This window comes from Leguminivora glycinivorella, chromosome 2 (assembly GCF_023078275.1).
Source record: "Leguminivora glycinivorella isolate SPB_JAAS2020 chromosome 2, LegGlyc_1.1, whole genome shotgun sequence".
In the NCBI taxonomy this organism is placed as follows: domain Eukaryota; kingdom Metazoa; phylum Arthropoda; class Insecta; order Lepidoptera; family Tortricidae; genus Leguminivora; species Leguminivora glycinivorella.
In genome coordinates, this window is record NC_062972.1 from 498,129 (window position 1) to 786,486 (window position 288,358).

Genomic DNA, 288,358 nt, shown 5'->3' on the forward strand with positions numbered 1-288,358 from the left:
TCCTTGAAGAACTGTCCCGCAGTAAACTTCATTAGATGTAGCTCGAGCGACATTAGGGGCCGAGCCGAGCGAGTGCCTCTATCAAATCGAGCATAAATATGCATTTTACAAATCCGGTGATTAAAGTTAACGCGGGCGAGCCCGACCGAAATTATTATTAATTTACTATCTAACTACTTAAAGAAAATAATAAGAGAAGCGATATGCGAAGCGTGTTAATTGTAGCCCGCGCGGGCACCCGGTCATCCGGTCACCCGGTTATCCGGTCACCTGCCACACACTGTCACTTCTAATACTATAAACTAAAATGTGCAATTGAATTTGACTGTGAGAGAAATTGAATTGCGTTTACAAACTTTTTCGATAATATAATGACGTAAATGCGCATACAAATAATTCTACAGTACTAACTCAGATGGTTGATGAGGTGGCATGCGTTCTGCGGTTTAATTTGGGAGAAAATCTATTTTAAGTATTATTTTTTGACTAATTATAACAAAACTCTGTCATGTTAAATTTTTTAACCACAGTCAATGAATAAAACTCAACAACCGTCTGAGAAGCACACCTATAGAAGCTCTGTGCTTCTTTATTTAGCATTGTTAGTCTTTATATAATTATATCGTTTCTCTTGCAAACGCAAGATATTAGTAACTCACATAATTATAAGGGCAGTTTTATCATAAGGCTATGGTATAAGTTCATTTTAAACCACCATGTGTATTCTCACTTTTTAATGCAGGAAATAAGATTTTATAACATTGTATTTTAAAAGTGGATATTTCATACATAACTTATTACTATTATTGCTAATGATAGTAGAAAGTGGGAATACACGTGGTGATATTAAATATATTTGAATTTATAGCGAATTAACTAATCACTAAGTACATTGAGGCTCTCAAATGTGAACCGTACACAACTGAGATAGTCTACTTTGGCCCGTAAACTGCATACACGTATCATACCGTTCTCAAGTTTCATGTGTGGTTAAATATTCGAGAACAGTCGAGTACTGTCTATACCGTTTGCGTAGTTAGTGAGTACACTGAACTCCGACGGTTCCAGAGTGTTTTATAGTAGGAGCTAGCTTATTTTGGAATTCATTTTTAAGGATGTAATTTTTAGTAAAGAATTATTGATTGTAATAGGTAATTCATATGTGAACTCTGAGAAAAAATAGTTTTCTTTAATTTGACACTCGAAACACTACAATTATTTAACATAAACAGTTTGCTTCGACTTTAGTGTCATCTACATAAAGCGGCAATTACACTGAGTCGGTAGCCGCATGAAAACTATCTCGGTTGCCTGGCAACCTCATGCTTTCCAGTGCAGGTAATTGCGCCCTAAGCTGTAAAATAGAAAGCATTCGAACTTGTTTAACACTCTCTATATCTATTACGATCAATAATTGTTTAGTGTAATGTAATGAAAGAAACAGGCACAGTTAGTGAGAAACCGTCTGAGCTAAGCGGGGGTACGGTGGGCGGGTGACAGGTGTGGGCCGCGGGGTCCCGCTGCGGTCGCATGGAGGAAGGAGCGCCGAGGTGCATCTGGAAATCACAATATTAGATTAGTATAATATAATCATCATTTTATCACCATATCCACATGGGATCGACTATATTTTGTTCGTTTCTATAGACGATTGCTCATCGCTTACTCGCTTTTGGTGGGATCAGTGCCTGGTGGTTTAAGTAAATAGCAAAATATTGAATTTGAAGTACGGGGTGATGTGTGAGATTTTAGGGGTGTAGTATACTTGCACGTACCGTTAGCGGCGGTAGGGCTGGCGCGGGGGCGCGGGGAAGGCGCGGTGGCCGGAGGAGGGGCGGCGGCGCGGCAGGTCGCCGGAGCGCTCGCGGTGGTGGGGGGGAGGGGGGTGTAGTATAGTGCACGTACCGTTAGCGGCGGTAGGGCTGGCGCGGGGGCGCGGGGAAGGCGCGGTGGCCGGAGGAGGGGCGGCGGCGCGGCAGGTCGCCGGAGCGCTCGCGGTGGTGGGGGGAGGGGGGTGTAGTATAGTGCACGTACCGTTAGCGGCGGTAGGGCTGGCGCGGGGGCGCGGGGAAGGCGCGGTGGCCGGAGGAGGGCGGCGGCGCGGCAGGTCGCCGGAGCGCTCGCGGTGGTGGGGGGGGGGGGGTGTAGTATAGTGCACGTACCGTTAGCGGCGGTAGGGCTGGCGCGGGGGCGCGGGGAAGGCGCGGTGGCCGGAGGAGGGGCGGCGGCGCGGCAGGTCGCCGGAGCGCTCGCGGTGGTGGGGGGGAGGGGGGTGTAGTATAGTGCACGTACCGTTAGCGGCGGTAGGGCTGGCGCGGGGGCGCGGGGAAGGCGCGGTGGCCGGAGGAGGGGCGGCGGCGCGGCAGGTCGCCGGAGCGCTCGCGGTGGTGGGGGGAGGGGGGTGTAGTATAGTGCACGTACCGTTAGCGGCGGTAGGGCTGGCGCGGGGGCGCGGGGAAGGCGCGGTGGCCGGAGGGGCGGCGGCGCGGCAGGTCGCCGGAGCGCTCGCGGTGGTGGGGGGAGGGGGGTGTAGTATAGTGCACGTACCGTTAGCGGCGGTAGGGCTGGCGCGGGGGCGCGGGGAAGGCGCGGTGGCCGGAGGAGGGGCGGCGGCGCGGCAGGTCGCCGGAGCGCTCGCGGTGGTGGGGGGAGGGGGGTGTAGTATAGTGCACGTACCGTTAGCGGCGGTAGGGCTGGCGCGGGGGCGCGGGGAAGGCGCGGTGGCCGGAGGAGGGGCGGCGGCGCGGCAGGTCGCCGGAGCGCTCGCGGTGGTGGGGGAGGGGGGTGTAGTATAGTGCACGTACCGTTAGCGGCGGTAGGGCTGGCGCGGGGGCGCGGGGAAGGCGCGGTGGCCGGAGGAGGGGCGGCGGCGCGGCAGGTCGCCGGAGCGCTCGCGGTGGTGGGGGGAGGGGGGGGGTGTAGTATAGTGCACGTACCGTTAGCGGCGGTAGGGCTGGCGCGGGGGCGCGGGGAAGGCGCGGTGGCCGGAGGAGGGGCGGCGGCGCGGCAGGTCGCCGGAGCGCTCGCGGTGGTGGGGGGAGGGGGGTGTAGTATAGTGCACGTACCGTTAGCGGCGGTAGGGCTGGCGCGGGGGCGCGGGGAAGGCGCGGTGGCCGGAGGAGGGGCGGCGGCGCGGCAGGTCGCCGGAGCGCTCGCGGTGGTGGGGGGGGGGGGGGTGTAGTATAGTGCACGTACCGTTAGCGGCGGTAGGGCTGGCGCGGGGGCGCGGGGAAGGCGCGGTGGCCGGAGGAGGGGCGGCGGCGCGGCAGGTCGCCGGAGCGCTCGCGGTGGTGGGGGGAGGGGGGTGTAGTATAGTGCACGTACCGTTAGCGGCGGTAGGGCTGGCGCGGGGGCGCGGGGAAGGCGCGGTGGCCGGAGGAGGGGCGGCGGCGCGGCAGGTCGCCGGAGCGCTCGCGGTGGTGGGGGGGGGGGGGTGTAGTATAGTGCACGTACCGTTAGCGGCGGTAGGGCTGGCGCGGGGGCGCGGGGAAGGCGCGGTGGCCGGAGGAGGGGCGGCGGCGCGGCAGGTCGCCGGAGCGCTCGCGGTGGTGGGGGAGGGGGGTGTAGTATAGTGCACGTACCGTTAGCGGCGGTAGGGCTGGCGCGCGGGGCGCGGGGAAGGCGCGGTGGCCGGAGGAGGGGCGGCGGCGCGGCAGGTCGCCGGAGCGCTCGCGGTGGTCGGGGGGGTGGGGGGGGGGTGTAGTATAGTGCACGTACCGTTAGCGGCGGTAGGGCTGGCGCGGGGGCGCGGGGAAGGCGCGGTGGCCGGAGGAGGGGCGGCGGCGCGGCAGGTCGCCGGAGCGCTCGCGGTGGTGGGGGGAGGGGGGTGTAGTATAGTGCACGTACCGTTAGCGGCGGTAGGGCTGGCGCGGGGGCGCGGGGAAGGCGCGGTGGCCGGAGGAGGGGCGGCGGCGCGGCAGGTCGCCGGAGCGCTCGCGGTGGTGGGGGGGAGGGGGGTGTAGTATAGTGCACGTACCGTTAGCGGCGGTAGGGCTGGCGCGGGGGCGCGGGGAAGGCGCGGTGGCCGGAGGAGGGGCGGCGGCGCGGCAGGTCGCCGGAGCGCTCGCGGTGGTGGGGGGGGGGGGGGTGTAGTATAGTGCACGTACCGTTAGCGGCGGTAGGGCTGGCGCGGGGGCGCGGGGAAGGCGCGGTGGCCGGAGGAGGGGCGGCGGCGCGGCAGGTCGCCGGAGCGCTCGCGGTGGTGGGGGAGGGGGGTGTAGTATAGTGCACGTACCGTTAGCGGCGGTAGGGCTGGCGCGGGGGCGCGGGGAAGGCGCGGTGGCCGGAGGAGGGGCGGCGGCGCGGCAGGTCGCCGGAGCGCTCGCGGTGGTGGGGGGAGGGGGGGTGTAGTATAGTGCACGTACCGTTAGCGGCGGTAGGGCTGGCGCGGGGCGCGGGGAAGGCGCGGTGGCCGGAGGAGGGGCGGCGGCGCGGCAGGTCGCCGGAGCGCTCGCGGTGGTGGGGGGGGGGTGGGGGGTGTAGTATAGTGCACGTACCGTTAGCGGCGCAGGTCGCCGGAAGGCGCGGTGGCCGGAGGAGGGGCGGCGGTGCGGCAGGTCGCCGGAGCGCTCGCGGTGGTGGGGGGAGGGGGGTGTAGTATAGTGCACGTACCGTTAGCGGCGGTAGGGCTGGCGCGGGGGCGCGGGGAAGGCGCGGTGGCCGGAGGAGGGGCGGCGCGGCAGGTCGCCGGAGCGCTCGCGGTGGTGGGGGAGGGGGGTGTAGTATAGTGCACGTACCGTTAGCGGCGGTAGGGCTGGCGCGGGGGCGCGGGGAAGGCGCGGTGGCCGGAGGAGGGGCGGCGGCGCGGCAGGTCGCCGGAGCGCTCGCGGTGGTGGGGGGAGGGGGGTGTAGTATAGTGCACGTACCGTTAGCGGCGGTAGGGCTGGCGCGGGGGCGCGGGGAAGGCGCGGTGGCCGGAGGAGGGCGGCGGCGCGGCAGGTCGCCGGAGCGCTCGCGGTGGTGGGGGGAGGGGGGTGTAGTATAGTGCACGTACCGTTAGCGGCGGTAGGGCTGGCGCGGGGGCGCGGGGAAGGCGCGGTGGCCGGAGGAGGGGCGGCGGCGCGGCAGGTCGCCGGAGCGCTCGCGGTGGTGGGGGGAGGGGGGGGGGTGTAGTATAGTGCACGTACCGTTAGCGGCGGTAGGGCTGGCGCGGGGGCGCGGGGAAGGCGCGGTGGCCGGAGGAGGGGCGGCGGCGCGGCAGGTCGCCGGAGCGCTCGCGGTGGTGGGGGGGGGGGGGTGTAGTATAGTGCACGTACCGTTAGCGGCGGTAGGGCTGGCGCGGGGGCGCGGGGAAGGCGCGGTGGCCGGAGGAGGGGCGGCGGCGCGGCAGGTCGCCGGAGCGCTCGCGGTGGTGGGGGGAGGGGGGTGTAGTATAGTGCACGTACCGTTAGCGGCGGTAGGGCTGGCGCGGGGGCGCGGGGAAGGCGCGGTGGCCGGAGGAGGGGCGGCGGCGCGGCAGGTCGCCGGAGCGCTCGCGGTGGTGGGGGGGGGGGGGGGGTGTAGTATAGTGCACGTACCGTTAGCGGCGGTAGGGCTGGCGCGGGGGCGCGGGGAAGGCGCGGTGGCCGGAGGAGGGGCGGCGGCGCGGCAGGTCGCCGGAGCGCTCGCGGTGGTGGGGGGGGGGGGGGGTGTAGTATAGTGCACGTACCGTTAGCGGCGGTAGGGCTGGCGCGGGGGCGCGGGGAAGGCGCGGTGGCCGGAGGAGGGGCGGCGGCGCGGCAGGTCGCCGGAGCGCTCGCGGTGGTGGGGGGAGGGGGGTGTAGTATAGTGCACGTACCGTTAGCGGCGGTAGGGCTGGCGCGGGGGCGCGGGGAAGGCGCGGTGGCCGGAGGAGGGGCGGCGGCGCGGCAGGTCGCCGGAGCGCTCGCGGTGGTGGGGGAGGGGGGGTGTAGTATAGTGCACGTACCGTTAGCGGCGGTAGGGCTGGCGCGGGGGCGCGGGGAAGGCGCGGTGGCCGGAGGAGGGGCGGCGGCGCGGCAGGTCGCCGGAGCGCTCGCGGTGGTGGGGGGGGGGGGGGGTGTAGTATAGTGCACGTACCGTTAGCGGCGGTAGGGCTGGCGCGGGGGCGCGGGGAAGGCGCGGTGGCCGGAGGAGGGGCGGCGGCGCGGCAGGTCGCCGGAGCGCTCGCGGTGGTGGGGGGCGGGGGGGGGGGGGGGTGTAGTATAGTGCACGTACCGTTAGCGGCGGTAGGGCTGGCGCGGGGGCGCGGGGAAGGCGCGGTGGCCGGAGGAGGGGCGGCGGCGCGGCAGGTCGCCGGAGCGCTCGCGGTGGTGGGGGGAGGGGGGTGTAGTATAGTGCACGTACCGTTAGCGGCGGTAGGGCTGGCGCGGGGGCGCGGGGAAGGCGCGGTGGCCGGAGGAGGGCGGCGGCGCGGCAGGTCGCCGGAGCGCTCGCGGTGGTGGGGGAGGGGGGTGTAGTATAGTGCACGTACCGTTAGCGGCGGTAGGGCTGGCGCGGGGGCGCGGGGAAGGCGCGGTGGCCGGAGGAGGGGCGGCGGCGCGGCAGGTCGCCGGAGCGCTCGCGGTGGTGGGGGGGGGGGGGGGGGTGTAGTATAGTGCACGTACCGTTAGCGGCGGTAGGGCTGGCGCGGGGGCGCGGGGAAGGCGCGGTGGCCGGAGGAGGGGCGGCGGCGCGGCAGGTCGCCGGAGCGCTCGCGGTGGTGGGGGGGGGGGGGGTGTAGTATAGTGCACGTACCGTTAGCGGCGGTAGGGCTGGCGCGGGGGCGCGGGGAAGGCGCGGTGGCCGGAGGAGGGGCGGCGGCGCGGCAGGTCGCCGGAGCGCTCGCGGTGGTGGGGGGAGGGGGGTGTAGTATAGTGCACGTACCGTTAGCGGCGGTAGGGCTGGCGCGGGGGCGCGGGGAAGGCGCGGTGGCCGGAGGAGGGGCGGCGGCGCGGCAGGTCGCCGGAGCGCTCGCGGTGGTGGGGGGAGGGGGGTGTAGTATAGTGCACGTACCGTTAGCGGCGGTAGGGCTGGCGCGGGGGCGCGGGGAAGGCGCGGTGGCCGGAGGAGGGGCGGCGGCGCGGCAGGTCGCCGGAGCGCTCGCGGTGGTGGGGGGAGGGGGGTGTAGTATAGTGCACGTACCGTTAGCGGCGGTAGGGCTGGCGCGGGGGCGCGGGGAAGGCGCGGTGGCCGGAGGAGGGGCGGCGGCGCGGCAGGTCGCCGGAGCGCTCGCGGTGGTGGGGGGAGGTCGCCGGGGGGGGTGTAGTATAGTGCACGTACCGTTAGCGGCGGTAGGGCTGGCGCGGGGGCGCGGGGAAGGCGCGGTGGCCGGAGGAGGGGCGGCGGCGCGGCAGGTCGCCGGAGCGCTCGCGGTGGTGGGGGGAGGGGGGTGTAGTATAGTGCACGTACCGTTAGCGGCGGTAGGGCTGGCGCGGGGCGCGGGGAAGGCGCGGTGGCCGGAGGAGGGGCGGCGGCGCGGCAGGTCGCCGGAGCGCTCGCGGTGGTGGGGGGGGGGGGGTGTAGTATAGTGCACGTACCGTTAGCGGCGGTAGGGCTGGCGCGGGGGCGCGGGGAAGGCGCGGTGGCCGGAGGAGGGGCGGCGGCGCGGCAGGTCGCCGGAGCGCTCGCGGTGGTGGGGGAGGGGGGTGTAGTATAGTGCACGTACCGTTAGCGGCGGTAGGGCTGGCGCGGGGGCGCGGGGAAGGCGCGGTGGCCGGAGGAGGGGCGGCGGCGCGGCAGGTCGCCGGAGCGCTCGCGGTGGTGGGGGGAGGGGGGTGTAGTATAGTGCACGTACCGTTAGCGGCGGTAGGGCTGGCGCGGGGGCGCGGGGAAGGCGCGGTGGCCGGAGGAGGGGCGGCGGCGCGGCAGGTCGCCGGAGCGCTCGCGGTGGTGGGGGGGGGGGGGTGTAGTATAGTGCACGTACCGTTAGCGGCGGTAGGGCTGGCGCGGGGGCGCGGGGAAGGCGCGGTGGCCGGAGGAGGGGCGGCGGCGCGGCAGGTCGCCGGAGCGCTCGCGGTGGGGGGGGGGGGGGTGTAGTATAGTGCACGTACCGTTAGCGGCGGCGGGCTGGGCTGGCGCGGGGGCGCGGGGAAGGCGCGGTGGCCGGAGGAGGGGCGGCGGCGCGGCAGGTCGCCGGAGCGCTCGCGGTGGTGGGGGGAGGGGGGGGGTGTAGTATAGTGCACGTACCGTTAGCGGCGGTAGGGCTGGCGCGGGGGCGCGGGGAAGGCGCGGTGGCCGGAGGAGGGGCGGCGGCGCGGCAGGTCGCCGGAGCGCTCGCGGTGGTGGGGGGAGGGGGGGGTGTAGTATAGTGCACGTACCGTTAGCGGCGGTAGGGCTGGCGCGGGGGCGCGGGGAAGGCGCGGTGGCCGGAGGAGGGGCGGCGGCGCGGCAGGTCGCCGGAGCGCTCGCGGTGGTGGGGGAGGGGGGGGTGTAGTATAGTGCACGTACCGTTAGCGGCGGTAGGGCTGGCGCGGGGGCGCGGGGAAGGCGCGGTGGCCGGAGGAGGGGCGGCGGCGCGGCAGGTCGCCGGAGCGCTCGCGGTGGTGGGGGGAGGGGGGGGTGTAGTATAGTGCACGTACCGTTAGCGGCGGTAGGGCTGGCGCGGGGGCGCGGGGAAGGCGCGGTGGCCGGAGGAGGGGCGGCGGCGCGGCAGGTCGCCGGAGCGCTCGCGGTGGTGGGGGGAGGGGGGTGTAGTATAGTGCACGTACCGTTAGCGGCGGTAGGGCTGGCGCGGGGGCGCGGGGAAGGCGCGGTGGCCGGAGGAGGGGCGGCGGCGCGGCAGGTCGCCGGAGCGCTCGCGGTGGTGGGGGAGGGGGGTGTAGTATAGTGCACGTACCGTTAGCGGCGGTAGGGCTGGCGCGGGGGCGCGGGGAAGGCGCGGTGGCCGGAGGAGGGGCGGCGGCGCGGCAGGTCGCCGGAGCGCTCGCGGTCGCGGTCGCGCGGGGGCGCCGCGCCGCGCGCCTTCTTCTCCTCCACGTTCAGCTTCACGCCGTCCGGGCTGTCCGCCGGGAAGTACAGCGGCTGCAATAACAAATGATGATTTGAAAAAAAAAATGCCTCATGCGGGGATCTCCCGAGTGGACCCCTTCGATAGCCATTGGAGGTACGTTGCCGAGGAAGAGTTACCGGAACTCTGAGTAGCGAGCTATCTTTACCCTGTGAGAATGATTTAGTATAGATTGCGGTTCCTACCTGCGCGCTGAGACAATCCTAGACGTGTTTAGGGCTCTCATAAGTCAAGAAGCCATAGTGCGGATGCGGGGCTCAGCCACAGGCCCAAATCGCGAGAACAAGGCCTGTAGTTCCTCCTCAGTGCCCGTCGGAGGCACGTAGCTAAGGAAAAGTTGCCGAGACTAGTACTGGCGAAATACCTAAACGTTGTAGGAGTGATTGTGATAATGTGATTCCTACCTGCGCGCTGAGACACTCCTGGGCGTGTTTAGGGCTCTCATACGTCAAGAAGCCGTAATGCGAATGCGGGGCTCTTCCAAGCACACGAAGCTCAGCCACAAGCCCGAATCGCGAGAACAAGGCCCGTAGTTCCACCTCAGTGGCCGTCGGGGTCGCGTTGCCGTGGAATAGTTGCTGAGAGTCAGGCTAGCGGAGTATCTAAACCTTATATGAGTGACTTAGTGTACAGTGTGATTCGTACCTGCGCGCTGAGACAGTCCTGCGCGTGTTTAGCACTCTCATACGTCAAGAAGCCGTAATGTGGGTGTGGGGCTCTCCCAAGCACGCGGAGCTCAGCCACCGGGCCGAACCGCGAGAACAGCGCCCGTAGTTCCTCCTCAGTGGCGGTGGGAGGCACGTTGCCGAGGAAGAGCTGCTGCGAGTCGGAGTAGCGGCGCGAGTCGCGGTCGCCGCCACGGTCGCCGCGGTCGCGGTCGTTGTCGCGCCCGCCGCGATCGTTGCGGTTGCCTTCTGGAATTATTTAGTGTCAATTAAAATGGTTAAATAATGAAACATTGTGTTATTGTAAAATTTACTACAGTCGGGACGAGGTAGATCAAATTTCTTTGAATTTATAAACACCTTCCTGCACAAGTTTGAGTATAATTTTCGTCGTATTATTCCGGCTTTTTGGCACGGTTCATGGGGCGGGAGACAGGAATCTTGCAATGAATCCTAGGAATCGGAGTAGGCATTTTTCTCACGATGTTTTCCTTGCGGGTCCGCGAACGTTTTCAATTGCGGCGGTACCGTAAGTATAAACCGGTCGTCTGTCGTCGACCGTCCAGCGTGTGTAGCCGCTACCACACTCTGCAGAGGGATGTGACTCGATGAGAGTATACATTACCGTTGTCCCCGGGAGTCACTCGGCGGGCGCAGACACCGGCGCGAAAGATTTCAGCAGGCCGGCGTCCGTGTCGGTTTCGGGGGAGCACAGAACCTTTGGTCGTCCAGCGTATGTAGCCGCTACTACGAGTACACTGTGGTGGTGTCCCTCGTACATTACCGTTGGGCTGCGAGTCCCTCGGCGGGCGAGGTGCGCGCGGGCGCTGGTCCTGCGGCGCGGGCGCGGACGCGGGGGCCGGGACGGCGGCGGGCGCGGGCGCGGGCGCGGGGGCGGGCGCGGACGACTTCAGCAGGTTGGCGTACGTCTTCGGCTCCGGCGGGACCACTGCGAGAAGCATATGTAAGCGTTAAGCATATTTTTAATAATAAAATCTTTACCAGAAAACTGAGTCACATCGGTTTACATTCGAGATAAATAAAATTCCTTTCGGCTCCGTAAGCAACTAAAGATAACGGTTCGTAATCAGGCAATAGAAGTCAAAGAAAGAATTGCATCTCCTTACCGGGTTGCGGCTGCTGCACGACGGGCGGCGGCGTGGGCTCGCGCGGCTGCTCGGGCTCCGGCGCGGGCTCGGGTGCGGGCGCGGGCGCGGGCGCGGGAGCGGGCGCCGCCGCCACCGGCGCCGCCGGCTCGGGCTCGGGCTCCGCCACCGCGGCCGGGGCCGCCGCTGAAATCATAATACATGCTGTTATGTACTTCACTAACCCTGTTTTGTCCCTAAAGAGCAAATCTACATTTACCCACACGGTGCTCTCTTGACAACCTCCACACCGGGAGATGGAAAAAGCAAAATATACACTTTGCCGTGAAATTTTGACGCTCAGTCGTCGGTTTTCAGCAGCTAATAGCCCCGCAGTTTCGCGAAATCACTAGGACTGATGGACGTTATGAGTTCGTACGGAGAGCATCGCACACAATCCCGGGAGTTTACTGACGGCACGGTCAGGCTGGTGTATACTGACCGTGCAGGCGCTGGTCGGGCTGGTGGCCGTTGAGCGTGGGCGGCGAGGGCTCCTGCGGCGGCGCGGGGAAGGCGGGCTGGTGTATACTGACCGTGCAGGCGCTGGTCGGGCTGGTGGCCGTTGAGCGTGGGCGGCGAGGGCTCCTGCGGCGGCGCGGGGAAGGCGGGCTGGTGTATACTGACCGTGCAGGCGCTGGTCGGGCTGGTGGCCGTTGAGCGTGGGCGGCGAGGGCTCCTGCGGCGGCGCGGGGAAGGCGGGCTGGTGTATACTGACCGTGCAGGCGCTGGTCGGGCTGGTGGCCGTTGAGCGTGGGCGGCGAGGGCTCCTGCGGCGGCGCGGGGAAGGCGGGCTGGTGTATACTGACCGTGCAGGCGCTGGTCGGGCTGGTGGCCGTTGAGCGTGGGCGGCGAGGGCTCCTGCGGCGGCGCGGGGAAGGCGGGCTGGTGTATACTGACCGTGCAGGCGCTGGTCGGGCTGGTGGCCGTTGAGCGTGGGCGGCGAGGGCTCCTGCGGCGGCGCGGGGAAGGCGGGCTGGTGTATACTGACCGTGCAGGCGCTGGTCGGGCTGGTGGCCGTTGAGCGTGGGCGGCGAGGGCTCCTGCGGCGGCGCGGGGAAGGCGGGCGGGAAGGGCGGCGGCGGGAAGTAGCCGGCCGGCTCGGACGGCGAGCCCGGCTCAGAGTCCTCCGCCACGAGGTCCTGCACACAAATTACACAACACAAGTTAGTTACTAATCAAGCAAATGGGCAACTATAACAACTATAATCGCTTTTTCATAAGCTAGTGTACAGCGGACGAGTTCAAGATCTTGGGCGACTGGGCAGCGAGTACGAAGGTGTGCGTGCAGCGCCCTCTGTCCACAGCCCGCGGCACTAGTCACCTGGTAGCGGAAGATGTCGTTGTGCACGTAGTACTTCTTGGGCGACTGGGCGGCGAGCACGAAGGTCTGCGTGAAGCGCCGCATGGGGGCGCCGCCGTTGGACAGCTCGCCCGTCACCTGCACCACCACGCCGTTGCCGAGCGTCGCCTGCGAGTCCACCTGATAACAAATTATACAAATGTTGGCAATAGGGAATATGCATGATTTTATTTTGTATACGATTCTACTCCGTTTAATCCGTCCATCCGTTTCCATAGTTTTATTTCACGATTCTACTAGTTAAGGTATAAATTCAAAAAACATTCGACCATTATCTGGCATTTAGTCACTTTTAAAGTGAAGTCAGACTGATAATGTACGCATAGATGGTAAACTTGCACTTGAAATTATCATCAGCATCTCTATTTAAGTGCCGATTTTTTTTTTATTAAAGAACAAACAGTCATACAATATACATATGTAAACTTAGCTATATTGCCAAATTTTTTATTAATTATAGACCTATAGTTCTCCAATTTACAAAAATCGAGTTACAATAAGAGTATTAAAGTATATTACCTACTATATGATAGGCATTGTAGTTAAATACATTAAAAAGTGTAAGAGACATTAATTCAAAATGGAAATACAGTCTGGATACTTATAATATAGGTACTAATTATGTTTTATTTTAATAGAGAATATACGGTACTTTTAAAGAGTCCTAGTGAACTGCCAAACAAATCTGCGTCCATACAAGTTTCGTTATACTGCTTACGAATTACTGGACGTTTCGGACCACCGACGTGCCTCATTATCGAGATTGTACTGTTCTCTATTCTCCAACTGGCTATCTGGCTAAGCAGGGGTCTGGTACTACGAGTAATACCAGGCTAATCTTGGGAGTCTTCTGGCCGACCGTGCGTGCTCGGTTGTCATGGTTACCTGGCTGATCTTGGCATGGCAGTCGCGGAAGTTGAGCTGCTGGATGCGGTTGTGGATCTGCTTCTGGCCGACCACGGGCAGGGTCTCCCGGTGCGGCGCGTCCAGCCCGCCGTGCACGAACGACGAGTAGTTGTTATAGAACCTGCGGGGAAAATATATTGTATTAGAACAGTCAAACAAGACGTATTATACAAAGAAGTTTTGGTGTGAATTTTAAGAGGCTAAGGAAAGGAGCCGCCCTTGCAATTTAGGAATTTTAGTTAAAACTAACTATATTTATCGAAAAAAAATTGTCCCAACAGAACAACTCAGTTAAAAGATATTGCGAAAAAATCTTTAAAATCGAGGTTCCGCTCTCGACTGTTTCCTCCTTCAAAACTTTATCAATCGTAACGAAATTTGAGAATCTGAATAACAATGTAATAATCTGTGTCGGAGCGTTTAGTTTTTTTGGCTAACTGTTACCAATTTTGAATACCACACCTTCTTTTGCGCCATAATCAATGAAGCCGTTTTTGGAAATTTTTGATAGGCTCTAGCGTCTTTAAAAATAAGAATATCAAAAAAATCAAAACGGTTCGACACAGATAAAAATTATAATAATCTGTGTTGAAAAAATCATTGCTCTATCGTCAAAAACCAGGAAGTAGTCGAGAGCGTTTATAATATGTTATTTTGAATATTTAAATATAATTTTGTTAGAAACTACATATGTTTCTAACAAAGTTATATTTAAATATTCAAAATACGTGACTTGCTCTTTTTCTTGTGTGTTGTATTATTTTCTGGTACAATAAAGTATTTTACTACTACTACTATATGAAAATGAAAACAATGTATTTTATTAATTTTATACATCATGTTTCATAGAGACATTTACTGCTTAAAACCTGCACAATCGATATTTGAATAGAAAAAGTGTAAGTAAGTTTATGTTTTCAAAACAACCGGGTTCGATACCCCAGCTGGGTACTGAATACAGTTTTTTTTTAAATTTATGAATGCAGTTTTTCTTTTTCTTAAAATCGATAACATGGTTCCTAAGAATAGATCTTCGTATATCTCATAGTTTCAGACTTCCCCATACTGAGCGATTTGAATGAGCCACCCTGTATAGCGAGTCTGAATCCGCTCTAAGTATTGGCAGACGGGACGGGCCTTTGTCGAAAAAACTGGTCTAAAACGCGGAACTTGTTGACGACATTTTTTCCGTTTCGTTTTCACTGGGTAGGTATATTTTTTGCTGTAAGTTATGATGATATCCGGGTCAATGCTCCTTTTAGTTCACTTCTCTATTCAGAGTACAAAGATCAGTATACCTAGGTTAGTTAGACACTTAAGTGAATTACTTCCTTAAATGTGCAAAATTTGATTTCTATACTTGTTTATTTTGTTACCATGTTTAGAGAATGCCATTTAGCCACTTGACAGTCCAGCCCGCGCGACCATATTCCGGTCAACCGTCCGGGTTTTTAAGCGACGCGCGCAGCGCGCTGCGCATTCACAACTTTTTACAAAAACGTCTGTATCTTCTAAACTACACAAGGTATAGTTAAAAAAAAAATACTTCGGTATAAATGAACGTACAGTACTTGAAATAAAATTATAGTGATAGTAAAATATGTATGATTATATACTATAAATCAAGGTTAAACTTATCTAATCGAAAAAAAATGAAGAAATTTTTTATTTGACTATTACTTAAATTACAGGAAATTTTGAGCGATGACCCCCTTTTTTTATTACGTATTAGAGAAATATACTATTTTACCTTTATAATGATACCACAACCAACACATACAGTTCTCATGAAGATATCCAAAAAAAATTAAACAAATTCAAAATCAAACACAAACACGCGGAGTTTGACAAGGCACTGCCGAATTTATTTTTTCATTCACTAAGTAACGAGCGTACACTGCCATCTATACTTTTTGTAGCAAACTATGTAGTTAGGCTACGTTATTGTATCAAGAGAATAAGTAAATAATGCCGCAATATTTCGCTAGATGTCACTTTAATCAACTGTGTCTCCATCCCCTCTTTTGGATAGTAAGGTATCGTAGGACTGTCTACCGGAATTTTTTTTGGATACTATGCTATCGTAGGACTGTCAAGTGGTTATGAAATCAGTCTTTAATTCTTTATGATTAAAATGTCTGTGAGATACACGGCTAGACGACGAGAAAAACGCAAATAAAATGAAATCAGAAATAACCTACCTTACGCACTTACTTACTTTAGCTTTTTTGCTTTTCTACGCCATAAATGCTACTTTTGACCCAACTTTGAATACTAGGTTATTGTTGATATAGATAGGCAGCATTTAGGTAAATTTTTTAGCGCCACCTATTAAATAATATCATAACTACGCTGATGATGACTACAAATTTATTTTTTTCATTCTGTGTATTGACGTGATATCATGATATTAAAATAAAGAAGCATGTCATTTGTTCTTATGAAAAATAAAAACACGCAAAAATATTTGGGGAAAATATGATTTTGGCCACTTCCATGCAGGCTGCGCAACAGCGCCGTCTAGTTCTAAGCCTAAAAAGCCCATACATAACCCGAAAAACCCTTAAGCCCATAACCCTTTCGGGAGTGCTCCGAGGAATTGTTCGGATTAATCCCTACCGCTTCTTTCCGCCATCGCCCTACGCGACAACATTTCCATCGTCATCATCTAGATGGCTGGCAGTCCTCAACTGTGCGTTTCTCTAGAAACTTCCTGCCCCGCACAGCTAAACTGTGGAATGAATTGTCGCCTGCGGTATTTCCGGACCAATACGACCTTCAAATCTTCAAGAAAAGAGCGTACACCCATATTAAAGGCCGGCAACGCACCTCCAACACCTCTGGTGTTTCGGGTGTCCATGGGCGGCGGTGATCGCTTACCATCAGGCGACCTGTCTGCTCGTTTGCCTCCTATCCCATAAATAAAATAAAAAAATACATTTCAGGGGTACGCTTTTTTGTACGCTGGAGTTTGTCTGTCCCGTGTTATATCGGCCTCGGTCTAAACTAACATTTCAGACGCAACAGGAGTGGTTATTTCAATTCCTTTCTCCATACGAACGCTCGACGCTCTCCACTGATACCTCCCCTGCATAATTTTATTATTATTTAGATTTCCAAAGAGCGTAGCCGTGTTTGCATAGAAAATCGGCCCTTTCGCCAAATGTTCACTGTAATTTTTTTTTAAAGAGCTCTCGTGACAAATATTATTTACTGTAAGTTTGAGGTTTCTATCTTTTTTATTTTCTGAGATATGATTTTTTTATTAATTTACATAATATCCATTTTTTTCAACATTGGCTAATGCGATTCACTTGAACTTTTGGGACAATAATATACATGTAATGACTCACATGTTCTAACAATAATATTTAATAGTGCCGAAAAAATCTTGGCTTAAAGTAGGAAACAAATCTTCAGTATTTTTTTCTCGCTTTTAGAAAAGCGACACCTATAGTTCTTTGTCAAGTAATTGCTTATATAAAGGCCCGCAATATATATTTTTTTCAAAATAATCCAGGAGGTACTTCATACTAGAAAATGGAATAATAAAGGATACTACCCATACCGCAAACGAGCTACACAGTAAATAGGTGAATTTTAGTCGCAAACCTCTTTATTATTAACAATATTGGTACTGGAAGATTGCATTCATAAAGGTATTACGACTAAAATTCACCTATTTACTGTGTAGCTCGTTTGCGGTATGGGTAGTATCCTTTATTATTCCATTTTCTAGTATGAAGTACCTACTGGATTATTTTGAAAAAAAATATATGTTGCAGGCCTTTATATAAGCAATTACTTGATAAAGAACTGTAGGTGTCGCTTTTCTAAAAAGCGAGAAAAAAAAATACTGAAGTTTTGTTTCCTACTTTAAGCCAAGATTTTTTTCGGCACTATTAAATATTATTGCTAGAACATGTGAGTCATTACATGTATATTATTGTCCCAAAAGTTCAAGTGAATCGCATTAGCCAATGTTGAAAAAAATGGATATTATGTAAATTAATAAAAAAATCATATCTCAGAAAATAAAAAAGATAGAAACCTCAAACTTACAGTAAATAATATTTGTCATGAGAGCTCTTTAAAAAAAAATACAGTGAACATTTGGCGAAAGGGCCGATTTTCTATGCAAACACGGCTACGCTCTTTCGTCACGATTGTTTCAGTTTAGGATAAGGAAATCGCGTATTTTCAATAATCTAGTCAGTACGACGTGTAGGTGTAGCAACACCGAATCAGATATTTCCGATGAACAAAGTTTTAGAGTTTTGGTTTATTTCAGTTTTTTGCAGCATAAGGTGATGTTTGAATTGAAGATTTTAAATGAACCAATCATGATCATGAACTCTATTTATCAAACTATGCATTTCGGGTTATCTTAAGGCATTATCCATACTAATATTATAAATGGGAAAGTGTGTGTGTCTGTTTGTTTGTCCGTCTTTCACGGCAAAACGGAGCGACGAATTGACGTGATTTTTTAAGTGGAGATAATTGAAGGGATGGAGAGTGACATAAAGTAGTATCCACAATCCTACGGACTAAATTGACAAATGACTGACAGGTAAAGTGGTACCAGGAACAGCAAAATAAAAATAGTGAAGGGTATATGTCGATAACAATATATCGACAAGTTGTAAAGTACATATAACAGACAAGTTTAAAATCAAGAATAAGTATATATTAATTTCAAATAAGTTAATGACCAATCGGGCAAAACATAGGGTCACGGTAGATGGGCAGGATATACAGTATGTTGATGAGTACATTTACTTGGGCCAGATAGCTTCCTTCGAAAACAGGCAAATCATAGAAGTCAATAGACGTATTGATAACGCCTGGAAGAGCTTCTGGTCCATGAAGGCGCTAATGAAGGGTAACCTTCCTCTGTGTCTCAAGCGCAAACTCATCGACATGTGTATCCTGCCTATTCTAACCTATGGCGCTCAAACGTGGTCACTAACAGAAGCTCTAAAGTCCAAACTCAAGGTTTGCCAGCGAGCGATGGAGCGCAGTATACTGGGTGTTCGCAGAACTGATCGAATCAGAAACACGGAACTGCGCTCCAGAACTCGAGTTGCAGATGTAGGTGTCAAGACCGCTACGCTTAAGTGGAACTGGGCTGGACATGTCTGCCGCATGCACCCTGAACGGTGGGCCAAAATGGTTACCGAGTGGGACCCACGGAACACCGTGGAGGGTGCAGGCCGGGGTTCAGGCAGACCGAAAAAGAGATGGCGGGACGACTTGAACGCATTTTATCCAAGCTGGCAAAATTACGCACATGACAGGGTTGAGTGGAAGAAGCGAGGGGAGGCCTTTGCCCAGCAGTGGGACACTACAGTAGGCTAAAAAAAAAAAAAAAAAAAAAAAAGGTACACATTTTGGTTTGTTCTATTTTCGAGGTAGTGGATGGTTACCTCGGTATATGATACCATGCGTTTTTGTTTTTACCCACTAGTTTTAAAACATAAAAAGGTTCCCGAGCCTGTAGGTAAAAAATAAAATACCCTGTCCGACGATAATTTTTATTAGTAGTCTTTATTATAAAATATTATTCATTCCCAGGCGGTGTATTCTGCTTTCAATTTTATCACAAATCTGTGTGGATAAAGTATCCGTCAAGCATGCGCGGATCCAGGGGGGGGGGTCATGGGGGTCATGACCCCCCTGGAGCCTAGGTTGGCCATACAAATAGACCACGTGACCCCCCTCTGGGGCCTGGGCCTTTACCACGTGACCCCCCCCTGGACACGAAGCTGGATCCGCGCTTGCCGTCAAGCTATGGCAAGTATCATAAAAAATATCTACATAATTTTCATATCATATTATATTATTGCTGCTTTGAAATAAAAAAAAATATCTCTAATTAGGGGTCTACAGACCTTTTGATCTGTCGAAATCACTGAAAAAGTTGGTATATTGATTAGCCGATCAAATTGCCTCACCTTAAACCTACGATGTCATAATAATTTTAATATCGATAAGAACGACACTGGCCAAACTGTGGAAACATTTGTTCACACTTACTTGTCAATTTGGTCCGTAGGTTTATGGATTTTACTTTAGGCTACTTTTAGTCTTTTTCTAACGCGAGCGAAGCAGCGGGCAAAAGCTAGTAATTAATAAATTAACTCTCTCATAAGGAAATGAGGTATTGAACAGCCAAATTAACTTCAGCAATGGCTAATTAAATGACCACCCTGATGGCACTTAGGTATAACAGGAAAATTAGTAAACTTATAATTATTAGGTAATGAAGTCATCATTATTATTCTATTACAATTTTTATCATACCATCATTCAAATATAAACAAATTACTTAATTATAATCACCACATGGAATTAAATGAGATGACTTAGGGATAACTTGTTTCTCAGTAGTCAGTACTTACTACTTACATGAGAACAATAGAGAGAATTTCACAAAGCTCTGGGATTGTAGTATAGCTATAGACCCAAAGTATTTCTAAAGAAAGAATATAAAATAAGTATTTAAGACAATGTATTAGCCGTTATGCCTAATCATAAAAGGTCTTCCAGGTACTTTTAAAGAAAGAAGCAGGTAATTTTAAAACAGAACAGCTCGTGGTGATTTTGCGTCTGCATAATTTTCGATGTTATTATCCAACAATGACTTAAGGTTGAAATCTCTAAAACAATCTTGATACTTGATAAATATGTTAATTTGCATGACTAAGAAACACACTACTTTTTCACTTTACAAAACATATGTTTTTTTTTGAAAAATCCCCGTTCTTTCTGTTACGAGCAGTTACCACCATCTTGAAAATTTGGTTTCATCCTTAATAATTGGTATTTTACTTGGTAATGATATTTAAAAAAAATAGTATTAGTAGTACTCGTTAGGGCTATGGCCCTTTAGTATGATATATTGCGTAGACAGTATGAGAGAAGATGAGCTCAAGGACGTCGAAATCAAATTTTTCTTAGCTCACACATACAAGCACGGTACACGAGCTTAGACTGTATGGGTAGGACAGCGCTTCTTTCATATATTTGATCGCCATTGTCCGAGGTGTGGTTTCCGAACAGGTGTCCCTACACTACATCTACATCCAGCATGTGCTCACCTGTGGAGGTGTGTGGGCGCCTTGTTGAGCAGCGTGTAGTACTGGCGGACGAACTCGCGGCCGACGCTCTGCGGGGAGGGGGACGGGGACGCCTCCATTACCATCGCTCTTGTTCACGAGACCCGACACTGCCCTCTGCTGTAAGCCTGGAACCAACCACATTTATGACTCAAGGGTGAACAGGCACCTTCTAGGCGAGCTCGCTCTATCATAGGCCACATCTTTGACTTGGCTAGTATGTAATCCTCATGAGTAAGCCCATGTATTGATAAGATGTGATATTTTACACATCAGTAACAGATGTGGAGTATATAAAACAACTTCACGGATAAGGACTTGTTGTATAACACTTTAAGTTCTCGCGCTTTGTACACATATTTGAAGTCACACCACAGAACTTAATTTAGATAGAAGAAACAAATTCATATATTTGTATAGGGCCGAGCGTGTCAAATTTTGTACTGAAGTTGATTCTTGCCTGTAATTTTAAATATGTCTCAGGCTCTTGATTGTTCATAATTTTTGTGTTGTTGCAATTGAATATCACGTAACGAGGCATTTTTTATGTTTTGGTTGACTTCAACTTACAAAAATTGACGCCCGAAAGCTGCAAGCTGCGAGTAAAGACGGACAACTCAGTGGATTTCACTGAGTTCATTTGACACGCTAAGTAGATACGTTTGCTTGATCTATGGTATATATGACATCTGTGAGTCACACACAGGTCGAACAACTTGTTGGTTACGGGGTCATCCATTTGTTACATCTCAGCAACATCAGGGATCATGCCAAATATTGAAGTAAAATCGCCGTCAAAAGAAATTGTCAACAGTGTAAACAAACCGTTGTATAAAATATCAATATTCTAGCACAATTTTTTTATTTTAAAGGTTGAGGATCATAATGTGATATGAATTGTTTAAATAACACATGGATTTAGCCAGTATCTGATGAGTAAGAATGAAAATTAACAACATTTTGACTACAAGGTTTGTTTACATTGTTCACAAGTTCTATTGACGGCGACTTTACCTAAGACCTAACTTTTGGCGCGGAAATTGTAAGGAAGCAAATGGCAATTAATTTATTAGTAAAACTCGTTTACATGACATAACAGTAAAACCAATGCGTCAAGAAACTTAGACTGACATAACAAAAAACATAGTGAAAAAAAAATCCCTTATGTCCCGTAAAGCTGAAACAAATACCCTGCATTGTTCTGGGCAGTAAACTACCTAATTTAGTTCAATAATTTCATCCATTTCACACGAATTCACTCAATACAAAGACAAACAATTATTATTTAATTTGGGTTTGTAAATAAAATGATTATGAGTAATGCTAGAAGTCTGTAACAAAATAACAAGAATACCGATTCTTTAAAGCTTTATTTAGCCTCTATAAAGCTTCTCAAAAGCTTTTGACTTTTGAGGTAACATAATAACCACAAAATTAAAATTTTGAAAAAACCCCCGAGCGCAACATTGTGGACTGATTTTCATGAAACATGGCTAAGAACTAAGAACACTCCCAACTAACTCAGCTTTCAAACAAAAAAAACTAAATCTAAATCAGTACATTCGTTCAGGGACTATGATGCCACAGACACATTGCTGACTGGTATATCGCTTTTTAATAAATTAATAAAAATATATTTTCATATTTCATTAATAAATTTTTCAGCACAGATGGTGCTCACTGATGATGATCACTCATTTGGAACTTCCTTTTTTACGCACTTGTATCGTAATGTACTAATATGTGTGAGACAACTTAATAATCAGACGGCACAGGTCAAAATAATTATTTATTAGTTGTTTTACATTAATGTTATCAATAGGGCAATAGCCATGATTTTGTTTATTTTCATTATAATATTATGTTAACCCTTTCAATTTTACAGTGCCTTGGCCAAAATATAATTATAGGCCACAATGCTATAAAATTTTACATATTATATAATAAATAAATAAATATTTTAGGACATTCTTACACAGATTGACTGAGGCCCACGGTAAGCTCAAGAAGGCTTGTGTTGTGGGTACTCAGACAACGATATATATAATATATAAATACTTATATACATAGAAACATCCATGACTCGGGAACAAATATCTGTGCTCATCACACAAATAAATGCCCTTACCGGGATTCGAACCCAGGACCGCGGCATAGCAGGCAGGGTCACTACCGACTGCGCCAGACCGGTCGTCAAATAATACAATTTTCTTTCAATAAATGTATAAATAACTTGATAATTAGTTTCTTAGAGAAATCAATTGTATTTGACCTACAGAACCTTCCCTTAAAGTTAATAGAAAACAATGGTGGTATAAAAAGTCGCTAGCAATATTTCAAAACCCCTTATGTTCTAAAGTGATGATTGTTCAATAAATTATTCAAATTAAACAAAACCATTTTCTTTATCTAATTCCTGAACAATAATGGACAGCACACTTCAAAGGCTCAGGTTTTGATATCTCATGTATTTGAGTCAAAATATCTGTTTTTAGTTCTTTTCTTACATAGTGTTAAATTTTATGCATTTTAATCAAATTATTTATTTATTATTTATTTATTTAAACTTTATTGCACAAATTATCAATAAAAAGTACAAATAGCGGACTTAACACCTTAAGGCATTTCTACCAGTCAACCATTGGGCAAAACAGAGATAGTTAGTTATTATATTTAATTCAATACAAAGTCTTGAAACCTTTACTTACAATTGGTAAACTTTATGAGAACAATGAACAAAACCAGTGCTTTGGCTTGTGGAAACAACCAGCAAATCTGCAATTGCAGTAATTAAATCACAAACACAATATAATAAACCTGAATCTGACATCTGTTACATTATCAGTACAATTACATTACATTAGTAAACAAATCGTCAGAATCCTTGACTTACTATACAGCACAATGACATATGTTGTGCAGACAAAAAGGTTGCAAGTGTCAGGGACACAAATAAACAAGAAAATCGGAGCAGAGGACGAGCGCAGCGGGCAGGGCCGCAGGCGCTCGCAGCGCTCCCGGCCTGCTGCCAATCCCAACTGACTGCTCCATGTATTGTCAAGCACGCATGGCGACCACTACCACTGATTAACGTTTGCAACAGCCTCGATTTCCTCCAAAGTTATTACTAGCCAGGAATAAAGGTAAGAATACAACCTTAGAAGGGTTTTTCTTTGGCAGGAGCTGATGAATGGCTCAAATACCATGAAAGATTAACCTTCATGGATCTGCCGACAGTCAAAATATCACTTTCATATGCGCCCAGCGTGGACTTAAAATACATGAAAACTTACCTCAGCAAATTTTAGGCATTAAAATGGTGTCCACTGTGGCGGAATATCACGAAATTCGAGTAATTTTCACGATAAATAAGGACTGAAAACAGAAAAAGAGCCTACCTCACCGTTCGGTGTCAATTTAACCGATGTTGCTAGAGCAAAATTTTTCTTTTTTTTTTTTTGTTACCATAATACCAGGATGATTTCGAAACAGGTTGGATGAAGATTTTTTTTCATAATTATTTTGAGTTTATAAGCATATTAAACTAGCTATTGCCAGCGGCTTCGTTTGCGTTAAATTCGAAAATTGCGGAATGCTCCATACAAACTTCCACCCCCATTTTAAGGAAGTGGGGGATTAGAAAGAGGCAAAAAGTAGCCTATGTCAGTCTCCGTCCCTTCAACTATCTCCACTTAAAAAATCACGTCTATTGCATCGCTCCGTTTTGCCGTGAAAGACGGACAAACAAACAGACACACACACTTTCCCATTTATAATATTAGTATGGATGGATGTACTTACTCTGTTATTTTTTATTGCTTCTTCTATTTAATAAAAATAATAATTTTGATACCAAATAAAACTACATGATAAAAATATTATAAAATGTTCTACACACCATTGCGGTAAATTTAAATTTTTTTGTACAGTTATGAATTATTATAAATAGTTGGTATATAAAAGAAAAAATATACAAAATCAGGATGGCTGGATAATAATTTAAGCTGCTAATTATGTAGGGATAAACTGTGGGATAAACGAAACAAAAACGCGTGTGTAACGGCTTTGGTAACAGCTGCAACCAAGTTTGCGATGTTCTTACGTCCCGAGTTGGTCCGGAGCAAAGAATATAATAATGGTCCGGAGTTACACACCTCTAACTATACCTTTTTTCAATTGCATTGAGGGCCCCGTCCAACAGGATATATAATAAATTAGAACTATGTTAATCATTTAAATAGAATAATATAAGTACTGTAAAGCGATGTCGATTCACCACTCTTGTCGATTTAAAACTCTCTCATGTTCAGTTCATATTTTAATTTTTTTTATCTAAGTACCTACATAGCTGGGCATTAACTCGTCAATCCGTTAATCGTTAATTAACGAAGTTAACATTTCGATTAACGGGTTAATTTAAAAAAATGTTAACGGACTCGTTAACTTCCGTTAAATTTCTCCGAGTCCGTTAATCGTTAATCCAGTAGGGCAGGCGCCATCTGCGCCGCGAAAAATACGCTACTATAATAGCCCGAAGTACGGAAAATCCTAAGATTTACCGGTAAATCCTAGGTTGTACCGATGTCGATCGCCAAAAGCCTAAAATATTACCTAAAGAATTACCTATTGTTCACGTGGGTTCGCTTTTATCAACGTTGATCCGATATGAATCCTAAGTTTTACCATGGAGACTGTTCTGGTGACAAGGTCGCAAATTAGAGCCCTATTTACGACCACATTCTCTCCTCTAGCCGGCAGTAGCTCAAGCGATCACTGCCATCCACATGCAGCCAAGAGTTCCATAGGCTTGCTGTACTTCGGGATTTTACAGTAATACATTATAGTAGATTACTGATACAACTAAATAACTACAGTAAAATTCATTTTTTTTCACGTGTTAACGGATTATCGATTAACTTTAACTTACGTTAAATTTGTCGAAATGTATCGCTTTAACGATTAACGATGTTAACTTTTTTAGTAACGGATTAGCGATTATCGAAGTTAACAATTTGATTAACGGTGCCCAGCTATATGTATCTATCCACCACTGTGGAAACGTCAGAAAAAAGGTAAAATAATTTTAGTTAATCGCGTTCGACCCGTAACTCCCGTAAGTGAGTTAACGTTGAATATGGCCATTGTCAGTTTTTGTTAGTTAGGTCGCAAACCAGCCCATTCAACTTTGAGAATAAGAACTGCTGCGAACCAACTGTTCTAGTGAAGGTGGACTAGGTGGAGGCACTTCCCCAGTTATAACTTACACGCCTTGATTGATTGTTTTTCATGTTTGTAGTGTAAAGTTATATTCTGTCAAACAAGTCTGTCAGTAAATAAGAACAAAGAAAACTATATGCATCCTTTTCTTTAGGGTGCTAGAGAAAAGGATACCTATAGTTTTCTTTGTTCTTATTTACTGACAAACTTGTTTGACAGAGTATAGCTTAACTAATATATAATGGTGTATAAAAAAAAAAAAAAATTAATAATTATAATTTGCTACAAGTTAGGCTCCGCGCACACGGGCGACAAAGTTGCTCGGCGACTTTCGTATTTGTATGAAAAGTTGCGTCGCCTCGTGTGCGCACCTTCATACTAGCCCATAGACCGAGCGACGGAGACAAAACAGTTTTGTCTCCCGTCTGTGGGGGGCCTTAGTCATTTTATGAATAATCTGCGAATCATTTTAAAAATGAGAATAAGATGTGCTTGAACACCTTTTTACATTTCAATTTCGTTATACAATAATCAGTTTCTGAACTGAACTTCCGCAAAAACGCGGTTAACATTTTGTTATGTTGGTAAGGTTATTGATTTCATAGCTCATACTTCTATCTCTTTCGTCCATGCATAAGTTCATATTCCATCTCTGTCTTCGGTGTCCAAAATGCCATTGACCTGCCAACAACAGTTATTTATTCTCGCCTCTGATTGGCTGTTCAAGTGGTAGGGATGAATCATTGCAAAAAAAAGCGCGTCTCTTTGGTCATTACCAACATAACAAACCGTTTCGCGCCGACTCATCACGCATTTCCCTTCCTTCTTCTGCATTTGGCATTCAGTGTTGAAGGTCGTGTACGGACCTTAGTTTTTAGTTTATCATTAATTTAGCAGTTAGCTAAAACTTAAGTCATGGCAAATAACGACAATTTTGCACAAGACGTGACCGATAATCAATTAAATGGAAATGCAGAGAACGGTGGAGGTGATAATGGACAACAGGATAATGGTAGCGAAGCCCCGGGACGCGATGACGACAGGTATATTGATTTTTACTTCTCACCGGCTTAATTTGTAATTTTACTGTGTTCTGTTTGTACATTTACTATAAAGTTTTAGTAGCAGCGGTTTAAAGTAAAGTATAAATTAGCTTTATAATATTCCTTTCAGTATACGATCTTTGCCCGCCGCAATGGCGGCGATCCCGGCTTCATTCGAATCCATTGTAATCCTCTTTACGTTTTCAAAATTTTGCGTTTTTATCCTTACAGTTTGATCTTCGCAATGTAAAATTATTCCTAGATGTCATAGTTTTCATTGGAAGTAAGTTTCAGACTACTTTTGTCAAATGTCCATTATCTCGGAAGGCGCGTGAGTAAAATGGCGTCGCATTTGCGCGTCGCTTGCACCCGGCACCGGTTTCTTGTTATCGATTTTGTCCGTCGGCTATGAAAATGGTAATTGTATTTGCGGTTGGTCGTGTAATTGTGTCAAGCTGTTACTAATAGTCGCGGAACGGTCGGGTACTTGCAAGATTTTAAATCGGTGCTAGCTCGGGCGTCGCCGGCTGGCAGGCCCGGGTCGGCGGCGCTCGCGGTCAGTTTGGGGCGCGACTAACGCTCTGTCTCTCTGCAGGTGTGAGCCTGCGTCGCCGCCGCAGCTGTCGCCGAGGAAACGATGGTATTTACATTGCTGCTGGGCTCACACTAAAGTAAAACACGACCAAACTGACTAGATTGATCTGGCCACTTAACTTTGGGCCTCGTTCTCTCTTGCCAATTTCAAATCTTGCGATATCACTGTAACATCTTGTTTCATTTTTTTGTTGTCATAATGTTAAATTTCCAGATTCCTAATTTTAACTTACAGGTTCACAATTTGTTTTGCTGCAGTGCTTGGAGTTTGTTTTTTGAACAAAAATAGTAGCTGTAAAGTACTGTAAACAAGTACTGCAATAGTTTTAATTCTAAACTGTAATGTTTAATAATAAGTCAGTTTCTGAATCGAGACAACAACTCTTGATGTTAGTTTCGTGTTTTAATGCTCATTTAATCTTCACAGAAAACTGTTTGTTGGAGGACTGAGCTGGGAAACAACAGACAGTAAGCATCTTTCATTTTCTCATTCATATGATGTATGTGTTGTTCTAAATTTATTATGATGATCTCATTCAGTTCTGCACTTACAAAAATTTATTATAAAAACCTGACAATTTAGTGGTTTGTTTTATATTTTACAAATTCCCATTTCACTTTTACTAAACTATACACATATAATGGTTTAAATCTTATGTTTTTACAAATTCGGCATTTCAAAAGTGTGTGGATTTTACTATAAGAAACTATTTGTAAAAATTTAATACGTCACTAGGTGATCTAAATTTTATGTTTTTTCTGATATGTTATTGAAGAAAACTTTTACCCACATTCCTGAGTTATATAAATACTTCAGCATCCCACCTGTTAAAAGCATTGATGAAGTTTTTATATTTTGAATTTATCTTTCCAGAGGAATTACGTGATCACTTCAGTGCATATGGTGAGATCGATAGCATCAATGTCAAGACAGACCCCAATACCGGCCGATCACGAGGCTTTGCCTTCATCGTTTTCAAGGCGCCTGACTCCATCGACAAGGTTATGGCTGCTGGAGACCACACAATCAACAACAAGAAAGTAGACCCAAAGAAGGCCAAAGCAAGACACGGAAAGATTTTCGTTGGTGGTCTCAGCAGTGAAATCTCAGATGATGAAATCAAGAACTTCTTCAGCAACTTTGGAACCGTAAGTTTGATACTTAGGTGTATATTTAATTATTATGATAATATCATCATGATGAAAACTCCGGAATTGGTGAGATTTCTATTATTTCTAGACAATTACTGAAGATAAAACCGGGCCACTGAGTACAACAATCAAAAATTTAATTAGGAATCAATGTACATGTAAATATGTGAAATTGCATTTTTTTTTTTCAGATCATTGAAGTCGAGATGCCCTTCGACAAGACGAAGAACCAAAGAAAAGGATTCTGCTTCATCACATTCGAGTCCGAGCAAGTCGTCAATGAACTTCTCAAGACTCCCAAACAGACCATCGCCGGAAAGGAGGTAAGAATATTTAAACAATTATAGTTTATTTAATAATATGTATATCGGAACACTTCATTCCGAGTACTCTATTCCCGCTCGTCTCAATGGCCATTTTGTACTCCTATTCGCATGATGATTTTATTCAGTTCTGCTTCTGAAATTTAATTGAAGCAACCTTTTACCCACATTCCTGAGTCACTACTACCCCGAGTGTTTATTTTCAGGCGCCAATGACTGTTGCCTTATTGTTATTTTGACTGTCAGGTGGACGTGAAGAGGGCGACGCCCAAGCCCGACGGCCCCGGGGGCATGACGGGGCGCGGGGGCCGCGGGGGGCGCGGCTCGCGCGGGGGGCGCGGCGGGCGCGGCGGCTACGGCGGCCAGGGCGCCTGGGGCAACCAGGGCTACGGCGGCTACGGCTACGGCCAGGGCGGCTACGGCGGCGGCTACGACGGCTACGGCTACGGCGGCTACGGCTACGACGGCTACGGCGGATACGGCGGTTACGATTACTCCGGATACCCCAATTACGGTAAACGCGGCAAGCAGAACTAGATTATTAGCGACCCACCGCTAGCCTGCTCACCGACACATTACCTCGACTGATGTTACCTGATCCTTAGGATGTAAATGTAGAGTAAGGCTGCCTCCGGGCGCGCTAGGATAACGTTGCACGCGGGGCGACTCCGTCCTTGAGATGCCTATTTACCTTGTAATGTATATCTTACATTTGATTCGAAGAGATCGACATCACGTGAACTTTAGCTATATATGTTAGTGTGTAGAAAATATTTATTTTTCTATTATAACTATTTACTTTTAATATTCTATCGAGATAATGTGTAGTTGAATGTTGTCAGGGTGACAGTATATATATCTGAATATAACCATGGGTTGATCTAATCTTTTTGAGTATTTAGGAATTCATCATTTCATATAATTTGTTTGCGATTCATTTTAATTTTGCATATCTGTTTAGTTTGAGGATAATATTAGCATCACTGTTGGCACACTGTCTCGGCGCCATGTATACTGTCCGCGTGCTTGAGGTGTATGTGAGGTGTAGGCTTGTAGCGAACCCGAGGACCATTGTCATCGTCTCGTTCGAGGGTTACTATATGTACATATGTTACCCGCCTTATGTTTTATAAGTTTTATTTGTAATACCACTTTTGACATATGTAGCAATGTCGCTCGAGTTTTTATTTTCTTTTGGTATTTAGTTTTTACCTAACACTCTCGCCACTTGCTACATCTGGGAATTGGGGTAATATATGGAGAGACATTGTGAAAGTGATAAAGATATGATGAAGCTTTTAATAAAGCACTGTTACGAAAATTCTCAATGCGTTTCCATATATCACCCCCGCCCCTCCCGCACCCCTCGCGGCGCCACCAACACCACTCATCGGCTAACTTCATTACTAACCGCACACTGGACTACTAGGAGCACTAACTTCACACCGCAGGGATAGGACTGAGCTATTATAGACGTAGGTTTTTAGACAAGTGGAGTGGAAGGAATCGGTGCGAATAGAGCGAGTGTGAGTATGGTAGGTCTTGCGGCACTAGGTGGCTGACTAGAGACTAGACTAGGCATAGGCACTAGCACTAATCGCATTGTGTTGGGCAGACTACGGCGGGTACGGAGGGTACGAGGGAGGCTACGGCGCGCGCACGGCTCCGCGCGGGAAAGGTATCCACCGATCCCATATTTCATGCACCAACCGTTTTGTTGCCTACTAGTTCAACTATGCCACCGCCATGTACGCTACTAATTCGTTTACTGATCTCCCACTCTTCACTAGTCTTGAAGGCATCCAGTAGATACGTGTTTGTGTTGTAGTCTTGTCTGTCCGCCTTCCACATAACGTAACGTAGCATAGTCTCATATAGTTTAAAACACCGTTTTCTAACCCATATGACTTATTTTGACACATTCATAATGACTAGTTCGCTTTTTGCATGGCCTCAGTCACTAGTATCACTACACCAGGCTAGTGATGGCACACGGAGCTTTTCCTTGTATCTTCGGTTTTAGCGTTTCTTAGTCACAGTGCACGTTAGATTTACATTATAGTAAAAGTAGACAGAAAAAGAGCTCGAACAGATGCGTTGCGATGTCTAGTGTTCAACTAGTGCGCCAACAGTGGTGCGTGCGAGTGCGACATGTGCACGAGCTTTTGATCAGGGCCATGTAGCGTGGCAGGGAGCTATATCTCGGGTGGTGTTACAGCCGGCTACCAGGGCGGCAAGCAGCGCGGCGGCGGCGGCGGCCGCACCAACCAGAGGCACCAGCCCTACTGAACCCGACACTCGCGTACCTGCCAATAGTCATCTCAGTCCAATAGTAAGGTGAGAATCTCTCAGTATCTATACTTTATTAACTTAGTAGTAGGTTTTTCTCACCTGTTCACTTTAATATTTTTTTTTATGATGAGCTTGCACATGTCTGAGAGCTCTGACGCGAGCCTCGGAGCTAGCGATAGCAGAACCCCCCGGGGTGTCGGTGCTCGTAGAACGACAGAAGTGCGGTGTGCACGGTCTGACCTCTCGAGGTCTGCCTCGGTGGGACCTGTGTTAGCGGACGATGAGTGACTTGGTTGTTGGTTGTTGCAGGTTAAGTGCCCGGTCATGAGTGCCCCCCGTGCCCCGCTGCCGCGCCGGGGGCACTTCATTCCATTCCACATTATTATTATAAGAAATTAATCTTTTTTAAGAAGATTTTTTAAGGATAAATGTCTCTTGTAACAGTGCCGTGCTTGAACGGCGTTACATACTTATTATAATATAGAATGGATTATAGATTCACTGAGTATTATTGCAGATTGATTAGATTCAATTTTCTATTTAAATTGTTTCCTTTTTTTATTGGAGTCCAGTAACGTACAGTATAGGGCCGCGGGCTGCCGCCGTTCGCTGTGTGCGTGTTGTGTGAATGCGCGAGGTCGCGATAGCGCCTCCACTGAAGTTGTTTGATTGGGATCTCATTGCAGAAATGTTGTACTTTTGTATGTTTAATTTTGGTAATCTTACAAGGAATCAGAATCATGTATTTTATACAAACCTAGATGTTTCTTCCATTGAGTAGGAATGAAATTTAATTCTTAGATTAAGTCTCGGACATGAACAAATTTCTGGAGATATACGATGTGTATGTCGAAATAAAACGAATGTGTAAATAAACAATTGACTTTTAGTCCTGTCTTTGTGTGTCTAAAGAGTTGGAGGAACCAGGCTCTGTGGGAAATTGTGCTCTTTGAGAGTATCATTAAAAAAAAAACTTCAGGATTTTGCGAACACGCAAAAATATTGACGGTTTTCATCGTCTTACTATTCATATAAATTGTGCTCCACACCTAATAAATTATACACTGGATACTACATTAATAGGCGTTACCAGTTTGAGATAACTGCTGCCTGCTTGTTTTACAAATTTTACAAATAAGTAATAATTTAATAATTGTCAGTTTGCTTATGAGTAGGTTTTACTTTAAGGCACTGGTCCCACGGCGAGCTAGCAAACTATGAGCTATCGGCTATTTGTGCGACAAAAGATAGTCGCTCCCGTATAAATAAAAGTGACATATGTATTATAGCTGAGCTATTGACTATTTTATAGTTCATCGCTCAGCTATAATACATCTCTTTCTTTTGTTTACACGGCAACGACTTTTGTCGCATAAATAGTGTGCTACTCTGCGGCGGCGCCACCATAATGAAATTCAACTAATTATATGTTAAAATGATGTTCGTAAGACGTACAGTATGTACGTATAATTTTATGACTGTACCTATAGCGGGAAACGAAATAATGGGCTTTTATTGTGGCGCCGCTGCAGAGGATGCTCTGCAGCGGCGCCACTCAGTTCTCATAGATAGATATGACATCATCTACTTTTTTCTCATGGAAATTGATGTACCAATGCTGTTTATTATGTACGTATTGAAAAAATCACTATAACTTAGTAAATTTATGTACTTTCAGTAATTCCGCATTCCGCCTGAACGGTATGAGCTAGTATGTAAGGAGGTGTACCTACGGGTAAGCGAGAGGAAGATATGTTCCTTCCCGCTCGCTCCCGCGCTCGGCGCGTTTCGTTCTAGGTTTCAATAATTATTATTAAATTTATGCCCCTGTTGTACACTTTGCTTTTTACTTCGATTGCGAGGAATTAATTATATTTTTCTCGGCAATTTACACCACGAAATTGTCGTAAAGCGAAAGAACATAATAGGTACATAAGATAACCAATTCCCGCCAACTTTTTTTTCAACATGTGATCAGAGTTTCAGACGCTTGGTTTTTTGCCAAGTCAAAAATTTTTTAAACGATAAGTAATCGAATCCTATTTTATTTAATTTACTTAATTTAATGACAGAAAATACGGAATTCTAATAAATTATAGCAAAAATAAAATAACCTATCAAAGTTTTGTCACCTACACAATTTTATTGCTCAATAAAATTGTGCAATATGTTTTAACTGTTTGTCTCTTGAGACCGATTACCTTAGTCTTAGGCCGGCACGGCAACAGACAGTCTTAAAATTCATAATCTTAAAAAACAAGAGTGTGTGTGGACTAGGGCTTCCAAATACCGGACCTTATCCAATACCGGTATTCATTCCGGTATTGGCGATTTCAATTCCGGGATCCCGGTATTGAAATCGGGAAAATATAAAAACCAAGTAATTTGCTTAAAATAACAAATTTTATTCAAAATCTCGTTACTTTTCATGCGTGTTATATACTACAGCGGAATCTTGCCAATCCGACTTAGTGAGGTGTCAAATCGATTACATTTCCAACTTCATAAGTTTCGATTTCAACCCAAACGGTTCGCAAACTTATGTGGCCAAGTCCGTTCAACTTCTATTGTTTTTAAGTATACATAGTTCAAAGGGCTACGCTCTGTGCTCTTTATTTTTGTTATGAGTCCTCAGTCCCAAGTACGCAGTATAAAAGCAAACGGGAAAGAGCGCCAGATCTCTACTCAGGTGATTCTGTAAGTTAGATATCGCCGCCATATCGGATATTTCACAAGAAGACGCGGCTATAGCAAACCATGTTTTCTGCCAAATCGATCTCTTTAAGCTCGTGCAGAATAGAACCTTTTACATTTCAATAATAACAAGCCTTTGCATATATAACCAGATGGTTCAAACGGCATCCTTGCGACACTTACGTTTGTGGCTGTACAGCCCAATTCGATAGAGGATCCCTCGTCCGCACACACGGCAGGTGTATGCTCCCCAGATGAGCGGGGTTTAGAGGCTTGCTCGTGACGCCTCATGCGTTTATCATTCAAGGAGGAGAACCAGGCATTGTCGTGCTTGGATTGAACGTCATGGACAACACGGCGCCACGTGGTTCGGTCTTCGGCCAGTCGTTGCCACGGGTCGCATGGAATATCAAATGTGACCATGTCACGCTTCACGCAATCTTTAAAGCGCAGCGTTGGCCGTCCGACCGGTCTTTTTGCATCTACAACATCTCCCAGCGTGGCAAACGAGTCCGCTCCATTCGATACACATGCCCGAGCCACCTCAATCGCCTCTTCTTTAGTATGGCTGTGATACTAGGAAGCTGCTGTGGCTCATTCATGCTGTGTTACATTTTATAGTCAGTGTTAATGGTGTAGTTGTGCTGTAGGTTTAACTATAATATCACTTTATTAAATAACAAGCATTAAGAAGCATTTCTCGATTATAGTTTCATCATTGACTTTTGAAATTAGAACATGAGATGATTTTTTTTTAGAAACACATTGTAATCAATATCTGTGGTACAATTTAGTGGTATTTTTGTATTTCGTGGCGCTAGAGGCGCTAATGCACTAATAAAATAAATCCGCCAAATCATTGAACAATTAGCCAAAAAAGCTGAATTGTCCGACATAGATTATCAAAAATCACATTAAGAAATAATCTATGGAATCACACATTACTTTGCGGAAATCCATGATAATCAAAATCAAAAAGATTATCCGCGGAATAGGAACACTTAATTTACGGATTAGAAAAGTATTTTTCTTGATTTTGATAGTTAAGGAGTGATTTCCCAATTTCGGTACTAAGTATAGGGAATGTTATGTACGGCAAAGTTTTGAGCTAGATAGAGTTCAACACACTAACGCACACGCATAGTAAAAATAGAGTAGCTACGGTATACGTTAGTTCGTATGCATTAACCAATTGAAGGCATGTTTACAAAAAGAACATAACTACACTAGACATGAATTTACAGGAAACGAAAAAAACTAAATGTCTTCTTATATATTAGCTATTGGACATAAACGTTGTATACGTTATTTAAGTAAGTGGCCATTAGTTCCGAAACACACGATTACACATCTCAAAGACAATTATTTTTGGAAAAAATATGAAAAATAAGTTCGTCAGTTATGCTGTTTTTGTAAAATTTTGTTAGTTATGTTCTTTTTGTTAGAAAGTAAAACAAGTTTCTATAGAAATTATATTTTGTATTCTATCATTTATCTTACTAAACTAGTGGATCTACTTTAATCTTCACACCCGCTGCTGTTGTCATCGTTATCTACCTCCAGAGACGACGATTCTTGACACGTATTATACAAAATTGATTGGTAGAATTGATGGCTCGATGGTTTGACCAAAAACTGCATCAATTTTCTCAAGTCGCCTACTTTGTGAGGATTAAGGGGAAGTGAAGACTCATAAGCACGTTTTAAATTGATGTTCTTGGGCATTTTCTTCCTATTTCTTATATCAATAGTAACCCAAGGTCCCGTAAATGAATAGCGGACCAACACATATTTCGTGTATTTTTCTATTTTTATCATTCTCACCTGTTTTAATTTCATAGCAGGCTTACTATTGCGTAAAAAGTAACCTGATACTGCATGTTTTATATTATGGAATGATTCATGGGTGATTTTTTTTATCATAAATCGTGATGGGCGTTCGCGAGCATTTGCCATTATAGTATTCCAGTCATCGGGCACTTCTGGAGAACATGTCTTCTTTTTGTTTCCAATGAGGCTAAAATCCTGATCGTTTGGTAAAAAGGTGTGTCCTCTGATGGGAAAATAGTTATTTGTTATACAAGGGGGCAAAGTTGTATTTTAACGCCGAGTGTGGAATTGAAAAACGAGCAAGAGAAAGGATTCTATAGTTGAACCACGAGCGAAGCGAGTGGTTCGAGAATAGAATCCTGAACTTGCGAGTTTTTTAACACACGAGAAGTAAAATACATTTGCACCCGAGTGTAACACAAAACTTTTCCCCTCACTAAAGCGAGGAAACTACAACGCAAAAAAATGCGTTTATCACTGCTTCCAGTAGTTCTACAGGTGGTAAATCATCTTAGTTACTAGATTCACCTACTTTTGTCAATTTTAAAGCAGTTAATTAGACTTTATTCAAGGCCAAATTACTTTATCCACTAGTGGATAAAATGCGTTTTTACCCGCTGGTATTAAAGGACAAAACACGTGTTTCCGAGCTAGTGAGGGGAAAATGTATTTAATTGAACGAAAAAGTCCCAGTACATGAACTAAAAAATAAACCATGACATAGTTTTTATTTTGTCCTGGGCACCCATCACTCAATAAAACTAAGTTTTCAGAGTATATATAGTTTTCATTCAAGTATAAAAGTAATAATGATGTAACATCATTCTGACCTTTTTTCCCCTCTGTTTCAATGTAACTATTTAAAGTTACACGATTTTTACCAATATCATGTATGCCATTTTTTTTAAATCGTACACTTATTTGCCAGTTACATAACCTAAAACGTTACGTAAACTAAAAAGAGTTTGTATATATTTTATTGAAAATTAAGTTTTTTACGTGAACGATATACAGTTATGTTCTTTTTGTAAAAAACAATGTAGATATGTAGTTTTTGCAAAATGGGTATATTTTTGGGGACTGAGTGTGGACAATTGGGGTCATTTTTGGACACTATCTTTTGCTCTACGTATAGATCCTGCTTAGACGAATGCTATGATACCAAAAACTCAAATCCGCAAAAAATGTTAGTTATGTTGTTTTTGTAAACATGCCTTCAATTTTTTGAAAAGTTATATCTATGATATAGATGCATCAAGGCGATTTGTTTACAGAGGATTTGTGTCCTGTTACAACTACGTTTGATGTGTTGCTCCTCTGTCACACTTACGTGCGAATTCACAAGTGCGACAAATGTGTCAAAAAATGTTCGCGGCCGACCCTCCTCAATGAATGCTTTTGACACGTATCTTTAATTCTTTATCTAGCTAATCATCGAAAAAACAATCATTTTCATACAAATATTGCAAAAACACCAAACAGAGAATGTGTCAAATCGAAAAACGAGAGCAAGAAGAAGATTTACGCGTGTAGTAACCATCGTGATGCAGAAATTTAACGTTTTTGATGAGTGATTTACGTTCATTTGGTAGTTACTAAAAATACCGGGATCCCGGTATTACTAAATTAAATACAGGTATTGAAATGTGCCCAAAAAAAGGCGGGATCCCGGGATCCAGGTATTGGAAGCCCTAGTGTGGACGGTCGCGAAATTGTATGGAACTCCGTGCACTCGATCTGATTTTTGTACTGATTATGGCTTCCCACAGACAGTCTTAAAAATTCATAATCTTAAAATAAATTGTATGCAAATTGACACTGACAGATCTGTCAGTGTCTTGTCAGTGTCAGTTTGAACTGTCAGATTGCATACAAGTTTTTTTAAGATTATGAATTTTTAAGACTGTCTGTGGGAAGCCTATGACTTTATCAAATTATGAATTTTAAGACTGTCTGTTGCCGTGCCGGCCTAAGACTAAGGTAATCGGTCTCAAGAGACAAACAGTTAAAACATATTGCACAATTTTATTGAGCAATAAAATTGTGTAGGTGACAAAACTTTGATAGGTTATTTTATTTTTGCTATTATTTATTAGAATTCCGTATTTTCTGTCATTAAATTAAGTAAATTAAATAAAATAGGATTCGATTACTTATCGTTTAAAAATTTTTTGACTTGGCAAAAAACCAAGCGTCTGAAACTCTGATCACATGTTGAAAAAAAAGTTGGCGGGAATTGGTTATCTTATATACCTATTATGTTCTTTCGCTTTACGACAATTTCGTGGTGTAAATTGCCGAGAAAAATATAATTAATTCCTCGCAATCGAAGTAAAAAGCAAAGTGTACAACAGGGGCATAAATTTAATAATAATTATTGAAACCTAGAACGAAACGCGCCGAGCGCGGGAGCGAGCGGGAAGGAACATATCTTCCTCTCGCTTACCTGTAGGTACACCTCCTTACATACTAGCTCATACCGTTCAGGCGGAATGCGGAATTACTGAAAGTACATAAATTTACTAAGTTATAGTGATTTTTTCAATACGTACATAATAAACAGCATTGGTACATCAATTTCCATGAGAAAAAAGTAGATGATGTCATAGCTATCTATGAGAACTGAGTGGCGCCGCTGCAGAGCATCCTCTGCAGCGGCGCCACAATAAAAGCCCATTATTTCGTTTCCCGCTATAGGTACAGTCATAAAATTATACGTACATACTGTACGTCTTACGAACATCATTTTAACATATAATTAGTTGAATTTCATTATGGTGGCGCCGCCGCAGAGTAGCACACCATAAATAGCCGATAGCTCATCGCTTTACTAGCTAGTGGTGGGACCAGTGCCTAAATAATGAGCTCTAATTGTCTTAGTGATCAGGATCACATATAAACACTTCAGATAAGAATGTTTCAATAAATAGTGCCTTTGCCATTAGCTAAAACCTTTTCCTTGTAATTTATAAGAGGTACTTACATATTTTATCTGATGTAAGATCTCAGATTTTCGTATAAATTGATACCGGCACATTCCTTAGTTACCATTTTAAAATATCAGTGAACCTACCACGATGTTCTGCAAACTTCTGGGCTTGGCTCTGCTGGTAGCAGCTGCTAGCTACGCTGCTGACGAATCCGAGAAGTAAGTATTTTCGAATATACATATAACTAGAAAGTAAGTGATCATAAAAATACATCTGTGGCTATGGACCGTTAACGTTGGATCGTTATCTTGTGGCTAGGGCTACAGCTTAGCAAAAAAAAAAGAGATGGACTTTATTTTTATAGCAACACTTATGACATCCCCATACAAAAATGTGTCAATAAGTTGCCACATGAAAAATGGTTTACATAGACGGTGGCGCCCCTAAAGGCTGTAAGAGGGCACACTGGCGACTTTGCTGAAACTTTTTTGTCGCATGGACGTATTTATATGAAATAAATTAATAGTTTAAAAAACACTATAAAACACGCTTTTATAAAATGCACGTAAAAGCCAAAAATAAATTATGGATCGTTCAAGTCTCTATTTGTGAGCTGAAGTTTAAAAACTATGTGCTTTTAATTATAATATTTGATTGTAAAAGCGTGGGGCGCTGGAACAGGAAAGACTTTCTTGTAAACAAATACTAATCCGAACTTCCCCCCGAGCTTCGCCCCCCGAGCCCCCCTTTGTTTGCTCTGAAAGGTCAAAAGAAAACGCTAACCCAACTTATTTTAAATACTACGTTAATCTTTCTTTTATGCGGGAAGCTTCGCCCCCCCAGCCCCCCTTTTCGTTACTCTTGAGGGTAACATGAAAACCCTAACCCAACTTATTTTAAATACAACGTTTATCTTTCTTTTATGCGGGGGGCTTTGCCCCCGAGCCCCCGTTTGTTTGCTCTTAAAGGTCACAAGAAAACGTTAACCCAACTTATTTTAAATACTACGTTAATCTTTCTTTTATGCGGGAAGCTTCGCCCCCCCAGCCCCCCTTTTCGTTACTCTTGAGGGTAAGAAGAAAACCCTAACCCAACTTATTTTAAATACAACGTTTATCTTTCTTTTATGCGGGGGGCTTCGCCCCCCGAGCCCCCCTTTGTTTACTCTTAAAGGTCACAAGAAAACGTTAACCCAAGTTATTCTAAATACTACGTTGATCTTTCTTTTATGCGGGGGGCTTCGCCCCCCGAGCCCCCCTTTGTTTGCTCTTAAAGGTCACAAGAAAACGCTAACCCAACTTATCTTAAATACTACGTTGATCTTTCTTTCATGCGGGAGGCTTCGCCCCCCGAGCCCCCCTTTTCTTTACTCTTAAGGATCACAAGAAAACCTTAACCCAACTTATTTTAAATACAACGTTGATCTTTCTTTTATGCGGGGGCTTCGCCCCCGAGCTCCCCTTTGTTTGCTCTGAAAGGTCACAAGAAAACGCTAACCCAACTTATTTTAAATACTACGTTGATCTTTCTTTCATGCTTCCCCCTCGAGCCCCCCTTTTTCTGTTCTTATCTTCCGGCACCATCATCAGGCCTTGAAACCTAATCGTAGTCATAGTTCATTACAAGACTTTTCTAAGAAGCCCAAAAACAGCTATGATACGATGTTCCATCATGTAGTTCCAGTTCATATCTTCCGGCTCCATCATCAGACCTTGAAACCTAATCGTAGTCAAAGTTCATTACAAGACTTTTCTAAGAAGCCCAAAAACAGCTATGATACGATGTTCCATCATGTAGTTCCAGTTCATATCTTCCGGCTCCATCATCAGACCTTGAAACCTAATCGTAGTCAAAGTTCATTACAAGACTTTTCTAAGAAGCCCAAAAACAGCTATGATACGATGTTCCATCATGTAGTTCCAGCTCATATCTTCCGGCTCCATCATCAGACCTTGAAACCTAATTGTAGTCAAAGTTCATTACAAGACTTTCCTAAGAAGCCCAAAAACAGCTATGATACGATGTTCCATCATGTAGTTCCAGTTCATATCTTTCGGCTCCATCATCAGACCTTGAAACCTAATTGTAGTCAAAGTTCATTACAAGACTTTCCTAAGAAGCCCAAAAACAGCTATGATACGATATTCCATCATGTAGTTCCAGTTCATATCTTCCGACTCCATCATCAGATCAGCTCAACAGTACCATATTATTGTATTGTCATCGGAACTACATATAGCTGCCAATTTTCATTACGCTACGACTCCTGGAAGATGGTTAAATTAGCTTCCTTAGATTCCATTACATACATAGTTACATACACGACGACCTAATAAAAGCGTGTTAAAAAGATGCGTCGCTTCGTGGGCGCACTTTCATAAATTTATACTAGCCCACGGTCGCGCGCGACAAAAAAGACAGCGAAAAGTCGCCGGTGTGCGCACCCTCTAAAATGCGAACCTATATTTATAATTATAGAAGTCCGTTTTCACATTATCCGATCCGATATCGGATGTCTGAAGGATTTCAATGGAAAAAATCCAAGGAGGCGCCTGTAATGTATGGGATATATCTGTACATCCGATATCGGATCGGATAATGTGAAAACGCACTAAGGGTCGCTAGCACCAAACCATCCGTTACAGAATTATTTAAGCTAGGAACATACTACGCGGACGTCCGCGGTCGATCAGTGTGCACGGTCTTCGGGACGTGGCTTCGGCTGACCAAAACATCCAGCGAGCCAGATTTCGATCGGACATCCGTGCCCTCAAGGCCACGTCCACGACCGACGGCCGATAGTTTGCACGGTTAAGTGTATATTCATTGTCTAGATCCGCGTCCGCGGTCGCGCGACGGCGGACGTCCGCGTAATATGTTCCTAGCTTTAGCGTTCGCTAAAAATATGTATAGGAATTTCGTGGGGATTTCCATGTCTGTTAACTATGGCGGTTAGACAACAAGTAGACGGAGTTACGTTGCACATATCACACTAGATGGCGCTATGGAGTAAATCTCAGAATCTGAACTTATCTTAGTATCTGCTCCACTCCCTAACTTTACTGCTGCTACAATAAAACTATCAGGCGCTAAAGGAGAACCTTCCTTCCTAGCGATATCCCCGTGATATGCAAGATCTTGTCGGTGACCCCTGTAAGCTGCCCATTCCCGTCCAGCGACGGGCTGCACCCGCACCCAGACGCGTGCGGGCTGTTCTACTACTGCCCGCCGGGGCACGCGGCGCCCATCTGCCGCACGTGTCCGGCCGGCCTGCACTTTAACACCACCACGCACGTCTGCGACCACCCGCACCGCTCTGGGTGCCGTCAATAAAACTACATGATACTGGCAATTACTGGATACACGGACAATAAATGAAATGAAATGAAATGAAATGAAATGAAATGCATTTATTTGCTTAACATTATGTACAGATAAGGTGGTAATATCATTTGTGTTATGTATGTCCAGATAATGTCAGTACCTTATACTAGTAGGCATGCAAATCTTATTATTTAAATCTATTTACAATATTATATTACATAATTATATACACCATTTATTAAATTATTGTTTCAAAATTCAGATTTATAATAAGATTAATTACGGATAAATGTCAAAGTGTTAACTAAAGCATATCTAATAAGCAAAACCTTTTATACATTGCAAGAGTTTTTTGATGACAGAATGTTTAATTAATACCTATTATAACAAAATTAAGTAGCTAAAAGTATTATTAATAACTTGTAAAACCTAATTTGTAATTTATTTATATACCTACTATTAAGTAGTTGTAAGATTGCTGCGCCCTTGCAGGGTCATATTACTCCCACATGTTATATGTTTGTAATATGTTTGCAATAAATGCTTTGTTTGTTTGTTTGTTTGTTTGTCTTCATTTAAATATTCCTTAACGCTATAAAAATTATGATTACTTAAAAATGCTATGACCGCTCGTCTAAATTTAACAAATGGCATGTCTCTTAAATATTGTGGCAGTTTATTATATATAATATATGTCATCCCGTCTACATTACTGCGGTAAAGTGCCAAATTGTTTCTCGTACCAAGAAGCTTGTTTAATCGATTAGCTCTGGCGTTTGGATTGACTTGTGCTACGAAAGTAAAGTATTGGTAGTGTTTCTTTACAAAAATGCATATTTCTGCTATATATATACATGCCAAGGGCAGAATTTTAAGTTTTATAAACATGGGTCTACATGATTCTCTTGTACCGATTCCACATAATGCTCTGATACACTTTTTTTGGGCTTTAAATGCTCTATTAATGTCAACAGAGTTACCCCAGATTATGACACCATATCGTAACACAGATGATACGTAGCTATGATAGGCATTTAAAGCTGTGTCTAAGGATGCGATTTCTTTGAGCCGTTTGAGTGCAAACACGAATCGGTTTATTTTAGAGCATACAGTGTCAATATGTTTCTTCCATTTACAGTAGTCATCAAGAGTTAATCCCAGAAAGACAGTCGAATTTACCATTTCTACTTTGGTATCGTTGTACATTACATTTAATGATAATGCTTGGCTCTTACTAGTTCGAAATTGTACAGCTTTGGTTTTATCAATATTAATTTTAAGATCGTGTATATTCAGCCAATTTACTATGGTTCTAACAGTTTCATTTATTTCATTTTCAAAAGTATTAAGGTTCGTACATCTAAACAGTAAAGTCGTATCATCGGCAAACAATATACATTTGTGAGTTGTTTGATCGGGAAGGTCATTAATGTATAGAAGAAACAATATTGGTCCTAAAATGCTTCCTTGAGGAACTCCTCGTCTATTAATTTTATATTCTGACTTGACACAGACTTTTTCATCATTCATTATTTTAGATATTTCTGTGCACTGTCTTCTTTCACTTAGGTAGCTAGTAAACCAGTCCTGAGCTTTCCCTCTAATGCCATAATTGTAAAGTTTATTGAGAAGCGTTTTATGATTTACAAAATCGAATGCCTTAGACATATCCAAAAATAATGCTATGACAGGCTCTTTACGGTCAAGACACTCGGTTACAAATTTAATTAAATCAAAGCTAGCAAGAGACGTCGATTTGAAACACTAGCTTGTGGGCGCATAACTTTAATAGTTTGGTGCTAATAGAGTCATATCCAACCGAATTCGTATTATTTAATGAGAATATAGTGTTTAAAGCTTCATTAATACTGTAAGATTCAAAATATGGTTTTTATTTCTTTTAAAAATAATAACTTCAGTTTATGAAAGACATACTAGATGGCGTTAGCACTTTGCACTCTTATTTACAATAATGTATTTTTATTTTAATATTTTTATAGTATTTTTCAAACAACATGACTATGGTGGCAGATGTTTGTTCCATTTTGTGAGATTTTGCATTTCAGTAGGTATATTAGAAAATGAAAGCAAATGAATGATCTTTTCATCATAATCCTCCTAGCGTTATCCCGGCATTTGCCACGGCTCATGGGAGCCTGGGGTCCGCTTTGACAACTAATCCTAAGATTCGTAGGCACTAGTTTTACGAAAGCGACTGCCATCTGAACTTCTAAACCGAAGGGTAACTAGGCCTTATTGGAATTAGTTCGGTTTCCACACGATATTTTCCTTCACCGAAAAGCGACTGGCAAAATATTAAATTACATTTCGCACATAAGTTCCGAAAAACCAAAGAGGATCGAGTATTACGGAGTTATATATGTCTTTGGAAAAACTCATTGGTACGAGCCGGGGTTTGAATCCGCGACCTTTAGATCGAAAGTCGCACGCTCTTACCGCTAGGCCACCAGTGCTCTCAAAGAAACTTTTCATGTTAGTTGATTTTACAAATTTAATGTTAGTTAGATGGCGCTATGCTTTATAAGTATACATCTCTTCAATGTTACTGATTAAGAGGTGACGTTATCAAGTAAAAAGAACCGCCTAGTCGCTTACCATAATGAAAGTAAATTGCTCGTATTAGTATGGCAACATTGGCAACTTCTTAAGAGTTTCCTTCTGCGACAATGGGGTTACTTTTGTCTCATAACGCCACAGTTATAAAGTCAGCTGTTAAACTCTGGGCATTTTGAAATGTGCTATGCAGGATTGCAGGTGCTTATGAAATTCCTGTGAAAAGAGGGATATAGTCTACACAAATAAATAGTAATGCAATCGGTAAGTACAATACACGTTTACTAAATTTCAAACAAAGCACGGTACGTAACAATAGACGTTTTATTTTAGACGACATAGAAAACTGTTCTGCCCATTCTCTCCACCTATAGGTGAGTCACCAGTTTAATTTCAGCGACCAATACGCTTGAATTGTAACAATATCGTTGTATTCAGATATTTATGAGTTCCGTGGCCGCTTCGATATGACTGATGCGATATGACTGATGGTGACTGGACTTTTGGTGGTCGTTCGAAGATGCATGGTTCAGCAAGGTGGTCCGCTCGCCGTTGCGAACAAGATGTCTAGGGCGCTGCACAACGCTCGATAGTTCACCTGAAAATAGACCAACTTTATTTCTAGCAGACTGATACATGACTGGGTAAAATTGTGCTAACTTGCTTTAATATGCCGAGCAAGCAAAAAGTCTAAAACTCAATTCAAATTCACGAAAATTCCAGTAGTGGAATTGAGAGATTTGTAACAGCCTCGCTTCAAATCGTGCAAAATGCGAGAGGATTCCCGTTTCAGCTCTCTTTAAGTACAGATGTAGTGCAAAAGGGGTTTCCTTCGAATTTTTCCGGAAACTTTCGGATTTGTCATGCTAGTTCAATTAATGTCAGTACATTTTGTAGTGAGATTGACTGAAATAGTATGACACGTTCGTACGTTTCCGTAACAATACGAAGGCAAATCTTTTCGCACTACAGCTGTAAATAATGTGAAACGTTAAAACGGCGTTGTGGGCTCATCTCGTACCTCGTCGCCGCAGCCGCGCTGGTAGCCAAACGCCTTGTAGATTAGATCCAGTTCCCGTGCGGACACTAGTGAGAGTAGACCTCGTGCACAGAGCGCCCGATCTGCAGACACGCGCGGAATCGTGCCGCAACGCTCCTTGTCCATATCCTATTGAAAAAGTTCATTAGCGTGAAAGGTGGTTCGAAAAATATGGTTTTCTGTTATTGACTATAGATGTGATGTCTTCTGTTAATCCTTTTACCGACCTACCGATGCCGGGGGTTACATGCCAAAATCACACTTCATTCTACTCTTGTAAAATTACAGAAGACTTTAGAGCCAACCACACATAGATTAGTTAGATGAGATATGGGTTCGAGGAGTGGGGCTCGTTCAAGGCAGACTTATTTGACCTTCTCTTATACTATTTTAAGGTTACCAACTGTCAAAGAAGCCTTTCCGCGAAGACGGGTAATGAAGACGTAATGACGTACCTTAAACACCTCGAGAATATTGGACAGCTGGTCAGGGAACTTAGCCAGCTTGGTGAGGGCGAGGGACACTGTGTGTCTCTCTTCAAAGTTGAGATGGTTGAGCGGGGAGTCAATGGTCGGGACGTGGGGAATGGGCTCGAGGAGTGGCGCCCGCTCTAGGCTGCCCTGAGTGAGGCACTCGCCCACGGTGTCCGCGAAGCGCCGGTACTCTACGTAGCGACGACGGGCGGGCGCGCAGAACCTAAGTAATAAAAACACCATCTTTAAGAAACTATGCTTAGGTTTGCTCCTATAGCTGCATATGTCGTGGCCTAGTTTAAGAATTGCGGCAATAATTTCATTAAATAGACTTTTTAGAGGTATAACGCACCATTGAAACCGTCCTACATAGTTTTATCGAAGAAAAATACCTACATGGCGCAGCCGGTAGGATGCTATGCTATTATACAATATCGAGTGTTCAGTTCCATTAGTCACGCCCCTCAACTGAGATACTTTAGCAACACCATCTCGATCGACAGTTACCTTTTCCAGAAGTGAATTCATGTTATATCAAAGCAGAACGCTTTTGGACCTTTGCTATGACTCTACATAAAATTTAATACATCATGTCAAGACTTGATGGGTATGACCATAACCATGTGAGATTTATAAAAACTGACTGCTGCACTTAAAAGACTAAGAAATGCCATGGTTGATGTCTGCTAGCATAGGGTTTTGCATTCAATGTTACATGGGACTACAGAAAAGTACATGTTAGTACTCACACTTCCATAAGAGTATCCATCTCCAATGGAGTCAGGGCGAGACCCGCGGACGCCAGCCCGCGGTAGAAGTCGGCGCGCGGGATCACCAGCTCGTTATGCTTGTCATACTGCCGCAAGAAGTCTAAAGGCCGAATGCCTTCGCGCATCATCTGCGTATGAGAAGTATCCGATACGTTCTCTGTTTTTATGGGTTGGTTAAATAAATCACAAAATCGGAACACAATTCCCATTATTTAAGAAGATTTACCTAATTAGTAAGTTTTGTTGGTATGTAAGTCTTTGCTGGGCGCTAGTTCAGTCTTTTATATAAGGCATACTTTTAGAAAAAAGTTGCCGGAATTGCTTTTACTTTGTTCTGTGGCTTTTACATACCTTCCCCTTAATCTTGGCGAGTATCTGCACAATGTCCGTTTCCAGCGGGTTGACCTTCCTGCTCTTGGCTCCACGCGGCGCGATCGACGGCCCCGAGATGACCGCGCTCTCCACCGGCCGCTCCTCCAGGTCGTCCAGGAGCTTCACGTAGCTGAAGCCGCAGTCGTCCAGGTAGCGGAGTTCTAAAGCTCGGACCTGCTCGGGCGTGGGCAGCACGCCGAGCCGGGCGAGCACGCGGCGGAGCTGGCCGCGGGATACGTGACCGTTGTTGTGCCTGAGAACAGAAGATATAGGTTCCAATAAAATAAAGCAAAATAGATTAAGCTTGTTTGTAACAAAGGGAACGCTAAAAATCACTAACTCATCATGCTCTCCGAACGACGGCCTCAAGTCTATGCTCCTCTCCTTCACGGCGGCTCGCACTCGCAGCAACGCCGCTTGCGCCGCGTCCAGCTCGTCTTCTCCCAGCCCGCCTCGCTCGCTCGCTGACCCAATAGCTGGCAGAGCCGCTACAGCTTCCGCTACCGCGCCTGCGTGGACGTCCGGGTGCTTCTCGAGCTCCTTTATGGCGAATACTGTGCATGGAATTGACAATATTTTTTTTAATTAACAAAGACACTATGCAGATATAACAATTTACTTCAAAAACTTATTTATGGATTCGACACCTGAGGAGTGGCTACTTTGGATGGGTTGGGGCACACGTCACCCTGCTTCACTTTCTCGAGGTCAAATAGTACCTACCTACCTTGATCGCAGTCATCCTCAAACGTCCGCCAGCAGATGCGATTGTTGTCGTTGGGGTCCACGTAGTGACGAAGCACGCAGATGGCCTCCTGTGGCGACAGGATTGTGCCCAGCCCCATCGCGTCCATCGCGCGACGGAACTCTGCCGGCGCGATTTTACCACTGTTCAGCGGATCGAAGTCCTGCAAAAGTATCTATTTTTATGGGCCACTAACGCTACTTTACTTTGTTAAAATCTCATAGCTATCAAAAAAATGTTCTGTATCTCTTTTTCATCAAGATGTCTACTATCATACCACTGCTACATTTCTTTTCTAATAGGTATACGAAGTAAAACTGACTCTAATTAAAGAACTCAGAGACTCGTATCTTCCTCTGCAGCACGAACTCCTGGACCTGCAGCATCAGCTCGATGAGTTCCCTGGACGGCTTCGGCTGCTTCAGTACGGGATGGAAGCATTCTGAAGCCCCCGTTGGAGCGGTGGAGCGCCGGGCGTCGATTTCGGGCCGGGACAGCTTGGGGAACGTAGTGCCGATGACTACTTTGATAGGTACTACAGTATCCAAACATAACTGACTCTAAAGAACTCCGAGACTCGTATCTTCCTCTGCAGTACGAACTCCTGGACCCGCAGCATCAGCTCGATGAGTTCCCTGGACGGCTTCGGCTGCTTCAGGACGGGATGGAAGCATTCTGAAGCCCCCAGTGGAGCGGTGGAGCGCCGGGCGTCGATTTCGGGCCGGGACAGCTTGGGGAACGTAGTGCCGATGACTACTTTGATAGGTACTACAGTATCCAAACATAACTGACTCTAAAGAACTCCGAGACTCGTATCTTCCTCTGCAGTACGAACTCCTGGACCCGCAGCATCAGCTCGATGAGTTCCCTGGACGGCTTCGGCTGCTTCAGGACGGGATGGAAGCATTCTGAAGCCCCCAGTGGAGCGGTGGAGCGCCGGGCGTCGATTTCGGGCCGGGACAACTTGGGGAACGTAGTGCCGATGACTACTTTGATAGGTACTACAGTATCCAAACATAACTGACTCTAAAGAACTCCGAGACTCGTATCTTCCTCTGCAGTACGAACTCCTGGACCCGCAGCATCAGCTCGATGAGTTCTCTCGACGGCCTCGGCTGCTTCAGTACGGGATGGAAGCACTCGGAGGCACCAAGCGGAGCGGTGGAGCGCCCGGCGTCGATCTCGGGCCGGGAGAGCTTGGGGAGAGTTGTGTCGATGAGGGCTGCGGGGTTGTTGTACTCCTGTTGAAGTTAAACTTTGATTATTGTAAGCAAATATTAGGAATGTGAAGATCCGATGCCGCACAAAAGTGTTAAAGTACGTGACAAGCTGAATTGTGCACAATATGTTGTTGTGCAATGTGCATCACATCACAACCGCCCGAAAATATAGACTCGTGAATCAAAATTTAGTGTTCGTGGCGTCTTCAGTTTAACGTCCTGTTCTCAGGTTCGTAGTAGGTACAAAGCTTACCACGCCAAGTCCCCTGATGCCCTCCTTCTTCACCGCCTCCACGGCCTTGAGGAACTCGACGTAGTCCAGGGTATACGAGTCCTTGATGAACCGGCGCACCAGCAGGTTGAAGTCCTCCGTGGACACCAGCACGCCGATGTAGTTCAGGATGCGAGCGAAATGGGCGAACGTGATGCGTCCGTCGTTTTTTGCCACCTGAAATATTACAAATAGAAAGTATAAACTAGTCTCTATTTTTGGAGGAAATTTGATCCACCATCCTCTGACCAAAAATATGAAACCTCCTCCTCCTCCTCCGTCCTCTGACCAAAAATATACAGATGTGTATTTAAGAGAAGCTTTTACTTCGTATTTTTACGGAAACGTACGAACGTGTCATGCTATTTCAGTCAGTGTTAGCGTATTGACTTGACACTGTCTGAACTAGCGTGGCAAATACGAACATTTCCGGAAAAATACGAAGGAAAATCTTTTCGCACTACGTATACTGTAGTCCAGCAAAGCCAAAATTCGGTAGTCTCATAGTCAGCTCATAGTCTTGAAAGTTTGGGTTTCAAGGGAACGGGAACCACCCCGGGCTGCGATGGTGGCTAGCAAGCAGCAAAGACGCCTCATCTGTCACTGGTTGAGGCAATGGCATTCTGGCTCTGCCAGCGGAGGGCAGGCCAACGACAGACAGTCTGCTATATTGAAGTCAATTTGTGTACATTACCAGCTCATAGTCCTGGAAATAAGGTTTCAAAGGCAGTTCTCTCGCTGCGATTGTGGCCAGTAGGCAGCAGAGGCGCCTCATCTGCCACTGGTCGAGACGGTGGCATTCTGGCTCCGGCGGTGGGGGACAGGCCTCCAACAGACAGTCGGCTGAAATCTTGTCGCGCCCGCCCGCATCTGTAACATATCAAATCTTATTAAACGTTACTCCATAAAAAGCTAGAGAGTAAGCATGACATGATAACGTTATCAGGAAAAGTTTGTGAACCACCCCGAAAAAGAAAATCGTTCCCTCAAGTATGTAATTAAAGATCGAAAATGTTTACTTCTACCAGTAGGCTTTTTGATTTTAATTTAAAATTAACAAAGCCAAAGAAAACTCTTTAAGACTGGCGCTGATTCCTCGTTATGTGAAGTGGCAAGAAGCTTATGCCCTCGACGCGAGTGCCCTCGCCGCGGGGCAAATGTCACGAGCGACATGTGACGTCATTCAGGGCTTCGAGGGCATTCTATCACAGCACACACTAGACCTGCTATAATAAAGTTCATGGTATGTATGTATGTAACTGTGGGATACCCCCATTTGCCAGAATTTCACTTTGTAACTGTATAATAACGGGTAAGTACTAAGTTCTGGCAACTTGTTCACACAAGTTCCTCCGTTCTTGAAAACAGATTGCTGGTAATATAGCCAACCTCACCCTCGCTAAGTTTAACCTAGCTGCTTATGTATTATGTAAATATGTACCTACCTATCCCCATGAAAACGTATCGTGATCGAACCAAGTATATAGTTCATAAAATGTTCCCCATCGTTTGGATGCGGTACACTTAAACAACCTTAAAATGCAATAATGTATTGAGATGACAGCTGTTATTATAATAACAGAAGACAGTATTATTTCATTATAAATTGAAATAGATATCATACACGAAAGAAAAAACGACAAGGTCCACTGGTAGCCGTTAAGACCACCCGCCCGCCCAAGATTTCTAGAGGTGAAGACGTTAGCCGCGTAAGCTGAAGACCCGGGTTCGATTCCCGGCTCGGCCACCATTGGGCCTTGTCGTTTTTTCTTTCGTGTATGATATCTATTTCAATTTATAATTTATATACTTATAGTAGTGTGACTACTAAAAAAAAAAACAAATCAAAAAATATTCAACAAAATAATTTGATTTGTTTCCTAGTCGAGTAGTATTTCATGTTAGAAGTCACTAGCTGGCAATATGCGAACATGTGAACTGTAGGGGGTAGCACCTGCTTAAAAGCGTTGTTTTCGCTTCCGAATTAGGTCACGAAATGGCAAAGCTGCCAACACTCTCGATCTCTATATATAATTGAGATAGAGTTAACTCTATTTAGAAATAATTACTCAGACGGATGTCAGGAAACCAAACAGACGTGACAAGTTGACAGCAAATAAATTGCAAAACGTCGAAGCCACCGCGCCGCCTACGGTACCTACAGAGCCTACGAGTAAAGAGAACAGTCAACTGAAAGAGACTGGCTGTTTTACTTTAAAGATTTTCATTGAGTTCCGGATATCGAGTTATTTGAGATCATGTCCAACAGGGACTTTAATAGCTTTACAATTTCCTTCTTTTAATAATTAAGATTGTCCAAGAACTTGATTTATTTAAACATTAATATGTAGGTATTAAAAACAATTCAATTTATTTTCTGAAAATGTTATAATTACCTACTTACTGCAAGTGTGTTATGTGTATGAACACATGTTCAGTTGTTCACGTTTCTCAAGCATTCTCAAGCATGAGAGACTCAAAGTACTACGAAAGGTTTTCTGCTATATACGCATATGTACACCTCTAGCTATACTCAATACTCATACAATAGGTACACCGCTACGCTTCCAGTTTCCAGTACGCTTCGAAGATCAAAAGACGTAGGTATGTTGAATGTTGAATATTTATTAAGAAAAATACAAAATGCAGACAATTTAGACATGAGTTGTCACCAAAATGGTACTATTTCTCGAACTTATGTATTAAAATACGTATAGGAATGTTGAAGGCTCAGCAAGATAGATAGGAGGTACTATTAATATTAAATTTATTATTTAATACACGTGCCAGAGCAGCTCTCTACGCCGTCTGTAAGGGAAACCGTTATTTTATTAGCAATTAAAACAGCTATCTAGCAGACACGCCGGAATGGGAAGCGGTTATCGTCGCCCATGGACCTATGCCGAAAAACAAACGACAACAGAGGAGTCTATAAGTAGCAATACCTGATAGTCCTGGTATGTATGTATACTAGGTATAGGTACCTAATTATATCAATGAACTGTGCTTAAAACGTCCTCATAACTCGCTTCTTGCTCCGCAACCCGAAAATTAGGCCAAAGATTCTTCCACATTCAACACGCTTTACTAATAAAATGAACAGGCAAGTAAATACATACTTGGAGTTCAGTGAAGGTATGATTTACTTAGGCATTATTGGCAAATTAATTTTTATTAAGCAGAAACGTCTGCTAACGATTCTAAACATTTTTATATTAAAGGAAAAAATGGAAAAATTTACGCTTCCGGCGGGACTTGAACCCGCACCATCACCCCAGCAGACGTCACCCCAAGACGTGTGTACAAAAAGGAAAGGCATGGAAAGATTTGCGAGGTCCGGCGTGGCTTCCGTAGCTCAATTGGTAAGAGCATTGCACGGATTGCAAAAATGGTGCGGGTTCAAGTCCCGCCGGAAGCGTAAATTTTTACATTTTTTCCTTTAATATAAAAATTATTGGCAAAGTTCAGATATTAGGTGAGTGTAGACGGAACGTAATGTTCAGCTCGCGTGCTCATTGCCCTCATTGTTTTCCGGATATTTACTGTAACGACAAACTATTTACAGAAATATGTTTTGGATAACTAAACTGGGTTATTTTTTACTACATAATTGTAGAATTGTCGAAAATGAGCTTCTTTAGTTAGATATAAAATGGCACTGAAACTAAGTAGTTCATGTGCTCTGCCTACCCCTTTATGGGATACAGGCGTGATTATATGTATGTATGTATGTTAAATAGTTGCAGAACCAAACATTATTGGTGAAAAAAAGGCGCCACGGCTTCGGCAGCTTAGCCAATGGGTACGAGTACTACGGTTTTTACCTAAAATATGTGTGCCGTCCGCTCGTTGCGCCCGCGTCAGCTGTGGACGCCCAGCCCACGGTGTTTCTAATGCTGTGACTCACTTTGGCCATGAATACGACTAGTTGTCAAAGCTAGTGGCAGAAGACGCATCCGTCCAGCGCGTCGAAGTAGTGGACAACTTGGAAATCAGATTCCCTTTGGGAGCGTAGGTTCGTATCCTACCGACTGCGCCATGTAAATATGTATTGAGACAGAGGAGTAAATAACACACGTAAGCTGGTTCTAAGTGCTTTTTCACATTATCCGATCCGATATCGGATGTCAGACCGATATCCCATTCATTACAATCTTGGATTTTTTCTATTGAAATCCTTCCGACATCCGATATCGGATCGGATAATTTGAAAACGGACTAAGACTGAATTATAAAAATATATATGACAAAATCTTGGCATCTTAGAAACCGACTAAAGCACCAACGCGAACTAGGGACTGTGAAGGAATTGTCTAACCTTGATATAGCCACAGTAACTAATCATCAAGGATAATAGGTGGTAGTACGACGGTCTAAGTATCTTGCACGCGGAAGTAGTCAGCAAATTGTGAGATATCCGAATGTTACAAACCATTACAGCACTAACTCAAATTTGGGAATGTGAAGAAATTACCTAGCCCTGCCATTACCACAGTGACTCACCTTCTCCATGGATAAGCTGGCACAGCTGGTGGTACAAGACTCGTCCGTCTTGGGCACGAAAGTAGTCGGCAAGTTGCGAGATCTCGGCATCAGACAGGCCGACCACGGAGCGAAGCGGTCCAGCTAGCACCGACACGAACTTCGACTCTGAAAACATATATTATGAAGTTTTATGTAAGTATCTACTTTATGTAGCAACTTTGGAGGGCGATAGGGACGATCTAAGGATATGGAAATGTCTTGAGCTCCTGCTAAAAGCCCAATCTTGAAAAACTTTGCTTGCGCACTTAATTAACCAAGGGAGTAAGGGACTATTTCTGAAAATGGATTTTGTCTCGGATTGACACTGAAGGAGGCAAAAGAATTATAATTTGCTTGTTGTGTGACATTTTGTGAGAAGAGACTAGTACTTAACGTTTGAGAGTTCTTGCAATGTATCCAGATCACTTTGCAACCTAAATGATCGCGCACCGTGCGGTTTCAGAGGAATTTCCTCCCGCGGACGCTCCGGCTGTGGAATGAGCTCCCTGCCGTGGTACATATTTCCGATGAACTACAGTATGGGGTACTTCAAAAAAGGAGTGGACTTCTTCAAAGTATCTAATGAGTCGGCAACGCGCATGTGACACCCCTTGAATTGCAGGCGTCCATAGGTTACGGTGTCCGCTTTCCATCAGACGGACCGTGTACCTGTTTGCCACCGACGTGGTATATAAAAAAATCTAATAGAGTAGAAGTAGGAAGCAGTAGGTATAGATTTTACCAGAGATGAGCGAGTTGCCCTCAGGGTCGAGCGGGCGGTACCAGTCCCACAGGTTGAGGCCGACGCGGAAGGCGGCGGCGCGGATCTTGTTGCATGTCTTCCAGACATCGGCGAGCCGCAATATCTGGAACAGACATTACATTACTTTTTACTGTCAATTTCATTCCCCGGTCTAAAACGTAAAAAGTCTAGGTAATCCAGGTATAAGCAGGTTAGGTTCGTAGGTGTCATCAAATGGCCGAAGTCCAAACTGTAGAGAATATATTGTATCGTTATTTTTTTGATCTACATCCATATGATCCATATCATATAAGTATTTATAAAAACTGATAACAGAGTAAAGAGATTATAAAAACAAAACAAATTATTCACATCTTCGCATTCATTAATTGAAGTTGGGAATGGCTGATGCTCCGTTATCAAAACCCAACAGTTTCGCTGTAGGTTTAAATTTGTGACGTGTGCCTCGTAATGCACATGCTGGTGGCTCGAATTACAGCAGTGCATATCCTTGTTCTAAGCCAACCGAGTATCGTACTTAACTGTAGAGAATATGAGCACTAGCAATACACTGATATTGCACCTTTTTATTGTGAAGTTATAAATCGGTATGTCAGACATTGACTTAAATGAGGAGGCACACTGACATTTTATCCCACATTGAGTAATTATTAACATAATTACTAAAAGTTATCCCACCAGGCGGCGCCTGTGCAGGTGTCTAGCCATGTCACTGTCAAGATATTTGATTTGATTTGATTTGATTTGATTCATATGTGAGAGAGAGAAAACAAATATCATCTTCTCTCTCTCACGTATGAAATTCTTCATCTGTGCAATGGAAGGACGGGACGGCGCCATCTGTCATAACTTTTGAGTGTGCCTCCTCATTAAATGCAATAATTGATACCTTTAGCCAGAGACTTCGGTAGAAAGAGGTTATATTCATTTATTACATTTTAACTCGAAATTATGAAAAAAAAAATCATATTTTATTGTACAAGAAAAGAAAATAAACACCGTGGGCCTGAATAACCCGAAAGATTTTAACCACATGCATTTTTGATGTAAAAACAAAAAATATTCTATGACTTTTTTTTTGTGTTTTTTTACTCTTTTTGAATGTATTTTCACATAAAAAAGTAAATGTTAATTTTTTTGAAATGTTTTACTTGTCACATAATCTACTTAAAACTACTAGGAATCACATTACACAGTGTAACAACATTAAATTTTAAAATGCAAACATGGAAAAAGCTTGCCCACTACGAGGATCGAACCCGGTACCTCCATATTCCTAGTCCATGTCCCAGACCGCTAGACTACGGAGAGAGATTACTGACCGGACCAAATTATTGAACCGTATCGGAGTGCATTTACCTACACCGAAAGATACGCCTTATATACATGACTATAAGGTCCATTTCAAAGATACTTTTAACATAATAGTTTGTAGCTTGACGTCATAAAATTGTCATTCGCACCAAAGTTTCGCTGCCTGCAAATGAGAAAAGAGTCGTTGTATCTCTGACGTTGACATCTCTGACGTAGAAACCGGTTAATTTCGTTCAACAGAAACAGATCTGCTGAAGAACAGTTCTCTCATATTAACCGGTTAAAAACCGGTAACCGAAAACAAGAACACTATTTTTTCGGTTTGACGTCTAGAGCCAAAACCGGTTTGGTTGAAAATACCGGTATCCGATCCCTGTGAGCACTGTCGATATCGCTTTAAAGTTAAGACAAAACGGAAAAAATATTGTGAATATTTAGCGTTCATGCATCAGTTGCTACTAACCAATTTCATTCGAGTAAAATTACTGGATTCCAATTTAACAATCTGTTAATGTTAAGGAAGGTTGTTTTGATACGACCATGACGATAGTCTTGGTAACTATGCTGCGCGTGTGACGCTCGCACACGGCTTAAATTCAGCAAGGATCGAAGTATATCAAAACCACAACAATATTTGAAGTTAGAATCTGTTCAATTTTTTTTTTAATTGCATGCTGATGTTGCTCAGTTTGTGTCTACATAACTCGATAATTCGAAAAGGTCTTTTTTGACAAAACTGGTTAAATTAGTAAAATGAGGTGATATACAAACCAAAATACACAGCTTAATAACCTCATCAATATACCTCAGATTTCGCTATACAAAGTCTCACTCAAATTTCTTTATGAGCTAACTTTGAGCCCCGACCTTTAAGGAGGTCATATCGGGGTTACGAGGGCACATATCGGACGAGTCGACCATCACTTTAACGTTGAACGACCACTTCATCAGTCTCTGATGCATAGTAAAGTTTGTCTCAAGTCTCATTTTACAAAAGTACTTCATGTAAACTTGCCTTGAAGAATATTTACAGGGTAATATATTTTAACAGGTCTTATTCGAGGGGTCACTACTCGTATTTAGTAAGTTAAGTTAGCTAACCAATCTAACCATGCACTTACAGGTAACATAAATTCGTATTAACTTTGGTATCCTAAGGTACATCAGTCGCCATCAGATAACATAGAGGAGAGGCTGAAGTGCTCATAAACATATTAACGTACTATCAACAGTCGCCCATCAGATGGCCGCGGGAGTATAGAGGAGATAGATGCCACGTCTTCTTCTAACTGTATTAATGACATAAGGACGGGTAGTCTATCTCGCGGCGACATACTACCATCAACTGCAAAAGCGCATGGAGAAATTATGACTGCATTCGTTGATATATTCGCCATGCAAACAATCTATCGAATTGACAAAGTATGCGTGTGTCATAGAAATATTACTTAATGAATCTAAGGCGTGTGTGACGCTTCTGTCTCTATCGGCAGCTCGATATGTGTGACGGCGACTGTACAACACCTTTAAATATCGTACGTCTCAAGATCTATAAAGGTTTTTTTTCTTAGGATTTATAGACAAAATACATTGAAAGCTTCTGGTATCATAAGAGGAAGCGAAAGCCAGTAAAATAAAGCTTTTTCATACACGTTCAAAGACTGTATGAGTACCTAAGTAGGTATCAAAGACGGTTCTATACCGAGCACTCTGCCATGTTATCAAACATATTTTATTTATTCATGAAACCCTTTTATTCAATAACTAAGGCAGCAGGATGTGGAGTACCTGCGTTTAATGAAAACAAGGAAAATGTTGATACATTTTCCTTGTTTGATATGGTGTTGATATGGTGATCCATATCAGAAAGAGAGCACTTATAACATAAGAATAGGATTTAAAGTTGTGAGAATAATGCTTTGTTTAGAAAAAAAGCTACATTTAAGTATATGGAAATAAAACAGTTACCGTGTCATGCATCCTGATTCCCTCGGCTTCAGTTTCCTCGAAATAATGAAAATAATCTAATTATTGTTGGTGACACTCAATTTATAGGCATGGGGGGGAAATTTGGTATTATGCTGCGAATTTTCGGTAAATAAACATTATTCAAACATGAGAATTTGTGAGACGTTCATTGCCTTTGACAACGTCAAGGTGATTTTATTGAAAAAGGAACCTGATTGTTGTGACGAACAAGTTTTCATGTAATTGTATTAAATCTATGATTACACTTTTAGAACCATGAAATTACGACCATGTCACATTTGATGTCAAAGAAATGTGACAATAACTTCAATAATTATTTTACGGAAACTTGGTAAACAGTATTTTGTATTTTTTAATGTTTATAAATATGTAGAAGCTTTATGTTTTCGTTAAAAGAAGCCTTCGAATTCTCATTGTTTACTTTATACTATACATATAAATATGGAAGAATGATTTGACACAAAAATACTCCTAATATCTCTGCATGCTTTTACTTATCGGCTTACGAAACCTGAAAGAGGGACCTAGGCAAGTAGACAAGTACCGGCCAAGGACAGCAAAGGTTTCCCTCACGGTCATAGTAATAATTACACGTACACGTTAATGATTGCCATCAATATGAGTATAAATATAGTACATACTACGAACGGGGACACTAACCATCAACCCATAAATATGAAAAGCCCAGTCCACTATTATTCTAACGGCTACCTACAACGTATAATAACGTAATCTATTATTTCATTCATGGAAAATATGGGTTTGACTATTATTGAACTGATATTATGTACTAAAAAAATTAAGTTAAATTTTATTAATTATATAAATGACTATTGTTAGCCCATAAGGTGTACAAATGTTCAATTATCTGTCCATAAAGGAATAACGTGTTCCCCAGAGCAGGCATCAGACTCCAAGGCGGCCATTACGACCGCTAATCAATCAATTTGTCAATGAGAGACTTTGCCAGCACCACTGGATCCAGTCCGACCAATGCTGACTCTTCGCATGACATTCAATCCCATGTCCAACGCTCCACACTCACCGCGCATCCAACGATGGGCTGTTAGGAAGCGGGAAGGTTGGTAATATTTGAAAAGAGGTAATGTACGGGATGGGAAGTGTAGAAAGCGTGTTTTATGTGTAGTGGTGCGGTTAGAAGGAGGCGCTCGGCATGCGCGGCGGTGCGCCGGGAGCCAATGACGTCAAGCGGATCGATCCGCGCGGCGCTCTGCGCAGTCCGCCATTAGGCCCGCTGTCACCTGTGCACGTGCACCATGAGCCTTACGTAAGCCTGCTCATGCCCAACCTGCCCAGGGCTCATGTGCGGGCTAAGCTTTAGGACTAGAAACAGCCCTTCGCAGAAAACCTCCCTCCGATGGGGCGACAGCTGCGCGCCGTGCACGCCGGTAGCTTAGTGAACATTCGTTAAACGCGCACGGTGATAGTGTTATTTAGACGATTATATTTTGGATTCGTGTTTATATCCTAATATGGAAGTGGAGTGTTAGTGAGGGAGGCTGCGACGATCTCACGGGACTTTACTGACCAGTAAGTTGCATTATTAAAGTACTCATCGAGACTCGAACGCGATTACATAGCTTGTTAAGGTCCAGGTAGAGATACCTATTTATGAAATTACTATAGTAGAGTTCGCTAATGTTTCCGAATTACCAGTAAAATATACAGGCAAAATAAAAGTCGCTCTAAGAGGAGTGTTTATTTTGTCATCAAGGCTTTAGAAAGCATTACAAAGAACTGAAATAATTTAAACCTTGGAAAATATCAAGTAAGAAATAATTACGTATAAAACTCTTATTGTACAGTGTTTATAAGACAGAATTTTTTTCTCATCACCCAAAAACACCAACATTTATCAAAAAGAAACCTAACCCTGGTCACATTTGTCACCAGACGGTTAACCAACATCCAAGATGATCAACATAGCGGGCGTGATCTCCATCATCTTGTTCTACGTGTTAATTCTGGCCGTGGGCATCTGGGCAGGCCGCAAGAAACCACCAGGCAATGACTCGGAAGAAGAGGTTATGCTGGCTGGCCGGTCCATCGGGCTGTTCGTCGGCATATTTACTATGACTGGTGAGTTATATTTATTTCTGGTCTTGGACATCTGGGCAGGCCAGGAGAAACCGCCAGGCAATGACTCGAAGGAAGAGGTTATGCTGGCTGGCCGGTCCATCGGGCTGTTCGTCGGCATATTTACTATGACTGGTAAGTTCTACTTATGTTTCTTTCTGGCCGCGGGCATCTGGGCAGGCCAGGAGAAACCGCCAGGCAATGACTCGAAGGAAGAGGTTATGCTGGCTGGCCGGTCCATCGGGCTGTTCGTCGGCATATTTACTATGACTGGTAAGTTCTACTTATGTTTCTTTCTGGCCGCGGGCATCTGGGCAGGCCGCGAGAAACCGCCAGGCAATGTCGTGGAAGAAGAGGTTATGTTCGCTGGTCGGTCCATCAGACTGTTTGTTTGGATCTGACTTATGGCTTCTGAGATTATATTTATCCAGGCGGCATCTAGTGAGCTGTTAGTGCGTTTTCACATTATCCGATCCGATATCGGATATCCCATATATTTATGCCGTTATCTTTGATTTTTTTGTTTGAAATCCTTATTCCTACATCCGATATCGGATCGGATAATGTGAAAACGCACTTAGAATATATTCCTGACAGCCTGGGCATTTCATCGGCCTCTAATGTCTCCTACCCTGCTATATGGAATGGGCTTTAGGGTCGTAAGTTTCAGACCGCATCAATGCTTTCATGCATACAAACAGTACAAAGTAAGCCACAATGTTAAAATAAAGTTTCAGTAGGGTCCGTTCATTAAGTTAGCGAGTCGTAAACACAAGCTTGATGGATACATTAGCGTCATTACACGTTTACGAGTAATAAATTGTGTTGAACAAGTGTAGCGAGAGGCTGTGACTTTTTATACGCGTACCTTTTGAAGCAGGAGGTTGAAAATAAGTCATTCAACTGACTTTTATCTACCTATATGCAGTAATTAAACAATAATCGTATGTATAACAATCCATGCATGGATATAAGTAGTATATTTATTTATTTATTCATATTTTAAGACCTTGGGAAACAAAAAGGCAAATACAGCACATAATAGTAAAATCACAATAATTACACATAAATAAGCCACACAGTTTCTACCAATGGATGAATACTTACATGTACTTATGTTGCTCAAACATATGAACATTTTATGAACTACATTGAGGTAGGTAAAGCTAAATCGAATGAAGCATGAAGGCTAAGTATCAATTGTTGCGCTAGATAAGTCCATCGCTATTTTGCTTTTTGCTAGATAAGTTCATCTAATATGAGCGTGTTAGTTTATTATTTTAAACTATTTTTTTGTCATAATTTTAGGGATTCTCAAATAATACAAGTAAGCAGGAGTAGGTAGGTATAATCGATGTCAATATAGTCTTTTTACGAACATTTACAAGTATATCTTAAAGAGGAGTGTTGGTACGAATAAATACATAATTGAATCCGTCAACTGAAACGGGACGTGTGTAATTTTCTATCGGCGCCAAGCAGTCTCCGAGCATATTTCAGTTTTCTTTATAAAGCCAATACAGAAGGGGTAGATTAATTTGTAAAGTAACCCTTCAGTCAAATCGAAGAAGGGTCATGTTCGAGCGGCTAGTCAATTACTCGTGTGTTACTTATAGTGCCGGAAGAAAGTCGGTCAGCTGATAACGATTTAGTTCCACCATGGTTCCACCCTTGTGTTACGAAACGGCAATAGGAATCATTACATATGGCGGGAGATTCCGGTATTAGAGTAGCTAATGTAAAAATTTATTAGTAGATACCTAATTTTTTTGATGATGGTTGTATGATAATGTGTTTAAAATGTTTTTCCCACACTAGCTCGGAAACACGTGTTTTATCCTTTAATACCAGCGGGTAAAAACGCATTTTATCCACTAGTGGGTAAAGTAATTTGACCTTGAATAAAGTCAAATTAACTGCTTTAAAATTGATAAAAGTAGGTGAATCTAGTAATTAAGATGATTTACCACCTGTGGAACTACTGGGAGCAGTGACAAACGCATTTTTTGCGTTGTAGTTTCCTCGTTATAGTGAGGGGAAATTTGTGTTACACACGAGTGCAAATGTATTTTACTTCTCGTGTATTGAAAAACTCGCTAAGTTCAGGATTCTATTCTCGAACCACTCGCTTCGCTCGTGGTTCAACTATAGAATCCTTTCACTTGCTCGTTTTTCAATTCCACACTCGGCGTTAAAATACAACTTTGGCCCCTTGTATAACAAATAACTATTAATTATGGCATATTAAATGTACGACCCTTGCATTAAGTTTTGTGGTAAAATACACACGGATGGTGGTCAACGAATTAATTAATTTAAATTGGCAAAAGCCGTCACGCAACCTGTACTAAAAGTGCTGAAACACAAGTTCAACCCTTCACGTTCCCTTGGATTTGTAAAACAAACTAATTACTATAGTAAATATGAGTAGAGAGTCACACCATATAAAGTCGGTTAGGCATTTTGATAACCCGACCTGTACAAGTAAATGTCATAATTTAGTTTCATACAAACTTGTCGTTTAACATAACATTTAGACAGGCGGGACTGTCAAAATTTCTGCCAACTTGGCAGTGAAAATAGATAAATTATTTTACAGTGTTCAAACTGTCGTTTTTCCCCGTTAAATATTATCATAACGATCGTGTCTCCTTACACAAAAGCGTAGGCGCTGTGATAACGAATGTCGATTTGTTATCTTACAATGAGGTCAAGGACCGAAGGTCGGATGGAAATGAGGGGAGAAATTTGAGTACCTATTCCGTTGTTGTGTTCATCACTACGCGGCTATAGTTTTAAGCATGAACCTACAAGGAGGAATAACTCCGAAGAAAAACCTGTGATTCCATCATCCACCTCCATGTGTCTATAACCTCATCTAATCTCCCGTCAGTCGGTGGCGAAAACATCTCCAGAAAAATAAGAAAATATGCCTACATGCATTGAGGTATAATGTACAAAAAGTTTGGCCACGAACATAAGTCCAGGACTTATGTTGCCTCAGTCAGTCTCTGCGCGTGGTGGGAGGAGGTTGTCTCTGACTGCACACAAATAAAATGAAAAAATGCCTTTCTGTGCTATTTGTAACTAAACCTCCGCTCACCTTTCTTTTTTACTTACTTACTTGGCTAACCAACAGTATAGCTAACCCCCCTTTAAATATACCCCGTAAATTTGGCCTTGTGATCGTCTAGCGTGAATAAGTAGAACCCTTCGATGTGAACCGCGATAACCTAGATCCTTTAATGAGTATCAGCTGTATTTTTGACTAATTTTAAAATTTTTATTTATTTATATTTTAAAGAAGAATAAAGGTTATTGTAGCATAATAATATAGTGTTATAGAAGAGTATTTTATCAGATTTAGGCCTAGAAAGTTATGAGTGAGAAAATTAATGACGTGATGAAGGAATTTTAGAATAAAAGTTAGTGAGTGAAACATACATGAAATAAATATTAAAAAATATTTTAGAAAACATCGGCTACGCTCTATTTTCGATTCCGGTTTGGGGTGAGAACTTGCGATACCGTCTGGAATCCTTAGGCCCAATCAAACCACATTATCGGGCATCCTAAGCAAGTAAGCCTGAAGGGCTATCTATCTACAAACTAACCCCTTTTTTATTTTGTTTCTTTTCCCTAGCTAAACCCCCCTTTTCCCCAATACTGCTAATAGACCATAACTTCTCGATCTTTCTAATGTTTTATCGAAACACCGAGCAGTTGCTAACTTTTATAAGAAATAAGTAAGTCAAACTTTTCTAAGCTTTAGACTTTCCATCAGTGGACGGCGCTCGCATGCCACTGGGCCCTATAACAAACAAATCCTTTTATTCCAAAAGACAGTTTGTTTCCCTAGCCAATTTGATAGAATTTACCTTGAAAAACTAGTTAGCAACACTAAGTGTCCCGCAGCCACACCGAAAAATCAGAAATTGCTACCACAATTATTAATTTCACTCAAATAAATTAAGTAATAAGAGTTTTTATAAATTACCAGTTTTACCACATATTTTAAGATAGTAAACACCACATTTAAAGTCCATTTAAACCATATAAATAGTAGTAGTTAAATTATTTCTCCACAATACACGTTGACCAATTATATTCCAAGACCAATCATAAAAGAACTCTACTTTCATAGAAATAGTGTGTGACTCTACCCTATTCCTATCGTTTTCCCTACTCTAACATATCTGAAACACAGACCGTCACTTACCATAGATCTTGTGTTCAAAATATGCACAAGTGTATCCCTACCATAAGCTGTACAGTTCAGCCAGCGAAGCTGAGATAGGCAACCTATAGGCTTGTGTTCTTATCCCCCCCTCTGCTCTTGCCCGCGGGCTAGGGTAGCAGAGAGTAGATCGCCCTATCCGTGTATATATCCAGTATTCTAGGACACACCAGTACCAGCCACATGAGAGACCCAGCTGCGATCAACTTTACTTAGATGTGGATCGATCACAACCGAAATCCCCAGCGACCAACGCCAGCATGGACTAGAGCACCGAGTAAATAAATATATATATATATAGGACCCCAGCCTCAAATACTGCCGACTTCAGTGAGCAAGGATTACTCCTAATGTCTTTCGTCAATCGTGAAAGTCCTCACTTCCATCTAACAGTTGGACTCTTTGAGACCGGTGAGAAAATACGCTTTTGTAAGTAAAAAAGCGCCCAAGCCCTCCACTTGGAACAAAAAGACCCCTAAACGCCTCTTATTTGACACCGTAAGGGAAGAAGCGCCTAGCCGGACAACAGTCTGTCACAAACAATGATCTGGCTTATAACTTTCACAAAATAACCCCATAGAAAATTACTAAATTCAATTTTACTGACCAACTAAACAAACGAATGAAGTTTCCTTTACGTGCTATAATCTAAGCTTAGTTTTGCAAGAATTACTCCCTACAAAACCAAACACAGACTTATCTCCAAGCACCAGCCATACATCGACCCAGTCTTTGTATTGCTTGACGGCACTCATGAAACAAAGCACAGAAAACTTCACTATACACAACAATTTAAATGTAACACTACACTATAAATAGAACACTAAAATAACCCCACAACTGACGGTAAAGCAATTCCACCACAGGTCTAAGTCCAACTGTACGACGATATTGTCCCCGCACAATCAAACAGAGACACAATTTCAAAGTTTACAATCACTTAGAATAATTTCCAAGTAAAAACAAACAGAGAAATAATAGCAGAACAACTTCACTCACCAGTATAACACACGAAAGCCAGAGACACTGTTAGTCTTGTAGATATTTTAAGAATCCCGCGCGTCGGCTCGCTCCGACCCTTTTATAGATTCTATCTCCGACTTCCGACTTCCGACAATTGACTTCCGACTTCTGACATTCGACTTCCGACTTCTGACATCCGACTTCCGACTTCTGACATCCGACTTCCGACTTCTGACATCCGACTTCCGACTTCTGACATCCGACTTCCGACTTCTGACATCCGACTTCCGACAAGATGGCTACTCAATCGTGTGCTTTGTTTACTAAGTCTTATACCCTATGCATTAGAGTTCACGATTAACACGCGGATGTTTGCTTATCAACACGTGCCGAGTGCACGTGTTTTAGAAGAGACAGAGCTATTGATATTGATACCTATGCAGTCCAATAGTGGAGCGATTCGCAAATATTTTTACGTAAATATTATTTTGTGGAACATTCTTATTTATTTTGTAAGTAATTTCGCAATGAAATATTTTTATCTGTTACTAAATGTTACATTGAATGATATACTCAGGAAGCATAATAACCAATATTAGTCATTATTATTTCTTTGACTTGTAAATGAAATCCAGACATAATATCGGAACGTTACGCAGCTGACAACTGTCAGTGTCAGTATTCCGTCCATGTGAATGTAGTTTGTTGATAAATACGTTTTTCCAACCTGTTTTGCATCAAATAATAGTGAATTTTATGAGTGAAGACGTGACTATACATGTGATTAAACATCACAGATATTATTTGTTAAAATATCCAATGAAATCCCAAAGAAAATATGCACCAAATAGTTGGTCAAGGAAAAGTTGATTCGCCGTAAGTTTTATATGTAATAACGAGTCCATTTCCTCGTCATAGACGCTTGTTCTGTTACAACTCGCCCCCGATTGGATTTCTTTTATAAAATACAAAGTGGTTTGTAAAAAAATCCAATCTCACTTAGCAAAAGAAGCAATAAAATTGAATAAAAGAATAAAAGAAAAATATCTCTAGATCAGTCGGAAATATCCCCCCATTTCTAATCGTGTAGTGTGTATTCCAATACTATGCAACTGCTAGCGACTCAGTTTTGAAATCAGCTCATTAGAATCTCGACAATGAACCATGATAACTCCTTTCTCAGAGTCCACGCATCGCCAGGGATACCAGGTTGTGAATCTGATAGGTCCTATTAACCCGTTCTTGCTAGCTCGTTCCCCGGTCGCGGCGAATATTCATTCCATCCACACTGTTGGACCGGAATAATTATCGTAATAATTTCAACGAGTTCACAATAACTTCCCACGCAATTACGAAGAAACCTTTAGAGCTCTCATTATAAGTCCAGAGCCTTCAATCTCCATTGTCGGAACTCAAACCAATTTCTCTACCTAATCACTCCAGCCACATGTTTTGGCGCATGTCTCATACTTGAATAAAATATACAGACTTAAAGTTTATTTGAGTGTTTTTTTTTTTTATAAAACAAACCTTAAATGACATAAGCATGTACCTCAACTTGGTACCACATCCTTGATCAAATGAAGAAATGATTTGATGATACTAAACTTCACATCTTTGAACACATAACAAGGAACCAAATATTGAAAAGAGCCTCGTTCTCACTAGACGATATCGGCCCTTAAATATGTCGATTGTCAAATACATCCCATTCAAGATGAGGTGTGTGGATTCAGTGTGGGTCTTATTACCTTGTGTAGTTAGTAGTCACAAAAAACTACCCTTGAAATGGGTCGAATCCATTGGATTTTAACCTAACCAATAAGAATTTTATGACTAATGTGTTCCCAAAATTCCCCCCTTGTTTGTTCCCCGCAAATTCCGACCAAACTAGTTTTGACCACTTTCCAGCGCTGTCTGTCTGTATCAATCCACTCATTCCATAAAATAAAACATTCGAGACACACTTTCATATCTTACATCCGTCATATCCAGCCATTCAATCTATCAAACATACATCTATAAGCATTCATCACCTCTAACTTATACACAATACACATACACTCGTTCATTCCTCCTCAATTACGCTTTCATTCGATTGTTTACAGAAAGCCAACGCTTTTAAAAGTAATCAAAATAAATAATAAAAATGAAAATAAAATTCTATAATAACTTCAAAAATTTACGTATCCCATTTTACTCCACTCTACCCTGACTCGAAGGCAAAGAAAATTTCAATTTATTTATGATAGGTTTCATTTTATACGTCTATATTTCATTTTTACAAAGTATTTATTAACCGCAAACAATTTGACAATGTGTGAAAATTGTTTGCTGCACATACTAAAAATAAAATGTTCGTACGGACAAAATGTTACATTTTATGTAAACATCTTTTATTTCACAGTCAATCACTGTAAGGATTCTACCCTGTTTTCAATTTCCCTGTCTTTTGTTCATTATTACATTCCTCAATGCAAAATTGATAGCATAAAATGCAAAAAATTTATAAAAGTAAGTACAGTCACTTAAACAAAATAGTGGCCCTCCCTACTCCGATCTTTGTAGAACAAAATACTGACCAAGTTATGCTTAGGAACGAGGATCTGCTGTGTCTGTGATCTGAGTGATTACCGATATCGTACAGTATACCACCCTATATAATGTAATAAATGATAACGCATAAATAATAAATATCACTGCTAACTGTAATAACTAAAATGAAAAATAGCTTTTCCACCGATCTCGATTTTCCTAACGTCTACCCCAGGCAGACTAGCTACTATGATGTCCAGTTATTGTTATATTAAAATAATCTAACCATACAATGTATATCCAATACATTCTTCTTACAAAATAAAGATTTTTTAAAAAAAATTGTTGTCCATATAATGAACCGACTTCTTTATCTAGATAATAAAAAAAAATCCGTATTATAAATTTACATCCACCATACACCATTTTATAATCCTAGGAACGAAACTACTAAATGACAGAGAAACTATACGATGTGCTAGCCAATAAAGCCCTTTATCACACAGATCACTATAGAAATAAAATTAATTTCAGACAAAATTTTGACTTCTACCACCCCTATAATAATAACACTGCATCTCAATAAAATTTACAAGAATTCATAACGTATTTCAAATAATGATGATGATGATGATAAGAAAGAAAATATAATAATGTTCCACATAAGTATGCCGCAATTAAAGAAAACTCTTTACTAAAAGGTCATTGACTTGTAACCAATGTACTCATAAAATTTACATTACACATCATGTAATGTTCATAATAAACGCATAATACAATTTTGCAAAAAAAAGTAATTGCAGTTTTGAAGTGGTTTTCATCTTTCCAATTTTTTCCCGCAAAATATGATGTATCATCAATTTTGATTTGGTTTTGATATTTTTTTGTAAAATATAATGTAACATCAAATTTGATGTGATTTTGATAAAATATATTCCCTTTTTTTTTCAAACTATCTGCAAAATTTTATTTTGGTTTTAATTGCCTTATGATAAAATACAAAATGATGTCATAAGTAGGTTCAAAATACTTTTATTTGATTGGATAATAATATAACAAAATAATGAATTTTTCTTGAAACGAGCTTAAAACTTGTATTGTCCTATTCTATGTCTTCAATATTGTATAACATGCCCCGAAAGTCTTTTGTAACCTCGGGCAATTTATTCCTTCTTCATTACATTTGCAGCTGCAGCAAACTTTGCAAATTGTTAACAAACACGACAATGAGCTGAGGAACTTGGTTAAGGTGTCTCTCTTCCTTTTTTTTTCTTTTCATACTTGGCTAGTTCTATGATGAGTTCTTGAGTAGCTAATGATGATGATTAGATCCTGCTGGCCTCCTGGTAATATTTCAAAATTTTCCAAACTATTCTCTTCTCAGTCGGTGTCATAACCCAGGACACCATGAAACCTCTTCCGAAGACACGTTGCACACTTGATCACAATCAGCATAACCGCAAAAGATCCAGTTACTTATTTTTGAACACAGCAAGTAACTTGAAACCAATGAATATTTCTTCATCTCTAAAGTTGGCTAGTCCTTATTTGTCCAATCATTGGTCAAAAAATAAAATATTGCATAAATCGAATATCATAAACACTTGTTATTTCACTAGCGTTACTAAGCATGCACTTAAACACACACTGAAGTTTTCACCGCATGTTTCCACCGTCCTCGCTGATCCACTATGTTCAATGACAGAACACTGCTGTGGTAAGAATCTATCTTAGGTTAAAACTAAAGTTAAGTTAAAGACTTCCAATAAACAGAGGGAAAGATAAAATAAAAATCACAAGCGTTAAAATATTTTCCAAAAAAAAAATATGCCAACTAAGGTTGCAGGACCATCTAGATACTTTAACCATATGAGACGTACGTCTCATTTACGTTCACCTATATTACTAAATACCATTCTACAAAAGTAATTTTATTAACCTATAATTATTTGATTTCCTCAAGTATGATGTCTGATCGCTAAGTGACTTTAATATTTCTAACTCAAAAATTACTGCAGACTATAAAACTCCGTCTTGTTTGCTTGATAAAACAAAAATACTCGTAGGGTAAATTAACTGGGGTTTTGAACACTTACATATATGTATTTTTCTTGATCCTCATTTTCTGTTCCATTCTTCTGCGTAGTGTGGCATAATATGGGACCAATAACAACATAATCATATTGAAAATCTTCAGTAACACGTTGGTCCTATGAGCAGGTATGAGACCAGGCTCAAAAACTCTTACTCCTCCGTTAGTTGACATCAAAAGCCGGGTACTTCAACTCGAACGTCCCACATTTCTCTTCGTGTGATAATAAGACGTCACTAAAAATCACACGTGCTTCTACACAATCAACTATACTAATTATTGGAAGCTACACAACACTGTAATTTCTGTGAAATCGTTTTCTTAAATAAAATTTAATAACTTCGCGCTCAGATTTTTTTTCGTAAGGAACTGTCACTATCAATATTGTCATCCTTAACCGTTTTTTTTTTCTTTTACAATTGTCCTCATGGGCGTATTTTCATTGTAAACACACTATAGTGTTTTGTGTAGTCACAAACATTAAATCAACAAAACAATTATTTGATATCATAAATTTAGCCTATCATAATGTTCAAATATTTGACTAGTTATTAGAAATATATAATTGTTTTTTTTTTCATAATTTAATGAAATCGAACGAAAACTATCGTGTAAATTTGTCAATGCGTAGGAAATCGCGTGTGCGCATCGGTTTACAAAAGTGTGACCACATTAAAAATATATTGTGAGATTCTTTAAGGATCTAACAGACGGTCGGACCGCACTTGTAAGGGGACATGTGTTAGGCCCTATTTACAAAATACCGTTCAAAATCTACACAACTTGAATAGTTTGATGTGATTTAAGCAATAGAAAATTAAATTAACAAAATCTTTTGTATTTAAATACATCTATTGTATTAATTTTACTATAATGAAGTAGAGAAAAATGAAGTAAAGTTTTGTAAATGACAACACCGGACAATAAATTACTGAATTACTGAATATCTTTTGTCGAAAATTGTATGACCGATCAAGCGTACCAACTTAAAAACAATGATAGTTTGTGTAATGTCACCGATAGAACACCTTTTGGCGGAGATATATGTTATCTGTGGTTAAATTATTTTCTCTAATCTATGTCATGTTTATCGCCAAACCGCTCTATTCGCGAAAGAATGGCAGATCCGTTTTGTTTTCTTTAGCTCATTATTAATTACGTGATCTACAATTAGAATTATTTAAATATTCGCTTCATTTTAATCTGCTTAAACAATACGACAGGCAATTCTGCGCCGACGCCGGTCATGAACCGTCCATATTCGCCATTTTGTCATTTAGCAAACTAAGAAAATGCAAACAAAACATTATTTGCCCTAAACACGCGTTACTTCTAAATAATTTTGTCGACAAAGTGAGCCTGTTTTATCAAATTGAACTCTGAACTGCAATTGCAATGTAATTTTCCGTTAGCGAAAGTGAGGTTACGAAATTGACATGACATTATTGTTGGAAAAAAAAACGTGAATGCAATGGACATGTGTTTTGTTGTGTTTCTCATCAAGATAATAGAAGAATCTAGTGCTCATACTCATGAATTAATGAGCAAACAGCCCATGCAAAGGATGTCTTAACGGGCCATGTCTCCACTGATAAAACGAATGAATTGCCTACTTCAAAAGCAGCTTAGCAAAAAGGTAAGTCCTTGTTTTTACTCTTCAATGTGTCATGTCATCAAACGAGTCATTGTTTTTGAAATCCAGCAGAACATACTTGCGAACTACAATGATTAGACCGAATATATATGGTGAAATGTTGCTTATTTCGTTGTTTTGTCGTCAGATAAGTTATTGATAGTAAATTTCCCACGTTAATTTCTGACTTTCACATTCCCTAAGAGGATCTAAATGTACGTGAAATAGGCCTAACTGTCAAAATAGATTTGTTACTTTCAATGAGGTTTATATGGTTGTTTGATTTTTCAGTCAACATCTAATTGGAATTTACAATGCCCGATATTTCTACACATCTGCCATAAATTTTATGGAAAACAATATTTATAGAAACTGAACATACCTTGGTTAAACGGTAAGCATTAAAATTATATCTTTGACTAATTCACTTGACCTAGGTCTCCTAACTGTTCTTGGAAATTGTAACGTTGTTTCCGTACCAACATATAAACTTCTCAATTATTTTTCTGAAGCGCTGGCTTATGGGCTATGGAAAATAATATTTGTAGGACCTCAAATGAATGTCATGGCATTTAAAAATAGGCATTGAATCTTGTCCAAACTTTAATTTTGTATTTTTCAAAGATAAAACTTGACGTCTGATACTTAAATAAAATTATGTAGACTAAAAATCCAGACTTAGCATAGATTTTATTTCTGCTACATTGAGTTTAAACAATGTATGTATTAATTTTCAGTATATGAAATGGGTAACCATCCTCGAAGAACATCAACCAGCTGTCGGCAATGTGCAGGTGGACTGAGGAATTTTCCGGTGTGTCTTTTTATGGACTGTACTCCGTCTTAGCACAATTCCCAAGTAAGTACAAAAAATCATAGCCACTAAACAGCTACTTTTTAACTTAATTAACTCTACTTAGTGAGTAAAACGAGTCGGCAGAAAATCTTACATGACTTAGAAAAATGGGTATGGTAGGTCCTTTTTTTTTTCTAACTGTGAGTGCAGTAGATAAATATAAACAATCTTAATGATACATACTTATAAATAAAATTCCTTAAACATACATACACCCTATTTTAACTAATCTTTCAATATGTACAATTTCAGGTTTTACCCGAGAGGCCATGCTTCAGGTTGGACCGTCTTCCATATATCTACTGACTTCATATAAATGAAAGGTACTTATGTTTTATTATAATAACATGTTCTAATTATTAAATTTAAAAGTGAACAGCTCATGGCATTAATAATATTATATTTAGAAAATTTAGTTGCGAGGGATAGCGATGACTATAGCGATGAAGTGAAAATTAAACTTATACTTACTTTATTGGCTAAGTAAACTCATTATTAACTTATTTATGTACTAACTCATGTAGATATGAACTGCAAAGCAGAGGTTCTCAAACTTTTTAATATTTTTTTTTTCCTTTTGTAAATTTTGTAGTATGCGTTGTTTTTTCTGACACAATATTTCTCACGGGCGTGTCTTAGTTCCAGAATTAAGCGACGCGCCCCCGTGAGTAGATAAGTGAAATAATATTGTTCCTATTTGGCAGAACCCCACTCTAAAACTAAATCCTTTTCTTACGCTATCTACATGAACATTTCTAATGTCTGACGTTTCCTTTCAGTGTACTAAAGGCTCACTGATCTACACTACCAGCTCATGCTCAACGTTACTGAACAACAAAGTAATCCGACAATCAGACTGGACCCGGTCATGTTAGGTAAGTTTACATACTTAATGCGTACCACATACTACATACTTTTTCTGAACCTCAGTAAAATATGGTTTTATAATGATAATAGCGCTTATTACCTATGCCTATTTAACAGGAATATTACAAATTTCAATCAATTTTCATGAAATTCATTAAGCAATTGTGACAATGATCAAGCAGTGGTGGAGTTAAGGTATGGCAAGGTACGACCTCCCAGATGCTGGTAATTTCGTAGGAAATCTGGTGACGATTGTGTAGCTATTTAACTTAACTAATAAAATATGTATGTTGGCATATGCCTGATCCGTGAAATATTGCGACAGTGTAAGGTTCCGTATAAAAGCTGTGTACACAATCTAAGTGAGATAACATGTCATGTGTACCAGTTGAAAATATTGTTCATACATACATACTTGTTTGTACTATAGCAAAAATATATACTTGTAGAAAGTTGAAATTCGCACTGTGCATTTAATTTATTGAAATAATTGGCAGATATAGGCTACAGTGACCTCTCACCATCAAGAGGGACGTATGCTTGTTTACTACGGATGTAATATGAAAATATATGATGATTTATAAGCTAATGAACTAAATTAGTCCTAACATGATTTTTACGTATAACCTAACAGACAGACATCTGTTCTCATAGTGAAAATATTCAGTATAAAGACTTTGTCAATTTATTGTATGATGTATGAAATCCTGTGAGACAATACGTATATTATAGAGTTACAACTGAAATGCAAACAAACCATCCATCGAAGGATGTACTTGTCATAGTACCACATGCGTGTAGCTATTCAGCATTCATAGAAAAATGGCGGGGCGCCCCATATAATATTGTACTTCAGCGCGACAATGAATAATCGCGCCCCCATAGCCATTAGACTAGAGCCTATCTTCTTGTATTACTAGGTCTTAAATCTAGGGCTTAGGTATCCTAGATTATTTTAGGAAAATAACCTTACATCTAGACTATGATAGCGACCTACTTAATGTTCTAACTAGTAGTTACACTGCCTATGGATGAAGTACTGTATAACAGGCGCCTACTAAGAATATACATATTAGTGTTCATGGACTATATATATAAGACAGCATCGAAGCTATCAGATCTCCGGTGTGAAGTGCAAACGTGATGTGAGCTTTCAAAATAGCTCGGAAGATGGCAGAGCCTGCTATGAAAATGTACTAGGCCTATAGAAAACTATTTGTTTTAACATGAAATTCTATTGCTATTGTACATAGTGTACACACTTATGTTTCCAATTCCGATTACTAGGTGGGAAACTCTTCTAAACTACTACAGCTCCGCGCCTTCTTTTATTTTAGGTACATGAATATTTTTTCTATAAGTACCTAGTATTTTACGTACTAGCCCCGCCTATACAACAGCCATAAAACATACATTAAGACACAGAATAAATAATAGTACTACGCACAGGCGCAAGGGAACGTCAAGATGCGCCAATGCCAACAATTGCTACGTAGCAATGCAACCAAATGGCCTAATCGGGACGATGTTTAGTTCAACCACTACGATTATGAGTTAATTTTCTGGAAATAGATTTTGTCTAGGTTTACTACGCTATTTTAATTTTTATTTTTTTATTTTTCAGGTACCAAAGGAAAACGAAAATATCATTGGTTCTATACTGATGCATGACTTCGCTCGGAACGCGGCAAGAATTAACAATGGAAGAAAATACTACAGACTTGTTTATTAACGATAAAGTTATTTTAGTTTTTATGAAATAGCGATTGAATAAAAATATTAGGTATATGAGTTTTATTTAGAGATGAAATAAGTCAAGAAATACAGCACACCCACTCGTTTTCACAACAACAAATGTAGCCTGGTAAGGCTATTATTTATTTGTAAACCTTGGTATCCAAGATGTGTTCTACAGAGCACATCTTAGATCCCTTGGGCACGGAACCAAATGTAACTAAACCTCCGCTCACCTTTACTTATTTACTTACTTACTTGGCTAACCAACAGTATAGCTAACCCCCCTTTAAATATACCCCGTAAATTTGGCCTTGTGATCGTCTAGCGTGAATAAGTAGAACCCTTCGACGTGAACCGCGATAACCTAGATCCTTTAATGAGTATCAGCTGTATTTTTGACTAATATTTAAAATTTTTATTTATTTATATTTTAAAGAAGAATAAAGGTTATTGTAGCATAATAATATAGTGTTATAGAAGAGTATTTTATTAGATTTAGGCCTAGAAAGTTATGAGTGAGAAAATTAATGACGTGATGAAGGAATTTTAGAATAAAAGTTAGTGAGTGAAACATACATGAAATAAATATTAAAAAATATTTTAGAAAACATCGGCTACGCTCTATTTTCGATTCCGGTTTGGGGTGAGAACTTGCGATACCGTCTGGAATCCTTAGGCCCAATCAAACCACATTATCGGGCATCCTAAGCAAGTAAGCCTGAAGGGCTATCTATCTACAAACTAACCCCTTTTTTATTTTGTTTCTTTTCCCTAGCTAAACCCCCCTTTTCCCCAATACTGCTAATAGACCATAACTTCTCGATCTTTCTAATGTTTTATCGAAACACCGAGCAGTTGCTAACTTTTATAAGAAATAAGTAAGTCAAACTTTTCTAAGCTTTAGACTTTCCATCAGTGGACGGCGCTCGCATGCCACTGGGCCCTATAACAAACAAATCCTTTTATTCCAAAAGACAGTTTGTTTCCCTAGCCAATTTGATAGAATTTACCTTGAAAAACTAGTTAGCAACACTAAGTGTCCCGCAGCCACACCGAAAAATCAGAAATTGCTACCACAATTATTAATTTCACTCAAATAAATTAAGTAATAAGAGTTTTTATAAATTACCAGTTTTACCACATATTTTAAGATAGTAAACACCACATTTAAAGTCCATTTAAACCATATAAATAGTAGTAGTTAAATTATTTCTCCACAATACACGTTGACCAATTATATTCCAAGACCAATCATAAAAGAACTCTACTTTTATAGAAATAGTGTGAGACTCTACCCTATTCCTATCGTTTTCCCTACTCTAACATATCTGAAACACAGACCCTCACTTACCATAGATCTTGTGTTCAGAATATGCACAAGTGTATCCCTACCATAAGCTGTACAGTTCAGCCAGCGAAGCTGAGATAGGCAACCTATAGGCTTGTGTTCTTATCCCCCCCTCTGCTCTTGCCCGCGGGCTAGGGTAGCAGAGAGTAGATCGCCCTATCCGTGTATATATCCAGTATTCTAGGACACACCAGTACCAGCCACATGAGAGACCCAGCTGCGATCAACTTTACTTAGATGTGGATCGATCACAACCGAAATCCCCAGCGACCAACGCCAGCATGGACTAGAGCACCGAGTAAATAAATATATATATATATAGGACCCCAGCCTCAAATACTGCCGACTTCAGTGAGCAAGGATTACTCCTAATGTCTTTCGTCAATCGTGAAAGTCCTCACTTCCATCTAACAGTTGGACTCTTTGAGACCGGTGAGAAAGTACGCCTTTTGTAAGTAAATAAAGACGCCCAAGCCCTCCACTTGGAACAAAAAGACCCCTAAACGCCTCTTATTTGACACCGTAAGGGAAGAAGCGCCTAGCCGGACAACAGTCTGTCACAAACAATGATCTGGCTTATAACTTTCACAAAATAACCCCATAGAAAATTACTAAATTCAATTTTACTGACCAACTAAACAAACGAATGAAGTTTCCTTTACGTGCTATAATCTAAGCTTAGTTTTGCAAGAATTACTCCCTACAAAACCAAACACAGACTTATCTCCAAGCACCAGCCATACATCGACCCAGTCTTTGTATTGCTTGACGGCACTCATGAAACAAAGCACAGAAAACTTCACTATACACAACAATTTAAATGTAACACTACACTATAAATAGAACACTAAATTAACCCCACAACTGACGGTAAAGCAATTCCACCACAGGTCTAAGTCCAACTGTACGACGATATTGTCCCCGCACAATCAAACAGAGACACAATTTCAAAGTTTACAATCACTTAGAATAATTTCCAAGTAAAAACAAACAGAGAAATAATAGCAGAACAACTTCACTCACCAGTATAACACACGAAAGCCAGAGACACTGTTAGTCTTGTAGATATTTTAAGAATCCCGCGCGTCGGCTCGCTCCGACCCTTTTATAGATTCTATCTCCGACTTCCGACTTCTGACTTCCGACTTCTGACATTCGACTTCCGACTTCTGACATCCGACTTCCGACTTCTGACATCCGACTTCCGACTTCTGACATCCGACTTCCGACTTCTGACATCCGACTTCCGACTTCTGACATCCGACTTCCGACAAGATGGCTACTCAATCGTGTGCTTTGTTTACTAAGTCTTATACCCTATGCATTAGAGTTCACGATTAACACGCGGATGTTTGCTTATCAACACGTGCCGAGTGCACGTGTTTTAGAGAGAGACAGAGCTATTGATATTGATACCTATGCAGTCCAATAGTAGAGCGATTCGCAAATATTTTTACGTAAATATTATTTTGTGGAACATTCTTATTTATTTTGTAAGTAATTTCGCAATGAAATATTTTTATCTGTTACTAAATGTTACATTGAATGATATACTCAGGAAGCATAATAACCAATATTAGTCATTATTATTTCTTTGACTTGTAAATGAAATCCAGACATAATATCGGAACGTTACGCAGCTGACAACTGTCAGTGTCAGTATTCCGTCCATGTGAATGTAGTTTGTTGATAAATACGTTTTTCCAACCTGTTTTGCATCAAATAATAGTGAATTTTATGAGTGAAGACGTGACTATACATGTGATTAAACATCACAGATATTATTTGTTAAAATATCCAATGAAATCCCAAAGAAAATATGCACCAAATAGTTGGTCAAGGAAAAGTTGATTCGCCGTAAGTTTTATATGTAATAACGAGTCCATTTCCTCGTCATAGACGCTTGTTCTGTTACAAGGTGAATGGCGCGATTATTATTCTGAGCGACAGAAACTTATAACACTAATTTTATTCAAAGGAAATTAAAATTTATGAAAAAAACAATTACTTATTTTTATTTCACTGAGTAGAAATTAAATATAACACAATGTATAATAGTGCTAAAAGTAAACTACTTAGTATTTCACACACAAAGTATAAAACAAAGGTCTACACTAAAAGTGTCGCGTCTAGGTGGTCAAGTCTTACTCTATGACACGGTTCGCTTCACGCGCATGCGCCTCGCGCTGCCGCCGCTGCCGGTCGGCGCACAGAATATGTTCGAGTTGTCATTTCTAGTACGTAGTAGTTCAATGCCTACATGCGTTGTCAAATTGTGTAAAAATGACAACAATCGAAAGAAAAAAAAAATACGGAGCAACTTTTCATGCGTAAATTAATACTTTATCACGTTATTATGCGTAAAATCACAATATTAATTAATGTTCATAATCGTAAACCAACAAATTGCAAAATAAGAGTGTGATCAGTATTTTTTTTAAATAGTGTTTGCAGACGGCGCACTGAGTCATTATTATTTGTTAAAAACAAGATATTTCTACGTTTCACGTAAAATAATTAATTTTAGATTTAAAAGAATTGATGTTCTTTTGACCTGAGTTATAATTATTTTGATTTTAAATCGTGTTTGCACATCGCAAACCGTCTGCCATTGCTGGCTTGAAAGGTCGCCACCAAGCCATAAAATAAAATTAAAAAAAAAAGTCCGCCATTGTTGGGTCACAGCCGGTCTTCAGTGAAACTCCCTCTGTTCTATTTACTACTCTGTGGTTTTAAGACACACTCAAAGTTTCGCTACACTTCAGAATGCCTATTGCCTAGTCAAAGAGAACATCGTTTACGCGAACGAAACGCAAGTGGCTTATTATTTAAGAATAATTTAGATTTACAAGCATAATTTTATTTTAGGTAGAAAAGTTAGTTCCATTTCAGTCTAGGATAGGATTATAGTCAAAATCTTGGTAAGCAAAGACAATGGCTGTTGTCAAGGGAGCGACGGGGTGTTTTTATCCCATTTTGCCTACTCGTATTATATTTCTTATTTTATGAGTTTGTTGAACAAATCACTTATCATAGAGGTCACCTTTAGAGGTCACTAGATCTTTGTTCAAATGTTTGAACATTTTCGGGAGCGTTTACACTGACTAATTTTTGCCCCGAATTTCCTCAGTAGGTAGGTTGGAATCTTATTACATATCTTATTATTAAATTCCAGTTCCATTAAAACAAATTAAAGTAATTTAGATTCTGGGTGAACAATATTTCAATTATTTTAATAGAAAATGTGTTAATTTTCCTCAACAATTTTATTAGGTAGGAAGTGCGAAAAGAGTTGCCTTCGTATTGTACGGAAACGTACGAATGTGTCATGCTATTTCAGTCAGTCTCAGTACAAGATTAAATGAAATGATTTATTTATGCATGTGGAGAATGGGTTACATATTAGGTTATATTTGCTACTCAAGTAGTCTCACCAAACTCTACCTTTACAGGCGTACATACATACATTTTAAGACGATACACACAATTCACACTATAATTATAATACCAATTTATATAACAAGTCAAAACTAACACTAACCTTAATAAATAGAATCTAATTTCATTACAATGTCGTCATAAAATTATTTAATCCTAGAAAATATCATTCAAAAATAATTTATACAGTATTTCGTCGCTGCGCGTGCAAAATTCGCTATGTGATTTTTAACGATTTTTCGTTTTCAATGCCATTTTAAACCTTATTTCTAAATACATATGCTCCAAAAACAGCGTCGAGCTCATTTCAGTATTACAGGTTTTATCAAAAGTAGGTATGTGATGCCCATACATTGAATGTTCCTCCTATAATCGCTAACTGCAATAAATCACATAACTACATTATCTTCTTATAACAGCAGTTTTGGAATTGCGCCTGCTATGTGAATTATGACACATAGCTATATTTTCGGAAATATTGTATAAAAAGATGTGTTAGATGTTTGTGCCCGATTTGTACAATCTCATACACAGCGATAATTTTGTACTATTTGTAGAAATCGTGAATGTTTCCAGATCGTGTGTTTTGCGTCACATAGCAGGCTTTTCTTATAAAAATCTAGCCTACTCTCTTAAAACTTGTTTAAATGGTGTAAGGTAGGTGGGTTTGTAGTCAAGTATAACCTCTATAAATGAGACAAAGAGTGTAGTTTCCCTTTTTATTGAGACTATGTCTGAAAGTACTCACTCTGACCGAATAGTTATTTTTTAATATTTGTTTAAAATAAATCATTTCAAATTGATTTTTAAGATTAACTGTCAGAAATTTATTAGTGTTTAGTATACTGACAAATTTCGTGTAGGGTTCAGTGCGTGTAAACGTATATTACAAACTATCGAAATACGATAAAGTTATGCTAAGTAACTCAAAAAAATAACAAGTGATTTAACATTGCATTGGTAAGACATCGTTTTGTATGAAATTTTGTGTGATAAGATCTATCTATCCTTTCTGGAAACATTTTAAAATAAATAAATGAAAATAAAATGTTTAATAAATGAAAAAAGCTGACTTGAGAAATCACACAAAGTTTTGAGTGACAAAGATTGTTTATCGTTTTCGGATCAAAAAAGAAAAATGGAACCTGTTCGGGATGCTTCCCGCACAGTCTTGAGATGATATAGTTGATAATGATAATTGATAACACTGCAGTTTCCACTGATATAACGATTTATTGATAATATGATAAAAATGATACAATTATTGAATACACTCCGCGGCGGTCGGGCATGTACTGTCTCATATAGGTAAAATAAATGCTGACTGACGGAAAGTGCTGATGAGCGAAATGTTAATCCTTGTACGGACTGTACATGCTCCCGGGCGCGAGATGAAAAAAGATAAGACATAAAAAATATAAGATATGATAAAATTAAAAAAGTAAACACAACATAAAATCATTCACTCGCGGCGAATCGTCCTCCTACGATGGGTGACGTAGCCTTGTCGAGTCCCCGTGCTCTCGAAAAATTTATCCTGGGGTTGGTTTTGGGTTGCACATTAGGTGTACGTTGCGGGTTGGCCTCCTCTCGGTTGTCATCTCTGGCAACATACTGGATTCTAATATTCGCGGATGCGTCGCTGGGGGGCACCGGAGGTATCTGCGCCGAACAGCGAAGACGCAAGCGTTTCCATGTATATATGATGAACACTACTATAGCGGCGGCTAATAGTAGGTATACAAGGACGTACTGATGGACGTCGTGAGTTGATATTTGGTCGGCTAATATTCCAGATTCACTAGCCTTCATTTCTTCCACTTGTCTATCGATATCCATAAATTGCTTCTTGTAATCGCCGCTTGTAGGTGTAGAAACGTTTTCTTCTTGTATAGGTACTGATAAGTTTATGATGTTGTTGATAGGAGGCATTACGATGTTCACTAAATTAGGCTGGATGTTGAGGTTATTCGTATGATATTTATGAGCGAATATTGTGAGCGATTCGCTTTTAATGACACAGCCTTCTCCCAGAGAAATAATGCCTGCTCCGCTTATCTGCTCTGCGGTAACTTGAGATTCACATATGATTCTTATGGTTCGATGACCGCAGGAAAAGTATAAATAGTTGTTTTGTTTAGTCAACCTTTCCCATTTATCCATGCAGGGTTGCTTGATACTACTACATTTTGTCTCACTTCTGTCCTTGATACATAAGTTGTCGTCTTCATTCATGTGATATATAGGCCTTTGTGAAGGGCATAAATGATTTGATATATGATATTGTTTGCAATCATCTGCTTCCTTCTCAGAAAGCGGTATGAAAGAGTCCTTCTGTATGTTCATGGCAACATACTCAGAAATAGGTAAGATACTGATCATTGTTTCGCCTTGTTGCTGAGGTACAGGTATCAGGTGATATATTTCGTAGTCGTCTCGGCTGGCTAACGGGATCCTGATTTCAAATATGAGGTACTTGGTTGTCATTCTTGCCTTGACTTGGAGCAGTTGATATATATGTTGTAAATCTGTTTGTATATTTTCAATTGGAATAGTTAAGTCCTTTGATAACTGTCCGGAAATGATGCTTAGCTCCTTTCTTAACTGCGCTGGAGTCAGTAAGTGATAATTAAACTGTCCATGATGAACGTCAGTGATAGTATCCAGTAATGTTTCTTGAATGCTTTTTAGGTTTTGCAAAATTGAGTTAGTGATAATCGATGATAACATAAATTCACTTGTATTTTCCACTGCGACAACTTCTTTAGCAATAACATTGGTCGCCTTTTCAAGATTGATAAAGTTGCGGTTGAGTATTTTATGCTGCTTGTCCATGGCTTCTTCTACCCTTTTTAATAAATTATATTCAGCCTCAACCACTGAAGTCTGATTTTTCCACAGCAACGCCAAGTGTTTCTGATTTTCTCTAATAAGATTGATATCCTTTTCATATTGTTTTGCGAAACGTTCGTCTAATATTCCAAACAAAGTATTCGCGACATATCCGACTCCATTGGCTAAATAGGCCGCGCCGGCGCCGGGCCGGCCGTGTGAGTTGCTGAGCGAGCATTATACTGTTGTAGTACTCCAGTTCTGCGAATCCGTGCCTTAGTTGTATTAAAATTACGTCGCATTTTGATTGCTTGTCTGCTTTGATACACATGTTTTCTAATGAGTGAAGATATTCCTTTAGTACCTTTTTTCCTTGCCAATAAGGTTCCATGTCGTAATAGGCAATAAGCTTCCATTCGTCGCGAATAAGGTGCATAGTTGATACCTTGTCGAAATAAATTCCTTGATGTTTGTTGATATTCGTAAGGCTGTGATCACACTGGGCGGGTAATATAAATGCGAATAGTAGCATGAGCGCAAGTGTCAGTAAATTTCCCGTTCTTTTGGGACGCCGTTTTATAACCTTGGGCTCTCCCTTTTTCGGGTCTGCTTCTGGCTTCAACTCTTCCGTGTTTTCTTGATTAACAGGTAATTTTGATAACTTGGTAATGGGTCTCTTGAGCAATCCATTCTTCGTTTTGATTGATACCACGCGTACATATCCGTCGTGCCCTGGATGAACGCTTACAACTTTGCCAAGAGCCCACTTTCCGGCGGGCAAGTTGGCATCATGAATGATAACTATGTCTCCGACCTTTAAGTTTTCTTTAGGTTTTTGCCATTTGCTCCTTTTTGATAGTTCGCATAAATATTCTGATTTCCACCTCTTCCATACGTCTGAGAATATTTTTTGCACAAGCTGCCATCTCGTTCGCTCGTCTCGTTCGGTTTCATATATTGTCAAATTTGGACCGCTTGATAAAAAGTGAGACGGCGTTAAAAAATCCAAGTCGTCTGGGTCTTCAGAGATAGCGCACAATGGTCTGCTGTTAAGGCATGCTTCCACTTGAGTCAGCAAAGTTGATAATTCTTCGTAGGTCAGTTTTTGCTCACCCATGACTCTACGAAGATGATGCTTGAGGCTCTTCACTGATGCTTCCCATAATCCTCCTGCGCTAGGCCATGAAGGGGCATTAAAATGCCATTCAATTTCCATTTCTGATAAAGTTGTAAAGAACTCTACATCCAAAGTGTTCTTTAAGTCAATGATCTCTTCATTCAGTCGCTTGTTTGCTCCAACAAAGTTCGTCCCCTGGTCACTGTAAATGTGACGTGGAGTTCCTCGCCGTGCTGCCATTCGACGAAGAGCTGATAAAAATGCTGAGCTGCTGAGGTCTGATACAAGTTCGAGGTGTATAGCCTTCGTCGCCATACACACAAATACTGCTACATAACCCTTTGTTGTCTTTATGCCCCGGCCTTTATTTGATTTGACGTCAATAAAGCCGGTATAATCAACGCCTGTGTGATAGAACGGGCGCGTCGGGTTACACCGCGCCGCCGGTAAGTCTCCCATGATTTGTTCTTGCCTCATAGCTCTATGACGTATACAAGTGACGCACTTATTGATATAATTTTTTACTGCTCGATTCCCTCCTATGATCCAAAATTGATATCGCAGTTGCCTTAAGGTCACTCGAGCTCCACCGTGAAGGGTCAACTTGTGCGCATTTTCCATGAGAAGGTTGGTGATGTGACCTCTGTGAGGGATGATAAGGGGATACTTCATGTTTGGGTCAATATTAGCCTTTCCTATTCTTCCTCGTACTCTGAGTAGGCCATTGTCGTCCAAAAAGGGGTGCAGTGATAAAATGTTACTGCTTGATTTTACTTGCCCATGTCGAGACAAGTTGTTGATATCTTCTCCAAATGATTCTTGTTGCACCTGTTTGATAATCATATTTCTTGCTTTTCGTAGTTCCGCCACCGTGAGGTATGGCACTGTAGGTTTGCATTTTGATACGGCGCGTAGTACCCACGCTAATACTCGCGTCATACGATTGATATTGCTGTGCTTGATAATTAAGTCACTTACGACGTTGTTGCCTTGTAGTGTCGTGACACTCGTCACGTTTGTTTGTTTTGATACTTTGATATCTTCATCTGTTGTGTATTTTATTTCTTGTTCTTTTTCTTCAAATGTTGATAACCAGGAGGGTCCCTGCCACCACAAGGGGTGTTCCTTTAACTGTGTAGCGCTGATCCCGCGGCTTGCGCAGTCTGCCGGATTTTCGGCTGATTTGACGTAACGCCAGCAATCTGAAGGTGCAATTTCTTTGATAGCTCGTACTCTGTTTGATACAAACGGCTTCCAACGGTTGATATCACCTTGTAACCCCCTAAAACGGCGGTCGAATCCGTCCAACAAAAAAGCTTGATATTGTTTTTTGATAAACTTTCCATAACATTCTTTAATAATTTGGAAAGTAGCAATGCTGAGCTCAGTTCCAACCTTGGCAGGGACACGGCTTTTTTGGCTGGAACCAGCTTTGATTTGGCGGCCACTATGGTTATCTCTGGGGGCGTTGAACTTGCTCCAGTACACTCTCTTCGAATAACACTATAGATGACGCACGCGTACGCACGTTCTGAGGCATCACAAAAGCAGTGCAATTCGATCGTGTCTTTCTCTTCGTTTTTTAACCATCTAGGGATTTTGATATGATTGATCTGATAAAGGTCTTGCTTGATACTTTTCCACTCGTTTTCAATCGTTTCTGATACTTGATCGTCCCATTTCAAATTGTCTTCTTTCCATACCGATTGAAATAATAGCTTTAGTTTGGTTGTTATGGGGCACAACCAACCTAGAGGGTCGAATATCTTCGAAATGTCTGATAAAAGTGAACGTTTCGTCACTGTAACGGCAGGTGACGACTGTATTTTAAGTTGAAATGTAAACTCGTCATTTTGAGGGTTCCATCTAAGCCCCAAAGTTTTCTGCGACTCTTGATGCTTGAAATCGAATGATTGTTGTTTTGCGGTGTCTATGCCTTCTAGCAATCTGGGATTGTTTGATGACCACTTTCTCAAGTTGAAACCCCCTGCCTTTAGAAGGTTGATAAGATCCATTTGCAGTTTCTTTGCTGATATGATATCGTGTGTGCCACTTAGGAGGTCGTCCATGTAAAAATCTTGATCCAATATTTGTGCGGCTTCAGGGTATTTCTGACCTTCGTCGATGGCCAGCTGTTTCAAAGTCATCATAGCCAGGAACGGAGCGGCCTTTGTTCCATAAGTGACAGTCGTTAAGGCGTATTCCCGTAGTGCTTGTTTTGGATGATCTCTCCAAATTATTTTCTGATAAAGTTGATCTTTTTCGTGGCACAATATTTGGCGAAACATCTTTTCTATGTCCGCGAGGAAAACAATTTTATATTGTCTCCATCTTAAAATCAGTTTAAATAAATCTGATTGTAGATTGGGCCCACTGTACATTTCATCGTTCAAGCTGTAACCCGATGACGTAGGTGCTGACGCGTTGTAAACAACTCGCAGAGCTGTAGTTGATGATTCAGCGCGTTGCACGGCATGATGTGGTAGGTAGTTGTTAGGCTTTGTGTCCCTCTCGCACTCGCGCATATGTCCCAATTCGTAATATTCATTGATAAATGATTTGTAATCTTCTGATAACTTTTCGTTTTTCATGAGTTTTCTCTCAAGTTGATAAAATTGTGCCACAGCCTTGTTTCTTGATTCTCCTAATTTTTCTTCTATGTCGGGTTTCAGGGGTAATCGTACCACATAGCGTCCGTCGCTTTGGCGCGTGGTTTCCGACTTATATTGATTGATACAGTACTGATCTTCTGATGATAAAGTGTCCGATGATTCGGCAATGTCTTCTATTGCCCAGAATCTGCTGATATCTTCAATGTTGTTTATTACCATGTTGCAATGATATGACTTCATGTCTCCGCAGAGAAGCCACCCAAGATGAGAGTCCAGTGCTATGGGAGTAACGTCATCTACTCTAATGATAGACCCTAAAATGATCCTTGCAAAAACGCCTGCGCCCAATAAAATGTCAATCGGATTGCTGATATTGAACTTGGGATCTGCCAGCTGTAAACCTTCAATATGCGGCCATAAAGGCAAAAATGATTCGTTTGGTAGGTCTATAGTAAGACGGTTCATTATGTAGGCTTTTGTGATAAATGTATAATCCGTATGAACTGACTGAGCTTGGATAATAGTGTATCCTTTGCAGTTGCTTTCCTTTTTTCCGATTCCAAAGACAGTACCACTGTAATTTTGACGTGGTAAGCCTAGCAACTGGGCAGCATTTTCTGATATGAGATTTAATTGGCTTCCTGGGTCGATTAATGACAGTTGTAAAAGCTTGATCTCTTAGAGACAGTTGTAAAAGGTTGCGAGTTTCATGATAAATGTTTGATACTCGATCGTGATGATTTTCCGTAAAGTAAATATAGTCTTGATTTTCAAACTCGCAAAGCGCAATATGATTTGTTTGAAACTCTCTCCAATATTTCTCTAGAGTTTCTGAACGGTTTTGAATATTTAGAGGAGTCTTACGTTCAGCGCCGTCCTTTTTAAAATTGACAAGAAGTTTCTCAATTGCCATGGCAAGTTGACCTTGTTTATTTAGTAAACTCTCCATTGTGGTCGTTTTGCCAATTAGTTGATATGATAGTAACCGATGATAATGATGATAGTCGCAAAATTGTGTTCAAGTGTCCTTCGTGAATATCTGCGCCTTCTCAATCAGACGGTGAGACCCGCTTGTGGGAAGCCGCCTAACCGATTCGCTATCACACAAAGTCCACTACAACACAAACTTGCTAAAAACTTGATCTTGATAATCTTGATATATTGATTGATCCTGATATTTAACTTTGATACTGACACGATTGGGTTTGATATTCACACGGCTATGGTGTCACAGCTCCTGGTCACGTTGCGTCGACACGTGGCACGATCCAGGGTTAACTTGTGCACTGATTCAAATCTTCGAAGGACCATAAAGATGTTCGGGATGCTTCCCGCACAGTCTTGAGATGATATAGTTGATAATGATAATTGATAACACTGCAGTTTCCACTGATATAACGATTTATTGATAATATGATAAAAATGATACAATTATTGAATACACTCCGCGGCGGTCGGGCATGTACTGTCTCATATAGGTAAAATAAATGCTGACTGACGGAAAGTGCTGATGAGCGAAATGTTAATCCTTGTACGGACTGTACAGAACCCTTATACAATTATGTACTTTCTTGTCAATCCGTTTATCAATTTGTCAATATTCTTTATTTCGGAAAAACCCTATACTCAAGTGTACTGTACCGTTCCTTGAAGCTGTAAAAAAACCTTATTTCTAAGTAAATACAACATAAGTTAATTGAGTTGAAAAAAAATCTACACTCTCAAGGAAGTCAAAATTAATAGAGTACTTCCGGTTGACCTAAACTATGAAATTTGGAAAATAAATCGTATTACAAAACACTCACACGTGAAATCGTATACATGATTATTAATATAGTTGTGAGAAAAAAAATTATAAAATATACACGTAACCTTCGTTCGAGCCAGACTAGCATTATCCAGTTTTTTCAAGTTAAAAAATGTATAATGAAATCTTATTCAATACATAAATGTTTACATAATACCACATTGAGCAACTTTGTAACTGAAATAACCTCCATTCATAAAAATTAATGGAAAAAATATATTATTATAGTTGTAATATATTAATTTAATCGAGTTTTTTATTATAGTATTGTGTATTAAGCTTATAGTATTAAATCGTGTTTTTTCTGAAATAATTAATTCGAAAATGAATTGCTAAATTACAAATAAACAACAACATAGTTAATTCAAATCATATGATTAAATAACCATGTGACGATAAAGTGCACAAATTGTATTTTGTTCCTTAAGAATAAAATCTAGTTAAGTGATTGTAAGACACATACCGGTTTTTTATGACTCAAATTATAATCGCTATGTAACATATTTATGAAAAAATATTTTTTTAACCTTATAATAACTGAAATAAAATTTCAAGTTATTTCTTAATGTATGCAAAAGTGAAAATACTTATGCCATAAAAATATTGATTTATTTATGTTCAATAATTGCCGAAATAAACAGTTTTTTGTGTCTCCTATTTTTGTAACACGATTGCTTGACTTATTTCTTAAATTTACTAAAATTATTACATTCTTTAAATATGTCCAGTAATTTATTGTAAATGATAATGCACATACAGTATGCATTTACTGACATTGATTGCTAGATGTTGTACTGTATTACTAGATGTACTGACATTGATTGCTAGATGTTGTACTGTATTACTAGATGTACTGACATTGATTGAATTTGCATGACAATTACGAACGTTGCCGAAGGAAACCCTTTTCGCACTACATACATCTGTAGATGAATGTGCGGGTAGAAGCTAGTTTCTTCTTCCCCGGTTCCTCATGGCTGAGGGTCGCGACCACAGGAGGTCGTTATTTTGTGAACCAAAGCTCTCCACTCCGCACGGTCTTCTGCAGTCCTAATAAGGTAATGGCGCCTATTAACGTGGTACTTAAGCAGATTTCAAAAGATACCAAAAAATTAAGGGTATCAAAGCTCATTAACGACCACAAATATTTTTTTTATGGAAGAGTATTTATTGAACTATTAGTTTTGAAGAGTTTTAGGATCATTTTAGTTTATTATATGTCATAAAATGATTATTGAAGCCAACATACCTAAATTTTCTATTACCGTGGTAATGAACAGGTTGCAGTTCTATTAACGCGAATTGAGATTTCATTACCGAGGGTATGAATGACAGTGTTTTTCTGCCATCGGTAAATAGAAACCCATCTCAAAATTCGGAGCTTAATACCGACGGTTGAATATACAAATTATGACAAATACATATACCTATACTATCCTCCTTTATGAATACCCACAGAAGACTCAGTTTCACCTAAGAAATCTGTACTTACGGTACACTAAATGTCATATTTTGATACAAGACTAATATGTCGCTCGGTAATAGATACTTCTATAGGAACCCATTACCGACCCAAACAAATATTGCATGGATCGGTAATAGATTCTTATATATTCTATTACCGAGGGTTATCTGATCGTACCATCGGTAATAGGCATAAATTGGAGTATTATAAAATCTAATTCCGACCCATAAAAACAAAGTCATACAGATGTATTTTCATTACAAATCAAAATAAAATATTGCAACCTTATATTTAAACCAAGCTTACATAACTGGTAAGTAAGCATCAGACTTTATGTCAATGTTTAAAAAATTGACAAATTAACGGTTTTCATAGAAACTACGAAATCAGTCATGAAGTTTTTGCTAAAAATTAAGGTTTTGTTGAATAATTTTCATACCGCGTAAATAGTTCTTTGATAGCGTGAATAGATCAAGATTGAAACAACTGTAAGACATTATATAACTGATCACATATACTTAAAATAAAGCAAAAAGAACTAATATCACTACTTTAACTATTACCGTGGTATACCACAGTAATAGAATCTACTCACGAAATGGCGCCTTTCACCGCTGTCTTTTAATTTCCACTTTAAACACATTTCCAGGCTAAACAATACGTAAAAAGTACTCAGAAGTCATGTAGAAAACTATAAACAATAATTTGAAATGCATAACTTTCACCTGTTTGCCATAATTATTACGTAAACTACTAAATGAGATTGGAGTTCACTTAGGTTTAGCGTCACACGTCAGTATGACACAACCTCTTCTCGCGGCCCCGTGGCAAAAACTGTCAAATAGCGAGCGTCTTCTTTCATTCACACTCTCTATCGCCTATATGTGCGTTAGTCAACTAAACAGGCTTCCTTTGTGTGAGTAACTTTTTTTAAGAAATTGGTCGGTTTGCCTATAAAATGCGTATTTGCAAATGCGGCGGTAATGGACGTCGATTTCGATACCCGCGTTGATAGCCGCCGTTACCTTAATAGGTGCCTGTGTAAATCCCTGGCAGGCCTTCTCAACACTGTTCACCCAGCAGTTTATCTTATACCTTTAAACGGGCAATTCTTTTATATTTATTTATTTATAATAAACCTACCGGCGATCTTGGAAACCGCTGTAACTTGTTACTAAATTTGTTATGTGAGGGTTTTCGGGGGTGAAAAATCCATCTAGCTTAGTTTTAGGTCCCAAAAAATGCGAATATTAGAGTTTTCGAACTCCGAGCGAAGTTTGGTCGCCCAGGTACTAAGTATATTATATGTATATAGTTTATCGGTAGGTAGGTATTATATTATTAAAAGCATGATTTTGATCAGTGTAGGCTACAATTGATGTCGGTATCCTCACGCAAAATCGTTCCCTTGGTGAATATCGTATATTGACAATCCCTGGGGCTCCATTTTCGCGGTCGTCGCTAAAATAGGATATTCCCCGTTTTCCCTCAACTAAATGGTTTATGGCTGCCAGGCGACCCGTGAATCTTGATTCTCACCACATTTTCTGATAATCGTGACATGCCACATACGTAGTGTGTAATAAATATTATCAACCTCTATTTTTGGGGCAGAGTAAAAATATGTTGCCCGGTGGAAAATTTACTCATACATAGTTGCGGGACATTCCGTTCGGTTAGTCAGCCCCGCGTTGTTGTGTGAAAGAAAATTTCCATTAAAATAGAATATTTTTTAAACTTAAAAAGTACATTACGATACAAATGCGAAAAACAGGAAGTTGTAAATTTCCTTTTTAGTACAGATGGCACTGCGAAGTTTCGACCTGACAAGAAATGAACCACTTCTCGCACTAGTGTGTAAAAAACCACCACCTGTATTGAAAAAGGAATATGCAAGATTAAAAACTGTCCACATTTTATGTCACGCAAAATTTCAAATTTTATAATAATATTTGCATTAAAGAAACTACAACCATTGATATCACGGAAATCACTTAAAAATGTGTATTTTTCGCACTTTCACTCGTTGATGTCATACGGTACACTGATTTGGGGAAATTCCACAGAGGCCAAGAGAGTACTGATTCTCCAAAAACGTGCGATCCGTTTACTGGCTGGAATTAAACAAACATGTCACTGTAAAGAACTTTTTCAAAAGTATGGTATAATGACGCATTTTTCGTTATACATTTTTCAAGTTTTGATGTTCGTACGGAGAAACTTGTCTATGTTCAAACGCGTCGAAGTCATAGGCAAGCAGATCAGATCGACGGGAAGACTGCGAACAGTGCCGCGTCGCATGGCACTTTCATGCAAGAACCCACGAGTAATAGGCCCTACTTATTACGAACACCTACCCGCCGAATTAAGAAGTGAGGTATCTGATGAAGCATTTGAACGGCAATTGAGGAACTTTTTATTGAATAATCCATTATATTCAGTAGATGAATATATGGAATTAAAATTGTAATAACCTGCTTTAAATTGTTTTGACATAGTTTTAATTTTACTATGACGATCACTATGAGATACCTGCCTATTAGATTTTAATTTGACCTGTATTTTATTGTTTACATATTTACTTAATGACGGTAGTTTTGAAATACCATTTGAAATTCAAATTGTTCTTTCATGTTTTCTATTGTATAACCCCTCCCTACTTATATGTGATCGCTTTAACATGGGTTGTTTTTGTATCCTTTTTTAACATGGGTTGTTACATTTAGTCGCGTGTCTCGGGGCGCGCAACGGACGTCCGCGCCCCTTTTTTGCTGTTACGTGTATGTGGATGACCCCTAAGTGACCGGCCGGCCTATACAAAATGTACTGAGGAGACGCTTTTTGAATTACACTCAGGTGGCGTGGCGCCGACGTCCGTTGCGCGCCCCGAGACACGCGAGGCTCTGATGTGGCCGGTGCCTAACAGGACAGTAAACATAAACACCAATTATATTAATAACAATCTCATTTCCTCACTAGGGTGGCAATGGTGGCAGTGTATTAATGAACCACTTTCATTAACGCCGTGAACAATTATTAATATTACCCCCGCTGACCTTGCGACTGTCACGGCATGCTTCATCAGGCTGTCAGACCAAATACACGTCAGTCGTGGACACGTTTGGTCAATTAATCATTTGATGTTGTTTACTTTCATACTCATAAGTTGTGGAGCGTCTTTTCAGAAGTTTATTTTTGGTGTGGATTTCAAAGAGAAACAACTCCTTTTGATAAGACAATCATCAGTTGTAAGTATTTTGGAGAGGTTTCTGCTTTTAAATATACGACAGTCTTTTGTTTTCACCTGAAAACTGTCCGTGTGGCGGCAATGTCTTGTATTCTATCGTAAACTATTAGATTAACCAACAACAAGTACTTCCTAGCGTAGCGTATATTTCTGTGGGCCTAGTGAAAAAGGGTATAACTCAATTGACTCGGTGAAAAAGGGCACAAGTCCCACCTCGGACTTGTGACCTTTTTCACCGAGTCAATTTGAGTTTTTCACTAGGCCCACAGATTTATAAACGCGTTTACACTCCATATTGATTACATAAGAGAAAAGGAGAGGACGATTTTCGCTTTGGCTAGGTATCCTTCTGGTCATTTTAAGAGAATCGGTTTAGGTAACGTCTTCGAGAAATTACGAAATATATGTACAAAGAATATAAATGTTTTCTAAAAAACAAAATAGGGTGCCTATGTGAAGCAGAATATAAGGGCTACTCAAGCACTCACGTCAGCTAATATATTAGAAGATATCGTAGGCCATGTCATGTTTTACGTGACCGGATTACCTAACTAGATTATACAGGCACAGCCAACTTCTGTAGGCGTCTTCGTATCTCATAAATATCGACGAAAGTCTATATGTGTAGAGCATGCTGTCTCCACGGTTCTATAATTTTAGATTTATTGTAAGCTCCTAAAAGCATATTTAAATGATTCATATGAAGCTCGCTGACTACGTCAGGTACTTTCTTTGGTTAGTCGCACGTCGTCGTTCGTAGCTTCGTTTTGCCGTGAAAGACGGACAAATAAACAGGCACACACACTTTCCCATTTATAATATAAGTATGGATGTACATAAATACTTATATACCTACTCGTACATAGAAAACATCCATAACTCCGGAACAAATATCTGTGCTCATCACACAAATAAATGCCCTTACCGGGATTCGAACCCGGGACCGCGGCGTAGCAGGTAGGCCAGATCGATCGTCAACTTATATTTTAGTTGTTCCTTGGTTTTGATTCGGTTAGATCATCGAACTTTTATTCTGCTTTGCTACGAAGTACTACGGCGTAGTCTGTTTCAGAATCCTGTTATATGGCTTACCTATTACCGTCAAAAACACTACGAAAAACATAGTAGATATAATTTTATAGCACTTTAATATTCTTGAAACAGATTTGTTCATTCGATAAACAAAGTATGAGTAACTTAACGACACAGTTTAAAACTGTAAATGCAAAAGAGTAGGTAACTTTAGGGCAGGGTCCGCCCTCGAACTTTGAAACAGGGATAAAGCTGGCCCACGACACGCATACTGATGTGCTCTGACACCGTTCCTATAAGTTTCGGTGTCAAGAGACTCGTTGTGATATGGTGTACCATCAAGAACTCGATTTGTATGCCACTTCGTGTCTTATCAAGTTATCACCATGGCAATGTATGGATTATAACTCTCATGAGACACACTCATAACAGATGTATAATTAATATAACATAAAGATAATTCTACAGCTTTTTCTACTCATGTTTATTAGTCATAAGGCTACTTAGGCTCGTCGAAATAACGTCACTTGAGTCGCAATATAATAGTCACAGTAACAAGGTAAGGTAAATAATAGTAAATTAATAGCGACTCAACCATGTATACCGCTACCGCAATTTTCCTAGAAAGTCTAAAGTTCTACTTTTGTGATTTTTTTCATATTTTTTAACCTTATGGTTCAAAAGTTAGAGGGGGGGGACGCACTTTTTTTCCTTTAGGAGCGATTATTTACGAAAATATTAATATTATCAAAAAACGATCTTAGTAAACCCTTATTCATTTTTAATACTATCCAACGATATATCACACGTTGGGGTTGGAGTGAAAAAATATCAGCCCCCACTTTACGTAGGGGGGGTACCCTAATAAAACATTTTTTTCCATTTTTTATTTTTGCACTTTGTCGGCGTGATTGATATACATATTGGTACCAAATTTCAGCTTTCTAGTTAACAGTTACTGAGATTATCCACGGACGGACGGACGGACGGACGGACGGACGGACGGACGGACGGACGGACGGAGACAACATGGCGAAACTATAAGGGTTCCTAGTTGACTACGGAACCCTAAAAAAGGCAAATCTTTTCGCACTTCATCTGTAGTAAACTCTTTATTGTTAACAAAAAAAACACAGTAATTACAGTAAAGAATAGTACAAAGGCGAACTTATCCCTTTGTAGTATGAGTAATACAGTCATATTCTGACTGAATAATTATACACTTACTCGTAGGTACGAGGGTTAGATCGAGCGTTATCATTCGGTCCATTGGGGCTTTCCATTCGTCACAGAATTATTGCGAATGGACGTCGGTGGCTCGAATAGGAAATATCAGACATCGTTAAGTTACTTCAGTACATTTTATAAGAATATGGTGAATTATTATAAATTATAATAAGCATAATACTTACTAACTTACATTTATATTTTTCATTGGCTTGTCGCTGTTCACGCTAGTCTTTTGCTACAACTTGCTCTGTACCAACATCTAATTCTCCGAATTTGTCAAATTGATAATTGATAGTACCTATTTGGGTATTAAATAATACGTAACTAGCTTTTTCGCGCGGCTTCGTCCGCGTAAGTAACTAATCTTGTTTTCCCATACAAATTTTGGACACCCATTTCACCCCCTTAGGAGATGATAGGTAGTTCAAAAATCCTTTCTTAGTGCTACTCTACACCTTATAAGGAGCCTACGTGCCAAATTTGGGATCTCTAGGATCAGCGGTTTCGGCTGTGCGTTGATATGTCAGTCAGTTTCTTCTTTTATATATTTAGATAACCAGCGTAAATAATCTGCTATACGCACATCAAGAGATATCTGGAAATTATATTAAGAAGTTCTTGATGAATTATTGCCTACTTGTCATAAGCCTATCCTGCTTCTCCTTGACAATGCTGATGAGGCTAACTTAAGCTTATGTTTCAGCGACATGGGTGGGCGGCGGCTACATCAACGGCACCGCGGAGGCGATCTACACGTCGGGGCTCGTGTGGTGCCAGGCGCCCTTCGGATATGCCCTCTCGCTGGTCTTCGGTAAGCACCTTCGCTTCCTATGATTCCTATCATTGAACAACCTTTACCCGCCCAGAGGCATATAAAAAGGTCACATATTCAAATGTCTTTTAAACATTGTTATTCAAATAATTATCCTAGCAAAGGTGGGCCCGGTAGAAAAACCTCTGACCCGTTAGTTAATATGGTTGTATCTAAAAATCTTGACTGACTTAATTACATACATACATACAATCACGCCTGTTTCCCAGGGGGGTAGGCAGAGATCACGGATTTCCATTTACTACGATCCTGACAAACCACTTTCGCTTCACACACTTTCATAACGTTTCTCATACACGCTCGTCGGTTTCGAGTACTTCTGACCAGGCCCCGTAGCCGAATGGCATTTCTCCGACGCCAAACGAAAGCGATACGCCGCTGGCTCTGTCGCGCCAATACGCAAGCGCGATAGAGATAGATATCTACTAGCGCTTCGTTTCGTGAGCGTTTCGTGAGCGATTGTGCCATTCGGCTAGCCACCCTGGCCTTTGACTTGACTGACTTAATTACTTACTACCAAAACCAATATCTATACATATAGTTATAGTTTTGATTGAGACTTAGATTAAAGCATGCAGTCTCCATTTACATTTGTTTAAAAATAGCAAAAATCCAGCAAGTCCAATGTAATTTGAATAAATGCATTTGAAACCAGCTCGTCTAGCAATGCTCGAGCATTTGCGCGAGCCAGCCGGGTGGGTGTTGGCAGCGCGCCACCGGCTCTCTTGAGAATCCATAAACGATATTGTGTCAAATTCGCTTTTTTTGCTAGGTGTTGCATATAGCGACTATCAAGCCTGCCCGCTAAGGTAAAGCAGAAAAGTTGATCGTTATTAAGAGCAAACATACTAAATATTATGTATATTTTGATTTCCCTTCTTGGCCAAATTAGGATCTAACGTTTTATTTGAACTGCGTGTTTATTACATTTTCTTTACAGGCGGCATATTTTTCGCAAACCCCATGAGGAAACAGGGCTACGTGACCATGCTGGACCCCCTGCAGGACTCGTTCGGCAGCCGCATGGGCGGCCTGCTGTTCCTGCCAGCACTGTGTGGGGAGGTGTTCTGGGCTGCCGGCATCCTGGCTGCGCTGGGTGAGTGTTACACTATGTCGCTACATCCACGCAGCTCTGCAGGACTCCTGCAGCCGTATGAGCGGCCTGTTGTTCCTGCCAGCACTGTGTGGGGAGGTGTTCTGGGCTGCCGGCATCCTGGCTGCGCTGGGTGAGTGTTACACTAGGCTGCTCCGTCCACGCAGCTCTGCAGGACTCCTGCAGCCGCATGGGCGGCCTGCTGTTCCTGCCAGCACTGTGTGGGGAGGTGTTCTGGGCTGCCGGCATCCTGGCTGCGCTGGGTGTGTGTTACACTAGGCTGCTCCGTCCACGCAGCTCTGCAGGACTCCTGCAGCCGCATGGGCGGCCTGCTGTTCCTGCCAGCACTGTGTGGGGAGGTGTTCTGGGCTGCCGGCATCCTGGCTGCACTGAGTGAGTCAAACTGATATTTCAATCTTTTTACTACATTTTATATACAATCCCCTAGCGTCCCAGTGCTGGATAAACATTTTATTAAACACAATAATAAGTACATAATGGCAGAAGTACCTCGTGTCATTTAGTATAATACTATTTTATTTAATAATAGGGTAAAAATTCTAAAAAACTACTAAACCTATCAAGTTCAAAACAATTTTCCTAGAAAGTATTTATAAAGTTCTACTTTTGTGATTTTTTTCATATTTTTTAAACATATGGTTCAAAAGTTAGGGGGGGGACGCACTTTTTTTCCTTTAAGAGCGATTATTTCCGAAAATATTAATATTATCAAAAAACGATCTTAGTAAACCCTTATTCATTTTTAAATACCTATCCAACAATATATCACACGTTGGGGTTGGATTGAAAAAAAATATCAGCCCCACTTTACATGTAGGGGGGGTACCCTAATAAAACATTTTTTTCCATTTTTTATTTTTGCACTTTGTTGGCGTGATTGATTTACATATTGGTACCAAATTTCAGCTTTCTAGTGCTAACGGTTACTGAGATTATCCGCGGACGGACGGACGGACGGACGGACGGACGGACAGACAGACATGGCGAAACTATAAGGGTTCCTAGTTGACTACGGAACCCTAAAAACCTGGAGTGGCACTGAAACCTGAGTAGTTTCATGTGCTCTGCCTACCCCTTCATGGGACACAGGCGTGATTGTATGTAGGTTGTATGTATGTAATAGGGAAAAAATTTTTACATTTTAATAATTATTAATTCGCAATATGTTTTTAAAAAACTGTAGGTACCACGTTGTGGTCAGAGGTCAGAGGAAAATTGAAAAACGTATTACCCTCACTACGTTTTTCAATTTTCCTTTATAAACATTGTTTTATGACGATGGGCTTTACTCGCGATTGTAATTGTTTCATTGCGAGTAAACCCCTATCTTAATTAGTCACAAAAGCTGGGAACGCGGCATGTTGGCAGGGTGCCTAATTTTCTGTTTGTCTAAACGACACCGCTGCTCCGGGGTTAAGAGGGCTTTCGTGTTAAAAATAGTGAAATCGCAACCGAGCGCTCGATCATACCGTGTGTGGTATCAAATTAAAGGGCTTTGCGAGTAGTTTATAAATATATATCACATTATAGGACTTTTTCTACTTGGTCTAACAAAATATGAGAAAATGTCCAAAAGTGGTAATAATTGTACCGGTGAAGGCTCGTTTTCAAAAAATTGGCAAAAATCAATAATAGCAATTTATAATCACTAAGGTATAACAGCAATTTAAGTAAACGTTGCAGATTAATATAGTACAAAACTTACTTCGATGTGATGTAGATTTTCAAAGAAATTGTCACTTAATTTTAAGTAATTTCTGAAAAAAAAAATGAATTCGCCTTAGGCTAGTTTACTCTTTTTCAAAAACTTAAAATAAAAATCTAGTCTGAAATGATTGTGGTACAGGATATACGAATTATAAATTTACCCGTTTTAATATTCAAAATTGTCCAAATTTTACAAATAAGATCGACTGATTCAGCTCTATACGTGCGTTTTTCTAAACGTGCATTAGAGAAAAATTCATAATTAATTTAGTGAGTTTTCAAAAATCCAGTCTTATAAAAATCAAGATAATAAGATGCTCTAACTGGAGCTTGAATTAAATAAATCTATTGGATAACGGAAAGTGTAGTATTTCACCGACTAAAACTATCAATTTTACATTCTTTTGGCGTTTTTTTTTAAAGCAGCCTTAAGAGGACCGGTTGCACTGAACCGCCTGTTAATGTTCTCGTAGCTTGCTGGACCGCCGCATGTTCGCCTAAAAAACTATCTCCACTTAAAAAATCACGTCAATTCGTCGCTCCGTTTTGCCGTGAAAGACGGACAAACTAACAGGCACAGACACTTTCTCGTTTATAATATTATAGTATGGATGGTGACCCTTTGATGTTAACGTACTTTTTGTTCTCAATATGATTTTCAGAAAATTAACACTTCTTAATCCAATCAATACTTTAAATTGATCACAATAGGTAGGTAAATTCATTTCTAATATATCCAGACCGGTTTCTGTTTCTGTCACAAATCAAATTAGGCCAAAGCTTTACAATACAGCCAACTCTCCATTCCTATTTCAAATAACAGGTACGAAACGAAACAGTTACAAAAGTACTTATATGATTTATTTTAACAAATGTACCACCGCTCACATTTTTAATTGACAATAAATCAGCTATGGCCTACCAATACTCATCGAAGAGTGCTGATTTTAGTTCCCCACACCATCCAATAGGTATCTGCGTTCATCCCATCTAGATCCATTAGCCTAATGGGCAGGTGGACAGGTGGAAGCAATCAGTTTTTGCCATCAGTACTGGCGAGACAGAAATACTCACAGTCAGTTTTAAAAGCAGCGTATCAGGCAACAAGACAGGAATAGCTTAAATAACTTACTTTATATACCTATTTTAGAAGAATAATATCTGGGCGACCGAGCTTCGCTCGGTTCTATTTTAATATGTCACGTCTTTAGATAAAAAAAAACTTTTATAAATACAAAAAAAAAAAAAAAAAGACAAAAACAAAAACTTAATTGCTGGCCGGGATTCAAAACCCTGACACCTACGATCTATCTGCGTACATTAGACCGACCTCGTACGACTGAGCTAAGCGGAATCGATGCGCGCGCGGCGAAATTAACTACCATATTTTACGTTTACAAACGCGAAAGAAAAACTCATGAAAATTCGCGTTTTCCGGGATAGTAGGTATGATAAAACTTCCAGGATATAGGTATTATGTTTAAATATTTTACAAACCTTTGTATAGAGAGATAGACGGACGTTAAAACTTCGTTACTAAAGTAACAATATGTTGAATATGTATTTGATAAATCGCAAACAAACTACTTAGTGTACCTATGCTACGTCAAAATATCGCAAATAAAGGCAAACAAAATTAATTAATGATAGATCCAATTAAATTATAATTTAATATTTATTCAGAATTTGTGAGAGTTGGAAATGTTATGTGGAGGACGGAGGGAGGACGCGAGTCATCGAAGCCCGCAAAATTGAGAGCGTAACGTTCGGTCTGTTTGGTCCAATATAATTTGTAAAAGGATAAAATGACCTAGTGTTGGATACCTATAAACTAATATTATTTTCATTTACATTTGTTCTTTAAAACATCTATCAGAATAAGGTTTTGGTTACTACATCTTTTTGCACAGGAAGTATTGCGCCACCGTAAAGGAAGTTTTCTTAGTTGACTAACCGTTGCTTCCTCCTCATTGAGCTGGTATAACAACCGAGCTAATTGCTCAAAGCCATTAGGATGATATCGTCCCGCGATTAGATTCTTGCCTTAATCCTTTTATTGGTCGTTTATAGCCGCTTCGTTATAAAGAATATCAGGATAATGAGCGATCTTTTTACAGACAGATTAATTACCATAAAGGAAAAGATAAAAATACGAAATGCATACGAAATCTTTGTGGTTCTTTGTTATAATTAAGGGTTCGTATTAAATAAATAAATAAATATTATAGGACATTTTTACACAGATTGACTGAGCCCTACGGTAAGCTCGAGAAGGCTTGTGTTGTGGATACTCAGACAACGATAATTATAATTATATAATATAAAAATAGTAAATAATTACATGGAAAACATCAATGACTCAGGAACAAATATGCTTATAACACAAATAAATGCCCTTACCGGGATTCGAACCCGGGACCGCGGCGTAGCAGGCAGGGTCACTACGCGCTAGGCCAGACCGAATTAACTGATTTGGTAATTTCACTGTTTCGTCAGAGCTTCTACCCGTTTTGTTGGTGTATAATGATGACGATTGATATAACTAAATATCCTGTTTATTTCTTCATGAGTATTTCTTAATTTACTACCAATGCAACGAAAAACTTATTGATTAAGCTCTTAGGTTTACCTACTACTAACACCGCTTTATTGATACCAAAACTACCAAATGGTACATACCTCTACTACCCTTTATCAAAATCTTCATCTTCTTCCTACCCTTATTCCACGTTATGTGGGGACGGTACATGTCTTCCACTTCCATTCTTCTCTATTTTCCGTCTTCTCAACACTCACTTCTTACTTTCTATATCCTCCTTCACACGATACATCCGTCGTTGCTTGGGTTTACCCCTCCTGCTCCATCCCTCAACAGTTATCCAGTTATCCTAAACGTGCCAACCGATTCGCCGTAAGCGAACGAAACTCATATTCTCAGGTACACTATATTTGCTTTTCATCAATAACAGAGTTGACTACACAATGCATTTATTTAGTTTTGGGGCTGGTGGGCAAGTCTGGGCGAGGGAGGGGTATTAAAGATTCAGGGCGCTTCTGGCGGCGGGTAGTTGCTTCAGTTGCTTGTACTCGAGCTAACAGGGTTTTACGACTGGAACCTAACAGGTGTAGGTACTGTAGGTACGAGTTTACATTTTAGAGCTACGAGCTATATGAGAAAACTGCACTTAGGTTATTTTTATTAGAAATGATGACAGCTGAGATGCGAGTCTGCGAAACTGTACGAACTGTGAATGAAAATGAACCTCCTACGGTATTCATTACTTATGGCCTAGCTACTGATGTGCCAACGGAAAGTTTCCAAAATTCTGAAATTTTCACATAGGAAAATTTCGGAATCTTTCCATACTTTGTATGGATGGAAACTTTCCAGTTCATAAATTTAAATTCCCTTTATTTTTCGTGAAAGTTTCGTGAATTTTTCAAGAAATTTAAGATTTTTTTGGTAAGTTTCCGCAACTTGCTCATCACTAGACCTAGCCGAGACGAAAATAGCTTGCACTTAATTCGACACTCTGTTCTGCCGTGAAATACGGACAAACAAACAGACACATTTTCCCATTTGTAATATAAAATAATAATTAGGATATTTGTCAATGTATGATTACCATCAGGGACCGGCCCGCTATCCCTTATACGGGGTTTTGTATGGGTATTTCGTTAGGCTTAACTTACCCTACCCTTTTGACGCGATACCCTTTCATTTTGCTTTTAAAGCCCTAACGAAAGCGCTTACCTAAAATAGCCCAATACCCTTTCAAAACCCTTATCATCGGCTCAGCCTAACGCCATAAGGGTAAGCCTTATACTGGGTTTTATTTGCTTTCCCTTATAGCATATCGTGCGAGTTTAAATCCTGTACCTCGCTCATAAAGCACACATTACTCCGAACGAAATAACATACGATCGTTACCTACGGTGGCACTGTGTGTGATATTTGCGCGTTTCTGTTTGATGGAAACGGCTGTAGATAAAATAAGGTTCAATTTTCAATACCAAATACTTATAGTTATGATAGGCTCCTTCTTTGCTCAGGTGTAACACAGGCAAACGCTGCTTTTTAGGGTTCCGTAGTCAACTAGGAACCCTTATAGTTTCGCTATGTCTGTCTGTCCGTCCGTCCGTCCGTCCGCGGATAATCTCAGTAACCGTTAGAACTAGAAAGCTGAAATTTGGTCCCAATATGTATATCAATCACGCCAACAGAGTGAAAAATAAAAAATGGAAAAAAAAAATTTGGGTACCCCCCCCCCCTACATGTAAAGTGGGGGCTGATAATATTTTTCATTCCAACCCCAACGTGTGATATATTGTTGGATAGGTATTTAAGAATGAATAAAGGGTTTACTAAGATTGCTTTTTGATAATATTAATATTTTCGGAAATAATCGCTCCTAAAGGAAAAAAAAGTGCGTCCCCCCCCCCCCCCCCCCCCTCTAACTTTTGAACCACAAGTTTAAAAAATATGAAAAAAATCACAAAAGTAGAACTTTGTAAAGACTTTCTAGGAAAATTGTTTTGAACTTGATAGGTTCAGTAGTTTTTGAGAAACATATGGAAAACTTCGGAACCCTACACTGAGCGTGGCCCGACACGCTCTTGGCCGGTTTTTTTTATCGGACTTGTCTTGATGAGTACCCGATGTCTAGCTGATGCTGAACCCTGGCTGCACCTAGGGGAACTCGGGTTTAGTGTAACACAGGCAAACGCTGTTTTCGTCATCGGACTTGTCTTGATGAGTACTCGAGTGAGCAGTACCCGAAGTCCAGCTGATGCTGAACCTTGGCTGCACCTAGGGGAACTCGGGTTTAGTGAAACACAGGCAAACGCTGTTTTCGTCATCGGACTTGTCTTGATGAGTACTCGAGTGAGCAGTACCCGAAGTCCAGCTGATGCTGAACCCTGGCTGCACCTAGGGGAACTCGGGTTTAGTGTAACACAGGCAAACGCTGTTTTCGTCATCGGACTTGTCTTGATGAGTACTCGAGTGAGCAGTACCCGAAGTCCAGCTGATGCTGAACCTTGGCTGCACCTAGGGGAACTCGGGTTTAGTGAAACACAGGCAAACGCTGTTTTCGTCATCGGACTTGTCTTGATGAGTACTCGAGTGAGCAGTACCCGAAGTCCAGCTGATGCTGAACCCTGGCTGCATCTAGGGGAACTCGGGTTTAGTGTAACACAGGCAAACGCTGTTTTCGTCATCGGACTTGTCTTGATGAGTACTCGAGTGAGCAGTACCCGAAGTCCAGCTGATGCTGAACCCTGGCTGCATCTAGGGGAACTCGGGTTTAGTGTAACACAGGCAAACGCTGTTTTTGTCATCGGACTTGTCTTGATGAGTACTCGAGTGAGCAGTACCCAAATTCCAGCTGATGCTGAACCCTGGCTGCATCTATGGGAACTCGGGTTTAGTGTAACACAGGCAAACGCTGTTTTCGTCATCGGACTTGTCTTGATGAGTACTCGAGTGAGCAGTACCCGAAGTCCAGCTGATGCTGAACCTTGGCTGCACCTAAGGGAACTCGGGTTTAGTGAAACACAGGCAAACGCTGTTTTCGTCATCGGACTTGTCTTGATGGGTACTCGAGTGAGCAGTACCCGAAGTCCAGCTGATGCTGAACCCTGGCTGCATCTAGGGGAACTCGGGTTTAGTGTAACACAGGCAAACGCTGTTTTCGTCATCGGACTTGTCTTGATGAGTACTCGAGTGAGCAGTACCCGAAGTCCAGCTGATGCTGAACCCTGGCTGCATCTAGGGGAACTCGGGTTTAGTGTAATACAGGCAAACGCTGTTTTCGTCATCGGACTTGTCTTGATGAGTACTCGAGTGAGCAGTACCCAAAGTCCAGCTGATGCTGAACCCTGGCTGCACCTATGGGAACTCGGGTTTAGTGTAACGCAGGCAAACGCTGTTTTCGTCATCGGACTTGTCTTGATGAGTACTCGAGTGAGCAGTACCCGAAGTCCAGTTGATGCTGAACCCTGGCTGCACCTAGGGGAAATCGGGTTTAGTGTAACACAGGCAAACGCTGTTTTCGTCATCGGACTTGTCTTGATCAGTACTCGAGTGAGCAATACCCAAAGTCCAGCTGATGCAGAACCCTGGCTGCACCTAGGGGAACTCGGGTTTAGTGTAACACAGGCAAACGCTGTTTTCGTCATCGGACTTGTCTTGATGACTACTCAAGTGAGCAATACCCAAAGTCCAGCTGATGCTGAACCCTGGCTGCACCTAGGGGAACTCGGGTTTAGTGTAACACAGGCAAACGCTGTTTTCGTCATCGGACTTGTCTTGATGAGTACTTGAGTGAGCAGTACCCGAAGTGTAGCTGATGCTGAACTCTGTTTGCACCTAGGGTAACTCGGGTTTAGTGTAACACAGGCAAACGCTGTTTTCGTCATTGGACTAGTCTTAATGATTATTTGGGTGAGCTGTACCCGAGATAGAGCTGATGCTGAAACCTGGCTGTACCTAGGGGAACTCGGGTTTGGTGTAATATAGGCAAACTCTGTTTGCGTCATCGGACTTGTCTTGACGAGGACTTGGGTGCGCAATAGCCAAGACAGCGTTGTAGCTGAGCCCTGGCGGTATCTAGGGCAACTCTGGTTTCGGTGCATTATAATATAGAAATATTTCATGCAATGTCAAGTTAGGCATAAAACATAATATTAACTGAACAAAAATCCTACCAGAAGTGAATATTAACATCAAGTAGTTAGAACAAATTTATTAATTTGCGATACATAAAACACTTTATTTATGTCTAAAAAATACGTATGTATATCCATTTGAATATCAAAATTAAGTACAATCGATTTCACTAATAGTAACACAGGGAATAAAGAGAATACTGGAGTTCCAAGCGTCCATAGACTGCGGTAACTATTTACTATCAGACGGGCTGTATGCTTGATTGCCACCAGAAAAGTATTTCTGTTTCAAACGATCTTCATAGAATTCACAACAATCAACAGAAATAGTTTGACAGATTCTATGGTACTACTCAACTCAACCAAGTACCAGTCATAAAGACGAGTCTAAGATATTTCACACGAAACATACTATGAACAGAAAACAGCGTTTATTTATATTGCACCGGTACCACCAGGTCTCAGCTACAGCACTGGCTTGGGTACTGCGCACCCAAGTCCTCATAAAGGCAGGGCCTATAACGGAAACCGGGTTTGTCTATGTTGCACCAAACCTAAGTTCCCCTAGGTACAGCCAGAGTTCAATATCAGCTTTACCAGTACTCATCAAGACAAGTCCGCTGACAAAAACAGCGTTTACCTATGTTGCACGAAACCCGAGTTCCCCTAGGAATAGCCAGGGTTCAGCATCAGCTCTACCTTGGTTACTGCTGACTCAAGTACTCATCAAGACAAATCCGATGACGAAAACAGCGTTTGCCTATGTTGCACGAAACCCGAGTTCCCCTAGGAATAGCCAGGGTTCAGCATCAGCTCTACCCTGGTTACTGCTCACTCAAGTACTCATCAAAACAAGTCCGATGACGAAAACAGCGCTTGCCTATGTTACTCCAAACCCGCGTTCCCCTAGGAATAGCCAGGGTTCAGCATCAGCTCTACCTTGGTTACTGCTCACTCAAGTACTCATCAAGACCAGTCCGATGACGAAAACAGCGTTTGCCTATGTTGCACGAAACCCGAGTTCCCTTAGGAATAGCCAGGGTTCAGCATCAGCTCTACCTTGGTTACTGCTCACTCAAGTACTCATCAAGACAAGTTCGATGACGAAAACAGCGCTTGCCTATGTTACTCCAAACCCGCGTTCCCCTAGGAATAGCCAGGGTTCAGCATCAGCTCTACCTTGGTTACTGCTCACACAAGTACTCACCAAGACAAGTCCGGTGAAGAAAACAGCGCTTGCCTATGTTACTCCAAACCCGCGTTCCCCTGGGAAAAGCCAGGGTTCAGCATCAGCTCTACCTTGGTTACTGCTCACTCAAGTACTCACCAAGACAAGTCCGGTGAAGAAAACAGCGCTTGCCTATGTTACTCCAAACCCGCGTTCCCCTGGGAAAAGCCAGGGTTCAGCATCAGCTCTACCTTGGTTACTGCTCACTCAAGTACTCATCAATACAAGTCCGATGAAGAAAACAGCGTTTGCCTATGTTGCACGAAACCCGAGTTCCCTTAGGAGTAGCCAGGGTTCAGCATCAGCTCTACCTTGGTTACTGCTCACTCAAGTACTCATCAAGACAAGTTCGATGACGAAAACAGCGCTTGCCTATGTTACTCCAAACCCGCGTTCCCCTAGGAATAGCCAGGGTTCAGCATCAGCTCTACCTTGGTTACTGCTCACACAAGTACTCAGCAAGACAAGTCCGGTGAAGAAAACAGCGCTTGCCTATGTTACTCCAAACCCGCGTTCCCCTGGGAAAAGCCAGGGTTCAGCATCAGCTCTACCTTGGTTACTGCTCACTCAAGTACTCACCAAGACAAGTCCGGTGAAGAAAACAGCGCTTGCCTATGTTACTCCAAACCCGCGTTCCCCTGGGAAAAGCCAGGGTTCAGCATCAGCTCTACCTTGGTTACTGCTCACTCAAGTACTCATCAATACAAGTCCGATGAATAAAACAGCGTTTGCCTATGTTGCACGAAACCCGAGTTCCCTTAGGAGTAGCCAGGGTTCAGCATCAGCTCTACCTTGGTTACTGCTCACACAAGTACTCATCAAGTCAAGTCCGATGACGAAATCAGCGCTTGCCTATGTTACTCCAAACCCGCGTTCCCCTAGGAATAGCCAGGGTTCAGCATCAGCTCTACCTTGGTTACTGCTCACTCAAGTACTCATCAAAACAAGTCCGATGACGAAAACAGCGCTTGCCTATGTTAAACCAAACCCGCGTTCCCCTGGGAAAAGCCAGGGTTCAGCATCAGCTCTATCTTAGGAACTGCTCACCCAATTAACTCATCAAGGCGAGTTGGATGACGAAAACGGCTTGTTTTTATGTTGGCAATTAACGTTTTCAATGTGTAATGTTAATGGTTAATTGTATTGATTTTCGCCCAACACTGTATATTTACATGCATACATACATATTTACATAATTATATTCATACATACATACCTACATACATTCATACATACCTACATACATTCATACGTACGAACGTACATACTGATCTATGGGCGACGATGATCATTTACCATCAGGCGATCCATCACTTTCTTGTCTCCCAGTTCATTAAAAATAATTTCTAGCCGTGTTCTACTTTTATCCAACGAAAACATGTTTCGTTGCAAAATTAAAAATGGGGCGCATAGTGCGGAGTGGCAACAGCGCATTTTCCTTCCTGTTCTTACAATAGCTTAGATTCATAATCCTGTCTCTTTTACGCAAGGCTCGACTACGCTTTAACAAAAGGGAAAGCCTTATAAATAGCGCTTAAAATAAGGGTAACCCTTATTAAAGGCTTGCAAGCCGTATCGGATAGCGCTAAGCCAATGCACAGGGCTAGCTTTATTGTTTTGCTTAGTTTTTTGTAAGGGCTAGTCAAATGAATGGGCTTGCAGTTCGAAAGGGAGAGTCTCTCGATTGGGTCGTCCTTACGTTAGGGATTCCCAATGAAAGGCTTGTAGCGCGGAAGGGGTTGTCCGGTCCCTGATTACCATTCTATTTTTCTTTCCGTTTCCGTGAATAAGCACCACGATGAATAATACTGAAAAGTTGTAAACACATCTTTGCCATTCTACGGTGAAAAATGTCTCTTCTAAAACTTCTCCAAGTGTCGTCGAAAACTTCGCGAAGACATTTTCTCGTATCACCATTTTGCGGATCTTTATACCAATCATTGTCGCTCTTAGCACATCTTTCAGACGCCAAATTGCGGAAAAACCCGCAAAATTTCACGAGATACGGAAAGATAGATATGTGATGTTCCAGTCTCAAAGGGTCCTAAAGCGCTGGTCCTACCAAAAGTGACCGAAACGAATACCTAATACCTACCTACCGAAACGAATAAAATATAGTCGCTCCCGTGTAAATAAAAGCGGGACCGAGCAATTATAGTTCATCGCTTGCGCTATCATCGCGTCTCTTTTATTTACAGGGGAGCGACCATCTTTTGTTCGTTACTTACTTTTGGTGGGACCAGTGCCTAATGCTTGACCACTTTCTTTTAGAGTTCTAGAAAACGAGATGCAAGAACGTCCTTATTTGCAATTGAAGCATGAGCATTGAGCACCCTTTTGTGATGGATAAACACATCTGCAGAAGGCTATTTGAATTCCGTGATGAGTTGATAACACAATGAATGATGTGATGGATTTGCTTCCGTTTTCGTTGTCGAACGGGATATCGAATGATGTAAATTTGAACTATTATTTCATGTCTCGGCTAAACATTTATCCCTTGAAAAAGCCCTTGCTTTTCATTACATTGTATTTTGAATCTACATTTTAACAAAGAATAAATATAGAGGTAATTAAATAGCGTTTATTTTGCAAGTTTGAGTTGTGGGAGGCTAGAGAGATAAAAAGTAATTAATATGCACACAAAAACTTATGGCAGCCTCACTGTTTCTATTTTTCCTTCGCATAAAAGGTACAGACTAAATGCATTTTTCTCGTAGCGCGAGATTTAAAAGAGGGGAGGGGGGGGGTCGATTTATTCAAACGGCTGAGAAGGATGGGACGGACCGTTGTCGCGACCTAATGTGACACGGAACGGACAGCGTAGGATTAGGTGCTACCTTAAAGTAAGTTGGACAGGGCATATTTCATCTGGTTAGTAGGCAACTGGTTAAATTACTTGACGATTTTTTTGACGTTACGAAGGAGGGCATGTAGATAGTGTAGTACCTATTAATGAAAACAAGCAACTGGCAATACTTTGCAATGATTTTAAGAGCCGGGCACCCTTTTATTGTGGCTTCGTTTTTGTCAGGCTGAAAATCACAGGTAAAAGCAATCGGAATAACCCCCCGTGAAATTATCCCACTGTCTGCCCCATTAAGGGAGAGATAAATACAGTCTCGCACCGTCGACCTTGATACACGCAAAGCTGTATTTAGAAATATTTGCCGTGGGAAAAGTGCAAACGGAACATTCTTCACCACTTCGTCTCATTTGAATTTAATTTGATAACGATTTTCAGCATAAATTTAATAGAAAGATTTAATTTTGTTGATACTATTACATTTTTCTTAATTAAAAGTCGTCAATTTTTCAGAATAGTTAATGTCTCACGTCGGCGGATTTATTATTCAATTTAATTTCCTACATTTCATAATAGCTACCTCCAATTTTGAACTTGTTAAATTTCCAATCAGATAGAACACATAAAAATTTAACGCGCAATTTTGGATACCTTACATTTTTGTCCGTCATCGTTAGAGTTACCTCGAAAGGCAATTATTACAGCGATGGGGTTGGAAATTGGCTGATATATTATGCACCCTGATGTAGCTGGGAAGAGTTTCGGAAACACGCTTGAGGGCGGATATCGATCGGGGCCAAGTTTAGACCGAGCAGACGAATCGTGAGGTAACGAATATGAACTAATGATTTTTTTTTATGGGATAGGAGGTAAACGAGCAGACAGGTCGCCTGATGGTAAGCGATCACCGCCGCCCATGGACACCCGAAACACCAGAGGTGTTGGAGGTGCGTTGCCGGCCTTTAAGATGGGTGTACGCTCTTTTCTTGAAGATTTGAAGGTCGTATCGGTCCGGAAATACCGCAGGCGACAATTCATTCCACAGTTCAGTGAATGAGGACTGAATGAGAATCATTCAGGTCAATTGCGTTCTACGACAATCACCTGCCTTTGAACGATCAATCTCCCTCACCTATACCTATTTAAATTGCCGAGACTTCCCTGTACCTAGTTAAAATTCGACGTGAATCAAGAATGTAAATGCAGCGATTCGATTTTTACCAGATATTTAAATAGTAGGCAAGTACCTTAGCGCGCTTCGTTTCTTGCTATTCTTTTTTGTGTACAAGATATTTGGCTATCAGTAGGGTTAGCACATTATTGCCGCGAGAGTATGTCGCCTCGAGATAGACTACCCGTCCTTATGTCATTAGTACAATTAGACAAAGACGTGTCATCTATCTCGCGGCGACATACTCTCGCGGCAATCATGTGCTAGGTCTACTGAATCTAAAGTATGATTGACATGAGCCTAGCCAACATGATACAAAATGTCGATAAAAACTTAGATTTATTTTTCTTTATTTTCTGAATAATAAAATGAATCGGGTATCCCAATTAAATTATTGACAGTAGTCGCGTGAGTTTTCATAACAAACAGTCATCCCGATGCACTTTATTTTTGTATTTCAAAGAACGATTTTTTACATTGGCTAGGCCCTTTTGTTATTCAAATCCATTGGCATTGTAAGCCAGTATGGGGGTTGTTTCGTCCGGCTTTTTACGTGGCGCGTGCCCGCGGCGGCTCGCACAAAGGCCTTTGACACGACGCTTCACTGCCAGAAACAATATCAAACTTGTTTCAATGTTTTTACTGACTTCGGAAAGTAGGTTCTTTAATAATATGGGATGTACTTTTTAAACAGCTTGGAATTTATTTTACGTATGAAACTGTTTTGATTTGTTTGAGAAAAATGCCTAATTAGAATTACCTACTTATGTGATCGTTCTCAAAACAATATTTCTTATCGACCGGTGTTTTTCAATCAAGAAAGATTAGATTTCGTTAATAATTGTATCTTGAAATATGTGTAAAAATTAAATCGTTTCAGGTTAAAATTGTTATTTAATTTATTTTTCTTTTAGTTTATTTTAATATTGTGCGTCACAAATTGACATCCTTTTGTATTTAGTTTTTTATGATGATATGTGATCTTTCTTAATGTATTCGACGTAATTATGTTGTGCCTAGAGAACATCTTGTCATAACCAAAGCAAAAGTAGTATGTTTGTTTGAATCGGCCTCTCCACTGTATACTGAGCTTCTTGCCAAGGTTCATCGAGATTATTTATCCTGCTAGCTTATGAAAATGTACTAAACATCCTGAGTATATTGTAGCTATTATTTATAATGTAAACATACACCTGAAATACCTAACCTTCATATACAGCACCTAATCACTTTACGTAAAACTATTCTAGTTATTACGTTGAGCTTAAAGCTCCAGGCCCCGTAACCGAATGGCATTACTGCGACGCGAAACGAAAACGAAACACCGCGAAAGGTAGTCTGGCTCTGTCGCGCCAATATGCAAGAGCGATGGAGATAGATATCTACGAGCGTTTCGTTTCGTGAGCGATTGTGCCATTCGGCTACGTAGCCTGTGTGTAATGAGCTTTCCAATTAATAATATGAATATACTAGCTTTTGCCAGCGGCTTCGCTCGCCTTAAATTCGAAAAATGCGGAATGCTCAATACAAATATCCAGAAAGAGACAAATGTACTCTCTCTCTCTCTGTAAATCGAGGGTTTACTGGTGAAACCCGATAAATCGAGATAATTTGTCCTTGACATAACAACAGTGTGGAAATTGCACATAGTTCGAATTTCAAAAACCAGTTTGCCCAATTTATCGGGTTCCACCAGTAAACCCTCGAAATGTACCCGTGTACGTGTATCCCTCCCTTCAATTATCTCTACTTAAAAAATTACGTCAATTCGTCGCTCCGTTTTGCCGTAAAAGACGGAAACAAACAGACACAGATACAATTCCATTTATAATAATAGTATGGATAGAGGAGTTTATTCACATTCTATTTACTTTGTTGATTATTGAAAAAATGGTTCTTATGTGTGTGTACAGGGCATTTACGAGCCCCAATGCAAATGATATCGTCTAGTCACACTTCAACGTGCGATATTTATTTCCGAAACTGGTGTTTAAACCCAGATTGACTTTGATGATAAATGGAATACACGACACACTAAGCCATTAAAACTAGTTTAATCTTGCGCCGTACAAAATGCCCTAATGTTATATGTTTTAATATAATCATATCATAAAAATAACATATCTAAAGCAAAAAAATACGCCTAGTTCATATTTGAGGCATAATAGGTCGTCTATTTTAAATAAAAATAGTTTAGTAAGATTTATATTATACAATAATATTTTAAATTGAATTAATAATATTATAAGTCGTCTGATATGATATACGGCTACATAAAAAGGTAAATTCTGTAAAAAATATAATTATTCTACAACATTTTTATACCAAAATAGCAAGAGGTAAGTCGGTGCCTGAATAAGTGAGGAAAATTATAATTTCTAGTAACAATAGCGGCAAATCTACGTTCCAAAATATCCAAAGATTTTTTTTGCCAAGATCTACGGCGCATACAATCATCCAGCATCAACTAAAACACGGAACCGTCTCCTGTTTAAATAAATCTGGCCGTCGAAGAATAACTGCCAAAGAGAAAACAGGATTTTGAGGAGCATCATCAGGAAAAATCGTCATGCAAGAGCAGGAGAACTTATATAACTATGGCATGACGCGATCAAAATAAACATTTCAGTCGATACCTGAAAGACAGTAATGAAAATAATGGGCTTCGGTTTTCACACTGCTAAACAGAAACCTTACTACCGCTAAGTAACCTTAAACTAACCTTAAACCGCTACAGAAACTTACTCAAAAGCAGAAAACTAACAGGTTGAAATTTGCACAAAAGTACAGAAACTGGACTGCCGATCAGTGGCGAAAAATAATATGGAGCGACAAATCCAAATTTGAGGTCATAGTTGGCGATGAACGAAGTAAAGTCATTCAAGAAAAAGGAGATGCATTTCACAAAGACTGTCTTGAACGCAAGGTGTAGTTTCCAGCATTTTTAAATGATTTGGGGCTGTATGTCGGCACAGGGTGTGGGATGTCTGCAATTTATAGATAGAACCGTCAATGCAGAGAAATACAAAAGCATCTTGGAATAGAGTTCACTACCGTCTATAAGAAAGTTTAAGTATATAAATGGATTTACTTTTCAACAAGATGGTGCCTTATGTCATACTGGCAAGACAACGATGGAGTGGCTGAAACAAAAACAAATTCCTACCATATCATGGCCATCCAGCAGTCCAGACTTGTCTCCCATAAACACTTTGTAGTGGTAAATGAAGAAAAAGTTGCGAAAAGATCCTTCTAAATCCAAAGCTGATTTTAAGGAGAAACTTGTGGGTGTCTGGAATGGAATAACCCCTGAGGAGTATAGACAGTTGGTAGATACAATGCCGCTCAGAATTAAGGCCGTTTTAGATGCAAAAGGTGACGCCACCAAGTGGTAGTTGTTCTTTTCTGCATAGGCTACGCTGAAGACGAACATTTTTGCGAGTGTTACATTTGGTGAAATTATGTTTTTTTGTTTACTAGTGAGGAAACATACATACAATCACGCCTGTATCCCATAAAGGGGTAGGCAGAACACATGAAACTACTAAAGCTTCAGTGCCACTCTTGGCAAATAAGGGGTTGAAAGAAAACGAAACTGTGACATTGCAGTGACAGGTTGCCAGCCTCTCGCCTACGCCACAATTTAACCCATATCCCATAGTCGCCTTCTACGACACCCACGGGAAGAAAGGGGGTGGTGAAATTCTTAACCCGTCACCACACAGGTAGTGAGGAAAATTGTTAATTTATGTTTTGAATAAATAAAATATGCATTATAAGCTCTCTTGTTTTTATGTTACATGTTCTACTAATCATCTAATTCATCCTGAATTTTGAGGTCGAAGTTAGGACATAATATTTTTTTCATACTAGACGATATCATTTGCATTGGGGCTCGTACAGGAAAATTTGATTAATTGAATTGTAGTACGAGTATTTACGTTGTTGCCCACTAGATCTAAACCAAAACGAGGTTTTGTAAATCGTTTGAATTAATTTGGTGGCGACGTGGAACAATCGGCTGATGACAAATCAAAGGAACAATGTCACCCCCCGCTGTTCCTACTAAAAGATGATTGCGACCTTTTATTATTTCCAATGAACACTGATTATGTTTGTTCTTTACATATCTCGGGACCATGGGGTCCCGGACCTTTGTAAGGCATACGTGGGGCCGAAGCCAACAGCGCAGAGGCCCTTTAGAACAGTTTAATCTAAATGTAATGTGACACAAACCAGCGATTATCCCTGTCCGCACTATAGTAATGCACCCAAGGACAAGCCCCGGTTAGTGTAGAACTATTGTAAGATAAAGGTACAAAAAGAAACCGGGCTATTATGTTGAGTTGCTAGTGGATTCGTAACCGGTGCTATTGGAAAAACTATGGCACCTGCCTTACTCATATGTTACAAAACATGACAAAATAGGCAGGTGGTGACTCGCCAACTCACTATATGGGTCCCCGAAAACGGCCGCTCGCACGGAGCGACAAGGGCACAACATAGCGTGAGCGGCTCAGGGTGTGGAGAGGTGTGCGCCGCTTTCTACCCAGTCTGTACGAAACAGCCACTGTGCCAACTCGCGTCTTATGCATATTTCACTTCCACCCTGCAAGCATATAGCTCTGGCACCCCACTCTGGACGGCCGGTTAAGGCAAGCCAGAGGTGAGAGTCCTGCGACCCCTGCTCAGTGTTCACTCCGGCCGGCCAATGAAGGCAAGCCGGAGGGAGGGATCTGATCGACTCTCGGGGGCATGGGACCCAAGGGACGCCACTTCCCATTCAGCTCGCCACAAGCTGCCCTGGGGGCAAATGTGTACTAGGTTTTACAAATATGTACATTTTTACATACATAATAAAGCCTACTATATTCCCAAAAAGCGTGAAATCTTACCTCACAGATAACTACGAAACTCAAGGGAGGAATGGGGGCGGTGAAATTGTTAACCACTGCACCACACATGATTTTTAATCAAGCGTAAACCAATTTAAAACCTATGACCTAAAGCATAAAGGTCAAACGGTATTAACTGCTCTAAGGTTAACTGGAAGAAATCCCTTAATGGGATAAGTTCGCCTTTGTACAAATGATGTGTGTGTTCTTTTTTTCTTTACTGTGTGTGTTCTTATCTTTGTACAATAAAGTGTATTACTACTACTACTACTACTACTACCTACTTGAAAAAAATTGACCTCAGGCGCCGTGATCCATCTGGCGAATGGCTCAGGTACAGCAGCAGGGGACGCTGGTTCTATTTCAGCCGTGGGCAATTGGAGGCCTTGGTCACTTTTTCTTGGTATTGCATTTATTTCAGTTTTCTGTGAATTATTCCTAATGTCGGCATTGAAATAGGTTCAATTAAAATTCTAAAATATGATAGCGTTTTATATCTGTATTTTATCTTTTGTTGTGGAAGCATATTCTTTCCGCCCCTGTTGCCATGACACTAGATGGCGAAATATTGCCTACCTGCTCGGATTTCAAGTACCTGGGTTCCCTCATTCAGGGAGATGGCGAGATCGACAGAGCAGTTCAGCACAGGATTAATGCAGGATGGATGAAATGGCGACAGGTTACAGGCACAACCTGTGATCCCCGAATGCCTCTCAGGCTGAAGGGGAGAATTTATAAATCAGTTATCCGACCTGTCGTCCTGTATGGAAGTGAGTGCTGGGCCACCAAGACGAATGATGAGAGAAGACTGCATGTGAATGAAATGAGAATGTTGCGATGGATGTGTGGTGTGACAAGACTGGATAGGATTCGGAATGAGTATATAAGAGGAAGCCTGAAAGTAGCGCCAGTGACAGAGAAATTGAGAGGAAGTAGATTAGCATGGTATGGGCATGTAATGCGGAGGGATGAAAGCAATGTTATAAAACGAGTGGTAAATATGAAAGTGGATGGATACAATGGTAGTGGAAGGCCTAAGAAAAGATGGATGGAATGTGTGAACAACGATATGAGAGTGAAAGGTATTAGTATGGAAATGACGGCTGATAGAGAGAAATGGAGGAAGATGATCTGCTGCGCCGACCCCAAATAATGGGAAAAGGGCAAGGGAATGATGTTGTGGAAGCATATTCATAACATTCATTTGATAATAGATCTTATTTTTTTGGCCAAGAAAACTCAGGGTATTCATAACTACGAGTAAGTCATAAATATTTAGTTAGTGAAAATAAATATTCTGAAAACGTTTCGTATGAGTAATGTAATACAAGTAATGAAATGACGTAGGTCCTTGTTACTTGTGCAAGATTAATTTACTACAATAATACCTACGTAACGAGAAAAAGTCCCGAGAGTAAGACATAACTTGGTGTTTCAGAAATTAGTTTATTTAGGACTGTTTATCTCGAAAGGTAATTTCTACAGGGCTAGGTTAACTAAATACATACGTTAAGTCTTTTTTATGTCATCTCATGTAGGGCCGAGGGAATAGCTAGTAATAGTACATTACGACACAAGGCGGAAAAAAGGAAGCCCGAAACGAGTGGCGATAAATTAAAACACGACCAGAGGCAGTGTTTTAAATCGACACGAGTTACGTGTATCGTACGACATTTTTCAGTACACGTGGCCCTCCGAAGTTAGAATTTTCGGAGTGCCATCGTACCGAAAAAAGTCGTAATATCCTTTCTTAAGTAACTGTTTGGATCAATCGAATTGTTTTTTTTTTATAACTTTCAACTTTTATACTCGCGATGCCTTTTTGCCACATGTGAAGTTTCCTTGTGGTAAGTTTTGCTAACACACCATTTTCCCCCACAGGCGCCACCCTGGCCGTGATCATCGACATGGACCACCGCACCTCCGTGATCTTCAGCGCATGCGTGGCGGTGTTCTACACGCTGTTCGGCGGGCTCTACTCCGTCGCGTACACCGACGTCATCCAGCTCTTCTGCATCTTCCTCGGCCTCTGGATGTGCATCCCATTCGCCTGGGCCAACGACTATGTTAAACCACTGGGGGGCATGGAGGTGGATTGGATTGGACATATCGACAAGAAATACTACTGGTTTTATCTGGACTATGGGCTGTTGCTGATCTTTGGAGGGATTCCGTGGCAGGTGAGCTGTTTATTTCTGCTCCTTTCTCTATCCAGCTGTCCTGAATTTTCCTCTGCCTCTGGATGTGAATGCCCTTCGCCTGGGCCAACGACTATGTTAAACCATTGGGGGGAATGTGGAAGTGGACTGGATTGTACATGTCGACAAGAAATACTACTTACTGGTTTTATTTGGGCTATGGGCTGTTGCTGATTTTCAAAGGGATTCCGTGGCGTCCTGTACGTTATTTTCTTCATTCAGCTGTTCTCCATCTTCGTCAGCCTGTAGATGTGCATTCTCTTTGCTTGGGATAACGACTACGTCAAACCACTGGGAGAAATAGAAGTGGATTGTGATGGGCACGTGGACAACAAAATACTACTGGTTTTCATTATTTTCATCATAAACTATATCACAATTTTGATCTTATTGTGGCCATCAAACTTTCCAAATTTTTATAATGAAGAGCGAAAAAAGCAAATAATAGCCTAACCGACATGTATATTTTGTGACAGGTATATTTCCAACGCGTACTGAGCAGTAAGACAGCAGGGCGAGCGCAGATCCTATCCTACGTGGCAGCCATCGGTTGCATCTTCATGGCCATCCCGCCCGTGCTCATCGGAGCCATCGCCAAAGCCACAGGTTAGTTTTGTTCAGCGAGAAGTAATATTAACCACATCTTGGAAACCTATAAGTTTTATCTCCATGGTCATATTCCATGCTCATAGGAAACATTTCCAAAGAAAAAGATTAGTCTTGTTGAGCAGGAGATACCTAAACCACTCACCAACTTCGCTCGGTATGGATAACCGTTGATCTCATCGATTATTAGGAAGGAAATCGTTTCCAACGGTGCAACTAGGGTTTGCAATCCGGATATTCGAATATCCGAATTATTCGAATATCCGCCAATATTTTTATCCGAAAATATTCGAATAATCCAAGTGAAATTATCCGGATAAACGGATAATTTCTATAAACATTATTTTTTATTTATAAGTAATATATTTAATAGATAGACGTCACTGAAACCAATTTCGATCAATTCTTAATACGGACAATGTTATTGCTAACAAGTTAACACCTATTTATCTTCAAAATCAAACTAATATTTACAAAACAAAGAAAGCATTCGTGGACAAGAAGTAAGCAGAATGCCTCACCCCACGCACTCAGTTCTTATCAAATATTCGATTAATTGGATAATTTAAAAAAACAGAAAAACGTTCAAGTATTATTTTTTAATATGAAAACGTTACCCCAACCTACTTTCATTACTGCTAATAGCTAACGTGAAGTTATCTGTAAATCCGTACTTAATAAGGGAGATTTATACCTAGATTTCCTGGTCCCTTGTTTTTTTGAAATTGAAATTTAGCGCCTCACTCCGAATTTAGCTGTTATCAGTTCCATGGCAATTTAGTACGCCAGAATTCCCTCCACTTCACTAAGAAATATAAGGCATTTTCCTTTTAAGTCCTTAGTTACATTCATACACAAAAATCGGTCTAATTACTACTTATACTTTGAAATCTTAGTCGATCTACTGATCAGCTTGGAAACTAAAACCCATCAAATTGCTGCCGAGCAATTTGAGGCGTTTTGGATTTGAATATTTAAATAAGTTCGCCTTTGTACCTCCTCCTTCATTTTTTTAAATTTTATGTCTTGTATATTTTATGTTGGTGGTACAATAAATAATTTACTTACTTACTTATTTATCACCTCTCCCCTTCCATTGGTACTTTGGTACCAGCCACTGTGCAACTAAGGTCTAAAATGATCCACACCTGGATAGGAAGTGTCTTCGACTAATTGGTCTTCTCTTTTTTTGGTTATTCTGTTTTGAACGAGTACCTATGCTCAGTTGCTCATTCCTGTTCTAAGACCCTAACCAGGACGCTTTTGTTTAGAGCCTACGAAAAGAGTTTCAACTTTTTATATTAAGTATCCGATCCGGTCCAAGATGGCATCTGGTACGGGCGTAGGCATTTATGCAAATGACTAGTGACTACAGTGGTAGTATCAGCATGGGCAATTATGCCACTGTCTTTTAAGCCGAGACATACGCAATAATTACCTGTGTACATAAGAATATAGTTAGACAAACCCAAGGAAAGAATATCTATATACTCAGCGACAGTCAGGCGGCACTCAAAGCCTTCACATCGCCCAGAGGTGACTCTTGACTGGTATTAAACGGCATCTAAGCTCTTAACAAGCTTGGAAGGCAAAACAAGGTGCAACTGGTATGGATACCGGGGCACGAAGGCTTCATTGGCAATGAAAATGCTGATGAACTTGCCAAAGCCAGGTCTGAAGACAACGTCACAAGGAACCATTAAAACGGCTATGAAGGACCATACAAAGGCTAATCACCAAAAAGAGTAGGATGCCCTGGTAGGTCTGAAGCATTCAAAGCTCTTTATGCGAAGGGTAGAATCTGGATGGAGCAAAAAGCTAGGCAAAAGACAACTCCAAATTATAACGGGGGTGTTCACAGGCCATTACGGGATCAAAGGAATGTTGGCCAAGATGGGACACGCTGACTACACAGATTGTCGCATGTGCGGCGAAGAGGAAGAGACCTTCAGTCATCTAATGTGTGAATGTCACGCCCTCGCCAGACAAAGAATGAAGAACTTTGGAGCAGGCTACCTAGTACCAAAGGACATCAGAGAGCTACCCATGAGCCTCATCATCCGATACGTGGAGATGGTCGAGAAGCTCCTGAATAGCTGAAGGATCTTAAGATCTAAGGGGGTAATTGCACAAAAGATCCCGATGGGTCGAAGTGTATCCGGAAGGGCCCCGCAGATTTAAGATGAGTATCCGATCCGATCGAGCAAAGGACCGACTCCTATACATTCTCGAAATCATTCAAGGCGCCATCTTTGATTTTTGCCTTTGACATCCTTCCTATATCCGATATCGGAACGGATAATATGACAACGCTGTATCGCCTATAACCATCATCATATCCAATGATGTCTCACGTTCCACTCTACACAAGCCATCCTCTCTACCATCCATTTCCAAGGTAAAGGTGTTGTCAGAAAAACTTCTCGTTATACCTAACACCTAACTAATCACTAGGTACTACTAACTGTCTTATATCGACAGCTCACTATCTGATTGCAAGATTCTAGTCATAGAACTAAAGATAGAGAGCTAGGTGTGTTTTAATTTCTACAGTTTGCTGATTTACGCAAAAAATAAATAAAAATGTAGGTAAATTTCGCATTATGGCGCTCATCTATCTCAGCCGTTATCAATTCCACGCTTATACGCACCTGTAACATTAATTTTGTTCCATTTAATAAATTATCCGAAATTATCCGAATTATTCGAATATTCGAATAATAAAAATTGTATTATCCGAATTATTCGAATATTAAAAATCCGTCGGATAATGCAAACTCTAGGTGCAACTTTAAAGTCATCTCGTCCTTCTTTTACGGAGGCATATCCAAAGTTACATCGTAGATTCTTTTGATGGAACATACTACTTGTTGGGTAGGAACAGGACCAAATCAACCTGAACTCATTTACCAAACCCGTTACATTTATTGTGCTTCCAGTATTTACTGGAAGTTATTTCAAAGTTCACACAAAATCACTGAATATTTTATTATTTAATAAAATATTCAGTGATTTTGTGTGAACTTTGAAATGTGTTTAGTTGTTAAGTACATGTATTCCTTTTTTCGAACATGTCTGGGCGTGACAGGCCTTCGTTAATGTAGGCAAAGGCTTTAAAAACTTCGTAAAAATTCAGTACATTTCATGGAACACAGCCGTGTAATGTTTTTGTCTAGCCGCTGGCGGTGTTATCTTCCTAATGAAGCCTGTTACTGGCCCGCTAATTATTATGAGTCCATTGTATAACTTATGTGAGCTTTAACATTTAATAGTATGTTTAATAGTTATTTGTTATACAAGGGGGCAAAGTTGTTTTTTAACACACGAGAAGTAAAATACATTTGCACCCGAGTATAACACAAAACTTTTCCCCTCACTATAGCGAGGAAATTACAACGCAAAAAATGCGTTTATCACTGCTTCCAGTATTTCCACAGGTGGTAAATCATCTTTATTACTAGATTCACCTACTTTTATCAATTTATTCAAGGTCAAATTACTTTACCCACTAGTGGATAAAATGCGTTTTTACCCGCTGGTATTAAAGGACAAAACACGTATTTCCGAGCTAGTGAGGGGAAAAATAATATACCCTTGTTCGTACTTAAAATTTTCTTTGTATTTGTAACACATTTTGGATGTTGTGGAGTCTTTAACCTCTATTCACAAGACAAGAACTTTCAAGTTACTCTTTTTTTATGCTTCTGTTATGGTGAGATCATGCATTTTTGATATCAATAATAGAAAATGTCATGCATTGAATTATTAATACATCTCTTATAGGGTAGAATCTTAAAACAAATGGAGTTTAAAAGCGAAACTAATCAGGGGGGTTACTATGACGTACTACAGACGTTCAGTTTAGGTTGAGAGAAAGGGACACAGCTACAGCAGTTACATAGCTCCGTCCCTCTCTCTCAACCTAAACTGAACGGCTTTAGCACGTCATGGTAACCCCCCTGAACTAATTTGTCTTGGCTGTAATAGTATCATGCCAAAACTATTAAATTTCCCTTAGAATCTAATTGGAATTATTGTTTTGCTGATCTAACCTTTCTTCCAGCATGGAACGAGACCGGCTTCAAGGGGGACCTGACTGAGAACGGCGAGCTGACGTCAGACCAGACGTCCATGATCCTGCCCCTGGTACTTCAGTATCTGACCCCGGACATCGTGTCCTTCTTCGGCCTGGGGGCTGTGTCTGCCGCCGTCATGTCCTCGGCTGACTCCAGTGTGCTGAGCGCTTCTAGCATGTTTGCCAGGTTAGTTCAAGATTTAAGATTCGTTTTCGTTCTTTTTACAGTTAGTAATTCCAATAACCAATTTACTTATCACTAATTTTGTGATGTGTCAACAGGAACGTGTACAAGCTGATTTTCCGCCAGAACGCATCCGAGATGGAGATCATCTGGGTGATGCGCGTCAGCATCCTAGTGGTGGGCTTCCTTTCCACGCTGATGGCGCTGACCATCCCCTCCATCTACGGTTTGTGGTGAGTGTTCATCAGAGTATACTTATAGCATCGTGGCGGGTCCTTTCTGGAATAATACTGAGATGAGAGATGAGTGACCATCACTCGGAGCTGATCTTCTGCCAAAACGCATCAGAAATGGTGATTATTTGGGTAATGCGTGTCAGCATCCTAGTGGTGGGCTTCCTTTCCACGCTGTTGAGTTTTCATCAGGTTACAATTACAGCATCGTAGCTGGGTCCTCTTCTCATTGAAACCGAGTTTAGTGCCACCTGTCCAGCTGACCTTCCATCCAAATCTGTTCCTCTTCAAGCTATTCGCCCAGAGCAGTGTTGCTTCACTACAAGCCGAGTTGAAATATCGAGACGATAAATAAGTACTATTAAGTAAATTAATGTAATGTAGTAATATTAATGTAAATTAATGTAATTTTGTAGGAGGTAGGGTATAGCGAATGATGTAGGAGGTAGGGCATAGCGAATGATATTCCGCTTTGTGTGGTAGGGCACAGCACAGCGGATATCGTCTCGCTCGAATCTAGAGCAGAGCCCAACTGGGGTAGTACGCCTTACAGAAGACCGCAGCCAAATAGCACTAGACCCTACTCATAGTGTTGTGTTCCTGCCGGTGAGTAAGGCTGCCAGAGCTCAACGAGGGTGCGGTGCTGATGACGGGAGGACTTACGGAACTAACTTGTTCCGTATTATATTGTCCTTTAGAGTCGTCGGCAGCCCGAACCCTCCTTGGAACTTGTACACTCCTTTTTGCTGTGTACTTAACACAGCAAAAGGGAATGTACAAGTTTCTAATGGGGTGGCGACGCGCATGTGACACTGTTTGCGTTGCATGCGTTCATAGGTTGCGGTGGCCGCTTTCCATCAGGTGGACCGTATGCCTGTTTGCCACCGACGTAGTATAAAAAAAAAAGTAAATGTGAAAGTCTTTCTCTTATGGCTGAAATATTCTTTGCTAAAAAATGATTTGATTAAAATTAAAATTTATTTTTAAACGTAAATTAAAGTCCATTTATGACGGAAGAGGAGGTAGGAAATGACAAATGAAACACTACATTAATGAATCGACATTTATAAAGACTCTCGACTCCCAATAAACCGTATCGTGGCGTAAATTTATAATTAGCACGAACACGAACTAATTAATGTAATGGTAATTAATGATTGAAACGTGAATGAGTTTTATTTATATTCAATTTGTCTACCTTACTTGTACGGCGTACGCTTATATTTATTCCAATATTAAGATAGGTTAACTAGTTTTGTACAACAGGCAGTAACGTCCGGACAGGATTCTTCTGTACTTTTCCATCAAAATGAAACTTTGAATTTATTATGCAAAAGCTTCGTTGAGTGTTTCAAGAAAGACTCCGCCGAAGCACTCCAGACTCCCGAGCCAATAACCACAATCGGATTTGCAGCCTTTCTCTCAGTTCAAAGTGACGTCAAGTGGTGGATTCTGATTTTAATATTTTGAACATCGTGGCGTGCTGGTTTTGACATGCCTGTGAAGATTCTCTAGCTACAAGCCGATAATTGACAGCAAGCTGCGCAGGATCGGGATAAGTGGTGAGCTCTCGTTTTGGGGGCCAAGATCCTCTTTGGATTGCCGAGCCATTATGAAGATCATCTTGGTGGCTAGGGCCTTTAACGTAAAAAAGTTACGTCATTTCACATGCACTAATCAACGGTAGCGCTCTTCCATGTTGTAGTATCAAAATAAGATCAAGTTGCTATATTTGAATTGGGCTCCACGAAGATGTCTGGATTATTCGGAGAGCTTCGATCTGTGCCGGCGTGCGGAGAATGTAAGAAACAGCCGTCTGTGCAGCGCAAACTAAATACAATCGATACAGGAACGGAATAAAATACAAAGCTTACATGAAATATTTGATTTTTTTTTCAAATATCTAAAGAAGGGAAGTCGATAGTTTGAACTCCTTATTATTTTTTAAAATTATTTACCTATATTTAAATGAATAAAATGTATCTAAATACAAACCTACTTAGTTACAATATTGGGGGACACCTTACACAGATCAACCTAATGAAAATGAAATGAAAATGAAATATTTATTTTTCAAGTAGGCATATTACAATGCGCATATGAACGTCAAATAAAGCTACGCCGGCTCTAACCCTACGCCTCAGCCTCGAGAAGATTTCAGTCCCCCCTCAGTTGGGAGGGGGGTATCCACTATGGGACCGGCAAGAAACTCGGCGGGCAACTTCTTTTCAAAAAAAAAAAAGCCTAGCCCCAAACTAAGCAGATCATGTACCTACTATGGGTGCTAGGCAAATAGTTAATACATGCTTAAATATATATGTACATAGAAAACAAGAAATATGTAGATGCTGTGAGAAACTATACAAATATAATGAGACAAATTACATTATTGATAGTGATTGTAATTAATTATACATTTATATTGATGTCAGAACCATAAAATGAATGAATTGAACAATATTCTCTTTTCAATTGAATGTAGGTAGGTACTCACAGCTCATCCAGCCTTGCTCACGGACATTAGGAATAATTTAGTGCGATATTAGGCGAACCGATCGTGCATCCTGGCGTGGATTACCTCGGATGTCGCAAACGAATGGGCCCGCTGTGGCACGTGCTTCAAGAGAGGGTTTAGAACTGTTCAAATGTGGTCTTGATTCGATGTTATTCCTTTACTTTATCCTTATTTCATTTAAAGACAAGTCATGCATAAAATCGGTGAGTACGAGCGGGGTGGTAACTCTTAAATTACCATAATGTTATAATCCACCTCAGATTTGACAGATTTTTTAGTAAACCAGCCAACAGGCAACAGTCAAAAATTAAAGTGTATAATATTTTTTTCTCCACACTACCTCGCAAACACGTGTCCTTTAATACCAGCGGGTAAAATCGCATTTTATTCACTAGTGGGTAAAGTAATTTGACCTTGAATATAGTCAAATTAACTGCTTTAAAATTGATAAAAGTAGGTGAATCTAGTAATAAAGATGGAAGCAGTGATAAACGCATTTTTTTGCTTTGTAGTTTCCTCGCTACAGTGAGGGAAAAAGTTTTGTGTTACACACGAGTGCAAATGTATTTTACTTCTCGTGTATTGAAAAACTCGCTAAGTTCAGGATTATATTCTCGAACCACTCGCTTCGCTCGTGGTTCAACTATAGAATCCTTTCACTTGCTCGTTTTTCAATTCCACACTCGGCGTTAAAATACAACTTTGCCCCCTTGTATAACAAATAACTATTTTACTAAGTGTATTTAGCATTAACAATCATATTAAAAGAGGCGCACTGGCGCACACAGTCTAAGCTCGTGTAGGTGAACGCGTACTATGCTTATATAAGTGAAATATGACAGGTCGACTGTTCGCGTTTTTGACAGTAATTTTTGGCGGTAATTGTGAGGTAACCGAGAGGGGGTGGGCGGCACTTTCATCGGGGAGTGGGAGTGCCTTACTGTACGATAGTACTCTTTATTATACTGTGCTTTCGAAGGCTTTCTGATAACACAAAGGTACAAAACACTACATAAATAAATGTCCAAGACAATCCAGATCAATATTCGATTCTTGGAGTAGTAATGCAACGTACTGTATGATAATTGACCTGATTGGGTCGGTGACAGGAGCACACTCAAGGACGACTCAGATTCACAGTTCATTATTAATGTTACACCGAAATTTAAATTTAAACATAAAGCTCGGTAAAGGGCAGGATGAAATACCTCAGACAGATTAGCTTTATTTATGCAGATAAAGACGCGGAATATTTAGACGATCATTCAGACGTTTTCCGAAAGCAAATGTAGCAAAGCGGCTTTAGTGCGGTGTTTGAAGTTTTGCTACTCGTATTCGTTCCTTTTTAGGGTTCCGTAGTCAACTAGGAACCCTTATAGTTTCGCCATGTCTGTCTGTCCGTCCGTCCGTCCGTCCGTCCGCGGATAATCTCAGTAACCGTTAGCACTAGAAAGCTGAAATTTGGTACCAATATGTATATCAATCACGCCAACAAAGTGCAAAAATAAAAAATGGAAAAAAATGTTTTATTAGGGTACCCCCCCTACATGTAAAGTGGGGGCTGATATTTTTTTTCATTCCAACCCCAACGTGTGATATATTGTTGGATAGGTATTAAAAAATGAATAAGGGTTTACTAAGACCGTTTTTTGATAATATTAATATTTTCGTAAATAATCGCTCCTAAAGGAAAACAAAGTGCGTCCCCCCCCTCTAACTTTTGAACCATATGTTTAAAAAATATGAAAAAAATCACAAAAGTAGAACTTTATAAAGACTTTCTAGGAAAATTATTTTGAACTTGATAGGTTTAGTAGTTTTTGAGAAAAATACGGAAAACTACTGAACCCTACACTGAGCGTGGCCCGACACGCTCTTGGCCGGTTTTTATCTTATTCATTTTATTAGTGGGGAAAATTGATAATGTTACAAAATCGTAGCTAAAGCAAACATCCTACCTACACCTACAGATATAGTGCGAAATGTTTTTCCTTCGTGTTTCCACGGAAACTGACGAACGTGTCACGCTAGTTCGGTCAACGTTGTACTTTTTGTACTGAGACGGATTGAAATAACATGATGATCGTTCGTGAGTTTCCGTGAAAATAGGAAATAGTATAGTACATTACGATACTAGTGCGAAAAAAAGGAATTTTCCTTTACGCGTGTGTATCGTACAGGGTGCGTAGTCGAATAGCACAAACGCTCACGAAACGAATCGTTAGTAGAGATCTATCTCTATCGCTCTTGCGCATTGGCGTGACAGTGCCAGACTACCTTTCGCGGAGTTTCGTTTTCGTTTCGCGTCGGAGAAATGCTACGGCTACGGGGCCAGATGGCCCTCCGAAGTTTCGACCTGACATATAATGAACCACTTCTCGCACTAGTGCATAAAAAAAACACCATCTCCATCTGTAGGTACTGAAAAATCATTTCGCACGACATCTGTACCTAAGTATGTATTCTAGGACGCGCGGGCGCGGTTCCCCCACGGGTGAACTAGTCGAATTTGTCCCAATTGATTTCATGGAAAGCTATCTCTGCAGCAGAATATCGACGCAGACAAGCAGAATATCGACGGATATAATCTGACTTGAACCAGACATTATCTCCCAAATTAGAGCCGATAACTAACATTGAAGCACATAACATTTATAAATTGTGTGGATGTACCTCTAGATGCTACAGAATTTCTTTTGAGATGAAGATTAAATGGACCGTGATTACCTTTTTGATTTTTGTCGAGCTCCCGATGTTTCGACGCAACTGCGTTGTAGCCGCCGTGCAGGATCAGGAGCCGACGACTTATAAAAACTTCAATATAAGTAGATTGTAATATATTTTAAATAGGTGCTGGTTTACAAGGGTGACTTGACTAAAACGGTTAAGTATGGAAGTGGTGTTTAAAGTAGCGAAGATGATGAAAGAGAGTGATTTGCAAGATTTGAGCTGTTATAAACGTTGGTTAAGTTTTAGGTGCCTCATTGGCCGCGATACATCGTATGTGGTGCGCTCCTATTGGCTCTAGATAAATCTTACGGAACTAGCCGAGCGATAAGTAGGTAAGCTCTATACAAATAAAAGGTTGCGTTCGCAACAGCGTCGTAATATCGGGAGCTCGACAAAGATCAAAAAGGTAATCACGGTCTATATCCCGGTCAATATACGTCTAATGATAACCACAAAATTAAAATTTTGAAAAAACCCCCGACCGCGGCATAGTGGACCGATTTTCATAAAACATGGCTAAGAACACTCCCGACTAACTCAGCTTTCAAACAAAAAAAAAACTAAATCGAAATCGGTTCATCCGTTCGGGAGCTACGATGCCACAGACAGACACACACACAGACAGACAGACAGACAAACAGACAGACAGACACACACACACACACACAGACAGACACGTCAAACTTATAACACCCCGTCGTTTTTGCGTCGGGGGTTAAAAATAACCGTGAAAACTCTTATTGAAGATTAAATGATTTTCCATGAATTCATCAGTCTAATATAATAGATTTTTGCGACTTTAAAATGATTTCTCTTTAGTTCATAAATTATATAAGTTTTTCCGGGATAACTCTCAGCCCCTCACAGATAACACATCTCACCGCATTGGCATTGACGAGGGTCAATATGTAAATTTCCCTGGGACTATTCTTGGCCGCTCTGCAATCGATTCGGACAGAAGGGTTATTTTTGATGCCAAATCTATACTTTACTAGCTTTTGCCCGCGGCTTCGCTCGCGTTAGAAAGAGACAGAAAGTAGCCTATGTCACTCTTCATCCTTTCAACTATCTCCACTTAAAAAATCACGTCAATTCTCCGCTCCGTTTTGCCGTGAAAGACGGACAAACAAACAGATACACACACTTTCCCATTTATGATATTAGTATGGATAATTTTGCAAAGGTTTTGTACCTTTATAAATTACGTTTGCGTGACGCGGCGAAATATGTTGTTCATTAGCCGTGCTATTTGTTCAGATTTTAATTTACATGGGTTAAATAATACTCTTTACATTTCGTTGTACAGTGGAAATCCTGTTTATTTGAATCTCAAAGTATTTTTGATTTAATAAACTTGTATCCTGGTAAAACATGAGTTTTAAGTGAAAATCCCTCTAAAGAGCTTTATAAAGAAAATCCTTAATAAAATCCCTACGCTCTAGTCATTTTAAAATGTAATGGAACGTTAAGCTCGAAAGCGCGAAGAATTTCGCAAATCGCAAACAAGATTTTCAGCCAAGCAACGCGACGTGGCAGCGGAATGAAAATCTACAGTCGTGATTACGTTATTACACATGCCATTTTGCACCATATTTCATTGAAATAAAAGGAAAAATGTAACATGTTTATCGTTGAATGCACAGTACCTAAATCTGCAATTTTACTGTTTAATCTCTGAGCAAATAATAGACAATCCCCGTGCATGCAAAACCGGATGTAGTCAGTGGGGCTCGTTAATTGGAATTCGATCACCCTCCACCCTCTTCCCGCATTTTACCCCTTTTCATCTCGTATTCCGGAAACAGCTATAAAAAGATCTCTAATTGGATGTTTAGCTTTGTGCATCTCGGTTTTCCTATTATGATTCAAGAATGAACTTTTTTAGCTTCGGCATAGAAAGAGGGGTGTAAGGTTAAGGTTTGTATCCAAGGGATTCTCGATAGATGACTAAAATAAATAAATAATAAATAAATAAATATTATAGGACGTTCTTACACAGATTGACCGAGTCCCACGGTAAGCTCAAGAAGGCTTGTGTTGTGGGTATTTAGACAACGATACATATAATATACAAAAGAGCACTAAGTTAATATTTAAATTGAAAAATTCGTGGTTTCACGGACCTTATAATGACCTTAATGAGACTTTATATCTAGTATTTCAGAAATTATAAGTGGATCAAAGTTCTCATAACAGTTAAAACTGGTGTTTTTGAAAAACCCTAAAATAGCCCAATATCTCACTTAATCTTCAGGTAGAAATGATTCACATATTTAGAAAATCAGATCGTCCAATTATTAAAATATTAAACAAAGGAAAGAAAATTTGTATGAAACAATCTACAAGTTCCAATTTCAAATAAATTAATAGTTTAAAAAACACTATAAAACACGCTTTTCTAAATGCACGTAAAAGCCAAAAATAAATTATGGATCGTTCAAGTTGTCTCTATTTGTGAGCTGAAGTTTAAAAACTATGTGCTTTTAATTATAATATTTGATTGTAAAAGCGTGGGGCGCTGGAACAGGAAAGACTTTTTGTATAACTTGCTGATAAATCAAATTATGCTATGTTACGGGAAGGAGGTTACACAGATTGAAGCGCTAACTGGAGTTGCAGCATGACTAGTAGGTTCTACATTAAACAGTCAAATCAATTAAAAGTCAGTGTTCAAAGTAGGTACCAGTTTGTCGAACTCAGACAAAATATGCGCTAGTAGCGAGGAGAGTCGACAGTCACCGACACTTAGAACGCCGCTTTTTTCCGGTAATCAAAGTACAAAAGGGGAAAGTGTCTACAGTGACAGGATGCAGAGTTCTTGCTCGTGGACGAGATATCTTTGGTTCTCTTTGGTAACCCTTAGGCGGCATATGTAAACGTTATGTTCTTATGCAACTTCATTCGCCAGGAAGTTCGGATTAGTATTTGTTTACAAGAAAGTCTTTCCTGTTCCAGCGCCCCACGCTTTTACAATCAAATATTATAATTAAAAGCACATAGTTTTTAAACTTCAGCTCACAAATAGAGACAACTTGAACGATCCATAATTTATTTTTGGCTTTTACGTGCATTTAGAAAAGCGTGTTTTATAGTGTTTTTTAAACTATTAATTTATTTTATACTTTTTAGTCATTAATAATGAAATACTTTTAACATTTATACATAAATTTATTTCAAGTAGGCGGATTTTACATGCCATTTGTGGCTTAACGTGTACTTATTGCTAGTTGCTACTTAATAATAACTAGCGGCTACCTTCTTATTACGGTATTATCATAAAAATGTTTATACCTAGTAAGTTATCCGTAAAAGATAGACAATATAGACATGTGCCATCGCGGACTTTTTGAAGACATTAGAGAGACATACTTTCGCCATACATTGTTTTGAAGCTCTCAGCTAGTGGGATTTTGTTTGACTCGATTAGAAAATATTGTCACATTTCAACTAATTCAAACAAAATTTAAGTATTTCTTTTCTGGCGAGCCCCCCTTTATTTGCTCTTAAGGGTCACAGGAAAACCATTACCCAACTTATTTTAAATACAACGTTGATCTTTCTTTTATGCGGGGGGCTTCGCCCCCCGAGCCCCCCTTTTCTTTACTCTTAAGGATCACAAGAAAACCTTAACCCAACTTATTTTAAATACAACGTTGATCTTTCTTTTATGCGGGGGGCTTCGCCCCCCGAGCCCCCCTTTGTTTGCTCTGAAAGGTCACAAGAAAACGCTAACCCAACTCATTTTAAATACTACGTTAATCTTTCTTTTATGCGGGGGGCTTCGCCCCCCGAGCCCCCCTTTTCGTTACTCTTAAGGGTAACAAGAAAACCCTAACCCAACTTATTTTAAATACAACTTTTATCTTTATTTTAAGCGGGGGCTTCGCCCCCGAGCCCCCTTTGTTTGCTCTTAAAGGTCACAAGAAAACGCTAACCCAACTTATCTTAAATACTACGTTGATCTTTCTTTCATGCGGGGGCTTCGCCCCCGAGCCCCCTTTTCGTTACTCTTAAGGGTAACAAGAAAACCCTAACCCAACTTATTTTAAATACAACGTTTATCTTTATTTTAAGAGGGGGCTTCGCCCCCGAGCCCCCCTTTGTTTGCTCTTAAAGGTCACAAGAAAACGCTAACCCAACTTATCTTAAATACTACGTTGATCTTTCTTTCATACGGGGGCTTCGCCCCCGAGCCCCCTTTGTTTGCTCTTAAAGGTCACAAGAAAACGCTAACCCAACTTATCTTAAATACTACGTTGATCTTTCTTTCATGCGGGGGCTTCGCCCCCGAGCCCCCCTTTGTTTGCTCTTAAAGGTCACAAGAAAACGCTAACCCAACTTATCTTAAATACTACGTTGATCTTTCTTTCATACGGGGGCTTCGCCCCCGAGCCCCCTTTGTTTGCTCTTAAAGGTCACAAGAAAACGCTAACCCAACTTATCTTAAATACTACGTTGATCTTTCTTTCATGCGGGGGCTTCGCCCCCCGAGCCCCCCTATGTTTGCTCTTAAAGGTCACAAGAAAACGCTAACCCAACTTATTCTAAATACTACGTTGATCTTTCTTTCATGCGGGGGCTCCGCCCCGGGCCCCCTTTTCTTTACTCTTAAGGATCACAAGAAAACCTTAACCCAACTTATTTTAAATACAACGTTGATCTTTCTTTTATGCGGGGGCTTCGCCCCCGAGCCCCCTTTGTTTGCTCTGAAAGGTCACAAGAAAACGCTAACCCAACTTATTTTAAATACTACGTTAATCTTTTTTTATTATGGGGGCTTCGCCCCCGAGCCCCCTTTGTTTGCTCTTAAAGGTCACAAGAAAACGCTAACCCAACTTATTTTAAATACAACGTTGATCTTTCTTTTATGCGGGGGCTTCGCCCCCGAGCCCCCCTTTGTTTGCTCTTAAAGGTCACAAGAAAACGCTAACCCAACTTATCTTAAATACTACGTTGATCTTTCTTTCATACGGGGGCTTCGCCCCCGAGCCCCCTTTGTTTGCTCTTAAAGGTCACAAGAAAACGCTAACCCAACTTATCTTAAATACTACGTTGATCTTTCTTTCATGCGGGGGGCTTCGCCCCCCGAGCCCCCCTATGTTTGCTCTTAAAGGTCACAAGAAAACGCTAACCCAACTTATTCTAAATACTACGTTGATCTTTCTTTCATGCGGGGGCTCCGCCCCGGGCCCCCTTTTCTTTACTCTTAAGGATCACAAGAAAACCTTAACCCAACTTATTTTAAATACAACGTTGATCTTTCTTTTATGCGGGGGCTTCGCCCCCGAGCCCCCCTTTGTTTGCTCTGAAAGGTCACAAGAAAACGCTAACCCAACTTATTTTAAATACTACGTTAATCTTTCTTTTATGCGGGGGCTTCGCCCCCCGAGCCCCCCTTTGTTTGCTCTTAAAGGTCACAAGAAAACGCTAACCCAACTTATTTTAAATACAACGTTTATCTTTCTTTTATGCGGGGGGCTTCGCCCCCCGAGCCCCCCTTTGTTTGCTCTTAAAGGTCACAAGAAAACGCTAACCCAACTTATCTTAAATACTACGTTGATCTTTCTTTCATGCGGGGGCTTCGCCCCCGAGCCCCCCTTTTCGTTACTCTTAAGGGTAACAAGAAAACCTAACCCAACTTATTTTAAATACAACGTTTATCTTTATTTTAAGCGGGGGGCTTCGCCCCCGAGCCCCCCTTTGTTTGCTCTTAAAGGTCACAAGAAAACGCTAACCCAACTTATCTTAAATACTACGTTGATCTTTCTTTCATACGGGGGGCTTCGCCCCCGAGCCCCCTTTGTTTGCTCTTAAAGGTCACAAGAAAACGCTAACCCAACTTATTTTAAATACAACTTTTATCTTTATTTTAAGCAGGGGGCTTCGCCCCCCGAGCCCCCCTTTGTTTGCTCTTAAAGGTCACAAGAAAACGCTAACCCAACTTATCTTAAATACTACGTTGATCTTTCTTTCATGCGGGGGCTTCGCCCCCGAGCCCCCCTTTTCGTTACTCTTAAGGGTAACAAGAAAACCCTAACCCAACTTATTTTAAATACAACGTTTATCTTTATTTTAAGAGGGGGCTTCGCCCCCGAGCCCCCCTTTGTTTGCTCTTAAAGGTCACAAGAAAACGCTAACCCAACTTATCTTAAATACTACGTTGATCTTTCTTTCATGCGGGGGCTTCGCCCCCGAGCCCCCCTTTGTTTGCTCTTAAAGGTCACAAGAAAACGCTAACCCAACTTATTTTAAATACTACGTTGATCTTTCTTTCATGCGGGGGCTTCGCCCCCGAGCCCCCTTTGTTTGCTCTTAAAGGTCACAAGAAAACGCTAACCCAACTTATCTTAAATACTACGTTGATCTTTCTTTCATATGGGGGGGGGGCTTCGCCCCCGAGCCCCCCTTTGTTTGCTCTTAAAGGTCACAAGAAAACGCTAACCCAACTTATCTTAAATACTACGTTGATTTTCTTTCTTTTATGCGGGGGCTTCGCCCCCGAGCCCCCCTTTGTTTGCTCTTAAAGGTCACAAGAAAACGCTAACCCAACTTATTCTAAATACTACGTTGATCTTTCTTTCATGCGGGGGCTTCGCCCCCGAGCCCCCCCCTTTTCTTTACTCTTAAGGATCACAAGAAAACCTTAACCCAACTTATTTTAAATACAACGTTGATCTTTCTTTTATGCTTAAAGGGGGCTTCGCCCCGGGGGCCCCTTTGTTTGCTCTGAAAGGTCACAAGAAAACGCTAACCCAACTTATTTTAAATACTACGTTAATCTTTCTTTTATGCGGGGGCTTCGCCCCCGAGCCCCCTTTGTTTACTCTTAAGGGTAACAAGAAAACCTAACCCAACTTATTTTAAATACAACGTTTATTTTCTTTTATGTGCGGGGGCTTCGCCCCCGAGCCCCCTTTGTTTGATCTTAAAGGTCACAAGAAAACGCTAACCCAACTTATCTTAAATACTACGTTGATCTTTCTTTCATGCGGGGGCTTCGCCCCCGAGCCCCCTTTGTTTACTCTTAAAGGTCACAAGAAAACGCTAACCCAACTTATTCTAAATACTACGTTGATCTTCCTTTCATGCGCCCCCGAGCCCCCTTTTCTTTACTCTTAAGGATCACAAGAAAACCTTAACCCAACTTATTTTAAATACTACGTTGATCTTTCTTTCATGCTTCCCCCCTCGAGCCCCCCCCCCCCTTTTTTTCTGTTCTTATCTTCCGGCACCATCATCAGGCCTTGAAACCTAATCGTAGTCATAGTTCATTACAAGACTTTTCTAAGAAGCCCAAAAACAGCTATGATACGATGTTCCATCATGTAGTTCCAGTTCATATCTTCCGGCTCCATCATCAGACCTTGAAACCTAATCGTAGTCAAAGTTCATTACAAGACTTTTCTAAGAAGCCCAAAAACAGCTATGATACGATGTTCCATCATGTAGTTCCAGTTCATATCTTCCGGCTCGATCATCAGACCTTGAAACCTAATCGTAGTCAAAGTTCATTACAAGACTTTTCTAAGAAGCCCAAAAACAGCTATGATACGATGTTCCATCATGTAGTTCCAGCTCATATCTTCCGGCTCCATCATCAGACCTTGAAACCTAATTGTAGTCAAAGTTCATTACAAGACTTTCCTAAGAAGCCCAAAAACAGCTATGATACGATGTTCCATCATGTAGTTCCAGTTCATATCTTCCGGCTCCATCATCAGACCTTGAAACCTAATCGTAGTCAAAGTTCATTACAAGACTTTTCTAAGAAACCCAAAAACAGCTATGATACGATGTTCCATCATGTAGTTCCAGCTCATATCTTCCGGCTCCATCATCAGACCTTGAAACCTAATTGTAGTCAAAGTTCATTACAAGACTTTCCTAAGAAGCCCAAAAACAGCTATGATACGATGTTCCATCATGTAGTTCCAGTTCATATCTTCCGGCTCCATCATCAGACCTTGAAACCTAATCGTAGTCAAAGTTCATTACAAGACTTTTCTAAGAAACCCAAAAACAGCTATGATACGATGTTCCATCATGTAGTTCCAGTTCATATCTTCCGACTCCATCATCAGATCAGCTCAACAGTACCATATTATTGTATTGTCATCGGAACTACATATAGCTGCCAATTTTCATTACGCTACGACTCCTGGAAGATGGTTAAATTAGCTTCCTTAGATTCCATTACATACATAGTTACATACACGACGACCTAATAAAAGCGTGTTAAAAAGACAGTAGTATACATTTTTTAGTAATTCGTGTGCATAATAGTCTAATATTTTTAAATCGAGGTAACTCTAGTATTCCGTCGTTGCCTCAAACTAAGTCCGTTACCGTAATGGGCAGTGTCAATTAGCACCTTTTACGGCACTAGACCAAAAAAGCGACGCTTTCGGTTTAACTTAGTTGCGACAGTCAGAGCGAAAACTATTGCAGAAGAGCTTTTATTAGCGTCGGCACTTATGATGTCTATTAAATTAATTAAGGTGACTCCAAATGACATCAAATAAATACATATAGGTTAACCAAACCAAATTGAACCAAACCAAATGAATGATTTGTATTCGCTGGTAAGTGTGACTATGACTTTTGGAAATATTTACATGAAAATATTGCAATATACCTACTGTATTTATACGGTCTGGCATACGAATCTGATTAGAACAATGCTAATAACATTAGAATCTGTGTTTATCTCAGATCAGTAACTATCGCATCTTCTATCAAATCTTAAAATAATTGTTTAAATCGGACCGTATACCGGGTGCCCGGTAATTAATGGACAACCTGTTAACCACCAAGAGGGCACCTTATATTGGTCCAGAAAATCGAATTTAAGGTTTAGTAAAAGTCGTCTAGTTTCGAGATTTTCACACTCTTTAAAATTTAAGGTAGTATTAAAATTTTAAAAAGTGTGAAAATCTCGAAAACCAGGCGACTTTTACTAAACCTTAAAGTCGATTTTCTGGACCAATTTAAGGTGCCCTCTTGGTGGTTAAAAGGTTGTCCATTAATTACCGGGCATCCTGTATATCAAAAGGATAATTCTAAATTCATATTACTTACTCGTACTAGGATTCTGTCTGTATATTTTTACTCGTTCTTAAAATTATTTATAAAACAGCTAATGTGAGTTTCAAAGTGATTATTTTTCGATTAAAATAATAATATTGACAAAGTTAAAAGGTCCAGTTTCCAAGTTTCAGCTGACTCTTAAGATTATTTGATGAATAAAATAAAGGTTCACGCATAAGCCAGTAATTCTTAACGATTATAGTAACTCACACCAGACCTTGATTGCGACACAGTAATTGTTAGGACGCATTAGTCCAAACATTAACCCTGATACGATCCCATTTTCAAACCGCACATTAAATTGTGCAACCGATGACCATCTACATCTTATAATATTATGTTAATGTAAACAAAAATAAAAGTTATATATTATATAACATAACACGTAAATAAAAATATAAATAAATAAATAAATATTATTATATGTTGTATAATGTATATAATATATACATTTATATACATACATGTGAACAAATATAGTATGCCCAGATTCGAACCCGGGACCGCGGCGAAAATTGAGACTGTAACAAGGATAAACAATAGCACTATCTCTGCTACCCTTACTGATAATTCCATAAGAACATCTCATTCAAATTCCCATCATTTCCATCTATTAGATAGTTTATTCATGCTCTGGACCGTCTGTAGGTTTCGTATTGACACAGGACTCCCGAAGGTTAATTATAGTGTTTACGGCGCGCATGAGCGGATCCATTTATCGTTGTGACATCGCATCGTATTTTAGGACATTATATCGATTTCCCAACGGCGAAGGGTCGCCTTTAATTCTATGAATGTCCCGGAGGCGAGTGAAGATTCATTGATACCTTTTTAATAACGCTGAGTGCAAACGCGATGCATTTATATTTTGAATACCTAAATATTTCTTCTACATAACCCATTCAGGTATATTATGGACAGCTGAATTTTTATTTTATTTTGTTCAGAAATAAATAGAAGAGTCGTAGAATGCCCTATATATTCATTGACTTTTCTTTCCATACATACTCTAATCGCCTGTAAGTATAGATTATTATGTAAAAGGAACGTTTTGCTAAGAAATACTTTCCGAAAAAGATAAAATCATTAACACACGTGAATAATTTGGTTATATTCTATTTTCGTTTGTGAAACTTTGGACTATATTAAACAAAAACTCTAATATGAGCATAATCGCTCAATCAGCCGACGTATGAGCCACAAAAGTTCCGTTTTCCTCACTCTGTTTTCATTCCGGCAATCTATTGTCATTAGCGTACCTTTTTGTTGCAAATTAACGTTCGTTAGAGAAAATTATAAGACATTGTAAGCCAAGCTTACGTGGATTAGCTACTTTATGAAACTTGAAAATGAGAAGCTGAAATATTTTGATCTCATTTTTCTGGATCTTTCGGCCCAGATCTGATGTAGGACCGTTTAATGAGTGGTGTAAAATTAGATGTGTGACATGAATACCGTGGCTTTACGAGTATCATAAATTTGATCGTGATATTATCATAACTCTTGTATATTTTAAAACGACATTACATCTTACATGAAGTTAATAAATCCTGGTCACGGCACCAAAACTGACCACCAATACCTTGCAATCAATCACTTACACCGCCCTCTCTTCCGCAGGTCGATGTGCTCGGACCTTGTGTACGTGATCCTCTTCCCGCAACTGCTGATGGTCGTCCACTTCAAGAAGTACTGCAACACCTACGGCTCGCTCTCCGCGTACATAGTGGCCCTACTCGTTCGGCTGACTGGGGGCGAGAAGATGCTGGGGTTGGACCCGCTGATTCACTACCCTGGGTGGGATCCGGAAACGGAGCAACAACTGTTCCCCTTCAGGACCATGGCTATGGTGCTGTCGCTGTTCACGTTGGCGTTCATATCCTGGCTCTCTGTGTAAGTATTTATCATAAATTACCATAGCATAAGTAATCGCCCTATTAAAGCTGACGGGTGGCAAGAAGATAGTGGGCTTGGACCCGCTGATTCACTACCCTGGATGGGTTCCGGAGAGAGAGCAACATTTGATCCCCTTCCATCAAAATATGGCTATGGTGCTGTCGCTGTTCACATTTGGGTTCATATCCTGGCTGTCCCTAGCGCATACAGTGATCATATATTAAAACTGATAGGAAGCTAGAACTCGTTGGGACTGACCTCCTTGATATTACTCTCCTGCAACACCTGTGCCCTTTAGGACCATGTCTGTGGTGCATTAGTTGTTCCCATTGACGTTCATACTCGTATCTTGGCTGTGTGTAAGTATGTTTTGTGGCTGATAAAGGACGAGATAACATGCTTATTCTGACAAAATGTTTTCATACAATTATACAACGAGTACATTGCATGTGGATTTTCCGTTTCAGGGTGTGACGGTTTTTTGTTTCAATTAATTACTTCCGGGCTTGTTTATTTAGCGTGTTTTAGAAAGGGAATAGTAATAATGTACCAAATTTACATTAAGCACGGCCGGGTCCGATTAGCGTCCCTCACTTTGAAGTTGTACGTAAATCCATTAAAAGAGGACACACAATCAGGGCTCGGATACCGGTTAAATTTTCAAACCGTTATCATGTACTTGCGGACAAACCTTTAAATTTCGTTTTCGCTCGAAAAACCGCTATTTTTAAACCGGTTTTTAGAAGAACTCTTTCATAAAGGTATCGTTCGATTAACCGGTTTAGAACCAAATAAACCGGTTTATTCCGCAGCATGATAGGTAATACTGTTCTAACCAAACAAAAAACTCGCTGCGTGAACTTAGGTATTTAGGTGCGTCTCGCCGCTCGTCAAATAAACCGGTTTATTTCGGTTAAAATAAAGTTCTCATAACGTTCGCGTTCTTTAAAAAGTTCGGAGTAAAATTGAAATAAACCGGTTTTAACCGGTAAAAAATAAACCGGTTCCGAGCCTTGCACACAATTCAGATGGAACTTAATTATTCAGGTTGTAAATATGGCTCAATTTTTTTTTCACATTTCAATGGAATTTACATTAATGAATTTATTATTCATAACCCAAATGAATGAAATTATTGACTAACATACCATAAAAGAAAAAAATAAATATACCGTTCGCAATAAGTTTGGGGCTGAACTACTCTGAAAACATTAATTTTATTCTTTTTACTCACGTTTATTTTCCCCGACAGTTTGACTAATTATTTACTAAAGCATTTAAAATTCAGACTAAGGGTTTTTGACACAAATTACCCGGCGAAAGGGAACGTGAAAAGCGAAGGACTAACAGTTTCCGACTCCGAGGGCACCCATTCAACGAATGATTAAATTATTTCGACCTTTTCCTTCAAATAATTATTTTGAATTTAGGAAACCGCTTGGGATATTTATCGTTCCTTATTCGTATTTATATTCTTGTACTTAATGGACGTAATTGTAAACGCTTAATGAGACATTCATTATGAGTATATTTTACATACTCGTATACCCAATGGAATAAAACCCTTTTTGAGTTTTACTTATACATTTTAGTTTTTTTTTTCAAAAGAGGAAAGAAACGTCTACCCGATACCCATAATTACCCATACATTAGGCGCTTCTGCAGTTTTCTCTTACTTTTTCAGTCAGACTGCACTGTCAATAAATATAGAAGACAGGTCACACGCAAAATTAGACAATACAATACGATAGACAACTAGTAAATGACTTGTTTTTTAACTTCAAGAATTACGTGTTGTCGTTCGAACGCCATCAAGTCAATCATCGCAAACGACACGATAATATTACGTGCGTAATCGAAATAGCGACGTATTCGAAGCCTTCTACAGAAGCAGTAACATATCATTATATATATGGTGGGACCTCTATAATTTGAATCTTTTCGAAAGTTTAATTGACAGAAGGCGAAATTGTATTTATGCTATATTTACTGTATTTACAGTTTCGCCTTGATGAATTTAAATTCATTAAAAGACAACGTACTTAATACTTAATGATCGAATGATTTCCCCCCGGGAACCACCAGCTAGGGCAGCTATGCTTACTTTAAAACAGAAATCAAAATAATTAGGTAAGTATCAACAATATTTAGGTTAACTTAAGAATTAACTTATTGGGTAATTAATTATGTTTTACTTTTATTTTCTGTACTATTTTTTGTGTTTCTTTTGAAATTCCCTTTATCGAGGTTCCATTGTGTGTTATTTTTATCAATAAAAACTCCGTTCATCTTTAAATTGTTACCTTTCATAGTGTTAGGAAACTTTCTACTTAGGTTAAACCGCGTCCATTTTATAAAAGATACTTTCGTTTTCCTGTATACCAAATTACTGCTAAATTGGTAATGCTCCTTTCAAAATTTATATAACGTCTCACGACGGTTGATCGCCCGATAATTTTGATTAAACATTAGAGCGATACACGATTCCCTTCTAATATTATGGGCGATAAATTGCGGGATTAGTCCTGAATGGTGGTTTATCTTCAAGGTCTCGTGATTTGTTTGTGAGCTTTTATCTTCTTGCGTCAATTTAAATCTATTTTAAACGCCATGGGTTTTGAAATTTTCGCTATAAGTAGCGCGTATAGCATTTTAGACAAGTTTAGTATAGGTACATTTCATATAAAGTGGGTGATACTACTACTAAGACTACTAGTTTACATTAGTTTTAGTTTACGTTTACATTAGTTTTAGTTTACGTTTAGAAAAGCTTCAAAATAGGTGAACAAAAATAGAAAAATGTGAAATTAATTAATTATAATTTCCGGAGAAAAAGCTACCATCTTAAATGCACCATCATTTAGATTTTTATAACACACAAAGCACTTCAAGACATACAAAAAACACAAGTATATTGCTTATAAATTTCTAATTTTATACCAACAGAGGACAATGTCTGACAAAAGTTTTAACATTCGAGGAAATACATTTTTCCAAGGGATGCCTACTTTTTTTTTTTGATTGAAGGCCCGTAATAATGAAATATTAATGTACCTTTTTATATTTCATGCCAATTGTCAGGCTCTTTATGGGTAAAAAGTATCCTTTATTGATAGTGAAATATTTAATAAAGGGGAATAATAGAAAACCAACGTAAGGTTTTTTCATTTATTTTATGTATGTAGAAAATAAGCCGAGGCCTGTAAATATTAATATATATATATATATATATATATATATATATATATATATATATATATATATATATATATATATATATATATATATTTAATATTAAAATTTAATTTTTTTACTCATCTAGGTTAGGTTTTGTACAATTGTAGTCCATTAGAACGTTTGTATATCACTCGTATCCAGAGCTTACATCCGCCATCAACACTATCAGCTAATCCAAGTACCTCGTACTCAAAGTTAAAAGGGCAACTGAAGCCTTAAACTGCGGTGGTGAAGAATGAAAAGCAACGATAAACGGTTAATTGTTGCTCTAATTGCAAATGATAGGCATAATTATATCACTCACAGTAACAGTCTTCTCACACAATAAAATGTAATCGAACCTTTCAACGATGACAGACGGTTTGGTGCAACCGTCGTGACGACACTGTCGTGACGTGCGTCGCGTGACGCCGTGACGTAAGCGGCGCGTCACGACGGCAGCCGGACCATTATCCATCCGAGATGACAACTTAATAGCTCAATATCAGACGGGGAGATTACACTTTGATGTTTGGATTGCGAAATTATCATTGTTAAATGAGTAATATTTGTGTATAAGTGAAAGATGAGGATCGGTCCCCATGTTTGACATAATGTGCAGTACGTATTTATGTCAAAAAAGGGAACGCATTTGACAAATTTCTTATTTACACGTAGGGCCAGTTTTGGCATAGTTGTTAGAGAAATTCGACCTTTATATGTTATGATAGTCAATATTGGAAGATGGAAACTGTTTTGAAAACATAAGTGCTTCTAAGTCGGAAGAGCAGTTTTAGATTGTCCTACTCGTATGGAAAATTAAACTCGGTGGAAGCCTTCCACGCCCATATTTCAACCTCATCTCCTCCGCAGATTCCTCTTCAACTCCGGCTACCTCAGTCCCGAGTCCGACTACTTCAACTGCGTAGTCAACATCCCCGAGGACATGGGCCGTGTGGACGAGCCGTCCGAAGCCGGCGAGCAGATGTCCGTACTCGGCGGCGTACCGGGCCGGCTGTACGGCGCCGCGTCCACGCTGGTCGGGCCGGACGAGCGCGCCGGACGCATCAACCCGGCCCTGGAACCCGATGACGACCTGGACGACCCCAACGACGGACCCACCCCCCTCTTCGGCTCGAGCTCGGCGCCCCCGCCCGTGCAGCCGCTCGGCAAACAGACAGCTTTCTGAGACGATGCATACTTCTACTAAAGAAGCACGGATGGGATGGTTATATGGGGCTCTGCAACTGAATTATTAATCTTTGAATGGATAGAGTGTGGTTTGATTGTATATCATTTAATTTATTACTTGTTACTTTATTGACGTGTAAAAGCGCTCGTGAATACATATTTAATCGTAAATCGATTTGTGAAGTAACAACAGAAACATAAGCCAGAATTAACATTTTTTTTTCCAGTGTAAGGTCGGACGCCCTTTAAGACAGAACGTGTAGTTAATTATTTATACTGATGACATTATTTTAACTAACCTTATTTTAAATAGAAAAGAAAAGCTATTTGTTAGAAAGAGAAAAATTAAAAATGTAACAGAGGAAAAAGTGTGTTTTAGTAGTACTTTGGAATACAAAGTTGCAGAGTGTCGTAAAGCACCCGATATTGACTGGAACGATGCTCAATCAAGGACGTGTCTTCTTCCGATTCTTTTGTAACCAACGACGTTTTTCACATAGTTGTAAGTGCCAGCACTTAGACCATTTAGATCGGCCTGGCCTACCCTAGGCTGGAAGTTTTCGGAAGTTTATGGCCTGAAAAATTTTAACCGAAGAAGAGTATAGCATATTTCTATGCTGATAGGATTTATTTTGATCGAAGAGAGAAAGCTGAAGATATCAGCCTAGGGACAGGCAGAGCAAGCCCTCCCATGGTAATACGATCGCAGTCTATACAGTATGTTTGTATGTACTTATACTTAAAGCTAGTATCGCGAAATCGCGTGTAATGCAACTCATACATATCAAAATGAACTTTAATTGTTAGAGAGATATTGTATACATTATTTATATTAAAGAAGATTCCTTATTTAAGTCAATTAACGTAGAGATGGGAGCACATATGTGTTGCGTGCTTTAAAGCGAGTGCATTTAGTGGCGGGTATAGGTATTGCAGTGTAACTTGGGGCTGTAGTAGCAAAATAATTTTTGAGTCTGTGTATAAGTAAGTACAAATAAGTAGGTAATTAGATTTTTTTCATAGTTCGTTTTTTTTCGAATAATGGTACCTCAGGAAATCTCGGTTACACTTTGTTAAATCGTCTTCAGCAAAGAGGACATGACGCATCTTTTATTAATGTCGCGAATCGAGATGTAAAAGTTGCTAATATTTTTGAAATTTAATATATTTTGAAACTTTGATGGATGGTAATTATTTTATTGTAGGTACTAAATTTTTAACCTCTAATTACCAAAATTCGATAATGGTATTAAAATACAGTAATTTAGTCAAATATGTAGTGGGTCTATTTGGACTATGTACTTGCAGTGGCCTCAACGTACATTGCGATACATAACCCGCAGTGTAGTGGCGTGGCGCGTGGGCGATGAATTGGTTCGAACAGTATTCATGAAATTGTATCAATTTCAAATACCCACATAGATTATTGTCAACTAAAACGCTGTATAGGCAAATTAACGATGCAATATTATTTTTATTACAAATTGACGCAATATAGATGTTATTGTTTTATAATGTTAGCTTAGTAGAAATTTTATTTGTAAATATTTGTTTTATATCGCTTAGATCTCTATTGCTTCTCACGAAATTAGTGCTAGACTTTATAAATATGTATTAAAAGCATTTATCGAAGCAAAGCTGCAGAATTTTCCAAATGTTTATTTAACTCAGATGCATAATGTAAACTAAACGAAACTTAGGAATAATGAATTTTATTGAAAGGTATATAGTGTAGGCTTTAAGCCTAACTTTAAGTATGTGCAGATATATTTGTTTCAAATCTGCACATTGTATTTGTACGTGTGCACGGTATATAGCGCACTAGGGCCTTGTTTCCACTGACACGGAAAGTTTACAAAAAGTTACCGGTGCTCCCGGAGCTCTCCTAAATATTTCGCAAAAATTTAATCAAAATAGAAATTCTGGAAATGAAAATTTTCTACACAAAATTATGAGAAAATTTTTCGTAGTTTTGTAAACTTTCCGGCTACACATCAGTGCCTGTGCCTGAACACAGGACACGTGTGACCCTGTAGGATACGTTTTAACTATGTGTGTATCGGTGTTCAATATAGGCTTGGTCCCCTCCCCACCGACCAAATGTCCAAATTATTATACTCGTTCACGCTTTGACACTAAAGTCTATCCTATATATCTGTTTTAAATTATTGTTATTACTAAATTATATGCTGTAAAGCTATATCATAGTATAATGGAAGTTTAGGATCTGCGTTGCAATATATCAAAGTATATTTTTAATGTGATATACAAGTCATCTGCCTATATGTAGGTATATATAGAGTTTGCTAAGACTTGGACACGAAACATATCAAATAAATGTGACTTAATGTTAACTTATTGAACATATCTTAACTTTAGAGACGGATACATATCAGTAATTGTAAGTAGACATAGGATCGTTGTTGTTCTTCGGCCGCGCTTTCTAACTACAGTAGTCAATTCTCATTACATTTATACCATAAATGTCAGATATTAAATATTTATTGACATATTTTATTTTGAATTATATCCAGTTAAGAACATTTATTATTGAAGTGCAACATATATATTTAAGTGAGAATATTATACAAGAAAATATTTATACATATTCGAAATAAAATTATTTATTAATTGATTTCGAATGAATACAAAAACAATGAATACAATTTGGCGACATAATGTAACTGAAAGTCGCCTTTCAATTTAGACTTCAATAATGACAAATTGAGTTTAAATACTAGGAAATATTCTGAGAAGCAATAAATAGTTTTACGAACATTGCCTTTCATGTTCTTGAATGGTTCAATCAAGCTGGATAACTAATACTAGCCTTTGGTGGTGATGTAACTTTGTTTTGTGGTCAAAACTCGCTCACTTTTACAAGGTTTGTCTGAATAACAATGAGATGTGAGATATAATGCCCTAGACTACATTATTAAAATTACATCTAATCAAGTAATTATTGACTTGAAATTTACAAAACTCAGTTATTATTGAACGGCATAAAAGTTTAGTGTTATCAAAGTTTAGTATTCTAAATGTTTATAAAAGGGCTTATTATCTAATTTAAAAAAGGCCAAAAATATAATTGATTGGTCAGATCAGGGGGGTTACCATGACGTACTAAAGACGTTCAGTTTAGGTTGAGAGAAAGGGACACAGCTATAGCAGTTACATAGCTCCGTCCCTCTCTCTCAACCTAAACTGAACGGCTTTAGCACGTCATGGTAACCCCCCTGTTATCAGTTTAAAATTTTATTGTTGTGGCCAAATATTGAACAATTGAAGTCACAACGATAAGCAAACAATTTTTTTATTTGTTTATTGTATTTCTAATGATGAATTGACTTGAAATAAGTTGGTTAATAAAATTGCAAGATTTTTAAGTTGTGTATTGTTTTTATAATATTTATTATGATACTTTGCATCACGTTATTTTTCAAGTTTTATTTATTTATTTTATTTTATTTTATTTGTTAGGAAAACTTACAGCTAAAGTTACAATAAGGCGTATAACATAAAAACAATGAGCCAATAACAAGTTTCCACAGATAGAAACTGGGCAAAGTACATGTTTAAGTGAAAAACAATATATAAAAAAATATATCTATATCTTTCTATATAAATATATATATGACTGAATCTACATACATATCATGAAATTGAAGTATATAAATATTTTACTTATGTTAGTTTGGCGCGTTTAGGTTAGGAAGCGATCGGTCCACTGTTAGATTGTAGATATACTATTGACTTATTCCTAGTTCTTGTTGAATATTGAAACTGTGAAATGTGTACCGTTGTGGACTCGCCGTACGGCGCAATAAACATAGTATGTCGAGGTTTTGACTTATTATTACAACTCCTATACATATACATACCTAATACCTAATTACTCAAATTAAAATCACCAGTGCCGGCATTGAAGATTTATGTAGTGTAGCATAATATTGTTGGCATGTGAATGATGGTAAGTAATTAAGTATTTAGTTAAGATATGCTTTCTTTTCCAAATGTATTTATCACTTTGACGCCCAAATATAATAGGGGTGTGTTCATATATTTGTGCGTTATGTACCCTCCGCTCCCATATGCAGGCATGTATCTGACATCTGACGGCTACTAAACTTTAGAAAATGTGTTAGGTATAGATAAGAATAGATGTCCCTAAATTATGCGATTAAGGTGTAAAAAAAAACCAGTTATTTACAAAACTTTATTTTTACAAAATATTTTGTACTTAAACTAAATTTTGTACAATTTCTTATTAAAATTAAATAATTAATACTTTTCGTTGCTACGATACATACACAGTGAGTATAACGAGAAGAGACTCCGACCGACTCGACACGGCCGAGGAAAGGCGACGCCTGAGCCTAAAGTCCGATATCTTGACTAAAATTACTTTATTAAATAGACATTTTCATTTGAGTGGAAGAACTTTGATTTTCGGACTTTAGACTAAGACAATTAAAACCATATAGGTAGCATTTATTCATCCTATAAAACAACGACACCCACACAAATATTAATGCCCTCGTTTTACAAAATTAATATTAGAAGTAGAATAGTACGTATATATTTTGGTCATTCTGCTAGCCATATTTCCAGTATTCGTTTCGGTTTCTGCCTTAATACTTCTATTAGCTATCTATGGTCAAGTTAAGTATTTAATATATTAAAGTATATAATATTAATGTCATAAGATTTTTTCTAAAGCAATCGGCAATCTTGTCGCAACATACAGACAACAAATTATAACAGCTGCCAAACAGTAGAGGTGTTCAAAATTTTATGTTATGTTTGTTTTTTAAGACAATAAGAACATTTTGAACACCTTATCTGCTTTCATCTGCTGACTGTACTTGTATGTACTATATCCCTAGCAAGTTTTTTCAAGTTTGCCGCTACTTTAATTATCAGGTAACACTTGACTGCCTAGCGTCACACACAGCACTGATTGATGCACGATTCGCACATTCGCGCCGCTTAATACGAGTAGCCACCGTTGGAGTCGTAGCTCTGCTGGATGGTGTCAGGTACGCTGGCGGGGCCCGAGGAGTAACCACCTGATCCACCACCGAAGCCACCGGAGCCTCCCGAGCTATAGCCTCCTGAGCTGTGGCCTCCTGATGAACCACCGAATCCACCAGAACCTCCCGAAGAGTAGCCGCTGCCGCTAGAAGAGAAACCGCTTGAGCCGCTGGAGGAGAAACCACCGCTGGAATGTCCACCGGAGAAGCCGCCAGAGCTCGGAGCTCCGTAGCTGCTGGACGGGGTCTGCGCTGGGGCACCGTAGCTTGATGAAGGTGCTGAGGGCGCACCGTAGCTTGAAGAAGGTCCGCTGCTTCCAAAACCGCTGCCGCCTCCGAAGCCGCTGCCGCCGAATCCGCTTCCGCCACTGCTTCCATGGCCGCCGAAGCTACCGCTGCTGCCGCCGAAGCTGCTGCTTCCACTGAAGCCGCCGCTGCTGCCACCGGGAGCGCCGTACGTCGATGACGGGGCCGGAGCACCGTAAGAGCTTGAAGGCGCGCCGTAGGAGCTGGACGGGACTGGGGCGGGCTGGGCCGGGACGCCGTAAGAGCTTGAAGGAGGAGATGGGGCTCCGTAGGAGCTCGACGGGGCAGGAGCGCCGTAGCTGCTGGAAGGTTTAGGTGCGGGAGCTCCATAGCTGCTGGAAGGTCTAGGAGCCGGAGCGTTGAAAGAAGGACCGGTGGGGACGCCGTAGCTGGTCGCTGGAGGCCGCGCGGGCGCGCCGTAGCTTGAAGACGGGGCGGGTGCTCCGTAGCTGCTGGAGGGCTTCGGGGCGGGGGCGCCGTAGCTAGAAGAAGGGGCGGGGGCGCCGTAGCTGTTTGAGGGTTTCGGAGCGGGAGCACCATAGCTGGAAGACGGAGGGGCGCCGTAACTGCTGGACGGCCTCGGGGCCGGGGCGCCGTAGCTAGATGACGGCCGGGGTGCCGGGGCACCATAGCTGCTAGAGGGCCTTGGGGCCGGAGCGCCGTAGCTAGACGATGGTCTAGGTGCGGGGGCTCCATAGGTGCTGGAGGGTCGTGGCGCCGGGGCGCCGTAGCTGGGCGAGGGCGGGGCGCCATAGCTGGAGGAGGGCGGAGGGGCGCCATAGCTGGAGGAGGGCGCGGGGGCTCCGTAGCTACTGGAGGGCCGGCCGCCCGACGGTGGTAGGTACGACGAGCTCAGCGGCGCTAAGTGGAGAGGGATAGGGGCTTTATTTAAAATATTGTAAATTGTTTATATTAACTTAGAGAGTGTTAGAGCCTGCGTTTTGAGTCGGTTGTCCATGATAAATTGTTGCACATTACCTCAATACCCATTCTAGTTGTATTCACTAATCGAATCGGTGTGAGAAAACTTGATAAAGTAAACAACGGGCATGGGTAGCCTGTATACATGTGATCTGTATCATGTATATATGTGATCGATATCGCCTTGTACTGTCGAGTGGTATAATGATGAATTTAAAAAAACCATAACCCTCCTTTTGCGTTGCCGTAGTCGGGTGATTATTGAAGTAACATCTAACATATCAGTTATGTAACTTAAGTACGAATAGGACTGTATTTAAATGTTTGCATAGCATTGTAAGTAGTTTATAATTCGAATTTATTTTGATATTTTCAAACGAAGTTTCCAATGCCTCAGATCGACTTAAAATCCAGTGTACGAGTATTAGCATTAAGATAAACATTGTTTACTAATATAGCATAGAACATGGAATCATACTCGGCATATTAAGATTGACAAATCCTAAAGCTACCTCAAACGTGGAACGCTCTCCTGTTAACAGCTTAAGCACACAAACTTAGTTTATCTTCTCGTTCAGCAAATAATTTGCTCATCTTTGAAGTAATATCGCAAACAGAGAACAGAAGCGCTTTCTTGTGTTCACTTATCCTTGAGTATGTACTTGTGAGATTATAGAAATTGAGTAAGAGATATTACGTAAATTCACTTGACCAACGGTTAGTCCTATTCAAGTTTATAGCGGAAAGCAAACAGCTGTCGTAAATTTAATAGTCAACAGAAAAATTATGTAAGTACGAGTATATTATGGGGAAATAGCTGTTAAAATGTCCCAATAGTTTTTTAACAATTAGTCGTCAGTTGTAGTATTTTGTTGTTGAGAACATCGTAAGCACATCTCGGACACTGGCGATCAAATATATGAAAGAGGCGCGTTCCTAGCGCACTTTCTAAGCTCGGTAGGTGAACACGAACCATGCTTGTATGAGTGAGATATGACAGGTCGACTGTTCGCGTTTTTGAGAGGCGGTAACTGTGAGGTAACCGAGAGGAGGTGGGCGGCACTTTCAGCGGGGAGCGGGAGTGGCCATACTGTACGATAGTACTCTTTATTATACTGTGTCGTAAGTCTGAATTGATGTTTCGAAAGTTGAAAATATCTACAACGTGTTTTAAATAAATAAATATTATAGGACATTCTTACACAGATTGATTGAGGCCCACGGTAAGCTCAAGAAGGCTTGTGTTGTGGGTACTCAGACAACGATATATATAATATATAAATACTTATATATATAGAAAACATCCATGACTCAGGAACAAATATCTGTTTTGTATGTTTTAGGTAAATTAGAATTGATTACAATGGTATTGTATTGAAGACCTACCCCTTGTAGGAACTTTTTGAGATACAGGACAGGCGTGATTGTATGTATGTATGTACTATATGTAGGTATGCGACATCGACTCTTGCGCAGGCTCTTAGTATAGCAAACCGAGGTTACCTTCCCGCTTGTAGTGGGCCCGGCGCGGCTTGGCTGCCACGGCCACCAGCAGCGCTGCGAACACCTGGAAACAAACAAAATGAGCTGTTAGACTTTAAAGAAGCTAACAAAGCATGAAATCACAGTTATACGTGGAAGCGGCAAGAAATATGTAAGTATTTTTAGGCTTCCGTACCGAAATGGTACAAGAGGAACTATGATGCGACTCTCTCCGTCTCTTTGTCTGTCTGTCTTTCAGTCACATTACAAATTTAATTTATAAGTACCTAGGTACATACAACAGATGCAGCACGCATCGGACGTTTAGTACATAATAATTCTTAATACCCATAAATTTAAGATAACGATCAAAAGTCCGCGAAAGTGACCCCAACGTACGCGGTTTACAAAACAGTCCACAGGAACAGATAATAAAGTAAACAAAGTGAAATTGGCGCGTGCGCAGCGTGCAAACGCCAGCGCCGAATCACTATTTCGGTTTTTACGCCGATCTCGCGTATGGAAAGTTTGCATTAACATATTTAAATCGCAGGCTTTGAGAATTTTAAGCGATTATGCAAAATTGCCTGATGGTTAGACAGATTTGAGAGACAGGATTTTTTTAGTTACCAGGTTGAATAATATGAAAGAATTTTGAGTTGGACAGACAAGAAAGTTGATTTCCGGTTGGGAATAGGAAAGTTGATTTCCGGAGTATGTTAATATTGTGTTATTCTCATTATTGTTGTTATTTTGTTTTTGTTTTTAGGCACGTATCAAACAAACATATGGCCCGCCTGGTGGTAAGCAATCATCGTAACCATCAACTCCAGAGGACACATGGCATTGCCGATCTTACCACACTGCACCCTTGTAAAGCATAATTCAGGTCATGATGTTTTATCGTTAGCCAAATAAGACCCTCGTAAAACACCCTCAATGTCCCACATACAGGATAAAGTATCTATTTGAATGAAAGCATTGCCATGGTAATGGTGAAGTACGCACGACCTAGCTTTAATCGCCCATCTGCCGTTCCTCCTGCCGGCAACAGGCGCTTGCGCAACCTGCGCAGAAGCACGTGCGCTGGTTTAATTGGCTTTTACGATGATAGGATACTACTAGTTGTAGAAGGGTATATTGGTCAGAAGGTAAATTGTTACTTTATCCTTATTGCACACATATAAGTACTTAAGTATATTACATCATTACGGTGCAAAAGACCATGGAGCATTTTCTACCAACCTACCAACTGGCAAAGGAGAAATATTGTGGGTGATGTCACTTTAAAAATAACATAAATAATACATTGTAATTATAAACGAGCGTCGCTTCGAAACCAGTGCTTCTAAAAAATGACGTAAAATGCTACAACCTACAATAAAAAAATAGAGGAAGAAAAATTGACCCTTTGCAAACTTTTGTAAGCTAAGAGTAGAGTGGTAAAAATCATAACCTTTTTCTGTCAGATCTCTCGATCTTGTGGTATCTGTGGCTAAAACTCAAACTCGAATAATTTATGTTAAATTTCAAGGTGCTGTAATATTTATAAACTAACTTTGTAACTTTACCGTTGTTTTATTATAATAAGCACTTAGCTAACCTAATTAGACACCTCAATCCCACTTGACCACAACAGGGCGGGCTCCTAGGTCCCGAGTGTTATTATGAAGACCTAGATTATAAGGTCACTGAGTCATCTCATCTTAAGGCTTGACAACTTGTTAAAAAACGAAACTCTTTGTTGCACATTTATAATAGTGGTTCCAAAGAATGGAGTTCCTTGCTGGCGTCTATATTTCCCATATCATCTCATCAAGTAGGTAACCCTGCAACATTCAGATCAAGAGTGAACAGGCACCTTCTGGGCCAACTCGCTCTATCTTAAGCCACTCTTTGGCTAGTCTGTGGCCATGAGTAGGTAGGCAATTTATAATAAAAGAGAAAAAGTTTCATTCACAAAGACACGAGCTATCATTAGTAATGTCATACTACTTATAAGTTAGACCATAAATAGTAAATAGGTACAGTAAACGGCCATAAAGAATGGACATGGGTTTTTTCGTCTTCGTAGAGCGTTGTCTCATTCTTGCTTATGTGATTGTGTGTGTGACGTTAATTGTCTCTTTCCAAAGACCAATGTGCATTCTTTATGCCCGTTTACTGTAAATGATTTGATAAATCTTTGTACCATCGTGTATGATCCGATCTGTAGATTCGTAAGGCACTTTGTTGATGAAACTGAGATGACTTTCGTCATTGCGTGAGTTAAGTAAACGTGTAATGATTATGACCTTGGGTGGCCTTGGGCTGATTTTGTGCACCGTGGAGTAGACTGGAGAAGACAAAGGGACCCGTGGCAGATCTTATCGGTGGCCTTTGTTGTAATAAGTGCACTTAACTTGCCGAAAACGTTTGACGGACTATTATAGTTTTCGTGGCAGTGCTTACCGAGATAATTTGGGACAGAAATGGAGACTTTATTTACGTAATGAATCAGTCTAGTTTTTGATTTACTAGTTTGTAATTTCGGAAAGTTTATAAAAAAATGAAAAGTACCTATTCTAGGAAATTTTACATAAGTTTTTGGAAATAGAGATTTCGATTCATGTACACATACAAAAATATCAAAAGTTTCCAAATTTTTCGAGGTGTAATTAGGCAATTATGGAAAATTTCCGCTGAAACATTAGTACTTAGAGGTAAAGAAAAACTGATGAATATTTGGGACTAAACGTTTGTGTGCAAATAAAATATTTTCTTTCTAGATGAAATACCTATTTGATTTAAGCTTCGTAAACGTGTCAAAACATTCTAAACCAGTCACACAGTAAAATCATCAAAATACATCTTAATCACATAACCAACCATAATAACCAACCTCCGAAGCGTCAGAGGTCTACACTCTACAGCCGTAAATACTTTAACACCTCACGCACCTAATCGCCCCATTGTCTCAATGTTTGTCTAGTCTAGTCTAGTCTAGTCTAGTACTCGGCTAAGCACTAGAGGGAAGGGGACGGCCGTTTCTCCATACAAATACAGTGCCCATTTTCCTCTCATTGGTGAAAATATTTGTAGGTAATGTCGATCGATGTACAATATCTGGGGGCACGGCAGTGCCCCCGCCAAGTCGAGCAAAAAGAGGCACGGCCGTACCATCCTTTTCTCGAAGCATTTCAGACCATTTTCAACCCCCTGTTACTCCGTTCTGGATAAAACTAGAAGCCTCAATTTTCAGCACCCAAGTAGTCATTGTATAAACACGTTATATTCCAAATTTCATTAAATTGGAACCAATAGTTTAGGAATAATTACTAGCCAAAGTTTCTTAGTTTTGTCACTCACTGGCTGACTGACACACGATCATCAATGATAATAAGACACTTCTAGTACACTTGGAAGCTTCAAATTTAGAATACAGTAAGTGTTTAGTGTATAGATCACACAAAAATTAAGAAATGTTGCAATTTCATTACAGGTTTTTAGATACATCAACTGCATAAATAACTTTGTAATCTCATATCAATATATGGGATTACCAAGTTATATTTGCAGTTGATTTGCAGTGAATACCTAAATCAGTGTACCTGTCTATGTAAAATAATAAATTTATACTGATGCCCGGAGTGGTGATGGGTTAAAAATCTCACAACCCCATTGCCTCACATGGAAGTCGTAGAAGTCAACTATGGGATATGGATTCCATTGTGGTGTGTGCGAATAGGCTGACAACCCTTTAATAATTTGCCAACGGTGGCACTGAAAAGTGTAGTTTCATGTGCTCTGCCTACCCTGTTTGGGAATACATATCTTTGTAAACGAAATTTTCAAACAATCAGTTTTCCTACATCACCAACCGCATAACTAACTTTGTAATCCTATATCAATATATAGGATTGCAAGGTTGCATGTGCAGTAATTACAGAGAATAAATCAGTGTGTTGTAAAAAATACAATTAAATAATACGTACCTAAATATTATGTTCAAATGTGAAAAAAACTTGTATGTTTCAAGGTACAGTCGAGATCATAAATATGTGTACATTTTTTCAACTAATTTGCAATGGGTTAAGGTGAAAGAATGTGTAGCTGATTAAGCGTAGAGCAAGTAGAGCGACCGCTCTAGGCGCCAAATGGTAAGGGGGCCGCCAAAATCGTATAGCTACATGTGAAAAAAAATTAAATAAAAAGTATTACAACTAGGGAACAAATCAAATTATTTTATTGAATATTTTTTGATTTGTTCTTTTTTCAAGTAGTCACACTACTATATATAAATTATAAATTTAAATAGATATCATACACGAAAGAAAAAACGACAAGGCCCACTGGTGGCCGAGCCGGGAATCGAACCCGGGTCTTCAGCTTACGCGGCTAACGTCTTCACCACTAGACCACCCGCCCGAAACTAAGAAACTAAGAAACTTTGGGCGGGCGGGTGGTCTAGTGGTGAAGACGTTAGCCGCGTAAGCTGAAGACCCGGGTTCGATTCCCGGCTCGGCCACCAGTGGGCCTTGTCGTTTTTTCTTTCGTGTATGATATCTATTTAAATTTATAAAAAGTATTACTTAGATTGCGTGGGCGCGCACAAATTCCAAAATATCGAGAGGTGTCAGGAATTAATTCAGATATTGAAGTGATTGTGGAACGATGTAACAAAATGTCGCAGTGTACAATATTCATAAGGCGCTTGCTGCTGCTAAGGTGCCATGAAAGGAGGATTTTAGTCATTGACAAACCTTTGAAAGACAATACCTATTCTATTGAAATTGTATCAATTATGTGGTGTTGCCTTATATCAAATAAAGTTACGTAGTTACAAAGTTACGTCGTAATCCAAATAGTTAAAATACAGTCCGAAGCGGAGTTCTCTATAAAGCTAAAGCCGCCAAAGACGCAAAACGTCTCAGAGAGTCAAAGCAGCGTAAGCGTGATGGTGAGCACACTAGGGAACCGAAGGGACCTACTGAAGAAAACACCGAAATGGGCATGCTGGCAGAGTTACTGGACCTATAAGTATATTTGGCCTATGAAAGACAAGGGCTTTTATATAATCTCCCCCTTTTTCTCCACTAGCGGGTTGAGTCTTGATAAATTGAGTCAATAATAGGAAAAAAATTCGCGTTCGCTTCGCTCGCGTTTACTGGTTCCGCCAAATGTCTTTTATTTGTTGGACATAAAGAAATAAGTGCAAATGGTAGACAGAATGCATTTTTTACTTACATACTTAGTCAAAATTTCGCGTTTGCTACGCTCACGTTCTTATTTAAAGTCGGGTTTCTGACTCTGTTATGTCGTAGGTGCATGAACACGATATCCTCTATCAGCCCCAGAGCCATATACCTATTAGGGCGTGTATGAGGAGGTTCAAATGTACAATGTATATTATGCTTATAAATAGGAAAGAAGGAAAAAAGTTGGACTATCTACAGAGTCTACAAAAAGAAATGAGATCCCATCAAAAACAAAACATGTAAAAACACCAAGTCTTCGCAACTCAGTTCTTCTGGCGTAAAAAGAGTTGAGATCCCTGTAATACCAAGTCGGTTAATTTATTCAGTCCCTACTTAAAGGACCTTCTGCCACAAGTTATTACGTAGTTTACCTATAGCTAACCTAATAACATTTTACTCATAGCGATCATATCAATATGAAAAATATTTCATGTTTTAAAGAAAATGGACTGACTTGGCAATCGCATGAAACAATTTTGTCATCAGTGTAAGTAATTATGATAACTTGTGAGATGCATTATATTTTCATGCGATTGCCAAGTCAGTCCATTTTCTTTAAAACATGAAATATTTTTCATATTGATATGATCGCTATGAGTAAAATGTTATTAGGTTAGCTATAGGTAAACTACGTAATAACTTGTGGCAGAAGGTCCTTTAAGTAGGGACTGAATAAATTAACCGACTTGGTATTACAGGGATCTCAACTCTTTTTACGCCAGAAGAACTGAGTTGCGAAGACTTGGTGTTTTTACAAGTTTTGTTTTTGATGGGATGTACATTAACCATAGCTCCTACGAGTCCTACGGTCAACCTTTTTGATTTTTTTAAATTATTACGATTGCATTTGAAATGTTGTATGAAATGAGTTTTCGCTCCTAAAACATTAATTTAAACTTACTCGTATTAAATAAAATATTACCTTATTAAAAAGAAAAAAAGAAAACGTAGGGCGTAGCTATGATTAAAATACATGAACATCACACTGTGTTAAATATTTCCAGTAATGTCTAAATAATGACTACATTTGTCTGAAAAGCTGACTCGTCCACTTACTTAATGATCCCACAAAAACGCGCAGACGCAGATAAAGTCGCGTGTTGCGCAGTGCGAGACAATACCGCCCATTAAAACATGCAAATTTATTTAAATTCACATTCCCAGCTCTTGCAGGTCACGGAGGACGCGCCGGGACAAAAGTGAGGTTTCGCAAAAGGGACTCACCGGCACAGTTAGAGGTACCTACGAACTTTAGATATAAAACAGTACTACTACTGCCTACAGTAAGTCCAATCACGAGCTATTGATCGTGATTGAACCGGAAATATGTCCCAAATGTCCACAGACATGATAATGGAATGGGAAAAAGTTTGGGATACTCGTTTCTTTTATTTATAGGAACCAAGAACGATTCAATACTGGACTGACAAAGTCCATACAAAAAAGCGTACCCCTGAAATGTATGGGCCTTTTAGGCTTAAAACTAGATGGCGCTGTTCGCAGCCTGAAAGTGGCCAAAATCATATTTTCCCCAAATATTTTTGCTGGTTTTTGTTTTTTTTTAGAAGACCAAATGACATATTTCTTTATTTTAAAATCATGATATCACGCCAATACATATTTTGAAAAAAAAAATGTAGGCATCATCAGTATAGTTATGATAGTATTTAATAGGTGGCGCTAAAAAATCGAGGTACGATTCTTAGTATGAAGTATGTAAATCCTATATAAATAATCCTTGATAGGAACGAAACAGCTAGTAAAGAATGCTGAATAAAACATCACAGTTCTAAAACAAGAGAAGATAGTTTAGACAACCGAGTCCAAAGATAGTTTAGACTCTGATAAAATATAAAAATCTTTTTATAGGTACTCTTCTGAGAACAACACAATTTTAATAACTTTAAATATTTTAGGATTATTGTGAACTCGACTGTACAATTTTAAATAAAATGTCACAGTGACAGTTTGTACAAATATTTGGGCCAATGCCAAAAGGATGAGCTGCTTGGGTTTGCCAATGTTTGTTCTAATGACCCGGCGCTACTGAATGCCAATGGCTAGTAAGTGGAGGCACAGTGACAACGCAAGTGTACTATTGAAAAGTGTGAGTCAAGTCTAGGTCATTTGTTGGATGATGTTGCGGATAATACCGGACCAAAGTTGTGACAATAGATACAACACATTTGAATTAGGATAACTTGTGAATTCTGATGTTGGAGACGGTTCTAACTATAGGTACTTTGTTAATTATTTTGACGGATAAGGATTTAGTTGTACGAGAAATTAATTTGGATTTTTACATACTTTAACTTCTAACAACAATTCATAGTTTATGTTATAAGTTCCTACCTATATATTATTGTATGTCGTAACATACTTAATTTAATTTAATTTAATTTATTTATTACATCTAGTAATGTAGAAATTGCAGAACATTCCCAAAAAGCGGAAACATTCTTGAGAATGTTCGCAGAATATTCCCGCAACATGCAATTTATTATTTAAACAAGAGAATATACTTGAAATAATGTTTAAATGGGCATAATATAAAACTATATGTTATTATAGGTATAATATTGTCTATTACAGTTAGCTATTTTGTTGATAAGTGATAAGTTACCTAAATTCTCACTATAAGTTGCTTAAATTCTCACTATACTTCAGGGAACATTTCGACTTTCAGACTTCACAGTTTTAGTCCTGACTTTTTTAAATTAGGTACCGAACTATTATTTCTTGATGCCTGTTTTTGGTAATACACCGGTCAAATCTTACATGAAAATCGGCTAAAAAAACAAAGTGTGATGTAAAGCTGGATTTTTGGTATGTTATTTGGAGTCCTTGGGGGAATGTAAGACTATATTTTGCAAGCAAAAAAAAAGTGTGCTAACTTCGTAATTTAAAAAAAAAGTAAAAAAATCGGACTTTTTTTGGTTTTTATTTTTTTATTAAAAAACTATGCGTTTTTGGTCAAAAGTTGCTGTGTAATGTTGAAAGCGCATTAAATTTCAAACAGTTTGACATCTTTTTTTATCAATGTCCGTCAAATAGTTTTCGAGATATGAAGCGTCAAAAAAGGTTAATTTTTGACGCATTTATAAAATGTAGCGTTTTGCCAATGTTTTTAGACAAATATCTGCAAAATACTTCATGATATGATATATATTGCAATATAACATTGTATAAAAAGTATTTTGCTTTAGTTTTAGTGCAAATAAAGGTCAGTAAGACGAATAATTACTTTGGTAAACAAAAAAAAAATCTATAAATAGAGAAGCTAAGAGTCTGGTAGATTGGTTAAGGTAAAATAGTTGACGCTAAAAGTTTTAGGTTGAAAGTGCTATCTATTCGATCTTACTTTCTTTGATATCCGTTTATCTGAAAAAATTGTCTAAGCTAACTTTGCATCGATTTGACTATTACTAATGAAGAAATAAAATACAGTAAAATTTGGAATTTTAGTAAATTAGAAAAATAAAACAGAATTAGTTACATTTTCCTGGTTCTGCATCTTGATGGCACAACTCCTGTAGTGATAGAAAGTCCAATTGAGTTGTATTTGACCACCAATTGCTGTGGAATAAACTACGGGAACGAAAAGCGCCCACGCCAATTATTAAGATACTGGAGAAGTGGTATTCCTAGCAGAAGAACGTAGTAAGATGGAAGTCAACTCTGTCCACAGCCAGCGGGCTATACTGTGGCGTGAGACAAGGAGGCAGTATGTCTCCGGCTCTCTTCAGCGTGTACATGGATGGGCTGTCGCAGACTTTGACCAGTACCGAGGTTGGCTGCTCCATCAATGGGCAAATGATAAATCACATCGCATATGCAGACGATATGGTCCTACTAGCACCATCTGTGGGAGCTATGCGTAAGTTACTTGCAGAATGCGAGAGATATGCCAGCCAGCATAACATGAGATACAATCCGGACAAGTCTGAATTTATGCTCATGGAGGCAGCACATATGCCCACACATGTACCACCTCTTTTGCTTGATGGATTCAATTGCGGAGAGTACACGAAGTCAAATATCTTGGCCACATCTTGTTCTCCAGTTTAAAAGACCAGGAGGACATAGAAAGGCAGAGGCGAGCCACCGCAGTAAGGGCAAACATGTTGGCTAGAAGATTCGCCAAATGTAGTGACAGCGTAAAAAGACAGCTGTTCCTCAGTTTTTGTACAAGCGTGTATACTGTCGAGTTATGGTCCGACTACACCTGCGTGGCGGTGAGAGACCTGCGCGTGCAATACAACACATACTATGTACTGATATTTCGTTAAACGGAGAATACTATGATTCGGGCACGTCCACGACAACGCTCGTGAGATTGCATCGATGTTATTGACCCTCAGTGATATGCTTTAAAAACCAGTCCGTACAAGAACAATTTCGGAACAATCTGATTCAATTAATGAGGGTTTTCTACTCGTAAATATTTTTTTCCGCCAAGCGGCGAGCCTGAGGTCTTTCTGACCGTAAACTTAACTTACTAAATAAATGTTGATTTGATATACGCAAATATGTGTCTGAGTAATACTTGAACAGCCCCCAAATAATAATAATTCGTTCTCCGCTACGCCTCCTGTAAATATATGTAAACTATCCCATTTGGCCATTACCATCCACCGATTATTTCTGATCCAGTTATACTAGAGTCTAGTAACTAGACTTATGATATAATCCTATTTTTTTAAATAACTGGCACTCTTTTGGTCTTATTGAAATTTTCTACATTTTTTTTTACAATTTATGTAATAGCCTGAGTTGTTTTGCTGATATCTGTCTCAAAATATTAGCAAAACGAATATTTTCATAGAAAGGGGAAAAATGCTCTTTTTTTGACGCTTCATATCTCAAAAAATATTTGACGGACATTGATAAAAAAGATGTCAAACTGTTTGGAATTTAATGCGATTTCAACATTACAAAGCAACTTTTGACCAAAAATGCATAGTTTTTTAATAAAACGGCAAAAACCAAAAAAAGTCTGATTTTTTAACTTTTTTTTTTAAATTACGAAGTTAGCACACCATTTTTTTGCTTGCAAAATATAGTCCTACATTCCCCCAAGGACCCCAAATAACATACCAAAAATGCAGCTTTACATCACACTTTGTTTTTTTATTTCTCTTTTTGACCAGTGTATAATGCCAATATATGTCAATGTATATACAAAAAAACAAACAAAAAAAAACAAAAAGATCGCTGTCAGGATCGAACCTGCAGCATTTACATCACACTTTGTTACTAAGTTTTTATTTCGTTCTCGAGAACATTCTTTTGACCATGAAGAATGTACACAAACACTTTTAAAAGTAAAAATCACAGAGACAAATATAATAATAAGAATGACATGAACACAAAATGAAATAAAATAAACACAAAATAAATATTACATTATTAAATATACACATGTAGACTGCTCCAGTGTCTAGCTATCGGGGAGTCTAGACTGCCAGCAATTACACTCAGAATGCCGTTGTTACTCCCACGCACTCGCTGCATGATGGAGGCGACACGCTTCCGAATAATGGCATGGAAGCCATCTACTCGCACTCCCGCAAACATGCCTGAAGCGCTGCAGTGCCTGGGCAGTCCCAACAACATCCTGAGCGTATTGTTATATTGCACCCTGAGGGCACTGACTGAACGCTGAGTATAGTTCACCCACAGGCAGCACGAATAAAATGATTGGCAGTATGCTTTAAATAAAGTAATCTTTACTTAAGTACACACTCTATTTGTATTCACAAATAGACACAAATAAGAGATAGTGTTAAAGATACATTCTCACTTATTATATAACGAAAGATTGATATGATAATAATATGATCGTCTATGAATAAGTTTCATCTATTGTGTCGTTTTGACTCACAGAAAGTAATTGAATAGATGTTTCACGGCTGATTTGCTCAGTTACCGACTCATAGCGCTCATAATAGACTAACAATGTTGACTTCTAATTATCGTGAGACACTAATTTATTAATTCGCTTCTCGCAATATTAACTTGTACTGTAGTAATTGGAACCTTAGAACTTAGGTACTAGTAAGGTCTGAAATGTTTATTAGTTTGAATGTTTATTATTGTAGGTATATGAAATGTTTTGTTTAAAGGATTATCGCGGCTCGTGAAAGTTATGTCTGTGAGATAATTTATATTGTGTGGATTTGTTTGCTTTGAAGATTATCTTCGCATTATTGTTCCCATTAATGATTTTGATAGAGATATAATTAATGAGCTGAGAAGAAGTCAGATAAATTATGAGTTTATATGTAGGGGTTTCATGTATCATGCAATTTTCTGAATAGATGACATGTTTTAGCAATTTAACAATGTTAGAACTATGTCATATAAGTAAGTGTTTATTATAATATTGTTTGTTATGCCTATTACAATAAACAACATTGCAGTTTTAATTGGACATTTAATACGTGTTACTTAATAAATGAAGTACCTAACATGTATTTTGTTGATAGCCTTTCAACAACTTATCTAGAGCGTTTTTAGGGTTCCGTAGCCAAAATGGCAAAAACGGAACCCTTATAGTTTCGTCATGTCCGTCTGTCCGTCTGTCCGTCTGTCCGTCTGTCCGTCTGTCACAGCCGATTTACTCGGAAACTATAAGTACTACAGTGATGAAATTTGATGGGAATATGTGTTGTATGAACCGCTACAAAATTATGACACTAAATAGTAAAAAAAAGAATTGGGGGTGGGGCCCCCATACATGTAACTGAGGGATGAAAATTTTTTTTTTCGATGTACATACCCGTGTGGGGTATCAATGGAAATGTCTTTTAAAATGATATAAAGTTTTCTAAAAAACATTTTTCTTAAAGTGAACGGTTTTTGAGATATCAGCTCTCAAAGTCGTAAAAAGTATGTCCCCCCCCCTCTATTTTTATAACTACGGGGTATAAAATTCTAAAAAAAATAGAGGTGATGCATGCTAATTAACTCTTTCAACGATTTTTGGTTTGATCAAAGTATCTCTTATAGTTTTTGAGATAGGTTGATTTAACTGTAATTTTGGCAGGTGTATAAATTGACATAATAAGTTTATTATATTTGCTGCTACGGAACCCTTTGTGCGCGAGCCCGACTCGCACTTGGCCGGTTTTTACATTATCCGACCGAGATCTGTCTTCAATATCCGATTGGATAATGTGAAAACACTCTAGTACCAAAATAATTTAGCATTGTCGGATTCGACATCTTTCTATCGTGTTTACTTCTATCACATGTAATTATGCTAAGCCAGTAAAGTCTGTTACGGATGCCTCATAGAATAAACATTAGTGCATATAATAGTAGCCTGGTTATAAAACGCGGTTTTCAGCGTGACGCAACTTCCTACTTCGGCTGCGGTCGGCTGTCTCGGAGGGATAAACTTCACAACTCATCGACATTGTGACGTTTATGTATGAGAGGTGCATGTGAGAGCCTTGTCATGTACGTCGTCTGTCGACAGGTTATTGATCCAAGTGTCGAAAATCACTGAATTTTTATATCACTATGCACATAAAAAAACAACTCAGCGTATTAGCTAGTAACTAAATTTGAACTGTATTCAATGAATAATTCATCATCATCATCATTTCAGCCATTAATCGCCCACTGCTGAGCATAGGCCTCCCTTCGTGTACGCCACTTATCCCGGTCCTGGGCTAATCTCATCCAGAAGTGCCCCTCAGTTTTTCGAATCTCGTCCACCCAACGAGCCAACGGATGCCAGGCGCTTCTTACAATGAGTAATTAGTATTACAAATAGTTAAAATCTAAAACATTTCAACGTCGTAATGAAAAAATGTACCTATGTAAATAACCATATTTTATTAGGATATTCAGGATAAGTTAGGAAAACATAGCGCTAAAGCTAAATAAGCGCTGCTTCACTTTCTTTCTTCATAATTATTTTCATTACCTTTATAGTATTGGAGTAATACTGGCTTTTGCCCGCGGCTTCGCTTGCATTAGAAAGAGACAAAAAGTAGCCTATGTCACTCTCCATCCCTTCAACTACCTCCACTTAAAAAATCACGACAATTCGTCGCTCCGTTTTGCCATGAAGGACGGATAAACAAACAGACACACACACTTTCCCATTTATAATATTAAGTATAGTATAGATAGTTTTGATGTAGGTACATATAGATAAGTAAACACTAACCCCCTTAATCATAAAAGTTCTCTAAAGTTATCAAGTCGATAAAGTTTGTTTGTTCCTTTCCGACGTATTGGTGTGATAGAAAGGGACAAGCGAACTTTATCGGTTTGATATCTTTAGAGAACGTTTGTGAATAAGGGGGTAACTAAATGCTAAAACCGAGGGTAGAGGTACCAAGAAAAAAAAAACTGTTAAGTCTATCCAAACAAATATAGCGATTTTACTCTTATTGTGTACTATACATATTCATTATTCACGGCGCCCATTATTCATGCATATAATAAAACAGTAAAATTGACACATTGCGCAAGAGATGACAATCTAGACTAAAAGCTAGACGCGTCTCACGGGAACCCGTTGTCATGGGAACCGTCTGCGTCTGCGCAACCATCCGGTATTGTTCGCGCAGGCTTGACCATCGCGCGCATCAGCATAGCCAAGTGACAGTCGCTTACGCTTCGTAGCAAACGAAAGCAATCAGACCAGGCCAGGGTGCGTATAGCCAAATGCTTACGGTAATGACGTTATCGTAGCTAGCTACCGCTCTCCCGTATTGGCGCGACAGAGCCAGACTGCGTTCCGATCGGCGTCTAGCGTCTACGATTGTCATTTTTTCGGCAGTGATGACTTTAGGTACTATGTGTCGTAGTATAGCGATGTCAATACTTTATGGATCGGATCCAATGTCAAACGTTACATTTTTGTAGAAGAAACGTTTCTGACACTGAGATGTCCAATTCATATCATGTAGAAATCCAATTTTGACGTTTTTAAATTAGAATGGGGCACTGGTCTAGTTGAGTGGTAGAGAGGAGAATCGGTAATTCTTTAAATCGGTATACGAAAAATATCCATAAGTATGGCAAGAATATTAGAAGTGTTCATGGGTGAAGGAGTAGTTATGAAGATGTATTATTGAGTACAAGAAAATCGCCGAGCGACATCTTTGCTAACCGCCTGAGATCAACGGCAGACCTAATAGTTCCCAGGCCACAAAAAAGGATCTGATTAAAAAAAGATATGCTCGTGAATTCAAAGTTAATTTAAATAATATGAATGATTCCACGTGAGAACAAAAGTACAATACTATCAAAACGAAAAGACGTTTACGATGTAACTGCGCATTGACAATGCCTTTTTAATTTGTCTAACATGTAATTATTCAAACTTCGCAAGCTCATGCTGAGGCATTTTATAATTATGATTACTGTTTGGAAACACAACTTGGTGGAACAATTCATACTCTTGTGAAACATGGCTATTCTACCGTTATCGACATCTAATTATACATTATACAAATGGTTACTATGTTGCTCTTCCGTCTTAGAAATTGATAACTACGATACGACGAAACAGGAACTTTTGGCTACAGTAGTTACTCGTCTATGAGCTTTGATGTTGTGAGTAAAAATATTGTACATTAATATTCAACAGGCAACGATTAGCCATTGGACTAAGCGCCGAAGAGTGTTCTTTTGACCTAACAACTCTAATTAATGGAATGGAATGTAAAGTAAAAGTAAAAGTATAAATATAAAAGTCATAAATCTATAAAAATTAGACACGAGGCAGAAGAAACATGGCAGGTTATGAAATATTGGATTGAATAGGCTCCAAAATATATAAATCTTAAAATACTCTTGAGTAATAACTTTGTGATTATAGTAATTCATAAACTGTAATGGTATGTGTATTTGGTGCCTGTGTGGTGACGGGTTAAGAATTTCACCACCACCTTTCTTCCCGAGGGTGTCGTAGAAGGCGACTATGGGATATGGGTTAAATTGGGTTAAATTGTGGCGTAGGCGAGAGGCTGGCAACCTGTCACTGCAATGTCACAGTTTCGTTTTCTTTCAACCCCTTATTTGCCAAGAGTGGCACTGAAGCTTTAGTAGTTTCATGTGTTCTGCCTACCCCTTTATGGGATATTTATTTATGGGATACATGTATGTATGTAATGATATCCTCGGAAGTCAGCAGCGAACTGGTTCTATGCGACGCCATGACACTTTCCATTTACAAAATGGCGTATTTTCCCGTCATTTTCACTCCGGCCACATTAAAGCGGACAAAGCTTAAGCCACATCAAACATCCACACATTATTATTGTGTGAAGGGTCTTCTCGCAATTGAATTTGTTATGTCATTGTAATATAATAGACTAAAAGATTGTACTTACTCGCTATTAAGAGAAAAGATCTCATAATCTTTTAATGAATCTCGGCTTTGTGTGCTAAATTATTTTTTAAATGTGCTATTGCACGCAGGCGGAGCGTGAGTTATAGAAAAATCGTTCTCCCAAGGGAATAATGAAATTTCTTGTACCGTACTTAACTTTTTTACATCTACTTACATATTTTTTACATTGCGAGTGTGATGAAAAACATTGTGTGTAACTCGGGGAGTATGAATATTACTAACTCGAGTCTTTAAATCGCTCCGGCAAGCCGTCGCGATTTAACTGTTGCACAATGTACTATTCGTTACCTACTTGGGGTTTGTGTTTTAATTTCATTCAACATTGTGGAGTGATAAATGGAAAATTACAAAACTTTTGAAGAGTTTTTTTTTTCTCTACGAATAATAGTTATGCAGAAACATGCAGAAACGAACAGCATATTCACAAATCTCTTCTATCTTTACAAGTCAGAATATTGTTATCTACTCTTGAACAATGTTAAAAACTTTGACTATATATCCCGATTATTTTTAATGTACTTTAAGCACACAAATTTGCCAGTTTTGATTGTACTTAGTTTCGTGTCAAGTGATTACGTTGCGAAACCATAATTTAAAAATCTTCAAGCAAGTTTGCGGTCAATGTCTTGCCGAGAAAGTCCTTGATGATAACTATTTAATAAGAGCGTCTTGGCCACACTCGGGCCTTGGACGGAACTTTGAATTGCTTTGCTTTGGTTTGTTTTATCTGATGATGTTGGCGCTTAAAATAGTGTGCAGAACGATGTGAACTTTAAAGCCCATTAGAAAAAATTGTTTTTGGGACCAAATAGCAGATTTGAACTCCTTGGAAGATAATTAAACAGTTGGAAAAAAATCTGCACTATTGCAAACAATTTAAAAGTTTCAAAACGCGAACGATTTTAAATATATGTAATATTCTAATATTTCTAATCTACTTCCTCGTCTAGAAATCTGAATTCTAGAACACTTAAACCCATAGAAGCCTCAAAACATCTGAATAATACGTGATATAACACCACGTGACCGCCATTTCCCACAGCGAAAGTAAAAGCATGTTCCACTTACTTTCAACACAACGATGGCGTGCGCGATGTCCATTACCAATTCTTTAAGCAAACGCTCAAGTGTATGACCAAGTAAACCAGCAACGCACGTGGTACACTCCGATAAGATCGCGGTTACGTAAAAGTTGTAATCAGAGTGCAAATGAGGTGACGTGAACTATGACCCAGAGGTGGCCTGGATACGGATGGTATTCTGTGCTTTTTACTAGAGTAAAAGGGTAACATGTAATGGATAGGTCAAGTTCTGAATAATTCCTTTGTCGATAGTTATTGATTATGATTAGGGAGTTTGGTTGTTAAAAGTTCAATACGATAGTTTTGCAGAGGCATTGAATTGAGAACTGCCTTTAGAGGAAGTTATGTAACACTAAGAGTAATAAGTCCAAGTTTAGTCACATATGTAATATCAAGTGTTAGGTTAGGTCATGTACTCACTATCATTAGAATAATATACCTATTATGTAATTTTTATTTCTCTGATGAGCTACCACAAATGGTTATGTACATACTCACATTATAACAACTAAGTATGTTTGATGTATTGTAAATGTCGACATCGATGACAGTCTCCATACATTTGCCTGTCGATTAACAATGCCAGTTTTTCCTAGACATAATAATCATAATCAGCTCATACCAGCCAGATTACCCGCAAAAGAACTAGGGAACAACATGTCAAGATAGTAAACTCTTATGTACAAGAAAGTAGAAATGTTCATTAATAGAGCAGACGACAAAGAATCTCACGGGTTTTGTACTTTCCCGGACTTTGGTGGAAAAGCGGAAATTGGCAGCAGTTTGTGAAGAGGAAACAATCTGTTTGGAAGTGCTTATAGGAACGTAATTGGTGTATTGAACGATTTTGTTGGCAGAAAATTGGAAAAGTATTGATAAAAGTGTACTTCAAAACAGAATACTCGTAGTAGAGTGTTGTCTTATTATGCGCACGAGTGTAATTAACGCGAGTACCGCAGTTTAGACATCTAGCCATTTGCATATTTTAGGAGAACGTAAAATATTTGAGTAGGTAATTGTAAATTTAAAAATATTGAAATAAGCTTGGATCAGAGTTCTAATTTTATAAATACCTATTCAAATTGAATTAGATAACTCTTAAACTTTCTCATGAATTTACTAGAATTGAATTGTGCAAGTAAACAAAAATTAATTGAAAGAACTGAATTTTCAAGTTTTTAGAATAGTTTATTAAATTAATTATCATCATCTATGTAGGTCGGTGCAAACAAGCATGCAACCCTCCGGATTCCGGATGATAAGTAGTCGCTGCACCTCTGCTCTGGGGCCCATTTCTCGAAGCTACAAGTTACAATTTACAAGTGGTAGTCAATGTATGACAAGTTGGAAAGAGATTTCCGCTTGTAACATTCAGGTTTGAGAATTGGACCCTGGATGCTTGCAACTTCCGATTTTTTACAGTGCACACTTCTGTTTTGAAATGCCCCACAACTTGTGGGCCACAAGTACCCACTCGAAAGAAAATAATGGCTGCATAATGCTTTTATGTTCACTTAAACTCTGTTAAAGAGCTTCGAAATATGATTAACGAGTGTAGTGTCAAGTGTCACTTCTGTTAGCTTAACCTGTAAGTGTTCAGTAATAACCATTACCAGACATTACGCTGTCCCGACGTAACCATACAATGACCTTACTCACGAGAAAAACGTCCTAAAACACTAAAGAGTTTGGTGATTTTTTAAACATTTATGTTTGGAAGTCGTAGAGTAAGTCTGTTTAGCGCTCTACTTAAGATTTAGGTAAATTGCCTACATTTGCATGTGTTGGCTGAATTTGTTTAACTTTCTAATGGTTTAAGGGATTAGCGAACATGTGTAAATCGAGGTATGTGAAATATAATAGGTATGTAGTTTGTGGATTAGTTTGCTAGGTTTTATTTTTTATTTATATTTTTAGTTTATGTCAAAATATTTTAAGGGAAACTAATAAAATAAAGGAAGAAGAAGAAAAATTGTTAGGTACATATCATACAAAAGTCACAAAAGAATGATCCCAACGCGTCGGGAGTCGGGACTGAAAGTCGCACGATCTGACGGCTATGCTACCAACGTTTCATATACCTATTAACTAACATATACAATATATACATATAACTAATAGCCTTTGCGAAAAGAAAAGTGTCACGGAATGCATCGTAGGTACGCCACAAAATTCCACGACTCTTCTCATTCCAAACAGACTATAACTAATGGAAATGTGTGTTACAAGTTATACATAATAGCAATAATAAAATACGCGTTGATTTACTCAAGGTAGCAGACGATAATCAAAAAAAGTGAATTAATCACAAGAGTAAGTATTCAGTTTCTCACGGCATGTCAGCCGATTGTGCAATGAGAGCACTTCTTCGGCAGATTTCTGTGCGGCTGATACGCCGATTTCATTGTGCACAACTGTGATACCTCCATCTAAATGACGATATTTTTTAAAGCGATATTAATCTTATGATTCTAAAATTCTCGTGAGATTCAAACTTATTTAAAACGCTTTGACATTAAGTTTAAATAGGTATCTAAATTGTATGCACCATAAGGGTGAAACGGTACTACACGATAAATGCATGTACATATGTTTTAGATTTTTATAATTAGGCAAAGTTCTTCTTACATACAAAAATGTTTCTGATGCTCGAATAGAACACCTTAAGGAATTAAAAAATGTCGAGCATTTATTCGATTACGTGAAGAATTCGTTTAAATAATTTAATCGATAATAATATGATATGACAGGAGAAAATGAATGTTTTGCAATTAGAAACAGAAACATATGACTAATATGTTAAAAGACCAAGCTCTGAGGGTTCAAGACCGGATTTAAACCGGCATCCTCAACTTTCCCGGCTAAGGACGTAACCTCTAGGCCACTCGGTCATTGGGTACATACTTTCTACTTTTATACATAAAGTGTCAAAAGACAGAATGAACCTTTTATAAATTGTCATACTTAACAGGGAGCTAAGGTGTATTTGACCAACATATATTACCTACAGTTCGCATGATGGTAAGGGATAACTACCGTCCATCGACACCCTCCTCCCCTCCCCTTTCTCCTTTTATAAGCCTACAACCAAGGCTCACATATTCACTGTACCAGTAAACAATTTTAGCATTGTTAATGCTAACTTTGTTTTTATCATGATGTTTAGGTACATAATTAATGTATATTCACTTGAAGTTGAATTATCTTTGGTCAAACCGCTAGTACTTTTTATCCTTTCTAATACATATTTTGTAATCTCACGCACGTTACGCGACATCACACAATGCACGCCATTTGTTTTATCGTCCGCGCGTCGCTGCGCAGCCAATGGCGAAGAAAGCACGCGTGACATCGGCATGCGCTTGCGCCGACCTGGGTGGCTAGCCGAATGGCACAATCGCTCACGAAACGCTCACGAAACGAAGCGCTAGTAGATATCTATCTCTATCGCGCTTGCGTATTGGCGCGACAGAGCCAGCGGCGTATCGCTTTCGTTTGGCGTCGGAGAAATGCCATTCGGCTACGGGGCCTGTTCGGTAAAGTTCGGTTAGTTCCGCAGTGACGTAAGCGGAAGGACCTTGACCTTTTGGTTTTGGAAAAGTGGGACGTGGGGCTGGGAAGATGCGGCGCCCGCCTGGCACCCGCCAGAGACATTAATTATTGGACAAGTGACTACTGTCATTCATCATTGACTTATAAGGTTTGTTTATTATGTCGCTTGTAATAATTTTTGATGTAAATTTGAAGGACGATGAGATTGATGAGCATTGAACAGCTCTAAAAAAAGCCGCTTCATTTTGCCTGTCTGACTGACACTGATATTTTTACGGGAAGTAATTTTATTTCGCAATTTTGGAGTTGGTGCCATAATAAAAATTATTGCAGGTAACAAAGTAAGTAAACAGCCTGTAACTATGTCTATTATGAACTTCGTTAAGACTGGCCTACCAGCCAGTAAGAAGTGAGCGATTTGACGCTAGACAGGACTTAGGCAGGGAAAAACGCACGGATGAGTACTTTCAAATGGTAAAAACTGTTTAATAAACAATGTTGTATCTGAACTTAACCCATTCTTATTCCACTTATCCGTAGTTACATCTTGTAACATCTTCAAACACTGACGCAACGCTGACGTAACGAGTGACGCTTTTGTGACGCTCAGAGCAGAGCTTACGGCATGGCACTTGCCTTAAGCTCTTTGTTGTGGACTTTCGCCGGTAACGATCACACACATGTGTTTGTTGGGTTGTGAAATAGTTAATAGTTTCCTTTATGTAAAACGTAAATAATTTGAAAGAACTTTAAAGGCAAAAACCCTTCACATCATAATTTGTTAATAGTTCCCTTTATGTTAAAAGCAAATAATTCAAACGAACTTTAAATTACCTATCTGTTTACCCTAATGTTTAATTGCTAAATATCGTACCTAAGTTCTTCATTGAACAAGGAAAGAAGAACATAAAACTGGATTAAAATATTTATAAAGGTAGCAGCAGTCGTGGTTGTCCTAAGCGATCTCTTCCAGGCAACTTTTGAGTAGCAGGATGTAAAGAACAGAAAGTTTTTAAATGTAACAGGGGATGCACGAATGAATTTGATTGTCTTCGGTTAGGTGTATGGCAGAGAAAAATTACCATACAGTCAAGTGCAAAAATACGTATCGATTTTATCCGCTCAAAAATATGTACCGAGACCTTATTCCGCCGACATACTCGTAAAGTGCTATGGGACATATTTTTGATAAGTTGTACGCACCCATATTTTTACACTTGACTGTACATTCAGCTTCCACTACTGTCTACTGGGGAGTTCACTTCTTTATATAAATAGTATACAAACAGACACACACATGTCGCATATGGTTTTCTAGCTTGTCCCTATGTATTAAACTAGTAGGTAAGTGTGCCATTCTGAACAGTTCGAAACTAAGTTAGGAGCACACGTAAAATATTCGTTTTGCTCCACAGTCTAACTTCTGAGAAAAGAGGCAAATTTTAAACTGGGTTTATAAACTTCCAAGTAGTTTCCTCTTCTTTTGAGACAAGCACATTACAGACGAAAAGTTTTGATTGAAGTTTAATTTTAAAATGAACGCTGTAAAATGTTGACGAAAAGTTTTCTCTAGCGGAATCGTGTGAATTTACCGTTAGGTGCTATACTTAAATAAGAACAGAACCACTTTTGTGCTGTCCTTTTTAGGGTTCCGTAGTCATCTAGGAACCCTTATAGTTTCGCCATGTCTGTCTGTCCGTCCGTCCGTCCGTCCGTCCGTCCGCGGATAATCTCAGTAACCGTTAGCACTAGAAAGCTGAAATTTGGTACCAATATGTATATCAATCACGCCAACAAAGTGCAAAAATAAAAAATGGGAATAAATGTTTTATTAGGGTACCCCCCCTACATGCAAAGTGGGGGCTGATATTTTTTTTCATTCCAACCCCAACGTGTGATATATTGTTGGATAGGTATTTAAAAATGAATAAGGGTTTACTAAAATCATTTTTTGATAATGTTAATAGTTTCGGAAATAATCGCTCTTAAAGGAAAAAAAAGTGCGTCCCCCCCCTCTAACTTTTGAACCATATGTTTAAAAAATATGAAAAAAATCACCAAAGTAGAACTTTGTAAAGACTTTCTAGGAAAATTGTTTTGAACTTGATAGGTTCAGTAGTTTTTGAGAAAAATACGAAAAACTACGGAACCCTACACTGAGCGTGGCCCGACACGCTCTTGGCCGGTTTTTTATAAAAAGGGAAGTGTTATGTGCCAAAATCAGTCATAAATGAACAAACTAAGTATAATAAGGAAGCTATAGGATTTTTACATACATACGCATACACTATTAAGTATCATTAATCATTAAGTTTATGTTAAACAATGCTTAAAAGTTCGCTCACGCAATTAATGTAGAAAATACCGATTTGCATATTCTGCTGTTACTTATTCTATTAAAGTTTTTAGTAATGGATTTAAGACCTAATATCTACGCCATATGATACATAGTTGTGCACACACAATACATAATGAACGTAACGTAACATCATGTTACGGGAAGCTGTGAAACACAACGATCTCCAAATTGATTGTAAATAGTTTATTCACTCCTCACGTAGAATAACATTATCATTAGTAGAGTAACTTTGCTTGTTTAAAAATAAAATGACAACTAAGAATATTATTCATATCTTTATAGTTATTCAAATTTTTACATCTTTATTTTTTTTTCTTTTCTTTTTGTTTTTTTTTACATGTCAATATAGTATTGATACTCTGTTGGACAAAATTACTTAATGCATAAAACACTGTTATCTTTACAAAACAATTTCTTTTGTATATAAAGTATTTTAGCTTCGTAATTCTTATGTGCAATTAAGGAAACTATAGGTCTGGTTTTTTGTTGCTTATTTTCTGTTATTTAGATAGATAGATAAAAACTTTATTCATTTCCACAACATACATGGTTTAAATTACAAAACAATTAAGTACATGCAACTTAAAATTAAGGAAAAACAATCTATTCTAAAAAATCTAAACTAATAATGATACGACCATGTGTCGTGGCAGAGAATTGGCGCTGGCTCAGCATGAAAAATCTGATATTCTGCCAGAACCTTTTATAATTTCTTGTATATGACTGTTTGTTTCTAAATAAAGACCAAAAAAAATTCTGCAAATATGTTCCAAAAACTGATAACAGGGTTAATTTCGTGAAAGTTGTGACTTAGGAGTCTTATTTGCGAAAAAAATATTCATTCAAGATTTCGTGACAAGTCTCTGAGACCTTGTTAGAACGCACACTAAGATTAAATATTAGAAAAACTCACGAACCAAATAAATTACATATTTACAAGCTTCGAATGCTACAAACACGTGCTTCAAATAAAGATTGGAAGAAAGGAAAGAAGGCAGTGTAACAAACTAAACGCAAAACATCAGAAACCATGATGTTTCCACCATCGTGTTACAAGTTCTAATGTAATCCTCGTATCCATTATCACTTCATATGGTGGTGTCGCTCGATTTTATCACATCTGTCGAGACCACCGCAGTGTTGCGACACGAACGGCAATACACCAATAGTTTAGGGTAAAGCTGCAGTGGTTTATTAGACGGAGCGTTGAGCGGAGCGGATTGTCTATAAGTATATTTGATAGGTTGTGAAAAGAACCGGGGTGGTCAATGGAAATGCTGGGAAGGTGATCTCAAAAAAGTGGCAGGACCAGAATCAATTAGACCAGACCAGAAATCTTCCTTTTTACAAAGGTCTAAAAAGACAAAACATAAAAAAATGTGTATGTCAATGTCAATGTAGAAGCTTTTTTTTAATATCGTTTCACCACACCAACTGGTAAAGATCAATTTTGCTATTCGAAAACGGATAGCAACATTGCATTTTATCCACAAGAGTTCAAAGTAATTTCTTACAAATTTTAACATCAAGTTAAAATTTGTAAAAAATTACCTTGAGCTGGCTGGTAGAATTTAAATACAAATAATTTTGAATCATAAATATTGAATAGATTGCTGGATTTGATTTAAATTGATGTTCTATAGTCAGTATTTTGTTCGTGTTGGTCTGGTGAAAAATGTTGTGTTTCACTCGGTGGCAAAGTTTGTTTAACCTACGTGCCTTGAGACCCTCGCAACGCTCAAGATTCCACTTTTTGACCCACTTGCTACGCTCGTGGTTCAATATTGGCACGTGAGGTTAAACAACTACTTTGCCCCCTTGTAAAACAAATAACTATTGTCCCGCTTTGTTGCTCACCATAAGGTCCCTTTGACATAATATTTGTATATGTATAAAGTGAGATTTTTAACCAGACACATATTTTTTCAATTCTTTGCAAAGAGAAGACGAAATAACATATAGATACTAAATTGACGCTCACGGGACATCCGCCAAACGCTTTTATTGTAAAGCCATCTGTATTGCAGCAGAAAAATGGGGACATACGATAATGCATCCATTTTGCATGTGAAAAGTGACAAACCGTGTCGAATAGTACAAAGAGAGAATTGGGAGCGCTGAATCATCTTATAACTAGGTGAATGCGAATATCATAAGCGTCTGCTTGGCTATGCCGTCTGCTATTGTTACGTGAGGACCCGCTAAACGGTTTTAAACAAGATGTTGCATCAAACGCCTGGGTATCATGACGAGGAGTTGTTTATGGGAATCTGTGGGTTTCTTGGAAATGAAGTTGGTACGGAATATCGTTTGATTCGCTTTTATGCTGTTACAAGATCAAATTACACCACAACAAGACCTAAATCTTTGGCCGACTAAATTATTGAATTATATAAACCAAAATACCAAATCTCGTCAATATGGTTGGAATAAACATAAAATTAAGTGCTAGGCGGTCATTTTCCGTATTTTCACTTTTAGTTTCAATGCGAAAATTTGGTTGCATTCGTATCTAAACTATAAACTGTTATTGTTGGTATCAAGTTGCCTATCAGAGAGACGGGCATACCGGAGATCATAATAGAAAGATTTTAAAATGAATATCATGTTTGATTAACGCAACGTTTTTTAGCTTTGTATATTTCAATTACGAGAAAAAAAATTTACCTAAAAAAATTATATTAAAAATGGCAACGAAAAAAAAAATGTTATCTTTATAAAATATTACAGTTATAAAGTTAAGTAAGTTCTGATTAGATTTCACAGTAAGTAATCCATTCACTTAGGTATGATACTTATCAGATGAATAATCATAGTTAGGTACAGTCAGTCAAAAAAGTGGTTTACCACATTTCGACCTTACCTATGTGTTTCAAATAGAGTCGAAAAGTGGTAAACCACTTTCTTGGCTGACCGTACTTGTACAATGTAATGTATCCCTCACAATTAAAATGTATGTTATCAACATAAATAAATAAATAAATAAGTTTGTTTGTACTTACGATTGTCTTTATATGCACCATCTTGAAGAGCGGACGGCGTCTGCGAAAGATACATTTTAGGATTTAAAACACTATGTTTAAATGGAACATTCATCGGATTTACTAACCTCTATAGCAATCATTACTTTTATATAAATGTCATGAATTAAGCCAAAATCTTAAAGACTTTAAATTGATTTAGATCGACTGGATAAACTAGACACTGGTCTTCGAACTCTTCGAGTTTAAGTTTCTTGATTTTATGTTGATTAAGTTTTACTTATTTGTCGATGTAATGTTTTCGACACTATTGTTTCGTTTCATATGTAGAATTAGATTAGTATGAATTTTCTCTCATTTATTTTTTGAGCTTGTATAAACAGAGTCACAATCATCGGATACTTAAAAACATCTAATAACCTCATTGTTCTACTAATAAAAAACTTGGTAACGTATATTTACTTTGAAACACATTGATACACATTTTTTTTCGCTTTATTATTATAAAAACTTTTTCTGCTTTTTATTATAATAACCAATACTTTTTATTGTATTAACAGTTTCTGCTTCGAGCTTTGTTCTGTCATTTTCGAGTATACTTTTACCAGTTTTGATATGATGCGTTATAATTGGATTTATAAAAAAAAAACATGAGTTTAATGTGTATAGTTAATTTAGTAAGTAAACATTTAATCTTGGTTGATTTCTGTTTACATGTAGTTGCCATGGCACTACAAAATGTTTCGGATTGGAAGCTACAATGACATCAGCATTATTACAACAATAATCTCGACGCCGCAACTTATTTGCGGAATCCGAGATTTCACCGCACGACTTGCTTATTAACTAACAAAACATAGTTATTCAACTATAATCATTTGATTTAATTAAGGGAAAATTTACATTGTATTTGGATTACAGTAACATTTTTTTTGTTATGTTTTTCCTGTTTTCTGTTCAATATGTTTTGCAGAATTAGATTGTAGCATACACATAAAAATTACTTAGAAATAGTTCAATTTGGTTTCCAGCATATTTTTAAATAATTAAAATTCAACTTCTTGATGATCTGATCTTATCCGTTATAATGCACTTTTTTTATAGATGTCAGTAGATAGTAGATAGATGCGCACGATATTCCCTATTGTCTTCTAGAATCTAGATCACAAAAGTATGAATTATGGGAAAGCATTGGATATATAAATCACTTTCACTATAGTTGGCTGTCATTGTGCACATTCTATTGATGAGTTTCCAATGTGTTTGAGACATTGTTCGTTATTTCTACTGGAGGTTCGTTTTTGTTTTCATTGCAGTTGGCACTTAAAGCACGACAACTTTTGTTAAAAAGGGATACCGCAAGATTTAAAGTTTTATTTATATACTTAGCCAGTTTTCAAATTTTAATTTATTTTCACTGAACTGTGTCGCGCTTCACACAACTTTAAATAATTGAAACGGTTTTTATATCTATTTCTTTTAAGTCTGCTTGTTTATAATTTTCTAACTTTTCTAAATCCTATGAATACGTTACACAAAACTTAAAATCAAACTTCGATCCACAGTCCGATCCACGCAACTCACCGGCGTCACACGAGCGGCGTTCGCTCAAACTTGGCTGTCAAACCTGCGCGTACGCACTGCGCGGACGGCGCGCGCATCTCTCTATATACGCGACCCCCTCTCGTCTTCACCGACAGGGCCATCTTTTTGACAAATTGTCATATACTTTTTTAATATTTAGGATGATTTTTGACAGTTTTATGAAGAAATCAATGTTATTAGGAAAGTTCTGGAATATTAAAAAAGATTTTTTTTTCTGAATTGAAACAAGGTATAATCACGATGGTTAAAATTTGATTAACCAATAAAATTGCAAATCGTACTGTAGGTCCATATGATCCAAAACAATCATTCTTATATTACTTTGAAACAGAACATGAATAAAATTCATTATATTATTAAAAAAATATTATTTACATGTCAACATCTAAGAATAAATTAATATGTATTTAGCAGCAATTCATAGCATTATTTTGAATAGATAATAAAATTAATATCTATAGTCAATAGGGCATTTGCGCGAAAAAAGATTTTTCTAAAATAGATAAATTTAATGTTTTTCCTACTCAGGGTTACGAGCCCTTTTCATCCTACTAGGCGGACAAAAGCGTCCCAAATTTGTTTTTTCCACTTCGTTACCATTTTTCAAACACTTCGTACAGCGGTTACAAATTTTGGGACCATTTTTTTGTCTCTTGTTTTTTGTTGCTCGTGGCTCGTGATTCTTAGTGGGAAAAACATAAAATTTACCTACCTTAGAAAAATTTTTTTTGATGATTGTTTTCACGAAAATACATAATACAATTTCTGGCAGAAATCATAAATTATTATTATTTTCTGATATTTTTACGTGAATCAGATTTATGAAAAAAATATAGTGGACAGAGGGCGCTACGAGTCCTTGTATAGATTACTCATATGAGAGATAATTTCGACCTCGACAGCTGTGACCTGGGTGGCCGAGCGGATTAAGAGGCATTTCCCGCGATTGGAAAGTCTGGTTCGATTCCAGCCTCAGGCACCGGAGGACTTGGTCACTTTTTCTTTCATATGTGTAATTTATTTCGGTTTTAATTTAAAAAAATATAGTGTCTAAACGTTGCGTATTTCCTGATCAACTGCCAAAGTAAGGGTTCGATAACCTCAGCGTTAACAGTGGCATGCGGTGTCATTAAAAATAATGACAGTGCCATGTTGAAATAATAAATTTTCAGACCCCTTATTTTCATATCCGGATAGTAAATTTTTTCTGAAGGGTCTGAGCTTTCCATGCCTCCAAAAATGTCTGAATCCATAGCAAAATCAAAATTCCCCAAATTTACAAAAATGATTCACTGTCCTTGTGGAATGCGATCGGTCCCTTTAGGCGGAGTACGTCATTTTATTTACCAGTCACTTTCTGGTTAGGTCACGTTCTGAAGACGCCACTTTCTGTGGACGTCACATTCTAAGGAGGCCACTTTTTGAGAGCGTCACGTTCCGAGAATGTCACTTTCTTAGATTGCCACTTTCTGAGGTCGTTACTTTCCGTGTTCACCACTTTCTGAGTTTGCCACTTTCGGATTTCGCCACTTTCTGACTTTGTCACGTTCTGGGTTCGACACTTTATGAGTTTGCCTCTTTCTGATTTCGCCACTTTCTGACTTTGTCACTTTCTGATTTCGTCACTTTTAGGTACCTACAAGAAGTTTATTTTATTTTTCTTAAAACTGCGTCAACCTTTTATGGTGTTTATAAAAAGTTGCTAAGATATTTGGAATTGCACATAATTATTTGGAATAGAAATACGAAATACTAAGTACAAATACCTTTATTGTCAACTCGAAAACGTATTGATTTTTTTGGCAACCTAACCACTGACGTGCCACCAATCCGCCCGCTGTGCGACGTATGCTTATGATGAATAAATAAAAACTGTTATAAATTGGAAAATTATGCGTTTATATTTTTTAATAATTAGGTTGTAATAATAGTAATAATTAAGCACATAAATGCAACCTACAATGTGAAGATAATAAAATAATGCGTAATATTTTTAGTTAGTAACATTTAGGACGCGATCGCACGACGCGACGAACTCGGAGTAGTGTGCGTGTCTACTGTCTATTACGCATACATACAGCGAGCCAAGCCACGCCGCTCTAAATATCTAATCTGTACAAGCTAAAAGGTTGGCGCAGCCTTAAGAAAAATAAAATAAACTTCTTGTAGATACCTAAAAGTGACGAAATCAGAAAGTGACATAGTCAGAAAGTGGCGAAGTCAGAAAGAGCAAACTCATAAAGTGACGAACCCAGAACGTGACAAAGTCAGAAAGTGGCGAACTCAGAAAGTGACGAACTCAGAAAGTGACGAACTCAGAAAGTGGCGAACTCAGAAAGTGACGAACTCAGAAAGTGGCAATCTAAGAAAGTGACATTCTCAGAACGTGACGCTCTAAGAAAGTGGCGTCCTCAGAACGTGGCATCCACAGAAAGTGGCGTCATCAGAACGTGACCTAACCAGAAAGTGACTAGTAAAGAAAATGACGTACTCCGCCTAAAGGGATCGGTCGCCGGTTACCGGATCTGGACCTTTCGTAATTTAAATTTGCATCTAGAAGTGCAAAGTGCCTAGGCCATGGTTTGAATACAGACTTACAGGGTAATGGCAAAATCAAAAAAAAAATCAAAATAATTTATTCAGCAAATAGGCCACAGGGGCACTTTTACACGTCACATGTACATATTTAGAAAATATTTAAAATTGAATTGAAATTACAATTGATACGGGCGAATCAAAGGTTTTAATAATTTTCCCCTCACTAGCTCTGAAACACGTGTTTTGTCCTTTAATACCAGCGGGTAAAAACGCATTTTATCCACTAGTGGGTAAAGTAATTTGACCTTGAACAAAGTCAAATTAATTGGTTTAAAATTGATAAAAGTAGGTGAATCTAGTAATAAAGATGATTTACCACCTGTGGAACTACTGGAAGCAGTGATAATCGCATTTTTTGCGTTGTAGTTTCCTCGCTATAGTGAGGGGAAAAGTTTTGTGTTACACTCGGGTGCAAATGTATTTTACTTCTCGTGTGTTAAAAAACTCGCAAGTTCAGGATTCTATTCTAGAACCACTCGCTTCGCTCGTGGTTCAACTATAAAATCCTTTCACTTGCTCGTTTTTCAATTCCACACTCGGCGTTAAAATACAACTTTGCCCCCTTGTATAACAAATAACTATTACTTCGAAAGCACGAGAGTTTCGCACTCTGGCTTTAGCCAAAAACACGTCAACTAAGAATTTTTCTTTGCGCTTACTTTAATTATGTCATCTAGCTATTAAACACAAATTAAATATGAAAAATTGCAATCAACAACGCGAAAACGTTCAGAGGTCAATGAACCTTGGTCCTAATGAGATTAGCGGGCTCATATGCACTAGCAATTGGAACACACATGACCTATCCTACTTTTGACCAGGGTCCTAAATGTAGTACAGAAGCCCCAATCGAGTATTCACTTCTTACCAGCTTCATAGAGTTCAAAATTAAGCCACCAAGTGTAGAAATACAGTCGCCAGGAGGTTATGGAGATCGAAGGCTAGCTTTGGAATGTGTAATGATTTTAATGACGAGTATTGTTTTACTGTGAATTACGAGCTGACCTACATTCTCACCCGACTTTAGAAAGGATGAGGATCGCCGTTAATTTTTGTATGTACAGTCAGCCAAGAAAGTGGTTTACAACTTTTCGACCTTATGTGTTTGAAATAGAGTCGAAAAGTGGTAAATCACTTTCTTGGCTGACTGTACCTAAAGTGTAAATGTCAAAAGGCTATTCATGATACGGCTGCTGTGTGGATGTGTTTTTAACCCCCGACGCAAAAACGACGGGGTGTTATAAGTTTGACGTCTGTCTGTCTGTCCGTGTGTGTGTCTGTCTGTGGTATCGTAGCTCCCGAACGGATGAACCGATTTAGATTTAGTTTTTTTTGTCTGAAAGCTGAGTTAGTCGAGTGTTCTTAGCCATATTTCATGAAAATCGGTCTACTATGTCGCGGTCGTGGTTAGGTTATTAAGCATTTTACTCCATAACGTCACGGAAAATAACATTGATTGTACGCAGAGTATTTGATACCCCGGACCAGTAGCTTTACCGTCCTATTAAAGGAGGATAAAGCCTGCCCCAAAAGAGATTGCCACTCCGGGTCATGGTCTGTTCGCTATAGGGTAAATTCAGGAGAAAGTATATAGCGTTCGTAAAGAGTTACTAGAACCAAAAAATTATTAATTTTAATCATAAACATTTTTTCTTTTTTAATTATAATATATTTTCCGTGAAATTTACGCTATCGAGTAACGTATTCTAAAACGTTAGTATCTCATGGTAGAGGCTCTGATTCATAGAAGTTTAAGGGTTAAACGAACCATCAGTAATCGTAAGTACGTTAATTAAATGTTTATTTTATGGCAAATGTCAGGACACTACAGAGTTATGGTAATAAGTCCGCAAAGTCCGTTTATCGCGATCGGTGTAACTGACTCTTAAAATTATTTTAATTTGATTGCAGAACGTTATTCGAATTTATTTCGAATTATGCTGTCAGATAATACATAAACCATAATTAAAATAATTCTTATTATTGGGCAATATATCTTAATGATTACGCTCCGGCTGTGGAAGTTTCGAATGGTTCGGCAACGCGCATGTGCACATGCGCATGTGCGCCTTGAGTTGCAGGCGTCCATAGGTTACGTTGACCGCTTTCCATCGTGTGGGCCGTAGGTATACCTGTTTGCCACCGACGTGGTATAAAAAAACAATATTACTTAATATTATCATTTAGATATTATTAATGAAGTTTTTTATTAGATTTGTTATGAGTATATATGTGAAATCACTTGAATATAAATTAAATCATATTTTAAATTAGTATAATAATGATTGAATGCGATACTCATAAAACCAAATAGTAATTACGACATACATAATAGAGTCGTAAAAGATGTATAATAAGACCGGGATATCGACCGTGATTACCTTTTTGATTTTTGTCGAGCTCCCGATATTTCGACGCAGTTCTTAGCATGCATCATCATCATCCTCCTTGCGTTATCCCGGAATTTGCCACGGCTCATGGGAGCCTGGGGTCCGCTTTGAAAACTAATCCCAAGATTTGGCGTAGGCACTAGTTTTTACTAAAGCAACTGCCATCTGACCTTCCAACCCGAACGGTAACTAGGCCTTATTGGAATTAGTCCGGTTTCCTCACGACGTTTTCCTTCACCAAAAAGTTCTTTGCATGCATCATGACCACGGAATATACTTAAGCTAATGAAAATAAATAACGGGAATCATTCAAAACTCTTATTATAATATATTAGTTTAAGATATTTATTCAAAATGTAAATTAATATCAAATGTCTTGCATAAAATCTGGCATGTACACTTTTTAACCCCCGACGCAAAAACGACGGGGTGTTATAAGTTTGACGTGTCTGTCTGTGTGTCTGTCTGTCTGTCTGTTTGTCTGTCTGTGTGTGTGTCTGTCTGTGGCATCGTAGGTTCCGAATGGATGAACCAATTTAGATTTAGTTTTTTTTGTCTGAAAGCTGAGTTAAGTAATCGGGAGTGTTCTTAGCCATGTTTCATGAAAATCGGTCTAATTATGTCGCGGTCGAGGTTTTCTTCAAAATTTTATTTTTTTATTCTATTGAAAATAAATGGCTAAATGATTAATTATTTTTAATAACGATAGAACTGCGGAAAAATGACAAAATATTGTTGGTCAATACCCTTCTTGTTTTTGGCGCTTCCATGGGATTCGACCAATCTGTGTAAGAATGTTCTATAATTTTTTTCTACACATATTGAGTAAGTCCCACTATAGTGAATGACACATCACACAACGGCTTACACGAGTATGTAAATCCGCGGTAGAACAGTCGCGATGATCAAATATTTCGCATTCGGTCTAACGAAGTGACAATTAGTTGCACTAGATTGATTTGTGGCTTTGTTTGGTAATTTGTCTTGCTAACTACCTATACTTTATGCTAAATATATAGAGAACTTTTAAATACTGAATATATAAATAAATAAATAAATGAAGCCTTGTTACTACGTTGACGGTGTTCTCAGATGTAATAACATCTAAGTCAACTAACTAAACAGTAAAGATTATCTTTACTGTATATATATCTTTAAAAGATATAACCCCGTACGTCGAAAAGGGACCCATCTGAGAATATCGGGGTAAGTATATCTATACTAATATTATAAATGGGAAAGTGTGTGTGTCTGTTTGTTTGTCCGTCTTTCACAGCAAAATGAAGCAACGGATTGACGTGATTTTTAAGTGGAGATAGTTAAAGGGATGGAGAGTGACATAGGCTACTCTGTCTCTTTGTAACGCGAGCGAAGCTGCGGGTAAAAGCTAGTAATACATATAATGTATATAGATATCCAGTGCTGGGTACCCCGTCTCATTGGCTATGCCTACCACCAAAAGTATTTAGTTTTGATATGTAGTTATATCAGTTTTATAATTTTTTTTGTTTGTCAAGGGCGATTGTTTTTTCATGTAAATTTTTGGTGCCTCTAGTTGTGGCAATAAACATTTTTAGGGTTCCGTACCAAAAAGGTACAAAAGGAACCCTTATGGTGCGACTCTGTCCGTCTGTCTGTCCGTCTGTCACATTGTTAAATATCTCGAGAACTACTTATGCTATCGATATGAAATTTGGAATAGTTATAAACATTGTGAACCTCTACAAGTTGTAAGATTTTTTTTTTAAATTAATTAATATAAATGATAGAAAATGGCCAAAATGAAAGGGGGGCAAACTGAAAATTTCAAGTAACGAGGTCAAGTGGGGTATCGTTAGAAAGAGCTCAAACTGTACATATCAAAACATTTTTTTTTTAATTTTTTGGTTGTGGAAAAAAAATGTTTTTTGAAGGAAAATGTAAAAAAAAATACCGTCCCCCCCCCTTATCTCCGAAGTTTACCAACATAAATTTATGAAATTTTCACCAAATATGGCTATTATAATGAATATTACAGGAAAAATAAAATCGTACACGTATTTTGAAAACTTTTTTTTTAATTTATAAAAAACCTTTCAGATTTACATTTTCAATTTCAATACCCTTGCGGGTGTTTATTGTACCTGTATTTTTTAACAAAATAACAATGAAATTACCTGCTTTCAAATAGAGGCAAAATGGTTAAAATCGGTTCACGCAATAAATAATTATTCCATAAAAATCATCCTCCATACTATCTCGCGCGCATTAGTTTACTCAATTTGCCGATAGATGTCGCTGTACGTTGAACGCTCATTTCCTACATCGCGTTTTTCCTGATATAATGAGGTCGGTTCAGGAGCGTCCTTGCGACATGTCGTAAGTCGTAAACTATTGAAATCGAATAGTCTTGATTTTATTTGGACGTTGTCTAACAATAAAATTGTATATTAAAATATTACTTGTTATGTGGGAAATTGAGTCTTGAGGGATTTAGTCAAATCTGTAGAGTTCTATCAATAACATTTTGATGTTCAACTATTGAAAGTTTGTACGGAACCCTCGGTGAGCGAGTCCGACTCGCACTTGACCGGTTTTTTTTAATGATATCATTACAATGGAACCTTTTTATATTTATTTTCATGGCATCTACAGGAAAAAGTAAACCTGAAGTGTAGGTATTAGTAGGTAGGTCCCTACCATTAAAGTTTATGACCATATTCTGTTGTATAACACCAATTTTCATCTTAGGGCAATTCGTTTGCTTTAGCAATGGATATAATAAGGTTAAATATTTATGTAATATTTAATGAAAGGGAATACTTATATCTTCGTTGTGTTGAAATAGGCCTATAAAGGTATCTGTTAATAGGTGAACGTATTTCGGCAAATTAGACATAATTTGGCTCGCAATTGGTTCACAATATAAGTATAACGCTCAGTATGTTGAAGCCCGTGTGTGACTTGAAGACGAAAATTGTTGTAGTAATCAATTTTTTTTAAGAAACATTCTATATACAAGAAAAAATACTATACCTATTTACCTATGTACCTACTACATTCTATGCTGTAATTAATATCTTCTATACTCACTACCACGAAAAATAAAGATAGGTACCTATATTAACAAAAACACAGGATAGTATGTAATTTCTTGGTAGGATAGTTTTTATGTTCTGTTTGTGTGTCTTTGGTTTTTTTTATGAACAATTAGGTTAGAAATAGATTTTACATTTATGTATGTAAATGTAAGTAAGTGTGTTAGATTAAGTTTAGTTAAGTCATTTTTGTAATGTTTTGTTATACATGTATTTCTTACTAAATTATATAAAAGTATGTTTTAAAACTGTCGTAAATGAGATCGTCTCGTTTAGAACGAGATGTAAATAAAAATAAAGGCCGTAATCTTCACACATTTTGGAGTTGGTTTTAGCACTTTGACCAGTGGATAATAATTATTGAAAATTTCAATATCTGTTGAAGTGCGTATGTAACATCTCGCTTGCAAGATTTGACATCCAAATAAGCAGGCATTTTATAAATTGATCACTTTGAAGTAATAGTTGTTTGTAATGTTATTTATAATAAAGTGATACAAACAACTTTTAAGTTTAAACTTTCTACTAGTGCCAAACACCATTGCATTGTAGGTATTTTTATTACAAAAGTGTGGAGTGTAAAAAATACACCTTCAAGATTCAACTCAGGAAAGTTTCCATCAATTGTAATTCATCTAAAAATAGAATAATTAACAGTGCGTAAAGATTTTGCAATAAAATCATAAATATTGTTTCGTAAACTACACGCAAACTTTTAAACACCTCTTAGTAACCTCTGATAAACATCCGAAATCCGAATAGTTTATTTTTAAAATTTTGGTACGTTCAATGGCTAGTCATAGGACAGGAATTATGAGGACAATTTTGACAAAAAGGTACGATTACGCATATTGCATGTGTAACCGTAGGTTAATATCGTAGCCATGTATTTCTCATTCTCCCTCTATAGCGTTTTATACAAGAGAGGTGCACCGATTTTCCACGTTTTATAATTTATAAAAATATCAGGCAATCCCTATCGCACTATTAGTAAGTGCGATAGGAATGGCCAGATGTTTTATCATTTATCGCGCGACCATAATTACCTGCCTGGTCGCATTCACACTCGTTCGAAATATCGGGACCTCAATAAAAATCAAAAAGGTAATCACGGTTTATATGCCGGTCAATATACCTATAAGTCTTATGAAACTAACTGCGAATCATTTAAAACTCTTAGTGATATGGTTGGTTCGATGGTTACACCAAATTATACTTCAACATCAATGTCCCTGATCATAGTAAAAAAATACCCCTTATTGGAAGTAAAATAGAAGAACCCCACGTTTTTATATCTTTTGCTTTTGTAGGCCCACTGCCCTACCTAGTCTACGCGACACGTCATTGCAATATTCTAAAACCCAAAACAAATTTATTCAAATTGAAGAAAAATCAAAAGTTCATGTCCGATGACTATGACGAGATCAGCAAATTGAAGGTCGTACAATTTGGGCTTGTATGTAAGTAGGTCTCCGGCACAGCGCTGTATGTCGACGTAATATTTGTTAATTGCTTAGAGCGTGCTGATTGCTTTGATCGCTACTTTTCATGGGACGTTTAACGTGGAAAGTACCGTTACTGATGTTTAGTCGGATGGGGTAACAGCCGTAAGAGCTATTCTGGAGATTTATGCATTTCGGCTAATATATGTAGTTGTTTTCGTGCTATTTTGATGTAATTGTATGCGTAATGGACGTAAATGTGTGTAAGAGATGTGTAGATACTCATATAATAATTTGTACAATGTGCGTTATGTACCTAAACCTAACATATATGTAAGTTTATACTTTGATTGGTGTTTTCCCTGTTTCTGTCTATATTTAGAACCTTTATAGTACAGCCACTTCTCGCACTAGTGCGTAAAAAGACACCATCAGTACTGAAAAGGTTATTTTTAATAACGCGGTGTTGGAATTCAGTAGTATCTGACCTTATTTATTCCTGGGATTTCTTTTCACATGTATTTTATGATACGTTGATGACCCGTGACCCAAGAATAAAAATAAAAATATAACCTAAACACTTTACATACAAAGGTATTTGAGTATCAATAGAACGTTGACCATTCACACTTATATGACATAATACAATGTACCTAACCATACAATCATTTCATGTTCAAAGCTGGTTGACACTTTGAAGAAAACTTAATAAATAATTTTGACACGTACCAATAGTTATTTCATGAAAATAATAAAACATGTGTAGAGTAACAAGATGACCTGTCAAATAGATATCTGTCAGCTTTTGTTAAAAATTATGGAAGTGGGGCAATGTAGCAATTACATAAATGGACACATACATAAACACACATCTAGGTATATTCTCCAAAGACCCCTTTGGAGAATATACTATATGTCGAGCAAAAAAACTGCTCAAGATTTAGTGTCAGGTTACAAACAAACAGACACACAGGCGCTTCTTCACTCGTAATGTAAATGTAACACATGAATGAAGCATTTCCCTCATATTTATAAAATACCTGTTATATGGCCGTTTCTTTTGTTTACCATATCATACATTCTAAAGTTATGTTTAATTCATGTAAACTTAGTCGATATATACCTACTTTTACATAATTAAACTGTTAATTGAAGTTTACGTCGAATGAAATTATTTTAGTTACCAACATAATAACCACTAATTAAAAAGTTTATACTAATCTTTTAATTTCCACATTCTACAGTAGAAGAGTAAATGTGAAATTTATGTTTGAGCGCTAGATCTACTTTTTTTGAATGAAACAAAAATCAGATTAGTTAATGATTACTTAATTTAGTTTGCTACTTACGTGGTAAATGTGTGTGCCCAGCCCAGGGGGTCACGTGGTCAATTCGTGTTCCCTACCTAGGCTCCAGGTGGATCCGCGCTTGCATAATATTGAAAGTTGTACTTATAGGTACATAACTTTTTTTATGTAAAATATGACATGTTATTTTTTATTGTGACTAGGTAAATTAACATTTACGAAGAAAGGTTAGAAGTCACTTTATAACTTAATAATAAATGATTAGCTCTCTGTTTTTCCATTTATTAATCATAAAACACTTTAATGAGCTTCTGTTTTATAAGACGATAAAACATAAAATAATGTGATGTAAAAAAGAAATTTCACAGTCTATGAATGCGGAAATTAGGTAATATACACGAGTCATACATTCATAAAATATAATTAAGTAGTTTTTTTTTAATAATTTAGAGATGGACCAAGATAAATGTAGTGACAAAATGTCGATATACATACAGGTAACCGTAAGCGCTATAGCAAATATTTTTGAAAGATTCAAACGAATTATCTACCAAGTGGGTCATGAATCAGTTGGTTCGATATAATGTATCATATTAATTAATTAATTAATTTAATTTACATACATATAAATAATAATAAATAAATATTATAGGACATTCTTACACAGATTGACTGAGGCCCACGGTAAGCTCAAGAAGGCTTGTGTTGCAGGTACTCAGACAACGATATATATAATATATAAATACTTATATACATAGAAAACATCCATGACTCAGGAACAAATATCTGTGCTCATCACACAAATAAATGCCCTTACCGGGATTCGAACCCGGGACCGCGGCGTAGCAGGTAGGGTCACTACCGACTGCGCCAGACCGGTCGTCAATTACATGAAAAAAATAATAAATAAAGGATTAGACCTGGCTAGTTTTTACACACCTCCCTATATTATTTATAATTGTATATGATACTCAGCTATATTTTTAAAATTTAGTTTGTTACTATAGTTTAAACAACTTTACAAACGTAACTGGCGTGTAAATACTTGTAGGTTGTAGAATTTATGAGTAGTACCTCATACAAATGCAAGTCTCAGAGGAGTTTTGTACCGTATATAAAAAAAAAAAGTAGGCATATTACAATGCGCATATGAACGTCAAATAAAGCTACGCCGGCTCTAACCCTACGCCTCAGCCTCGAGAAGATTTCAGTCCCCCCTCAGTTGGGAGGGGGGTATCCACTATGGGACCGGCAAGAAACTCGGCGGGCAACTTCTTTTCAAAACATTACATCTTATAATTAACATGCATTAAATAACAAGATACAATTTAACATGCAAAAGTATTCATCAAAGAATATGAACAGACTAGGTACTCTATGGAAATTAATTTCAATAAATTATATTATTGCTTAATAATACGTCGTTCTTCTTCAGAGAAAACATATCAAATTGTCACAGAAGAAAAAGATAATATGAATCTCAATATCATTAAATATGTAATTTACCTACACAACATAAAATAAATATATTTGATGTGCTTTCTTATCTGAACTGTGTCCTCTATACATAATACAATTATTTTAATTGCTATTCGTTTTTTGTAGTTTCTGGTTCGGGCCATGCATGTTTGTCTGTCAAATAGTCCTCGACTCTGTAATAAGCCTTTAACATCAATGATTTTTTTAAGTAGTTCTTAAGAGCTGGGAGGGGTAATCTCAAAGCAGTGTCAGGTAACTTATTATAAAAATGAATGCATTGCCCAACAAATGACTTCTGTACTTTACGGACACGAAACTTCTTTATGGCAAGCTTATTTTTGTTTCTAGTGTTATAATTATGGATATCAGAATTCTTAGTGAAACAGTCTAAATTCTTAACAACATAAATTATACTATCATAAATGTATTGGGAAGCTACAGTTAAGATATTAATTTCTTTGAAGAGTTCTCTTACTGATTCACGTGTTCCTAAGTTGTAAATAGAACGAATGGCTCTCTTTTGTAATACAAAGATAGTCTGTATGTCAGCTGCTTTGCCCCAAACCAGAATACCGTATGACATTACACTGTGAAAATAACTATGATACACTAGGCGAGCTGTCTCACAAATTACAAAGTACCTCTTTAGTTAACAATTTAATGCAGCTTTAGATGCCAAGTGTAGCGTTACTAGCATTAGGTATTCCCGAGGGAGCGTGTCGGCTACGAATAAAGTTGCTCTGGCAACTTTACGATGACTACACCTTTGCCACAGATCATTTGCTCTCTAATCTGCTTGAGCTAGATTTTTTGGGAACTTCAAATCAAGCAAAGACTATCGGAAAGCGCTTACTTTCATGTCCTTCGCTATTTCAGTCACGTTACACGTAGGGAAGAATCCGCGATAGAGAGGCTTGTGGTTCAGCCCAGACCCAGACTGCACCTCCACAATGCGATGGACAGCCGACAGACCGAGTGAGGGCTCTCATCGAGTCACCCTCAAATCTATGCGTGCGGAACGTTACACATAAAGAAACATGGCGGGAAACCATTAAAGAGGCAGCACAACGATCTCAATAACAGCGTTAACTCTGTATACGACTAAGAAGAAGAGTTTTGAATGACTCACGGTTATTTTCATTAGACTTATATTGATCGGGATATAGACCGTGATTACCTTTTTGACTTTTGTCGAGCTCCCGATATTTCGACGCAGTCCCGATAGTTCGAAGGCGGAAAACTGACGGGGGGCGGGGGCCGCCTTCGTCAGTTTCTCGTGATCATGATGCATGCAATTGCGTCGAAATATCGGGAGCTCGACAAAAATCAAAAAGGTAATCACGGTCTATATCCCGGTCAATATAAGTCTAAAGAAGAAGAAGAGTCTGTGAAAATATTGTATTGGTGCTATTGCGAGAGAAGCGTTTGGTGGAATAACAAAATCAATGCCAAATTTTTATATTCGAATGCCACTGCAAGTTGTCTACTAAGCATCTCTAAAGCATTACAGGGAGTCGAGCATTATTAGTACCTAGATAATGTATACTATTATGATACCTTCTCTAACGTGGTTGTTTCTTAAATAATTAAGTATATTTTCACCACTTTATGTGCGACGTGTGCAGCTGCATCTGTAGTATAGTGGTCGTTTTACTTATTCAGTTACATGTATGAAAAGTAACTCAATAAGATAGTCTACTTTGCCACAATTTTTTATTTGTCTAACTTAACTGTACCCGCGTCTTTGAGAGAACGGTACGATGATGATTATAACCGACAATAAGATTTTGCCAAATAGTAAGTTTTTGGTGTATAATTTTTTACATTAACTAATAGTCTATAGGCTTATTAGGTACCCAAGGCAATTCTAACAACCCAAAAAAATTATGTAGCGTTTTTTCGTATTTACCTCTTGTCTCCATCATCAGATCAGCTTGAAGGTACTATCATATTGAATTGTCACCCAACACACTTCCGGCCGCTGCGACCTGGGCCCTGTCCAGTCTAAGATCTAACGTGAGTCATCTTTTACCTTGGTCCGACCCTGCCCTTGAGATGACACACTGTGACTAATGCCCTTGCTCTGTTCATCACAACGTTAAGATGAGGTTATAATGCAGTGAGAATTTTGCGTGAGGTGGCGTAAGTCATTTTGGCCGACACTTTTCTGTGATAAACTAAACTAATGTTCCTATAATTTAGTGCATAAGAAAAAGAGCCTTGAAAACAATTAATTAATTATTGTAATAATGTTATTTATCTGTTCATCACAAGATTAAGAATATGAGGTTATAATGCTGTTACACGTCAAAAGCTTGTTTCATTTGGTTCTAGATTAGGCTGCTCTAAATAAGTCATTCAATTTGAATTTTATTTTAAATTTTAATTTAATTATTTGCCAGGCAGAATATTCTGTCTGAGAGAAATAATACTTACTCGCAATATTATGTATAGTCCTATACCGATTGTGAAATTTCAAATACGAGTCTTATTTTGTTGTGGTTCGAATAAATATCTATCTCGCTGACTAGAGCTCAAATAAAATGTGTGATGATTTTCATCAATCACCAATAACATCATCTTAATAGTTTCTAAGAGTCTACCTCCTTGTCGATTTCTAAAGTCGATCTACGTGTAACAAAGTAATTTTCCCCTCACTAGCTCGGAAACACGTGTTTTATCCTTTAATACCAGCGGGTAAAACCGCATTTTATCCACCAGTGGGTAAAGTAATTTGACCTTGAATATAGTCAAATTAACTGCTTTAAAATTGATAAAAGTAGGTGAATCTAGTAATGAAGATTATTTACCACTTGTGGAACTACTGGAAGCAGTGATAACGCATTTTTTGCGTTGTAGTTTCCTCGCTACAGTGAGGGGAAAATTTTGTGTTACACTCGGGTGCAAATGTATTTTACTTCTCGTGTGTTAAAAAACTCGCACGTTCAGGATTCTATTCTCGAACCACTCGCTTCGCTCGTGGTTCAACTATAGAATCCTTTCACTTGCTCGTTTTTCAATTCCACACTCGGCGTTAAAATACAACTTTGCCCCCTTGTAAAACAAATAACTATTATAAGAAAAACCCTAACTCATCACTCATTGAATCAAATTACGCAAATGAAAATTCATGAAAATTAAGTGTATGTGGTTTTGCCAAATTGCTGTTTATTTCATTACTTACAGTTTTCAGAAACATATTCAATACGAGGGATTACCGGATACCTGATGTGTTTTTCTATAGACAATTATGAAAAAACCTATAATAATTATAGTACCATAATGGTACTTATACGCATGTTGGTTTTTCCTGGTATTCATCACAACCACGCCTACATGATTTTAATAACTGCATTACAGCGGTCACTAGAAAAACAAAATATTATTATGCTGATTTGGAAGAAGCTAAAGTGATATGAGAGTACTATTTCACCACAGTCACCACAGTGACATTTGTTGACACTTGACACTGACAATTCTGTGCTTATTTCTGTGTTGATAAGTAACATTATTACTCAGCGTTTATATTACTTCCTCGTTGAACAGGTAATGAAGGGCGAAGTGTCACTGTTGAGCGACAATTGTCACTTTAGTGAAACAGGCCACAGAATGTCATGATATACATTTTTTATTTATAAGTCCGTGTGGTGACGGGTTAAGAATTTCACCACCCCCTTTCTTCCCGTGGGTATCGTAGAAGGCGACTGTGGGATGTGGGTTAAATTGTGGCGTAGGCGAGAGGCTGGCAACCTGTAACTGCAATGTCACAGTTTCGTTTTCTGTCAACCCCTTATTTGCCAAGAGTGGCACTGAAACTTGAGTAGTGTCATGTGCTCTGCCTACCCCTATAAGGGATACAGACGTGATTGTATGTATGTTGTATGTATGTATTTATAAGTTAATTTTAAGTTAGTACATAGTTTAGTTAATGTATTTTCTTTATTGTATATATTTCTATTACTTATCTTATAGTATTTTATAATTTTATGTTATTATGTAAACATGTTCATGTAAATAAATATTTCAAAGCTGATATAAAATATCATTCAGATTGCTCATACCGTTGGTTTGTATGTTTAATATTATTCTGATATCAATATAAATGAAGGCTAGATCAACATGTGTGTTTTTGAAATCGGTCAAAAGATGATTTAACAGAGTACTTAAATGCCGGTAACGTATTGTTAATCAATGCCCGTGGGCGTCAAGTTTTGTTATTTTATCTTCCAACTTCAAAAAAATAGACAGGCCTATTAAAATAAACTGATATAAGAATGACATCAAACTGATGTCATTCAAGGACCTGGCATTTCGGTCGTACTGTTTATCTGTGATTACTCCATATAATAACGTACTAGCGCGGATGAAACACATACTTAGTAAAATAACAACATTTTGATGTTTCTGATGTCATTGCACCTAAGGCCGTTTTCACATTATCCGATCCGATATCGGATGTCGGAAGTATTTCAATAGAAAAAATCCAAGATGGCGTCTGTAATGTATGGGATATCGGTCCGACATCCGATATCGGATCGGATAATGTGAAAACGCACTAAGGTAAAGGTAAAGGTAAAATTCTCACCATATCTATAATCTAATGCCTTTAAACGAACAAATATGTGAGTGTGCACGGGAAAACGTCCCACTTTGTCGATTGCTATAAAGCCTCTTTGTCAGTTTATTCATATAAAGATACTATTAAATCTCGCCTTAATGGTAACCGACAAAGTGGGACGTTTTACTAAACACACTCACATATGTATATGTAACGATTTCGCTGAAATTTGTAACGTGGGGGTTTTCGGGGGTAAAAAATAGGATCTAGCTTATTCTTAGGTCACGGGAACCGCGAATTTTCGAAGTTTCGAACTGCCAGTGAAGCTCGGTCGCCCAGGTACTACTTAAGTAAATACTACACTATAAATATTAATATTTACATTGATTATGTCACAATTTTCGTTTTCTTTCAACCCCATAATTGCCAAGAATGGCACTGAGACTTTAGTAGTTTCATGTGATCTGCCTACCCCTTTATGGGATACAGGCGTGCTTGTATGTATGTATTTTGCATTATGTTAGCTGTAGTTTGTGAATAGGCAAGGCAAATATAGCATTAAAGCAAATTAAGCTTATATTCCTCACGCGAAGTTCACGGACACTAATTAACTATGAACTGTAAAAAATATTTAGAACTAAAGCAAGCGTTCTCTCTTAATCAATGCAAACTAAAACTTACAGCTAAGAGACTGAGTTCAAAATCGAACTTAACTAATCTAACCACAAAATTAAAATTTTGAAAAAAACCCCGACTGCGACATAGTAGACCGATTTTCATGAAACATGGCTAAGAACACTCTCGACTAACTCAGCTTTCAGACAAAAAAAACTAAATCTAAATCGGTTCATCCGTTCGGGAGCTACGATGCCACAGACAGACACAGACAAACAGACAGACAGACAGACAGACAGACAGACAGACAGACAGACAGACGGACAGACAGACAGACAGACGGATAGACAGACAGACAGACACGTCAAACTTATAACACCCCGTCGTTTTTGCGTCGGGGGTTAAAAATGTAATGTAACGAGATTAAAAATGCCCATTAGTGCATAACATGATCCAAAACTCCGTAGCAAAGAAATATATCGTATTTCAAAAACCGTTAGTTCAAATTTTGAGAATTTTGAAAAGTACGTTGCATGTGCGGCCTTGTTCCAGCGTTGAGATTGTAAAGACGTGGAGCAAGTCTCGCGAATTTGTGAAATAGATGACAGGTTAATGATGTGACAAGCAAATGGAGAATTAAAGTAAATGGTTACTAGTCGCATAGAACCTTCCTGCATTTGTTCACACCTTCAGTTCTAGAACTCGAGTTACCTATGTAGCCTTTAAGCAGGGCCTTAATAACACAGCTTTAACAAAAAAAGAACAATATAAATAAAATAAATAATAAATAAAGAAATATTGTGGACACCTTACACAGATCAACTTAGCCCCAAACTAAGCAAAGCTTGTACTATGGGTGCTAAGCGACGATATACATACTTAAATAAATAGATGAATTCATACTTATATACATAGAAAACATCCATGACTCAGGAACAAATATCTGTGTTCATCACACAAATAAATGCCCTTACCGGGGCAGAATTATGTATGTCATAACAACAACTTATCAGATTATCCGATTAAGAAGAAAACAATAAAGTCTACGAAAAAAAATACCGGTATTTTAGTATGGAGTAGGTAAAAACCAGTTTCCGAGCCCTACCGCAAAGTAAAATGGATCTGCCAGTATTGCTATCGGTGTCATTCTCTTGATATCTTATAAGCATTGTTCGCATCGGGCAGTACGTTCAGTGTGGCCGATTCTGCTGCTCTATAATATTTGGTTACGATCGGTGTCATCCTAGTGATATCTTATTAGCTTTGTTCGCATTGGGCAGTAAGTTCAGAGTAGCTGATTCTGCTGCTCTATAATATTTGGTTACGATCGGTGTCATCCTAGTGATATCTTATTAGCTTTGTTCGCGTTGGGCAGTAAGTTCAGAGTAGCTGATTCTGCTGCTCTATAATATTTGGTTACGATCGGTGTCATCCTGGTGATATCTTATTAGCTTTGTTCGCATTGGGCAGTAAGTTCAGAGTAGCTGATTCTGCTGCTCAATAATATTTGGTTACGATCGGTGTCATCCTGGTGATATCTTATTAGCTTTGTTCGCATCGGGCAGTAAGTTCAGTGTGGCCGATTCTGCTGCTTTATGAAGTGTAGTGGCGACCGGTATCATCCTCGTGATATCTTATAACCATTTATCGAATCGGGCAGTATACAGTGATGGGATAGTATGATGGTCGGTCGCGAGTGTTGCGACACCGTCAAGGGTACGCATGCGCGGTTTATGGCATGATTGCACCCAATACCATTAAATTATAATAATGACTGCGTATCCATAACTTGATGTATACAGGGTGGAAAAATCGAATGCCACATGGATGGCAACTACCTTAAATATTGTAAATAGCACATTTTGTTTAAGGGAGACTTTCCTTTGTTTTAAAAAAAAAAATTCTGCATTTAAGGATTTATGAAAATCGCTTGCCTCTGTGTCAAATGTGACAAAAAATAACGTGCCAAATAATGTGCCAAATTTTCATGGCCTTCCGTTATTCAGATTGTATTTTTGTATTATTGTTATTTAGAGAAAAATGAACCTTATCAGTAACCCTTTCAATCTGCATCATAAAATACGGCACGTTATTTTTTGTCACATTTGACCGGTTCGAGTCCCGACTGAAGCAAGCGATTTTTCATAAATCCTTAAATGCAGAATTTATTGTTTTTAAAAACAAAGGAAAGTCTCCCTTACACAAAATGTGCTATTTACAATATTTAAGGTAGTTGCCATTGATGTGGCATTCGGTTTTTCCACACTGAATATAAATTGATGTATTATACATATGTTAGAATTTGTATGCATCGTTTTTATCCAGTATCGGAGATATATAATTATGAATATGAATTGCAAAGCAATCTAAGTTTCAATTTGGACTAAATAGAGATACGGTTTTATACTTTTATGGTTATGAATGGAAATTTGGCGCTGTCTGCTTGTCTGCCTCCTACCAGATAAAAAAAAAATGTTGTTTGGTAATTCTTAACAGTTTGAACATTTGGATCAAATGGATCACGTCTTCGATATTAACTACTTTCCTTTTTATTGTCTATAACAAAAAACAAAGTTTTATACGAAATTTCGGAGAAATTTTGGTAAATCTGGAAGATCTACCATCCACCAACCTACCAATTTTTATTAGTATCGAAGATCGATCCAAATGTACACAATTTAAAAAAATTATGTGGTAGGTTAAGTTCGGTGTAAAACGTATGGTCAAACGCGATCAAGCGCATGACATGACGAGGTTGTATTACAACATTACAATCGAATCTTAGTCACGGAGTGCGCTCACGATGTAGAGGTAGCCAGGAATGATTAGTATTATTTAATCGAGAACAGATATGTGGATCACGCTTCTTATTATAATTATACACACATACTCGTATTATACATATTTTTTAATTTTCTGTCTTCCGCGACCACGGCCTGGCCAAAAAGTTGGATAAAAGGTAAAATAATGGTCATTAATCGCGTTCGACCTGCGTGTGACTTTGAATATGTGTGATTGTGTACAAAGCGCGAGGACTTAAAGTGTTATGATTATACATATTTGGCGTACTCTTCAAAACCTTGCATTGTTGTTTCATTTTCATGACATCGACACGGGAATCATAAATATAGAGCCTCTTGAAATATCGTAGGCCAATTCCGATAAAATATTTGTCTCTTGTTTCAATAAGTTAGTTATAAATTTTAATAGAATTCCATAGTATGTCTTAGAGGATTAACCTAGTTCATAACCGACACGAAACATCAGAAATGAATTCAAGACGAATTCGTGCTGCGAGTTTACTAAATTGATGAAGATCATTAGCAACTCAATACGCATCAACATTACAACAAATTACTTAATATGTATAGCTTATCACTACAAAATGGATTTTTTAGCACAATTAGTCCACTCCGAGTTTCTTTAATAAGTATATAGCTAGTTCAAGGTAATATACCTACATGTGTATCTTAAACTAGCCTTTCCTAGTCTCGCCAGTTTGAAGATACTCTTATTGTGTAGTGTAAATATATACCTACCTATATTTGTCTCGTAAAATAACCAAAATTGATAATGCACCATTAACCCCGCCCCGGCATTGCCGTGCGTGCGAATAGTCAATAACTATGCAATTTGTGAAGTTGCTCGTCGTTGCTCACGCTATTTCGGCTGGCATTCATTAATTGTGACATTTGAACTTTGAACTACCGCTGGTAGGCCGGACGAATGGAAAAAAACACAGAGAGTTTACAGTTGACAGTTTTTAAATTAGGCTCTTTGAGGAAACCAATTTTCTGAAGTATTTAAGTTCGTTTTAATGACGCGGGTAACCATACTGTTTGAAAGTGAAATTTAATTTAAAAAGATTTTTTTTACGTTTTTTTTTATTTCTTTGTTTACGAGTAGATTAGTTACAGTAGTGTGTAAAGTACATGACGAATTCACCAATGAATTGATTCATAATATCTCCATACAGTTTCGCAGCTCTTGTACATTATCATGAAAAGAAAACTATTCGCTAAAAAAATATTGTGAATCTCAAACTAAGTAGTATCTGATAATACAGCGTGTGTTGCCACATTCGCCACATGTATTCATGCTTGGTTCCTTATGAATTATTCGTAGTACATAATTGCAGCAATTTATTATAAGAAAGCTCTGTTCTTCGAGGAAGAAAATAAACTGTACGTTGGTGTACACTGTAGTGAGCTGCAAAACTGCATGGAGAAATAATGAATGAATTTTGCAGCTCACTGTTCATTCAACGCAACAGATATACTTATTTATATTTTTCATCTTTTTACAAGAAGTAAGATAACTAAGTTTAAAAACATCTCAATGGACATCGAATGTACAGTGAACGGTCACCGCAAATATTATCTGAGTTATCTTAATGTAGATCTCCAGATACTGGCCATTCGCCACTTCATTCCGCCATTACCTGACCGCAACAACGGTGGAAGATGATTTACTAGAACTCATAAAATGTTATAAAAACAGCAGCAACAGCTATTCTAGGAAAGATGTGATTACCGTTATTTTGTACTATTTCTTTTAAAGTATGAAAAACTAGCATGAAAGTTCATTATATTTCCCGGGGTCATATATAAGAGGCAAGTACAGGAATAGTTATTTGTTATACAAGGGTGCAAAGTTGTATTTTAACGAAGAGTGTGGAATTGAAAAAGGAGTAAGTAATAGTTGAACCACGAGCGAAGCGAGTGGTTCGAAAATAGAAACCTGAGCTTGGCGAGTTTTTCAACACGCGAGAAGTAAAATACATTTGCACCCGTGTGTAACACAAAACTTTTCCCCTCACTATAGCGAGGAAAGTACAACGCAAAAAATGCGTTTATCACTGATTCCAGTAGTTTCAACAGGTGGTAACACATCTTCATCACTCCATTAACCCACTTTTATCAATTTTAAAGCAGAAAATTAGCCTCTATTCAAGGTCTAATTACTTTATCCACTAGTGGATAAAATGCGTTTTTACCCGCTGGTATCAAAGGACACGTGTTTCCGAGCTAGTGAGGGGAAAAGTATTTTTTCTTGATTTTATTATATGTTACAGGTGTTTTATATATGAAAATATACCGTACATAACATAACAATCTTTTGGAGTTTAATTTGTCAACATTCAGTAACGCATTGCTGCACACATAACGCTAAAACTGTTAAAACAAATACAATATTACCAGTAATAACACGTTTTTTTAAGTAGGACTGTTGAAAAAGGAGGCAAATAAAGAAATCCAAACAACTACCCAGATTTTATTGACACTGACGACAAAAGTTGCCCCAGCACAGCGCAGCGTGCAAACACAGACACCTACGTAATGCGCGTAACGACGAGAACTCACAGGCGTGCACTATCGTTGCTATATTGCTATTAATTTATGGATTTTAGCAACTGTGAATTGTTCGTTGTGAAACAAAGGAGAAGTATAGTCATTAGGGCTCGGGAATTCGGCGGCTATTATACCTGAACTTCGGCCTCAGTACCTACACCGCGTTGATGTTGCGTAGTATTCATATTCATTTAATCCATTAGTATTAGAGGTGGACTGATTTTAATTTTGTTAATTTTATTTTTGGGATTTCCCAGCATAGGGTAAATTAGGATACAAATGCACATGAGTAATAAATAAAGTATTTGAATAACATATTGTAGTGATTCCAACACCTAACAGTACCTACAATATTCTCTCCGTACTTGCTGAGCATTTTCCGGGAATTTATGAGTTGTAGGTTCCTATTGTTCCTACACTAACATTAGTCTTTAAGAAAAAAAAAATGTTACTAATACAAATATGGGTACAATACCTGAAATAAATGATTCAATTCAATTCAATAAAAGCCGGCGAATTGCCGAACCCTAATAGTCATGCAAGATGCAATCAAAACACATCTGACATTTTGTTGAGATCGCCATGGACGTATCATAACCAGGCTCAATAACACATTAAAAAGTTTAAATCGGCCTAAGTCCATCAAATCGACACGCTGTCACTTAGGTAGGTAAGTCTTGTCTTCAGTTACCACGATAGTCACTCATGATTCTCATGAAATAAAACTATGGAATCGGATTATATCGCGTGTAATGAATTTACAATTCATCCCGACGATTCGAACACTTTTTTCGTTTTTTTAAGTAAGTATTATAAGCATTGATAACACATTATTTTTAATTTGTATGACAGCTACTTAAATTCAAGAAAACGTGGGTGACAACTAGTTAAATTCAAGAAAAATATTTAAGAGGTAATTAAAACGAAAGATTAAATTATTTTGACCTCGACGTCCGCGAAATGAAGCAACAGTCAGTAAAATTTTATGAGCATGTCACCATTCATCAATGGCGGATGATCTATTAGTACGTGCTGCGTTTACGTGTACTGCATAATATGCAGGTGCACAAGCCGTAACTAGACCCAATGAACTAAGCTGGCCTGAATGAACTAAGTAATGCATATGCTTGTTTGCCACCGACGTAGTATAAAAAAAAGTAAAGTCTGTTGCACAGAAAAGTGACCCCACCTTGACACAAACTTGAAGGCGCTCAGGGAATTATTGGTGACTTTACGGTATTCGATAATTATTCTAACATTTTTTAATATTTTAACTGGTTTTGATACGAAGTAATTTTGACTCTCGCATGACTTTCACTTCTCTTCGCGTGCACTAATCACGTAATAGTATTTACAATTTAATTTAATAAGGACTATAAAGTCAACTGCAAGTTATGAAAACTTCTGCAACTTAGCTACACATTCCAAAATAAATTAGCAATTTTAATTTACCAGAACGTATCCTAAACTTTAATCAGAGTTTTGAAATATAATACCAATATTACCTCTCCGAGCAACTTATTCGTAATGTCAGGCCTACATCACTCGCTCGCGGTCGCTTGTTAATTAAGTACCTACCCGCTAGCTAGCAGTTGCCTCGAGGTAACAAGCTAACAAGTAGTCGAGGGGCGCCACGCACCCGCCTGTGTAGTCGCATGGCAAATAATCACTATTCTTCTGAGTTTTACGTAGTAACTTATTAATATTAGTTAAATAAAGCGTAGGTATTTGTCATTTTGCAGACAAGTAACTTATTAATAATCTGTGGTAATGTTCATATTAGTCACCTCACCTTTTCCTTTGAGATTGGTATTATACTTTTAGAATCCGAATACGCTTCGAAAGCGCAAAATCGCAACAATATAACTCAGTCTCATCTACATATTTTATGACGAATGTTTTATTCAAATGAGATTTTATTTGTCTTTCTTGCCTACTAGAAAACAAAGTGTTGCGTTATGTGGGTGTGATCGCGGTATGCAGTGGTCATAGAGGCATACAATTGACCCACTGATATAGTGCGTACCTACTGTGTGACACTGTACATTCCCAGACCCAAATTGTACTTGCGTTAAAATAATCACTTAAGATTCGAGTATTTTACAATTTTGTTGGTAAAATGACACGTACGAGTAAGTATCTAAATATTTTTTTTATATCAACATATATTTTCATACTAAATAATGTAAACAATTTATTCAGACCATGTTTTAAATCCGCAACGTACACTTCGTTAGGTCAATACAAATTTAAATAAACGTGACGAAAATTAAATATCGTCAATAATTCAATCAATCAATAAATCTATATCATTTATTGCAAACCATGGTATTACATTAAACATGTTACAATACGAAGGAGGTCGCAGGGCACCCCGGTAGGGTATGGCAATATTGGCAATTAATTATACATTCATTATTTACATTTATAATTCATTTCTTCTAGCTCAAATTACCTTTTAAAACTATTAATTCGTTTTTGTTTTATTTATTTATATTTTTGTCTATAAAAATACGTACTAACCTATACATTGTTTGATGTATCTACGTATGTATATGTGCATCAATCAATATATAACTGTGTATGGGTTGTTATCACAGATGGGTATTTTTGCTTCAAGTGCGATAAGGTTATTTCCAGTCGATAATACAACAGAGATTTCCATAAAGGGTTTCTTGTAACTTTGTAACCTTTATGACCTCATTTATGACCCTTTAAGCATGGAACGCACAACTTGGAATAGGTATAAACATTTTTTTCCATTTTTTTATTTTGATTTTTTTAGGGAATTTTAGGTCAATTGTACTCAGAATCACGAGTACTTTCAATCTCACTGGGAGACAAAAAATGTCCCAGAATTTTCATACATTTTTGTTACTTTCCTTTTTTGTTACCTTACACAACATGTACGGAAAATGGTAACAAAATGAGAAAAAACGTATGGGACCATTTTTTTAACTACTAGCATTGAAAAAGCTAGTGATTCTGAGTAGAAATTGCATTTTTTTTTTCAAAAATATGACATTTCATAAAAGTGGCAAAAAAAAGAAATGCTCGTATATGAAACTCCCATAGTCTCGACTCTCGAGCAATTCTTAAGAAAGAGAGAATTACCATCAACATTCGCACACCTTACACAATGCCCATGGCGTAACGTATATGTGGTCAACAAAGAGGAGGTTACCATGGCGACCTCTTGCGTAACTGAGCTATGCGGAAGGCGATGGTGACACTTGTCAAATCTATAATGGCTATAAATGGCACGTGGTGTGAGGGGTTGTATGATTTGAATAGATAAATATTTATTTGCTTACAGATTAACACTTATTTATTGATCCAGTCCCAAACTCAACAAAACTTGAAGTATACGTTAGGTTGCCATAATTACTTTTAAATCCGGACTTAAAATGTTGTGATACGCGATTAAGTCCCGATTTAAAAGTGTAATAATCGTGAAAGTTTAAACTAGGTTCCCATAGATTAATTTTATGACACAAATTGACAGGTATAATAGCGCCTGCCGCAAAGTCATCTGTCATATAAATGTCACCCTAAGATACCTATCAGTCACAAAAGTGACAATTCTTGAATCAAAAACACCACTTTTGGTACTGATATAGTATCGCATTGACATTTTATAAGAATTTCACGAATACTTAGCACCTACTCGTAGACAAGAGAAAGATATACTTATGTACTTATTTTATATCCTTAACGACTGTTCAGAAGTACTGGCAGCCTAGCCAAATGGCAATCGTAAGACGCTAGACGCTGATCGAAACGCACTCTGGCTCTGTCGCGCCAATACAGAAGAGCGATAGAGAACGGTAATGATTCATCGTAAGTGCGTTTTCACATTATCCGATCCGATATCGGATGTAGGACCGATATCCCATACATTTAAGCCGCCATCTTTGATTTTTGCCTTCAAAATCCTGCCGACATCCGATATCGGATCGGATAATGTGAAAACCCACTAAGGCTATCGATGTACACGAATGTAACATGAAGTTTTTGCACTACACAATACTTATTTATGTTGCAAGAATGCTTTATTTCTCAGATCATTGTTATGAATTTAGGATCATTCAGTATAATAGACTAGCTGACCTGGATTTAATTGATAGACACCTCAAATTATATACATTGCATTTTTAATGTAACTTTCACTTATATAGCTTACACAATACTTTATTCATTAATTTAAAATATACTAATCTATTGATATTGACCTCTGCTCGGATCATATACTTTAATTCTTATTAATCTTAAAAAGAGTGGCAAAAATATCAGTAAGTACCTAATCTATTGATATTGACCAATTTTTTTTTTTTTTTTTTTTTTTTTTTTTTTTTTTTTTTAATCTTTATTGGGAAACAAACATTACAATTTTACGTTTTAATTGACATGACAAAACAGTTTCCACTAATGGAATAAAGCAGAATTGCTCAAAGGGTACTTAATTTTAAGTGACTATTACTAAGTATATTAACAATTATGTGGGGAAAAGAATGAAGAAACAAAAACATGAGCATCGAAGTAAAGCAAAGCAACAAGATAGATTTGATGTACTCGTATTTTATCTACAGATCTAACACTTAAAAATTGATAATTTAAAGAAATTAGATACTAATATTGGATTTTACCATAGAAACAAATTTACCAAGTTTTGTACTAAATAAATCAAAAGTTGAGTATTTGTTGTTATAAGTTGAACATGCTCTAACAAGATAGGAGTTCTTTACATACCTAGTACGACAGAATGGTATTGCGAATAGAGCATTGGTTCTAGTTCGGGTGCTGGTGCACCTGTACGAAATGTTATTGATAAGATATTGCGACTCAGTCAAATTATTTAATAATTTAAATAAAAATATCACATCTTTGTGTTCTCTACGCAGCTTGAGACTTACTATACTATCACTAACAAATGATTCGAACTTGTAGTGCATCCATTTAATGAATTTATTTTGAATTCTCTCAATATGATCAATATGTATATATATATATTTTTGTTACATAACAGGGTTGAGTGATATTAGCGAGGGCCTTTGCCTAACAGAGGTACACTAAACCAGATCCTACCAGAAACAGGTTAGATATTTTTTTAATAATATTACTGACATCTGGTTTCAAATTAGAAACAGAGAGAGACTGCCAAAAATTACTTTTTTACAACCAATATATTATTTATATTATATTATTATAGGACATTCTTCCACATATTGACTGAGTCTCACGGTAAACTCAAGAAGGCTTGTGTTGCAGGTACTCAGACAATCATATAATATAATATATGTAATATACACATACTCATATACATAGAAAACATCGATGACTCAGGAACAAAATATCTGTGCTCATCACACAAATAAATGCTCTTACCGCGATTCGAACACGGGACCGCGGCTTAGCAGGCATGGTCACTACGCGCTAGGCCAGACCGGTCGTCAAGTATCCATGACAAATTGATAAAATAGGTAAATTATTTTCTGAATTCAGTAGTGGCTCGTAAACTTAATTTATATAGGTACGAGTACTTACATTATTCTTATAATTTTAATGATTAACATCATGATGGCTATGGTATTTAATATAATCACTCATCAAAATTAACAACAATCAACATCCCGACCATTAAATATTACTGTGAATCATAAACAGTCTCCACTATTTATTCGACAGAAGGTTCGGAACAAGTTTGACAGCAATTGACAAGTTTTACACGGTTCCAGATTTAGGGTTCCGTACCCATAGGTTGACAATATACCTATTATGAATGTACGATGAACACTGAAAAAAATATTTTTGTTATTAAAGTAGGTATTTTACGGACAGGAGAACACGTTAGGTATATTACAAGTTATACAAAAATTGTGGGGACCCTAGGAATATGTATGGAACGCTCGGAGCGCAAGTTAGCCTCATACGTGGCCAGTTTTTATGTTAACATAAAACATTGTACGTAAATGTTAATGTTGAGCGTCGGCTTCACAGATGACATGATATATCAGTGTCTAGTGGTAATTGTACGGAACCCTCAGAGCGCGAATCAGTTTCACACGTGGTCTGTTTTTTGTTAACATAATAAATCGTAAGTAAATGTTAATGTTGTTCATCATCTTCAGATGATATGATATGTCAGGGTCTAGGGATAATTGTAATTATCGCTCCGAGGCCTGGTGTTTTCGTCTGACCTCTGCCTCATAGTGTATTTATTCAGTATGTTAACTTCAAATAGGTCATTTCTCAAAATTTTGCCACCCCCACCTGTCAGTACGTTTATGTTAGAACTTTTTTTTTAGTATACAATATCTTCATAAATAAATTATCAATACATATTAAAAGACAGTTTTTACATAGAGGCCTGATGGTTTGAAATCGATTTATTTTATATTAATGAAATAAATAATAATTGTAACTAAGTTTTGTCGTTCACCTTCCGTGTCCCAACGCGGAGTACTCATGTTTCGAGTTGTTAAAAGTACACAAATTATTAACTTTACTTACCTTTATTGCTGTGTTTTATTTGCATATATCCTTAACTTTTTAAACTAGACTATCTGATAATAATATTACACTTATGTTCCAAGTTATTTGGCTTTAAAGTTTGTCCACGGCCGTTTTTGTCGTTGACCTGTCGAGACAAACTCGCAAGCACTGTGCGATCCCTACTCCACCTCTGCCGCCCCACCCCACATGAATCGAAGCCGCCAGTATCGGCCATCACCTGCAAGCAACGGCACGTGCTCACTACGCCTTGATTAGAAAATAGAAAATTTTAATTACCTCGAACGGGAGTTTGTAACGGGTAAGTAGTCGTTATTCTGTCAATCATAATTTGGTTATTGTTTGAGATACTGCATTAACTGTAACATATGTTTCGTATTTTGTTTGGCTTTAAAGTTTGTCCACGGCCGTTCTTGTCGTTGACCTGTCGAGACAAACTCGCAAGCACTGTGCGATCCCTACTCCACCTCTGCCGCCCCACCTCGCATGAATCGAAGCCGCCAGTATCGGCCATCACCTGCAAGCAACGGAACGTGCTCACTACGCCTTGATTAGAAAATAGAAAATTTTAATTACCTCGAACGGGAGTTTGTAACGGGTAAGTAGTCGTTATTCTGTCAATCATAATTTGGTTATTGTTTGAGATACTGCATTAACTGTAACATATGTTTCGTATTTTGTTGCTTAATTTTTAGGCACCTAAATATTTAGTTCGTTCGGCAAATACTTTTTGAGTTTTGGCGAAATAACTGGCATTTTGTCGGTCACCTGTGCATCGTTCACCTGGCTGAAATAGGCAAGTGAACGACATTTTGGGACAGGGTGACGACAATAATGATAAATTTACCAATCGTAATAATACTTTTTTACACCTTCAATATTTGTTTTGTGCGTTAAATGAGAAAAGTATTACTGTTATATCGGTTTAGGCTGCATTTCTCAAAGGATTGTTGCTTTTTTGCGGTGTGTGTCCTTCACCTGTGCGATAAAGCCAGGTGAACGACTCAGTGACAGGAAACCGACACGTCGATCACTTGTTATAAGCCAGATGAACCATTACGAGGGGCGATCAATCGGATCAATAAGTAATGATAATGAGTACATAATCTAGAATATGATAGTATCCTTATATTTTTATAATTAAAAGTAACTCTTCTGTGATTTATTTACATATTTTAATTTTTTCATTTGTTTTTTGCCCCCTTTAAAAAATAAAATCTTAATTATAGTCTAAATACCATGTCAGTAATATGTATGCCTTTAAGATTTGAGGAGTTCCCTTTTCTTCAGAATCCCATCAGAACTGGGTTCTGATAAAAATGGGACCAATCTGTATATTATAAATATAAAATATTTATATATACATTCAATAAAAAAAAATATTCAAAATCGGTCCAGTAACGACGGAGATATCGAGTAACAAACATAAAAAAAAATACTGACGAATTGAGAACCCCCTTCCTTGAGATTTGGGCGGCGGTTAAAAACAGGGCAGGTGAATGACGTCCATATCAGGTGAATGACCACCAAACTACAGGTGATCGACTACGGACGCAGGTTAGCGACGCTTGTCGTTAACTTGTCAAATGTGTCATACAAATTTGTACTAATTTGACGTTAACCTGCTGCTGTTGTCGATAACCTGTGTATATTTATCCTTCACCTGATCATGATGTCGTTGATCTGAATTTTAATCGATTATAACTTCTAAAATAATTAATTGATATCGGTGCTTTTGACATTTTCGAAATGTTTAGACGCATTCAAACGATCCCTACAAAAAAAAAAATTAAAAATGCGACATTAAAAAAAAAACAAATCTTTCACCTGTCGGTGCCAAAATTTTGAGAAATGGCCTAAAACGCATTTTAAATTTAACATGCATTAGGTAACATGCTACGACGATTTAAGCAAATTATTTCATTCAGGTCTTTAGTTCTTTCAATGTTAAAGATAACACGTACCTATTCAATCAAAAAATGTCGTTGCATAATGTTAGATCAAATCCATAATCTAATTCACAACCATTAAGATCAGAATACGATTGTGCCTAAATCAAGGAAAGGAACGTAAAATAGTGTAAGTAAAATATATACAGGGTGCCCGGTAATTAATAGACAACCTTTTAACCACCAAGAGGGCACCTTATACTGGTCCAGAAAATCGACTTTAAGGTTTAGTAAAAGGTTTTCGAGATTTTCACACTTTTTAAAATTTTAGGTAGTATTAAAATTTTAAAAAGTGGTTAAAAGGTTGTCCATTAATTACCGGGCACCCGGTATATAGATGACGTTGAGTGATGGTCAGGGTTTTTATTCGTATAATGAGATTTTATTCGTATATTTTGTGTAGGTAATTGGAAGAAGCCTTTTTTATTAGTTCATAAAAATCGAGACAGAATTAGATAAACAAGCGTTCTATTTAGAGTCTCAGTACTGACAATATTTCAACTGCGTTTGTAAAGCGATCATTCAGTGTGTGGCCACCGTATTAAGCAGAGGGTCAATACGACAATCAGTTTAATTATAACATCAGAACGGTATTGATTAATGACGAATGGTTCACGGGCTATGATTTCGATCGTGATTGGACGAGGATCACGAGCAGTAAAACTGTAACATGGTCAAATATATTTTGACCTAATTGTTGTTGGTAGGTAGTAATCAAGTACCTACTACGATCGTAGTAATGATTTTGGACCGATAAACGGGTGCAGGCGGCAAGCAGTTGTCATAGTTTTATTTGGGTTGCAGTCTGTCTATAATGCGCCTTAATGATATAGAGGCAGAAGACCACACAGATCACCTGATCCTGAAAGCCATGATCAATGATGTCAAATATCTATAACAATCATCTACTTATTTATAGCGTATTGTTTGACATTTTTAACCCCCGACGCAAGAACGACGGGGTGTTGTAAGTTTGATGTGTTTGTCTGTTTTTCTGTCTGTCTGTCTGTCTGTCTGTCTGTCTGTCTGTCCGTCTGTCCGTCTGTCTGTCTGTCTGTCTGTCTGTGTGTGTATTTGTCTGTGGCATCGTAGCTCCTGAACGGATAAACCGATTACGATTTCGTTTTTTTGTTTAAAAGCTGAGTTAGTCGGGAGTCGGGAGTGTTCTTAGCCATTTCATGAAATTCAGTCCATTAAATCCGTTTTCATAGTTTTATTTCATGAGTAACTATTAATCGGTATTTGAAGACAATATTTTGTATAAAAATGAATCGAATTTTTTTATGCGTCTAAAGCATTAGAAATCTCTGTTACATTATAAGGGTCGCGGTGACGCATTTGTCTTACTAATGGTGAGCTCTCGCGTAGTGATGTCTGCTGGTGTAAAAATATTCTCAGTATAAAATATTCGTCATCCGAGCGATAAAGACTTGTAGAGAATGACACCTGGCATTAAGTCCGCCTTTTATACTTTTGTGTATTGTGCAATAAAGCTTAAATAAATAAATAAAAACCGAAATAAATTACACATATGAAAGAAAAAGTGACCAAGGCCTCCAAGGCAAGTACATACAAGGTACCCTGCAATCGCGGCAGATGCCTATTTCCGCTCGGCCAACCAGGTCACAGCTGCTGAGGTCGAAATTATCTCTCATATGAGTAATCTATACAAAGATTCTTAGCGCCCTCTGACTTAAATAAATAAAGAAAAGAAACGTCATAGACCGATGGTCGATTGGAGGAATTGGTAACGCATTGGACCGGCAATCCAAAGATGTGGGTTCGAGTCTCATGTTGGCTAGAGTCCATCACTGTTGATTTTTTCATTGCGATTGATATTAGGTATCTGTATTTTATAATTTGAGAAAAAGATAAGTTACCAGCTGTAAGATGTATGATTATCAACGGTAACGGATCAGACTAAATAGTAAATATATGCCTCTAAAGTCTCAGTGTTGAAGCGCTGGTGGCCCAGTGGTACCTAAGAGCGTGCTTTCAATCCGGAGGTCGCGGGTTCGAACCCCGGTACAACGATATGTTTCTCGGAACTTATGTGCAGTCACTTTTCGGTGAAGGATAACATCGTGAGGAAAACTAGTGCCTTTGCCAAATCTTGGGATTAGTTGTCAAAGTGGACCCCACGCTCCCATGAGCCGCGGCGAATGCCGGGATAACGCAAGATGATGATGAAAGTCTGAGTGTTATATTTTAGAGCAGCGGTTCTCAAACTTATTTTCTCATGGAACCCTTTTGGAAAGCAAAATATCTGACGGAACCCTTAAATTAAATAAATTAAAAAAAAATAGTTTATAGCAATCTTTATTTTAATAAGTCTTAATCATAGTAAAATCTAATCACTAGATTCTAATGTGAGGTATTACATGGAACTGTTATTGTTTTTACAATTGGTGAATCTTTGGTTTTATGGAAGAGAGTTGAAGTCGCATATCAGTCAACCAAAATTCACACGGAGCCCCCAGAGAGGTTTTGCGGAACCCTAGGGCTCCGCGGAGCACACTTTGAGTATGACTGTTTTAGAGCATGTTCCTAATGGTCACATTGACAACGACATCGGTTTCGATGGCTATTGAACAACAATAATAGCTAATCAATGTCATATGGCATCAATTCTTCCTCTTTGTAACAACAAGGAATAAATTGAAATATTGTCGACATAAAAAACAAATAAAAGCCTTTTATATTCTACTTTCTTGTATCCGTTATTCCATATCGATGTTGTCGATAATCCTGTCAACACGAATGCTTTGGGAATTAAGTTGAAAACAGGAATATTTTGTTTACAAGGAATATTTCAGGGAACGAAAATATTCCTCAGCACTTAAATACTGAAAGTTACTTAACAGTGAGTAATGATGAATACTTAATTGTGCCCGTTTTAGCTGCAGAGAAAGAAAATGTTCATTAGAGAAATCTTTATACTTTTGTACTTTGATACAAGATTTTTAAGTGAGAAAAAATGAAATATAGAAGTCAAAAGTACCTGGCATTAAGTCCGCCATTGTACTTTTTTTGTATTGTACAATAAAGTTTAATTAAATAAATAAGTACCTGCAAAGTTAAAACTATTCGTTTTGTAGTCATATGTAGGTATGAAACACATTCCATAATAATTATGTATAGGTAGTTTTTGTTAAATAACAGTACCTATCTTAAACTACCATTATTATCCATACTTCCATACTAATACTATACTTACTATACTAATTTTATAAATGGGAAACTGTGTGTGTCTGTTTGTTTGTCCGTCTTTCACGGCAAAACGGAGTGACGAATTGACGTGATTTTTTAAGTGGAGATAGTTGAAGGTATGGAGAGTGACATAGGCTACTTTTTGTCTCTTTCTAACCCCCCGCTTCCCTAAAATGGGGGGTGAAAGTTTGTATGGAGCGTTCCACCTTTTTCGAATTTAACGCGAGTAGTAATTAAATAAATATAAATAAATAATAAATAATTATTATAGGAAATTCTTACACAGATTGACTGAGGCCCACGGTAAGCTCAAGAAGGCTTGTGTTGTGGGTACTCAGACAACGATATATATAATATATAAATACTTATATACATAGAAAATATCCATGACTCAGGAACAAATATCTGTGCTCATCACACTAATAAATGCCCTTACCGGGATTCGAACCCGGGACCGCGGCGCAGCAGGCAGGGTCACTACCGACTGCGCCAGACCGGTCGTCAAATAATTATGTACTATGAAGTTAACATGGGTCCTGTCCAGTCTATAGACGTGGTCGTGGCAAAACCTATTAAAGAGAATTTCTTGTAGAACCCAGCCGGCCTAGCCAAAGCGGCAATTGTTGACGCTACGCGGCGATTGAAACGCTACTACAGTACTACAACACTACAGGGTAAGTAACTGATGGTAGTCTATATCTCTCGCTCTTCCGAATTAGCGCGGCAGAGACAGGCTATGTTTCGATCGGCGTCGAGCGTCAACGATTGTCATTTCAGGGGGCGTAGCCGAATGGCATTTCTGCGGCGTTTTCTTCTTCTTCTTCTTCTAGGTTAGGGGCTTTGTAAGGCTTCAGGGCGCCTTATGTATCACTGCGACCATTTCTGATCTATTGTGATCGCCACCTACTACAACTCTCGATCAAGTCCTACAAATTCAAAGATTTGTAGTATCTTTTTGAGATCGAGATACCTCACATCCTCTGGGTGAATTTGGTAGCTGCCCAGAATCATGTTACGTGTGCGCATTAGAGAGGGGCACTCTGCCAGGATGTGCAGGGGCGTTTCATCAGACTCTAGACAGAATCTGCACCGCCCGTTTCTGCGGCGTTTAGCGTCGTCCAAATGTAGTCTGGCTCTATCGCGCCAATACGAAAGAGCGATAGAGATAGATAACTACGAAAGAGATATTATAGTGAGCATTTCGTGAGCGTTTTTGCATTCGGCTACGCACACAGCTAGGTCGGTAGAAGAGTGTTAGGGAGACCTTGCTACGATACGCAAGCGATTGTGACGTTGGCTAGGTATAGGTCGTCCTCAATTCAGTGTTGGAATCTTTTGAAGTCACTAACGAGTCTCTTTCAGCTTTCAGGCGACCGCGAAGAGAAAAGCGTCCACGGTCTGCTGAGTTTGCCTGTGGTTTCTAAATTTATTTCATTCTTTATCTTTCTACGAAAAACTACATATTTATAACTTATTTTCTACTTTTAACTATAAAACTCCCGTGAGACTCAAACATATTTAAAAAAAAACACGTACACAGTATGCGTCGCGCTCTCGACATGTAAAGGCGGGGTCGCTACTCTTGAGAAAGATTTTCGGAAATGGATCGAAACATGTCGAACGTTGTACACGTGAGTAAACCGCTTAAAATATTTTTTTTTCTACTTACCTATATTTCTAAAACACTTCATATGTTAATTAATAAACCTAATGCGGTGACAGTTGAGATCGTGGACAGAGTGGCTAAGCGCATCTTCTATTCAGAGTTACAAAGTGTCAAGCGGAAACAGGGCGGCCAACTTCTGCGCTACAAAGATGCTGAAATCGCTAAAAAAAAAAAATTGGCAGTCGTAATATATGGAACAGTTCGAAAACGCGGCGCTTTTTCGCTACATACGGGGATTTCACGCAGCGGTGTTCGGGTTCTTGGTAGCCATTATATTATAAAAAAAATATTTAGTTGTATCAAAAAATTATAAACTAATAAGTTTATAACCGTGTAATTTAACCTAAATCTAAATAACCTAAATTAAAACTAAAATAAAAATTCCCCCTTCGGCAATGTTCCGTAGATGCTGGCAACATTACCTCGCTGAATCGCAACGCTTATGCGCTGAGCTAACTAGTAGTTGTCAATTTTTTTTTTTTTTTTTTTTTTTTTTATTATTATAATGGGCTTACTCATGACCACAGACTAGCCAAAGGCAAAGACGTGGCCTTCCCAGAAGATGCCTGTTCACTCTTGATTTGAAGGTTGCCGGGTTATATGAGCTCGAAATATAGATGCTTGGCAGTGCGCATAAGAAAAGAAGAAGCAAAGCGCTTCGTGCGGATTCGTGGAATATCCACCAAGTAAGGATGGAGACCGGCCGTGCGTCTAAGAGTCCGATGGTAGAATGGGGACGGTGGAATAAGTTCGTGTAGCTCTTGAGCACACTCCCCGAAGTGCAACCTGTAAAACACCGACAGACTAGCGACTTTCCGCCGATGGGCCAAAGACTGTAGTTTACTTCTAAAACTAGGCAATTTAAATACGCTACACGCTACCTTCCTTAACTTTATACATATACCGTCGTAACACATCATAGAATGTGTCCCCAAACCGACAATAATCCTACACGATACACTATCAACTGAATACTAACCATTCATCAATAACCGCCCCCTTAAGGTCCACAATCGCGTGTCCACTCTCGCTTGCTACTAACAATTCTGCAGGCGTCGTGGGATAACGGACAAGCGATTTTGATCCGTCGAGTAGTGATGTATGGGCTTTGGGATTTGGGATGTGGAATTGGATTTGTGTTTAGACGAGTTTGAAAGGGTCAGAGGTTAGACAGTAAAGAAAAATGGGAGAAACGTGAATATTCGGAATAAACAGAAAACTGTTCTGTATGTGTGTCTTAAAAAAGAAAAGGTACCTACCACCTAATTATTTAAAGCAGATAAAAAACCACTTAACATTGGAGAAGCAAAGAAACGTGGAAAAATTATCAACATCAACATTATTGCGCTACCGATACCTTTAGCAATTCGACATAGAACTTGCCTAAGTTTCCTACATTTTTATGAACCTTAAGTGCGTTTTACACTATCAGATCCGATATCGGATGTGACCGATATTTCATATATTTAAGCCGCCATCTTTGATTTTTGCCTTTGTAACCCTTCCTAGATCAAATATCGGATTGGATAATGTGAAAACGCACTAACACGTAAAATTACATCAAGAAATAAATATGTAATAAACAGTAACTACTAAGAAAAGTATTTTGACGAAATTCACGAATAAATCAGGCCTAGAATAAAAACCCAGCCTTAACCACCAAGATAAAATCCCAATACTCGCCAAAAGTGCTCCAGCAAAAACACATACTCCCATCTTGGGAAGCTCGCAAACAAAACTCATTCTTACTTCCAAAAAATTCAGTCCAAATTCAAATTAAGAAATAACATTTCGGATGATAAACAGTCAAAAGGACCTAAGTAAAAATATGTGGATTTAATTTGAATCGTATAACGAGGGCATATATTTGTATTCTGATTGCCAAGTGGAAATAAATGTAAAGGCTTTCCAAGACCCAGATAAAGGATTACAAGTGTAAATTGTTGTCCTTTTCCGATCGTGTCGATAAACCGGATATCCCTGGCTTTGGCGCATTCGATCTATTCAATGTTTGAAAGTTTTTCAAATTACGGAAATTGGTACAATATAGGCTAGTTTCCTATATACTTATACACACGAAATAAAGCACCACATAATTAGAAGAAAAATATGGACAGTAGTTATATATAAACATAATTTCTATTTAATAGTCAAAGAGAAAGATATAAAGTAAATGAATTGACCGTGACGTCACTCCTCAATATTTTATAGTAATTCCATATTAACAAATAGTTTTGACAGTTCATAAAAAGAAGCTGATTTGACTAGTAGGAAACCAGCCTATTGCAGGCCTTCCTGCCTCGCACTGTTAAGTTGTAGAATGTAGTGTCCGAGGTGTTTCCAAATCCATACAGCCTACAAAACTTCTAGACAACTCCCTCCCATATTAAAAACCGGCAACGCACTCACAACTCTTGGGTTGTGTCGGGCGGCGGTAGTCGCTCACCGTCAGTTTTTATCTCGTTATCATCTTGTTTATGGGAGATAATTCATTGGAACTTCAAATTCTTTCTACTTCCTATCGTTTATTTTATTGATGTAATGTTTTTATTCTATGGGAAGAAAGCTTTTTTGGTGTGATGGCGAGATGTCCACAGTTAGTGCATATTTTTATCATCGAATTTTTACGGAAACCTACAAAACGTGTTAAATGTTAAAAAAAGCTGAGGTTTTCTGAAGCCACAATAAGGCAATCATTTTTCGAACATGTAAGTTCAATGGTAAAGCATTAAGAACAACTGAACATCGGAAGGTGCCTTCTGAATGAAATACATATTCTGTGCCAAAAGTCTTGAGTAACCATAAAGCAGTTAGGGTATCTCGATCTCGGGCCATGCTGCCCGGTCGATGCCGCCACGCACGCGCTTGCAACTTCCGCCGGAAATCACATCGTTCCACTTTCAAATTTTTGATACAATGTTGCTTTTGGACGCTGATAAGCAAATTTTGGTATCGATGTTGCAGGTTCAGAAAATGAGTTTGGGAGATACGAGTATGAATACGTACACTAGTGCAATTGCCCTGGTGCCGTAGCCGAACGCCATTTCTCCGACGCGAAATGAAAACGAAATGCCGCAAAAGGTAGTCTGGCTCTGTCGCGCCAATATGCACGAGCGATAGAGATACATATATAAATAAATAATAAATAAATAAATATTGGAGACACCTTACACAGATCGACTTAGCCCCAAACTAAGCAAAGCTTGTACTATGGGTGCTAAGCGACGATATACATACTTATTTAAATAGATAAATACATACTTATAACATAGAAAACATCCATGACTTAGGAACAAATAAATGCCCTTACCGGGATTCGAACCCAGGACCGCGGCTCAGCAGGCAGGGTCACTACCGACTGAGCCAGACCAGTCGTCAAAAATATCTAAATATTTGCAGGACGAGATATATCATATACGAGCGTTTCGTTTCGTGAGCGTTTGTGCCATTTGGCTACGCACCCTGGCATGGATACCAAGTTAGTTTGAGCTATAATAACGAAACACTGTCTTTCCATCACTTTTCCTGTGAATAGGTAATTTTCGTTCGCTTCCGTGCATAGGATTGACATATTGTCTACGCACACTCTAACGACACATTTTTGACAACCATTCAGTGTTTTGAGTACTTTTTATGTCGTCGTAATTCGTAAAATAATTTGAAATAATTCGATTCCAATTTAACAGAGTTCAGGGGCAGCTTTTGGGGGTGGCGCACGAGGCAACAGAGCCGGGGCCTTCGTCCTTGCTGAGGTCTCGCAGATGCCATGCCTCGAACAAAGCCCTAGCACGGTGGCCTCTCAAAGCTTTATCATCATCATGGTCATTATTTGTTTATTTGTGTAAAAAAGTACATAAGCATTACAGTTCATGACAATGAAAAAAACCAAGTCGCTTATATACTAAAATTACTATTAAAAATACGCATATGCAGAAAATAAATATTACAGTCGTCATAGGGATAAAAATGTTAAAGAAAACAAATGTCAGAAATTACTAAACTAAACAATACAAATTCCATTAAATTGAAAAAAAACTATACACAAATATTATTCAAATAAATTAAGAGTTTATGAACAAAACCACCAACACTGTCTGCAGTTATATCAGCTCTTTATCGCCCACTGCTGAGCATAGGCCTCTCTTCTAGTACGCCACTTCGCCAAAGATTTATCGCCCGGGACCTAAGCCATTTTGGCAAAATTAATAATAACTTAATAAATACATTTTCAACTGGTTTTAACACAATTTAGACAATCCCAGAGGGAAGCAGGGGGCTACTATGTCGGAATTTGTATCCCGATGATTCGATACATAGCAAGTCTCAAGCGGCGAGCCTAACCAAATCGGAAAAAATCTTAAATCCGCGATATATTCTATGGGATCTTGAAAAAAAACCGGTGTCGCCGCTCGGCGCTGGCTGGTGTAGTTTTTTGGTGGTGTTAGAAAATGAAATATTTATTTATCGTCTCTTACCGCGATCGAACTTATATCCGTCGACTCTATTGTCGAGCCTACTTTACGACTTCTACGACACCCACGGGAGGAAAGGCGACATGCCTAACTCGTCATCACATGAAGCTCTTAACAAAATGAGATTAGAACTATAACAAATAGTTAAATCTGAACGGCTCCAGATTTGTTTGCACAAAACCGCAGTCAATCGAGCGGCCAATTGCCAAATGAAGCGAACACTAACGCCATTTGCGTTCCGTTTGTCAAAGGATTTACTGTATTTTGGTTTTAATGTATATTATTCGGTAGGTACACGGCTGGTGCTGCCCTCACTTTGTGGGGTTTTGTGTGTTAAATTTTGAAGTTGGAATTTTTTTCCAACTTGCATCAAAGTGAGGACGCTGATTTTTTCTCAGTAAATGCTTCATTTGTAGTGATGATTAATCAAAAAGAAACTAGTAAAAAACTCAATAGTTTTTTTTATCATTTTATTCATCAAAAAAAATTAAAAAATTCATAACTCGAAAACTATAAAAAATCGGATAATATAGATGGGGTATATTCTGATAGCACATGATATGAGGAATCAAAAAAAAAAATCTTGACGTCAAGGTTTGGACCATCCTGTATACCTAAGTGGTCTCAAATCATGTCATTAAAATTGTTAAAACTACGGAAAATTAAAAAAAATCTGGTCTGATTATTCTTATTTCTAAGTCTGTTAAAAGTATGGTACTTTTCAGTATACGTCATTCAAGGAAATTAGCATTTTTTTCAGGAAAATTGCTTAATTCCAGGCACGTTTTTGGCCAAGTTCCGTTCCATTACACTGTTTCAAGTATTTTTCCTGTTCCTTTTCCTTCGAGATCCCTTTTTGACTTTAATTACCTTTACAAGTAAGTATTAAAGGACTCTTCAGGTGGAAATACTAGGGTTGCAAAAAAACGGTTTTTTTTCTGGCTTGAAAAAAAAAACATGAAAAAAAACCGTGAAAAAAAACAGTTTTTTTTCTGGAGTATGTTTTTTTTCTCAAGTACAAAATCTCAAAATTTGCAAAGTAGTTAATACTTTTATAGGGTTTTTTAGACTTAATGTTAACTATTAAACGAATTTAATCAAATAACTTTAATTTCTGGTCTAATAAAAGTAAGTTTTACGAAATTTGTAGTTGCCGTAGTTGGTAGTTGTCACTATTTACTGTTGGCAACACCACCGCCTCTCCATGCTACACGCAGCATCGGGGATTCCCCAATAAACGTTTGTATACTGAATGTTAATTGAATTAAAATGTACGTTATTGTTATTGAAACACGTTACAACTCGCAAAAAACCGTTATTGTCGTATTATTTGTTCATCTGAAAAAAAAACCATATTTAGAAAAAAAACCATGGTGCTCGGTTTTTTTTCCTGTTTTTTTTCACAATTCTGAAAAAAAACATTTGGTTTTTTTTCTATTTACAACCCTAGGAAATACTGACAATAAAAGTACAAAACATTCTTAAAAGCAAAGAAGAAAGTGAAATACCTGATTTAAAAAATAAATAAATTTGAGATACAAAGTTTTTTTAAGAATAATGTAAAAAAACCACGATTTTTGTTAACAAATGTGACTCGAAGAATTTGCATAGGCATAAAAATTTTTTATTCAACATATAGGTATTTTATTTATGTCGTATGCAAAATTATTATAGGTGGAGTTGTACAATTTTTGCGAGAATGATGATGATCAATTATCTAATCTGTTTAAAATTTGGGTCATGGAAATAAAAAATAGAATGACTTTGCATTTAGTAGTAGCATAAACATGCCTTAATGTGAAGGTCAAACACTTACCAGTATGAACCTAACGAGTTTTTCCTTATCTAACTTCTTCACAAATGAGTTTTGGCAACTATACCGCTGACTACATACCTCTGGGTGGCTAGCCGAATGGCACAATCGCTCACGAAACGCTCACGAAACGAAGCGCTAGTAGATATCTATCTCTATCGCGCTTGCGTATTGGCGCGACAGAGCCAGCGGCGTATCGCTTTCGTTTGGCGTCGGAGAAATGCCATTCGGCTACGGGGCCTGGCCCTCTAGCCAAGCGTACAATCGCTCGCGTTCCGTATTAGGCGAGGCTCCAAGAGGATGTTCGTTTGCAAAAATAGCGCACCTCATTCTGACTTCTGATATATATTGTATAGGTCCCAGACATCATATAAACAGATGTTGCCAAGCAGTTTTGTGGTCCCCGTCCCCCCACCCCGCCAATTAAAAATTGCATACAAACAAAAAAAAATTTTCATCAAATCATGCCGTGTAGGGTATCAAAAGAAAGGGTTTATTGAGTAGTTTACGAATATATAGCATACTATAACGTTTCTTACACTTTCTCTAAGAATTTTTTAGAAAATTTACGAAAATTGAAATATCTTATCATTTCGGTCTCTGAGTGGAGTTCCGTTTGCGGACCTCAATCTCGCATATATTTATTACATAGACAGATATTGTCAATGAGTTTTACACCCGGAACTCCACTCAGAGACCGAAATGTTAAGATATTTCAATTATTGAAACTCGCCATCTTTGACTGCTCCCTCTGCTCCCAAATGCAATTTTTTCACTGTACGAACTATTGGTTCGTAGACATTGGACTCTTGTTAGTTACTTAAAATAATAATTATAAAAATATACTCATTAGTTCTTAATCTACAGTGGTTTAAAGTGAACTCCAAAATGAAGCATTTTCGTAAATTTTCTAAAAAATTCTTAGAGAAAGTGTAAGAAATGTTATAGTATGCTATTTATTCGTAAACTACTCAATAAGCCCTTTCTTTTGATACCCTACACGGCATGAATTGATAAAAAATTTTTTTTTGTTTGTATGCAATTTTTAATTGGCGGGGTGAGGGGACGGGGACCACAAAACTGCTTGGCAACATCTGTTTATATGATGTCTGGGACCTATACAATCTATATCAGAAGTCAGAATGAGGTGCGCTATTTTTTCAAACGCTATTCAGAAACGTTCTTACGTTTTGTGGGACGGACCCAGTTCGTATTGTTCACCACGGAGTCAATTGGCTAGAGGCCGTAATTGGCTACCTTCCGCGTCCCCATTAATCTTACTTCTTTAGGATATTAGACATTTTCCTCTTACATTACACCTTGGGAGGAATTAGATGTCTGATTAGGCACTGACCAGATACGAATAACGGTCTGGTTATAACCAGACCGTTATTACATCCAAAATAAGACTTAAAGGGGCACACTATGCAGTAATAGTCAGTACACCGTACCGTATGGTAAAGTCCTATACTCCCATTACGAATTGAACGGAATAAACGTAAACAAACTGCTGTCACTGTCAAAGTAACACGTGCAGCTCAAGTCAGGGGTTCTCAAAGTAAGGGCCGACAGAAAATTAAATTACTTTTAACTAGTTATTAACCATCACGCTATTACATACTTAAAATCGTGAAGCGATCGAACACAATGACTGTTATATTAAGTATGTTATGATCCCATGCAAGTAAATACAAAAAACGGTCCAAAATTTATTGACGAAGTTCTGTCACATCACATACTTACAGAACCAATAATAAAATTTAAAACCACCTTATTATCACCATCGCATTTGAAGACGGTTTTAATTAGTTATTAAAATTCACTACCACCTAGTCTCAAAAGTTGCTGAAAAATAATCTTTAGCGGCCCGCTACTTGGTCGCCCGGGTACATTTCCACAGTAATACCAGTGCAATAAACAAACTACCCGACAAAAACGGCTTTTTAATTTCAATAAATATACTAAAACGTTTAGTGTTGAAATTTATTTTCGTTTAAACAGAGTCATTATTTGTGTAATGGAATATGTAAAGATTTTGAATAAACCTGTAAAATATCGGCAATTTTGATAACTCGAATGGTGCAATTTTTTATAGCAGTGGCCACACTTTTGTTTACAATAATTCTGGCTAATTCAAAATAGGAATATAATAACAGTGTTAAATCGTTTGAGGAAAACCGCCTCATGACGTTAGATATCAAACGCCAACAACACAAAGAGAAATCAAAGCCCTCCTACGTTTTATACATTACAATACGTCTGGCCAACTCTGTTGTAACGCCTGCAAAAGAGTCTTTAAGACCAAGTTCGACCTGGCCAGCCACATAAGAGCCCATAACAGGCAAAATAATTCATAATCTGCTGAGGTCGCCGTCATCGAAACCGATGAAGAGGACTATACATATATTAGTTATGTGAGGTTGTCACTTTTTGCTTCTAATGGTGCTCCCACATTGGCTGCTATAAATGTTTTAATACACTGTGCGACAAGGACAGCGTAATGTCAATGCCAGCACGATGTTCCTGTCACACAATGTTATATAACATTAATACAGCCAATGTGGGAGCAACATAACTGTGAAGCAGTTAGCGTACGGCGAATTGATTGGCCCTATAGACAAAAAAAGGATGGAAAATATCAAAAATTCAGTTGGTTGATGGAATTTCTGATTAAAGTGCCAGATTATCAGTTCGCTAGATATAAGCCTGTCGAATTGCCGATTGACAAGCTTTTATCGTCTAGAAAACTGCTAATCTGTAGACCTCTTTAGTTTTCACATCGGTCTTAAAAATTTACTGTAAATCTGCAGACTCAAAATTGAGTCCATTTTTATGGCTTTTGTGGGTTTTGGGCTATTGAAGGCAAGTATATTGAGGAGGGAGGGTTGTTTTATTACACGTAGTTAACCGATTTAAAAGATTAGCCGTGGGTCGTTTGGGGTTTAACATTGTTTTAATTAAAAACAGACTTGTGTGTGATTTTGGTTGAAAATTCATTGCATTCATATTGTAAATTTGCATAAATGTACTGCCCATAGGAAAGCGCAACTTTTTTTAGAAATACGAGTAGTTGTATGCTATTACAGTAAAAAGGATAAGTTATTTTCTATAAAAAATCATAAAATTTACCTTTAAAGAGTGACTAAAATGTCCAGCGAGTTAATAAAAATAGAAATGGTTGCACAAGGAACCAGGGACTAGAAAGGTGAAGAATGGAACAACGACATTTGATTATTTTCGTTCCGTTGATTTTATAAAAGTGTTAAAAATCTTTTGTTATGTAAATACTTTTCAAGTATGTAAACTTTACATTCATTTTTAAACGTGTCAGCTGGTGAAGGCGTGACCACCTTAAAAAAATTAGTCACTAAATACTACTGACAAATGACTAGACAGATTAATTGAATACGAATACGAATAGATAGCCACGGAATGGGAGCCCCATTCGAACAGAGGATCCGGCAGACAGTGGACTCTTTTTGACAGACTGGCCAGTTTTAGCTCAAGATCGAGAAGAATGGAGAAAGAAGGGGAGGCCTTTGCCCAGCAGTGGGACACAATAGGCTCATAATAATAATAATAAATGTCAATTATAGTAATAGGTACCTATGTAAGTTGAAATTGAAATATGGTATCGTCAAGCAATAATAAACTAAATTGAACTCTTTAAAGGTGGTAAAGAAACCGGCTCTAACCAACCAACTTACAGAAATAGCGACCGGCAATCGTTACAAGAAGAAATCACACCACTTTTATAGGGTCAAACGTCGGCCGGTATCGACCCTAGGCCCATCGCCTATTTTTAGCTATCGACCCATCTTCCATACCTACTTGAAATTTTCAGGCCCGCCCCATTGGCTGAAGCGGTGTGACGTCACACAGGCGCACGGACCAATGAGGAGGCTAGGATGTGCGCATGGCGGGTGGCGGCTCGCGAAGGCGAGTGCGCTCGGCACCAGTCCGGGCCTGCCGCGTCCAGGTGTGCAAAGCTACCGCCATCACAAATTTAAGGTCACTAGTTTATCCGCCATTTTTATTTATTTGAAAATGGAACGATTTTGTTTTCTACCCGTTCCGAGTAGTGATTCCCTTAGTGTAGTTTTAAGTGCTTAAATGTTAGTGCTTTTTGCGGAAACGTAATTTTTACGTAATTTATCTGTGATGTGTGAGGGAGATATGGGAGTGAGTGAGAGGGCAGTAGTGATTTTAGTGAAGGTCGTGAATGCGGTATATGGAGTGTATACAAAAGTGGTCTTTATATATATGCAGTTAAGGTTCAAGTGTTGCGGTAGATCGTTAAATACTCAATAATGGAGTAATTGGCATTTTGATTATTCATTGAACAATCAAAAGTTTCTAATGGCAATTGAGAAACAAACAACATTTATTTGAACAAAATGTTTTACAAAAATTGATCAAAATCAAAAATCCAATCTCAGCCTTGTTGATAAAATAAAGTAATAAAACATAGACTCTTTGATACTTAAAACTCCTGATTCTAGTCATCAATTTCCATTGAATAATTTTCACTACAAAAAGGAAAACCATAGCAAAACGTTAATAAAGTATTTGCTGATAAAAATGAACATTAGTCCAAATAACCGAACGATACCAAAACGTCAAAGAATAAAACACACAGAAAAATAGACATTTTAAAGTTCTGGGTTTATCCGAGCTCATATAACCCAGCAACCTTCAAATCAGAGTGAACAGGCATCTTCTGGGTGAGCTCGTTGCATCGTAGGCCACGTCTTTGCCTTTGACTAGTCTGTGGTCAAGAGTAAGCCCATTTATAATAATAAAAAAAGTTTACAATACAACAATATTGATCGGTAACAATAATGAAATAGGAGGCTAAAATTTCTATAATGTTCAGGATAGTTGCGTTTCTACACTAAAACGTATAAAAAACGTAAACGTCACTTCTGACACTGACATTCAATCCATATCATAATCAAGATCTGATATTTGACTCGTCTTAAACTTTGAATCGGGCCGTTACACTCAAATATTTATAAGCAGCAATAACGGCGATATGCTCCATTTTAAACTATTCAGTGTAATAATACACAAACTGACAGTTTTACAGAGTTATTTAGTCATTGAAAATGTTAGTAGTTCAATTCAAAATTGAATGTGACTTTACCGTCGGGCCTACGTCGTAGCGGCGTAGCAGCGCGTAGCGGCCATGGGCGTAGTCGCTACGAGAAACTGAAATCAAAATGGTTGCCTAAATATGAAAACTAAACTGCTTACCTAATTATATACATGGTTGCTTATGAAAAGTAAACTAATTTAAATGTGAAACAATATTAAATAACTAGGTATATATTATAACTTAAATCTTAACCTAAAAGTAAATATGTTCCTTCGTTGACATTGAACTTCATAATTATTTTGTATTAAAACACAACTAATAAAATAACAAAAACATAACTAATAAAATAGAACTGAATATATTACGAGACGACCAAACATCAAGCAACGTATTTTTAACATTTAAATTTAATACATTTTAATGGTGTTTAAAACATTCTAATAGTATTTTTACAAGCTTTTACTCAACTTGCCTTGTTAGTATGTTAGTTTGGGTCAAAACGTTGAAGCTAAATTTGACCCACTTTCCGGTTTAAGATTGAGCTGAAATTTTGCACACATATTTAAATCACGTGACAATGTAATATTATGGTATCATGGAGCTGATCTGATGATGGAGCAGAAAGGTGGTCATAGGAACTCTGTTATGAAACGTCGTATCCCCATCGAGTAAAGGGTTTTTAGAAACGTCTCGGAGAGCAATGACTGTTGAAAGAAAGGTACAGTCGCCGATAAAAGCTTGTGCCAAAAATATTTTTTTTTGCAAAAAACTTATTTATTTATGTACTAATTCTACGTTGAATTTCAGTAGGTGTAAAATACAATAAATACTACCGGTTATTTGACGATAACAGCAATAAAACTAAAGTTGAAATAAAAGTATGGAAACGGATTACATCGCGTATAACGAATTTACAATAAAATTCATCCCGACGTTTCGATCACTTTATAGCGTTCGTGGTCAATGGGTGACTGAGAAAAAATTACAATGTGCAAAACTACACGCATACAAGAAAAAAATAATGGACCATAAATATAGAATTTTAAGGCTGGTTCGCACACTGTTAATAAAGCTAGTTATACAATATGCAAAAAAAATACATTTACAATCACGCCTGTATCCCATAAAGGGGTAGGCAGAGCACATGAAACTACTAAAGCTTCAGGGCCACTCTTGGCAAATAAGGGGTTAAAAGAAAACGAAACTGTGGCATTGCAGTGACAGGTTGCCAGCCTCTCGCCTACACCACAATTTAACCCATATCCCATAGTCGCCTTCTACGACACCCACGGGAAGAAAGGGGGTGGTGAAATTCTTAACCCGTCACCACATAGGCAATGCCACCAGGCAGACAAAAAATACATTTATACAGTGTACATGTTAAAAAATAATAATTAATGAATCCACACAAATTTTACAAAACCAAACTGCAAATGTCCAACACCAAACAACACAAATGCCTTACAGTCTTCGTCGTGCTTGTTCCATAACCAGATTTACTACTGGATCCAAAGCCGGTGGTAAAGTAAACCCATCTCATTAAACTAAAGTTATAAAAAGCGTACAATTAAGATTCAGAAAACCCAACAAAATAAAATGTTTAAATTTTGACTTTACTTTTGCCGATTGTCACATGGTTTTGTGCCTTAAGAGACAGACCACACCTAAATCGCGCAGATCGTCTATTTGTGCGCGAGTTAATGAGACTGCACTGTCACTATTTACCTGACTTCAGTAAGAGAATAATGTGAAAAAAGTTATAAATCAAACGTTGATATTATAAGTACACTAACCCGAATATTAGACCCATCACTTAGTCAAAAACATAGACCTAACGTACAAGTACTTTACGGTACAAGTGTGAAAAATAGGAAATTCGAAACGAGTGGCGATAAAATAAAACCCGCCCGAAAGAAGTAAACAAATGTTTAGACCGATGTAGTAGCACCGCTCAGCATTAAAACATACTGTCTAATAAGATATATTACATACACTACATCATAACACTGATATCATAACTACACATCGGTAACTCGTGGCAATTAGGTGGCATTTGACAGAATAGTGATGTGACAAGTTTTCTTAGTGTTTTTTTTTTCAGAACGGATAAAATAGTAAATTGATATTCCCTACATGGTGGGGCTTTATTAAATAAAATAAAAATATCCGTTTTATCCGAATAAATAAATTCCAAGTATTCGAATTATCCGGGTACAAAATTGAGCGGACGATTGCAAGCCCTACTACAAGAGCATTCAGAATTTCTATTCAGCATTTTTACCATAACGTCAGTGAAGGTTGATAGATCGTTTTCTGAAACACAAATTGGAATTTCTCAACTAAAAGACGTAGGCTGACTTGTGAGCAATTAGAACAAATATTAACTGTTTATCGCGAATGTCATAATTCTTCTTTGAATTGGTTTCTTTTTCCCGACTCGTAGGAAAAACATTGTCACATCACTAGTCTGTTAACAACTGTCAAGTGCCACCTTAATGCCACGAGTTACCGATGTGTACTGGTAGCATAAGGAAATCTGAAGGATATCGTACATATCGATCGTGCTTGCTTAGCTTGCTGTGTTACTCCGGGTGAGATGTGCACGACGACTGACAAATACTGACTACATATTATATATATAGGTATTCGTTCTGATGCGGGTCATTTGATATTTGCCAGTCGCTTTTCGGTGAAGGAAAACATCGTGAGGAAACCGGACTAACTCCAATAAGGTCTAGTTTACCCTTCGAGTTGGAAGGTCAGATGGCAGTCGCTTTCGTAAAAACTAGTGGCTACGCCAAATCATGGGATTAGTTGTCAAAGCGGACCCCAGGCTCCCATGAGCCGTGCCGGGATAACGCGAGGAGGATGATGATAGTTCTGATACGGGTGTAGGTTTCAATAGGGAACTTACCTGTACATATGTAGGAACTTGTCTTCAAATTGAATATTTTATTCCATACACGAAATATAAGCATCAGAAAATTCTATATGTGCTTAGTTATGTTTAAACCCCATTTCTATTTAATAAGTCAGATTGAAATTTATAAGGTAAATGAGTTGATTGTAACGTCACTCGACACGTTTTAATTCCATATTAACAAATCGTTCAAATTGGTTTTGAGAGTTTTCAAAAAGAAGCTGATTTGACTAGAAGGAAAGTAGTCTATTGGACTGATGCTCATACAAATTACCAAAAACATATTTTCAAAAATTACACGCTATAAAAATCTTTTTCACATGCAAATTTTTCCTGTAACAGAAAACTCGCGTCATTTCGCCAGGAACCGGAAGCAGCCCGGGCCGGAAGTGGCGGAGTGGCGCGTTTCCGGTTCCGCTCGAGACAAACTCGGGAACTCGAGACTCGAGACGTTGTTTGCCTTTGTGGTGTCGAGCCTTGCCAGCCTTACATGAGTTATATTATGTTAATAAAGAATAAATGTTAAAAATTCAAGAATGTTTACGTACTTAGTTCATTGTATAAGGGCGAGACACACAATCAGTAATCTTTTATTGTCTTTGGTTACCACGATAGTTACTCATGATTCATGAAATAAAACAATGAAAACGGATTATATCACCTATAATGAATGAATTATACTGAGCATTATGAAGAGAAACCTACAGTGGTGGGATTTTTTTTCATTTGGAGCCAAAATATGAAGGAATTTTGGATCACGCGATCAGTATCCGCGGTAATGTGCATTTCTATACTCTTCGCCCGTACTCTCATTGTTAGTTTTTTCGATCTCGTATGTTGGAATGTTATCTAAGTTACGAAGCCGCAAAGGTCGTGTTTTTTTCCGTAAGTATTTTATGTTATTGTAGTATTGAGTTATAATAGTGAAATCTATCTTTTCAAAGAAAGTTAACACCCCGCAGTAACTGAATAGATTTTCACACACTATTTTGTTGGACCGGTGGCGGGCCGGATACAATCCGTAAATATAATAAAATCGGGGCCGTAATTTGCCCACCACTGGTTTAATAACAAATGTAAAACTTATGATAGGTACAAGGGAAAACTTCAATGAGAAAGAAAATAAATTTACTCGGGACGTTTACAAGCTTCCGTTTGTGATTGTGGAAATGTGTGTGCCTGTGGTTAAAGTGAATAAAGTGATCGGGCCAGTGAAATGTGGTGAAAAGGTTTCTCTAAATTATAAAATATGAACTACAGTATGGGGTTCTTCAAAAAAGGAGTGTACAAGTTTCTAATGGGTCGGCAACGCGCACGTGACACCCCTTGAGTTGCGGGCGTCCATAGGTTACGGTGACCGCTTTCCATCAGGCGGGCCGTATACCTGTTTGCCACCGACGTGGTATAAAAAAAAAAAATATTGAATTTATGGTTCTTGAAAAGTGGAATGTTTAATCATTTCAGTGTGTGTAGCGAATGCACAAACACTCACGAAAATATCTCTTTCGTAGCTATCTATCTCTATCGCTCTTGCGTATTGACGCGACAGAGCCAGACTACATTTCTGCGGCGTTTCGATTTCGTTTCGCGTCGCAGAAATGCCATTCGGCTACGCCCCGAGGATCGAATGTCCAACGTAAAGTATATAGACACCAATAATATCAAGGCACAGGACTGGAAAGCAATATGGACTAGTGGGTAAATCCATCTACTTAATAGAAATAATTAAGTTTCATATTTTACATTATAGATCAGTGTGTCCAGTGGACTATTCCACCGCAGTGACATTGCACCGCATTGACACTTAACACTGACAATTCGATGCCTATGTTGGATCGATAAGTAACATCGTTAGTCAGCGTCAATATTTCCTTGTTGAACGGGCAAAGTCGGGAAGAAATACTTTAATTAAGTTAAGAAGCTACCTATTTCAGTTTAAGAAACTCTATTTTAAAAACATATTTTTAACTGGAAAACTAACTTTTTCTGCTAGAAGACACAGTGGAAAAAATATTAGCAAGAGCCATCGGTTTAGACTGCTACATTAATTCATAGACATGAATTTTATTCTACCTTAGTGGCATCAAATCAAACAGACGTTTCTCCTTGTCAAAAAGTTAAAATCAACTTTTCTTATCAACTTTTTCCATGGTCTGTCTAAGTGGATCCATGTGTTTTTAATTAAAAGCATGTTGATCGATTATACGAAAAAACCCTAAAAACGCCTAAATTATTAGTATAAAATGGCGTGAAATTGAATTAGGTATTTTTTGGATCCGCGTCTAATATTTTTACTGACAAGATAACTGTTTTTACGGTGTAGGTACATGGTGGTACATTCTCACATTCTTGCGCAAAGCAGTACGTTATGAGTTATGAGCCTACTTCAAAGTTTCAAATAGCCATACGTAGTCGGGATATAAGTGAATAAAATGATGTGATAGATATAAGAGTCACAACTGGATGAGACTAGCTCATGACCGGGACAAGTGGCGTACTAGAAGAGAGGCCTATGCTCAGCAGTGAGCGATGAAGGGCTGGTATGATGTTGAATATTAGAGTCGTGATAGTTTATTGCGTAACTGTTGAGATGTAACTGAACGAGATTGTACTGTAAAACGTCGTCGAATAAACGTTGAAAAACCAAATTCGTAATTCGGCGATCATGTTTAGATTCATTGCGATTTAGAATTTTCTCTTTTCCGCACAATTACCGTAATGTACCGTAAGGTTATTTTTAGCCCTCAGTTAATTTTCAATGGGATTTACATAAAATATGGAAGTTGCATTTAAGTTGTACCAGTGTACCTAATAGCCCTAAAACAGAGGGTGTACTGATGTAACGAAGTCGTGGGAAAATGCATATAATAATTATTACAGACCAATTTGTAAACCATGAGAGTGACAGGGGTGAAAAGAAACGAATGAAGTTAAAACACATTCAATTATTGGTACCTGTCGTCATGTATGGATCAGAGTGTTGGGTGTTGGGCCCTAAAGGTGATGGATGAAAAGAGATTTAATGTAGCGGAGATGAGAATGTTAAGATGGATGTATGGCGTGACAAGAATGGATAAGATTAGGATGAGTATATAAGAGGAAGTTTGAAAGTTGCACCGATAATAGAAAAAGTAAGAGCGAATCGACTAGCGTACGGGCATGTGATGCGAAGGGATGAAAGTCATGTGACGATGACGAGAAAGGTATTAGGTACGAATGAATGTCAAAGGAAGTAACGGGAGAGGAAAACCGAGGAAGGTGGATGGACTGTGTGAAAGATGATATGGCACGGAAAGGAGTGGATGATTAGATGAAGGGTGATAGAGAGGTATGGATACGGAAGAGAAGAACATGCTGCGCCGACCCCAAATGACTGGGATAAGGGCAGGCAAATGATGACCTCCTATCTAAATATACAGGAAATAATTCCAATTTAAAATTATGCTGACTGTGTCACATATATGTACAATTGTACATGACGTAGTTTGAATGTGTATTTTTGTAACATATACTGAGAGAAAAAACAAACAGTTTTCATGTTCGTTCAACAAGTTTTTTGGTTAAAATAGCGCCTACGTGCTCTTTGGTTCAAACAACCAGCTACTTGTCATTTGAATCGGCAATATATTTGAATCAACAAGTCGATTTTATAAAAACAACCTGACACATATTGTTTTAAACATACGTTTGGCTGATTCAAACGGATAAACCGCAACAAGTCGAACTTGTTAAATTCACAATGCAAATTTCTCTCAGTGTACCTACAATACCTGTAGGAAACATGTGTAAACTGCATAGGGCAGCACAGTATGCTCAAAGAATCAATGCCAAGTTTAGTTTTCGTTTTTTTTATTTGCAGCACAATTTTCAAAATAACCTCCATTGTTACAGAGCACACCATGAGCGGCAACTGAACCAAACCAATACATATCAAACCATGCACTGATAGCTTAACAAGACAAAACTAGGCTAGTAAGAGTTTCCGTGGGGGGCGCCCCCTGGTGAAAGTGGAGGAGGAAAGCGCGCTGTTGGGGCGGCTGCAGGCGCTGCGGGGGACTGCCTCGCCGGCGCGGGTCGCCAGTTCCATCCGCGGGTACCTGACCAATAAGGTTGGGTCGCTGCAACTGAGGGACACAGGTATGTGATGATCCCTGTAGGTGGTGATGACGAGGGGAGGGGGACTGCGTCCCCGGCGCGGGTGGCTAGTTCTATCCGCGGGTACCTGACCAATACGGTTGGGTCGCTACAACCACAGTATAATAAAGTGTACTATCGTACAGTATGGCCACTCCCGCTCCCCGCTGAAAGTGCCGCCCACCCCCTCTCGGTTACCTTACAGTTACCGCATGTCTAAAACGCGAACGGCCGACCTGTCATATTTCACTCATACAAGCATAGCACGCGTTCACCTACACAAGCTTAGACTGTGTGCTAGGAACGCGCCTCTTTCATATATTTGATCGCCAGTGTCCGAGTTGTGCTACAACTGAGCGACACAAGTTTGTGGTGATGAGCACTCGGGGTGGACGTCTGCAGGCGCTGCGGGGGCCAAATTCAGGTAGTGCGTAGCCAAATCAACCTATAGCTACGATAAGAAAGTCAAGCCTCTACTGTTAAGACTCCTTATTCCTTAGAGCGCTCATCAATTTCACGAAACGGCCATCGATAGATGGCGTTGGCGCTCGGTACGCGAGCACCTGCAACTCAACGCGCGTTTCAACGCCGACACAAATAATCTTGATAGTTTTGAATTAAATTGGTAATAACATAATTTTCAATTTTATACGGGGAATTTCCTGTTCATGGTATGGTAGTAGTAAATAAGGTGTATGAATGTAGTAAAAGTATAGTAGTCTACATATACATATATAAATACAGGTTTCCTAATTGATTGATTCAACAACCAACACCGCTGAGCCGAAACTACGAAAGCTAGAAAGTCGAAATTTGTATAGATTGCATTAACAAAATTTCGAAGAGATAAGAATCGATTATGAAAATTTACACCCCTAGTAGAGGGAAAAAGGGGGTGAAAGTTTGTATCGGGATCAATTTGTTTTTTTTTATTAGGAAAATTTTAGTTAGGAACTTGAAATTAGAGAATAGTTTAATAGTGATTTCTGTTTTTTAGGGTTCCGTAGCCAAAATGGCAAAAACGGAACCCTTATAGTTTCGTCATGTCCGTCTGTCCGTCTGTCCGTCTGTCCGTCTGTCCGTCTGTCACAGCCGATTTACTCGGAAACTATAAGTACTACAGTGATGAAATTTGATGGGAATATGTGTTGTATGAACCGCTACAAAATTATGACACTAAATAGTAAAAAAGAATTGGGGTGGGGCCCCCATACATGTAACTGAGGGATGAAAATTTTTTTTTCGATGTACATACCCGTGTGGGGTATCAATGGAAAGGTCTTTTAAAATGATATAAAGTTTTCTAAAAACATTTTTCTTAAAGTGAACGGTTTTTGAGATATCAGCTCTCAAAGTCGTAAAAAGTATGTCCCCCCCTCTATTTTTATAACTACGGGGTATAAAATTCTAAAAAAAATAGAGGTGATGCATGCTAATTAACTCTTTCAACGATTTTTGGTTTGATCAAAGTATCTCTTATAGTTTTTGAGATAGGTTGATTTAACTGTAATTTTGGCAGGTGTATAAATTGACATAATAAGTTTATTATATTTGCTGCTACGGAACCCTTTGTGCGCGAGCCCGACTCGCACTTGGCCGGTTTTTTATTGAATGTATATGCATACTGATTGGTCCCATTTTTATCAGAACCCAGTTCTGATGATGGGATCCTGGAGAAATCCAGGGAACTCCTCAAGTCTGAAAGGCATACATATAGCGATTTTTGTGTTTTTATATGAATAGCATGCATTTACGTACGGAACAATGACATTTGGTGCAGTAGAACTGTTGATGATGGTCAGACCGGAACTCCCTAAATCTAAACGGCACAGTTATAGTGACTTTCATATTTTTATAAGAACAGCATGCACTTACGTCCAGAATAGTGACATTTGGTGCAGTGGAACTGCTCATGATGTTGTGTCACTTTTTAACCATCGCCTCAAATCTCTCAAGGAAGGACGGTTCTCAATTCGTCTGTTTTTTTTGTTTGTTCCTCGATATCTCCGTCGTTACTGGACCGATTTAAAAAATTTAATAATTAAAGCATTAAAAGCAGTTTTAAAAAATACCTACACATTTCTACATGTGCTCTGCCTACCCCTTTATGGGATACAGGCGTGATTGTATGTATGTATTTGTACATAATCCAACATTCGCAAGTAGCTTTCGTCAGAACCCAAAAGGCGGCGGTTTTTTTTTCTTAAAAATTATTAAACGTTTTTTTTATGGGATAGGAGGCAAACGAGCAGACAAGTTGCCTGATGGTAAGCGATCACTGCCGGCTATGGACACCCGAAGCACCAGAAGTGTTGGTGCGTTGCCGGCCTTTAAGATGGATGTACGTTCTTTTCTTGAAGGTTTGAAGGTCGCATCGGTCCGGAAATACCGCTGGCAACAATTCATTCCACAGTTTAACTGTGCATGACGTGACCTGTGCAAAACATTGCGTCTTAGAAACATTTGAAAGGGTGAAAATCAAATTATGTACATGTTCGTTCTAAAAGTAGCTGATCAAACATCGTCGGTTTGGAAAGCCTGCGGTTAAATTTTTGCTCCTTCCTTACTATACATATTTTATTTAGAGGGTTTTGAGATTTAGGTAATAAAACAACGCTTCATTAGGTTTAATAGCATTATGTAAAGTATAATGTCAATGTAAGTGCAAGCAGTCTTATGAATAGAATAGCAGTTCTGTTGACCACCTCCTGACTCCATCATGAGACCTTGGACCTCATCTAGTTCGATGGTGCTCGTCGGCCCAAATCTAATGAGCCTAAACATGATGGGGTTATGATGAGGAGAATAGCAGTTCTGTTGACCACCTCCTGACTCCATCATGAGACCTTGGACTTCGTCTAGATCGATGGTGCTCGTCGGCCCAAATCTAATGAGCCCAAACATGATGTGGTTATGATGAGGAGAATAGCAGTTCTGTTGACCACCTCCTGACCCCGTCATGAGACCTTGGACCTCATCTAGTTCGATGGTGCTCGTCAGCCCAAATCTAATGAGCCCAAACATGATGGGGTTATGATGAGGAGAATAGCAGTTCTGTTGACCACCTCCTGACTCCATCATGAGACCCTGGACCTCATCTAGTTCGATGGTGCTCGTCAGCCCAAATCTAATGAGCCCAAACATGATGGGGTTATGATGAGGAGAATAGCAGTTCTGTTGACCACCTCCTGACTCCATCATGAGACCTTGGACCTCATCTAGTTCGATGGTGCTCGTCAGCCCAAATCTAATGAGCCCGAACATGATGGGGTTATGATGAGGAGAATAGCAGTTCTGTTGGCCACCTCCTGACCCCGTCATGAGACCTTGGACCTCATCTAGTTCGATGGTGCTCGTCAGCCCAAATCTAATGAGCCCAAATATGATGGGGTTATGATGAGGAGAATAGCAGTTCTGTTGACCACCTCCTGACTCCATCATGAGACCTTGGACCTCATCAGCCCAAATCTAATGAGCCCAAACATGGTGGAGTTATGATAAGTAGAATAGCAGTTCTGTTGAACATCTCCTGCCTGACTCCATCATCATGAGAACCAGAACCTCATCCTGGTCCCAAAATATAATAATAATTCAAACTCTCAACAAACTTCACGTATAACTTAAAATCCAAAATCATATGAAAAGCATGTCGAATGCTAAAATTGCATAAGGTGTAAAAAGGATCAAGATTTGTTTAGTCGCAGTTTACGGCACTTCTCGGAACTATCGCGCTGCTTACGAAAGCTAGGTGCGCCGGACGATCAAACGCAGGTCCGTTGTCTTCGAGCGCTCGGCGCAGACTGAGCGGGCTCGCGTTAGCACAGTGTCTTTTATTCGAATTTTAGGTGTTTTAAAAACATATCTATCGACAGAAAGGTATGTCTTATATGTATGATTTTTTTTTTTATAGGTCAATAAGAAGTTCTAGTTTAGGATAATATTATTTAAGAGTTACAAAAAATGCAGGAATCGCAGGAAAATACATAATGTAAACCTCTTTTTATCGAAAAAATGGGGAGGATACGGAAGGTTATTTATCCACCATTTCAAGTAAATCTTAAAATGTCAAAGTATTAGCTAACTCGTACAGGATATAACAAATAGGATTGTGATCATTTATTACCCCAAATAACATTTTTAACAGCACAATCACGATTCTAAACGAGCTATTCCACTACGAAATTTGAAAACGTCTTCCGAAAAAACTGATTTTTCGGAAGTATAAAAAGACATATTTTAAAGTAGTACCAATTGACTTTCTAGCTTAAGATATGTACTTTTAGGAAAATTATCATTTTTTTAATAATCATTTATAGTTTCTTTATAATTTTGAATGAAAAAGGTTCTATTTTGCAAAAAACGCTCGTCTTTAGGAATAAGGCCTCTTAATACAGAGGCCTTCATCTGCACTCAGAATTTTCAGGAAACTGATTACGCAGGTTTGGTTATACAAGACGTATTGTAGAATACAATTTCTAGTTAACGTTGCAGCATAATTTTTTTTACCTACACAATCACATGCTTTGTGTCATATAATCGTCATCTGACAAATAGGTTTGCAAAACGACAGTAGGTTTGGAACGGGAGTGACCACTGGCCAAAGCAAAATGCGACAAATCTCTGTGTGAATCAACTTTAGGTAGCTATTATAAGGATTGTATTGATCCGTGTGTTACATAAGTCCGTCGCAACGTTACCGCAGCGGTTGAGTGACGTCGCCTGCCGCTGCAACAGTACGCTTCATCGCTGGATTTTAGTTCTCAATTAAACTGAATGTTGCTCGGCGTTTTGTCTGTCCTAATTCTAGCAGAGTTTACGTTTACACGATACTTGTAGATTATATGTATGTACATTGTACATATTTATTTCAATATCTTGCATTTCATAAGCAGTATAGTTATTTTAGTGAATGATGTATTTATTACGTACAGTCAAGTTCATAAATATGTGTACATTTTTTCACCTTGTTGCAACGAGATAGTGTAAAAAATATACATATATTTATGAACTCGACTGTTTAGACTATTTATTAAATATATCGGAGAGGTTAAGGCTTTCACTAATATATATGATCAGGCCTGATATTTTTAGCGGTATCTCCGATATTCTAATAATATATTCTAATTATTTGATAGGTATTCTAATTTTGCGGGCAACATATTCCATGTATATAGAAAAAGTACCAAACTCTTATTATGACGAAAATAAGTAGTTATTATTGTTTTAGAGATATATAAATATAAACGTTTATCTCTCGAAACTTATAAGAACAATTTTTTTTTTAAACACAAGTGCCCATACAAAGCCCAAAAAGTTACAGTTTTATCCGACAGATCCTCTGTAGGTATACATTCCATCTAAACTTTTTACCAACAAGCCCAATGTCAAACACTCATAAATACGAGACCAAACAGTCTGCAAACTGCAATAAAGAACCATACGGCATTGCATTAAGGTGCAGCCATCCAAATATTTGCACAGACAGGGTGCGATCCGGCCCGACATTAACAAAGGAGCAGTCGTGTTTGTTGAGCCTTGGGAAATTAAATAGAAAAATGTTGTCATTCTCTTTGCGGTTATTTTTCTTCTGTTTTGCTTTTAAGGGCCGTATTATTTTCTTCTTTAGGTAATTGAGCGCTTTATTATTCGAGCTTTGAAGATAATACTTACCTCCTTAATCGAATTTTCGCTGCGTGGACCTTCCTTGAGTGGACCAACACTTTGTCTTCCTTTATGTTTCTTATCAAATTTGGTACGTTTTGTACGCACGCCAGTTTTTAGCTGAATAAATATTATAAAACTCCCGTGAGACTCATACATATTTAAAAATATTTTAAGCGGGTTACTCACGTATTAAGTCGATATAGCGTTCGACATGTTTCAATCCAATTTCGAGGATCTTTCTCAAGAGTAGCGACATGTCGAACGCTATATCGACTTAATACGTGAGTAACCCGCTTAAAATATTTTTAAATATGAATAAATATTGCTTGCTTCGCACAAAGATATCACAAAATACTTAGGGTGTACTTTTTAAGCAATTAGGGAGGAATTTTCTTAAAACATGAATTATTTTTCACAAAAAATTTTCAAATACTTTTGTGACTTTTTGATTTACATCCTATAACTTTACTAAGTACACTTTAATTCCTTCTGATTGTGATTTCTTAAGTGGAGATAGTTGAAGGGATGGAGAGTGACATAGGCTACTTTTTGCCTCTTTCTAACGCGAGCGAAGCCGCGGGCAAAAGCTAGTATTATAAATGGGAAAGTGTGTGTGTCTGTTTCTTTGTCCGTCTTTCACGACAAAACGGAGCGACGAATTGACGTGATTTTTTAGGTGGAGATAGTTGAAGGGATGGAGAGTGACATAGGCTACTTTTTGTCTCTTTCTAACGCGAGCGAAGCCGCGGGCAAAAGCTAGTATCATATAAACCTGATAATATTTTTGGCAAATACAAAACTAAACTTTTACAAGTACCTACAAGTTTTTTATCTACTACTAAGTTCACTAAATTGTTTACCAACTAAATAATAATAATGGGAGGGCCTTTTATACCATAAAACTATCAAATTTTGTCGTGATACTGTCTCCCAAACCACTTCCGACCATAATTGACAGAAATTGACACGTTTGTCAATTATCGTTAGCTCGTCATAGTTTCCGAACTCCGCGATCCCTCCGTAATTGCATCAATTAGGGTTCAGCCGGGAGGGTTCTTGTTTCTTGGCTAATTTTTCTTGGGTAATTATGGTTGTTAAGGACAATTTGGAGTATTATGTAATAGGTTAATTTGATTTCTATTTAGGATAACTTTTGTAATGACCAAAATAGTAAGGAAAATAGAAATATAAATAGGTATTTATAAACTTAAAAACACATAAGAAGCCTTTGAGCTCTAAATAACCAATTAATTCAAAAATAAAAATGTAAATGGTTCCCCGCGACGCGACAAAGGCACAGCCAAGTGTGAAGGCCCCTGGTAATGTACACAGAAAAAACATAATTCTGAAAATAAACGTTCTTTGTCTTTGTCTTTGAACTATATTACGAGTATCATAATAATTGTATGAAAGAGAGCGTAATTTGAGAGAAATGTTTTTGTGCCCAGTCACAATACAATATCTGACACAATGTTATTTCTAGAGCCATAAGAGCGTGTCTGATAGGTAGGTATATTTATGCAGCCTTCTTACAAGACGGTTTGAGCTTACCGTGGGACTCAGTCAGTCTGTGTAACGCTGTATCTTGCGTGGGCGACGGTCGCGCGACCGTCGCCGTCGCGTCTCATACTTCCATATCGATAAGATTTGATTTCGTATGCGTCGCATCGCCGTCGCGCGACCATCGCGCGACCGTCGCCCACGCAAGCCACGGTGTAAGAATGTCCTAAATTCCGTAATAAAAATATTTTTTACTTAATAGTACAGATATTGTGTACCACAAGTAGTAGTCTAGCCACAACCAAACGACTTATGCCTTCGAAAGTTTACACTGATCAATATTTTCCCGAAAAAGTCACTGTCTTAAAAATATCAAACAATATTCCATTTAGGTACCCCCTCTCTGCCTTTCAGACGAAGTACGTTTGGCAACTTTCTCCATACATTCCCAGCATGGCAACAGAGGGGAGAGTGGGGTCGGTCGGCACTCTAGGGATATGAATATTTGATGGCCCCGGCCTACCCGTACGTAGACGGAGTTCAAATGGACGAGGAATGTATTTTGAAGGTGAATAATAGTTGTGACAAGTTTATGAGAAATATGTAAATTTAAACTTATTCAATTCGCTATGGGATGACAATATGAACTTAGATAAAAATGTAATGCAGACACAAATTATACAGACATAGGCTGTCTATTATTTGTCGAGTCAAAAAGCTTTGAAAAAAAAAAAACAAAGACATCAACGTTTTTAAACCTTCTACCTAAGTGCTAATTCTATATTTGGCAATGGATATGTCGCAGTAAGATAGATAAAACCGTTATATAGTTATTACCCTAGGAATATAATTATACGTCGTAACATAGTTAAACGAAAGCGATTAATTGCTATCTTACTAGGAATATAACTATAATACGTTACTAGTTTAGTCAAATAGTTATATGACTGGATTCAGTCTAGTGAAATGATTGTAGGCAGGAGTGTGGCGGTGCGGCAGAGGTATAGTTATAACCCTAGGGATATAATTATATGCCGTAACACGGTAACATAGCTAAACAAAAGCGATTCATAACCATCTTACTAGGAATATAATTATAATACGGTACTAGTTTAGTTATATAATTATATCACTGGATTAAACTTAGTCTAGGGATATAATTATAATACGTCTCTAAGTGGGACTGGAACCGGGTGTCCCGGTTCTTTATAGTTCTATACCAAAAAAAAATCAAAAGGAACCCTTATGTCGCGACTCTGTCCATCCGTCTGTGTGTTTAGAGAGAATAAGCACATTGAATTGGAAATAATTACTTAACAAATTCTTGCCCTAAACAATTCTTCACTGTGGTTTGTTTGTTTAACGCATATAATTATATCCCTTAGGGTTATAACTATACCTCCGCCGCACCGCCGCACTCCTGTCTACAATCATTTCACTAAACTGAATCCAGTCATATAACTATTTGACTAAACTAGTAACGTATTATAGTTATATTCCTAGTAAGATAGCAATAAATCGCTTTCGTTTAACTATGTTACGACATATAATTATATCCCTAGGGTTATAACTATATAACGGCTTTATCTATCTTACTGCGACAGATACATACATACATACTAATTAATACTTACACATGTTAACCGTACATGACACAGGTACCTGTCAATATTTGACAGTTAATGCAAACACAGAACCAAAGTCAAGGTGTGGCCCCCGCCGGGTGGGGGTTGGGACCGGCTTATTTATTATTTAAATAGAGGGATGCATCGATTGGGGTATGTTGTCTTGTGTGTCACGTTAGGAAATGTAGTTATGTGTTTGTAAGAATTAGCCTCAACCATGTTAAAAATCAACTTTATACCATTGAAACTTCATTGTCTTGGTAGATTAATTTACAATAGATCATAGTACCTATTCGTTACGTAGTGGAGCACTACAATACAATAAGGTACAGCGGGGCAAATCCCGACAAGGGGGCCATTGTAACGCCGTCACGTCTCATACTTCCATATCGATAAGGTTTGATTTCGTATGCGTCGCATCGCCGTCGCGCGACCATCGCGCGACCGTCGCCCACACAAGCCACGGCGTAACTGATCCATTTTTCCATTTGAGTTCCACATATATCCACTGAACACGCTTGCCATATACATAACTAGTCGACACTCTATTTAGTAGGTAATGCAAACATTGTAAAACAGAAAAAAATGGATCAGTTGCAATAGTCCTCATGTCGAAATTGTCCCGCTGTACCTTAACAGAAAGTGGGTACACATTGTATGAGTAGGTAACATACGAATTAGCCATCAGGGTTTATTCACTGATTTAAACTTTCACGATTATTACACATAATTATTTTTAAAATCGGAACTTAATCGCGTATGACTACATATTAAACTGACCTCCAACGTTTCAGGGACGGCGTTGTCCCCGTGGTCTCGGAGAAAACTGGCTTGAAATTTTGGCGCGCGAGTTTTTCGAACTATCCGCACTTGGTTTTGATTATCATACGCGATTAAGTCCCGATTTTAAAAATAATTATGGTTTATTCATTTGTGATTTCGTATTGAACATTAAATCATCTGATATAATTGATGAATGCTGAGAAAATTAAACGATAAAGTAAATTAACTAAATCGAATTTTAAAGAGATATAAAAATGCTCACCGCGGTATTTCAGTAATAGCTGACAAAGCTTCCAGCCAATCCTGTCTTTTACGACACTCTCGGGAACCGGGGGTGGCCCCGAGCTGACTATAAATCGCTACGTGACTTCGCGTTTCCATTCCGATAGATGGCGCTGGAACGAACGGGTGACTCGGAAAAACCAGACGCGGCCCTTACTCAGTTTTAACTTGGTTACAAAGTTATAATTATAATCCTTAGGGTTATAACTATACCTCCGCCGCACCGCCGCACTCCTGTCTACAATCATTTCACTAAACTGAATCCAGTCATATAACTATTTGACTAAACTAGTAACGTATTATAGTTATATTCCTAGTAAGATAGCAATAAATCGCTTTCGTTTAACTATGTTACGACATATAATTATATCCCTAGGGTTATAACTATATAACGGCTTTATCTATCTTACTGCGACAGATACATACATACATACTAATTAATACTTACACATGTTAACCGTACATGACACAGGTACCTGTCAATATTTGACAGTTAATGCAAACACAGAACCAAAGTCAAGGTGTGGCCCCCGCCGGGTGGGGGTTGGGACCGGCTTATTTATTATTTAAATAGAGGGATGCATCGATTGGGGTATGTTGTCTTGTGTGTCACGTTAGGAAATGTAGTTATGTGTTTGTAAGAATTAGCCTCAACCATGTTAAAAATCAACTTTATACCATTGAAACTTCATTGTCTTGGTAGATTAATTTACAATAGATCATAGTACCTATTCGTTACGTAGTGGAGCACTACAATACAATAAGGTACAGCGGGGCAAATCCCGACAAGGGGGCCATTGTAACGCCGTCACGTCTCATACTTCCATATCGATAAGGTTTGATTTCGTATGCGTCGCATCGCCGTCGCGCGACCATCGCGCGACCGTCGCCCACACAAGCCACGGCGTAACTGATCCATTTTTCCATTTGAGTTCCACATATATCCACTGAACACGCTTGCCATATACATAACTAGTCGACACTCTATTTAGTAGGTAATGCAAACATTGTAAAACAGAAAAAAATGGATCAGTTGCAATAGTCCTCATGTCGAAATTGTCCCGCTGTACCTTAACAGAAAGTGGGTACACATTGTATGAGTAGGTAACATACGAATTAGCCATCAGGGTTTATTCACTGATTTAAACTTTCACGATTATTACACATAATTATTTTTAAAATCGGAACTTAATCGCGTATGACTACATATTAAACTGACCTCCAACGTTTCAGGGACGGCGTTGTCCCCGTGGTCTCGGAGAAAACTGGCTTGAAATTTTGGCGCGCGAGTTTTTCGAACTATCCGCACTTGGTTTTGATTATCATACGCGATTAAGTCCCGATTTTAAAAATAATTATGGTTTATTCATTTGTGATTTCGTATTGAACATTAAATCATCTGATATAATTGATGAATGCTGAGAAAATTAAACGATAAAGTAAATTAACTAAATCGAATTTTAAAGAGATATAAAAATGCTCACCGCGGTATTTCAGTAATAGCTGACAAAGCTTCCAGCCAATCCTGTCTTTTACGACACTCTCGGGAACCGGGGGTGGCCCCGAGCTGACTATAAATCGCTACGTGACTTCGCGTTTCCATTCCGATAGATGGCGCTGGAACGAACGGGTGACTCGGAAAAACCAGACGCGGCCCTTACTCAGTTTTAACTTTGTAACCAGTAACCACAAATTGTCTTAAAATACGCAAATGAGAAAAATACTTATTTCTTAAAGTCATTATTCACGGTTAAGTAACGTCATATACGCTTTTGGAACTTCGGCTCTTTATAAAATAAATCGTTAGTAGTTCTTTACTAAAGTTCAAAAATCGATTGATAATTGCGACCTGTAGAGGAGAGCCTCCGGATATCCTACGCTGACGCTGTGGTCAATAGTAGGCAATACAGTGGCCTACAAAAATATTATATTTATACATTTTATGTCCCCTAAAACACTTTCAAACCCTGAGTAAACCCCTTCGGGCAATGGATTATCGAATGCTCTTTAGCTTTTATGTCAACAAAAATCTTTTGACTGGTTATAGCGTAGTGTCGTCTTCGTCATACATTTCGTATACTTGATCCATGTATTTATATCCGCTGTGCTTTCAGAGAAAGCATAAAGTGAAATGACATAGGTTTTTTGGCATAATTTGAGAAACGTGTAACCAATTCGCCTGAGGATAAAGTATTATCTAAGGTTAGAGGGCACTGATCAGTTGATCACTATAAGAATGCAACTCTTGTCATGTGCGTTGCTGACCTTTAGTAATATTGAATAAACACAAAATATACTATTTCTATCTTAAAGCTATCAAACTACATTTTACAATCGCACCTAATAATTATTTACAAATTATTAATTCTTTGTTCCAGAAATTGTAATCTATCAACATCTCAAAAACAATCTAAACCGTAAACTTGTAAAGATCTCCAGTCAAAGCGGTATAATTGTTCCGGTTGCTCTAACAAACGTTCCACTCAAAACAATTTGCCCGGTTTCCCCTTTCCTAACAAAAAACTTACAACCTTTCCGTTCTAAGTAGCCTTATTTTGCCACCAAACACACTTAATCCTACTTTTAATGAATACCCCTCCCGGCTCTCCCCTTACATTTATTGCCGTTGTACCACAATGCGGGGAGACAGGGGCGACGTGGTAGGGGAAGCTTAATTTTTTGTTAAAACTTTTGTGTATGGAATTTATTTGTTTTTAATTAAGTGGGGTGCGGCTAATATAATATTTATTACTAGGTAGGTAAGATCAAGATATTGTGCATGGAACGAACAATATTCGAAATGAAAATACAATATTACAAACGTACGTTAAAAAGTGGCAAAGACAGACTATCGTTTTAATTTTTTTATGAACTTGCTGTTTTGTTTGCAACAAGAGATTACCTATTACGGGTTTACTTATTATAGGGACAAGGAAGTACAATTTAAATATATTTCACATTGATAAAAGTTTGATTATTTTAAGCCTAAGAATCATGTCTTCTTTGATGCAGGATATTTACAGTAATATTGAAGAAAGAGGTGGACTTATTGTTAAGGGGTTACCCTCATCTGGCAGAATAATTTTAGTCCGAAACACACTTCGCATAACATGTTTCGCAGAAACACTTTCGGTCGAACGGTAATTTTGCAGAAAACTTAGTTGGCATTATTACTACCACGCATAAGATACATTTGGCAGAATATTGTTTTACAAAACATTACTTTGGTCGACTTTGGTTTAGCATAATTGTATGTACCATAATAATCTTATAGCATAATATTACATTAGCAGAATTATTACTCGCTATCAGAAAAGAAAAACTGCCCCAGAGTCACCGTTAGGTACGACGACGAGCGAAGCGAGGAGGAGTGTTAGGTATCTTGCATCCCCAACACATCCAACTCGCTATCAAATAGCAAATTACAACTTTATGCCGCCTAAATATTATGCACAAATATTATCTGCAAATGTATTGTTCGACTAGAAGACTATTACGCTCATCAACATTATGACAACAGACGATTCGGTATTACAAAAATCTGCGAAATGATTTGTGCCAAAGCATATTTTGCGTAAGGTGTTTCTGCCAAACTTGACTTCTGCCAAGAACGAATCAAATATATGCGTAAAAAGTTTCTGCCAGATAATAGTGAACCTATTGTTAAGTTTTTAACCGACTTCAAAAAAGGAGGAGGTTCTCAATTCGACTGAATGTTTTTTTTTTTTTATTTTTTTTTTTTTGTATGTATGTTCCTCGATATCTCCGAGAATTGTGGACCGATTTTCAAAATTTTTTTTTTGATCGAACGGGTATAACCCCGAGATGGTCCCATTGGCACCAAGTCAGGGTCTGATGATGGGATCCTGGAGAAATCGAGGGAACTCTTCAAATGTTATAGGCACATGTAATGTTTTTAGTGTATTTTTCAAAGGTAAACCAGTATTTACGCCTGATGGTAATAATTTTATGTGGCTGAGCTGATGATGGAAGGTCAACTCCTCAATGGTTAGGAGTTAAAGGATAATTCTTTCACTAGTGTACATGTATTCGGACTGATACATATAATATCAAAAGGAACCACTAAATATCAACAAATAAATAAACTTTTTTAACAAAAAATAAAACCGCCTTCAAAAATAAGCGCGTTACAAAACACGGAGAAACTAAAAAGCAAAAAATAATAAACCTTTGAATTCAGATTTCTTATCGTATTGCAATAATCTAAACATCCAAATTATAAACAAATCAATTATTTTTGGAGTCGGTGCCAGCCTGCGTATGGTTGGGTGGGGCAAACAGGCAATAGCAAGGCGACGAACAGGTCTGGTACCGACTGCAAAAATAATTGATTTGTTTATAATTTGGATGTTTAGATTATTGCAATACGATAAGAAATCTGAATTCAAAGGTTTATTATAGGAGCACATACAGGCTTTTAATAAATTGCTGCTAGAAAATAGAGATTTGGAGGAGCGGTGTAAGGCATTATTAAATGGAAAACATTGTAATTGTGGCCAAATGCCACCAGCAAAGATTATTCAAGCCGATGTGGCCCACGACACAACTAGGCATGCGGCAGTAGTTAAACAGCCCCTAGAGCAGTCAGTAAGACTGTTGTTTTTTCAGATCAGATTGGGTTAGGAATGGGCCCATTATTAAGCTACCAGTTAGAGCAACAAGTGACAAATTACTGTTATCAAAACATTACTTTGTCTCATTTATGTGACCTTATTTCAAAGGGATGTTATGATAGCAGTACTACATTAGTAATTTTATTAGGAAATAGTCTTAATGTAGATAAGCTTAGCATAGATAAATTGATGTCCACACTAAATGTTATTGAAAAATCTGGTGTGGGGAAAATTATATTATGTGCACTACCTTATGCAGAAAATGTATCATATGACTATAATTGTAAGATAGCTTACTATAATTCTTTAATGTACCATGCCATAGCTGTTAATAAAAAGTACCATTTCTTTGACTTAAATAAATTCATTGAGCGCTTCATGCTAGCTCCACGGAAGGTATTTTTGCCAAAGAAATTATTTGTATATTTAGTGGAGTTATTGGCCTTCAATATTGAGCCAAATAGATGTAATAGTGTTATATATAAGTCTCAGTCAGCTGACAAAGCCAAGGACCCCATGCCTCATTTAAACTAGATTGTAAGACAGCGGAAAAACACCTGAATATGAACGTTGTTCACCAGAATATTCAGGGTTTTTCCAGCAAAGAATTAGAAGTAGGATTATTTTTAGATAGTAATAATGTTGAAGTTATGTGTATTACTGAACATTGGTTGAAACAAGAACAGTTGATATTTGATTATGTTAATTTTAAATTAGCTAGTTTTTTTGCCAGAAAATCTGCTGCTCATGGTGGCTCCCTTATTATTGTTAAAAATTGTATGAAGTGTAAAGAGCGCAAAGATGTTGTAAAATATTCCATAGAAAGAACTATAGAAATTTCATGTGTTGAATTAGACAGATATATTATTGTATGTGTTTATAGACCACCATCAGCTGACTTCAGCATATTTGAATCTACAATGGAAAATGTTCTGAATTTAGTATGCAAGGGCCAAAAACATGTTATTGTATGTGGAGATTTTAATGTTAACTTGCTCGAGTCATCTAGTAATACTGTTAAAATGTTCTGTTTGTTTAAATCATTTAATTTATTTAATTTATTTCTTGAACCTACCCGGGTAGGTGTGACTAGTGCAACATGCCTAGATAATATTTTTTGTAACTGTGAATGTATAGATAAGAAATTATTTAACTGTTTTCATTCCGATCACAGCGGCCAAAGGGCAGCTTTCTTAAACGTTATTCATGATACTCCACAAACAATAACATATAGACCCATTACTGGATCTCGCTTGGAATCATTCAAAAATGAAATTCTACATAGTTTGTCTATAATACCATTTTCGCATTATGACTGTAATCATTTGTATCAAGATGTTTTCAATGTAATTCTTAATCAATTTAATAACAATTTCAAAGTGAAATCTATTAGTGGGTCAAATCAAAAGTTAAAACAAAGTTTAGTGAATGGGCTACTGTAGGTATTCACAAAAGTAGAAAAAGACTTTATGAACTTTATGGTGAGAGAGAGCTGAACAAGAATTCAGAATTCCTGGACTATGTAAGAAACTACTCAAGAATCTTCAAGAAAGTGTGTTTAACTGCCAAGAAAAACTTTATTAGTTCTAAATTGAAAGTGTCGGACAACAAAGTGAAAACAACTTGGAGTATTATAAATAAAGAAGCTGGTAAATGTAAATCACGCGATTGTCAAGTCAACATTGTATCAGATAATCAACAAATAGTGTCGAACAGCGATGTTGCCTCGGCATTCGAAGATTATTTCTCAAATATAGCCGTTAACACCACAAAATGTTTACATTCTTCTGCGGCTCAAGCCCATTCATTACTTTGTGCTAATGTTAAGAAATGTAATAATTCATTTGAATTTAGTCAAGTAGACTCTGTAAATATTGTTAAAACATTCAAGTCACTCAATTTAAAGAAAACGGAAGACTTATGGGGAACATCAGTTAAAGTAATTAGTCATGTCATAGATATAATAGCACCTTACTTGGCCGTAATATATAATATTTCAATTTCACAAGGCACCTTTCCAGATCTTATGAAATGTAGCAAAGTCATACCGCTTTTTAAATCGGGTGATTCGAGTGATATAACCAATTTCCGTCCCATATCAATACTTCCTGTACTAAGTAAAGTCTTTGAGAAGCTAATGTTAAATGATCTACTGGGACACTTCAACAGACATAGATTACTTACAAGCAAACAGTTCGGTTTCACAAGGGGCCGTTCCACGACCGATGCTGCTTCGGTACTCATTAAACATATATATAATTTTTGGGAAAATTCTTGTGATGCAATTGGCATATTTTGTGATCTTTCAAAAGCCTTTGATTGTGTGGATCATGGAACGCTCATTTTGAAATTAGAACACTATGGTTTGTCTATAAATGCCCTAAACTTTATGTCTTCTTACCTTAGCAATAGAACACAAACAGTAGTTGTTAACAAAACTCGCTCTAGCGGGACTGTAGTCCAATTAGGAGTGCCACAAGGCTCAATTTTAGGTCCATTCCTGTTTTTGGTTTATATAAATGATTTGCCATGTATAGTGAAAAACTTTTGTGAAATAGTACTTTTTGCTGATGATACATCACTGCTTTTTAATGTTGACCGAAAATCTACGGATTACAATGTAATTAATAGCACGTTAGCTGATGTACTGCAGTGGTTTACTGTCAACAATTTACTTCTTAATTCTAAGAAAACCAAATGTATTCGATTTTCTCTGCCGAATGTTAAACCAATCGATACAAAAATACTTTTGAATGATGAATGCTTAGAGATGGTAGATACAACACTGTTTCTTGGTTTAACATTGGACAAAAATCTACAATGGAGTCCTCATATAAAGAAACTAGCAAGCAAATTAAGTTCAGCCGCATACGCCGTTAGGAGAATCAGGCAACTGACTAATGTTGAGACAGCTCGCCTAGTGTATCATAGTTATTTTCACAGTGTAATGTCATACGGTATTCTGGTTTGGGGCAAAGCAGCTGACATACAGACTATCTTTGTATTACAAAAGAGAGCCATTCGTTCTATTTACAACTTAGGAACACGTGAATCAGTAAGAGAACTCTTCAAAGAAATTAATATCTTAACTGTAGCTTCCCAATACATTTATGATAGTATAATTTATGTTGTTAAGAATTTAGACTGTTTCACTAAGAATTCTGATATCCATAATTATAACACTAGAAACAAAAATAAGCTTGCCATAAAGAAGTTTCGTGTCCGTAAAGTACAGAAGTCATTTGTTGGGCAATGCATTCATTTTTATAATAAGTTACCTGACACTGCTTTGAGATTACCCCTCCCAGCTCTTAAGAACTACTTAAAAAAATCATTGATGTTAAAGGCTTATTACAGAGTCGAGGACTATTTGACAGACAAACATGCATGGCCCGAACCAGAAACTACAAAAAACGAATAGCAATTAAAATAATTGTATTATGTATAGAGGACACAGTTCAGATAAGAAAGCACATCAAATATTTTATATTTTATGTTGTGTAGGTAAATTACATATTTAATGATATTGAGATTCATATTATCTTTTTCTTCTATGACAATTTGATATGTTTTCTCTGAAGAAGAACGACGTATTATTAAGCAATAATATAATTTATTGAAATTGATTTCCATAGAGTACCTAGTCTGTTCATATTCTTTGATGAATACTTTTGCATGTTAAATTGTATGTTGTTATTTAATGCATGTTAATTATAAGATGTAATGTTTTGAAAAGAAGTTGCCCGCCGAGTTTCTTGCCGGTCCCATAGTGGATACCCCCCTCCCAACTGAGGGGGGACTGAAATCTTCTCGAGGCTGAGGCGTAGGGTTAGAGCCGGCGTAGCTTTATTTGACGTTCATATGCGCATTGTAATATGCCTACTTGAAAAATAAATATTTCATTTTCATTTTCATTTTCATTTTATTATTTTTTGCTTTTTAGTTTCTCCGTGTTTTGTAACGCGCTTATTTTTGAAGGCGGTTTTATTTTTTTGATAAATAAATAAATATGATAGGGACATTCTACAAATCGACTGAGTCCCACGGTAAACTCAAGAAGGCTTGTGTTGTGGGTACTCAACTACTCAGACAACGATATATACCTACATATAATATAAATACTTATATACATAGAAAACATCCATGACTCACGAACAAACATCTATGCCCATCACACAAATAAATGCCCTTACCAGGATTCTTCAAGATGAATCTAATTTATATAGATACTTACATTTGAACCTAAACGAGTTTTGTTAATGTTGTCTACTTACGAGGAATTTGAACACTTTTGTAGGACGTCGAATATTCCTAATTTCCTACACCAGAGAGACGCAGCTATAGAAATGTATCCCTCAAAATATAAGCCATCAGCGCCCCAGGCCGTTGCAAATCGAAAACTACATCACGTACGGAGGGGAGAGCGGGGCAGAGCGGACAGGAAACGGTTAGTTACGCCGATAAATGGTCCTCGGGCAGAGGGCGCTGATTACTATGCGGATGCAATCTCAATCCTCGATTCTTAATTCAAAATGAGCATATGTAACCGTCTTTTATAACTGACATGCGACATTTTAAGAGTAATCGCTTTTGCTTTTACATTCCGCGTTTTGTATTTGGAGGAATGTTTAGCATTCGTTCTGGGCAATGATGAGGTTGTAAATTTAATTTAATTTTATACATTTTGTTTTGCGGGTAATTTGGAGCCCCTTTTGATTATCAGAAAGTAGTAAATTTAACATTGGAATGATAGAAATCATCTCATACGGGTTTATAGGTAGCAGAGTGATATTATAATAAGTTCTTCAGGAAAATAAAATAATATGGTTTAAATTAAATAACTTACAAATTAATATCAGTTTTTCATTAATATTCAGGTTATCTTAATACCAGTATCCAAATAATTTTATTTAACATATTGGAAGTTTTGAAGCTTGTAGTTTTAAAAAACTAATTCTAATTTAGGTATAATATTTATATGATATTCAGAAGAAACTAGGTATTTGAAAAAATACTTAAAAACACATAATACCTACATAAAAAATAAATATCATACAAACCTTAATTAAGAGTGAGTAACAAGAGGCAGTCTTATCAGACTATCTTCATAGAATCCGAGTGATCTTTATTGTACGCAAATAATTCCTATCTGTGCTCCCCCAATTACAGCATCCGTCCCGGTTGTCACAGCAAGCGTGGCGCCACACCCGCGTCGCGGCGCGTGGCGTACTCGCTCGACTATCTTAAAGTAGATCCCGCATTCAAGCACCTGGTATAGTATGAATTTTCTGAGATGAACTTTTCGCTTTTGCCCTAATCTGTTAAACAAAGGCCTTTGTTTCTATTATTCGCGGCGGTTAGCTCCCGTTTAAACGGCACGTGCTATAGTCTCAGTGTAGTTAAAAAGCAACTATCATAACTATCATGATAGCAATAAGGTTCAAATCCATAAAAAGCCCTTACGGAGATAACACGTTTTGTCATCTTCAAAAAAAGTTACCTGCACACTGCAAACTGTTTAATAAATTTGAACCTTATTGCTATCATGATAGTTGCTTTTTAACTACACTGAGACTTTAGCACGTGCTGTGGAAACGGGAGCTAACCGCCGCGAATAATAGAAACAAAGGCCTTTGTTTAACAGATTAGGGTAAAACCGAAAAGTTCATCTCAGAAAATTCATACTATAGTCATAAATAGCGTCACACTTGAATTGTGTAGGTTAACTTACTAACTAAAGGTACTTAACTAAATGTAGACATAATTTATTGTACGAAAGTGAATATTACAATTGATGTTTATATTACATAAAGTGCGTCACAATCAGCGAGTACTTATAATAAATATAGTATGTTATTTTATTTCTAATGCATATTAGAGATTATGTGTAAATTTTCGGCCAAGGTTGTCCACTTGTCTCCGTTTAGTGCTAATTCTGGCTGCGATTGCCTCAAAAAGGCGTAAAAGAATTGTAGCTATTGCCAACAGAGTCTTCTTGTATCCAACACCCAGTTTCAAAACTGCATTCACACTTTATTAATTAATTTACATAGTGAGATTGAACTCTTATAGTAAGTATACGATGTCCACGAATAAGTATCTTCAACAGTTCGTTAACCCTAAAACTTATTTGTAAATTACACGAGTACAAAAGTGTAAGAACAAGAGTCGTTTGCTGTATCTAGCGAAGCGATCACCGTACCCAACTCACCCCTGTGTCTCCGGCTTATCGAAATCGTTTGCGTAATTTGACACTTGTAGTGTCCGTTCCGGCCCTGGTGCGCTTTCGCCCCGCTTCCCCCGGCCATAGAGATTGTTTTGACAGTATTGGTATGTTACCATTATGGTTCGAAGGATGGTTAGGGTTCTTCTGTAAATAGCCGTAAAATTGATGCTATCAATTCGAACTTTAAGATAAGTACCTACCTACAGAAAAGTGGCACTTCTGACCATGATGATCCCTGATGTTTACGATTTGCTAAAATGTATTTCATACACACTTAAGTGCACTTAATTATTTATTTTATTCATGAGTTTTTTCATAAATAAATAAAACCGGCCAAGAGCGTGTCGGGCCACGCTCAGTGTAGGGTTCCGTAGTTTTCCGTATTTTTCTCAAAAACTACTGAACCTATCAAGTTCAAAACAATTTTCCTAGAAAGTTTTTATAAAGATCTACTATTGTGATTTTTTTCATATTTTTTGAACATAGGGTTCAAAAGTTAGAGGGGGGGGACGCACTTTTTTTTCCTTTAGGAGCGATTATTTCCGAAAATATTAATATTATCAAAAAACGATCTTAGTAAACCCTTATTCATTTTTAAATATCACACGTTGGGTTTCGAATGAAAAAAAAAATCAGCCCCCACTTTACATGTATGGGGGGTACCCTAATAAAACATTTTTTCCCATTTTTTATTTTTGCACTTTGTCGGTGTGATTGATATACATATTGGTACCAAATTTCAGCTTTCTAGTGCTAACGGTTACTGAGATTATCCGCGGACGGACGGACGGACGGACGGACGGACGGACGGACGGACGGACGGACGGACGGACGGACAGACAGACATGGCGAAACTATAAGGGTTCCTAGTTGACTACGGAACCCTAAAAAAGAAAACCAGTGTAAGTACTGGTATCTGATCTTAATTTTGACATTACTCCCAAATGTCAATTAATGCGTTTCCGCAGACTTATAATTAGGTTATGAAACAGGTCCACGCAAAATATCCAAAGTAGCTGAAATATTTGAAATAACTCTTAGTAATTTGTATCAGATTTTAGTCATATCGTAAAAGTTTATGCTATACGACAAAAAAAAAACATTGGGCATCTAACTTTTTTTATTCAGAAAACGGACTAGAACGTGCCAAGATAAAGTTATACCTTTCCCCGTTCCCCAAATGTCTTCAGGCGAACTCGGAAATGTTCCGGCGGGTGGAAAATTACCGCCATTTTCTTTTAGTTCCCTCTATTGAGGGGAGCGTGGGGTAGATTGGATCACTAACTTTAGCGGTCTGCTTTACGAGTATTGAGCGCTTTATTGCGTCCGGGTTATTTGAGCTGGCAGGTACCTATTTAGATTTATTTTTATTTGAATTAAAGTTTAAATAAGACTATAAATTACTAACAAAAACTATTTTCGATACAAATATGGTACCTACTTTAACCTAAAATATCTATCTAACAAATAGTTTTCCAAATTAGATTTAAAAATAGTTTCCCAAAAGTTTCTTACTTATTACATTACTCTGTGTGTCCCAAAATGAAACTGATAAATATTTTGTTTTGTATATAAATATCAGACGCCAAAATCCTTAGTTAAAGATAATTTTTCTGAAATAAATTTTCAGTTTAGTCATTTTCAATGGTTTTCGTCCCAATCATTTTCAAGCGTTATTACACCAATCATTTCCATGTAAAAAAGTCCATAAATTCAAAGTTCCTAAACGCCTCGAAAGTTTCTCACACCTTGTGAATAATTCATGCCGACCAATTCTTCGTGAGGCGTCGAGGCAACGAGGCAACGAGGCAAGGTAATAGCGCGAGGCGAGGCTCATTACGATGATGTAAAAGAGGGGACCAATTGATTTATCTTTCTTAGGATGCTTGCAGATGCATTTAATGTGCTAATGGTACTACTTAGCTTTTATGTCACTATTGCCTGGAACGACACGTGTTCGGTGTTTTATTAGTCATACAAAATGAAAAGTTGAAATTTTATATAGACATGTAGCAGTTGAAAAGCATGTAATTTTATTTTATTTTGACTCCGACTTGGTCTGAGGGCCATCTGACCCAGTAGTACCTGATCTATCCATACTACGAGTATAATATATATATAATATATTATAATGTTTTCAATCTATAGGTATTATAAATGAGAGTGTGTGTCTGTTTGTTTGTCCATCTTTCACGGCAAAACGGAAAAACGAATTGACGTGATTTTTTTAGTGGAGATAGTTGAAGGGATAGAGAGTGACATAGGCTACTTTTAGTTTCTTTCTAACCCCCCACTTCTTTAAAATGGGGGTGGAAGTTTGTATAGAGCAACCCGCAATTTTCAAAAGCTAGTGACTAATACACGCTAAAAATGTAACAGTCATCAAGCCATAAGCACCTATAATATTTTTCTCGTGTGTAGGGTAGGGCTCTACCCTCGATGATTTGCAGCCTAATAGCCGCTTGTAAACCGATAACATCCGACGCTGCGGCCGACCCGCCCGCGCCTAATCGACTGAATAATCTACAACATATTACAACATTTTTGTGGGGACCTAGGCAACAATATCATAACGCTTATATTGTTCCAGTGTGTAGCCTTTCTCTTGATGATTTCATCCTAATGGTGGCTTGTATGTAAACCATTAACATTCGACGTAGCGACCCAACCCGCGCAGACCTAATCAATCGATTAATTTACAACTGTATATTCTCTACCTTGGCAGCTACATCATAACGCTTGTATTTTTCTAGTGTGTAAACTCCTTCAATTGATGATTTGTAGCTTAATAGCGGCTTGTAAACCGATAACATCCTACGTTGCGGCCCGACCCGCCCGCGCCTAATCGACCAAATAATTTACAACATAAGTATTACAACATATTTGTGGGGTTTCTACCAGCTTTATCATTTTTGGTATAACTTGGGAAAACAGTGTGACAACGCATATCTCGATAAATGATTAATAGGAGTAAGTATTTAAGTTATAAGTGAACTATTTATACGGAGAAACTCACGACAGATAGGTTCCCGGCAGATATTTTACATTGTAATGAAATATTGTCTAACATTTTTTTCTTTGGTTTAGGTACAATATTGTGAAGATAACACTTGCTACTTACGAACAGGATTTTTATTTTGCGGTTCATGTTTTTTTTTTATTAACTTGTTTGACAAAAAAATTGTTCTGAGCAAAATTTACAATATTTAAAAAAACATCCGAAAATATTACACATTTTTGCAAGTCGAAATCTCACGGAAAAAATACAACAAAATAAAGAGCCTCAGTTTTTTCCTTATTCGTTAATAAAATTATACCTATCACATGCTATTATTACAGTTGACTTTAATGTGCGTCTAAAAGTGCACTGCAATATTTGCAGTGGAAAGGTCGCCGCTTATTTAAAGCCCCCCGAGGGCCCTAGCAGGGCGATAAAGACGTTTATTATCCTCTAGCCACGGTATTGCGTCCAATAATCTTATTTTATCTTCATTAACACTTCTACTCACGTAATCTTGCAATAGTTTTATCTCAAACTTCGTTACTCGTTGTACCCTTCAGTTACTTTTGTGACAAAACTTATCTACTCTAACATCTCTATAATGTCTGCTGAAATAATCAAATTATAATATTTAAAAGAAACCTGATAAAATACATTATTTAGAAAAAAAAATTAACTTATAAAAATTCAGTTGCTCTAGTAAATGTAAAAGAGTATGAACTTAAATAAATGTAGTATACTAAGGAAAACAATGACCAAGGGCGCCAGGTGCCCAGGGCTAGAAACCAACCAGCGTCCACTGCTTTCGCGGTGAAAAACAAATTAAAATTAATTTGATTTCTTATAACACATACTTGATTCTGATTTAATAATTTGTTATAGGTTTGAACTTGGTTTTGACACGACCTTTATAAATTTAGTGCTTATTTTATGAATGGAATTGAAATCATTTTTATATCATTTCATTTATTTAATGCAAAAAACCATCTACAATAACGGTCTCCTTCAAATCTATATATATATAAAAATGAAATGCGTTTGTTAGTTACCTATAAACTCGAGAACGGCTGGACCGATTTACGTAATTTTGGTATTGAAATGTTTGTATTAGACCGCAGAAGGTTTAGGCAGTGTAAAAACACGTAAATATTGTGATGATAATTAGAAAACAGTGATTCTTTTTTCCCATACAAATTGTTCCTACCTGACAACTTGACAATGACGTGACGTTAATGACAGGTGCGTTCCAAACGCATTGTGATTTTATTAATTTATCTTGGCAAAATAATGTGAAAATTAGTAATTATTCCGTTAAAGAAATAAGGAATGGAAAATAATGTGAAAATTAGTAATTATTCCGTTAAAGAAATAAGAAATAATACTAAATCGGAACGCACACGTCTGTTACAGCTATTTTAAGTAGTCTATGCTTTATTGGTCTATAGTCTGTGCAGTTTAGTATTTTATGGCCGCTGTACACATATGGCCAACGGTTCCACCAACCCCCTTGGCCAAGCGTGTAGAGGGCTACTTGGCCGTAAGTTGGCAGTTGGCGCTTGCGCTTGCCGGCCAACCGATTGGTGTCGGTTTTTTGTCCACACATCAAAGGATCTTGGCGCTAATGGCCAAATGCGTTTACACGTTGGCGCTTCATTCAGTTGTATTCGTCAGCCGTCAGAGAGGACAGTAGTGAAATATTTACGAAAATAATAAGTTTATCTATGCCAATAATAGTGTAGATTTTAGGAAATAAAATAACCTTGCAAATGTTTAATGTATTTCCTAAAAAAGATAAATGTGGTTTTCAGAATATTCAAAAAATTGTTAATATTTCAAATAATTTAATTTTACTACGGGGTTATTATTTTTTAATCAAATTTTTCTGACAACGTCTATGACCTAGAATTTCCTAGCCTTTTCCATTCCACGTCCATCTTTCATGAAGAGCCAATGCCAAGTGATCGGTTCGCCAATGTGTAAACAGCGGCTCTTATCTTGGCCAAGGGGTTTCACAAAGGGTTGGTGGAACCGTTGGCCATATGTGTACAGCGGCCATTATTTTGGCTCTCTTCTATTTCATCTAATTCTTCAAAACTTACTTCTAAAGCAGGAAAACTATTTTCGATTTAATTTTGTTGGTAAGGTTCTGTTTTTGTAATTCAGCACGATATTTTCTTTTCGTTCTGGATAAATTGTTACCACATTTCACGCAATAGTTGTATATATCTGCAGTTACAATTCCACATTCGTCGCATTTTAGCAATTTCTTGGAGCATTTTGAACAGAAACTTTGTTTACTCTGCCTTTCCATCCATTTGCCGCAGAATGGACAATGCATATTTAAAATTTGCTGTTTCGCTGATAAGTTTTAGGTTTTAGTTCAAACGTTCAAAACTCAACAATCTTTCAACAATGAAATGAAGTTGTCATTGTCAAATTGCTTGCCAGATTTATAAATTTTTTCTAATAGCTGTAACAGACGGTTAGATTTGGTTCGGGCCGGACCGGTCGGATTTGGTCCGCGTGCTCTACAGACGGCCGGATATGGTTCGGAGCTAATTAAATCCGCTGTCCGACTCGAACCAAATCTGACAGTTTGTTACAGCTATTAATTTTATACTTCACAAAAGCAATTTAAAGTATTATGGCCGCTGTACACATATGGCCAACGGTTCCACCAACCCTTTGTGAAACCCCTTGGCCAAGATAAGAGCCGCTGTTTACACATTGGCGAACCAATCACTTGGCATTGGCTCTTCATGAAAGATGGACGTGGAATGGAAAAGTCTAGGAAATTCTAGGTCATAGACGTTGTCAGAAAAATTTGATTAAAAATTAATAACCCCGTAGTAAAATTAAATTATTTGAAATATTAACAATTTTTTGAATATTCTGATAAGAACATTTATCTTTTTTAGGAAATACATTAAACATTTGCAAGGTTATTTTATTTCCTAAAATCTACACTATTATTGGCATAGATAAACTTATTATTTTCGTAAATATTTCACTACTGTCCTCTCTGACGGTTGACGACCAACTGAATGAAGCGCCAACGTGTAAACGCAGTTGGCCATTGGCGCCAAGATCCTTTGATGTGTGGACAAAAAACCGACATCAATCGGTTGGCCGGCAAGCGCAAGCGCCAACTGCCAACTTACGGCCAAGTAGCCCTCTACACGCTTGGCCAAGGGGGTTGGTGGAACCGTTGGCCATATGTGTACAGCGGCCATAATTTCCTAGCCTTTTCCATTCCACGTCCATCTTTCATGAAGAGCCAATGCCAAGTGATTGGTTCGCCAATGTGTAAACAGCGGCTCTTATCTTGGCCAAGGGGTTTCACAAAGGGTTGGTGGAACCGTTGGCCATATGTGTACAGCGGCCATTACAGTTAGTAACTAAAACAACGCATGATTGCCACAAGAGGAAAAAAGTAAGTCATCTTATCTCTTCAATAGGTATGTGTAATTGTGTATATTAAATAGACGGTACGCTATAATGTAATTAATGATGTAGCTACTTAATTGTGTCAAGTAAAAATGGTCACTTCTTTGCCTTGCCCCATGTTTTGCGCCTCCAAGTATAAGGCGATACGAAGTACGCCGGGCAGCTAGTATTTTATATTTATTTGAACCATTTTCAACGAATATGAAATAACAAGTTCCCAAAGTTTCACAAGGATCCTTCTCACGCAAGGGCCGTAAGCTTTCCTTTACGTTGATTTAACGGGGGGTGGAGGGCTACGGGATTTCTTTATTGTTTATGGTTTTTTCCTAACATATGCAAATAAACATTGCCTTTTCTGTTATATCTGGAGCATGGGGTTCGTATAGTCATCATCAATAAAAAAGTTTTATGATATGAAAGGCAAATCCCCAATGAAAGTGTAGTTAACGCTTAATTTATGTGGCGACATCTATGACGTTGCCCGCTTGAAAAGGTTATATTAAATTACATATACAGTATAATTACATGTCCCGTGTGGTGACGGGTTAAGAATTTCACCACCCCCTTTCTTCCTGTGGGTGTCGTAGAAGTCGACTGTGGGATATGGGTTAAATTGTGGCGTAGGCGAGAGGCTGGCAACCTGTCACTGCAATGTCACAATTTGGATTTCTTTCAACCCCTTTTTGCCAAGAGTGGCACTGAAACTCATTAGTTCATGTGCTCTGCCAACCCCTTTCTGGGATACAGGCGTGATTATATGTATGTATGTACATATACAGTCATTTCAAAAGCTATGAAATATTCTGTAAGTCTGCTTTACTTAGTTTCACCTACATTATCCGCCACAAGACGCTCTAACGACCTCCCAGATACCATTACGCCACTACACAACTATTTATACACAGCGTTTTAACTAATATGTTACACAGAGACCAGTATAAGCTTGAGCTATTTTTACCCAAAACATATTCTGATATAAAGATCAATGTAGCAAGGTGGTGTTGGGATACAAAATGTTGTGAATAAACGCGAAAGGAAAGTGCCCAGACAGTTTATAGTTCCCGAAGGATGGAGGCGGAATGTTTTCCGAGCGTGTAGTGCGTCTTGGAACACGAGATATATATTGTACCTATATGTACCTTATTCTACCAGAGGGCTAGCCAATATTTTGCTTGGTGGATCAGCATTGCTACCCAGCGGTGCCTTACGTAACGACGAGGACTTCATTTTTTATTTGTAAGTTTTTAATGTAGGTGGTTTTATTATTATATTCTATTTTTTAAGTTATTCAATAAACTCGGGCATTTTCGCGAAAAATGATTCAAAAACATTTTTTTCTAAAATTTCTAAAATTTCATGTTTTTCCTACTCAGAATCACGAGCCCTTTTGATCCTAGTAGGTAAAAATAAGCGTCCCAAATTTAAGGTTTTCACTTTGTCACCATTTTTAAACACTTTGTACAGCGGTTACAAAGTGGAAAACTTAAGGAGGCTCGCATGCTCGTTTGCTGTCTATATCATAAAAAAATAACATTATTTAATCTATTTCCTCCAATTCGCATTTCCTTATATATATATATATTTTTAATCGTATTTCATCAATATGTAACTATCGCGCTAGCTGATAATATTAAAGTAGCCAATTATAAAACAAAATAGAAATTAATATATTTCTACTGTTCCGTTGATTAGTGACTACGTATATTTTCCTCCGAACCTTTATTATAGTGCTATGAAAAGAACCTCCACGTGTATTCTAAGGGTTGCTCCGACCCCGGCCTCCCCTCAATTACGCGGCGCCACCGCCCGTGAAAATTTAATGACTAACGGTTTGTCTGTCTCAAATTTATTCATTTTCAATAGGTATGTTATTGAGTTGAAGTTACTGAAGTATTGACTTGCGTCGGAAAGTGGTTACTTTTGGCACACTACATTAAAGTGCCTTGCGACATAGATGGGAAGTACTTCATCATCCTCCTTGCGTTATCCCGGCATTTGCCACATGGGAGCCTGGGGTCCGCTTTGACAATTAAGATGGGAAGTACTTCATACCTATGAGCACACGTCAGCGTCTACATACATAGCTATATTTAATCTAATATCTTTAAACGAGCAATTTTGTATATAATTTATATCCCGACAACGAACTCTGAAATTGCTCTAACGATTTTGCTACAATTTATTATGTGCTGGTTTTTGGGGCTGAGAAATCGATCTAGCTTAATCTTAGGTCCTGGAAAACGCGAAACTTTGAGTTTTTGAATTCCAGGTACACGAAAAATCTCGTAGGTCGCGTTCAGGTACATGATATGAACTTGAAAAATAAATATTTCATTTTCATTTTCATTTTCATTTTTTTGATTTAAGAACGTAATTTCAAATATTTCCAAATGTTTGTATGTACCTGTGCAAATCCATACTAATATTATAAATGGGAAAGTGTGTGTCTGTTTGTTTGTCCGTTTTTCACAACAAAACGGAGGAGCGACTGTTGAGGTTAGATTAATTTTGCAGAGCCATCAAATACCGCAATGTAATGAAACTCGTATCAGTTCTCGTTTTTAATTAGAGATGGTTGAAGGGATGGAGAGTGACATAGGCTATTTTTTTCTCTTTCTAAAGCGAGCGAAGCCGCGAGCAAAAGCTAGTAATAGATGAAAACTAAATTGGGACATTAAATTTAAGCTACTCTGCTATAATTACAAGTATAATTACGTAACTTACTTATTAGAGCTAAAGTGCCTCACTGATAATAGACAAAACCCCTCATTTCCACATACAAACTACAAACATTGCCAATAATAGCAAGAACAGCAAACTCAACACATCGTATGAGTAAACATGACACACAATTAATAACCTTCTGTATCTAGTTACCCCCGGTTCCCAACCTACACATGTCTCCCCTGTGGGGAGGGAGCTGAGATGATAATAACTATAACAGTATCATCATTGTGGCTGAGACATGTTTTCACAAGAATTTATACTTTAACGTTGGGGGATTTGACGGCCTGTTTGGCGTAGTTGATAGTGACCCCGCCTGCTAAGCCGCGGTCCCGGGTTCGAACCCGGTAAGGGCATTTGTGTGATGAGCACAGATATTTGTTCCTGAGCCATGGATGTTTTCTATGTATATAAGTATTTATATATATCGTTTTCCGAGTACCCACAAAACAAGCCTTCTTGAGCTTACCGTGGGACTCAGTCAATCTGTGTAAGAATTTTAACTATAAAACTCCCGTGAGACTCATACATATTTAAAAACAAACATGTCGAACGCTATATCGACTTAATACGTGAGTAACCCGCTTAAAATATTTTTAAATATCTGTGTAAGAATGTCGTATAATATTTATTTATTATTTTCATAATAATTTGACATTTGACCTTGAAGAACTTTAAAGATACACCTTTAATATTTACACAGTGGCTTTGAATAACTAAAAACAAAAACTTTATAAACGTTTATCATAATTATTTGCATCAGCATATTTATTCTACTATTAGATGTAAAAAAATAAATTATGAAGAAACCCCCGACCGCTAAGGGAATTCAGACAATTTTTCAAACAAAAAAAAACAAATCTAAGTTCGAAAGCTACGATGCCACATACAAACACACACAGAGAGAAGCAGACAGATACGTCAAACTTATAACAACCCGTCTTTTTTGCGTCGGGGTTAAAAAAAAGATTGGTTTGGGTGTGAAATTATACACTTTCATTTATATTTTCCGTTGTACCTATGTGCATTCATTATTCTACAATATCTGGGCAACCGAGCTTCGCTCGGTTCTGTTTCGTATCCTTGACATGTGTCGCCATCTAGTTCAAAAATGAATAGTACCTACATCGAGCGAAAGAATTCTCAGCCTTAACAACACAACTACTGCACACGAGATGGCGCGCATTTCGCCACAAAAACTCAAATAGTGTATTTTTCTATTCGTTTTAGCCTTGACCTGTGTCGCCATCTAGTGTTTGCAATAAATAGTACTTACATCGACCGAAAGAATTCTGTCTTAACAGTACAACTACTGCACACGAGATGGCGCGCGAAGAAAAACGCATGAAAACTCGAAAATTCGCGTTTTCCGGGACCTAAGGATAAGTTAGACCGATTTTTCACCCCCAAAAACCCCCACATAACAAATTTCTGCGAAATCGTTAGAGCGGTTTCCGAGATCGTCAGTGTAAATAAATATATATATAAATAAATAAATAAATAAATATACAAGAATTGCTCGTTTAAAAGTATAAGATACCTAAATATCATATTTAATGAATAGAAATGACATTCTATTGTCACTTCCATCACCCCGTATAAGGGTTAAGTGGCAACTAAAACTCGCTTGTCAGTTTTACCTTGACAAATGCCTCACAAGTGGCTTAACCCTCCAATGTTCAACGGCATTGTTAACCCGCCTCGAAAAACAATGGGTATCGGTGACAAGAGCCCTTGGCTGGGCCGACGCGTGGCCTATCGGAACGAAAGCCCTTCCGTTTGAAGGGTTAACAGGAGATTTACCGACTGTAAAAAGGAAGGTTGTCAATTTAATGAGATACTTTTTTAACCACCGACGCAAAAATGTTATAAGCTTGAAGTGTCTGTCCGTGTGTGTGTCTGTCTGTGGCATCGTAACCGATTTCGATTTAGTTTTTTTTGTTTGAAAGCTGAATTAGTCGGGAGTGTTATTCTTAGCCATGTTTCATGAAAATCAATCCACTATGTCTGTTTTTTTTTTAATTTAATGTATATTTTCAAATTTGAGCTAACGGAAATGTGATATGTAACGAACCAGTGTCTTCTGCATTCCCAACATAGCCTTAATCATTTAATAAATAAATAAATAAATAAAAAGCTTTTATTTCAGGCATAATGATCCCATAGGTTACAACTATTAGCTTAAAACTAAATATAATAAAAAAATCAAATTAAGTGTCTTGACACTGTAAAGGCCACTCATTTAAAAATTAAAATTAATAATAATATGCACTAGATCAGTGCTGTGTTTGTCATTTTTATGATGCCGCTCTGTCAGATATTTGTTTTAATAATATTTAGTAAGTAATTATGAGTATTAAGTTTATACAAGTGCAAATGATAAAATATACAAATACCTAAAAGAACATTGAACCGTTCAAATTTTAAAATATGAAATTTCGCTATATCCTCAGAAACTGTCGACAAAACCAGATTACAGCTGGCTTACGCAAACTTTTCTCACCGCGCCCGTTCTCCCCCGTCCCCTGAGCCCGGCGATATAATCCACTTTTGCCCATTCTCCCCTTCAAAAAGCGAGCGACCAACTTATCTTTACCATCAATCGAGTGGTTTTCGTTTTACTTTAGACTTTATTATATCACACTAGGGTTTGGGCTGTTTTCAGGGTGTTTGTAATGAGGGCTGAGAAAATAAGTGTTGTTTTCTTTTTTTCCATTTGGCTTGGAGATTGGATGGTCTGGTCGGGAGTCTTCTTAACATTCATGGAATTGAAATGAACGATGTAACGGAGCTAACGAGGTTTCGGCTTAGTAATATCAAGAATGACGGGATTGGGAGGCGAGAAGGCGATATTTTTACATACGCATATTATATTATGTAGAAGACTTATTCCCGACGGAATTTTATAACGCCAAAGATGTGTCGAAATGTTTTGGTTTTTGCCTGTTACCTAATATAATTATATTAACCTAACCACAAAAAAAATTTTGAAAAAGACCCCGACCGCGACATAGTGGACGGATTTTCATGAAACATGGCTAAAACACTCGACACTCCCGACTAATTCAGCTTTCAAAAAAAACTAAATCTAAATCGGTTCGTCCGTTCGGGAGCTACGATGCCACAGACACACATACAAACAGACAGGCAGACAGACACGTCAAACTTATAACACCCTGTCGTTTTTGCGTCGGGGGTTAAAAACGAACTTAATTAATATTGATATCGAATTATTAACTACGCAGTGAAGTACAATAAAAGTGTGGTAACGAAGAAGTTTATGAAATACATATGGTCACGGTGATAGTTGTTAACCCTATAAAAATTATAACTTTAGTTACAATAATTTATAAATTTCTTCGAGTCCGTTAATCGTTAATCTAGTTCCGCACGCGCCGAGTAAAACTTGCTCTGACCGCTACTGTAAAAGCCCGGAGTACGGCGAAACCTAGGATTTTCCCGAAAATTCACAGTGTACAGACCAATTGGTGCCTTTGGTTAAATTAGGACACTTTGTTCGGTTGTCGTTTGTTTCCTTTCTTTTAGTGAATATTTTAAATATATGATTTTGACTCTTGGAAACCATATACATCTCTAAGGAGAATTAGATTAAGTATACATTTTATCTTTAGTTGTGACATTTAGAGTCATTTGCACCTCTAAAGTAATTTTAGACTTTTTTTTTGTATTTGTACTTTTTATAGTGTAGTTCTTGGTTGTAATTCGACATTTAGAGATCTTCTACATCTCTAATTAATAGTATATAGTTAACTTTAGTTAGAACTTAGAATTAGTATATTATAATAGTATCAATTGTAATTCAATTTTAAATATTTTCTAAATATGTACATGTGACGTGTAAAAGTGCCCCTGTGGCCTATTTGCTGAATAAATTATTTTGATTTTGATTTTTTTTTGATTTTTGACTTGTTCGAGACCTGCTAAAGTTTATTAGTCCTACTGGACCCATCACTAACCGGGAAATAGAATGTAAATCATCAGGCATGACACACAAATCGCGCAACCGACGCATCAAGCCAGCCGTCGTTACCGTAGATCACAACTTCGATTAGAGGTATCTAAATCCGAGGAACCTACGCACCATTACTACGACCGCATGAATGACCCAATATCTACAGGTCACCATGGTAAAACCTAGGACTTACCGAACCAACGTCGGTATAAGTCCAAAGAGAACAATATTTATTAACATTTCGCTTTTACCCAATTGGCAGCTGGGATTTCTTTAGAGATTTTTGCGACTTCGGTCTTTTACAGTAACATAAATAAACTTACGCAAATACTAAATAGTTGATAACTGATGCATCTAGCTACAGTAAAATTATTTTTTTATCAGGATTAACGGATTATCGATTAACTTTAACCTCCGTTAAATTTGTTGAAATGTATCGCTTTAACGATTAACGAAGTTAACTTTTATAGTAACGGATTAGCGATTATCGAAGTTAACTATTTGATTAACGGTGCCCAGCTATGTAATTTATTAATAACAAATCAATGTTAAATTAGAATGTAGGTAGAAAAAGAAAATCAGTGTAAAGGTCACATGCGTCCAGCGGATCTCTGCGGAGATCCAGAGGATACCACTCTTGTGTGATATAGCTTATCGCGTTGGTGCGTCCCTTCCGCACTTACTAAAGATGCGACAAATGCACTGACGTGATAGGCTATATCACAGTAGTGTGCTAGGTTTATCTATTAGATAATTTTATTCCTCATCCTTAATTTTTGACCGGCCAAATGAAAAAGGGAGGCGGTTTTTTATTCACTTCCCCGCATCCGGCGTGGAAACCGTAACTAAATTAGGAGACACGGACAAAGCCCGCGCTAGGGTTGCGAATAGGGGACACCGGGCGAATAAAGAATATAATGCGTGTAACCGTGACGATTCCTTTTTACATTAACTAGGATGGTTCAAGCATCTTGCTTAAACTGAGATTTAACTAAAGTATAGCGGGCAATTTCGACTAGCGTGTAATTTCAATGACCTGAAAAATCTTCCATATTAACTTGAGTTTCTGTTGTTATAACAGCCAGTGCGGAAGCACCATAACATCTGTCTCCTGACCAGAACACGCGTGCCATATGTGACCAGTGTAGGTACATTTTATTTACTCAATGATGGAAATTTTGTAAAACACATAAAACAAAACGATTGGTTGAAATTGCTTGTCCCTACTTTATTCAATTAATATTTTACTCAGGCAATATGAAAGTTATGGCAAAACACGCTTTTGCCACAAAGCACTAACTTTTTCCGCTTGTTGTAAATGACAAAATCATGCGCATCAAGCAGTTTTTCTAAGCTTTCGTAAACATGCAACTTAAACTTTGTGCCGTATGGTGCCGGCATCAGAAAAGAATAGCACCACTCCATCATCTCGTGGGTGTTGTACGAGTATAAGTGCGTTTTCACATTATCCGATACGATATCGGATGTATAGGACCGATATCCCATACATTACAGGCGCCATCTTGGATTTTTTCATAGAAATCCTTCCGACATCCGATATCGGATCGGATAATGTGAAAACGCACTTATACTCGTACAACACCCACGAGATGATGGAGTGGTGCTATTCTTTTCTGATGCCGGCAGGTCACCACACGGCACAAAGTGTAAGTTGCATGTAAACTTACGAAAGCTTAGAAAAACTGCTTGATCGGCATGATTTTGTCATTTACAATTAGCTTAAGTGGAATTGGCTTTCGCCGACCAAAATTCGCTCGTTAGTGAACATGCGTACGGCTGCGGTCAGTCACAAGCGTAAGCGTCTCTATACTAACGTACGATTTTTGGTAGGCCATAGAGCCAAGAGCATAGACAAACTAATTCGCATGACTGAAAATAGAGAGACATATGGAATATTAACAATCGCTGCATATGGACATATGGTCGCCGATCTCCTGGACGCAGATGGCACATGAAGAAGAAATTCCGCGTCGATAGGTTTGGGGAAAGCCAGGCAACTAAGGGAAAAATGCATGATGGCGGCAGATAAGCACATGAGCAAGGCTCATCCGTATCCTTGCTCACGAGGCCTGTGCAAGTACAATAAAAACATACTAAAACACTTATACATACTTGTATACTTTGTATAACAACTGGAACGCACCCTGCAGCGCAAAGCTTTGATCGTCTCTAGTGAGCCGTAATTATTTTGCCGCCCGCTGTGCTTCACTCGTGCGTTTGAAATCTGTTAAAGAGCAGTGAATTCGTTGAACCTACTCGCTGTGTACAGTCACCGGCATAAATAAGTGATGATTTTTGTACCTTGTCCTTTAAATCGTTTGACAATTTCGTATGACATTTCAGACACGACGTTAAAGTGACAAGGTACAGAAATATGCCGGTGACTGTACACGATTGGTGCTGCCTTCGCAGATCACTTTGTAGGCTATTCTGTGTTAAATCTTATAAAGTCAAAATAGTTCAAACGGAAGCCGTTAGCATTAATGTTTGACATGTCTATAAGATAACGGGTATTTGTGACAATCAGGGACATTCCTGCACGCACATTGCAAATTGTAGTTTTATTTGACGTTCATATGCGCATTGTAATATGACTACTTACTTGAAAAATAAATATTTTATTTTCATTTTAAATAGGTATGTATTACGTAGGTAGGTAGTTATTCCACAAATCTTACTAATACGTTATGAGCAGCATTTGAATGTCAGACATATTATCTAAGCATAAAACCAGAAGTATTTTCTCCTCCAAGCCTCACCTGATTTCATCTGATGGATTTGTGCAAAAAACTGAAATATTTGTTTTATGAAAACAAAAGAGCCACCGCAAAAACCTAAACCATATCTATCTGTCTGTATATATTTATAGGTTATTACAATTATACGCAGAGCCATGTTGAACTCGACGGTCGAGTTCGAAACGCGAATCAAGTTTATTGTTAACTAGTGTCCGTCCTAGGGATATCTATTGAAGACCAATGGATTAAGGATGAAAAACTGATATACCTTCGGAGGTGTAAGAAGTGGTAGATATAATATACCTAAATACAAAAGTTATATTCAGTAGACGGTCCTTCAGGGTAGATGGTCTTCCCCACACTGACCTGACTCTAGCTCAGCAGGCAATCCATCAGCTTGCTTGCCTCCTAAGTGATGAAAAAAAAACATTACATAATATAGTACTAATATGTCGGTTACCTTCCTAATCGTAGCTTAGTAAGTTAGTATCCATTGTACCAAAACCTTATTTGAGCGAAAGTCGATGTGAATAGGAAATTCATCAATAGCGCACTACAGCCTAATTTCACTTGACCTAAAACCTTAATTCAACAATCTAAGGTCCATATTTGCCTGTCGCAGCAATCAACAGTGTGGGAACACAGCGGCATGCCCTTTGTTCCAAAATCTGCCGGTGGCAGCAAATACAGTAGCAATTACTAGCACAAGCTGTCGAATAATGGACCTTGTGGTAGCCGTTCAAGGTTTGGTTTAGATGGGTAGTGGAAAGGGACAGGCTAGCTTTTGTTCTGAAGACTGTTGCTGACAGGATACGCTGACAATTACTGATCGGAATAAGCACATTATAGCATAATATAGGCACAGTGAGCTGCAAAAGTGCATGGCGAATTTATCAATTAATTTATTTATAATTTCTCAATGCAATTTTACAAACACCGTAGATTATTTTACCTGACATAAAGTCAACGGCGCTACAGGAGTTGCAATAAAAATAAAAGGGAAAGGGAATGTATGATACGCCAAATTGTGTAAACACAATTTCTATAGTTTCTTTATTTTTTTTATAATGATAAATTACATTATAAGTAAATTATGCTATGTTAACATATAATGTTAGTAATAGGTATCAACTTAATTTACTTATAGTGAAATTCGAGATTTAATTTAGTATGGAATAGCGGTAACTTCATTTTAAGACATGAGACTACATTAGATCAACCTACCACTTGAAAATCATTCTTCGTCTTGATCAATTTACTCTCGACACTTCACAGTGCGACCGTAGTCATAGAAGAGCGAAAAGCTGTATAACACACCGGCCACACCGCCATTCTCATGTTCTGATAAGTTCATTCCTGGCACATTTATGTGCTTAATTAACCATTGGGTATTCTTTCATGACTGGTGTAATAAGAGATTACAGTGATTTTCACAAAATATCTCACAGTTCACAATATCGTGTATAAAAAGAATGCAGTTTTCGCTCCCAACACAGTTGACTCAGCCCGTCTGAGGTCCCCCGCGGCCCGAGGGCACCGGCCCTCAAATTACCTCGCCCCACCTGCCCTTTGAGGGACCCTAAATGAGCGCTTCAAACATTTATAAATACACATTTCGTATTTTCATCTTTGTGTACCTGGGCAATTATTTTTCGTAATTCTTTACTTAATTATTTTAGCGTAGAATTCGTTTTATAAATAGGTATTTTTAACTTGCAATAACAATAGATCTTGATTGCTTAAAATGTTAATACTAAAGTGAGTAGTTTCTTTATCAACACTAATTTTTATTCCAAAATTTTAATTTATAAAAGTGCCAAGTTTACAGATATTTGTTCCTGAGTCATGGATGTTTTCTATGTATATAAGTATTTATATATTATGTATATCGTAGTCTGAGTACCCACAATACAAGCCTTATTGAGCTTACCGTGGGCCTCAGTCAATCTGTGTAAGAATGTCCTATTATTTATTTATTTTAATTACGGAAATTGCTCCAGCGTTTCCAAAAAAGTATAAAAAAAATATTTAGATAACTAGAACATATTTATTTCAATCCAAAACGTCTGTTCTTTTGATGATACTCGTACTTACTTATAATTACTTATACCTTTTTGATGATAATTTTACTAAAAAAATACATTTTCTTACTTATTTATTGAAATAACTATGATATTTAAATTGTTTTTGGTATTTAAGTTGTTACCTGTCGTGATTGTTTTACCGGATGACCTCATCGGAAGACCAGAGCTGGAAGTCGCCAGCAACATGCTGAGATGAGACCATTTCGTGGCACTTTCCTCTGTTAGTCTTTTATGTGTTACTTACCTGTTTGTGTGTCGTTAATTTTTGTGTACATTATAGTGTTATCGTTGTTAAGTGCTTACGAATAAATATTTCTATTTTATTCTATTATTCATAGGTACCTAAACTAACCAAGTGAACACTACAGGGTAATGGTTTTTAAAAAGATTGACATCAGGTAGTACCGAGCTCCGACAACACAGTAATTCATCCCCTAATACCTCTGTTTGCTTTAATACAAATCTAGTTAGCGCCCCATCTAATTCAAATTCCAGCCCCGTGCGCCGGTGTTTTCCCTGCTAAAAGGCTCGATTATATCAAACAAGGAGAGAAAAAAACCCCCGACACAAAAAAAAGGTGAATTAAATTAAAAATTAAATAAAAAAAGGGTGAAAAAAACTAAAAGTGCGAGCTTTCAAAAAGTAATAAAATAACTAAATAAGTAGCTCTAGGAATACCTACCTTCCTTCTTACGAAATACCTACCTTCTTCTTCTTAGGAATATCTACCTACCTTCTACCTTCTTACGAAATACGTAAGATGAAAACCTAACTACGAAATTCTTGAACGTAAAAATTTTGGTACTTAAACATAAAATTACTTGAATTCTTAAACACAAGAAATATGACAAAATAAATTATTAATTATTATTCTCTTTATTGATTTCCATTATTAATTAATGGTAAAGTGTTGTCGCGTCGGGGGACCGCTCTCAATATTAACGTAAGGGCAGACGTCGTTGACGGTTGTGTTTCCGATGCAGTCTTTAGAGTCTTATTTTAAGACTGGGTGTTGAAATTTTTGCTCAGCACTTATCTAGTTTGTTTGGTTGTAAACATATACGTTACTTGTAATTCTAATACTTCCTTTGACATTTTGGTTGTATAGTTACATTGTTCATGTTCAGGTAGTTTATAAGTTTCAAGTTAAATATTTAGTTTTTAAGTTTCAAGTTAGACAGGCAAAGAGCGGTCCCCCGACGCGACAACACTTTACCATTAATTAATAATGGAAATCAATAAAGAGAATAATAATTAATAATTTATTTTGTCATATTTCTTGTGTTTAAGAATTCAAGTAATTTTATGTTTAAGTACCAAAATTTTTACGTTCAAGAATTTCGTAGTTAGGTTTTCATCTTACGTATTTCGTAAGAAGGTAGAAGGTAGGTAGATATTCCTAAGAAGAAGAAGGTAGGTATTTCGTAAGAAGGAAGGTAGGTATTCCTAGAGCTACTTATTTAGTTATTTTATTACTTTTTGAAAGCTCGCACTTTTAGTTTTTTTCACCCTTTTTTTATTTAATTTTTAATTTAATTCACCTTTTTTTTGTGTCGGGGTTTTTTAAATTTATAATTTAAGGTTTTTATTTCTTTCTTTTTGTAGGGGGCTCTTTCTTTTGTCATATTTCTTGTGTTTTGGAATTCAAGTACCGAATTGTATGTTAAGTACCTACTTACCTACATTTTTTACGTTCAAGATGTTCTAGAGGTAAGTGCATGCTGTTTTTATAAAAATACTAAAGTCACTATAAGCGTGCCGTTCAGATCTGAGGAGTTCCGTTCTGACCAACATCGAGTTCCACTGCACCAAATGTCACTGTTCTGGACGTAAGTGCATGCTGTTCTTATAAAAATACCAAAGTCACTATAAGCGTGCCGTTCAAATTTGAGGAGTTCCGTTCTGACCATCATCAGAAGTTCCAGTGCACCAAATGTCACTGTTCTGGACGTAAGGGCATGCTGATCTTATAAAAATACCAAAGTCACTATAAGCGTGCCGTTCAGATTTGAGGAGTTCTGTTCTGACCATCATCAGCAGTTCCACTGCACCAAATGTCACTGTTCCGTAAGTAAATGCATGCCATTACTTTAAAAACACAAAAATCACCATTATGTATGCCTTTCAGATTTGAGGAGTTCTCTCGATTTCTCCAGGATCCCATCATCAGAACTGGGTTCTGAGAAAAATGGGACCAATCTGTATTCATATACTATCAAAAAAAAAATTCAAAATCGGTCCAGTAGCGACGGAGATATCGAGGAACAAACATAAAAAATTAAATACAGACGAATTGAGAACCCCTTCCTTTGAGATTTGAGGCGGCGGTTAAAAATCAGCACCGATAGCATGGTCGCGCCATGCCATCCTTTTCGCACTTACTAATAGTACGAATATCACAGAATATAATAGTACAAATACTGAAGGCTCACTCCTTTGATGTTCATAAAATGCCACCATTCTAAATTCTTACCTACATTAACAAACAGACCGCACGCGAGCAGCCGACATAGAATTCTATTGCGCCGCGTGAAGGTCGTCACCAGTGAACGGGCCGCGAAACTCGCGGCCGCCGCCATATACATGTAGCGCGGCGATAGAATCGCAGAATGAGCCGCCCCTTTAGGCCTAGCACATGATTGCCGCGAGAGTATGTCGCCGCGAGATAGATGAGATGACACGTCTTTGTCGTAATTGTATTAATGACATAAGAACCGGTAGTCTATCTCGCGGTGACATACTCTCGCGGCAATCATGTGCTAACCCTGCTGGTTTTATCATTTATCGCGCGATCAGGTTTGCCTCTGTAATCCATAATAAATAAATATTTTTTTTTGTGGCGGCGACCATCTTGGACCAGCGGCCATCACCTACAGCTACATATACATACAATCACGCCTGTGTCCCATGAAGGGGTAGGCAGAGCACATGAAACTACTCAGGTTTCAGTGCCACTGTTGGCAAATAAGGGGTTGAAAGAAAACGAAACTGTGACATTGCAGTGACAGGTTGCCAGCCTCTCGCCTACGCCACAATTTAACCCACATCCCACAGTCGCCTTCTCCCACGGGAAGAAAGGCCCTCACCTACAGCTAATATAAATAAAAAACACTCGACTGATTCACCTTTTATAAACAAAAAAATAAATCAAAATCGGTAGATCCGTTCAGGAGCTACGACACGATGCGATGCCACAGACAGACAGACACACACATACACACACACACACACACACACACACACACACACACACACACACACACACACACACACACACACACACAGAGACAGATAGACACGTCAAACTTATAACACCTCATCGTTTTACGTCGAAACACAACTTTCTACGATAATTGGTCAAGTGCGAGTCGGATTTCGACTCTTCCATACAATTTAGTCATGAGCGCCTGATGGAATGTGATAGCAACGATTTCACAAACAAATAGTAGAAGTTTAGTACATTTCGTACTTTCAAGACGTTATATCTCGGAAACGATAAGAGATAGACCAAAATGGACTTCAGATTTGGGCTTTCGGTGGCACGATAGTGCCACACGAATTTTATATTTTCGTATATATAGACATTTTTTGGACCGATTTGGATAATTTTTTTTTCAAAAAAATCTAACCCGGAGTGTAAAATCTTTATTTTTGAGCTAGAAGGCTGAAAAAAATAGTATTTAGGTGTTTTTGTAATACATTTCGGGCCGCTAAGAATCAGCCACATACCATTGTAAACCCCGTCGTTTTTGCGTCGGGGGTTAAAAAATATTCTTAAAGAATATTGGAAAAATGTGCTAAGCGGGCTTAAAGATGAAAAATCGCGGTGAAAATTTATAAGCAAGCTCTTTCAGTGAGAAATTTTCGAGTGTTAAATTGCCACAGAAAATAGATTGACGATAATGTTCCTTGAAAAGAAAAATAGGATGAAAGTTAATGTATAATATATGTATGTATTCAAACTTTCAAGAGAAGAACGTACGCGTACTACTACTAACCACAAAATTAAAATTTTGAAAATACCCCCGACCGCGACGTAGACCGATTTTCATGAAACATGGCTAAGAACACTCCCGACTAACTCAGCTTTCAGACAAAAAAATCTAAATCGAAATCGGTTCATCCGTTCGGGAGCTACGATGCCACAGACAGACACACACACAGACAGACAGACAAACAGACAGACAGACAGAACCGACAGACAGACAAACAGACAGACAGACACGTCAAACTTCCCCTTCGTTTTTGCGTCGGGGGTTAAAAAATCGGCAAAGGACTTACTATGTGTGTAATGTATCTTGTATTTTTTTTTATGGGATAGGAGGCAAACAAGCAGACAGGTCGCCTGATGGTAAGCGATCACCGCCGCCCATGGACACCCGAAACACCAGAGGTGTTGGAGGTGCGTTGCCGGCCTTTATTGCAAGTGGTTTTGGGTAACATTAACTCCTAACCAGCGCGGGTCTAGCACGCTTTGTGATATAGCCGAAGGTACGAGCAAAAAGGAGGCAGCGACGCGATAGGCTATATCACGTGACCGTGCTTACCCGCCAGGATGATTCGTCTTTCCTTTGCCTCCTCGTAAAACATTAAAAATAAACCTACAATTCACTCTGAGTAGAGTAAATGTAGAGCCACGTTGCAGGTTATTTTAAACGGCGCTATCGACCCGTCTGGCCCCGAGGTCGTCGCGAGTGCTCCAGTTATTAGAGACTGGCAAACCAGGTGTGCTTGCTCCTATTTATAGCTGGAGTTAAAGTTTTCAAGCTGTTGTTAATAAAATAATATTATATAAATATTTATATATTATATAATAATATATATATATATATATATATATATATATATATTGGGGACACCTTACACAGATCAACGTAGCCCCAAACTAAGCAAAGCTTGTATTATGAGTGCTAAGCGACGATATACATACTTAAATAGATATTTACATATTTAGTATACATAGAATTCATCCATGAGTCAGGAACAAATATCTGTGCTCATCACATAAATAAATGCCCTTACCGGGATTCGAACCCAGGACCGCGGCTTAGCAGGCAGGGTCACTACCGACTGAGCCAGACCGGTCGGTCGTCGTGTTATTTAATAAGTAGGAGTATAAGTTTTAATTAATTAATTAAATTAATTAAAAGAGAGTTCAATAACTACCTATTTGTTTTTCAAGGGGACAAATTGAAGTTGCTGTTTAACCGCTTGTACTGTTAATGATAATCGATAACCGAGCAAACGAAGGATTCCAATATTGAACCAAGATCGCAGCAAGTTATTCGTCACGTGGAACCTCAAGCGTTGCGAAGTTTACAAAGCACGAAAGTTAAATAAATTTTGCCACCGAGTGAAATATTATTGCTTACTATATGAATTTCAGTCTGGCCATTCAGCCGCCGAAGCAGTGCGTAATATATGTCAGCGTGTTGCTCCTGAAGTTGTGTCTGAGGCCACGGCGAAACGATGGTTCCAGCGGTTTCGTAGTGGCGACTTTTCATTATCAGATCAACCTAAGTCTGGTCGACCGGTGAAGATTGATGTAGCCAAATTAAAAACCTTAATTGAAGGAGATCCGAGGCTAACGAGTCGTACTCTTGCTACCGAGTTAGGCTGCTCTCATGTCACCATAGAAACACATTTACACGAGTTGGGAAAAAACTACAAATACAGTGTTTGGATACCGCACGAACTTGATAGAGATCAACTAAACCGCCGTGCCGATATCTGCATACAACTTCTGTCTTTTCGCCGCACATTCAACTGGTTGGACCATCTTATCACTGGAGATGGAAAATGGGTCTTATATATAAATCACACACGCAAACGTCAGTGGCTAGCTCCAAACGAAAAAGGAATAGAATATAATATTTTTCCCTACACCAACGCCAAGTAACTGTAAAAAATATAACGAAATCGAAAACAAAACTGTATTTAAATTAAAATTATTATTTAAAAGCATACGAGGACACTTCGTTACAATTTGATTACATTGAGCAAAGTTCTAAAGAAACAATTCTAAATACCTTGGTAATACTTGGTATACATTTGTGCCCGTTTGAAAAACTCATATTGAAAATACGGTATGTCAATTTAACTTTGATGTCATTTTGACTTCAATCGTTCAAGTTTTACTTTTCGTTTCAAAACTTTTTCCTCAACACATACCCAAGAATCTTATATACATGGATGTTGCACGCCGAACATTACTTTGAAGCCAGAAAATTTGACCTTGAATTACGTCACGCCGGTCTTGCATCTCTTTCTTTAGGGTGTCCATGATTAAGCATACATTAGGGATATCCCGCGGAATTTGACGTATTACATCTCTCGACACAGGCTTAAAACCTTTGAACCTCCGTTTTGACAATATTCTCAGCTTGATATGATATTGATATGTGTTAAAATGTCAAATATTAATATTAGCGCCATCTATCTGAGCGTACCTACCCCAAAGGTGTATCGCCATCTAGCTCACCGTACCTTTTTCTGTATGGTTTTGAGGTAAGTTTTTTCTTAGACTTTATCTGTCTATACGGAGTTACATAAGTATTTGTCTTTTACTAACTGACACCTGTGTTTATTAAAGCATGCAATGGAATATATATTTTAGTGTTTTGGTCATCAGAATAATATTTTGGTAGTAACTACTGGGAAAACTAATCCCAGTAGCTATCAACCCCCGGTGTGGTAATTAACAATGTGGGGGAAATCCCAGTAGTTAGGACAGGTAAAAACTTGGTGGTAACTAGTGGGAATAGCCACAAAAATATAAGGGAAGTATTTGTCAATGGGGAAATAATGAAATACTAGGACGTTTTAAAACAGTATCTTTATTTTTAAGCGCCGCCCCAAATCTCAAGGAAGGTGGTTCTCAATTCGTACGTATTTCAATTCTCTTCGCATGTATATTAATGTATCTCAATTTAATGTTTAGGCCACGATATATCCGTCGTTACTGGACTGATTTTTAAAATTTCTTTCTGTGTCATAATCTTCAGGCTTAAAGTGCAAATCTGCAAATTGTCGAACGCTCTGAAACATTTCCTTTTATCGGTACAATCGACAGCCAACAGCCAATGCTGCCTCCTTCCTTCATCTTTTGGAACACTGAAAAGTTTAATATTATTCATGTTAATTGTAAAGACATAAATTATATAAAGTTGGTATTATTATACTGTGATATGAACTATGAACATAGAAACCGTACCAAGTTGATAGATTTAGCTCCATTCAATAAGAGTAAATACCATGCAAGAAAAAAGATTGGTCACCCTAGTCGTAAAACCACACATAGCATTATTTTTCTTTAAAGGTCATATTTATCGTTCTAAACCTATTCGTGGGAATTTTGATATAATTTGAGACAATGAAACCAATATAATGATAAGAACTAACCAAGATTACAAGCAAAATAGAAGAAAATTTATTGCCAGTGAGGTTTATGAACATTTTGGTAAAATAAGCACTTACTTGTGAAATTTTACGTCGGATTTCGGTTTCCATTTACTTCCACAATGGTTCACTGTGCAATACATAGCTCAGAACTTAAGTAAATCGTCGAAAAACGTTTATTTTGCAAAATAAATCTCTGAATCGGTGAATGAATTTTGACAATTCTGACATATCGGGCATATTTTTTTATTATTAGTGTTCCCATAGTACGCAGGAGGTAAATACCGGAGAAATAAGGTTTTTGATTGAGTTTTTTTTTTGTATAATACAAAGAAAAGTAAGTCAATTTGATTGAAGAATGTTTTATACGTTTTTTTTATTAACTTATCTGGCAATACATCACAGTGTTGGAATGAGATAGAACATAGGAGTAAAGGTGAATGAACCTGGCTTCAACTCATTGGTCGGCACGCACTATCCAGAGATATATATAAAATTCTTGCACATACCTAATTATACTTTTTTTAAAGATATAGAAAGAAAACAATTTAATTCAGGACGTTAACAACATTCATTATGTCTATTCTACTTCACATTCACATTTTTTTTTTCAAACGTTGTTGCTCCGAAACAGGATATTGCTCAGACGGAACTACATCTGCGACAAATAGGTTACAGAAGGTTTCAAATTTAATGCACTACCGGACGAGTTGGATAGACGACAGACAATAGAAAGGCGTGTACAAGTTTTTGTCAAAAGGGTATGTATGAGACTAGCGTTTATCGCTACTGACTGCACTTTTGTTTGAACATGATAATTCCATGAAGCCCAAACACAATTTGTCCATCGTCTCATCAAAGCAGCTCAATAAGATCACAACATTACATTGTCACTCGTATGTACATTCGAGGTCAATAAAATGATTGGGAATTGGGTCTAATTTATCTCATGATTGACCTCAACATCCATATGTACATACATTAATTAATTTGTACATACCTACCTAAATAAAAGTTTTAATAAAATAACCTTGATTAAAATTCTTATTTATTAATTATCTTTTACAATACTAAGCCATTGCAGAAATCCTAATATAGACGTTAGAAGGTGTCGGTACTCACACTCACAGCTGCAGTAGGGGCACCGTAAACCATCCGTGTACCCAGGGGATTCTCGGGTAACGCGATCGCAAACACTCCTCGAGAAAGCCTTTGCTCTTCGTCGCTGGGTAATTCAACCCACCACCTTTGCAACCTTTCTTTTGAGATTTCTGCTGTATGATATGCCGTTTTTGTATTCGGGGATGAAGTTCTGAAGATTGAATAAGATGATATTATTATTTTTCAACACACTCGCTGGTAAAAGCATTCTTGATTGTACAAAAAATAGTGAAAACCTTTAATTTTATTTACAAGTAATAGAGAAAATCAATTTGGTACGAATTTTTAGTTGATCTTTATGTTGACTGGTTAGAAAGAAAAATTTTAATGAATATTTTGAATGACAAAATCACAAAACTTCAAATTTCTGTAATGACTAGATCCTACTTGAAGACACTAGTTTAGTAAATAAATTACTTTAAAACAAATTTGAAATGATTTAGGTACTTTGTATGAATAACTACGTATACCTGTATAATACAGAACTAAATCCGACAGCTAATGAGTAAGTATTTTCTTGACAATACCAGTCTAAAGATAATTCTGCCGTGAAAGCACACCTTCACTAACATATAAACTAATTACTTTAGCTGACCATTGAAAAAACGCCCTTAAATAATAGCCTCTCGAACGCCGCCGGGGCGTTTTTCCACGCTCTGGCACGAACGAACACTCCATGCCCAAGGGCAAGTATTTTAACAGAGAAATGAACTTTATGCTTTTAAAATAAGGCTCAAGACGTCAGAGAAGGGGCAGATGCAATCAGTTATGGCACGATAGGAAAGCACGCTATATTTCCTTTGGTGGAAACATTAAAGTAATATTATAAATGTGGGGCTGATATGCTGATATTGTAACAATATTTTGTTTCGATGCTTATAAAGGGAGCGATTGAAAATGGGTGGAGCAAAAGTTTTCATTCCTTTTTGTATGAGAATTTACTATTCTGATTCCACTGTTCTAATGTGAAAACTATTGAGTCCAAGTCTACACCTTAAATTTAAATGTGTACTAAACACTCTTAAAATTAATTAACATTATTTTTATAATTCATGTATTATAAAATCACCAACAACCCTGAATAGGTTATCTTGAAGTAATTAGGAGAGCCGACCCCACCTAATGTGGGAATGAGCAAAGAAGAAGAAGAAGATGTATTATATATTAATAATTTTTTAATATAAGATAGAATAATAGCTACATTTAGTTTAGTTTTTAACATATTTACATAGTTATATAAGAAACTAAGACTAAACTTTAGTCTAAATTTCCCTTGGTTTAAAGTATTAGCCCACCTACGCTAATTTGTTAATTCGTTATTGTGGCAATAAAGAAATTTCAATTTCAATTTAAAAATACCACTATACAAAATTTTAATTTGAAAAAGAAACCCCGACATAGTGAACCGATTTTCATCAAACATGGCTAAGAACACTTCCTGACTAATTCAACTTCCAAACGAGTTCTAAATATTACGATCGAAAGTTACGATGCCACAGACCGAAACACACACACACACACACAAACTGTGTGTTTTGCGTCGGGGCTTAATTGTGGCGACCTATGCCACCGTAGGCTCAGGCGTCTGCAGCGATAGCAGAGGACGCTTGTTCAATTCTAACTATGATCATTTCATTTAAATATTTATAAGCATGTAATTTCTAAAATACACTTGTGGGTAAGTACATAATATATAGGTATTCAATAATATCGAGTCAAGTAACCACGAGTATTGCTTTAAAGGCAAAACCAAGCGCGACCCTCGGCTGAAGGATGTCAAGAACTTGCTCGTGACTCGTCCCACTTGGCCGGCCGCCAGTTCCAATGCATACGCTTTTAAAGAGTGCTGTTAAAGGTTTAAAGGTTACACCACAATACAAGAGCTTAAAATGTTCGTGACATCATGAAATAATTTATTTATTAATCCTGACTGCAATTTGAAAATACCGTCTATTTATATATAATTCAACGGCAAAGCATTATATTTGGCACAAGCCATAAAATGTTCATGTAATAGTTCTTGAATTAATAAATAACAATTTATCAAAATATTTCTATAGATTTAAAAAAATAACCTTTAGAGCCAAAAAAGGGTCTTTATCAAACATTTATTCGAATTTACTTCTGATCCTCATCATTCACCATCATTTCAGCATTTAATCACCCACTGCTGAGCATAGACCACCCTTCGTGTACAACACTTATTACTGCGGTCCTGGGCTAGTCTCATCCAGAGGTGCCCCGCAGTTTTCCGATTGTCGTCCGTTGGGTGGACAACCAACGGCCAACGGATGCCAGGCGCTTCTTACATCCGAAAGCGGCCATCATTCTGTCACCATTTTGTTCCACCAATCACTCTGCCTGGCAATATAATTCACCTTTCATAAACATAATCTTTATTCTTTTGATGTTTAATACTACGTACGAATATGGCTTCGCAAGATTGACATGTGGGGGATATGAGCTGTCGTATTACCATCTCAATTGGAATATTATGAAATCTTATGAGGCTTCCGTTATTATCATATTTTTCTCATTTTCTGTCTTAATCTTGATGGAAGTGTTGTAATATTTATGGTGAAAAAATATTTATAACATATTTTATACTTATGCTACTTATTCCATAGTAGCTTTGCCAAGAAGTAGGCTTTTCATATGTCATTTATAGGGCCCATTTAGACGGTACGGAAACTCGCATACAGGTTTTATTACATTGCGGCATTTGATGGCTGTGCAAAATTGTATGTACCTTCAATAGCCCGCAATGTAACTAAAATCGCATGCGAGTTCGCACGCCGTCTAAAGCCTGATTTAGACGGCGTGCGAACTCGCGAATTTATATTTGAATTATAAGGTTTAGTCTATGAATTTATCTTACTTAAAGATACAATTTTATACATTGGAGATATGGCTAAAATGATTTAAGAGAGAATAATTCCTCGTTTTAAGGTACTTTTAAGGTTTTCCACAATTTACTTTTTTAAAGCTGCATAAAACCAGACTCCAAATCAACTCAATTCCGCGCCTGCCGTCATAAATTGCGTTTAGCTCAAATAAGAAAATGTCGACACTAAAACTGCGCTGAACAGATCCGATTACCGCCATTTTCATTTTCCCATATAGATTCTAATAAACACGCGAACTTGGGCAAATCGATATAATATAAATATATTACGGTTGTGTCATTCACAAGGATTCGTATCATAATGACATTAATTAAAGGTTATCCTTCGGAAAGATGTTGGCTCTCTGTGCAATTGTGTATGTTCTGCCGTCTATATACAATAGGAAATGTATGGAAGAGCTTTTTGATTTGGCATCACCTCACCATAACATTGCGTTACTATCACCGCACCTCTTTGCAAAGGAGCAAAGCTCATCCCCACTTCTTAGATACTCGTACTTGGCAGTGGCACACCAAGAATAAACGGACATCACGCTCCTTTCTTCCAAGAACGCTCAAAATGTGGAATTAAACAAAAACTATTTTTTGGTCAGTTTTAGCATACTTTTACCACGTTGGTATGTGTACATACATGGCCAAATTGTTTACTTTTTTCTTTATTACAAAAGATCCCTTTAGAAGTTATTACTTATTTAATATAAGTAATAACTTCTAATATTAAATTTCAATGTTGGTAAATAGTACATACGCAATATCCTTATTTAGTAGGCGATGGGAATGACCCCTGTACCGTATCCGTCCAAGTTGGATTGCAAACAGGCCGTTATGCTTTCAAGAGATTTTTCTGTGGCCCTTTATCGATTCAATTCATGCTTGTTATTTTTGATAGTGAAAAGATCAAAACCTTTTTGAATACGTGTTTTTCCGTAAAATTCCGTAAAAAAGACGAGCACAAGTGTTTTTAAATTATGTTGAAATATATTAATGTTATATTCGATAATGTACTTAAATGCGTATTAAATATGACAATTATTAGATATTAGTTCTAGTTTAAAAGTTACCCCCCCGTATTGCAAATTGTACTTAATTGTGTTTTGTTCAAAAGGACTCTGAATCGTCTTTGGATAGAAGATCTTGACTTTACCGCTCGGGACTAAGGAACCATGCAACTAACAGAAACAAAGATCGACTCAAAATCCTTTTGAAACAATTCTCGCCCGCCCCGTTCTTGCCAACGAAATGATAATTCAATGATCATTTCTGTTTGTTGTCAGGTTCCGAAGTCCCGAAGGGTCGCGTCGGAGGCGGGGCCAATGATCACTGAGAAACGCAGACACGAGAAGACAGGACGGGGACTCGGGCCCCTCCGAATATGGTAACAGATCCTCGCGACACTCATTGTATTTAGCCAGAGCTGTGAGAAACCTACAAGATGGCGGAGGGACCGCAATCGATATGGCAGAAGATCGACAGCACCACCATCCCCATGGTCAACCTGGAGGTGAAGGAAGTGCGGGAGATAGTGTGGGAGAAGACTCAGGAGCCGAGCGCACAGAGAAAGATTATCCTGGTGATCGTCTCTATAGCGCTGCTCCTGGACAACATGTTGTACATGGTCATTGTACCGATCATCCCCGACTACCTGCGCTACATCGGCGCGTGGGGCGAGGCGGGCTACGACCACGTCGTCACGCTCCCCCCCATCATAGAAGGCAACCGCACCATCATCCCGACCAAAATCATTCCGGCGTCGCACGAGGGCCAAGACTCCGCCACGGGCGTGCTCTTCGCTTCAAAAGCGATCGTTCAGCTCATGATCAATCCATTTTCTGGTGCCTTAATCGATCGTATAGGATACGATGTGCCCATGATGATCGGGCTCATAATAATGTTCTTATCTACGTCGATATTTGCGTGCGGTCGAAGCTACAGCATGCTGTTCTTCGCGAGGAGTCTGCAGGGGGTGGGTTCCGCGTTTGCGGACACGGCAGGTCTGGCGATGATTGCCGACAGGTTTACAGAGGAGCAGGAACGGTCTAAGGCCCTGGGTATAGCTCTTGCCTTTATCAGTTTCGGATGCCTCGTAGCGCCACCTTTCGGAGGGGCATTGTATCAGTTTGCGGGAAAAGAAGTACCATTTCTAATTCTAGCTCTAATTTCGCTTCTTGATGGATTTATGTTATTGCTTGTGATGAAGCCGCTCAAAACGCAAATTAAAGAAGCAAACCAGCCGAAACCGGCAGGTACACCGATCTGGAAACTACTCATGGATCCATATATCGCCGTCTGCGCCGGCGCGTTGATGATGTCTAACGTGGCTTTGGCTTTCCTCGAGCCGACAATCTCATTCTGGATGGAAGACAACCTTACTAAAGATAACTGGAAGATCGGCATGATATGGCTGCCGGCGTTCTTCCCGCACGTGCTCGGGGTCATTATAACAGTCAAGATGGCGAGGAAGTACCCACAACACCAATGGTTGATGGCGGCGGGGGGGTTGGCGCTCGAGGGCCTCTGCTGCTTCATAATACCTTTCGCTAATTCGTACAAGATGTTAATGATTCCGATCTGCGGAATATGCTTTGGAATAGCGTTGATTGACACAGCTTTGCTCCCAACATTAGGGTACTTAGTAGACGTGCGTTACGTTTCCGTATACGGAAGTATTTATGCCATCGCCGACATCTCGTACTCATTTGCTTACGCCGTGGGCCCTATCATCGCCGGCGAGGTCGTCGAAGCGATCGGCTTCACCGCACTCAACCTGTTCATCGCATTCAGTAATCTCTTGTACGCGCCAGTGCTCATGTACCTGCGACACATCTACGACTTCAAGCCGTTCCAGGATGAAGCTAACATTCTGATGGCAGATCCGCCGGACAAAGAGTACCAGACTTACAGCCTGCAGGAGCAGCGGCCGGTGAACGGTGACTACAAGAATCACTTGGAGTACTCGAACGTGGGAGGACAGCAGATACAGGAGACCAGCGTAGACGCGGGCAGCTACTCGTACGACCAGTCGTATCAGCAGGGTGGCTACCAGAACGACCAGGGCTACAGCCAGAGTTACGACCAACAGCAGCAGCAGCAAGGGTATCAGCAGGATTACCAGCAACAGGAGTACAGTCAGCCGCGGCAACTGCCGACGCAGCCGCCGGCCTCGAACCCGTTCCGGGCGGCCCCCGCCGCGCCGGCCGCGCCCGCCGGACCGGCCCCGGTTAAGAACCCCTTCCGGCAAGGCTTCTAGAGCCCTCATTCGGTGTTGTTGTCTTTTTTGAATTTACTTGTTGTATAATTATAATATTTGGGATAACTTCGATCACTGAGCCGCGGCGGCGGCGGTTGTTTCGTGTCTGACTAGATGTCTATACTTAATAGCTGTGCTTGTAATAAAATAACGTATTGTAGATAATTTTAGGCCGCTCGCTTCGTCGCGCCCGATACCCTGTCTTTTAAGATAAAGTTGACGCTTTACATACTTCACGCATACTGCAAATTTGCACCAATCAAACCACTTTAAGAACACTTCTCTAATATCGTCGTTTAACGACAACTTAATGTAAATGTTTTTACTATATTTACACAGACCCACCACTGGACAAAGGCACTTCCTCTTTCAATCTTCCATCCAGTTCCAGAATATAATAAATTATCACAGTAAAACGAATAGGTAGATGGACATTTTTATAATGCATCAAATTTTGGATTTGAATTTTAAACGATGATATAGATAATTCAAGGATAGAGATTTGATTCGTCTTGTTTTGACCTAAAATCTTTGTGCAGAAGTAAATAAATGTGTACAGAATCATGTATAACTTCAGCGTCAAACACAGGTATAGCTACTGAAAAAGGGTCACGTCGGGCGCTATGAGGCGAGCAGCTGCCTGTTTCTTGTTGATCTGTATTGTTCTGGATATACTAATACACTGTTGATTATGCCTTCGACTAGACATAGTTATTGGATCAAACTATATTTAAATGGTACATTAAATTCCCAAAACCTAAGTAGCAAATAGTATCGGTTTAAGGTAGATGTTTATTTTTACATATTAATGTTTGAGAGCAGTGGAGTCAACGCACTCAGAATCACGTGAGGGCCTAAGATGTCATATATATTACAAATCTTTTGGCACTTACTGTAGCTAATTTTTGTCACATTGTTGAATAACACCACATTAGACCAGACGAGCGCTATCACGCTGCAAACGTCTTGACAAGTGACCGAAATTACGTGTTGAGGCTCGCTTTATCATATTACCTATTTAAAATATAAGTAAAATTATCAAAAAGTACATATAATATGTTTTGTACATAAGGTTCATTGCCGTCATTTTGTCGCCTTTGACTGTGAATATATCTTTACTATTTAAGATATTTAAGATTCAGATTAAGATGTATCCTATGCTATATCAGCAATATTAGAGTAAGATCTAGCATATTGCTTATATCAATTCTCATAAACATATTCAATTATTATATCAATTAATTTAGGTTCAACCAACTTGTGATAAAGTTGCAACCAAGGTAACGAAACATATCAGAATCTTTTGATTCACGTAGGGTAAGGGTAGTTCTAAATTATGTTTAAGTGTACAGTATAGTGCGTCTGTGTTTTGGTATATTGATGGTAGAAACGCGGGAGGACAAGAGATTGCATCCTTCGGTGGAGAGAAACATGCTGCTTAAACGATAAACTGATGTCAAATACTTAAAAAAACATATCGATCCCAAATATGACATTTGTATCAAAATTTGATAAACTGTTTCTACTCTTCAAGGATATTTATTATGGTCGACTGTATCACAGAGTCAAATTAAAGGAAACTAAAGATAATTGTACAAGAAAAAGTGACGAGCCCGATATGTCAATTGAAGAATGTATAAAGATAAAAGTGATACCTATTATGAATATTGTCATTAAATTAAATAATGACGGCTAGAGAATCAGTTCTGTCGACAGATCCCTGATACTGTAAAGCACCCAGTAACGTCCCATGAAAAAAGTTATCATATGTAAGAATGTTAACACAAACTGAAGATACATTGTAATCTTGATAAAGCATTTGATAAGGTTACTTATAAAAAATATCATGAGCCAACACTATAACGACACATTATAATAAACTTTGCAGCATAGTTACAAAACTAATTCAATTAAAGTTCGTAAAATTTGCTATTGAAAAGGAAAATTACTGGTACGTATCGTTAAACTTTGGACTACCTCAGGGGACATTATTAGGTACCTTACTCTAAATATACAATGGTACCGTTTGAGTTGAAGTGTTGGACTTAGTCATAGCCTGGAGAGTACAATAGCAACGTTAGAGCTCCTCCTGCACTTTCTGTTCGCACAATTTGTTATGCACATATTAACATAACATTAAAAAGAGCACATCCGCCATAGAGCGGTCTAATCAGATATTTTGACTAACACTTTAAAATATAATGTAAGTTTAGAGTCAATTTTTGTGTCAAATTCTCCCGAAATTCAATTAATTAGTAGCACAAGGTGACATTTGTCGTTAGTGAGGCGTTCGTGGGTGTAATTGGCGTGAATATGATGATTCATTTC

At 38.9% G+C, this 288,358-nt stretch overlaps 7 protein-coding genes, 1 long non-coding RNA gene and 1 other non-coding gene across 13 annotated transcripts; 6 read left to right on the forward strand and 3 right to left on the reverse strand.

Annotated features, from left to right (window-relative positions):
* Window positions 1-8,769: 8,769 nt before the first annotated feature.
* LOC125235853 (ras GTPase-activating protein-binding protein 2) lies at window positions 8,770-23,557 on the reverse strand. Of its 2 annotated transcripts, none has more exons than XM_048142476.1 (9): window positions 23,435-23,557; window positions 20,124-20,269; window positions 13,000-13,141; window positions 12,076-12,234; window positions 11,743-11,893; window positions 10,737-10,901; window positions 10,394-10,558; window positions 9,590-9,855; window positions 8,770-8,958 (listed from the first exon to the last, which is right to left on the reverse strand). In XM_048142476.1, the coding sequence occupies exons 2-9, from the start codon at window positions 20,225-20,227 to the stop codon at window positions 8,776-8,778; spliced, it is 1,335 nt and encodes a 444-aa protein (XP_047998433.1). In that variant the 5' UTR covers window positions 20,228-20,269; window positions 23,435-23,557; the 3' UTR covers window positions 8,770-8,775. The 2 variants fall into 2 exon arrangements, with proteins under 2 accessions (XP_047998433.1, XP_047998423.1); XM_048142466.1 differs by having other exon boundaries at window positions 9,590-9,858.
* Window positions 23,558-26,171: 2,614 nt separating this feature from the next.
* LOC125238123 (RNA-binding protein squid) lies at window positions 26,172-31,651 on the forward strand. 3 transcript variants are annotated; one of them, XM_048145424.1, is made up of 9 exons: window positions 26,265-26,401; window positions 26,997-27,041; window positions 27,423-27,463; window positions 27,870-28,144; window positions 28,339-28,470; window positions 28,717-28,984; window positions 30,086-30,148; window positions 30,689-30,807; window positions 31,072-31,651. In XM_048145424.1, the coding sequence occupies exons 4-8, from the start codon at window positions 28,001-28,003 to the stop codon at window positions 30,757-30,759; spliced, it is 678 nt and encodes a 225-aa protein (XP_048001381.1). In that variant the 5' UTR covers window positions 26,265-26,401; window positions 26,997-27,041; window positions 27,423-27,463; window positions 27,870-28,000; the 3' UTR covers window positions 30,760-30,807; window positions 31,072-31,651. The 3 variants fall into 3 exon arrangements, with proteins under 3 accessions (XP_048001369.1, XP_048001377.1, XP_048001381.1); XM_048145412.1 differs by lacking the exon at window positions 26,997-27,041 and having other exon boundaries at window positions 26,172-26,401; XM_048145420.1 differs by lacking the exons at window positions 26,997-27,041; window positions 30,086-30,148 and having other exon boundaries at window positions 26,173-26,401.
* LOC125242434 lies at window positions 28,577-28,649 on the forward strand. Its single transcript, XR_007178874.1, has one exon. It is a non-coding gene; the product is annotated as a small nucleolar RNA snR61/Z1/Z11 (small nucleolar RNA).
* A 6,627-nt stretch (window positions 31,652-38,278) lies between the features above and the next one.
* On the forward strand, window positions 38,279-43,423 carry LOC125242225 (race-specific elicitor A4-like). Its single transcript, XM_048150959.1, has 3 exons — window positions 38,279-38,434; window positions 41,330-41,590; window positions 43,396-43,423. Exons 1-2 carry the CDS (start codon window positions 38,364-38,366, stop codon window positions 41,547-41,549), a joined length of 291 nt encoding a protein of 96 aa, XP_048006916.1. The 5' UTR covers window positions 38,279-38,363; the 3' UTR covers window positions 41,550-41,590; window positions 43,396-43,423.
* Window positions 43,424-44,374: 951 nt separating this feature from the next.
* Window positions 44,375-57,736, reverse strand: LOC125240920. The gene is made up of 13 exons (XM_048149115.1): window positions 57,574-57,736; window positions 54,271-54,394; window positions 53,508-53,654; window positions 49,699-49,874; window positions 48,987-49,181; window positions 48,539-48,754; window positions 47,496-47,676; window positions 47,109-47,322; window positions 46,748-47,021; window positions 46,376-46,524; window positions 45,609-45,849; window positions 45,136-45,282; window positions 44,375-44,712 (listed from the first exon to the last, which is right to left on the reverse strand). The coding sequence occupies exons 1-13, from the start codon at window positions 57,583-57,585 to the stop codon at window positions 44,644-44,646; spliced, it is 2,145 nt and encodes a 714-aa protein (XP_048005072.1). The 5' UTR covers window positions 57,586-57,736; the 3' UTR covers window positions 44,375-44,643.
* Window positions 57,737-58,844: 1,108 nt separating this feature from the next.
* On the forward strand, window positions 58,845-146,934 carry LOC125236164 (high-affinity choline transporter 1). Of its 2 annotated transcripts, none has more exons than XM_048142888.1 (10): window positions 58,845-59,145; window positions 59,509-59,694; window positions 95,443-95,550; window positions 96,512-96,667; window positions 117,043-117,341; window positions 117,836-117,965; window positions 122,029-122,227; window positions 122,323-122,457; window positions 138,410-138,685; window positions 142,778-146,934. In XM_048142888.1, the coding sequence occupies exons 2-10, from the start codon at window positions 59,529-59,531 to the stop codon at window positions 143,088-143,090; spliced, it is 1,782 nt and encodes a 593-aa protein (XP_047998845.1). In that variant the 5' UTR covers window positions 58,845-59,145; window positions 59,509-59,528; the 3' UTR covers window positions 143,091-146,934. The 2 variants fall into 2 exon arrangements, with proteins under 2 accessions (XP_047998845.1, XP_047998836.1); XM_048142879.1 differs by having other exon boundaries at window positions 138,410-138,682; window positions 142,775-146,934.
* LOC125236187 lies at window positions 71,495-74,695 on the forward strand. The gene is made up of 5 exons (XR_007178178.1): window positions 71,495-71,545; window positions 71,889-72,010; window positions 72,260-72,330; window positions 72,787-72,882; window positions 74,499-74,695. It is a non-coding gene; the product is annotated as an uncharacterized LOC125236187 (long non-coding RNA).
* Window positions 146,935-147,294: 360 nt separating the features above from the next.
* Window positions 147,295-178,078, reverse strand: LOC125236179 (pro-resilin). The gene is made up of 4 exons (XM_048142899.1): window positions 178,008-178,078; window positions 176,445-176,484; window positions 150,856-150,919; window positions 147,295-149,292 (listed from the first exon to the last, which is right to left on the reverse strand). The coding sequence occupies exons 2-4, from the start codon at window positions 176,463-176,465 to the stop codon at window positions 148,082-148,084; spliced, it is 1,296 nt and encodes a 431-aa protein (XP_047998856.1). The 5' UTR covers window positions 176,466-176,484; window positions 178,008-178,078; the 3' UTR covers window positions 147,295-148,081.
* A 46,337-nt stretch (window positions 178,079-224,415) lies between these two features.
* LOC125236092 (vesicular acetylcholine transporter) lies at window positions 224,416-287,141 on the forward strand. Its single transcript, XM_048142788.1, has 3 exons — window positions 224,416-224,476; window positions 232,375-232,620; window positions 284,058-287,141. Exon 3 carries the CDS (start codon window positions 284,216-284,218, stop codon window positions 286,028-286,030), a length of 1,815 nt encoding a protein of 604 aa, XP_047998745.1. The 5' UTR covers window positions 224,416-224,476; window positions 232,375-232,620; window positions 284,058-284,215; the 3' UTR covers window positions 286,031-287,141.
* The last annotated feature ends 1,217 nt before the right edge of the window (window positions 287,142-288,358 follow it).

Excerpts from the sequence above, each read along its gene's own strand:
- LOC125235853 (XM_048142466.1), bottom strand. The coding sequence starts at position 20,227 with ATGGTAATGGAGGCGTCCCCGTCCCCCTCCCCGCAGAGCGTCGGCCGC. Across the intron at positions 10,559-10,736 it reads CGTGCAGCAGCCGCAACCCG|TGGTCCCGCCGGAGCCGAAG; the intron begins GTAAGGAGATGC and ends TGCTTCTCGCAG. Across the intron at positions 8,959-9,589 it reads AGGACTGTCTCAGCGCGCAG|CCGCTGTACTTCCCGGCGGA; the intron begins GTACGAATCACA and ends TTGTTATTGCAG.
- LOC125238123 (XM_048145412.1), top strand. The coding sequence starts at position 26,274 with ATGGCAAATAACGACAATTTTGCACAAGACGTGACCGATAATCAATTA. Across the intron at positions 27,464-27,869 it reads GAGCTGGGAAACAACAGACA|AGGAATTACGTGATCACTTC; the intron begins GTAAGCATCTTT and ends TTATCTTTCCAG. Across the intron at positions 28,145-28,338 it reads TCTTCAGCAACTTTGGAACC|ATCATTGAAGTCGAGATGCC; the intron begins GTAAGTTTGATA and ends TTTTTTTTTCAG.
- LOC125242225 (XM_048150959.1), top strand. The coding sequence starts at position 38,364 with ATGTTCTGCAAACTTCTGGGCTTGGCTCTGCTGGTAGCAGCTGCTAGC. Across the intron at positions 38,435-41,329 it reads GCTGCTGACGAATCCGAGAA|CGATATCCCCGTGATATGCA; the intron begins GTAAGTATTTTC and ends CTTCCTTCCTAG.
- LOC125240920 (XM_048149115.1), bottom strand. Across the intron at positions 49,875-53,507 it reads CCAGCTTATCCATGGAGAAG|ATGCGGGCGGGCGCGACAAG; the intron begins GTGAGTCACTGT and ends GATATGTTACAG. Across the intron at positions 47,677-48,538 it reads GAGTCTCGGAGTTCTTTAGA|GACTTCGATCCGCTGAACAG; the intron begins GTCAGTTATGTT and ends ATACTTTTGCAG.
- LOC125236164 (XM_048142888.1), top strand. The coding sequence starts at position 59,529 with ATGATCAACATAGCGGGCGTGATCTCCATCATCTTGTTCTACGTGTTA. Across the intron at positions 96,668-117,042 it reads CGGCATCCTGGCTGCGCTGG|GCGCCACCCTGGCCGTGATC; the intron begins GTGAGTGTTACA and ends TTTCCCCCACAG. Across the intron at positions 122,458-138,409 it reads CCCTCCATCTACGGTTTGTG|GTCGATGTGCTCGGACCTTG; the intron begins GTGAGTGTTCAT and ends TCTCTTCCGCAG.
- LOC125236179 (XM_048142899.1), bottom strand. The coding sequence starts at position 176,465 with ATGGTGCATATAAAGACAATC. Across the intron at positions 150,920-176,444 it reads TGGTGCATATAAAGACAATC|GTGTTCGCAGCGCTGCTGGT; the intron begins GTAAGTACAAAC and ends GTTTGTTTCCAG. Across the intron at positions 149,293-150,855 it reads GGCCCACTACAAGCGGGAAG|CGCCGCTGAGCTCGTCGTAC; the intron begins GTAACCTCGGTT and ends CTCTCCACTTAG.
- LOC125236092 (XM_048142788.1), top strand. The coding sequence starts at position 284,216 with ATGGCGGAGGGACCGCAATCGATATGGCAGAAGATCGACAGCACCACC.